The sequence below is a fragment of the Macaca mulatta genome, chromosome 2, assembly GCF_049350105.2.
Source record: "Macaca mulatta isolate MMU2019108-1 chromosome 2, T2T-MMU8v2.0, whole genome shotgun sequence".
Taxonomy (NCBI): domain Eukaryota; kingdom Metazoa; phylum Chordata; class Mammalia; order Primates; family Cercopithecidae; genus Macaca; species Macaca mulatta.
In genome coordinates, this window is record NC_133407.1 from 158,155,569 (window position 1) to 158,397,789 (window position 242,221).

Consider the following 242,221-nt stretch of genomic DNA (forward strand, 5'->3'; position numbering starts at 1 on the left):
CCATGTTGGGTCAAATTCCCCTCCCCCTACAGCTTGAAGGGGACATAACTGATAGCCTGGGGGTTTTTGTGGTCCCTTGGAGATTTCTTTGCTTGTTTCCTTCTGGGCAGGGGAGATTAGAGGAGGCTTATCATTAATAGGAAGGGGAGCTATAGGGAGGCTAGGATATGGAGGTAAGCTGAGAGGTCCTTCTGTGGAATGTAAATTGCAAGCTTTACATAGTTGTGGATTATCCTTCAATGAAAATAAAGCTTGGACATAAGGCATTTCACTCCATTTGCCTTCCCTCTTACAGAAAAGGTCAAGCTGCAGGATAGTATCGTAATTTATACTTCCCTCAGGTGGCCATTTTTTCCCATCAGAGAGAGAATATTGGGGCCAGGCCATAGTGCAGAAAAAAATAAGCTGCTTCTTTTTCAGGGTTTGCGGGTCAAATTAGTCCCAGTGGCTTAAGATGCATTTCAAGGGTGAAACTGTTGATGCCTGAGTGTTTCCCATCCAAAAGAAAAAACCACCTGTGGTTTTGGTTTGTTTCCACCCCCACCCCCACCCCCTGCCCAAGAACCCACAACGGTCCCTGGACCCTGCTGATCAGAATAGTTGCACTCACCAAAGCAGCAGCAGAAACACTAGTCTTCCTCCTAGACCACAAAGAGGACAAAAGAGGGTCGGATTTAGTGGCCCTTACCAACGCATTCTCAAAAACCTGCACCCTTGCCCTTCCTCTTAGACCACAAAGAGGACCAAGAAAAAATAGAATTTAGTGGCCCTTGCCGAACCATTCTCGAAAACCTGTTAAGATTCCTAAGCATTTTCTCCTGTTAGTATTGGGACCTTACCCTTGTCCTATAAAGATAATATGCCTCAAAATGGAGTGGAGGGCCATACCTGAGGGAGGGAAGGGATCTCCAGTGTTGGAAGAGTGATGCCTTTTGTCCTCACTTCTCATCATATGAATAGGAAGCATATAATTTCCGAGGCTCCCCGTGTCCTAGCTTCAGGAATAGCTTTTGTTAGGCCTCCTAGTCTGAGGAGGGATCCTAAAATTCCAGATAGTGCCCTCCCCACCGATGGGGCTTTAGGCAAAAAATTATGTCTTTCTGATTGGTGAGCCTGGGTGCCTAAAGAAGGGAACAGAGTCCTGAAATTTTTACTAGAAATCATTCTTATAGGATAAACTAGAAAAGCAACACAGACAGGGACTAGCCTCGGAGAAGAGAGGCGGGAGGAAGTTTGTCTGACAGATGTTACGACCCAGGAGGCAAGGGTCAAGATAGATAGGATAGATGGGCGAGTCTCGCTTGGGTGATGTGACTTTGAGAGTTCTGCTCATGTCTGCAGGGTCAACCAACTTTTTGTCAGAACCCCTGAGCTGAATGGCTTTCCTCTCTGTTGACCCTGAGCTCAGCCCAGTAGTACGGGAAAAGCAGAAGCTGGTTCCAGGCAAACCAACACTCCCAACTCCAAAGAGTGGGGGGTTGTTAGAGAACACTTTCCCAGAAAGCCTGATACACATGTCTTTAGTCTGGTGGCTGCGCTAGTTGCTTTTAACTGGCCGGCAGGAGCCTGGCATTTAGCCCCCGAATTCTAAGGAAAAATAGGACAGAATAGCAAGCGAAAGGGGTTCAATGGTACTCACTGTGTGGCGAAATCCCCAATGAACCCCAAAGATATGTTCAGAGTTTGTTCCTTCCGGTGGGTTCGTGGTCTCACTGACTTCAAGAATGAAGCTGTGGACCTTCTCAGTGAACGTTACAACTCTTAAAGGTGGCACAGATCCAAAGAGTGAGCAGCAGCAAGATTTATTGTGAAGAGCGAAAGAACAAATCTTCCACAGCATGAAAGGGACCTGAGCAGGTTGCTGCAGCTGGCTGGGGTGGCCAGCTTTTATTCCCTTATTTGTCCCTGCCCATGTCCTGCTCATTGGTCCATTTTACAGAGTGCCGATTGGTCCATTTTACAGACTGCTGATTTGTCCACTTTACAAGCCTCTAGCTAGCTACAGAGTGCTGATTGGTGCATTTTTACAGAGCACTGACTGGTGCATTTTACAAACCTCTACCTAGCTACAGAGCACTGATTGGTGCGTTTTACAATCCTCTTGTAAGACAGAAAAGTTCTCCAAGTCCCCACTCCACCCAGGAAGTTCAGCTGGCTTCACCTCTCAGTATGGTTGTCAAATTCCATTTTAAAGCTGTAGTGACCAAACATGGAGGCCCATGCCTGTAGTCACAGCACTTTGGGAGGTTGAGGCAGGAGTATCATTTGAGCTCAGAAGTTCAAGACCAGCCTGGGCAACATATCAAGACCCTATCTTGGCTGGGCATGGTGGCTCATGCCTGTAATCCCAGCACTTCGGAAGGCTGAGGCAGGTGGATCACCTGAGGTCAAGAGTTCAAGACCGGTTTGACCAATATGGTGAAATCCAGATTCTACTAAAAATATAAAAATTAGCCAGCCATGGTGGTGCACACCTGTAGTCCCAGCTACTTGGAAGGCTGGGACAGGAGAATTGCTTGAATCCAGGAGGCAGAGGTTGCAGCGAGCCAAGATCATGCCACTGCACTCCAGCCTGGGCAACAGAGCAAGACTCCCTCTCAAAAAAACAAAACAAAACAAAACAAACAAACAAAAACATTTCTACAAAGTAAAAAAATTAGCTGCATAGAGTCTTCCAAGGTGCAGTTCCTTCCCTGCCAGGGCCTTTCTGGGCACATCCTTCTAGACAGATGCACATTAGCACAGTAAATTCCCCAAGAAATTCTGCAATAAAGGAACCAGTCTAACTTAAAAAAAAAATTAGTGTTTTTCAAATGTATGAAATCACAGCAAGAAAAATTTTAAATCACATAACACCTATTAATACCCCACAATATTGTGTGGAGTACATATTGAAAAGTGCTCCCCTGGTGTTTGCCTTTTTTTTCTTTTGGTAAAGGGATGAAGTTTTTTCAAAAGAAATAATGGCACATGCCCTCTCACATAAATTAATGTTCTCCATCAAATGAGTCATGTCATGGAAACAATACATTCACATACTATTTCAAAAGCTGATCCACATGAGCGCTCCCCAGAATTCATAACCCTGACATTTCGTGCTAATAAGCATTAGTTGCCTTTTCTCTCCTTTCCCATGGCAACCCCTGGCATTCACCACTTGATGGAAAGGTCATGTGACTGCAGTTAAATCTGTTCATTTTACTGAACTTGTGAGCAAAATACTACCTGCACTAGCCAAATGAGTCTAAAAACGGACAAGAAGGACACATAGCTTTAAAATAAATGTGTTCTTATTTTGTAATACAGTTTTAAGAGCTCCAGTGAAATACTTTTTAAATTTTTTTTTATTTTTTGAGATGGAGTCTTGCTCTGTCGCCCAGGCCGCAGTGCAGTGGCGCAATCTCGGCTCACTGCAAGCTCCACCTCCCGGGTTTACGCCATTCTCCTGCCTCAACCTCCCGAGTAGCTGGGACTACAGGCGCCCGCCACTACGCCCCGCTAGTTTTTTGTATTTTTAGTAGAGACAGGGTTTCACCGTGTTAGCCAGGATGGTCTCTATCTCCTGACCTCGTGATCCGCCCGCCTCGGCCTCCCAAAGTGCTGGGATTACAGGCGTGAGCCACCACGCCCGGCGAAATACTTTTAAGTTCAATAGGGATTCAGGGGAAAGTTGTGGAGAGAAGCAAAAAATGGGAGAGAAATTTCATTTTATCAAAATCAGAATAAAACTGTGACTCTTTTTCTCCTTTCCCATCCTTCATTCCTCCTCTCAAATAAAAACATCAACTGTCTATTTCTTTCACTCCCACAACAAGCTTTGAGCTTGGCAGGGGAGTGTTTGCAGAGAAATGCTGCTCTCTTAGAGCACTTTAGCTGAATCACTCCATTAGAGTGGGAAATCACAAAAAGATTTCTGCCTAAACTGCAGGCGGGTGTGGCGCGAGGTAGAGGATCGCTTGATTAATTGAAACTCTGTTTCACCAAAGTAGTAAAACCAATGTGAACATTTTGTCTTCTCAAAATGTCTTTCTTCCTTTTCTTTCTTTTCTCTTTTTTTTTTTTTTTTTTTGAGATGGAGTTTCGCTCTTGTTGCCCAGGCTGGAGTGCAATAGCGCGATCTTGGCTCACCGCAACCTCCACCTCCCAGATTCAAGCCATTCTCCTGCCTCAGCCTCCTGAGTAGCTGGCATTACAGGCGCCTGCCACCATGCCTGGCTATTTTTTGTATTTTTAGTAGAAGCGAGGTTTTGCCATGTTGGCCAGGCTGGTCTCGAACTCTGGACCTCAGGTGATCCATCTGCCTCGGCCACCCAAAGGGCTGGGATTACAGGCGTGAACTACAACGCCTGGTCTCTTTTTCTTTTTTTAGGAAATTGTGGGCTCACAACCTTATTCTCAGTGGGAACTTTTTTTTCCTGGCTGCATTCCTCCCTGTGTTGCCCTCCTCTCATGGGATTAGCACTGTTCCTGCACCCCTGCTCCCTGCTCCGCTGCCCCGAGTTTTTCTGCGGCCTATCCTCCCATTCATTCCAGCTGTGGGTTCTTGTGCTTCAAGGAAACAAATCACACTTCCCTTTCCTGCATGTCAGGGTTAGAGAGAGAAAATAAAAACAGGCAGCATTTGTTCAGCACTTACTAGACATCAGGCACTTTTTTTTTTTTTTTTTTTTGAGACAGAGTCTCGCTCTGTCACCCAGGCTAACTAAAGTGCAATGGCACAATCTTGGCTCACTGCAACCTCTGTCTCAAGCAATCCTCCCTCCTCAGCTTACCTAGTAGCTGGGACTACAGGCACATGCCACCTCACCCAGGTAATTTTTTTTTTTTGAGATGGAGTTTCGCTCTGTCACCCAGGTTGGAGTGCAGGGGTGCGATCTCAGCTCACTGCAACCTCATTCTTCTGGGTTGAAGCAATCCTCATGCCTCAGCCTCCCGAGTAGCTGGGACTACAGGTGCATACCACCATGCCCGGCTAATTTTTGTATTTTTAGTAGAGATGGAGTTTCACCATGTTGGCCAGGCTGGTCTCCAACTCCCGACTTCAAGTGACCCTCCCTTCTCGGCCTCTCAAAGTGCTGGGATTACAGGTGTGAGCCACCATGCCTGGCCCCATAATTTTTGTATTCTTTTGTAGATGTGGGGTTTCACCGTGTTGTCAAGTCTTATCTTGAATTCCTAGGTTCAAACAATTCACCCGCCTTGGCCTCCCAAAGTGCTGGGATTACAGGTGTGAGCTATCGTGCCTGACCTTCTACATGTTTTCTTATTTCATCCTATTTTTCCATTTTACAGATGAAAAAAGTGAGGCTTACCAAGGCAAGTAACCTCCCCAGGATCACATGCACTAAGTGGGAGAGCCAGGATTTGAAGGCTTGTGCCAAAGTTCATGTTCTTAACCACCGTAATAAATTCATTCAAAGCGAGACTCCCTCTCAGAAAAAAAAAAAAAAAAAAAAGTATATAGTGTCAAGTGCTATGAAGAAAACTAAAGCAGGGTAAAGGGATAGTGTGTAATGGGTAGGAACTGCTACTCTGTATAGAGTGGTCAGGGAAGGTCTCTAGGAGGAGATGACACTGAAGCAGAGATGGCCTTAGGTATCTACATTTTCACACTGACACCCACAAACTGGGTGATTTCAGGTAATGTTCTTAGAATTCTACATTTACTGTACATACTCTGATGGGTCTCTTTTGATTAGAATTTCTAGCTTGAAAACTCCATTGCATTTGGAAGACAAAGCTGGCATTCTCCCACAGAAATATGTTGAATATCTTCAGAAATATGTTGTTTGATGTGTCTTCAGAGCTGTCCCTAGCAGAAGTGTGCCCTCACCAAACACCAACATTCATTTTACTTAGCAGGTAGCCCTACCCTTCTAAACAATGGCTAACAGTTGCTGAGCACTTAGCTCACCATGTGTCAGACAGGAGTCTAAGTGCTTTGAATGACATGAGTCATTTCATTTAATGCTGACAACACCTCAAAGAGAGAGACTAGCTTGGCTGCCATAGCAAAATACCATAGATTGGGTGGCTTAAACAACAGCAATTTATTTTTTCACAGTTCGGGAGGCTGATAGTCCAAGGTCAAGATACCAGCAAGGTCAGTTTCTGATGAGGGTTCTTTTCCTAGATTGCAGGTAGCTGTCTTCTCTGAGTGCCCTCACATGGCAGGGATGGTGGGGGCTGGGGCACAGTACATGCTAGCTTTCTGGTGTCTCTTCTTACAAGGGCACTAATCCAATCTTTAGGACCTCATCAAAACATGTCTCCCAAAGGCCCCATCTCCAAATACCATTGCATAGAAGCTAGGCCTTCATTGTAGGAATTTGGGGAGTAACACAGTTATTCCTATTTTATAGGTAATGAAACAGGAACAAAGAGGTGAGTTAACTTGCCTAAGGTCACAGGGAGTGGAATCTGTGTGTCAGTCTGATAGAAGAGACCGTGATCTTGACCACTACGCATACACAGCTTCTCTCCATGGGCAGGACACCCTCAACTCTTACCAAGCTAGACTGGTAGGGAAGGAACAGAGATGAAGTGCACATCCTTCTTTGATGGCTTTCAAAAAAGTACATTTCTTTACCTTCCCTATTCAAATAGTATGTCCTCTTCTCTCTTCAGACGCTGAATGGAACAGTCAAACTCAGATCCTATTGTAAAACATCTTTTTAAAAAGTTTCGATTTTAAAGCAAAACAAAACATCTATCCTACCAACTCCCATGACCATGACTCCAAGAGCATTATACAACCTTCTGATAATAATTTTGTTTATCCTGCTGAGTTTTACACAGAATGTGCTGACACTCAAACCTGAGTACTCTAGACTGTATTTTTTTTTTTTTGAGACAGAGTCTTGTTCTGTCATCCAGGCTGGAGTACACTGGTGTGATCTCAGTTCACTGCAGCCTCAACCTCCCAGGCTCAAGCGATCCTCCCACCTCAGCCTCCCAAGTAGCTGGGACTGTAGGCATGCGCCACCACGCTCAGCTCATTTTTGTATTTTTACTAGAGACGAGTTTTGCCAGTTGCCCAGTCTGCTCTGAAACTTCTGAGCTCAAATGATCTGCCCTCCTCGGCCTCCCAAAGTGCTGGGATTACAGGTGTGAGCCACTGCACCCGGCCAAGACTGTATTTTTCATTATTAATTGATAGCTCCTTTTCCAGTTGCTACATTAGTCTGCTGTCAGTTTGGTTAGCATGAGCCAGTCTCCATGTCTCATTTCTACTTGGAGCAAAATAGCCTTCATACCATTTTTTCTTGGACAGAAGAGTGGATTTATTCTATTAATAATGAAAGGTCTTTGAATGATTCTGAGTTTTAAAGGGGGCCAGATTTGTGATGCATAACATGTGTAGCACAGACTGGAAGTGGAGAGCCCTGTAGGAACATTACTGCACTATTGTAACTGCGCAATGGGTTGGTTCATCTTGCCCGCTGCCTAGACAGAGCCGATTTATCAAGACAGAAGAATTGCAATGGAGAAAGAGGAATTCACGCAGAGCTGGCTGTGCTGGAGACCAGAGTTTTGTTATTACTCAAATCGGTCTCCCTGAGCAAATTTAGGCATCAGAGTTTTTGGCAGGTAGAGGCTTGGGAAGTGAGGGATGCTGATTGGTAAGGTTGGAGATGGAATCACAGGGGGTGGAAGTGAGTTTTTCTGGCTGTTTTCTATTCTCGGGTGGAACGGCAGAACTGGTTGAGCCAGATTACCAGTCTGGGTAGTGTCAGCTGACCCATCAAGTGCAGGGTCTGCAAAATATCTCAAGCACTCATCTTAGGTTTTACAATAGTGATGTACCCCCAGGAGCATTCTGGGGAGGTTCAGACTCTTGAAGCCAGAGTCTGCATGACCCCTAAGCTGTAATTTATTTGTTTTTATCTTTTTTTTTTTTTTTTCGAGACACAGTTTCACTCTTGTTGCCCAGGCTGGAGTGCAATGGCGCAATCTTAGCTCACCGCAACCTCTGCCTCCTGGGTCCAAGCGATTCTCCTGCCTCAGCCTCCTGACTAGCTGGGATTACAGACATGAGCCACCACGCCTGGCTAATTTTGTATTTTTAGTAGAGATGGGGTTTCACCATGTTGGTCAGGCTGGTCTCGAACTCCCGACCTCAGGTGATCCACTCGCCTCGGCCTCCCAAAGTGCTGGGGTTACAGGCATGAGCCACCACACCTGGCCAGTAATTTCTAATTTTGTAGCTAATTTATTAGTCCTGCAAAGGCAGACTGGTTCCCAGGCAAAAAGGGGGTGTTTTCGGGAAAGGGCTATTACCAATTTTGTTTCAGAGTCAAACCATGAACTGAATTCCTTCCTAAAGTTAGTTTGGTGTATGTCCAGGAATGAACAAGGACAGCTGAAAGGCTAGAAGCAAGATGGAGTCAGTTAGGTCTGATTTCTTTCACCGTCATTATTTCCTTAGTTATAATTTTGCAAAGGTGGTTTCACTATTGCAAATCCAGTCCATTTGCAGTACTGTAGCCTCATCCCAGACACAGATTGGATCCATTTACTTCTCTCTATTACCACTGCCACCACTCTAGTCCAAGCTGCTATCATTTCTGCCCTCATTCCCTATAACAGCCTCCTAACTAGTCTCCCTGCTTCCTCTTTTTCTCCCACTAAAATTAATTCTCCATGTGGCAGCTAGAGAATTTGTTTTTTAAAAAATAGCGTTATTACAATATAATCCATCCACTATAAATTCACCCATTTAAAGTATACAATCAAGTGAGTTTTCGTATACTTACAAGATTGTACAATCATCACTATTATCTAATTTTAGAACATTTTTATTACCCCCACCCCTAGAAAACCCCATACTCATTAGCAGTCATTTCCCATTTCTCCTTTCTCCTACCCCTAGCAACCAGTCATCTACTTTCTATACAGGTGGATTTGCCTGTTCTGGACATTTCACATAAATGGATACATACAGTATGTGACTTTTTTGCATCTTGCATCTTTCACTTAGAATCATACTTTTTTTTTTTTTTTTTTTACATATTTTTGTCCCATAAGCTTTTTTCCACTTTTATATTTATTTATGTATTTATTTAAAGAGACAGGTCTTCTATGTTGCCCAGGCTACCCTCGAATTCCTGGGCCTAAGTGATTTCCCCCATCTCAGCTTCCCAAGTAGCTGGGACTACAGGTGTGCATGAGCACACCTGGCTTTCCTTTTTTTTTTTTTTGAGATGGAGTCTCGCTCTGTTGCCCAGGCTGGAGTGGCACAATCTAAGCTTACTGCAACCTCTGCCTCCCAGGTTCAAGCAATTCTCCTGCCTCAGCCTCCAGAGTAGCTGGGATTACAGGTGTGTGCCACCACGCCCAGCTAATTTTTGTATTTTTAGTAGAGACGGGGTCTCGCCCTGTTGGCCAGGCTGGTCTCGAACTCCTGACCTCAGATGATCCACCTGCCTCGGCCTCCCAAAGTGCTGGGATTACAGGCGTGAAACACCGTGCCCCACCTACATACCATATATTCTTTACTCATTCATCTGTTGATGGACACAGGCTGGTTCCATATTTATGATATTGTGATAGTACTCCAGTAAACATGTGAGCACAGGTATCCTTTTGATATGCTGATTTCTTTCCCTTTGGATACTCAGTAGTGGGATCACTGGATTGTATGGTAGTTTTTATTTATTTATTTATTTATTTTTCTTTCTTTCTTTGAGACTGAGTCTCGCTGTAGTTGTCCAGCCTGGAGGGCAGTGGTGCGATCTCGGCTCACTGCAACCTCTGCCTCCCAGGCTCAAGTGATTCTCCTGTCTCAGCCTGTCAAGTAGCTGGGATTACAGGTATGCACTACCATGGCCGGTTAATTTTTGTATTTTTAGTTGAGAAGGGGTTTCATCATGTTGGCCAGGTTGGTCTAAAACTCCTGACCTCAAGTGATCCGCCCGCCTCGGCCTCCCAAAGTGCTGGGATTACAGGTGTGAGCCACAGTGCCCAGCCTCAAGTCATGTTATTATAAACTAAAATTAACAATTAGGAGAGACTTTAGAAATCTACCCAAGAACTGTTGTTTTACAAATTCAAAATCAAGGCCTCAACAAGGTGAAAGATTTGTCTGCGGTCCGGAAGAGTACCTAGCTCTGTTCTGAGATCTCTAATTTCCAAGACAGCTTCTTTTTTTTTTTTTTTTTTTTTTTTTTTGAGATGGAGTCTCGCTCTGTCGCCCAGGCTGGAGTGCAGTGGTGCGATCTCTGCTCACTGCAAGCTCCGCCTCCTGGGTTCACACCATTCTCCCGAGTAGCTGGGACCACAGGCGCCCGCCACCACGCCGGGCTAATTTTATTTATTTTTATGTTTTACTAGAGACGGGGTTTCACCGTGTTAGCCAGGATGGTCTCCATCTCCTAACCTCGTGATCCGCCCGCCTCGACCTCCCAAAGTGCTGGGATTACAGGCGTGAGCCACCGCGCCCAGCCAACAGCTTCTTTTTCATTTATAATACTGATTGGCTTTACTCCATTGTCATGCTTGCGCCCACACTCCCCCACCCCCAAGTGACTAAAACGTACAGATGTTTGCTTCGTTCTTGTACTTTCTTATTTTTGTTAAGCTTTCTTTCTAAAATGCCTGGAACGGCCTCTCAAATGCAAGGCTAGGACGTGGTTAGGAAGACAGGCAGTCACACACGAGAAGGGAACTCTCTAGGTCCGCTGGCTCCTTTGTTTCTTCCTCCTTCACTGTCCGGGTTCCTCCTTCCCCTACGCCCCTCTCCCTCTCGCTTCCTTACTCGTCGCCCCGTTACCAGCCCCCAGAAGCTCCGCCCCCTTCAGGGACCAGCCGCCCTGACCCAAGATGGCGCCAGAGGCTTCGGCTATGAGGGAAGTGAGCTCACGCTACTCCGGAAGGGAAGGCGGGAAGGGAGCAGGCGGGTGGTTGACCCGCTGTGGGGCTGTGGGTGGGGCGGCGGCCGCGGCCCTGGCATTCACGCTTGGGTCTGGAGAGAGCGCGAGAGACTCACCGGCTCCCGGGAACCCAGTCGAGGGCCCGGGCCAGGGGCAAAGGAGGAAGTCGCCCCGAGTGGCTCGCCTCTGGCCCTGGGAGAGGCGGCCCCGGGAGCCGGCGTCCCGCCCCCGGCGGCCTCCTTCCCTGACCCTCCTCCCGGGCTGCGCGCGCCCGACCAGGCTGTCTTTCGGCGGCTGCGGCGGGAACTGCCGAGCGGGCTTGACTGGACCCACTGCCTGAGGACCGGCGGAGAAGAGGGAGCGCGGCGGGTCAGCCCCGAGGTTAGGCCGCGGGGGACTGCCTGTGGCACTTCGTCCTTTTCCCAGCCGTCTTGGCTACAGAATCTGCGATCTCCCTAGGCTCCTTCTCTTTCGAGTATGTCACTTAAGTCCTCTCGCCGGATGCTTTTTCCTCCTTGCTTTTGCCGGAAAGGAGAGAGATACATGTGAAGGATATCTGTCCTCGTTGCTTCCCCTGCCCTCCTAAAAGTTTAACTTCTGTGGTAATGTGTATCTTCCTTTTTTGGACCATTTGACAGTCCCGCCCCAGCCGCCGTGTGATTTAGCAACCGGGATCATATTCAGATAAAATCTTAAAAAAAAAATAAGTCACCTGCAGAACTACAGAATTGTTCTCTCCCGCTCAAGAAGGGCAAGTGGACTTTGGCGTTAAGATGCAGGGGGGTGAACCAGTGTCCACAATGAAAGTCTCGGAGAGCGAAGGAAAGCTGGAGGGCCTGGCCACAGCGGTGACCCCGAACAACAAGAACAGCAGCTGTGGAGGTGGAATCAGTAGCAGCAGCAGCAGCAGCAGCAGCCGCGGTGGCAGTGCAAAAGGCTGGCAGTACAGGTATGGTCCTTTCTCCAAAATTGTTTCCTGAGGTGGAGGTAGGGGTGAATATGCCGGCGGCTACATCCCGCAATTGTTGAAAGATAAAGTTTTTTGACTGGCTTCCAGAAGCAACTGATACATCTCGTTTGGATCTGGGACCTCGCCTAAAAGATTTAATCCATTCATTTGTTGGTTCAACAGGTATTTATGGAAGGCATTTTGAGGAATACAGAAATGTATCCCTGAACTTCCTGTACAATCAGAGAGTTAATGCTTCCTCTGATTTAATTCTGTCCTCACTTCTGCTTTTGCCTGTGTTGCAATTTATTTACAAGCCAGCTTTCTCTCTGATAGACTGCGAGGGCAGGAACTGTTTAACTCAGCTTTCTCGAGAGGCTAGCAAATACTGGTGCTCAGAACTTGCTTGTCCAGAGATTGGAGTAACTGAATCAGAAAGATTCTTGCCCTGAAGGTATTTGTGACTTGGAAAGGGGAATGTACAAAAATAATTTGAATACAAGGACAAAGGTAGACATCCTAATGCCTCTGATAAACTAAACCTGAGCCTGGAGATGTTCAGTTTGTGTTGCTCAGACCACTTCAGTGCTCTCTGTGTTGATGAGAAAGTCTGCCTTTGTTAATTTTCACTAATATGAATGAACAACTTAAGGAACAGGAGGAGAGTCCTGGAGAGGCAACAAGTTTTGTTTTTGTTTTTTAATACATGAAGTGTAGGGAGAAAGAACTATCCAGAACCTTAAGAATGAATGAAACAAACCAGTACATCCCATCGTATTGGAACTAAAGGGATGAATTCTTAAGTTCTGATTGACTCCTGTGTGCCTCACTGTAGTAGTCCTTTTTAGCCTTTGTGCTTATTTGTGCTTGTGAAATTTTTGTGAGACTTGGAAGGGGTTAAAGCCAAGATTTTGTGAGGGATACACATTTATCATGAATAATATTCATATGTATGAGATATGCATGACTATATTAATATACAGAAGTGTAGAAGATTATAACTTTTTTTTTTTTTTTTTGAGACAAAGTCTGGCTCTGTCACTCAGGCAGTGTGGTGGCGCAATCTCGGCTCACTACCACATCCACCTCCTGGGTTCAAGTGATTCTCGTGTCTCAGCCTCCCGAGTAGCTGGGATTACAGGCGTGCGCCATCACACCTGGGTAATTTTTGTATTTTTAGTAGAGATAGGGTTTCACCTTGTTGGCCAGGCTGGTCTCTAACTCCTGACCTCAAGTGATCAGCCCTCCTCTGCTTCCCAAAGTGCCAGGATTACAGGCTTGAGCCACCGCACCTGGCCAGAAGATAACTTTTTATTGGTAAGTGACTGTAGGATAAGAAGATATATTCATTTACTTTGAGATGTCTAGGCTCACTTTTGGAATCAGCATGATCTTTTGTGTGTGTGTGACCCATGACAGGGGCCACAGGTCCCCTGTCTGTGGCGCTTCGTCCTGACCCGCCATGGGGCTGTGGGTGGGATGGCGGCTGCGGCCCTGGCATTCATGCTTGGGTCTGAAGAGAGCTCGAGAGACCCCAAAATACAAAAATTAACCGGGCATGGTGGTGCATGCCTGTAAATCCCAGCTACTTGAGATGCTGAGACAGGAGAATCACTTGAGCCCGGGAGGCAGAGGTTGCAGACTGATCATATAAGATTATCGATTACTTGGCAGATATATTTTGATAGCACTTAAGGAAGCAAGATAAAGTAAAATTCCTAGTAGTCAGCGGTCAGTCTTCTGATATTCAAACTCTGAAACCCAGCCTCAATTAAATTGAAAAGTGAAACAGACTTCTTAGCAGTGGGGAGAGTTGTCGTAAAGCCATGCACTTTAGTAATGTACTTTCATCTAGACCCCCATTATTCCTTAATCCCTTACTTAGGGCATTATTATTATTATTATTGTTATTATTTTGAGACAGAGTCTCTGTCGCCCAGGCTGGAGTGCCACTGCACTATTCTTGGCTTATTGCAACCTCCACCTCCCAGGTTTAAGCGATTCTCATGCCTCAGCCTCCCAAGTAGCTGGGATTATAGGTGCTTGCCACCATGCCCATCTAATTTTTGTATTTTTAGTAGAGATGAGATTTCGCCATGATGGTCAGGCTGATTTTGAATTCCTGGCCTCAAGGGGTCTCTGCCCCTCTTGGCTTCCCAAAGTGTTGGGATTAGGGTGTGAGCCACCACACCTGGCCTTTAGGGCATTATTTAATGGTTATATAATTTTTTATTTTTTTAAATAAATATGGTGAGATGAGGTCTCACCATATTGCCCAGGCTGGTTTTGAACTCCTGGACTGAAGTGATTCTCCCGTCTCAGCCTCCCAAAGTGCTGGGATTACAGGTTTGAGCAACTGTGCCTGGCCATATAATTTTCATACTAGAATCTGTTGGAAACACCAATGAGAAAGGTTATTAGGGGAAATGTAGCAGAGGAATGGCAACTGACAATGTAGGGCATTCAAGGAAGATTTGAAAAATTAACGTGTAGACTCAGGTATATTACTTCCTAGAACAATAATCATAGTCATAATGACCTTAAGTTGTCCAGGAAAGCACACTCTGTTTAAGAGGCAGAGAACTGTATGATATAGTGGTGAACAGTTTAAATAAAATAGCTTAAATTTTTAAAAAACTGCTCAAGTGTCTGGAAAATTCAGTTATGTAGAACTCTTCCCAAATAGTGAAGATAAATAAGGCATGACTGCATTTACATCCCAATATATGTTTTTATTTTAATGTGGGTTGTCCAAGGCTGACCTTCAATGTGGCTCTCAATCTGATTTATCCGTTTGTCCTCTAGGACATTGATAAAGCAGTTTTCCCTATTGTCCTGTGTTACTTCCTCTTCCTGGTTTTTTCACTTGAGACTCAGTCCCTAGACTTTATTTATTTATTTATTTGAGACATAGTCTTGCTGTTTCGCCCAGGCTGGAGTAAAGTTGCATGATCTCGGCTCACTGCAACCTCCGCCTCCTGGGTTCAAGCAATTCTCCTGCCTCAGCCTCCTGAGTAGCTGAGATTACAGGCACCTGCCACCACGACCAGCTAATTTTTGTATTTTTAGTAGAGATGGGGTTTTACCATGTTGGCCAGGCTGGTCTCGAACCCCTGATCTCAGGTGATCCACCCACCCTAGCCTCCTAAAGTGCTAGAATTAAAGGCGTGAGCCACTGCGCCTGGCCTTCAGTCCCTAGACTTTAAAAACAAAACAACAATAACAAGAACTAAACTAATCTTTTCTTCTTGAAAGCAGTTTATACTTACTGCCTCCATTTCCTTCTCATTTATTGCCCAACCCATCGCAGTTGGCCCTATTCTCACCGAAGAATATGAGTGAATAGCGTTTTTAGTATCTTTTTTTTTTTTTGAGACAGAGTCTTGCTCTGTCGCCTAGGCTGGAGTGCAGTGGCCCCATCTTGGCTCACTGCAAGCTCCGCTTCCAAGGTTCACACCATTCTCCTGCCTCAGCCTCCCGATTAGCTGGGACTACAGGCACCAACCACCACGCCTGGCTAATTTTTTGTATTTTTAGTAGAGACAGGGTTTCACTGTGTTAGCCAGGATGGTCTCGATCTCCTGACCTCAAGATCCACCCACCTCGGCCTCCCAAAGTGCTGGGATTACAGGCGTGAGCCACTGCGCCCGGCCTGTTTTTAGTATCTTAATCCAACTTATTACTCTATAAATATATGCTGTTAGAATTATTTTAATTTTGGTCCGGTGCGGTGGCTCACATCTATAATCCCAGCACTTTGGGAGGCCAAAGCAGTGGGTCACCTAAGGTCAGGAGTTGGAGACCATCCTGGCCAACATGGTGAAACCCGTCTCTACTAAAATTACAAAAAAGTTAGCCAGGCATAATGGTGGGCGCCTGTAATCCCAGCTACTTGGGAGGCTGAAGCAGGAGAATCACTTGAACCCGCGAGGCGGTACAGTGAGCTGAGATCATGCCACTGCACTCCAGCCTGGGTGACAGAGCGAGACTCCATCTCAAAAAAAAAGAAGGAATTATTTAACTTTTTTTTTTGAGGTGGAGTCTTTGTCACCTGGGCTGGAGTGCGGTGGCATGATCTCGGCTCACTGCAACCTCTGCCTCCCGGCTCGAACTCCTGACCTCAGGTTATCCGCCTGCCTCGGCCTCCCAGAGTGCTGGGATTATAGATGTGAGCCACCATGCCTGGCCAATATTTTTATTTTTAAATTGAAACAGGATCTTGCTATGTTGACCAGGCTGGTCTTGAACTCCTGGCTCAGGCAATCTTCTTGCCTTGGCCTCCCAAAGTGCTGGGATTACAGGCCTCAACCAGTGTGCCCGGCTCTTTTTACTTTGTAAACCAAAAGTATCTGAGACATGTCTGAACAATTTAGAAAGTTTATTTTTGCCAAGGTTAAAGACAGGCCTGTGATACAGCCTCAGGAGGTCCTCATGACATGTGCCCAAGGTAGTCCAAAACAACTTGCTTTTATACAGTGTAGGGAGACATAATGGATCAATCAAATATGTGTAAGATTTACATTGGTTAGATCCGGAAGGGAGGGACAACTTGAGGGCTGGGGGGGAGGCTTCCAGGTGATAGGTAGATTTTGATTGGCAATTGGTTGGAAGAGTTATCAATAGAAAGGAATGTCTGGGTTATGATAAGGGATTGTGGAGACCTAGGTTTTATCACGCAGAGGAAGCCTCCAAGTAGCAGGTTTTAGAGAGAATAGACTGTAAATGTTTCTTATCAGACTTAAGGTCTGTGTTGAGTGTTGATGTTAATGTTGGAGAGGTATAATGAGGTATATTCAACCCCCGCTTCCTATTATGGCCTGAACCAGTCTTTCAGGTTAAAATTTAGGGTGCCCTGGCCAAACGGGGAGTCTATTCAGATGGTTGCAGGGTGCCTTCGAATTTTATTTTTGGTTTACAACTTTCTTGATGATATTGTTTGCAGCACAACAGTTTTTAATTTTCATGAAGTCTAATGAGTTTTTTCTTCTCGTTACAGTTTTGTGTCACATCTAAAACACGATTGTCAGGTTCAAGATGACAAAGATTTACACCTATATGTTTGTCTAGGAGTTTTGTTTTAGTGCTTATGTTTAGGTTTCTGATGCATTTTTAGTTCATTTTTCCTTATGATCATTTTTGTTTTCTTTTGTGAAATATCTGCATATGTGTTTTTTATACATTTCCTATTAGGTCTTAATATTTTTCTTTTTAATATGCTTGAGATCTCTTATTAAAATGTCAATTAACATTAAATATCAATATTCCTTTAAAAATATTTTGATTTTTCTTCTTTTGAATAGGTAAAGGGATGTGTATATACAATGAAACATTTCCCTTACATACTTTTCCCAGCCACTCTGTTTCCTTCTCTGGAAACTCTTTTACTGATTTCTTGACTGTAATTCCAGAGAAATTGATATTAGTTCTTTATTTAATTAACATGTGATGACATGCAATATATTTTAATTTTGTATAAATTCTTTGCTATACTTACTACAAAGATTTCCCTAGTCCTCAGATTTTAATTTCATATTTTGACATACAGAAAACTTTTAAGTCAGACCTCTTATTCCTCTTTTCCATCTATTTCTAATTATAAAAAGTAACTTTTATAAATACTTGGTTTTGGCTGGCACTGTCACTCACCCAAAGTGTTGATCCTTAGTACTTTGGGACACTGAGGTGGGATCACTTGAGCCCAGCAGTTTGAGACTAGCCTGGGCAACAAGAGAGACCCCATCTCTACAGAAAATTTAAAAATTAGCCAGGACATGGTGGCATGCCTACTCAGGAGGCTGAAGTGGTGGCAGGATTGCTTGAGTTCTAGGCTTCAGTGAGTTGTGATTGTGCCACTGTGCTCCAGCCTGGGTGACAAGACCTGGTAGCAAGACCCTATCTCAAAAATAATTAAGTAAATAAATAGTCGTTTTCATTAAGTTTTAAAAGTTGACAGTTTTACAATTTAACTTTTTTTTTTTTTTTGAGACAGGGTCTCACTCTGTCTCCCAGGGTTGAGTGTAGTGGCTCCATCATAGCTCACTGCAGCCTCGAACTGCTAGGCATAAATGATCCTCCTATTCAGCCTCTGGAAATAGCTGGGACTACAGGTGCACACCACCATGCCCAGCTAATTTTTAAATTGTTTTCTAGAGACAGGATCTTGCGATATTGCCCAGGCTCATATTTAACTTTTTAATCTATCTGGAATTTATTTTGAAATACAGTGTGAGATAATGTATCTACTACTGCATTACAAATTACCCCCAAATTTAATATATTAAAACAGCAACATTTATTATTTCCTAGTGTCTTTGGGTCAGGAATCTCAGTGCAGCTTAGCTGGGTCTTCTGGCTCTGAGTCTTTCTTAAGGCTGAACTGGGAAGGATCCATTTCCTAGCTTATTCATGAGACTCTTGGTGCAGTTCAGTTCCTTATGGCCCATTGGACAAATAACTCAGTTCCTCATGAACTGATGGCCAGAGGCCTCCTTTGGTCACTGGCCACATAGGCTTCTTTGCAGAGCATCTTACAACTTGGGAGCTTGTTTCTTGAGAGTGAGGAAGTAAGAGTACTAGAGAGTGCTAGCTGGAGAGAAGTTACAGTCTTTTGTAACCTAAGCGCTGAGGTGAATTCACATCACTTTTCACTGTTCTTCAGAAGCAAGTCCCACACAAGGGTGTGAGAATACCAGCAGGTGGGGATTATTGGGATTCATGCCAGAAAATGCCTAGACAGTTAATATAATAGACTCAAGATTGTAAAGACTAGAGAGGGAAACAGATTTTGGGAGTCAAATTATGCATCTGGTTTTAGGTGTGTCCAGCTAAAGTTGCCAGAATGTTTAAGTGTCTTATCTAGCCAATCCTCAGAGATATGGGGTATTGGAAATGTAGATAATTGTCTTTATAGTATCCAGAATGTTTTCACATCTGTTACCATATTTAATTCTCACAACTCTGGAAGAAGATAGAGCATTATTATCCCTATTTTACAGTTGAAGAAAACCTAAGTCTAAATGATAATATAGACTTAGATTACATGAAGTTATATATTGCATGTAGCTAAGGTTACACAGCTAGTAAGTGGAAGAACTTTTATTTCTAGATATGTTTTACATAGAGGTATTAAAAGTCGATAAACTCTCTAAAAGGAATGAATAATTATTGATAATAACTAGTTTGGTACATGGTTGGTTTTATGGTTTACTCATGTCCTAACTTACATAGTAAATATTTTTGAGCCTCTACTATGTCTGAAGCACTCTTGTTAGTTAATGCTGAATTAATGTGCACACCCAAAACAATGAAAGAAGGAATTCTAAGGCTAATTTTGGGAGGATCATCAAAATAAACAGGAAAAGGAAGGGCGTCGGTGGCATTTGCAAAATAATCTCATGATGACCTTTTGGAAAAAAAAAACTTTTTTGAGACAGTCTTGCCCTCTTGCGCAGGCTGGAGTGTGGTGGCAGATCTTAGCTCACTGCAACCTCTGCCTCCCAGGTTCAAGTCCAAGCAATTCTCCCGCCTCAGCTTCCCAAGTAGCTGGGATCACAGGTGCTTGCCACCATACCCGGCTAATTTTTGTGTTTTTAGTAGAGATGAAGTTTCACCATGTTGGCCAGGCTGGTCTCAAACTCCAGACCTCAAATGATCCGCCCACCTCGGCCTCCCAAAGTGCTAGGATTACAGGCGTGAGCCACCATGCCCAGCCCTTTTGAAAAATTAAACGTTAGAACTTAATTTATTAGATTAGCCTTAAATTTTCTTGTTTCCAGAGTAATTTACATTCATACAATGTGTGCTTTCTCTCCCATTTATAGAGAAGATAGATTTCCCCATTCTGGGTATTTCCTTCCTTTTTCATAGTGAATAATCACACTTTTTTTTTTTTTTTTTTTTGAGACGGAGTCTCGCTTTGTCGCCCAGGCTGGAGTGCAGTGGCCAGATCTCAGCTCACTGCAAGCTCCGCCTCCCGGGTTCACGCCATTCTCCTGCCTCAGCCTCCCGAGTAGCTGGGACTACAGGCGCCCGCCACCTCGCCCGGCTAGTTTTTTTTTTTGTATTTTGTAGTAGAGACGGGGTTTCACCATGTTAGCCAGGATGGTCTCGATCTCCTGACCTCGTGATCCGCCCGTCTCGGCCTCCCAAAGTGCTGGGATTACAGGCTTGAGCCACCGCGCCCGGCCTATTCACACTTTATAAAATGTGCATGTTTTCATTATTTTTGTGTTCTTTATGTCAGCTTGTAGAGAAATTCAGAAGTCTGCAACTATGCCACATGCTTTTTAGAGAGCAGAAGAGAACTATTCAAAAGAGGAACTGAAAGACAAACCAGGGTGTTTGATGGGGCTGCTTTTTTTGAATTTTGAGCTCCTCACTGGCTAACCATATTAACAGATAAATCTATTTTCCTTATTAGCAAACAGTTATACTTTTCAGTAAATTTGTAAAAGTCTGCAAATGTGTAGTATAGAAATAATTTTTATGGTCAGACCACAATAATTTTGTGGTTTCTTCCACTGTCAATACTATTATAAGGAAAAGTGCCTGTTTGCGGATGGGAAAAGGAGATTGGCCTAAATATAAATGAATGTTCACTGTCTTAGAGGTTTTACCTCTTTTGAGTTGATTTGAAGAAAAGGTCATAAATGTCTGCTTTTTTTTTTCTCTCTGCAGGGGTTAAAGGAAAATTGATACATATTTCTTTTTTTTTTTTTTTTTGAGACGGAGTCTCGCTGTGTCTCCCAGGCTGGAGTGCAGTGGCGTGATCTCGGCTCACTGCAAGCTCCGCCTCCCGGGTTCACGCCATTCTCCCGCCTCAGCCTCCCAAGTAGCTGAGACTACAGGCGCCCGCCACTACGCCCGGCTAGTTTTTTGTATTTTTAGTAGAGACGGGGTTTCACCATGTTAGCCAGGATAGTCTCGATCTCCTGACCTCGTGATCCACCCGCCTCGGCCTCCCAAAGTGCTGGGATTACAGGCTTGAGCCACCGCGCCCGGCCGATACATATTTCTATACTCTAGTTTTTGTTTTCTGTATCTGAAATCTGCTATAGATGCTGGTAAAAACAAGATAAAGATGATTGTAGTCATGTAACTGGAAACTATAAAATATTGTTCCAAAATCTAGTTAGAAGTATACCAAGTCTTGAGGAGCAAGATTTGGTTTATTAATAATGTGCTGTGATTTCTTAGTTTCCTTACATTTTTGCAGTACGTATCTTTTGTGTGTGTGTGTGTGTGTGTGTGTGTGAGATGGAGTTTCGCTCTTGTTGCCCAGGCTAGAGTGCAATGGCACGATCTTGGCTAGGCGTGATCTTGGCTCATCACAACCTCCGCCTCCCGGGTTCAAGCAATTCTTGTTCCTCAATTTTCCGAGTAGCTGGGACTACAGGCATGCCACCTGGCTAATTCCTATATTTTTGGTAGAGACGGGATTCCACCATGTTGGCCAGTCTGGTTTCAAACTCCTGACCTCAGGTGATCTGCCTGCCTAGGCCTCTCAAAGTGCTGGGATTACAGGCATGAGCCACCGCGCCCAGCTTTGTCTACATTTCTAATTGTTTGTTGTAGATGGGATACCTAGAAGTGAAATTCTAGGGCCAAAGAGTGCTAACATTGTTAAGACTCTTGGCAGGAGCGAGGACCCCTCAGTTGACTTTATACTTTTTGTTATAGAATAAGATACAGTTAGACTTTATTTTGTTTGTGATTTGAGTATACAGTCTGCGAGTTGAATTTTTTTTGAGATGGAGTCTCGCTGTGTCACTCAGGCTGGAGTGCAGTGGCCGGATCTCAGCTCACTGCAAGCTCCACCTCCCAGGTTCTCCTGCCTCAGCCTCCCAAGTAACTGGGACTACAGGCGCCCGCCACCTTGCCCGGCTAGTTTTTTGTATTTTTTAGTAGAGACGGGATTTCACCGGATTAGCCAGGATGGTCTCGATCTCCTGGCCTCGTGATCCTCCCGTCTTGGCCTCCCAAAGTGCTGGGATTACAGGCTTGAGCCACCGCGCCTGGCCGCAAGTTGAATTTTTTGGGGGGGAGGTGGGCAGGCTACTGAGAATTGACTCATGGCTTCATAGAAAAATTGTTTCTCTCTTCCCATTGCTTAATTCGTTCAGCAAATAAACACTTATATCCCAGGCTATACACTAGCTGTTGCAAGGAATATCTCTTAATGTCATTAGCCTTTTCCTCAGCTAAGCAAGCCATTCCCCACTTCATGCTATTTGTTATCCAGAGAATGGACCAAAGTGCTAAGCCTTTTGGGAGGTTACTTTTTGCCTAGTTGAAAGTATGGATTTTGATATGTGACTTGCCTGGTACCTCATATTTACTGACTACAAGTTGTGTAAATTCCTGCCTGTAGTTAAATACCTTAAGGTATTGCTATTTGGGTTTTCCAGAAAAATAGAACCAATAGGTAGATATATATAGAGAGATATTATGAGGAATTGGCTCATATGACTGTGGAGCCTGAGAAATCCCATAGCTCTGTTGTCTACAAGCTGGAGAACCTCTTGACATTATTGTCAACCTCTGCTGTCACTTCCAGCTGGCTCTGCCCTCATCATTCCATTAAATTGTTATCTCTTGCTTGTAAGTCTAATGAGTCTTCTCAGTCTTTGTCATATCTTACTTTATCAGTAGCACTGAACTTTTATTAATTTTTTGTTTTCTTTTTTTTTTTTTTTTTTTGAGACAGGGTCTCACTTTGATGCCCAGCCTGGAGTGCAGTGGCAGGATCTCGGCTCAGTGCAACCTCCGCCTCCAAGGTTCAAGCGATTCTCCTTCCTCAGCCTCCCGAGTAGCTGGGACTACAGGCATGCACCACCATGCCCAGCTAGTTTTTGTATTTTTAGTGGAGATGGGGTTTTACCATGTTGGCCATGCTAGTCTTGAACTCCTGACCTCAAGTGATCCACCCATCTCAGCCTCCCAAAGTGCTGGGATTACAGGCATGAGCCACCGTGCCCGGCCTGAGACAGGGTCTTGCTGTGTTTCCCAGGCTGGAGTGCAATGGCATGATTGCAGTTCACTGCAGCCTCAACTTCCTGGGCTCAAGCAATCCTCCCATCTCAGTGTCCTGAGTAGCTGGGATTACAGGTGTGTGCCACCCTGCCTAGCTAATTTTTAATTTTTTTTGTAGAAACAGGATCTCACTGTGATGCCCAGGCTAGTCTCAAACTCCTGGTTCAAGTGATCCAAAGTGCTGGGATTACAGGTGTGAGCCAAGGCACCTGTCCACTGAATATTCTTGACCACAGACTTATCTTGAAACACTTTCTCTCGTTTCTGTCTTTCCATACTGCTAGTTTTCTTCTCACTACTCAGTTGCTCCTTATCTCGTCTCTGTATTCCCCTTGCCCTTAAAACTTTTCCTTAGAGATCTCTCTTAGGCCCTGTCCCATCTCTTGCCCTTTTGTAATATTTCCTGGGTGACCTTATTTACTGCTGTAACTTCAGATACCAGTTATATGCTTATATGCTGATGACTACCAAGCCCTAATCATGCCTTACTGGATATCTCCTTGTATAGTCCTGCAGGTTCATTAAATTTAACATCTTAAATTGGAACAAATCCAAAACTTCTCTGTGATCCTTATCGACCCAGTTGTTCCAGCTGGAAATCTGAGTGTTGCCCTTGTCCTTTTCTCTCACCTTCATTCTTTCTGTCTCAGTTCACATCTAATTAGTCATCAGATCTAGTCATTGCAGCCTTCTCACTCACTACTGAAACCTGTGTATTTGTTTAATGCCTTTTTTATATGTATGGCAGCTGAAAATGTAGTCCCATTGTGTGTCTTTTCCAGTAGCAGAAACCCATGTTACTGTCTTTTTCTTCAAGGAGACATATTTCTCTTAGATTAGATTATAGATTTGAGATGGAGAGCTATTAGTTATTGCCATTTTGATTTTCTTATGCTTTTCAATGTTTTTTCAGAGTGCTGTGTTTTAGTAGGTATTGAGTAATTGTTTTGAGTTGAAAGGATTTGAAACTGTTAAAAGGTAGCTTAATTTAAAAACCTTTTATATATCTTAAGTCTCATAAAGAAAGGTTAAGAAATAAGTATGTTGCTGGGCACGGTGGCTCACGCCTGTAATCCTAGCACTTTGGGAGGCTGAAGCGGGCTGATCACGAAGTCAGGAGTTTGAGACCATCCTGACCAATATGGTGAAACCCCATCTCTACTAAAAATAGAAAAATTAGCCAAGCGTGGTGGCATGCACCTGTAATCCCAGCTACTTGGGAGGCTGAGGCAGGAGGATTGCTTGAACCCGGCAGGCGGAGGTTGTAGTGAGCCGAGATTGCACCACTGCACTCCAGCCTGGGCAACAGAGCGAGACTCCATCTCAAAAAAAAAAAAAGAGAAGTAAGTATGTTTTAGTAATGGAGATTAAAGAATTGAAGCAGTTATTATTAAGATGTTTAAGAGAAAATGAGTATCAAACTAAATATAGTAAAGATACTTGACAAAGTTTAATCAGTTATTTTTATAGACTATCAGCTTTCACTACTAATCCCAATTTCTTGAGCAGTGAAGTTTTTGGAGGATTGAAGAAGAAATTAACTTTCTTATAGCTTATTTTTCAGGGTATTAGTGTGTTTTGGACCATCACTTCTATTTTATAGAACACAAAATAGTATAAAATAATCAGATATGTGGTATGTTCCCACTTCAATAGCTAGATTTTATTCATATTGACACATTAAAATACTCTATAAAAATTTGCACATTTTATTTTATTTATTTTATTTATTGTTTTAGAGACGGGGTGGGTCTCCCTATGTTGCCCAGTCTGGTCTCAAACTCCTGGACTCAAGGAATTGTCCCACCTTGGCCTCCCAAAGTGTTGAGATTACAGGCATGAGGCACTACACCAGGCCCTAAAAATTCACACATTTTAGATAGGAGTAAAGCATGAGAGTTAGAGATACTGTATAGTAACTCAATTATAAGACGGTAGAAGAAAAGTGAACAAAAGATGTTCAGTCACAGAGCGCTTTTTATGCTGACCACCAGATGGCACAGTCATTCCACACCTGCTGGTTGCCTTGAATAGTGGCTATTTCTTGGGATACATGGAAAAGGGGAAGAATGAGGGAGGGACGTTGCAACTAGCTGTTCCAAAAAATAGGGTGTTTTCAAGTTGGTTCTTTGTAACCTGGAGACAGCTGTTTTATATAATAAAAACAGGCCAGCAGTTTACTTATTTGAATTTCTGGTTCTTTTGAAACTGACTTTGTGCTACTACCAAATAAACCATGTCAGTATCCTTATAGTTTTGGTTTTTTTGTTTTTTTTTTTCCAGAAAGCTAACTCTTTAGATATATGAGTCAACAAAATATTAATAGCATTAGAAAATTAAACACAGAACATTACTATGATGTGAAATATGAAGATACGCTTAGGGCCAGGTGCAGTGGCTCATACCTGTAATCCCAGCACTTTGGGAGGCGGAGGCAGGCTGATCACTCGAGGCTAGGAGTTTGAGACCAGCCTGACCAAGATGGCGAAACCCCATCTCTACTAAAAATACAAAAATTAGCTGGGCTTGGTAGCGGGTGCCTGTAGTCCCAGCTACTTGGCAGGCAGAGGCAGAAGAATCGCTTGAGCCCCAGAGGCAGAGGTTGCAGTGAGCTGAGATCACACCATTGCACTCCAGCCTAGACAAAAGAGCGAGACGCTGTCTCAATTTAAAAAAAAAGATACATGTGGGATCTTTTTAGCGATTGATGTTACTGAAATTGTACACTTTTAAAAATTTTTGGCTGATGCCTGTAATCCCAACACTTTGGGAAGCCAAAGCGGAAAGATCATTTGAGCCCAGGAGTTTGAGAGCAGCCTGGGCAACATAGTGAGACCCTTGTCCCCACAAAAAAATTTTAAAATTAGCTGGGCACAGTTGTACGTTCTTATAGTTTCTGCTACTCAGATGCTGAGGTAGGAGGGTCACTTGAGCTGACAAATGACTGATATAGATAACTTAGATATGACCAAAATGGGGCGTACCTTCAGTAGTATGAGAGTAGTGACTAAATAAAGATGATTTTTTTTCTTTTTTTTTTTGAGACGGAGTCTCGCTTTGTCGCTCAGGCTGGAGTGCAGTGGTGCGATCTTGGCTCACTGCAAGCTCCGCCTCCCGGGTTCATGCCATTCTCCTGCATCAGCCTCTGAGTAGCTGAGACTACAGGCACCCGCCACCACGCCCGGCTAATTTTTTGTATTTTTAGTAGAGATGGGGTTTCACCATGTTAGCCAGGATGGTCTCGATCTCCTGACCTCGTGATCCACCCGTCTCGGCCTCCCAAAGTCCTGGGATTACAGGCGTGAGCCACCGCGCGCGGCGGTGATGTATTTTATTTATTGCTTTGAAATAAAAATTTTGTTTTTCTCAGGTATAGATAAGTATATGTAAGGTTTTAAGAAAGTTTTGCCCCATAGTTCACACACATTTGAAGAATATATACAGTCTTAAAACCAGAGGAATTGAACTATAATTTAGTTGTGATGTTTTTTATTATATGCTAATGGCTATCACTTGACACTTATGTAGAAATGAAAGCTTGGTGTAGAGAACCTAGATTAAGGAGTAATTCCCCAAATGGTGAATTATGAAATATCTTGGCACTTTGAGAAAATATTTAGGTTGTATACTACCTTAAACCTGTTATGGATTGATGCAGAATGTAAGCATATATTCAGATTATGTAGCAACAGGACAGACTAGACAAAGAGTAAGTTTTTCTGGTGTTTGTTTTTGTTTTTGTTTTTGGTTATGATGGAGTCTCACTCTGCTGTCCAGGCTGGAATGCAGTGGTACAGTCTCGGCTCACTGCAACCTCTGTCTCCCGGGTTCAAGTGATTCTTCTGCCTCAGCCTCACAAGTAGCTGGGATTACAGGCACATGCCACCACGCCTGGCTAATTTTTTGTATTTTTAGTTGAGATGGGGGTTTCACCGTGTTAGCCAGACTGGTCTCGATCTCCTGACCTCAGGTGATCCACCTGCTCCAGCCTCCAAAAGTTCTGGGATTACAGGTGTGAGCCACCACGCTTGGCCAAGAATAAGTTTTTCGGGAAGCTGAGCTGTGTACTAAGTACCTAAAACAGAGGAGGAACTCTTTAGGGAATTTCTTTGAGGCAGAGTCTAGGGGCATTGGGTTTTCTATGGCGCCAAAGGGCTGCTTAAGCCTGAAGCCTGGGGAAGATAGGGGAGCCAAACGAAAAATATAGCTCTCTGCTTTTCTAAGTGATGTATCTCAAAAGAACTGAAATAAATAACTTGATTGTGACCTGGGCCGAAGTACAAGAACTAGCAGAAACCCAAGTGGCTGTATTTCTAGAGAAGAATTCTTTCCTCTAGTTGTGGGCTTTATTTATTATTATTTATTTATTTATTTATTGTATTTAATAAAGAGAGACAGGGTCTCATTATGTTGCCCAGGCTGGTTTCGAACTCCTGGGCTCAAGTGATCCTCCTGTCTTGATCTCCCAAAGTCTTGGGATTACTTGCGTGAGCCACTGCACTCAGCCCAATTTTTTTTTTTTTTTTTTTTTGGAGATGGAGTCTCACTCTGTCACCCTGGCTGGAGTGCAATGGTGAAATCTCAGCTCAGTGCAACCTCTACCTCCTGGGTTCAAGTGATTCTCCTGCCTTAGCCTCCCAAGTAGCTGGGACTACAGGCAAACACCACCACGCCTGGCTAATTTTTGTATTTTTAGTAGAGATGGGGTTTTGCCATGTTGACCAGGCTGGTCTCGAACTCCTGACCTCAAGTGATCCTCCTGCCTTGGCCTCCCAAAGTGCTGGGATTACAGGCTCGAGCCACAGTGCCCGGCCACCCCATTTATAATATAGTACTTATAGTATATTTGTTTTATGTTTATGTAATTTTATATTTGTATAATGATTTTACATTTGGAATATTTATGATAATATATAATTTGTGAGGTATTGTACTTGTTTTGAGGAAATTGATGAAGTCCTATAGATATGAAATTTGGGAGATTAAATGCCTCTGTTGACCTATACATTTTACTTCTGAATAAAATTTGAGGCATTTATAAAGCATATATGTATCTGCAGCTATTTTGAAAATTGTACCATTATATTCCTGGGATTTCTTCTACTTTTTACTAACTTTGGCATTTTCTTTTTGAAACAGTGATCACATGGAAAATGTGTATGGCTATTTAATGAAGTATACCAACCTTGTCACTGGGTGGCAATACAGGTAAGTGTGATTATTTGTGTCACATCAGTCTCTCCTAAGAGACCAGAAATAGGGCCCGATAATTTTATATTTTGATATTACTTTAGGCAAGACATGGCTGGGAAACCTTTTAGAGAAGGATTTCCCACATTTTCTAAAAGTTTGGTGACTTCTTCTTAGACGGTGGGAAAAGTTCACATCTGTCCAAGTAGCAGCCTCTAAATGCCTCAGATGTCAGTATTAAATGAAGATTAGAATCACTTGTTCACCTGGCTTGGGCATTTTATACTTGGAGAAGTTAGGTTCCTAGGGGAAGAGAAATAGGGGTTTGGAGGCAGCAAACACATTTGTATTAGGTTCCCATCTTGTGCCAGATTCACAGCTTCTCTGGGATCTTGGCAAGGTTGAGGAACCAGTCACACAAGCTGTCAGGAAGCAGGAAAACCAGCTATCTCAAATACTTTGTAGAATTGGTAGTTGTGGGGCAGGCATATTAAGCTGGATCAAATTGTCTACCAAGTTCTATTATAGAACAGGCTAACATTTAGAATGCCATACTTCTCTAAACCCAAACATGAATTATTTTTTGTTTTTTGAGACAGAGTCTCACTCTGTCACCCAGCTGGAGTGCAATGGTACGATCTCGGCTCACTGCAACCTCTGCCTCTGGGGTTCAAGTGATTGTCCTGCCTCAGCCTCCTGAGTAGCTGGAATTACAGGCATGCACCACCACGCCCGGCTCATTTTTGTATTTTTAGTAGAGACGGGGTTTCACCATGTTGGTCGGGCTGGTCTCAAATTCCTGACCTCAGGTGATCCACCCACCTCGGCCTCCCAAAGTGCTAGGATCACAGGCGTGAACCACCATGCCTGGCCACCCAACTTGAATTTTAAAAGGTTAAAACTTTTTAGTTAATTTTTATTTTATGTTAATTAATTTATTAGTTTATTTGAGACAGGGTCTTGCTCTGTTGCCCAGGCTGGAGTACAGTGGCATGATCTCAGCTCACTGTAACCTCCACCTTGGGCTCAAATCATCCTCCTGCCCCAACCTCCTAAGTAGCTGGAACTACAGGCATGCACCACCACACACAGCTAATTTTTGTATTTTTTTTTTTTTTTGTAGAGATAGGGTTTTGCCATGTTGCCCAGACTGGTCTCGAACTCCTGGATTCAAGTGATCTCAACTCATCCAGCCCTTTTTTGAGTTACTTTTTTTTTTTTTTTTGAGATGGAGTCTTACTCTGTCACCTAGGCTACAGTGCAGTGGCGCGATCTCACCTCACCGCAACCTCCACCTCCAGGGTTCAAGTGATTCTCCTGTCTCAGCCTCCCAAGTAGCTGGGATTACAGGTGCACACCACCTCACCCAGCTAGTTTTTTGTATTTTAGGAGAGACAGGGTTTCACTGTGTTGCCCAGGCTGGTCTCAAACTCCTGAGCTCAGGCAGTCTACCCACCTTGGCCTCCCAAAGTGCTGGGATTACAGGTGTGTGCCACCGTGTCCGGCCTAGCATTCCTTTTTTAAAAAGGGGCCAGATGAGGTGGCTCATGCCTGTAATCCAAGCACTTTGGGAGGCCAAGGCAGGCAGATTGCCTGAAGTCAGGAGTTCGAGATCAGTCTGGCAAACATGGCAAAACTATCTCTACTAAAAATACAAAAATTAGCCGGGCATGGTGGTGGGTGCCTGTAATCCCAGGTACTTGGGAGGCTGAGGCATGAGAATCGCTTGAACCTGGGAGGTAGAGGTTGCAGTGAGCTGAAGTGGTGTCACTACACTCCAGCCTGGGCAACAGAGCATGACTCCATCTCAAAAAAAAAAAAAAAAAATTATTGTACTACTTAAATCGGAATTTCTGAAATGTATTTTTGAAACTAGTTAATCTAAAACCAAATCAGAATATTCTTAAGTGTATCAGTATTTCATCAAATTCTTTTCCAGAGTGTATCAGCATTTCATCATTTAGTTTCAAGGTCCTTATATTTCACCATCTCCAATTGCAGCTTTTTCATTTTTAAACAGGAGAAGTAATCTTTAGTTTTGACTTATTTAATGATACATTCACGAAGTCTTTTTTACCCTGTTATTCTCATTGTATATTTCACTGATTAAATCTTAAATCACAGCGCATATCTTGCCTAGTGTATCTTGCCTTAACCTCAGAGCTCATATTTTGATTTATTTCCAGTGAATTTTAAATAAAAATTTTCACTACCATTTGTCCTCTGGCAGTTTACCCTCTGTTAATGAATTCTGGGGAAAAATCTTTCTCTGAAAGGATGTGGTATCTCTGCTTCCTTTTGTGCATTAACTGATAGGCCTCTTACTTAATAAATGCCTCTCCCTCAGCTGAAGGGTTTATATCTTTTATTAAACTCATTCAGTTTTTTTTTTGAGACGGAGTTTCGGTCTTTTTGCCCAGGCTGGAGTGCAGGGCCTCTATCTCAGTGCACTGCAACCTCTGCCTCCTGGGTTCAAGGGGTTCTCCTGCCTCAGCCTCCCAAGTAGCTGGGATTACAGACATGCACCACCACGCCTGGGTAATTTTGTATTTTTAGTGGAGATGGGGTTTCACCATGTTGGCCGGGCTGATCTTGAACTCCCGACCTCAGGTGATCTGCTCACTTCTGCCTCCCAAAGTGCTGGGATTACAGGTGTGAGCCACCGCGCCCGGCCTAACTCATTCAATTTTTAGTAGTCTTCACTGCTAGAAAATTCAGTCTAGTGTTTCCAAGTACCTCTTGAAATGCTTTTAGATTTTATTGTTAAGAACAAAACCCTGAAATGTATAAGTGATTGAAGTTTGCTTTGCTTTAGTTTGCTGAGGGAAAATGTTTACAAATTATGGATTTTAAAAATCGTTACAGGTTTTTTGTTTTAAACAATGAAGCTGGGCTATTGGAGTACTTTGTGAATGAACAGTCTAGAAATCAGAAACCTAGAGGAACTTTGCAGCTTGCAGGAGCTGTAATATCACCCAGTGATGAGGATTCTCATACCTTCACTGTAAACGCCGCCAGTGGAGAACAATATAAACTCAGAGGTATGACCGAGATATGAGAATTAATATTGTGATTTTCTTCTTTTTTTGAGAAGTTGGTGTATTACATGCTTTCATATGGGCTTTGGAAATAGAAACTACTGTCATCAGTGATGTAAATACAATATTCTGAACCTTGGAACTGCTTTGAGAATTTATGAAATCTGTTGTAATAAATAACTGTTTTCAAGTGCAATAATGTATGTTTGTTTAGGACTGGCCCCTCTAAAAAACTATGTAGGTGAAACTCTGATTACTGAAAATCTAGAAACATAGACTTTAAATGATTTTTTTAAATGTATTTCACCCCTTTACATGGTTTAGTTTACATGCCCTTTTTGCAGTTTTCAGTAACTAATGTACATTATTGGGATTTATTATAATGTCATTCATTAAAATAACATATAACTTCTGTTAAGATAAATTTAATGTGTGTAGAAGTTTTTTATTTAATAAATACACAAAGTATAATGGTAATCCTAAGTGAGCATGCTCCTGCAGATCTGAAAGTATTGATTATACATCAAATACTTAATAAAGGGGTTATTTCTTTAAATAAGAACCTATTTTTATGAATTACAACATGTCAGTCTCTCATCCTCACCTCACTGCATGTAATTTATCCTTTTTAATGAAGTAGCTATATCCATCTACTGTGTTCCCTAACAAAGTTGGTGCTTTGGCCTCTTTCCTGCCTCCCTCTAGTAAGGGAAGTTTGCTCTGGTAAGAGTAAGACCAGTATCTGCTTTTCAGTAATCTGATCTTCATACTGTAGGCGATTGTGTTCCAAAATAAATAAATATAAAATAACTTTCACATTATTTTAACAGCTACAGATGCAAAAGAGCGACAGCACTGGGTTAGCAGACTTCAGATATGTACACAACATCATACTGAAGCTATTGGAAAGGTATGTAGATTTTTATACAGTATTAATATACAAAAATGAGGAAGGAATATTTTTTATTTTTTGCCTTTTAAAATTGAGATACTATTCACATACTGTAAAATTCACCCTTTTAAAGTATATATGCATAATTCTGTGGTTTTTAGTATATTCACAAGGTGGTTCAACCATTGAAACTTTCTTTTTTTTTTTTTTTTTGAGACAGAGTCTTTCTCTGTGGCCCAGGCTAGAGTGCAGTGGTGTGATCTTGTCTCACTGCAACCTCCACCTCCCGGGGTCAAGTGATTCTCCTATCTCAGCCTCCCAAGTAGCTGGGACTACAGGCATGCATCAGCACACCCAGCTTATTTTTGTACTTTTAGTAAAGACAGGTTTCACCATGTTGGCCAGGCTGGCCTCGAACTCCTGACCTCAAGTGATCCGCCCACGTGGGCCTTCCAAAGTGCTGGGATTACAGGTGTGAGCCACTGCACCTGGCCGCATTGCAACTTTGTAATTTCAGAACATTTTCATCCCTCCTACAAAAACATAAAAAATCTGGAGCCACTAGCAGTCACTCCCTGTTCTCTCCTTCCCAATCCCCTAGCAAACTCTATTTTCTGTTCCACGGATTTGTCTATTCTGGGCATTTTATGTAAATTTGAACCATGTAATATGGGGTTTGTTGCATCTGGCTTCTTTGATTTAGCATGTTTTCAAGGTTTATCCATGTTGTTGCATGTATCAGTACTTTATTCCTTTATTCCTTTTTTAAGATTGAATAATATTTTATTGTATAGATATACTATTTTTAATCCATCAGTTGGTGGACATTGGGTTATTTTCATTTTATAGACATTATGAATAGTGCTGCCATGAACACTTGTGTTCAAGTTTTTATGTGAACATATGATTTCATTTCTCTAGGGTATCTATCTGGGAGTAGAATTGCTGGATCATGTGATAGTTCTATGTTTAACTTTTTGAGGAACTGCCAAACTGTTTTCCAAAGCAGCCACAGTCTTTTACATTCCCATCAACAATATATGAGGGTTCTAATTTCTGTATATCCTTGCCAATACTTGTTACTGTCCTTTAAAAAAATTATTATGGTTATCTTAGTGGATACGAAGTGGAATCTTATTGTGGTTTTGATTTCATTTTCCTAATGACTAATCATGTTGAGCACCTTTTCATGTGCTTATTGGTTAGTCATTTGTATATCTTTTTTGGAGTGTTTTTAAAAATATTTTTCAAGGTGAAAGGAGAGTCTCATTACTTGAAATCTGAGGTTAGAGATGTCTAAAAGTAATATATGGGCATCATATTTAAAGGATTTCATACCTAGGTGATAACTTGTCTTTTACCATTTTTTTAAAAATCATTCTTCCTGTTGGTTTCCCCCAGAAGTGAATTTTTAAAAACTGTTTGTAATTTCGGCCTAAAACCTAGTCTTCAGGAAATCCAGCACAACAGCTTTTCTTATACCGTAAGGTTCTAGTCATTGTCAGTGAGAAAGTACTAGTTTGTATCAAAAGGTAGTTGGCATGTTACATTACGAAATGTAGTATATTGCTGAGTGCATTTTTTGTGTTAATCATGGTGTTTAAGGCCAGGTGCAGTGGCTCACGCCTATAATCCCAGCACTCCAGGAAGCTGAGGTGGGCAGATCACCTGAGATCAGGAGTTCAAGACCAGCCTGGCCAGCATGGCAAAACCCTGTCTCTACTGAAAATACAAAAATTAACTGGGCATGGTGGTACATGCCTGTAATCCCAGCTACTCAGGAGGCTGAGGCAGAGGAATCGCATGAATCCATGAAGTGGAGGTTGCAGTGAGCCAAGATCACGCCACTGCACTCAAGCCTGGGCGACAGAGTGAGACTTAGTCTCAAGAAGAAAAAAAAAGGCCAGGCGCAGTGGCTCACGCCTGTAATCCCAGCACTCTGGGAGGCCGAGGCAGGCGGATCAAGAGGTCAGGAGTTCGAGACCAGCCTGACATAGTGGCTGGTCTTAACATAGTGACCAGCCCTCCATAGTGAAACCCTGTCTCTACTAAAAAAAATACAAAAATTAGCCGGGCATGGTGGAGGGCACCTATAGTGTCCCAGCTACTCGGGAGGCTGAGGCAGGAGGATGGTGTGAACCCGGGAAGTGGAGGTTGCAGCAAGCCAAGTCGTGCCACTGCAGTCCAGCCTGGGCGACAGAGTGAGACTCGGTCTCCAAAAGAAAAAGAAGTAAAAAAATAACGGTGTTTAAAAATCTGAAATTAGAAACTTTTTGTTATTCTAGTATTTGTTAAATGTGAAAGAATATTTTTTTGACAGGACAAAACTGGAAAATAATTTACTAAATAAATTATCAGTTTACTTTGGGATATGTAAAATGCTTAAACTTTGAGTATCTCAGATTTTATCATCTTCGGAAATGTTCTCATAGTCAATTCTGAAGTTAATTTAATTTTAAACGCTGCTTACTTGTAAGTCTTAAGTGTATGGTAATTTGATGGTTAGAGATCCTAAATTAAAGAAGAAAACAAAAGGAATGATTTTCTTTGTCTAACAGAATAATCCTCCTCTGAAGTCACGGAGCTTCTCACTTGCATCTAGTGGTAATTCTCCTATATCGCAGAGGAGACCAAGTCAAAATGCTATTTCTTTTTTTAATGTTGGACATTCCAAACTGCAATCAGTGAGCAAAAGAACTAATTTACCTCCAGACCATCTTGTGGAAGTCAGAGAAGTAAGTATGAATTAAAGTCAAGTTAAAATGCACAAAATGATCTTACCTGCTTGGTTTTGTCACAAAAAAACTTAAATACTGTTTGTGTCTTCAAGGGCCTTCATTGTTTCCCATCTAGTATGCTGAGATAATTTTTAAGTCATAAACATTCCCTGACTATATAGAGTGTCCTAAGTTTCCTCATGTCTGTCACGTACGAGGCACGTGGTCATTTTTCAAAAATCTGTATCTTTCAATTCTCAAGTAAAAGTACAGACTCCTTTTATGTAAATTTTATGGTCAAAAGGGTAATTAAGCCTAGTGGGAAGGCTATATAGCCAAACAAGTGATTCTTTAACAAAACAGGCTGATAAAGGCCAGGCATGATGGCTCAAGCCTGTAATCTCAGCACTTTGGGAAGCCAAGGCAGGAGGATTGCTGGAGCCCAGGAGTTTGAGACCAGCCTGGGCAACAAAGCCAGACCCTGTCTCTAAAAAAAAAATTTTTTTTTTTTAATTTTAGCTGGTAGTGGTGGTGGTGTGCACCTATAGTACCAGCTACTCTAGTGGCTGAGATGGGAGAACTCCTTAAGCCCGGGAGTTTAAGGTTGCAGTGAGCTATGATTGTGCCACAGCACTCCAGCCTGGGTAGCAGAGTGCATCCCTGTCTCAAAAAATAAAAAAACAAACAGTGGCGGGGCACGGTGTCTTATGCCTGTAATTCTAGCACTTGGGGAGGCTGAAACAGGAGGATCACCTGAGCCCAGGAGTTCGAGACCGGCCTGGGCAACATAGTGAGACCTCTCTCTGAAACAAAACAAACAAAAAACTTACATATATATAACTGATATATATATATAGAAACTGATATATATATATAGAACATTTCAAACATATAGAATCATTAAATCCTTGATGTTGCCTTATATCACCATTTCTTTCTTTTAAACTGTATACCAAATAATTCTAGTTAATAGAACATGCACTATGTTAAGTTCTAAATATTAAGTTTTAAATATATACATAGAACATTTCAAACATATAGAATCATTAAATCCTTGATGTTGCCTTATATCACCATTTCTCTTTCTTTTAAACTGTGTACCAAATAATTGTAGTTAGTAAAGCATGCAGTTTGTTAAGTTCTAAATATTTCAGACATTACTTGCTGAATTAAATTTGGTAGAGCTTATAGGTATCTATGTAGTGAATTGGTGAAAACAGTATCATAAATCACACCCAAATGATTCAAGGTAGGAGGCTAGGAGAATGTAACTCTGTCAAGGTATTTAGGGTTGTGTTTATAGGTGAAGAAATTGATGTAGAGAGATGAAGTAACATGCTTGAGATACACAGACAGTAGCTTTTGATTCGCTTTCTAATTCTGTTATATAAACAAACAGTTACAAAAGACTCTTTTTAATAAAACTCTGTAATTTTAGTATTCATGACAATGGTATTCCATTTGTAGGTAAATGTCAGTGTTTGTCTTTTTTTTTTTTTTTTTTTTTTTGAGACAGTCTCGCTCTGTCACCCAGACTGGAGTGCAGTGGCGTGATCTTGGCTCATTGCAACCTTCGCCTCCCAGGTTCAAGTGATCCTCCCACCTCAGCCTCCCAAGCAGCTGGGACCACAGGCTCCTGCCACCACACCCAGCTAATTTTTGTGTTTTTAGTAGAAACGGGGTTTTGCCATGTTGGCCAAGCTGGTCTCACCTGACCTCAGGTGATCCGCCCACCTCAGCCTCCCAAAGTGCTGGGATTACAGGTGTGAACTACCATGCCCAGCTGGTGTTTGTCTTTTAAGGAAACCAAGATACTTCTACCTTTATTTAGTGTGGAGGAGAAGGAAACATTAAACATGATTAAGATTCAAGATACAGAATAAAGAAAAGCATTCAGGGGCAGTCTTATGTCATAGTGTATTCCTTAACCCTTAAAAACTAGGCAGCCATGAAATTCTTGGAGCTTTTCAGTCATGGCTAGCAATGGGAGTTTGAGGCGGGCTTCTGGGATGCTGGTAATGTTCTGTGTCTTGGTCTGGGTGTTGGTTATCTTGTATGTTTAGTTCATCAAAATTCATTAAGCCTATATACTTGTGATATGTATCTGTTTGTAGACTGTCAGTATACTTCAGTAAAAAGTTAGAAACAAGCAAAAAGCATATAATTGAAGTTGTCATGTATTATAGCACATTTTCAAGGAAAAGGGATGGTTTTGTATTTAAGATTTTATCTCTATAGAGGCCTTCTGCTTGACTGTACTTGGGTCTTTGTGACCTGATGTCCAAGACCATTGTCATATCTCTGTTAGCTTTTCTTCAGTTGTGAAGACTTTAATCAACCTGCCCTTCTCTTTTCAACTCTAATGATTGTTTTGTTGTTCTCACTGGCTCAGTGGTAATACTGCCACACTCCAATGTTATGTGTCTTTAAATATACATTTCGTATCATTATAATAGCATGTTAATATTTAACATGTAACTCTGGCACTTGAGTGTAGAACGAATGAGTCCCTAAAGTTTCACAACCACCTCTTTGGGAAGGTCCAGCATTAACTTACAGAATTGACATAGTTTAATGGCAGTCTCTCCTTGAATTATGGCTCTAGAAATTATTCTAGGGTTTGGGTGGTAACCACAGTTTGGCACTCCCTGTGTCACTGCCACTCCCTCACCCCCACACATGCCAAAAAAAAAAAAAGTATTAGCTGAGCATCTGTGTCTTCACTAGGTTGGTATTTTTGCATTTAAGAACCCAACAAACTGTAATATTAAGTCAAACTGTAAGATTATAACTACGTTAGGAATGTTTCTATATTCCAATGGAATAATTCTGTTTCTGAGAAAACAGTCCTTTTGGAATGTTTATATCATTTTTTGTCCTTCAGACAAATATTAAATACCTCCAGAACCAATTTTTCCTTTAAAATTTGGTTTATTGCTAATATAAAGTCATTATAATCTAGTCTCTGGAGGCATATTGTTTCCTAGTCTTTTTATTTATTTATTTATTTATTTGAGATGGAGTTTTGCTCTTGTTGCTCAGGCTGGAATGCAGTAGCGTGATCTTGGCTCACTATAACCTCTGCCTCCCAGGTTCAAGCAATTCTCCTGCCTCAGCCTCCAAAGTAGGTGGGATTACAGGCGCCCACCACCACGCCTGGATAATTTTTTCATTTTTAGTAGAGATGGGGTTTCACCACGTTGGCCAGACTGGTCTTGAACTCCTGATCTCAAGTGATCTGCCTGCCTTGGCCTCCCAAAGTGCTGGGATTACAGACATGAACCACTGCACCTGGCCAGCTTTTATTTTAAATGGGTTAAATTTATTAATATTTACCTTATTAGAAATTAAAACAGGAGTTAAAGTAACTTGTTAATTAAGAAAAAAATAAAAATAAACCTACTACATGTTAGCATAAATAACATTGTTATGTCAAAGTTATCTTTACCAAAACAAAATCATTATTGAAAAGAGTGGATTGTTTTACATTTTTGCAGTCCCTTCAATGTCTGGCCTTACAGAACACAACAGAATTCTCATATCTGTTTCTATATGCAGTCTACTGTAGTATGTTGTTTTACTTGAACTACAGGATGAAAATTTCGCCATTCACAGATAATGTGTTTGGAAAAAAGAGAAACATTGTAATAGCCTTTTTAGATAATTGTGGCTATTCTTTGATACTATACCAAAACTTGACAACTGATAGTTTCTTAAATGTTAGATGCAGTGTGGAATCTAATACATTATCAGTGAACTTTTTGTATTTTGTTACATGAAAATCCATTGGTCTGTCCTGCACTTTGAATGGATCTTTAACCTAGCCATGATTTTGTAACACTGTGCATTCATTAGTCATTTTGGAGATATTAGTTTACAGAGTTATGCAGATCTTGCAAATATTGATCCATTTTATTATTATACAGTGAGTAAAATTCACATTTATTAACATCCCCAGTGTCATCAGAAAAGTATTGGGAGGCTGTCAGATATACCAAATAAGGTTGTCCGAAATTCTGATTTTCATTTTACAGCTCAAGTTTTGTAATTGGTAACAAATATTGTTGTTTTTTCGATAGCCTCATTTTATTCAATCTTGAGAAAATGTCTAACTCATTCCCCAAACCTGAATCTCCATAGTTTCTTTCTTTCTTTCACATCAGAATAGTAGTCCATGGAAACAAACAAACAAACAAACAAAAAACAGCTAATTCAGCTTACAAGTCAGTCACACAAGTGCTTTTTCTCTAGGCAACCTCTGTATATTGGTATGCAACAGAAGGCTTTATATGTACTTCCCACTTTTTATATAGAGAATTTTTTTAATGTGTACTTGAGTCAAGATGGAGTAAATTTAATGATTTTTACTGCTTTACAAAGACATTCTTAAGTAAATTGCCTTTTTTTTTTTTTTTTCTGTGAGCACATGGCAGGTAAAGAATATAGTGACCACTAGTGGGTTTGGTGTCACTGCCTTTTCACTATTGTTCCAGAAGTTTTACCCACCATTGCTTTTACGTCATTAATGCAGATGTCACCACAGTGAAAAAAAGCAAATAACTTCTTTGAATTATTATAAAAAATAGTTTGACTTCACAGACTGTCTGAAAGGAGTCTCACAGGGGTCTCTGCAGAGCACACTTTGAGAATTACTGTTCTAGAATTATCCAATTCCAGGAGGGTGTGATGCAAAGATATAAATTGATGTGAGTTTGAAAGGAACATTTTAATCAAATCTATGGGTAAGTTTAGTGTTAGATTAGGCAGCAGTTTGTAAAAGCAGTTAACTCCTTTTTTTTTTTTTTTTTGAGACGGAGTTTTGCTCTTGTTGCCCAGGCTGGAGTACAATGGCATGATTTCGGCTTACTGCAACCTCCGCCTCCCAGGTTCAAGCAATTCTCCTGCCTCACCCTCCCAAATGGCTGGGATTACAGGCATGCTACAGTCATCCACCATGCCCTACTAATTTTGTATTTTTTTAGTAGAGACGGGGTTTCTTGATGTTGGCCAGGATGGTTTCGAATCCCTGACCTAAGGTGATCCACCCGCCTCGGCCTCCCAAAGTGCTGGGATTACAGGCGTGAGCCACCACACCCAGCCTAAAAGCAGTTAACTCTTGTGAGTAGTATCATATTGTCCTTTAAAATGAATTTATTACAAAAGCTTTACTTTATTAAAATCATCTGTTTCCTATTTACTCTTTCATAGTACTACTTATCAGTTCCCTTCTTTTTCAGTCCATGCTTCATGCCGGTACTATGCTATGCCCTGGGAGTAACTCAAATGACCAGTCTAGTAAGTGAGACAGAAACTTAAAACACAAGTAATTAAAATCACGATTCTAATTTGGTTTTCAGGCAAATTATATGCCACCTGAATGATATACTCTTATCACTACGATTGCCATTTCTAGCTACAAAACACAGGTTCACTGAGGTTTCAGCTTTCTTGAAGCTTTCTTTTTTTTTTTAAAGGACCTGGTTTTATAGTGTCAAGGAACAATCACTAAAACAGTTTCACAAATCACTTTTCCATTTATTTGAATAGATTTGATTAGCTAATTTGTTTTGGAGAGAGCCATTACCAACTTTTAACATTTATGCTATAATTATATACTTTGTTTTAAAGCAGACTCGGCAAGTTATATATACACACACACACACACACATATATATATGCACACACATATATATATACACACACACTATATATATCTTACTATCGATATATATCTTACTATATTTATATCTTGTAGTCTGCTTTAAAGTATGTGTGTGTATGTGTGTATATATACACACACACACACTTTGTATATGTAATATGTACATATTATATATATATAGTATTAGTCCATATTCACGCTGCTGATAAAGACATACCTGAGACTGGGTAATTTATACAGAAAAAGAGGTTTAATGGACATACAGTTCCAAATGGCTGGAGAGACCTCACAATCATGGTAGAAGGCAAGGAGGAGCAAGTCACGTCTTACATGGATCACAGCAGGCAAAGAGAGAGAGAGAAAACTTGTGTAGGGGAACTCCTCTTTATAAAACCATCAGATCTCCTGAGATTTATTCACTATCACGAGAACAGCATGGGAAAGACCTACCCTGATGATTCAGTTACCTCCCACTGGGTCCCTCCTACAACATGTGGGAATTCAAGACGAGATTTGGGTGGGGACACAGCCAAACCATATCATTCTGCCCTGGCCCCTCCCAAATCTCATCTCCTCGCATTTCAAAACCAATCATGCCTTCCCAACAGTCCCCCAAAGACTTAACTCATTTTAGCATTAACTCAGAAGTCCACAGTCCAAAGTCTCATCTGAGACAAGGCAAGTCCCTTCTGCCTATGAGCCTGTAAAATCAAAAGCAAGTTAGCTACTTCCTAGATATAATGGGAGTACAGGCCTTGGATAAATACAACCATTCCAAATGGGATAAAAAGGCCAAAACAAAGGGGCTACAGGCCCCATGCAAATCCAAAATCCAATAGGGCAGTCACATCTTAAAGCTCCAAAATGATCCCCTTTGACTCCACGTCACGCTGATACCAGAGGTGGGTTCCCATGGTCTTGGGCAGCTCTGCCCCTGTGGCTTTGCAGGGCATAGCCTCCCTCCCGGCTGCTTTCATGGGCTGGCATTGAGTGTCTGCGGCTTTTCCAGGCACATGGTACAGGCTGTTAGTGGATCTACCATTCTGAGTTTTGGAAGACAGCGGCCCTCTTCTCACAGCTCCACTCAGTGGTGCCCCAGTAGGGACTCGGTGTGGCGGCTCTGACCCCACATTTCCCTTCCGCACTACCCTAGCAGAGGTTCTCCATGACAGCTCCGCTCCTGCAGCAGGCCTCTGCCTGGGCATCCAGGTGTTTCCATACATCCTCTGAAATCTAGGCAGAGGTTCCCAAACCCCAATTCTTGACTTCTGTGCACTAGCAGGCTCAACACCACATGGAAGCTGCCAAGGCCTGAGACACCTGAAGCCTGTGAGACCACAGATGAGCTCTACGTTGACCTCCTTCAGCCATGGCTGGAGCACCTGGGACACAGGGCACCAAACGTCTAAGCTGCACACAGCATAGGGACCCTGGGCCCGGCCCATGAAACCACTTTTTCCTCCTAGGCCTCCGGGCCTGTGATGAGAGGGGTTGCCATGAAGACTTCTGACATGCCCTGGAGACATTTTCCCCGTTGTCTTGGGGGTTCACATTTGGCTCCTAGTTGCTTATGCAAATTTCTGCAGCCAGCTTGAATTTCTCCTCAGAAAATGGGATTTTCTTTTCTATTGTGTCATGAGGCTGCAAATTTTCTGAACTTTTATGCTCTGCTTCCCTTATAAAAATGAATACCTTTAACAACACCCAAGTTACCTCTTGAATGCTTTCCTGCTTAGAAATTTCTTCCACCAGATACCTAAATCATCTCTGTCAAGTTCAAAGTTTCACAAATCTCTAGGGTAGGGGCAAAATGCCACCAGTCTTTTTGCTAAAACCTAACAAGTCACCTTTGCTCCAGTTTCAACAAGTTCCTCAATTCCATCTGAGATCACCTCAGCCTGGACATTATTGTCCATATTGCTATCAGCATTTTGGGCAAAGCCATTCAACAAGTCTCTAGGGAGTTCCAAACTTTCCCACATTTTCCTGTCTTCTTCCGAGCCCTCCAAACTGTTCCAACCTCTGCCTATTACCCAGTTCCGAAGTCGCTTCCACATTTTCGGGTACCTTTTCAACAGCTTGCCACTTCTGGTACCAATTTACTGTATTAGTCCATATTCGTGCTCCTGATAAAGGCATACCAAAGACTGGGTAATTTATACAGAAAAAGAGATTGGATGGACTTACAGTTCCACATGGCTGGGGAGGCCTCACAGTCATGGCGGAAGTCAAGGAGGAGCAAGTCACGTCTTACATGGATGGCAGCAGGCAAAGAGAGAACTTGTGCAGGGGAACTCTTCTTTATACAACCATCAGATTTCGTGAGACTTACTCACTGTCATGAGAACAGCACGGGAAAGACCTGGCCCCATGATTCAGTTACCTCCCACTGGGTCTCTCCCACAACACACGGAAATTCAAGATGAGATTTGGGTGGGGTTGCAGCCAAACCATATCATATATGTATCTTTTTTGAGAGACAGTGTCTCATTGTTGCCAGGCTGGAGTGCATAGCTCACTGCAGCCTCCAACTCTTGAGCTCAAGCAGCCCTCCCCTCCCACCTCAGCCTCCCAAGTAGCTGGGATTACAGGCACACGCCACCACACACAGCTTATTTTTACCTTTTTTTTTTTTCCTAGAGATGGCATCTTGCTATGCTCCCCAGGATGGGCTTGAACTCCTGGCCTCAAGTGACCCTCCCACCCTGGCCTCCCAAAGATACAATTATATTTTAAATTTTATTTTTTCTAGCCAAGAACATTACTTTCTTAGACCACTTCTACCACCAATACTAGCAGGTGGCTCTTTTGGTCCTTCTACACAAAGAAGCATACTATTTTCTCTTTCAAGTATTTTTATATTGTGACTTCTGATTATGCTGTGAATGTCTTGAGATTTTTTTTTTCCTTTGTTAAACTTTTATTGGCTTATAACATACTATAGAAAACTACACAAATTACAAGTGTGCCTCTTGTAATTTCTGCATAATCACTTCCTGGATCAAGAAGTTAAATGTTATGAGCACCCTAGGGCCACTTCTATGTCCCTCATCACAACACCCTTCCTCACTATCCTGACTTTTAACACCATAAATTTATTTTGCCTATTTTTGATACTTCTAAAACTGGAGTCATATAGTATGTACTCCTTCGGGTATGGCTGCTTTTCAGTTCACAGTATGTGTTTGAGATTTATTTAGGATGTTGAGTGTAAATGTTCCTTTTCATTGCTATATAATATTTACTGTATGCTTATGCTATAATATTTTTTATCCCTTCTGGTGTTGATGGACCTGAGTTGCTGAACATATGCATGTATATATCTCTTGATTAGGTAGCTAAGAGTGTAATTGTTGGATCATAAATTATATTTACTTATGTCTAGCAGATATTGCCACACTGTATTTCACAGTGGTTCTACCTGTTCATAAGTTTGGATTAGTGGGAGTTGGTTCCTAAATTTGTATACAAAAACATTTATACACACACAAAGCACACTATATATGCATGTATAGATGTGTATATGTTAATAGATAGCATCATACCTACATACAGTTTGTCCTCTTATGAAACCTTTTTTTTTGGGACGGGTGAATGTTTGATCCTTAACTATGGTACATGTTTTCAGGGACTATTCCATATATGACACAGTGATTTGCTTAGTAGGATCATTTTGCACACCTTTTTCACTTGCCCCCTGGTGAGCCATATCAAAAATCACCTGGGCTGGGCACAGTGGCTCACGCCTGTAATCCCAGCACTTTGGGAGGCCACAGTGGGTGGATCGCTTGAGCCCAGGAGTTTGAGACCAGCGTGGGCATCATGGCAAAACGCTGTCTCTACTAAAAAATAATACAAAAAATTAGCCAGGCATGGTGGCACACACCTGTAGTTCCAGCTATCTGGGAGGCTGAGGTGAGAGCCTCAGAGGTCGGAAGGTCAAGGCTGCAGTGAGCCATGATTGCACCACTGCATTCCAGCCTAGGCGACAGAGTGAGACCCTATCTCAAAAAAAGGAAAAAAATATCACCTGGAACAGAGCCTCTGAAAGCTAAAAGAGTCTGTCCACTATGTAGAGTTTCTATGTGAATTAAGCTAGTGTCCAAAGGATGGTCCATTAGAGAACTTTCTGCTCACAACTGAAAGTCATTAAGCATAATAAATTCAGTTTTCCTCTAAAAAATTGGCTTGCTCATCATTATTACTCCATTGGTTCTGTTAGGAAAGCTGTACAATGCTCCTAATAAAAGCAGAGTGTATTAAAATCTTTTAAACTGAAAAGCTTGCATCCAGTACTCGGTCCAAAATCAGCATAACAGGACCAGAAAGTTTGGTTAGGAAAGAGGAAGCAGGAAAGCCATTATGCACTCATAGTAGATTCAAATTGAGTCTGACCAAAGGTATAAAAAGTAACTGGTTGAGAGCCCAGACTGGAACTTAGTTTAACTTTGGAAGGAAGTATTTGATTCTCCTGTTAAGGATCTTCTAGAATCTTTCTGATAACTTGATGGCTTAATACTCTTTTTTTTTTTTTTTTTTTGAGACGGAGTCTTGCTCTGTCGCCCGGGCTGGAGTGCAGTGGCCGGATCTCAGCTCACTGCAAGCTCCGCCTCCCGGGTTTACGCCATTCTCCTGCCTCAGCCTCCCGAATAGCTGGGACTACAGGCGCCCGCCACCTCGCCCGGCTAGTTTTTTGTATTTTTTTTAGTAGAGACGGGGTTTCACCGTGTTAGCCAGGATGGTCTCGATCTCCTGACCTCGTGATCCGCCCGCCTCGGCCTCCCAGAGTGCTGGGATTACAGGCTTGAGCCACCGCGCCCGGCCTCTTTTTTTTTTTTGAGACAGAGTCTCACTTTATCACCCAGGCTGGAATGCAATGGCTCTATCTTGGCTCACTGCAGCTCTGCCTCCCGGGTTCACGCCATTCTCCTGCCTCAGCCTCCGAGTAGCCGAGACTACAAGCGCCTGCCACTATGCTTGACTAATTTTTTGTATTTTTAGTAGAGACAGGGTTTCACCGTGTTAGCCAGGATGGTCTCGATCTCCTGACCTTGTGATCTGCCCACCTTGGCCTCCCAAAATGCTGGAATACTCTTAATAAAAAGTGCCAGGTCTTTTACATTTTGTTGCTTCCAAAGAAAAATTGCAGCTGCCTTAGATAACAATCTTTTGCCCAATTGATAAGCACCATTAAATGTTCATTAAATGAAAATAGCCAAACAAACTTTTAAAAAGCCTAATATGGCCCATTATGTCTTTTATTTTTTATTTATTTTTAATTTTGAAACAGGGTTTTACTCTTTCACCCAGGCTGCAGTTCAGTGGCGTGATCATGGCTCACTGCAGCCTCAACCTCCTGGGCTCAGGTGATCCTCCCATTTGAGCCTCCTGAGTAGATGGGACTACAGGCATGTGCCACCATGCCTGACTAATTTTTAAAATGTTGTGTAGAGATGGGGTCTTTCTATGTTGCCTAGGCTGGTCTTGAACTCCTGGGCTCAAGTTATCTTCCCACCTCAGCCTCCCAAAATGCTGGAATAACAGGTGTGAGCCACCGTGCCTGGCCTAGTGGGTCTTTAAAAATGGCTCAGAAGCTGAATCTGGTAATTAAAATGGCAACTGTATGTATACACGTTTTACAGAAATCATGAGTAGGACCCACAGAACTGTTTTTTCCTTAGATGATGTCTCATGCTGAAGGACAACAAAGAGATTTAATTAGACGAATTGAATGCCTTCCTACTTCTGGCCATCTTAGTTCCTTGGACCAGGATCTCTTAATGCTCAAAGCTACTTCCATGGCAACTATGAACTGCTTAAATGACTGCTTTCATATTCTCCAGTTACAGCACGCATCACATCAGAAGGGCTCATTGCCTTCAGGTAAGTTGTCGATTAAAGGTAGGGCTTCACAATGAAGGCCAACACACGGAAAGGACTGCATTTGTTGTAATTCTAATTTCAGAAAATCTTAAAAAAAGGAAAAGAAAACCAGAGCCTGTTGGTTTTTAATTATCCTGCTGCTGTTATACAAATCCTTAATGACTGTGTCCTTTTCAGAATCTAAAATGATTTTAGGACTAATGTCTAATATCACTGAACATTCCTGAAGAGACCTCAAGCTCAACATGTCAAAAACTGAACTCAAAATGTGCATCTCCTATATTTCCATTAAAATTGGTGGCATCACTATCCATCTGTTCATCCAGTTGACCAAAGTAGAAACCTTTGCATTATTTTTTGAGTTTTGACTTAGTCCACTATCATTATTTTCATGTATATAAAAGTCTATCAGTCACTGTTCAGTTTGAAAAATAATGTGTAGCTAGGTAAGGTGGCTCATGCCTATAATCTCAGCTACTTCGGAGGCTGAGGCAGGAGGATCCCTGGAGCCCAGGAGTCCAAGGCTGCAGTAAGCTATGATCCCACAACTGCACTCCAGCCTGGGTGACAGAATGAGACCCCATTAAAAAAAAAAAAAAAAAAAAAAAAAGTATATATATGTTCACTATTTGAGAATACCTATTTGTTGAAATTAATTGTGCTAGGGAAATGTTATTGCATGGTACTACAAAAATGAGTCTTTCTGTAAATAAGATGCTCATCACATTGTGTGAGCAATAACTTAATAATGCTAGTGATGGCTGTGACTTAATACCTTACATCTCATTGTTCTCTTATTTAACTAATTCACCTTACTCATAAAAGAAAGATATTTTAGAAAGGTAGAGTCTCTGCTCAGGAGACAGTTTCCCTTAGTCAGATGGATATAGGATGGACCTCATCCTCATGTGTGCCTAAATTCAACGATTCCAGCCAACAAACTGTTTTTAATGGCAATTATAGAGGTAGGTCAGGGCACTATTGAGAGAGGCCAGTTATGTATGTTCCTCTTAAAAAATTCATAGTCCACTTAGGGAAGAAACATGTAAATGGTAAGTATAAAATAATGTGTAGGGGCCAGGCGCAGTGGCTCATGCCTGTAATCTCAGCACTTTGGGCAGCTGAGGCGGGCGGATCACCTAAGGTCAGGAGTTTGAGACCAGCCTGGCTAACTTGGTGAAACCCTGTCTCTACTAAAAGTACAAAAATTAGCTGAGCGTGGTGGCAGGCACCTGTAATCCCAGCTACTCGGGAGGCTGAGGCAGAAGAATCGCTTGAACCCAGGAGGCGGAGGTTGCAGTGAAGCAAGATCACGCCACTGTACTCCAGCCTGGGTGACAAGAATGAGAATCCATCTTAAAAATGATAATGATAATGTGTAGGGTGCTTCTACTAAAAGGAATAAACTGTGGGAGAATAGCTGACTGGCTGAAGGAAAAAAAAGATAATGCATAGGGTGCTACTACCAAAGGAACAAACTGTGGGAGAATAGCTGAATGGCTGGTAGAAAGAGTTCTGAGAAAGGCACAGAGAAGCTGCAAAGACCGATTAGTTTAGGAGTGAGAGGTAGAGGAAAGGGCATTCCATAGTTTAGGAGTGAGAGGTAGAGGAAAGGGCATTCCAAAGAGATAGAGGAGTCTAAATTGTGAGTTGTGAACGTGAATTCGTGGCTTGTAGAAATTGTAAGTAGTTCAATATAAATTTTCTCTTCTTATAAAGCAACATACTCATTATAGAAAATACTGTAGAGTCAAAAGAAGAAACAAAATATATGCATTGTCCTACCAACCAGAAACCACCACTGTTGATATATTAGTATGCTCCCCCTCCCAGATTTTCTCTTTTTTCTTTTCAGTTTTTGTTTCTTTTGCCCTGTTGTTATTGGAAAATATATGTTTGTATCTTTTTTCACTTTATATCAAAAATGTGTTCCAATCATATGCTATTGATAAATTTGCTTAGTATTTATATTCCTTTGAGGAGACAAATGTACTTTGATTGACTTAACTATATCCCTGTGTTGAACGTTGGATTAGTTAGGCTTAGCTATGAAATTTGGGTTAATTCTAGTGTTGGTGATCATAATTCTCAGTCAAATGAAACAGTTTATTTCCAGTTTATACTACTTAATTTTTGCTTATTTTTAAGACAATTTTTTTTTAAAATTTTATTTTTTCTCACTCTGTTGTCCAGGCCAGAGTGCAGTGGCGCCATCATGGCTCACTGCAGCTCAACTTCCCAGGCTCATGCTATTCTCCTGCTTTAGCCCCCGAGTAGCTAGGACTACAGGTACACGCCACCATGGCTGGCTAATTCCTTTTAGTTTTTATAGAGATGGAGTCTCTCTGTATTGCCCAGACTTGCTTAATTTTTTTAAAGTATGTCAAGTAACACAGTGCTAGATATTAGATGCTCAGTAAGTACTTAATTAAATACTATATTTCATTTGTGGCCGGGCGTGGTGTCTCACGCCTATAATCCGAACACTTTGGGAGGCCAAGGCAGGCAGATCACCTGAGGTCAGGAGTTCAAGACCAGCCTGGCCAACATGGTAAAACTTCATCTCTACTAAAAATACAACAATTAGCCAGGCGTGGTGGCGAGCACCTGTAGTCCCAGCTACCTGGGAGGCTGAGGCAGGAGAATCATTTGAACCTGGGAGATGGAGGTTGCAGTGAGCTGAGATCGTACCAGTGCACTCCAGCCTGGTCAATAGAGCGAGACTGTGTCTCAAAAAAAAAAAAAAAAAAAAAAAAAAAAAGTACATTTCCTACTCCTACATTTCTGCTGCAGTAGTCTGAGCATCCCTTATTATAGCACTCTATAACCAAGTTTCTGTGAAACCTAGATCAGCCTCTGAAATCAAATGGAACATTTTCCATTATTGATTAGGCATAGAATCCACTTTGTTTAACTAGTTGAGGGTAACAAGAGACATTTGAATCATTAACCGAGAAGATGACAGGTCTCCAAATGTGACCACTGTCTTCACTAGGTCAGTTATTATTTATTCAGTAGAAGAGTCTTTCAGTTTAAGTTGTATGGGGCTTTTAAAAAATGATTTCAAAAAACAACATGTATTTGCAATTCTTAAATTAGATCCAGGGGATTATTTTGATTGGTTAGACAATTGTTGCTGAGAATAAGGCTCAATCCCAAATTGAAACAAATTTTACTCTTTCACAGTCCCAGACTCCTCCTGTCGCTGTGACTCTCTAAAGCCCAATTGCATACTTTTTAAGCAGTAGAGGGACAAAGACAGCAAATCAACTGTTAGGTTGTAAATATACTTCGTGATTCACAGACTTGTCCAAGAATGAATTCAGTCCTATTCAGGGTTGATTTCTTTTAAATAGTATCTGATATCAAGTTGCAAGTTGCTCTGTTGTAAAATACCCAATCATCGGGCTCATGCTAATGAGATATAAGTGGCTGTCTTGCAGGGTCTCTTAACAGGTTTAATTGCTTTTAGTCTTGTAGGCTCGAAACAAAATTGTTAAATAAAATCCACATCTGCCGAACTTTCTAGATTATGAGCAAGTTTCAGCAAAAGGTTTCTCTTACTTCATCAGGAACAACAATCGAGTGGTTAGAACCAAAGATATCTTTATCAAACCACTATAAAAATGGAGCTGACCAGCCCTTTGCAACTGAGCAGAGTAAGCCGGTGGCAGTCCCAGAAGAGCGGCCTGTTGCAGAATCTGGACTATTAGCAAGGGTAAGGTAATATAAAAATATGGTTTTGATGTGAAAAATTAGGTATCACTGAAAAAGAGTCAGTTTTCTTTTCATTGTCAGGGCATGCACATCAACTTAACACCTGAGCAACACTCTTGAAGATTCTAAAATATTTTAAACTGCACTGTTTTTGAAGAGGTCTCTGATATTAAACTTGTTGAATTTTCCAGGTTAAATTATGTGCCCTTCTTACTTTTAGTTTACTTTTGCTTGATAAAAATATATTTAAAAAATTGAAATTTATGTTTTTCTTTTCCTAGGAAACAGCTTACGAGATTTGCACAATGTTTATCTCTTACATTTCTTAACCCATTATCTTAACATTATTCATTAAGTTTATAATCTTAAAACTTAAGTCTTTTTCATAATAAGCACTTTACCAAGCCAGTTGTTTCAAGTATTACGCTACTTAAAATAGCACAGAATCTTAGGGTTTATATTTTTATAAACTATTATTCATTTCACATTTCTTAGAAGCTGAAGACGGTTTTATTCTATTCATAATCTACCACTATAACAAATCATATTGATTTTTTTGCCTTTTGTGTTCACATCTGTTATTTTAAGCTATTTTTACTTGATAAGCATTTTCCTATGTTGTACTAGTCTGTATAATTAAAGATTGAAGTAGTCTATTGAGTTAATGCCCCTATTGTTGAATATCTAGATTGTTTGGGGGTTTTTTTTTTTTTTTAGTTTATAAATAACACTTTATTATCTTGTTTCCAACGTTTTCTTTCTTTCTTTCTTTCTTTTTTTGACAGAGTTTCGCTCTTGTTGCCTGGCTGGAGTACAATGGCGTGATCTCAGCTCACCACAGCCTCCACCTCCGGGGTTCAAGTGATTCTCCTGCCTCAACCTCCCTAGTAGCTGGAATTACAGGCATGCACCACCACGCCCGGCTAATTTTGTATTTTTAGTAGAGATGGGGTTTCTCCATGTTGGTCAGGCTGGTCTCGAACTCTGGACCTCAGGTGATCCACCCGCCTCAGCCTCCCAAAGTGCTGGGATTACAGGTGTGAGCCAGCACACCTGGCCTTCTCCTATTTTTTTTTTTTTTTAGCTTATCTTATAATAATAATATAATTTAGGTTATATTACCAAGTAGCGGCCGGGCATGGTGGCTCACGCCTGTAATCTCAGCACTTTGGGAGGCCGAGGTGGGGCAGATCACGAGGTCAGGAGATCGAGACCATCCTGGCTAACACAGTGAAACCCCATCTCTACTAAAAAAATATCTATATCTATATCTATATAGATATAGATATAGATATAGATATAAAATTAGCCAGGCATGGTGTTGGGCACCTGTAGTCCCAGCTACTTGGGAGACTGAGGCAAGAGAATGGCGTGAACCCAGGAGGTAGAGGTTGCAGTGAGCCGAGATTGCGCCACTGCACTCCAGCCTGAGCGACAGAGCAAGACTCCGTCTCAAAAAAAAAAAAAAAAAGTTATACTACCAAGTAGCATTACTGAGTCAAGAGTAATGCATAGTTAATGGTACTTTATATATTCGTAAATTACTTCTTAGAAGAAATGTACGGCACAGGGACTTCCAAAGTTGACAAAAGTGTTGGCTTGATAAGGCAGGCATTGCAGGCAAGGGTTGGCAGGGGAGAAGAAAAAACAATAATATATAAAATGCTTTTTCTCTATAGCTGTTTGACTAGCTCATTTGTAGAATCAGCAGTTAAGAAGTATTTATTAAGCTTAGTATATGACAAGTCCAATGCTAAGAATTAGAGAAGAAGCAAAAATTGGAAGATACAGGTTTTTCACTGAAGAGACTTATAATGTGCTTGGAGTCACAACATATACACTGAAACAATGAGATGATAATATAAAGCAATATACTTTTTTTCTTAATTGATACCATGTAGGCTATTGGGATGGGGTATTCAGAGAAAGGAAGAAGACATATTGAGTGGGGTACATGAGAAATGCTTTGGAGAGAAAGTGGGATTGGAATTGAGCTTTGAAAGGAGACAGGATTTGAAGGGAGGAGGAAGAGAATGGGACTCTCAAGATGAAGGACTAACACTAGCAAGGATCCTAAGGCATGTGTGTTTATTGAGGAGAAAGCTTGCCTGGTAGTTTTAAACCCAGGATATGCCATTCAGTAGCATGTGAACCAATTAATTAACCACCCTTAGCTTCAACTTCCTCATCGGTAAGGTAGGGATAATACTAACTTTCAAGATCCTTATGAGGATCAATTGAATTTAGTAGAACACCTGGCTTATGGGAAATTATCACAGTATTTTTGGATTTTACAACTCTAAATGGCATTATTCATGTTCTCTGTGGAATGAAACTTCCAGGAGCACTGCTCCATAGAATGCAGTGTAAATTGTGCCCCCAAATAACATAAAAATAATGCAGAAGGGTTTAGTCTTAATGACAATAGCGTCATGATCATGGGGAAGAATGTGCTATGTTTAAGAAGATTGGTACATGATATGACTTGGAATAAAATGTGAATAGGATATGGAAGTAGACATGAAGACAAATGAATAGATTATGTGCATTTCAATTGAAAAATCAGTTGGATTTGTGACTGACTGGATATAGGGTTGGATCAAGTCAAGTCCCAAGTTTTTGAGTGTAAATGATTAGATAAAATTGTATTGTCATTCACGAAGCAAAATTAGGAAGAAAGAGACTTTTGAGAAAAAAGGTTTAGTATAATTATAAACATGTAAATTTTACATGAGAGGAGGATATATGATTATAAATATATATAAAAAACAAGGGGCTGGGTGTGGTGGCTCATGCCTGTAATCCCAGCACTTTGGGAAGCCAAGGCAGGTGGATCACTTGAGGTCAGGAGTTTGAGACCAGCCTGACCAACATGGCGAAACCTAATCTCTACTAAAAATACAAAAATTAGCCAGGTGTCGTGGCGTGTCCCTGTAATCTCAGCTACTTGGGAGGGTGAGGCAGTAGATTCACTTGAACCCAGGAGGTGGAGGTTGCAGTGAGCTAACACCACTGTACTGCAGCCTGGGCAACAGAGCAAGACCCTGTTTCAAAAAGAAAAAAGCAATTAAGGAACTGGGCGTGGTAGTGGGCACCTGTAATCCCAGCACTTTTGAGAGGCCAAGGCGGGTGGATCACTCGAGGTCAGGAGCTTGAGACCAACCTGGCCAACATGGTGAAACCCCATCTCTACTAAAAACACAAAAATGAGCTGGATGCGGTGGTGCACGCCGGTAATCCCAGCGACTCTGGAGGCTGGAGGAGACATTCTTCATTCTTTTTGAAAAATTCTATTTTCCCTGCAAAAAAGAAAAATAGTTCATATGTGATATATATGGCAAAACTGCAATATGTTCAATATCAACAATAATGGGGCTCTCTGAAGGAAATTTATTCCATGGCCAAATAGTTACAGTTCTGAAAGATTTTTGCCCATACTCAGATTCACTTAGGTCAAATGTAAATGTCTTCAAATCTGATATTTATATTTTTGTCCTCAATGGATATGAATAGGTAGCTAAAATACTAGACTTTTGCTTTGTTTTGCATCAAGGAGCCTGAAGAAATAAATGCAGATGATGAGATAGAGGATACATGTGACAACAAAGAAGATGACCTGGGAGCTGTAGAAGAACAACGTAGTGTCATCCTACATCTCTTGTCACAGCTTAAGCTGGGCATGGATTTAACGAGAGTAAGTAATGGCATAAGCTGGCTATGGAGATTGTTAAGGGCTGTACCAGTAATTCTTCATGTTTATGTCAGGACTTTTTATTTATTTATTTACTTTGTTAATATTTTAATTTTTTTTTTTCAAGACAGAGTTTCACTCTTATTGCCCAGACTGGAGTGCAGTGGTGCAATCTCGGCTCACTGCAACCTCCACTTCCTGGGTTCAAGCGATTCTCTTGCCTCATCCTCCTGGGTAGCTGGGATTATAGGCACCCACCACCACGCCCAGCTAATTTTTTGTAGTTTTGGTAGAGATGGGGTTTCACCATGTTGGCCAGGCAAGTCTCAAGCTCCTGACCTTGTGATTCTCCCACCTCAGCCTCCCAAAGTGCTGAGATTACAGGCATGAGCCACCACACCTGGCTGATCTTTCTATTTTTTGTGATTTTTATTTTTTATGATTTTTTTTTTTTTTAGTCTCCTGATCAGCATTTTTTATTTTCATAAAAAATGGCTTTCTTGGCCAGGCACTGTGGCTCAGGCCTGTAATCAGGCTGGCCTTGAACTCCTGATCTCAAATGATCCACTGTCCTCGGGAGGCCGAGGTGAAACCCGTCTCAGGAGGCTGAGACAGGTGGATCACTTGAGGTCAGAAGTTCAAGACCAACCTGGCCAACGTGGTGAAACCCCAACTCAGGAGGCTGAGGCGGGCAGATCACTTTAAATCAGGAGTTCAAGACCAGCCTGGCCAACATGACAAAACCCTGTCTTAGGAGGTGGCTGAGGTGGGCGGATCACTTGAGGTCAGGAGTTTGGGACCAGCCCGGCCAATGTGGTGAAACCCCGTCTCTACTAAAAATACAAAAATTAGCCGGGCATGGTGGCCTGTAGTCCCCAGCTACTCGGGAGGCTGAGGTGGGAGGATCTCTTGATCCTGGGTGGTGGAGGTTGCAGTGAGCTGAGATTGTGCCACTGCACTCTAGTCTGAGCAACAGAGCAAGACTCCATCACTAAAAAAAAGGCTTTCTGGTTTTCTTGTGCAGCAGGAAGTTGTCTGGCAAATAATACCAATCGTCTTTGAGTTTCAGAACAAAATTAAAGGGGTCCATTGGTATACTATACTGGAAAATGTAGAGAAAATTATGTAATCCTACAAAACTATGAAAGGCACTTTCACTTACTTCCCACATGCGGATCATGCATTTGGGTATTATCTATAACAGGAGTCTGCAGACTTTTTCTGTAAAGGGCCAGATAGTAAATATTTGCAGCTATGTGGACATAGGTCTCTGTTGTAGCTGTTCAACTCTGCCTTTGTAGTATAAAAGTAGCCATAGACAATATACTGGATTGGGCATGGCTGTATTCCAACAAAACTTCATTTACTAAAACAGGAGGCCAGATTTAACCCAAAGACTACAGTTTGCAGATTCCTGGCCAAAAGCTTTGCTACTTTAAGTGTGATCTGAAGACCAGTAGCATCGCCATCACCTGGAAACTTGTTAGGAATGCAGAATCTCAGGCCCCAGTCGCAGACGTGGTGGACCAGAATCTGCATTTTAATAAGATCCTTTATGATTCATATATACATTATAGTTTGAGAAGCACTAATCTATAGTTTTTAATTTTAGGCCAGTTTTCTCTGTTCCCAGTTTATTTAACTAGTGTGTCTTAATTTGTCTTAACAATTAAATCCATGACATTATTTAAAAAGCCAATCAAGTTCAAAACCTATATATGTCAAATATATATTACTTTAGGGTTATTTACTTTGAATTACTGATGAAACAATTTTGCATTGTTTTAGGAGATAGATATCAATTGGAGATTTTTTTGATGCCATTGAAGGTAGATTTAAAACATTGTTTCCAACGAATTGTTCATCTGAAAATATAACTTAAATAGAAAGCATAAGAAGCAGACATTTTAGGAATTAATAAAGAAACCCATAAAGCTTTCATTATTTATATAGCTTCAGTATTTCAGCTGGGAATCATTTCTGTTCTAGAAATATTTTCATATTAATGGTTCAGAAAAGACCTCATAGTTGTGAAACTGGTTAAAAATGAATAGTCTTCTGAATGGGGTTGTTTGGTATTAACATGGTGTTTGCAGTCCCTGAGATTTGCATTTATAAGGCGCAAGAACAGCATTGAAGTTTATGAGGCATAAGAGCATTTGAAAAAAGTGTGCTGTAATAGTAATCCACATGGTAGAAGTTCTCTCATGGCATGAATAACTGCATATACTATACTTTCTCCACATTTGTACCTTGTTGATTAAAAAGTTGTATGTGGCTGGGTGTGGTGGCTCATGCCTGTAATCTCAGCACTTTAGGAGGCCAAGGCAGGTGGATCACATGAGCCCAAGAGTTCAAGACCAGCCTAGACAACATGGCAAAACCCTGTCTGTACTAAAAAATACAAAAATTAGCTGGGCATGATGGTGCACGACTGCGATCCCAGCTACTAGGTGGCTGAGATACAAGAAATGCTTGAACCTGGGAGGTGGAGGTTGCAGTGAACCGAGACTGCCACTGCACTCCAGCCTGGGCAACGAAGCGAGACCCTGTCTCAAAAAAAAGGAAAGAAAGAAAGTTGTATGTGTTACACATATATTACATTAATATTAACCAACCACAAATTAAGAACATCTATACAACATTTAATGGAATGATACTTTTCAGGCAATATTAAAGAGCCTGGTGGCCGGGTGCCGTGGCTCACACCTGTAATTCCAGCACTTTGGGAAGCTGAGGCAGGTGGATCATTTGAAGTCAGGAGTTGGAGACCAGCCTGGCCAACATGGTGAAACCCTGTCTCTACTAAAAACAAAGAAATTAGCCTAGCGTGGTGGCACACGCCTGTAATCTCAGCTGCTTGGGGAGTTGAGGCAGGAGAATCTCTTGAACCCAGGCGTCAGAGGTTACAGTAAGCCGAGGTTGCACCACCACACTCTAGCCTGTGCGACAGAGCTAGATTCCGTCTCAAAAAATAAACAAATAAATAAAGATAGTCTGGTGACTAAACTTCTGTCACAGCTATGTCTTATCTAATAATAACACTTACTTAACAAATATTTACTGGGCCCTTGTTATATTCCAGACACTGTGCTAGCTCTTGGGACAGCAACAAAGAAGATAACCATGGTCCTAACCTTCATATTGTGAATAAGTAATATGCACTTTCCCTACTGTTCATTTTGTTCCTTTTTAAATAATAATATGAAATTAGTGTAAACACAGAAAATTTTAGAAAACCAAAGAAAATCTATCATTTCACTACCCTAACATAACACAGCTCTCACTTTTGGTATTCCTGTCTAATCTTTCTTCACTTTGTCATAGTTTATATGCAGTTTTGTTTTACTTCCTTTTTTCAGTTAATTTTTGTGTGTGTGAAATGTGTTAAACACACAGAAGACTGAATGGAATACATATAAACATTCAAAGAAAAAAGATAAAATGAATACCCTTGTATCTACCTCTGATATTAAGCTATAGAACATTGCCTGAACTTGGAATCTCTGAGTTCCCCTCTCAGTTATAGTCCTCTACTTTTTCTTCCACATAACAATTTACTTTACTTTTGTGTCAATTATCCCTCTACTTTTTGCTATGGTTTTACTGCTTTTTTGTACTCCATAATGATGTTTAGAAAAAAATGAATAGCTAACATAAGCTTAGCATAAGGAAAGGACTGCATTGCCATTTGTAGAAAACAGCTCCCAGAAAAAGATAAGTTAAACATTTGAGTCTCTGGCTTTAGCTTTTTATGTTATTGAGAAAGTTTAGAAGAGCCCTTTGTAGTGAAATTAGAAGGCAAAGTTGTGAGTCCTGTAAAATATACATCCCAGAGCATTTGGTGTGAGCCAGCTGCAGGAGGAATGTGGGCTGGGGAAGTGAACTGCTCAGTATTCTCAGTTTCAGAGCAAACTGTGACCTACCTCCAACTCTCAGGAATAGATTGAAGTTAGAAGGCATCTGTTGGGGAAATGAGCATCTTCAGCCAATCCAGACAGCAGAACATGGAGAGGAGAGTAAGAATTTCACCAGCGGATAGTCAACACAAGCCAAATACAGATACACTTGGAATCAGTTTCACTAGGCTTTTTTATCCTCAGGTTTGAAAAGATGATACAATGGCAGCATGAAGCGTGTGGATGACAGTCTTCAGTATGTCTGTCTCTTGAGTCACATCACTCTAATCTGGACCAGGATTTCCTTTAGCTTTCTCTTTGGCTAAATCTGTTTACTGTATCCATTTCTTCTTTCTTGGTTGCCTCTGATTTTGTTGGAATACATCCTCCATTAATTTCTCAGGAAGATTTGTAAGAAGAAAATGTGAACATGTGTGTCTGAAATGTCTATGTTGCCTTCATGTTTCATTGCTGGTTTAGATAGAATTTGTTGCTTGTGGCCAGGTGCAGTGGCTCACGCCTGTAATCTCAGCACTTTGGGAGGCCGAAGCAGGCAGATTACTTGAGGCCAGGAGTTCGAGACCAGCCTGGCCAACATGACAAAATCCCATCTCTACTAAAAGTACAAAAATTAGCCAGGCATGGTGGCACATGCCTGTAATCCCAGCCACTCAGGAGGCTAAGGCACAGGAATCACTTGAACCTGGGAGGTGGAGGTTGCAGTGAGCTGAGATCACGCCACTGCACTCCAGCCTGGGTGACAGAGTGAGACTCCATCTCAAAAAAAAAAAAAAAGAATTTGTTATTTTTAAATAATTATCTTTTATAATGTCTCCTTGCTACAGGGTTCTAATGAAAAGACTGAAGTCATTCTGATTCCTAATCTTTTGTTTGTGACTTGTTTTGTAGTTTTTCTCTCCAAAATTGTTTAGAATCTTTTCTTTGTCATGTCTTGATATTATGACATTGATGTAGATTTCTTTTATCCGTTGTATCTGGGTACTTGGTGGGCCTTTTCAGTGTGACAACTCATGGTTTTGAGTTCTCTGCAATTTTCTTGAATTATTTCTTTGATGATTGTATTAGGGTTCTCTCGAAGGATGGAAATAATAGGATAGATAGATACATAAAGGGGAGTGTATTAAGGAGTATTGAGTCACATAATCACAAGGTGAAGTCCCATAATAGGCCATCTGCAAGCTGAGGAGCAAGGAATCCAGTCTGAGTTCCCAAACTTCAAAAGTAGGGAAGCCAGCAGTGCAGCTTTCAGTCTGTGGTTGAAGGTCTAAGAGTCCAAAAGTGAAGAACTTGGAGTCCGACGTTTGAGGGCAGGATGCATCCAGCACAGGAGAAAGATGTGGGCCAGAAGACTCAGCAAGTCTAGTCCTTCCATGTTCCCTTGCCAGCTTTTATCCTAGCAGCTGATTAGATGGTGCCGACGCAGATTGAGGGTGGGTCTACCTCTCCCAGTCCACTGACTCAAATGTTATTCCCCTTTGGCAACACCCTCACAGATGCACCCAGGAACATTACTTTGCATCCTTCAATCCAATCAAGTTGACACTCAATATTAACCATCACAATGATTTTTCTTCCAATTTTTTGTTTGTTTGTTTGTTTGTTTTCTCTGAAATCCTTATTATATGGCCATTGGACTTCCTGGTCTGGTCTTTTATTTTTCTCTCCTACTTTTCTTTTTCTCTCTTTGTCTGGCTTTGGTGTTTTGGGAGATTTCTTCACCTTTTATCTTTTAACCCTTCTTTTGACTTTTAATTATTGTTATGTTTTTAAATGTACTGATTTTTTTAAAAAGCATTCTTGTTGTATGTATATAATATCTTCTTAATTCTCTGAAGATATTATTTTTTGTTTTTATTTTTCCCCTCCTTTGAGGTTTCTGTTTCTCCAAATCCGTTTCTTTATTTTGTTCTTTATATTCCTAGTTAGAGGTTTTCTCGGAAATCAGTATTTCTTTTCTGCTCACAATTAAGTTTAGGGAAACTAAAACCTGACTTTAAGCTTCAACACATAGGTGGCGCCTATGTTTTTCATTGTCCCATAATCTGGATGGGCCATTTGTTGGGAAACTTGGTGTCAGTATCATTAGGTTTTTCCTCTAGGTTTAGTCAAATTTCCCAGAAGAAAAATTTTTTCGGCCGGGCGCAGTGGCTCAAGCCTGTAATCCCAGCACTTTGGGAGGCTGAGACGGGCGGATCACGAGGTCAGGAGATCGAGACCATCCTGGCTAACACGGTGAAACCCTGTCTCTACTAAAAAAAAAAAATACAAAAACCTAGCCGGGTGAGGTGGCGGGCGCCTGTAGTCCCAGCTACTCGGGAGGCTGAGGCAGGAGAATGGCGTAAACCCGGGAGGCGGAGCTTGCAGTGAGCCAAGATCCGGCCACTGCACTCCAGCCTGGGCGACAGAGCGAGACTCCGTCTCAAAAAAAAAAAAAAATATTTTTTTCATCTCGCACTTGGTGAGTCCAAAAGTAGTTAAAAAGGAGAAGAAGGCTGCATGAGAGAGGGTGTTAATAGCTAGCATTTAGTTTACATGAAGTTATTAAATGCCCTTGTTATGTATCACTTGGTATCCTCTCTCTTAGAATTCCTTGCTATTCTCCAGTCTAGAGAATAGACCACCTTGTTTATCCGGAGGCTAAACCTCTAGACTTTGAGGTCTAAGAGGGTAGTTACTAACAGTGTGGAGTTGGGGGTATGAGTTAGGCATCTAATTGCTTTCCATACAGATTTTACTCAGTTATTTTTATTTTAGCATTTCTGTGAACCCCCAGATCCAGAGGCACCTAGTGCTGTCAGCTCCTGAGCCTTTTCAGGAATCTGTGCATGTTGTAATCTACTGCCTGAGTTTCAGCTTTCTCGTTAGGAACTCTCAAAATTTTGTTGTGTTTTGTCTACTTTCCTGGTATCTCTGGGTTTGTCTTTATATGAAGTTTATTTAATTTCAGTGGAATTTTGGTAGAAAATGAAATTAAGATGCATGTATTCAATTCACCAACTGAACCTGCAACATCCACTGTCTTTTGTATTATTTATATCATCTTCAAAACCATCTTTTTAAATGACTATAATAGTCATTAAATGAAAGTTCCCTACTTCAGTTAGCTAGAACCATAGTTCAAAATGGAGGTTGTTCTAATTATTTTTTCACATTGCTTTTCCTTCATTCAATTATTTATTTCCTAAGGCTAGATTCTTAGAATAATAAGTACTAGGCTAAATAGTTAAGAGCATCTTAGGGCTCTCGAAAAATATTGCCAGATTTTGCTTTCTCACAGGTTTGAACCATTTTGCAGTGCCTTTCCGAACTCTGCTTTAAGTAAAATACTTAATCTTTCTTACACTTACCTGGTTTTAAGTATAAAAAGTTCTCTTATTGGAAATAGTTCTCTTGTACTTAAGATTAAATATATGTTGCAGTTTTTGCTTCGGTCTGTGATCTCTTTAGTCTGTTCTCAGGGAATGACATTTATTGACTCTTCTCATGTCTTGGTCATTCATCTACAATTTAATTTTAACATAGGAAAGGAGCAAAGGCAGGCTAACATTTACTTTGAGTTTTAATGCTGTTTCCCTGGTGATACTTTTATCCAGTCTAGAAGTTTGAGGATTTTTTTGAAGTTTCTTCTAACCCTCTTGAATTTATGTTTAATCTTGGGCAGGTTTGCATTTCCTTGTAAGAATGCTTTTTTTTTTTTTTTTTTTTCCAGATAGGGTCTCACTCTGTTGCTCAGGTACAAGTGCAGTGGCACAGTCATGGCTTATCGTAGCCTCGACCTCCCAGGCTCAAGTGATCCTCCCACCTCAGCCTCCTGAGCAGCTGGGACTACAGGCACAAGGCACCATGCCCAGCTAATTTTCGTATCTTTTATAGAGACAGGGTTCCACTATGTTGCCTCGGCTGGTCTCGAACTACTGTGCTGAAACAGTCCTCCCAACTTGGCCTCCCAAAGTGCTGTGATTATAGGCATGAGACCCTGTGCCTGGCCAAGAATGCTTATTTTTTAATGTGACTAAACACTTTTTCTTTATGACTTTGTTTTTAATACCCATCTAGAATGAAATGTTTTCAGAGAGAGAACAGTTGTCTACAGATATGCTACACATGGATTAAATTTCCCCTCTTTCATTGATTGTCGTTGTTGTTTTAGGTGGTGCTTCCTACATTTATCCTAGAGAAGCGTTCCTTGCTGGAAATGTATGCAGACTTTATGTCTCATCCAGACCTATTTATAGCCATCACTAATGGAGCCACAGCTGAGGACAGAATGATTCGCTTTGTTGAGTACTACCTTACCTCATTTCATGAAGGCCGTAAGGGAGCCATTGCTAAAAAACCATACAATCCTATCATTGGAGAAACATTTCACTGTTCCTGGAGGATGCCAAAAAGCGAGGTAGCATCCAGTGTTTTTAGCAGTTCTTCCACCCAGGGAGTCACAAATCATGCTCCTTTATCGGAGGAGTCTTTGAACCAGGTGGGAGCAGACTGTTATACAGTCAGATTTGTTGCTGAGCAGGTTTCTCATCATCCTCCAGTCTCAGGATTTTATGCAGAATGTACAGAGAGGAAGATGTGTGTAAACGCGCATGTCTGGACTAAGAGCAAGTTCTTAGGCATGTCAATAGGCGTGACAATGGTTGGAGAAGGTAAGTAGAAAAATTATTTTACATATATATATATATATTTTTTTTTTCAAGCAGGAATGAAAGTTTATTTAAAAAGGCTTTAGAACAGGAAAGAAAGGATAGTTCGTTTGGAAGAAACCCAAGCAGGCACGTGAAGGTCAAGTGCCTGTTTTACAATTTTTAATATCAAACTACAATCTTAAATTTAGGAACCCTAGATAAATATTAACTATAAGTTTAAAATGTTAAGTTAATTTTTAGCTCCAATTCCTAGAGTGTTCCAGAATGCTTCTTGGGGGGGATGGGAGGAGTATATCTATGAACTAATGTAAATTCTCTTTTTAAATTATTTTTTTCTGATTTTAAATATTTCCTTTCTTTTCTTTTTTTTGAGATGGAGTCTCACTCTGTCGCCCAGGCTGGAGTGCAGTGGCGCGATCTCAGCTCACTGCAACCTCTGCCTCCCAGGTTCAAGCAATTCTTCTGCCTCAGACTCATGAGTAGCTGGGATTACAGGCGCCTGCCACCATGCCACCACACCCAGCTAATTTTTGTATTGTTAGTAGAGACGGGGTTTCACCATGTTGGTTAGGCTGGTCTCAAATTCCTGACCTCTGATGATCCACCCGCCTCGGCCTCCCAAAGTGATGGGATTACAGGCATGAGCCACCGTGCCTGGCGATTTTAAGTATTTCTTATCAAATATTTAGAAAACTAGAAAAGTACAAAGCAGAAAATAAAAGCTTCTGTAATGCCTGCATCCATATATATATATATAATTTAATATTTTATACTTTTTCTGTGTGTGTATATTCAGGACTTTTAGCCTTATAAAATTAGAATTAATAATATATAGTTTTGTGTCCTGCTTTTTAATTAAATATATTTGTTTTCTCATGTCATTAATAAAACATTTTAATGACTGCATAATATTCTATGAAATATATTTTCCATCTTTTATTTAAACATTTCCCTTTATTTGGACATTGAGGTTGGTCCCAAATTTTTATTATTATAAAAATCACAAAAAAATAGGTAAATCTTTTTTTTTTAATGTATTTTTTTTTTTTTTTTTTTTTAAGAAACAGGGTCTTGGCCGGGCGCGGTGGCTCAAGCCTGTAATCCCAGCACTTTGGGAGGCCTAGACAGGCGGATCACGAGGTCAGGAGGTCGAGACCATCCTGGCTATCATGGTGAAACCCCGTCTCTACTAAAAAAAAAATACAAAAAAACTAGCCGGGCGAGGGGCGGGCGCCTGTAGTCCCAGCTACTCGGGAGGCTGAGGCAGGAGAATGGTGTGAACCCGGGAGGCGGAGCTTGCAGTGAGCTGAGATCTGGCCACTGCACTCCAGCCTGGGTGACAGAGCCAGACTCCGTCTCAAAAAAAAAAAAAAAAAAAAAAAAAAAAAGAAACAGGGTCTTGCTCTGTTGCCCAGGCTGAAGTGCAGTAGCATAGTCATAACTAACTGCAGCCTTGACCTACTCGGCTCAAGCCATCCTCCTGCCTCAGCCTCCCAAGTAGCTAGGACTACAGGCATGCACCACCATGCTAGCCTAATTTTTTTTATTTTTCTTTTTAGAGACAGGGTCTCAATATGTTGCCCAGGCTGGTCATGAACTCCTCCTGGGCTCAAGTGATCTTTTGGCCTCTACCTCCAGGCATTAGCCTGTAATATCAGCACTTTAGGAGATGGAGGCCAGAGGTACTATTCATAGAATATTTAGGTGCTATTCATAGAATATTTAAAAATACATACTGATAAAATTTAATTCTACTTCATCAGAAGATTGTAAAAAATTATTTTTGGAAATACAGTGTTTTTTGACCAAGAATATGAAACAAAAACAAAAATCTCCACAGAAATTATTGAAGAGTTAATGAAAATATAATGACAGGAAAAAAACTACCACTTTTATGTTAAAGGAAAATGCTTATGCAAAGAACACTTTGCTCTGAATGTCATTTTACAATGTAAGCATGGCAGCATTTAAGCCTGTCACTCTAATATTTTGAGATTGTGTTTTAGTCATTATGAAGAAAATATCCTCTTTTTCAGTTTTCCCCATTTTTAAGTTCTGTTGTAGTATGTCTTACCAATTTCCAAATAATATTTCAAGTTAATTACAACTTTTATAACATTAGAAAGTACTCTCTCGTGTGTGTGTGTGTGTGTGTGTGTGTGTGTGTGACGTTGTGTAGCTGTGTCACCCAGGTTGAAGTGCAGTGGGGCCATCTCGGCTCACTGCAATCTCTGCCTCCCAGGCTTAGGCCATCCTCCCACCCCAGCTTCCACAGTAGCTGGGATTACAGGCATGCACCACCATGCCCAACTAATTTTTGTATTTTTTTGTAGAGAAGAGATTTTGCCATGTTGCCCAGGCTGGTCTCAAACTTGTGAGCTCAAGTGAGCCACTACACCCAGCTGAAATCATTCATATTTTATTAGTTAAAAAAAAAAAGTTTGGCCGGGCGCGGTGGCTCAAGCCTGTAATCCCAGCACTTTGGGAGGCCGAGACGGGCGGATCACGAGGTCAGGAGATCGAGACCATCCTGGCTAACCCGGTGAAACCCCGTCTCTACTAAAAAATACAAAAAAAACTAGCCGGGCGAGGTGGCGGGCGCCTGTAGTCCCAGCTACTTGGGAGGCTGAGGCAGGAGAATGGCATGAACCCGGGAGGCGGAGCTTGCAGTGAGCTGAGATCCGGCCACTGCACTCCAGCCTGGGCGGCAGAGCGAGACTCCGTCTCAAAAAAAAAAAAAAAAAAAAAAAAAGTTTGCTACCCTTCGTTATAAACTCCATAACATTAGCCTTAAGCACTTCATAGATCAATTTGCTTATTTTATAAGTGAAAGAAAAAAGTCTAGAGGTGATGAGACATGTCTAAGGTCATAAAGGTTAAGGAATCGACACATTTAGAATCATATTCTTTGACACTCTTCCAAAGGACAGTTAGTCTTACCAGTTCATGTAACAGTAAGAATCTGGGAATGGTAGCCTCTCACACTACAAGAAAGGAAATACTTCAAGAAGTGAAGAAAAGCTGAGCACAGTGGCTCACATCTGTAATCTCAGTACTTCGCTGAGCTAAAGTGGAAGGATAGCTTGAGCCCAGGAGTTGGAGACCAGACTGGGCAACATAATGAGAGCCTATCTCTGCAAAAGTAAATTTAAAAAAATTAACTGGGCATGGTGGCTTGCTTCTATAATCCCAGGTACTTGGGAGACTGAGGTGGCAGGATCACTTGAGCTCGGGAAATTGAGGCAGCAGTGAGCCGTGATGGTGCCACTGCACACCAGCTGCGTGACAGAGGAGGACCTTGTCTCAAATGTAAAATTTTTTAAAAAAGAAATGGAGAAAAGCATTCATATCTTAACCATGCTTTAATTATAAAGGAGGTATGTAAATAATTTTTTATTGTGCTGCTATATATTAGTGGAATATATTGGAAATTAAATGGTTATCGATATCCGCAACAGAAAGTAAGTAAAAATCAGGAATGGTGCTGGGTGCGGTGGCTCATGCCTGTAATCCCAGCACTTTGGGAGGCCGAGGTGGGTGGATCACCTGAGTTCAGGAATTCAAGACCAGCCTGGCCAACATGGTGAAACTCTGTCTCTACTAAAAATACAAAAAAAGTAGTCAGGTGTGGTGGCGGGTGCCTGTAATCCCAGCTACTTGGGAGGCTGAGGCAGGATAATCGCTTGAACCTGGGAGGCAGAGGTTACAGTGAGCCGAGGTTGTGCCATTGCACTCCAGCCTGGGCATCAAGAGTGAAACTCCGTCTCAAAAAAAAAAAGACTTAAAATATATACAAGTATGTTGTCTGTCATCTGACAGCTCTCATTATGTATAAATATATTATAGCCAGAACCATGTATTTTATGAAATGGTTCAATAAACCTTAATTTATTGTTGCCCTTTGTGAAGACTAAGAGCAATACAAAAAAAAATAGTTGATGTTGCTTTATGTAGGCTACTTTAGAATCTCATTTTGTCTCTTCGCATATCCTAAAAATTGACTATATTAAAATATTTAAACACGTCCCCTTATTTGTGAACATTAAGAAGTGAGTGCTTAACGAGCATTTATTAAAAGGGAGATGCCATAAACGTTTGGACTAGTAGTACATATCCACTTCAATATGTGGTCTGTTGATGACACAGGTAATGAGTTTAGAAGGTTAGTAATGTAGCTTGAGTATCCTTAGTATCCCTTAATTATCTAGTATAGAGTGATTATTCGTTAATGTAGTCCCCTTTTTATAAAACCTTTTAAACCATCTTTAATTAGCATCACTTAATATGGAACAGGCTCCTTTCTCCATTAGAATAACATTTGTTTGAAAACCACCACTGTTATCTCTTCTAGCTTCACCATAAATATTTTATAATTTGGCAAACAAAATTATTATGACCATAGTTTTTTATAATCAAACAACATCTTTTCTTTCTTAATATATATACAATAGAATGAAGAACAATTTTTTCCCATTATACTGTCTTAGATCAATGTCTGTGACTTAATAACATTGAACATCTAGTTATTCCCAAACTGCTAAAAAGTTATTAATACTAATGATAAAATTTTAGCATACCATTGTCTTAAACTCTGACTGAAGGCCTTTTTAAAAAAATTATTTTTAAGGGCCAGGCACAGTGGCTCACGCCTGTAATCACAGCATTTTGGGAGGCCAAAGCAGGTGGATCACCTCAGGTCAGGAGTTCGAGACCAGCCTGGCCAACATGGTGAAACCCCATCTCCACTAAAAATGCAAAAAAAATTAGCCAGGCATGGTGGTGGGCACCTGTAATACCAGCTACTCGGGAGGCTGAGGCAGGAGAATCGTTTGACTTGGGAGTCAGAAGTTGCAGTGAGCCAAGATCACGCCACTGCACTCCAGCCTGGGCAACAAGCACAAAACTCCATCTTCAAAAAAAAAAAAATATATATTAGGAGCATTGGAGGAAACCCTTGAAATGTTTCCACTGTAACATTTACTGGACCCACGAACCTCAAATTGACAGAAAGGCCATAGTGAAAATAAACCTGATTCACTATTGCCTGGTACTATTGTCAGATATAGTTATAAATGAAGTCAGTTTTATGAGAGTTAAATGAAGATTAGGAAAAATAATGATGCTTATTTACTAGACAGGAAAAAAATTAATATGGATTTTTTCGGTAGCTGTTTCTTTAAAAAGATGTTAACCACCCTCATGTTTTCACATTCAGGTATCCTTAGTCTGTTGGAGCATGGAGAAGAGTACACATTTTCTCTACCTTGTGCATATGCTCGGTCAATTTTGACTGTTCCTTGGGTAGAACTGGGTGGCAAAGTCAGTGTCAACTGTGCAAAAACTGGATATTCAGCCAGCATCACTTTTCATACCAAGCCATTTTATGGTGGCAAACTGCATCGGTAAGCACATTTTAATGATATCTCGTTCTTATTCTTCCATTTTGATTTTGTATTACAACTCCTTATTCTTTTTCTGCTCTGTTTTATGTGAAGTTGGATTTGTATTCATGTGTATTTCTTGTTTAAAATATTTCATCTTTTAAGGCATTCTGAATATCATGCTCTATTTTTAAAAGTAGCAACATTAAGATATCTACTCTTAAAAATTTTCCAGATGAAGTAACTAGTGAGCTTTACAATAGAATTTCTAACAAATGAACTTGTAGTCTCTGGCCCAATTCTGCCTTTAAGGGATACAGATTTGGATCTGGACCTCAGTGAAGGCAGCTATAGCTACAAGTTAGGGTGGAAATATATCTAATCTTGAAGAATGGTTCAGGAGGCACAATGATTAAAGCCAGTGTATGTGTTTCAGTAGATGCTTAGGTGGAAGCAACTTGCAGTGATACATTTCCAGATCCAGCACTTCTTATTTTCAATGATACTGATGTATTTCTTTTTTTGTCATTTGTTTTTTTGAGACAGAGTCTCACTCTGTTGCCTAGGCTGGAGTGCAGTGGCACGATCTTGGCTCCTTGCAACCACCTCCTGGGTTCAAGCAATTTTTGTGCCTCAGCCTCCCAAGTAGCTGTGATTATAGGCATGTGCCACCATGCCTGGCTACTTTTTGTATTTTTAGTTGAGATGGGCTTTCACCATGTTGGCCAGGCTGGTCTCGAACTCCTGGCCTCCCGTGATCTGCCTGCCTCAACCTTCCAAAGTGCTGGGAGCCACCACACCCGGGTAATATTTGTATTTCTTAGTCACTTGTGATTTTTTAGTCGTGGGTGGATCACCTGAGGTCAGGAGTTCGAGACCAGCCTAGCCAAAATGGCGAGACGCCGTCTCTACTAAAAATACAAAATTAGCTGGGTATGGTGGTGCATGCCTGTAATCCCAGCTAGTCAGGTGGCTAGTCTGGAGGATTGCTTGAATCCAGTAGGCAGAGGTTGCAGTGAGCTGAGGTTGCGCCACTGTACTTCAGCCAGGGTGACGAGTGAAACTCCATCTCAAAAAAAAAAAAAAAAAATTGACCGGGTGTGGTGGAAGGTGCCTGTGATGCCACAGGAGGCTGAGGCAGGAGAATTGCTTGAACCTGGGAGGCAGAGGTTGCAATGAGCCGTGATCGTGCCACTGTGCTCCAGCGTGGGTGACAGAACAGGACTCTGTCTTTAAAAAAAAAAGGGAATTCTTCTTTTTTTTTTTTTTTTTTTGAGATGGAGTCTCGGTCTGTCGCCCAGGCTGGAGTGCAGTGGCCGGATCTCAGCTCACTGCAAGCTCCGCCTCCCGGGTTCACGCCATTCTCCTGCCTCAGCCTCCCGAGTAGCTGGGACTACAGGCGCCCGCTGCCTCGCCCGGCTAGTTTTTTGTATTTTTTAGTAGAGATGGGGTTTCACTGGGTTAGCCAGGATGGTCTCGATCTCCTGACCTCGTGATCCGCCCGTCTCGGCCTCCCAAAGTGCTGGGATTACAGGCTTGAGCCACCGCGCCCGGCCTCTTTTTTTTTTTTTTTTTTTTTTTAAGAGACAGGATCTCCCTATGTTGCTCAGGCTGGTTTTGAACTTCTGGGCTCAAGCAATCCTTGGCTTCCCAAAGAGTCAAGATTACAGGCGTGAGCCACCATGCTCAGCCAAATTTCTTATTCTTGACACCTTTTCTTCTTTGTGCTTACAGATTATTATAACTAAGGTCTTCTCCATGTCTTTATTTAATGCTCATGCCTCCTTCCTCAAACATAGCCTAGTTTTTTTTAACTGCTCTCTGCAGTTGGGACAGACACATTATCTGCTGTCTGCATTTGGTATAAATATATTATATTCTACCTGTCTTCCCTTACTCCCTCATTTTCCACATCTATCTCTGATGCAGCCAAGTGAGCCTACTTAACTATTCCCCATTATCATGTCCACCTTCTGTTCCCATTTTCCACACTCACTTTAGGGTGCCTATATATATAGTGCGTGGTGTAATATCATAAAGATTTTAGGATATGTAGATGTGTGTGTGTGTGTGTGTGTATATATATATATATATGTATATACACATTATAACTTTTCTGCATACTAGAGATACAGAGAAATAAAAATAAAAACTAACTTTGCCTGCAAGAAGCTTTCAGTCTGAGATTATAATCCAGGATACTATTTTTGGAAAGCATTTGTAAGGCTTTTAGGAAAAACTTGTATATAATAGTTAAAAATAAAGTCTGTCATAATACCATAAAGATGGGTAAGGACAATGGTACTGTGAAGCTAGGATTAGATGATTACTATAGCTAAAAAATCAATTTTTAGTTTTGATTCGTCTGTTAAAGCAAATAAAGAAACATGATGCTTAACATACTTCCCAGTGTCTGATAAAGGAAGCATATCACTTTTTCAAGATAAACTATTTTCCTGGCACTAAATTCTAAAGGGATTTGTTGCATGTGTCCTTACATAGTGACATCGAGTAACATAATAGACAGTATCTTCTTCAGTAGCTCTCCATAAAATGTAATTACGCTTCATGTGAATTTTTTATATACCATCAGTGAAACCCAAAGCTAACTTTCAGTCAATAAAATATTTTCTATTTGAAGCTAAGTTAACATAACCAGTGGTTTTCTGGTATCTCAGGGAGCTCTTAGAGACAGGATCTAGGAAATCTAAAAGGCTGACTTGTCAAGTTTTTAAAAAAGCGAGAAAGCATATGTTTTACTATTTATCAATTCTCACCTTAGAGATGAATGGGACAACAATGTAAGATTTAGCTCTTTGCTAACTATCTTAAGGGCAGCATATTCTGTATTCTATGTCATTTATTGATACAAGATGTACATACTTGAGATATTGTAGATTTGGTCAAGAAACCTTTTTTTTCTTTGAAAGTAAAATTTTAATTGCGTTCTCACCTGCATATAGGGCCATCTCATCTCCATAAGCCTGAGTTGTGGAGAGAGGCAAAGTTTTTATCAAGGAGAACATTCTGATCCGCTCAAATCCTAGGCAAGTGCTTTGTTGAAATCTTAGATTTCTGTGTTAGAAATATTTTTTATCTTTAAGACAGCCTTTCAATTGCCTCAGTCATAAAGGATCCAGAATTTGACTTAGATTTGGAGAACTTGCCTGATGGTTAAGATATCAGCACCTAGATAGTAACCACAAGAAGCCAGTACCTTAACCTGTTAAAGGGAATTGTTTAATATCTTATTTTTGAATATTTAAGTTTGGTTTTGGCAACATTTATATAACTGTTTTTTATAGGATATAATTAACCATTTGGTAAAATTGCTTCTAAAAACCATTCTTGACCAGGCACGGTAGCTCACGCCTGTAATCCCAACACTTTGGGAGGCTGTGGCTCATGCCTGTAATCTTAGTACTTTGGGAGGCCGAGTCGGGTGGATCACCTGAGGTCAGGAGTTCAAGACCAGCCTGGGCAACATGGAGAAACCCTGTCTCTACTAAAAATACAGACATTAGCTGGGCGTGGTGGCATGCACCTGTAATCCCAGCTACTTAGGAGGCTGAGGCATGAGAATTGCTTGAACCCGGGAGGTGGAGGTTGCAGTGAGCTGAGATTATGCCACTGCACTCCAGCCTGGGTGACAGAGGGAGACTGTCTCAAAAAAAAAAAAAAAAAAAAATCTTACTAGCCCCATGAGGGAAAGGTATTAGTTTTATAGATGAGAAAATTGAGACTCTTTAAGACCTTCAACAGAACTGATCTATCTGATTCAATAACCATTTCCTTTCTACTCTTACCAGACAGCTTTTAAAGAATTATCAAGTATTTCAGAATTTCCCTAAGATTAAGAATCACTTTTGGCTAGGCATGGTGGCTCACGCCTGTAATCCCAGCACTTTGAGAGGCTGAGATGGGTGGATCACCTGAGGTTGGGAGTTCAAGACCAGCCTGACCAACATGGAGAAACCCCGTCTCTACTAAAAATACAAAATTAGCGGAGCGTGGTGGCACAGGCCTATAATCCCAGCTACTTGGGAGGCTGGGGCAGAAGAATAGCTGGAATAGTGGAGGTTGCCGTGAGCTGAGATTGTGCCAAGCCGAGATCACACCATTGCACTCTACAAGAAGGGAACTGCGTCTCAAAAAAAAAAAAAAAAATGAATCGCTTTCCATAACCTAACTTATTTTGCCTTGTGTTAATCATTGGCATAACTTTTTAAATATACCTTTCTTATGGTAGTTTGGTACAAGCTTTTACTTCCTAAATTCCAAATTCCTAAGCTCCGCCTTTGTATCTTCTGTTTATGCAGGAAGTCTGTTTCTTCATGCTGCTGCATGTAAGCAGAATGACAAATTTGAATTGGAGCAGAATTTTATTTCTTTGGGTTATTTTCTCAATTTCCCTTTGTACTATAAAATGTTTCTCTGAAGTACCTAATTTTTTATTTGTATATCATAGCTACAAAATAATGGTAATGTCAGACCTCAGGTCAAGTTGTTTTAAGGAAATTTGTACCTAGAAGTGTTGGGAAGAACCGGACTTTGGAGTCCTTTAGACATGTATTCAAATCCTGACTCTATTATTTTACTAACTACAAGATTTGGGGGCCGGGTACAGTGGCTCATGCCTCTAATCCCAGCACTTTGGGAAGCTGAGGTGGGAGGATCGCTTGAACCCAGGAGTTTAATACCAGCCTGGGCAACGTAGTGAGACCCATTTTCTACAAGAATAAAAATTAAAAAGTTAGCTGAGCATGATGGCACATGCCTGTAGTTCCAGCTGCTCAGGAGGTTGAGGCAGATGGATGGCTTGATCCTAAGTGGTCAAGGCTGCAGTAAGCCATGATTTCACCACTGAAGTCCAGCCTGGGTGACATAGCAGGACTGTCCAAAACAAATAATGAGAGAGAGAGAGAGAGATTTGGGGCACCTTACCTAAATTTTTGAGCCTTAGTTTCTTCATCTACAGAAATGGGATAGTCACAAGGCTTGGCAAATAATTTATGTAAAATGCCCAGCATATTTTAAATGTTCAAAAAATGTTAACTCCCCCTCCACGCACACACTGGCATCCTCTTGTGTATGTATGCTTTTGCTCACTCTTATTCTATGTAGTGATAATATAATTGAGGTTTTGTTTTCTCATTCATTAATTCAGGCAATAAACTCACTGTTTATCAGGCACTCTGCTAAGTGCTAAATGGGGCTATAGAGATGAGACCCATTCCATGCCTGTTAAAGAGATTACAGTCTTGGCAAGGGGCAAGGATGGCAAACCAATAATAATATTACTGTGTGATCAGTTCCCTAAGGACTGTATGCATGGAAGTAAAGAGCTCAAGCCTTTAGTGACACCTGGTTTTGTAAATTAAATTTTATTGGAACACAGTCATGCACATTCATGTACTTGTTTCTGTCTGCTTTCATGCTAGAGTGACAAAGTTTAGTAGTTTCAATAGAGACGGTCTGGCCTGAGAATCCTGAGACAGTTACTTTCTGGTCCTTTACGGAAGAAGTGTGCTGGTTACCCTAGACTGTTGTGAAGAATTGTTATAAGCAAAGTGATGAGGCCTTCTTCCTCCTTGTGCTCCTTTGCAAGTTCCTCATGGCCTGCCTGTAGTATATGTGATTCGTGTCCCCTGCCCCACTTGTCTTCGCGCTGCTTTTGCTGTGTAGCTGCTCTAAACAATACGGACCCTGTAATAGCCAGCAGTCATGAACAGGTCCCTAAGATTGTCCATTGGAAAGCCTTATGAGAGATAAAAGTAACTTGAGAGATGTGCGATGGTAGTAAAAGAAAGATCAAGTGAGGAGCTGATTATCTTAGAATGGTGTATGTGGATGGGAAATAGACTAGATAAATGTTCAGTGTTACTTCCTCATATCCTGTTTGATAGAGATACATTTTCAAGGAAGGGAAGGATGTTGGCAAGTGGGATCAGAGAGGAAGCATGCAATGACATCACAAAAAACATTCACGCTGGCAAGAAACCAGGGCAGTTATTTAAGTGTGTATGCTTTGAGACATAACCCAGGGTTCCCATTCCTGCTGTAATCAAGTTGACTGATAGTCATGGTGTTCTTTGTGTCCAGTGAGCTACAACTATACAACTACTCTTTTTTTTTTTTTTTTTTTTGAGACAGAGCCATCCTCTGTCACCCAGACTGGAGTGCAGTGGTGTAATCTTGGCTCACTGCAACCTCTGCCTCCCGGGTTCAAGCAATTCTCATGCCTCAGCCTCCTGAGTAGCTGAGATTACAGGCCTGTGCCACTACGTGCAGCTTTTTTTTTTGTATTTTTAGTAGATAAAATTACTCTTAATCTTGATTGTGAATGTTTGATTTGCTCTTAGATTCCAGAGATCTGGCTTATAAATAATTTGCTTATTGGGCTCCTTACACCTCTGCCTTGAGCTGAGTTCACAGACCGCTTGCTTAAAACTGAAACTGGATTCCCTGAATTCCACTTTGTCCTTCTTGTTCCCTTAGCTTATGCCGGACGAATGCTACTTGGGATTCCTGAACTGTCACTCGAACCTCTAGACTTTGGTCTTTGGATTTCCTTTTGAATCTAGATAAGCCACATTCTCTGGTACACTGATTAGACCCTAACTTTTGCCTATCATTCCCTAAGTTCTGAACCTCTATCTGATCTGACCCTGTTGTTATCTGTGTCCTAGAGTGAACATAAAATACTTCACTAAAAATAACTACATTCCAAGCACGGTGGCTCACACCTGTAATCCCAGCACTTTGGGAGGCCGAGGCACACGGATCCCCTGAGGTCAGAGTTCAAGACCAGCCTGGCCAACATGGCGAAACCCCGTCTCTACTAAAAATACAAAAATTTGCCGGGCATGGTGACGCATACCTGTAATCCCAGCTACTCCAGCTAGGTGGGAGGCTGAAGCAGGAGAATCACTTTAACCCAGGAGGCGGAGGTTACAGTGAGCCAAGATCACACCACTGCACTCCAGCCTAGGCAACAGAGCGAGACTCTGTCTCAAAAAAAAAAATAATAATAATAATTACACCTGTTCCTATTCCTAGCCTGTTCCTATTGATGTATTTGTGCTGCATCAATACAGCTATCTGTTGATAAACAGCCATATATATAGCTATTTTATATATATGGCTGTGGTGACTCTTCATTAAACTTCAATAGCAGTAATGTTTAAGGTCTCTCTGAGTTCTGTGGTGATAATGATAGTTTTTGTAGACCAGTGCTCTTTTAATTTTTCTCTTTTGGCAAGAGCATTTTAAACATTTTAATGTATTCTTTTATATTTTTCTACCTCTTATTGGTTTGTGTGGTTTCTAAATTTAAAATTAGGCTTATGTAGTTTAATATAGGATGGATGTATCCAGAACTTCCAATGTAGGGATGCCAAATATTTTAATAAGTAGAATTAACTAGTAAAAAATAGTTAAATAGATTGTCATGTTGTAACATTTTTAGACTGTAATAAATAAAATATTGATATTTTTCATATTTCTATTTAGTTTTAGTATTATAGTTTTGTTTGTAGCAAACATTTTAAAGATAACATTTGGACATTAATGATAATGAAGTCTCTGATTTGACTCCTGGCATTTTTTCTAAAGACTAAAATTGATATTGAACAAATTATGAAGGAAGCTGTCATAGGACATACAAAGAATCTAACTTTGGCTCTGACATATTGAAGTGAGGTATATAACTAATTTCAACAGGATTCACAGGCTGTGTTCTTGGGTTTCAGATCTAAGAAACAAACATGGTATCACTTATTAGAGTGTATCTTTCTTTTCTATCTGCTTCTAGGGTTACAGCTGAAGTAAAGCACAACATCACCAACACTGTGGTATGCAAAGTGCAAGGGGAATGGAATAGTGTTCTTGAGTTCACATATAGCAATGGAGAAACAAAGTATGTGGACTTGACTAAATTGACAGTGACGAAGAAAAGAGTGAGACCTCTGGAGAAGCAGGATCCGTTTGAATCCCGGTATGTCATCCTTGCATCTATCCAGGAAAGAGTCAGATGCTCTGAATCTTAATCTAAGCCTTTTCACTAACTGGTGACCTTGGCCAAGTCACTTCACCACTTTGCATCAGCTTTGTAAATTGAAAGCATTAGTCTGATATGATGTTAAACCCTTTGCCAGCTGTGAGATTCTTTGATATACAGTCACATTTTAGTAAAAACCAAACATTGTAAGTGGAGCAAAAATATTAAAAACATTTACCGTGAAAGAATTACTGTGTGTATCTTAAAAACTTTATCATAAAAATTTTTGTTAAATTATTAACAAAAAGGTACCCCAATACAAAAACTGGGCAAAGGATGTAAAGAGGTGGTGCATAAATATAGGAACGTCTTAAATGGTCAACCAAGGAAATGAAAAATTGTTTAGGGTAGTTAGAATTCAGAGGTACAAATTAAACAATAAGACAAATTAGTTTTTACAATAATAACTCTTTGGGGAAAAGGTGTGAGCAAATGGGCATTTTCATGCTGTTGATTGGACGTTAAACCAGTACAATCTTCGTAGAGGATATTTTGGCAGTAGGCGTCATAGACCTTGAAAAATAAAGTGGATCTATATGTGTTAATAAGGTATAGCTTCCACAATGTGTTGACAGTGGTTGCTTCTGGAAAAGAGTACTGGGATCTGGAATAGGAAAGAGACTTAATTTTTATAAGATTCCTATTTGTACTGTTTAAATTTTATGTCATGAGGGATTACTACTCTATCAATTAAAAATAGAAAAAAATATATATACAGGGAACCACTAAACATCTTACATTAAGATCACATAAATGGAACCAAACAATTTCTAACTAGGTGTGAAAGGGATTAAATGTCCACAATCAAACATTCAGAGTGGGTCAAAAAATACAGCAATAATGATTTTTTAAAGAATTCTTATAGGGATTTATCCTAAGGAGAGGGTATCAAAGTTTGCTTTGCAGACCCCTGCTGGGTCCTTGAGACCTTCTCAGGGCATCTGCAAGTTCACAATTTTTTTTATAATAGTACTAAGATGTTATTTACCATTTTTCACTCTGTGGGTTCTTATGATGGTGCAAAAGGAATGCTGTGGGTAGCACTGGTGGGCCTTAGGACTAATTTAGGCAGTGGCACCAAATGTCACAAGCAGTCATTATATTCTTCACTGCCATGTACTTGCATGCTACCTTCTCTTAAGATGTCCTTGAAAAACCAATACAAATTGTTAGTTTTTTAAAATTGGGACTACAGAGTACATGTCTTTTTTTTTTTTTTTTTTTTTTTTTTTCTTTTTTTGAGACAGGGTCTCACTCTGTCACCCAGGCTGGAGTGTGGTCGGGTAATCTCGGCTCACTGCAGCCTCAACCTCCTGGGTTCAAGCGATCCTCCTGCCTCAGCCTCCTGAGTAGCTGGGACTGCAGGCATCAATCACCACTCCTGGCTAATTTTTTGTATTTTTAGTAGAGACAGGATTTCACCGTGTTGGCCAGGCTGGTCGTGAACATCTGACCTCAAGTGATCTTCCCATCTCATCCTCCCAAAGTGCTGGGATTACAGGCGTGAGCCACCATGCCTGGCTGAGTACATGTCTTATTAGTATTCTGTATGACAAATCAGGAATATGAATAAGCATTTGTGCTGGCTACTGAAGAAATATAGTCGTTATCTGAAGGAAGAGCACTTGTATAATTATTTGAGTCACAAGCAGAACTACTTTGTTCATGAAATACGATGTTTACTTAAAAGAATGTGTGGTGACTCACGCCTATAAACCCAGCATGTTGGGAGGCCAAGGCGGGTGTGTCACTTGAGGTCAGGAGTTTAAGACCAACCTGGCCAGCATGGTGAAACCCCATCTCTACTAAAAATACAAAAATCAGCCTGGCGTCTCTACTAAAAATACAAAAATCAGCCAGGCGTCTCTACTTAAAATACAAAAATCAGCTGGGTGTCTCTACTAAAAATACAAAATTCACTCGGGTGTGGTGGCATGTACCTGTAGTTCCGGCTACTTGGGAGGCTGAGGCATGAGAATTGCTTGAACCCAGGAGGTGGAGGTTGCAGTGAACCAAGATTGCGCCACTGCACTCCAGCCTGGGTGACAGAGCCAGACTCTGTCTCAGAAAAAAAAAAAAAAAAAAAGAGATGCTTCTGAATATTATTTGCTAAAATTTTGTAATGAATTTTATAGTTTCTATATACATGAGGGATATTGCTCTGTTTTCTTTAGGGGAAGGTTTTGAATTACAAATTACATATGTTTAACATATAGCACTGTTAAGGTTTTCTGTTTCTTCAGTGAGCTTTGGTAGTTTTTCAAGGAGTTGGTTCATTTCAGCTAATGTGTCAAATTTATTGTCATGTAGTTCTTAATATTACCTGATTTTTTTATCTGTGTAGGATCTGTAGTGATGTCCCCATACTTATTCCTTATATTTGTAATACCTTTTTTCTCATCAGTGTGACTAAGTTTATTAATTTTATGCAAAGAACCAGGTATGGGCTTCACTGATTTAGTCTGTTTGTGTTTTCTTTCTCACTGAATGTTGCTCTTTTATAAAATTTCGTTTTTTCTCCTTATATTGTAAATCATTTGCTTTTTTTTTTTTTTTTCCCTAATTTCTTACAATAGAAGCTTAGGTCAGGGGTCAGCAAACTTTTTTGTAAAAGGCCAGTCAATTAATATTTTAGCCTTAGTGGATCAAATAGCCCCTGCCACAGCTACTCAACTCTGCCCTTGTAGCATGAAACATCCATAGACAATAAGTCAATGGTGAGACACTGTTATGTTGCAATAAAAATTTACTTACAAAAATGGGCTGTGGGCCATAGTTTGATCCCTGGTTTAGCTCATCAATTTTTTTTTTCTAAATGTTTAATGCTATAGATTTTCCTCTGAGGACTGCTTTATTTCTCTCCAATGACTTTTTATGTGTTTTCATTTCAAAGTATTTTCTGATTTCTTTTGCGGGTTTTATTTTTTAACTCATGAACTTATTTCCAAAGTGTTGATAATTTCTAAATGTTTAGAGATTTTCCAGCCATCTTTCCATTATTTATTTCTAACTTAGTTTCATTTTGGTCAAAAATATACTTTGTATGATTTTAATTCTTTAAATTTATTTAGATTTAATGACTCTGAATATGTTCTGTCTTGGTAAATGTTTCTTTTTTTCATATTTTTTTTTTTGGAGGCAAAGTAGTGTCTCACTCTGTTGCCCAGGCTGGAGTGCGGTGGTGCAGTCTCGGCTCACTGCAACCTCCATTTCCCTGGTTCAAGCAATTCTCATGCCTCAGTCTCCCGAGTAGCTGGGACTATAAGCATGCACCACCACACGCAGCTAATTTTTTAATATTTTTAGTAGGGATGGGGTTTCACCATGTTGGCCAAGCTGGTCTCGAACTCAACCTCAAGTAATCCACTCACGTCGGCCTCCCAAAGTGCTAGAATTATTCATGAGCCACCGAGCCTGGCCTTGGTAAATGTTTCATGTGCAACTTGACACGAATGTGTATTCTTGAGCCTCAGAGTTTGAGGCTAGCCTGGGTAACATGGCAAAACTCTCTCTCTCCACAAAAAATATAAAAATTAGCTGGATGTGGTGGCATGTGCCTGTAATCCCAGCTACTCAGGAGGCTGAGGTGAGTGTGTTCTATAAGTGTCAGGTCAAATGAGTTGACAGTATTTTTCTAGTCTTCTGTAGTCTTACAGATTTTCTGTGCATTTATTCTATCAGTTGAGTTTAGTTATTGAAATTGGTTATTAAAATTACCAATTACAATTGAATATTTCACTTTGTAGTTCTGCAAGTTGTTACTTCATTTTATTAGAAGTTTTGTTATTAGGGCAGGCATTTATCTTTAGGATTGTTATGTCTTGATTTTTTTTGTTTTAATGTCTTTATTATTTGTGGAGAATTCCTTATAAATTCATTTTTATGTTTGAGCCATCTGATATGTGTATCAGAAATGTGTTAGGAAACCTTTTGGAGCCATTAAGATACATATGTAGCCTTAAGGCTTTGAACTATAAGACCTGTGGCATACCATCCAGCAGTTTGGGAGGCTGAGGTGGGCGGGTCATTTGAGGTCAGGCGTTCGAGACCAGCCTGGCCAACATGGTGAAACCCTGTCTGTACTCAAAATACAAAAATTAGCTGGGCATGGTGGTGCATGCCTATAGTCCCAGCTACTCAAGAAAGGCAGGAGAATTGCTTGAGTCCAGGAGGCAGAGGTTGCAGTGAGCTGAGATGGTGACACTGTGCACTCCAACCTGGGTGATGGTGAGACCCTGTCTCAAAAAAAGAAAAAAGAAAAGAGAACAGAAGAGAAAGAGGGAGGTGGGGAGGAAGGGCAGAAAGGGAGGAAGAAAGAAAGGAAAAAAGAAAAAACAAAGATGTTTAGTAACTTTCTTGAGTAGTACAGTTATTACCATAAATCAGTTTTAGAGTATTTTCATCCTAACGTAAGATCCCTCATGTTCATTTACAGTTAATCCCCATTACCCCCAGCCCAGAGAACCGCTAACTTTCTGTCTCTATAAATTTGCCTTTTCTGGATATTTCATATAAATCATACAATGTGTGATCTCTTATGCCTGGCTTATTTCCTTAGTATAACGTTTTTGAGGTTCATCCATGAAGTATTAATTGCATGTATCAGTGGTTCATTGCTTTTTATTGCTGAATAGTATTTCAGTGTATGGATATATCACATTTTGCCTATCCATTTACCAGCTGATGGGCATTTCCAGTTGGGGGCAATGATGAATAATACTGCTGTGGAAATTCTCCTACAAATCTTCGTGTGGATATTTATTTTCATTTTTCTTGGGTAAATACCCAAGAGTGGAATTGCTGGGTTGTATGGTAGTTTTATGTTTAACTTCTTACATCTTTTTTCACATATATATCTAGTTGTCCCAGCACCATTTGTTCAACAAACAGTTCTTTCCCTAAAGAATTGTGGCAGTTTTTTTTTTTTTTTGCTTGAGATTTGTTAAGCTTCCCTCTCCCTGTGTGTGGCCTAGAAACACTCTGGACAGCGAGTTAGAGGACTCATAGGACTCCCCTCGTTTGTTTCCTTTCTCAAGGATCACTGCCCTGCACTGCCTTTTGCTCAGTATCTGAAAACCACTATTTTACTATATAGTAACCACTATTTTACTATACTCAGTATCTGAAAACCACTATTTTACTATATATTGCCTGTTTCCTGGTTGATGAAGGCAGGAAAATAAATGTGTTCCCCATTATTTCATCATGTCCAGAAGCACAGTTGGTCTTGCTTACATTTCAACTTTGAAAATTTACTTCTCTTTTTACTTGTTAATTTCTAAGTTTTCTAAAAACAAAAATCCTCCTTTTATAACCTGGAAAAATAAAAATTATTTTTAATTTAAAAAGAAGCAGAAGGAGCAGCATCCCAGACATAACCATCAGCAGCATAGTATCATTATTCTTGGAATTCATGAGCATGACATTGTAGATGTGATTTAGGAAATGTTATTTTATAAAATTACTGTAATTTTGAGGGTATTGATACTATTTAATTATCTCTTTTAAAGAATGCTTGTAAAATGTGTGGTTTTTGGATTTCAGGCGATTGTGGAAAAATGTGACAGACTCTCTGAGAGAATCTGAAATTGATAAGGCCACAGAGCATAAGCATACCCTGGAAGAACGTCAGAGGACTGAAGAAAGGCATCGTACGGAAACAGGCACACCTTGGAAAACAAAATATTTTACTAAAGAGGTATGTTATACATGTGTTCAAGATAAAAACATATCTACTTGGTGGGAACATTAGCTTACTAGGCTTTGTTGAATTGCTATCACTTAGACATCTTTATTTTTAAAAGTAGGATGGCTGTATATAAATACCAACTGTTTTTGAGACCAGCCTGGGTGACCTATAGCAAGACTGCCTCCAAAAAAAAAAAGCAGATATACCAGAAACAGATTCTAAGAAAGAAGAGTTTCTAAGTGAGAACATCTATATATCATTAAAAATGAGCTCTGGGGGCGGGGCGCGGTGGCTCACGCCTGTAATCCCAGCACTCTGGGAGGCCGAGGCGGGCAGATCATGAGGTCAGGAGTTCGAGACCAGCCTGGCCAACATGGTGAAACCCCATCTCTACTAAAAATATAAAAATTAGCCGGGTATGGTGGCGGACACCTGTAATCCCAGCTACTTGGGAGGCTGAGGCAGGAGAATTACTTGAACCGGGGAGGCAGAGATTGCAGCAAGATTATGCCACTACACTCCAGCCTGCTTGACAGAGCAAGACTGTCTTGGGGAAAAAAAAAAAAAGAAAAAAAAATGAGTTCTGGGGTGCCAGTGGAGATGGGGAGAACAGTTAGTACCTTCCTGATCATTTCTCTGTGCTCCGCCTGCTGCCCATAACTCTGTGAGTGAGGCTCAGTCTGTAGCATCTTGGCGAAATTGGCAAAATTGCTACAAATGGTTCTTGCAAAATTAAATGTTCATGGGTCACAAACTAGACCCTCCAATACCATACCTTCTCACCTGAATCCTAGCTAAACCACAGGCATTGTTTGATGTCTTAAGCACAAAGACTTTGTTCTTTCACAAAAACTTTTTTTTGAATGTGAAAGTAGAATTCCATTTCAGTAAAGGTGTTGCTTCTAGTTTTGGTTAGTGATTTTGATAACATTAGAGGGATGATTCTTTATCATTTTATTTCTTTCAGGGAGATGGCTGGGTTTATCATAAACCACTTTGGAAAATAATTCCAACAACACAACCAGCAGAGTGACACGTACTGTCTAAAACTCGACCAAATGAGGTTCTTCTCTGTTTACCCTAAATCCTCCCAGAATGGAGTCATTGCACTGAGTGACCTGCTTCCTGATTGGGCAGACTGAAACTAGCTAAACCTGAATGTACCTACTAGGGCACCGAAATACCAAAAGCAAGACCAAAGTGGTAAAGAAACGCAGTGGACCTCTTACCAACCTGTTCATGTGATGTGAGCAATACCATCTTAAAACTTGTTACCTGAATCAGTAGATCAATCTTTTATCCAGTTCTTGCTCCTACAATTAAGTTTGAATCCCCTATTTTTGCATAGGGGCAGCAGATACACACAACAATGAGAACTCAGTGACTTTGATTTCTTTGTAGTGAAAAGTGAAGTCTCTGTTTCAGAGTTTGTGTCTTTCTTTCTGTCCGTAACTGAAGTATTCACTACTCTTGTAAACCAACCAAGAGGAGAAGAAAGATGACCCAGAAGTGGATTCAGCCATTGTGCCTGAAATCAGTGTTAAAAAAAAAAATCAACCAGGTTGTGGTAACAAGGCATTCTATTTCTTCAAAAAGACTGTATGCCTGTGTCTGAGGAACTTATCCATTATCCACCTCTGTTGGAACTCTCTTTTAAAAAGTACATTTATAGATTGATCAGAATTATAACCATGGAGAATTTTTTCTTCTGAACATTTTAATATACTTGAAAACAACATTGACTTGAAAAATTTCAGAACATTTTTCAGTACCTAGTTTTATTAAATATTACAGTTGAGAGACAATTTTTAAAAATGTGTTCATGTCAATATGATGAGATTTTAGCCTTTCTCCAGAACTAAGGCATTAAAGAAAATAGCAAATATTAAAAAATAAAACTGTTACTTTTTTCCTTCTTTTTTTTCACCTCTAGGTTAATATCCAGTATTACGTGTTATCCCTTTGGATAAGTATGCTTTATTTTACCTCTGTTAAAAATTAAAATAAATGATTCTATTCATACTTGTCAGTAATTCAGAACTTATATGTGTAACTGAATGCACATGTAAGGTATGGTTTTGTTTTTTATTTTTTGAGGAAACTTAAATGCTAAAGAAACAGTATGAAATTAAAAGGTATCAGGAAAAAAAGATCAGGAAGTTGTATTCAGGTACAAATCTGTTTTTAAATAAGTCTTTTGTGGAGGTTGAAGAATTGCTGGCAATTAAAAGAATAGAGCTAATTATGGCTTTCATCATTCATTCATGTATTTATTGAGCACCTACTTATTACGGTGCTCAACACTTGTTACTGCAAGCTACCTTAATTTCCCAAGAGTGGTGCCTTACTCTGTTTTTTCGGATATGGTCTTCCAATCAGTGTGTGTAACATACCTGTTGTTTATCAGCCATTGTAGGAGGCTGTGTCTGTTGCATCATCATAAAAAGTTTAAGCTTTGTGCTCTGATAAATTGTGTTCTGTTAAAGAGGTTAGTAGGATGAAAACAGCAAAACAATAATTTTTTCAACAAATTGTAAATTATAAGAAAAAGTTGGTTTGTGTACAACAATTTTAATGATTCCCTTGTTCATTTTTGCTGTGAAATGCACTGAAAAAATCTCAGAATGAGTTATAGTTCCTGTGTTGGGAAAATTGACAAATAATAAAACTAGAGAACAATGATGCTTCCGTCTCTTTTATGAATGGAGAGAAATAGAAAGTTAATATTCAGTAGAGTTATTGCCCTGTTCATTTGAGAGGGATATTGATTTTCTGTTTAAGTCCTTCAGGAATCTTCAGCTAGGTGGTAAATTTAATGAGAGTTTCTAAAAATCGAAGTGTTTTAACTTTTAAATATTCTGGAGATAGAAGAAGAATATAAAATGAAACTAGGCTGATCTGCATGCAGTGGCATTTACAACTAATTGATCACAACCAATTACAGATTTCTTATTTTGTTTATTGTGAGGCAGAGTCTGACTCTGTCGCCCAGGATGGAGTACAGTGCATTGCTCACTGCAGTCCTGACCTCCCAGACTAAACCAGTCATCCCACTTCACCCTCCCAAGTATCTGAGACTACACGCACACACCAACGTACCCAGCTGATTTTTGTACTGTTTGTGTAGACTGGATCTCGCTATGTTGCCCAGACTAGTCTTGAATTCCTGAACTCAAGCAATCCGCCCACCTCAGCCTCCCAAAGTACTGGGATTACAGGTGTGAGGTACTGCGCCCAGCCACAGTTACAGATTTCTTTGTTCCTTCTCTGCTCCCACTGCTTAACTTAATTAGCCTTTTAAAAAGAAATAAATAAAAATTTTAAAAAATAAAATGAAACCAGAGATTTTTGTTTCATTTGAACTGTTTGAGTGCTGTATTTATCCGCTTTCACACTGTTGATAAAGACATGCCCAAAGCTGGGAAGAAAAAGAGGTTTAATTGGACTTAAGAGTTCCACACAGCTGGGGAGGCCTCAGAATCATGGTGGGAGGCGAAAGGCACTTCTTACATGGTGGCAGCAAGAGAAAATGAAGATGCAAAAGTGGAAACCACTGATAAAACCATGAGATCTCATGAGACTTACTCACCACCACGAGAACAGTATGGGGAAAACCGGCCCCATGATTCAAATTATCCCCCACTGGGTCCCTCCCACAACACGTGGGAATTGTGGAGTGGAAGTACAATTCAAGATGATATTTGGGTGGGGATATAGAGCCAAACCATGTCAAGTGCCCATTTATTTCTTTGGATTGTTAAGCCATTTTAAGAATTACTGAAATAGTAGTTTTAAAGTTCTTAATGGAAAATAATACATTTATGAGTAATGAAATCTCCCCCACATTATTAGGTTGAACTCTTTGACAAGAATGAATTGTTACACTTCCGGCTGACTGTTTTACCTTCTCCCTATCTTCTTGCCTTCCCACTGCTCTCCTAGAAACAGGGCCCAGAGAGTGAGGAAGGAGCAACATCTGCTTCCAGAAGCTGCAGCTTACCCACCTCACGAGAGCTAGAGGCTTTTTCTATTTTGATTTTTTTAATCTACGCCTTGGTACTATTTGGCTAGGGAAACAAGTCTTTGTGGCAGTTGTGCCATATTTGTATCTCTTTCATTTGGGCCAGAATTTTAAATGTACACTTCCTTCTGGTGGTTAGAAATTGTGTGTTAAGAAGTCCAAGACTGCCGGGCATGGTGGCTGACATCTGTAATCCCAGCACTTTGGGAGGCTGAGGCGTGCGTATCAGGAGGTCAGGAGTTCGAGACCAGCCTGGCCAACATGGTGAAACCCCATCTCTACTAAAGATACAAAAAATTAGCTGGGCGTGGTGACTCATGCCTATAATCCCACCTACTTGAGAGGCTGAGGCAGGAGAATCACTTGAACCCAGGAGGTGAAGGTTGCAGTGAGCTGAGATTACACCATTGCACTACAGCCTGGGCAACAGGGCAAGACTCCATCTCAAAAAAAAGAAAAGTAGTCCAAGATGGCTGGGCACAGTGGCTCATGCCTGCAATTCCAAAACTTTGGGAGGCCGAGGCGGGTGGATCACCTGAGGTCAGGAGTTCAAGACCAGCCTGAGCAACATGGCAAAACCCCATCTCTACTAAAACAAAAATTAGCCGGGCGTGGTGGCGTACACCTGTTAGTCCCAGCTACTTGAAAGGCTGAGGCAGGAGAATCACTTGAACCCAGGAGGCAGAGGTTACAGTGAGCCAAGATCTGCTACTGCTGTCCAGCCTGGGCAACAGAGTAAGACTCCATCTCAAAAAAAAAAAAAAAAAAGGTCAAGACTGGAAGTAACAAAATGAGAGTGTTCTAGCCATATATTTGGGCTTTTAATTTTTTTCCCATGGTGATGACACTATACCTTCTGCAAAATATTTGTATTTAAGCCCCCTGGTCATGTTCCAGTTAGACAGTTTTTAAGCCTCTAAAGATAATTTTATATTGTATATTCGGTAAGTTATGGTGTATCCATATTGATTCACTGAACTCAGTATGTTATGGCCATCATTATCTCTAATACCTGGTTGTCACCAAAAACAGGAAGTAGTACTGAATTTCTCACCCCACACACAATTCTTGTCCTTATGCTTAACTCCCACTATGAATGTCTACTACTTGATAACTAACTTCTACGGATTCTTAGAAGGGCTTATTAAGGGAAAAGACTATATGTTTTTATTTTTGCTTGTTAATATTTCCTTAATTTAAAAAATGATTGCTGGGTGTGGTAGCCCATGCCTGTAATCTCAGCACTTTTGAAGGCTGGGGCAGGTGGATCACTTTTTGAGGTCAGGAGTTCGATATCAGCCTGACCAACGTGTTGTTTTTTGTTTTTTGTTTTTGAGACAGTGTCTCACTCTGTCACCCAGGCTGGAGTGCAGTCGCGTGATCTTGGCTCACTGCAACCTCCGCCTCCCAGGTTCAAGCGATTCTCATGCCTCAGCCTGCCGAGTAGTTGGGGTTATAGGCACATGCCACCATGCCTAGCTAATTTTTTAATTTTTAGTAGAGATAGGGTTTCATGGTGGCCAGGCTGGTCTTGAACTCCTGGCCTCAAGTGATTCGCCCACCTCGGCCTCCCAAAGTGCTGGGATTACAGGCGTGAGCCATCATGCCCAGCCAAGTTATCATTATTCTGAATATAGTCATCATATTTCTCACTTCTACAGAAGCATCCTCAGTGAGTTTTACTGGGTGAGAAAATGACACCCTCGTCCACAGGACTCTCCATTCCATAGAGGGACACAACCCTATGTAGCCAAACCCAGAAGAACGCAGGTGCTTACACAACTTTTCTCAGAGAGTCAAGAAAACCCAAAAGTGGTCTCTGGGCTTACCTTAAATCTGAATGGAATCTACCACTATGAGATGGTCATAACAGGGACACTGTCGTTTGCACAAGTGTTACAGGAAAGGGGTCGCGATCCAGAACCCAAAAGAGGGTTCTTGGATCTCGCGCAAGAAAGAATTCAAGGCGAGTCCACAGTGCAAAGAAAAAGCAAGTTTCTTAAGAGAGTAAAGTAGTAAAAGAACAGCTACTCCATAGAGTAGGACGTTCCTGAAAGTAAGAGGAGAAACACGTTCACCCTAGGTACAATGCTTGGGTATATGAGGGGGTGTGCTCTGCTACAAGAGTTTATGATAAAGGATTAATTTTCTTAATTACTGTATTTTGCAAGAATCGATATTATTATTTTTAAAGCAAAATCAAGAATGCCTTTGTTCTCCAGATATCGGGATACCTGGACACTCCCAAGTCTGGGTCTGTTTAGTAAACATTATTAATTTGCTGGCTAGGAATGCCTGGCTTTCTGGGAATGCAGCCCAGCAAGTCCTGGCGTCATTTTCCTAGCCCTCACTCAAAATGGAGTCGCTCTGGTTCAAACACCTCTGACACAGGGAGTGTGCAATCAGTATACCTGAGGATGGAGGAGGAAGAGGAGTTGGGACTGAAGGGAGGTGGTACATCATAAGCACCGAGCTACACAAAGCTCAGACTCCATGGGCCTTGCCGTGGCTTACAGGGGATGCTCTGCAGTCAGCAGGCAGGTGACCCAAGGGTAGGCCTGGGCCTGTCCCTTTGTGCATGCCGTGTGATTTCAAATTCAAATTAAGTTCCACACCACTAGGAGTCTTCACAGCATGCAATTCCAGAGTGCAAATGGCTTGCACATGTGCAGTTGTTTGTTTTGTTTTGTTTTGTTTTTTTGAGACGGAGTCTCACTCTTGTTGCCCAGGCTGGAGTGCAGTGGCATGATCTTGGCTCACTGCAACCTCTCCCTCCCAGGTTCAAGTGATTCTCCTGCCTCAGCCTCCCAAGTAGCTGGGATTACAGGTGCCCGCCACCAGGCCTGGCTAATTTTTTTGTATTTTTAAGTAGAGATGGGTTTCCACCATGTTGGCCAGGCTGGTGTCAAACTCCTGACCTCAGGTGATCCGCCTGCCTCGGACATGTGCAGTTTTAACAGATTAAGGCAAGACCACATCCCTTTCTCACGCTGGGTATGGTGGGCAGTTGTATGCAAGAGGTGGTTATGGGCTCCCTTGGGATCTCCACAATGTGGCGATGGTTCCCTGAGACTTGTGCTTCATGTGTCTGGGGCCCAGAGTTGAGTGGGAGGTTGCTGGTGGGAGGTGAGAAACAAGTGGCCAGGCTCTTCTGAGTTTCTGAAACAGCCTTACAGGTAAGCTGTTATTATTCATATGCACAATATTAGTTGAGAGGTGCCACAAGACTCACTTGTCCAGAAGTACTTTGGCCAACCTGTGCTTCCTCCCAACCTGTCTGGTTTAAATTTCTTAGCTGTAAGTGACTATTTGCCTCAGAAGGTCTCTATCAAAGTGTATTTAAGTTATCTATCCAACAAGAAAAATTTCTACCTTGTAGTGGCTTCCATGGTTTCTAGCTGTTGAAGATTCTAGTAGCTGGCTTGCTGTAGTGCTTTGGGGAGTTTCTCAAGCAATAGGGGTTAAGGATATGGTTTTTCTGATGCTGGGTATATATTCCAGTCTTCTCCAAGAGCATAGAACCATGAATCAGTCTGGATAATCACCTAGGCTGACACCGAGACTGCCAGGGACAGAGTAGATGTTTCATAAATATTTACTGCATGTTTAGTTGAGTAGATAAGTGCTTCACTGCAGCAGTTACAGCTGCATGTTGCATAGAACAGAGACCAGGGCCAGGCGTGGTGGCTCATGCCTGTAATCCCAGGACTTTGGGAAGTCGAGGTGGGAGGATCCCTTCAGCCCAGGAGTTCAAGACTAGTCTGGGAAACATAGTAGAACCTCATTTCTCCAAAAAAAAAAAAAAAAAAAAAAAAAAAAAATTAGCTGCACATGGTGGCATGGGCCTATAATCCCAGCTACATGGGAGGCTGAGGTGGAAGGACAGCTTGAACCCAGGAGGTCGAGGCTGCAGTGAGCTGTGTTCATGGCACTGCACTTGAGCCTGGGTGGCAGAGTGAGAGCCTGTCTCTTCAGAAAAAAGAACAAAGAACAAAGATGAACTCTAGTCATATGAAGCAAATAGAGAAATAGGACAGGAATTCACAGAATTAAGGCTGGTGATTCTCTGGAAAGTTGCAGAATCACGGTAGCTCCAGACACTTGGCACAGAACACACAAGAAATTCGACTTGGCAAAAACCTGACCCTAGCATTGCCACAGGCTCAACCTCCAGCCATCCCTCTGATCCAAGATTCAAAATCTTGGGAGTTTAAGGGTCTGAGTTGGTGAGTTGAAATAATCTTCCCAGAGGTGGTACAAGAAGGATCTGAGCTCCTCAACTCCTGTGACGGGAGGCTACAATAGAGGAACATATTAAAAATTGCTCCCCACCCAAGTCCTCACACAATGAGGAATTTGCTCCAAAAGAATATGGTGGTACTGATAGGAGGGTGGGAAGAAAGATCTAGTGCTGTGACCAAGGGCAAATGTCATCCACACTGACACTGAAAGGAGAAATGGGGTGGGGTTTGGGTTTGGTTCCCGCTGAGAAGAAGGGGATAGTTTCAGAGGAAGGAGACAAAAGTGACTGTCACAGTCCCTGGGAGGCTGACCAGACACCAGGAGGAAAATCCTGGGAAGAGGGAGAACAGAACCTGGATGATGGGGACCAGAGAATAAATATTTCTTGGTGTTCCCAGGCTAACACGGGAGCTCAATAAATGTTAAATTAACGACAAATTGAAATCTAAAACATGCTGTTGATATGCAAGGGCTGAAGTGCCTTCTGCCTGGCTAGTCACTCCTGCTCCTGAGGCTTCCCCATTCACTCCAGAGCAGGTCACTGCAGGCTCTCCCCCATTGCGGTCTGTGAGGGGAAATCCCTTCCCTTCCAGAGTCAGAAGAAGGGGGAACATCTATTTCCATAATCTTCATGGAGTTAGCCTTGGGCTTTCCCAGACCTCAGCACACAGGTGTGACTTTGCCTTCATATGCCAAGGAAACCTGCTTCTCTTTGTGTGTGTTCACGTAAGGAGTCAATTCTCAATTTCTGCCAATTATTTGCATCTTTCCTAGAAGAATCTCTCTTCTTCCTCTCCCCCACGAAGAGAAGCAGCATGGCCCAAGAACTTGGGTTCTGGATGTCCTACAAATCTAGGTCTGAGTCTCTTTCCTTTATTTAATGGCTGTGTGACTTTGTCAAATATTACTGAGGCTACTTCATCTGTGAAATGGGGAAAATAATGACTTTTTTTTTTTTTTTTTTTGAGACAGAGTCTCTCTCTGTCACCCAGGCTGGGGTGCAGTGGCACAGTCTCTGCTCACTGTAGCCTTGACCTCCTGGGCTCAAGGGATCCTCCCACTTTAGCCTCCCAAGTAGCTGGGACTACAGGTGCATGCCACCACACCTGGCTAATTTTTGTATCTCTTGTAGAGACAGGGTTCGACTATGTTGCCCAGCCTGGTCTCAAACTCCTGGGCTCAAGCTATCACTTCGGCTTTCCAAAGTGCTGGGAATAAGCGTCAGTCTCATTCTGTTCTCTAGGCTGAAGTGCAGTGTCCTATCATGGATCACTGCAGCCTCAAACTCCTGGACTCAAGTGATCTTCCCACCTCGGCCTACTGAGTAGTTGGGACTACAGGCACATGTCACCACGCCCAGCTTGTGTAATGCCTGTCTTGCAGGGAGGGGCACTGCATGAAAAAGTATTAATGTGTAAAGTGCCAATCACATAAAAAACTGCAGCTATCATGATTCTGGCCATTGGGCAGGGTGTCCAAAACGTGGACCCATTAAAAAAATTCAAAATGCCAGCTCCCCTCCCACCCCAGGCTTTTTACATAACCACTAGTTGCTCTTTATCAAAATGAATTTGTTAGCCTATAGGCAGCCCCAAGAGTACGGCATATTATCTAGTGCAGGGGTTCCCAACCCTGTGGGCTGGTACCAGTCTGTGGCCTGTTAGGAACTCTTGACCTCAAGCAATCTGCCTGTCTTGGCCTTCAAAAGGGCTGGGATTACAGGTATGAGCTACCGCACCCGGCCAAAAAAACCATTTATTATTTTTATTTATTTATTTTTTGAGATGGAGTCTTGCTCTGTCACCCAGGCTAGAGTGCAGTGGCATGATCTCAGCTCACTGCAACCTTGGCCTTCCGGGTTCAAGTGATTCTCCTGCCTCAGCCTCCAGAGTAGCTGGGATTACAGGTGCATGCCACCACGTGCAGCTAATTTTTGTATTTTTAGTAGAGACGGAGTTTCACCATGTTGGCCAGGCTGGTCTCAAACTCCTGACCTCAGGTGATCTGCTCACCTTGGCCTCCCAAAGTGTTGGGATTACAGGCGTGGGCAACCGCGCCGGGCCTTTTTTTTTTTGAGACAGAGTCTCACTCTGTTGCTCAGGCTGGAGAGCAGGACCTCAGCTCACTGCAACCTCCCGCCTCCCAGTTCAAGCGATTCTCCGTCTCAGCCTCCTAAGCAGCTGGGACCACAGGCACACACCACCATGCTCGGCTAATTTTTTTGTATTTTAGTAGAGGCGGGGTTCACCATATTGTCCAGGCTGGTCTCGAACTCTTGGTCTCCAGTGATCTGCCGGCCTGGGCCTCCCAAAGTGCTGGGATTACAGGCCTGAGCCGCCACTCCCGGCCAAGAACCATTTTTTATTTTATTATTTTTCTTTTTTTCTCATGATATGCTTAATTTGTGGCTCTTATTTTTTAATGCCCAACTTTTCTAATTTCCCCACAATGAACATGTATTATGTGCACATAAAATAGGGGATCGGATCCATTTTGCCGATTTTAAAATCTTTTTTTTTTTTTTTTTGAGAGGGAGTTTTGCTCTGTTGCCCAGGCTGCAGTGCGGAGGCACGATCTGGGTTCACTGAGATCAACCTTCGCTTCCCGGGTTCAAGTGATTCTCCTGTCTCTGCCTCCTGAGTAGCTGGGGTTACAGGCGCCCGCCACCACGCCTGACTAATTTTTGTATTTTTAGTAAAGATAGCGTTTCACCATGTTGGCCAGGCTGGTCTCAAACTCCTGACCTCAGGCGATCCGCCGGCCTTGGCCTCCCAAAGTGTTGGGATTACAGGCGTGAGCCACCGCGCCCAGCCCGTAACAGATTTATGAACAACTTAGCACTTGAAGATGATAACTGAGCTGAGGTTTTAGGAATGAATGGAAATTTGCTCCCAGGACAGAGAAGGAATTCCAGGAAGAGAAAATTGTGTGTTTTGTCACAATTTTCTCTCGTGGTGACAAATTGTCACCATGTTACCCAGCTTGAAATAACTAAGTGGGCAGAAAATGTTTCTGTACTTGAAAAATTGAGAGCAGACTTTGTACAGAAAGTACTTTAAGGTACCACAGTCTGTTACCACCAGTGAGCATTTCCCATCAGGTTGCCATGGTGAAAGCTTATCAAGGAAGTAGGTTTGAAAAATTTTAAAAAGGGATGTTTGTAGAAAATTATCAGAGGTCTCCAGGGCTTCATGAAACACAATAGAACTCAAGCCTTGCTTCAACAGGTCGCTTCACTTTCCTCAAAACCTTGAAAGGCCAGGCACGGTGGCTCACGCCTGTAATCCCAGCACTTTGGGAGTTCGAGGCGAGCGGATCACGAGCTCAGGAGTTGGAGACCAGACTGGCCAATATGGTGAAACCCCGTCTCTACTAAAAATACAATAAATAAATAAATAAATAAATAAATAAATAAATAAATAAATAAATAAAGCCGGGCGTGGTGGCAGCCGCCCGTAATCCCAGCTACTCCGGAGGCTGAGGCAGGAGAATCGTTTGAACCCGGGAGGCGGAGGTTAGTGAGCTGAGATCGCGCCACTGCACTCCAGCCTGGGCAACAAGAGGGAAACTCCGTCTCAGGAAAAAACAAAACAAACAAACAAAAAACCAAGAACTTGCAAGTATTACCTTTTGCTGAATGTGTTACTCAGCCTGCTGAAAGTTAATGATTTATGGAGCTCTGATCTTTCCGGGAGAACAGACTCAATAATAACAGGCAAGGCAGAGGCCCAGAGGGAGTAGGTCAGACTACGCCTCCAATTTCTTTTGAGTTTCGTTGGCTTTAGGATCGCCGTACCTACTTCAGGTGTTCACTTTCCCCTTGCCTTTCTCTTTGTCTCTCTCTTCACTAGCTCTCTCAGCTCTCTGGGTCTCCTGGCTTAGCAGCTGACCAGGTCCTCCGCAGGCTTGCGTGTCCTCCCACCCCCGGCTCCGCCTCCAGCTGCGGCTCCCCGAGCCCTCCAGGTCTACCAGCAGGGACGAGGCGTTGGCTAGCGGAGGGGCGGGCATCGCAAGCGGAGAGACTGGTTGGCCGCGGGCGCGGAGGCGGCGCAGGCGCACTGGGTTCGCCGCGCCGAACTGCAGCCATGGAGCAAGCACCTCGGGACCCCGAGCGGCAGCTCCAGCCGGCGCCTCTGGAGCCGCTGGGCTGCCCAGACGCTGGGCTGGGGGCTGCGGTCGGCAAGGAAGCGGCGGGGGCCGGAGAAGAGGACTCCGGGGTCGACACGGTGAGGAGAAGGGGCGGCAGAGCCCTCGTGGCCTGTGTCGTGGCCTAGCGGGCCGGGCTGGGTCGGGCTGGGCCGGGCTGGGCCGGGCTGGGCCGGGCTCGGCCGGGCTGGCGCGGGCCAGTGGGTTCGGCCGGGGAGGCCCAGCGGTGAGGGGGAGCGAGGTGGAGAGGCGGGGTCCGTAGGTGCAGTGAGAGGAGGCTCAGTGGAAAAACGGGGTGCTAGGTGCGGGGCGAGCGCCAGGCGCTGCGGGTGACTGAGGGAAGTGTCGAGACTGCGGAGGGGAGGGAAAGGGACGCGGGGTGCGAGCCCCGGATGGGCGAGGCTGCAGGAGGGGGTTTTCGGTTGTCGCGTGGCTGGGAGATCTGGACCGCGAGAGGAACGCTGATGTTTCAGGCAGTTGCTAAGGGGTTTTGCCGGGGAGGAGCTTAAAGGGACACAGTGGAGAGTCGGCAGCAGTGCTTGAGAAGGAAGGGAATGGGAGACTAGAGTGAGGCGCAGGTCAGGGGCAATAAGGGTGTTGGTCTGGTGCTGCCATCAGAAAACTGAAGAAAGTGTCAGCTTCAAGAAAAGGTACAAATGAGAAAACATTTTTTAAACTCCTTATTTAGCTGTAATTTCTTTGTTTTGGGGGAAGTGCTATATTTCCCATTGGAGACTTACTGATATCCCATGTGCTTTTTGGAGACCCTTTAGTAATTAGTGATTTTCATTTGCTTGAGGAAAAGGGGAAAAATGTATCATTATATTTGTAAGTGCTTTCATTCCAAAGTGTTTGCATATGTAATGCAAGATTTGTAGACCTGCTTATCTTGAAGCCTTTAAGAAACTAACTGCAGTGCTCCACATCAGACCGCCCTGCCCAAAGTCTCCTTTTTCTGTGTATTGCTCACACAGCTCACTTCAACCTCGACCCCCCTCGGCTCAAACGATCCTCCTGCCTCAGCCTCTTGAGTAGCTAGGACTACAGGCACATACCACCACGCCCGGCTAATTTATTTATATATTTTAAAAATTTTATTTATTTATTTATTTTTCTGAGGCGGAGCCTCACTCTGTCACCCAGGCTGGAGTGCAGTGGTGAGATCTTGGCTCACTGCAACCTCCGCCTCTTGGGTTCAGGCGATTCTTGTCCCTCAGCCACCTGAGTAGCTGGGATTACAGGTGGGCGCCACCACTCCCAGCTAAATTTTTTTTTTGTATTTTTAGTAAAGATGGGGTTTTGCCATGTTGGTCAGGCTGGTCTTGAACTCTTGACTTCTTACCATCCGCCCTCCTTGGCATCCCAAGGTGCTGGGATTACAGGTGTGAGCCATCATGCCCGGCCAAAATTTTGTATTTTTTGTAGAGATGAGTTTCACCATGTTACCCAGGCTGGTCTGCAACTCCTGGGCTCAAGTGATCTGCCCACCTGGGCCTCACAATAGTACTGGGATTTTAGGTGTGAGCCATGGTGCCCGGCCTGAAAGCCTTTTAAGTTTAGAGACCAGCTGAGCAGGGACTTAGGGATTTGAAAGTTTTGCCTGCTGAGGAACATATCTAGGTATATAAGGTAGCATGAAGACTTTTTTGAGTGTACTTCTTTTTCCTTTGAGATAGGGTCTCACTCTGTCTGCCAGGCTGGAGTGCAGTGGCACAGTCATGGCTCACTGCAATCTCGACCTCCTGGTCTTAAGCGATCCTCCTGCCTCAGCCTCCTGAGTAGCTGGGACTACAGGTGCCACCACACCTGGCTAAGTTTTATTTTTTGTTTTTGTTTTTGTTTTTTTTGGTAAAGATGAGGTATCTCTGTGTTGTCCAGACTTGCCTTGAACTTTTGGGTTCAAGCAGTCCTCCTGCCTGAGCCTCCTGAGTAGCGGGGACTACAGGTACACACCACCACACCCTGCCATTAGGTATTTAATTAATATGAAATTGCAATTACAATATAAAATCTGTTTATGTTAATTTAAAAGACATTATATATGTCTCTTATTAATTAAAAGGACACTGTGTATATATAGTTCTAAATATTTGAAACCCAGGGATGCTATTATACAGTGTAAGTTGTAGTTACATACTATTTCCTGACATTTTTATTCCTTTTTTTTGAGCAGTCTCTTGACTTGTCACTCAAGCTGGAGTGCAGTGGCATGATCTCGGGTCACTGCAAACCTCTGCCTCCCAGGCTTAAGCGGTTCTCATGCCTCAGCCTCCTGAGTAACTGGGATTACAGGTGCGTGCCACCATGCCCGGCTAATTTTTGTGTTTTTAGTAGAGACAGGGTTTCACCATGATGGCCAGGCTGGTCTCGAACTCCTGACCTTAGGTGATCCGCCTGCCTCAGCCTCCTGAAGTGCTGGGATTACAGGCATGAGCCACTGTGCTCGGCCTATGTGGTTTCTTAAAACAACTCCCTAATTTAGTAATTCATAAAGAGACACAAGCTATTTGGGCAAATATTTCAGAATTACTAGGTGTTTAAACAAACATACATTCAGTGCATTCCTTCCCTTCCCCTCTTCTCCCCTCAAAGAGAAAATCAAACTAAAAACCCATCCTTTGAAGGTCTTCACATCCCTTCACCTCTCTCTATACTCTCTCTCACTCAGTCTGTCTTCAGTTGAGAATTACTGTTATACTTTTATGGCCTCATTGTAGCTGTTACTGATAGGAATGTGGTCTGGGCAGAAAAGTAAATTAGTTTTGTGTGTGCTGTGCGCAGTGGGGCTCTACTTTTCATTTAATTCTCAAAATTACTTCCAATAGATGGGTAAATGGAACCAGCCAGAGGCTCAGAGAGAAGTAATTTGACCGTGGTCACAAGCTAGTCAGTAGCATGGCTGGGATGTGAATCTAGGTTCACCTGGCATTGAAATCAGTGCTTTTTCCATTAAGCCATTTTGCTTCATTAAAAAAAGTTTAACGTAGTCTTGTACATTGTTCCAATATTGTGTTTTAAATTTTTAGTGTAGTTAACACTAAGTTGTAATTTTTTAGACTAGTCAAGTGCAGTAGTGAGAAGGGGGAAAAGAGTAGAACAAAGAGTTTGATCTGTAACTGATTGTGAAAGTAAATTGAGAGAACTTACTATCTTCAGACCAGCCTAAGTTGTAATTTTGAAGAGGAAAAAAGGTTTGAAAGATGTGTTGATTTATCCATTTTTTAACTACAAATATGTCTAGGCAAATAGTGTTCGGAGATGTAAAAAAAAGCTTGCTTAACCACCATTTTTTTCTTTTTTGAGACAGAACCTTGCTCTGTGGCCCCAGCTGGAATGCAGTAGCAGGATCTTGGCCCACTGCAAACTCGGCCTCCTGGGTTCAAGTGATTCTTGTGCCTCAGCCTCCCAAGTAGCTGGGGTTAAAGGCCTGTGCCTCTACACCTGACTAATTTTTGTATTTTTAGTAAAGAGGGGTTTCACCATGTTGGCCAGGCTGGTCTCGGACTCCTGACCTCAAGTGATCTACCCACCTTGACCTCCCAAAGTGCTGGGATTACAAGCGTGAGCCACTGCGCCCGGCCCAGCCTTATTTTTGACTGTAGATTTTAAGAGGGAGAGTAATTTATACTAATTATCCTACCCCAAGAGGTTGTGGAAACTGCGCTGCCAAAAAGTCGCAAGACCCTTCTGGTTTTAACACCACTAATCGGGATTCTTTAAACTCTATGTAAGTTCTATGTAAGCTCTTTTTCTGTACAATTTTTTAAAGCTATAGTCAGTTCTATTTAAAATAATTTGGAAAATGGAAAATATGAGAAGGGAATTCATTCTCTAAGAAAGTAGTAATTACCCCGAGCAGAAGGAGAGGAAATAGCAAGGGAGTGGAGGACAGAGTACTTTTTTAGATTCCATTGAGTTGGCAGTTAACAGATAGGTATTTGCCAGAGAAAAAAACATTTACAGTATTTGCCAGAGAAAACCCATTACCTGAGGAATTCATAAGTAGTTTTTAGGGAGAGTGCTGTAGACCTGGGAATGCTGACGGAGCAGAGTGATTGAACAGCTGGTGGTTAAAAATTCCAGTGCACATTGAATACCTTCACTGATTGGCACCAGAGAACTAAGTGGAGTAGACCAGATTGTGAGTAAGTTTTCAGGCATTCTGTGGGTAAGGATAATATTAAAAAGGAAGAGAAAGCTTATAGGCATAATTATAGAATTCATCACTTTAGCAGCAGATGGTAAAATCATACTCAGTAATTTTTTATTGATTGATTGAGAAGAGATCTCACTTTGTTGTCCAGGTTGTTCTCAAACTCCTGGGCTCAAGTGATCCTCCCATTTCACCTCCCAAAGCACCAGAATTACAAGAGTGAGCCACAGCACGCATCCCCTATTTTTAAAAGAATTTTTAAAAATCATTTTCTACTTCAGTGGCTCTCATTTTTTGAAGGTGACTCACAGTACAAAACACATATTCTTTTTTTTTTTTTTTTTTTTTTTTTTTTTTGAGACCAAGTCTTGCTCTGTTGCCCAGGCTGGAGTGCAATGGCATGATCACGGCTCACTGCAGCCTTGACCTACTAGGCTCAAGCAGTCCTCCCACCTCAGCCTCTGGAATAGCTGGAACTACAGGCACATACCACCATACCTGGCTAATTTCTTCTATTTTTTTGTAGAGACAAGATCTCCCTGTGTTGCCTAAGCTGGTCTCAGACATCTGGGCTCCAGTGATCCTCCCACCTCAGCCACCAAAATTGCTGGGATTACAGGCGTGAGTCACCATGCCCAACCCAAAATACTTTTTTTTTTTTTTTTTTTTTTGAGACAGAGTCTCCCTCTGTCGCCCACATTGGAGTACTGTGGCATAATCTCGGCTCACTTCAGTCTTCACCTCCCGGGTTCAAGCGATTCTCCTGCCCAAGCCTCCCGTGTAGCTGGGACTATAGGCACGTGTCACCACGTCTGGCTAATTTTTGTATTTTTTTTTTTTTTTAGTAGAGATGGGGTTTTGCCATTTTGGCCAGCCTGGTCTCGAACTCTTGGCCTCAAGCAATCCTCCTGCCTTGGCCTCCCAAAACAAAATACACTTTTACGTCATAATCAGCATACACATACTTTAGTATGTGATTATTATTTCAGGAGAGCTTTCATTAGAAACTGACTAAAAGCACAGAGAAGACTTTCATTAGATCCCAAAACTACCCCATTTATCTAATCGCTCAACAACTATTTAATAGCCCCTAATTGATTTTCCTTGTAATATTTAATCCTCACAATGAAAATATGATAATTAACCACGTTTACAAATACTTAGCCATTACTTCATGCAATACTTTCTGATATTTTTCTTTTCTATATTTTTAAATTAAAAAGAAACATTGGGCTGGATGCAGTGGCTCACACCTATAATCTCGGGACTTTAGGAGGCTGAGGCACATCTCTTGAGACCCAGTCTACAAAAAATAAAAAAGTTAGCCTAGTGTGGTGACCTCCGCCTTTGGTCCCAGCTACTCAGGAGGCTGAGGTGGAAGGATCACTTGAACCATGGAGGTTGAGGCTGCAGTGAGCCGTGATCATGTCACTGTGCTCCAGTCTGGGTGACAGAGCAAGACCTTGTGTCAAAAAAGGTTTTGGAGGCCAGGTGCAGTGGCTCACACCTGTAATCCCAGCACTTTGGGAGGCTGAAGCGGGCGGATCACCTGAGGTGGGGAGTTTTGAGACCAGCCTGGACAACATTGTGAAAGCCCAGCTGTACTAGAAATACGAAAATTAGCCAGGCATGGTGGCACATGCCTGTAATCCCAGCTACTCGGGAGGCTAAGGCAGGAGAATTGCTTGAACCTAGGAGGCGGAGGTTGCAGTGAGCCATGATCATGCCACTGCATTCCACCCTATGTGACAGAGCGAGACTTGGTCTCAAAAAAAAAAAAAAAGTGTTGGTCCCAACCCACCAGATTAATTTCATGAACCATGAATGTGTTACTCAGTTTGGAATGCTGTTCAAACTTAACATATTGTTGTAATTTAAATAAAAATTAATGTTTTCTGAATAGCTGTGCTGTTATTTTAAAAGTATTTTTATAGAAAAAAGCACAAGAGAACAGGCCATATATTATAACCGTGTTTTTCTTAGTTATTGCTTTGGACTGGATGTTTCTGTCTCCCCAAAATTCATATGTTGAAACCTAATCCCATTGTGATGGTGTTTGGTGGAAGGGCCTTTGGAAGGTGATTAGGTCATGAGGATGGAGACTTCGTGAGTGGGATTAGTGCCCTTATTAAAAAAAAAATCCAGAAATCTCCTCTCTTCCAGCCATATGAAGACAGTGAAACACAGCTGTCTGTGAACCAGGAAGCAGACCCTCGCTGAATCTGCCCGTTCCTTGATCTCGGTCTTCCCAGCCTCCAGGACTGTGAGCAATAAATTTCTGTTGTTTACGAACCACCCAGTCTATGGTCATTTGTTATAGCAGCCAGAACTAAGTTATTTACGGCTAGAGTAAGCATCACTATCAGTTAACACGTCATTTTTAACCTAGTACCAGCTACCTCTGATCAGGGTAGACAGAGCCCCAGAGGGAAGTCATTTCCATAGGTGCTTCTTATCCTTAGCTCTCTGACCTGTTTCAGTAACACAGACGCATCACACCTAGAAAAAAGGTGATAAGGAAGTATACTGTTATAGTAACAGTGGTTAGCGCTGGGTTGTGGGATACAGATGATTTACATTTACTTCATTTTTTTCAGTGTTTGTACATTTAGCATGTATAATTTTCATCATCAGAAAATTTAAATCTAAAAATAATGGCGGAAAAGTAGTACTTGAGCTCTTGCTGTGAGCCAGACAACTTTAAAAACTCTTGATATGCATTAACCCATTAAATATTCCCAATGACTTTGTGAATTAGGTACTGTCTTTAGTCTGTTCGGGCTGCTATAACAAGGTACCACCGACGGAGTGGCTTATAAACAATAGCAGTGAATTGCTTACAGTCTTGGAGGCTGGGAAGTCCACGATTAAGGAACTGGCAGATTCAGTGACTGGTGAGGGCTGCTTCCTGGCTCATTGTAGGCTGTCTTTTCACTGTGTCCTCACATGGTGGAAGGAGGAGAGGAACTCTCTGGGGTCTCTTTTATCAGGGCACTAACCCCACTTAGGAGGGCTCTACCCTCATGACCTAATCTTTCCAAAGGCCCCACATCCTAATACCATTACCTTGAGTGTTAGGATTTTAACATATACATTTTAGGAGGACACAAACATTCCATTTATTGCAGGTACTATTATCTCTGTTTTCCAGATGAGGAAACTGAAGCACAGACAGGCTAAATTACTTGCCCAGCCTGGCCATCATGGCGAAACCCCTTATCTACGGTTAATAAAAATAACAAAAATTAGTTGAGTGTGGTGGCACACACCTGTAGTCCCAGCTACTTGGGTGGCTGAAACGTGAGAATCACTTGAACCCAGGAGGTAGAGGTTGTAGTGAGCCAGGATTGAGTCATTGGCACTCCAGCCTGGGTGACACTCTGTCTCAAAAAAAAAAAAAAAAAGTTGTTGTGACTGTTGACCCTGCACTGAGGTGAGAGGATTGCTTGAGCCCAGGAGTTTGAGACCAGCCTAGGCAACACAGTGAGACCTCGTCTCTACACATAATATTTAAAAATAAAATAAAAATTAGGTCTCTCTTTAAAAGGTCCCTGGTCTCATCTGCCATTCAACAGGGCAGTCCATCTTTAAATCTGTTGAATGTGTCCTTTTAACAATTATGGTGTTCAGTTCTGTTATTCTTGGCACTGTTCTGTGCTTTAATACTGACGATTTAAGTAATTTTATATCATCTACCAACCCTACTGGTATTGTTGTTGTGTGCTTGTTTGTATTCTTTAGCTTTTATGTTAGCCGATTTTATGCTTTTATTTTTTTTTCTTCTTTGTAACTGGGTTACTGACAGGGTCGGTTTATGTTTCATATGTGTTATCTTTTTGACTGGGGAGATATTAATAACTTGCTTTATCAGGATGTGCTTTCAGAATTCAGGGAATTTGTCACTGGAGCAGATGGTAAATCAAAATGCTTGGCTGTGGCCAGAACGTATTATTAATACATATATATGTATGTGTCAACCAGTGAGGGCTTCATAACCAACCCTGATGTTGAGTGGCTTGTGCTTAGGTGATTTCTTGAGCTTTCTTTTGGTTGATGATTTCCTGCTCTCTTATTTTCTGTCTTAGTACATAAATATATAAAAACTTACATTTTATAAAAATGCCTTGAGGACTGAATGATTTGTTTTTATTGGCTGATGATTTCAACCCATTGGGTTGACTCTTTTTATCTCCTTTTAGGATTTTTACCTTCGTCCGCATTTTTCCTGTACCTTTTGGGAGAGCTCCGTAGTGTATCATCTGTTTTCATTGCTGATTCATATCTTTGCACTGTCACAGACCTCTTTCAGACCTTATAGTGGATGGGTTTAATTTGATATGTGTAGCTTTTTCTTTCACCTTTTGCTGCACTTAGTTTCTACTTTTATCTCTCCTTCATAAAACACCCCAATTATAATGCAGTACAATATTTTAAATTAAGTTAAAACCCACAATTTTGACAGTGAGCAAAGAAGAAAAAAAAAGCCATAGCATAGCAGTTATCCTGTGGTCTCACTTTCTCTTCCTTGTTTAGACTTGGAGTTAGTTTGGGTGTATTTGAAACCTTTCTGCAGTGATGCACTTCTCAGACCTACGGCCTAGGTAGGGGCTGCCTGTGGTGTGTTTAGTGTTCTTTTTCACCTTTTGGTGTAGACCTGAGATGTTCTAGTGGGAAAAGAAAGGAGTCTGCTCTTCTTAAAACTCTGCTGCCTCAAGGGTGGAGCCTATTAACCACTGTCAAAAGTTTAGGTGAATTTAAAGTTTAATATGACTCCTGATTGTTTAAAAAAAAATTATGCTGACTGCTGATAATCTTGCCTTTTGGCATATGTATAGTATTTGACTTTTGAGAGAGAGAGATTTGATTTTGGTTAAACCCCAAATTAGATATCAATATTTAGGATCATTCATATTTGTTAGAATGTGTTTATTCTTCAGTTTAAAAAATTGTGTTAAACTGGGCACGGTGGCTCACGCCTATAATCCCAGCACTTTGGGAGGACGAGGTGGGTGGATTACCTGAGATCGGGAGTTCGAGACCAGCCTGACCAACATGGAGAAACTCCATCTCTACTAAAAATACAAAATTATCTGGGTGCATGCCTGTGATCCCAGCTACTCAGGAGACTGAGGGAGGAGAATCGCTTGAGCCTGGGAGGCTGAAGTTGTGGTGAGCCGAGATCGCCCCATTGTACTCCAGCCTAGGCAATAAGAGCGAAACTCTGTCTCAAAAAACAAACAAAAAAATGTGTTAAAATATATATGATATAAAATTTACCATCTTGATGGTTTAAAAATGTTCAATCATAAGTACATTCACATACATTGTAAAACCAGCTTCCAGAACTCTTTTCATCTTGTGGAACTGAAGTCATACCCATTAAACCACAGCTACCTGTTTCCCCCTGCCCCAGCTGCTGGCAGCCATCACTCTACTGTCTACGATTTTGATTACCAAGTACTTCATATACGTGGAATCATACAGTATTTCTCTTTGTGTGACTGTTTTATTTCACTTATCGTAATGTCTTCAAGATATATATCCATGTTGTAGCATATGACAGAATTTCCTTTGCTTTTAAGGATGAATGGTATTCCGTTGTTTGTATATATCATGTTTAAAAAATCCATTCATCTGTTGATGGACATTTGCATTGCTTCCACATTTTACCTATTGTGAATGATGATGCCATGACATGGATATGCACATATCTCTTTGAGACCCTGCTTTTAATTCTTTTGGCAGGAGCGGAATTGCTGGATTATATGGTAATTGTATTTTTAATCTTCTGGGGCACCACTGTGCTGTTTTCCATAACAGCTGCACCGTTTTACATTCCCGCCAATAGGGCACAAGGGTTCCAATTTCTCCACATCCTCACCAACACTTATTTCCTAATGTTTGTTTTTCATAGTAGCCATTCTAATGAGACAGTATTTCATTGTAGTTTTGATTTGCATTTACCTAATGATGAGTGATGTTGAGCATCTTTTGATGTGCTTCTTCAGAAAAATATCTATTCAAGTCCTTTGCCCATTTTTCCATTTTTGAATTGAGTTGTATATATAATATATATATATATATATTTTTTTTTTTTCTTTTTTTTTGAGACATATTCTCGCTCTGTCACCCAGGCTGGAGTGCAGTGGCGCGATCTCAGCTCACTGTAACCTCTGCCTCCCAGGCTCAAGCGATTCTCCTGCCTCAGCCTCCCAAGTAGCTGGAATTACAGGCAACCACCACCACACCCAGCTAATTTTTTGTATTTTTATTAGAGACAGGGTTTTGCCATGTTGGCTAGGCTGGCCTCGAACTCCTGACCTCAGGTGATCCACCCGCCTTGGCCTCCCAAAGTGCTGAGATTACAGGCATGAGCCACCGTGCCTGGCGGAATTGGGTTGTATTTTGTTGTTGAGTTTTGGGAGTTCCCTAAATAGTCTGGATCCATGAGAGAAAATGCTTTCTTCCATTCTTTGGGTTGCTTTTTACTCTAATACTGTCCTTTTGTTTGTTTGTTTGTTTGTTTTTGTTTTGAGACGGAGTTTCAGTGGTGCAATCTTGGCTCATCACAACCTCTGCCTCCTGAGTTCAAGCAATTCTCCTGCCTCAGCCTCCTGAGTAGCTGGGATTACAGGCATGTGCCACCACACCCGGCTAATTTTGTATTTTTCATGGAGATGGGATTTCTCCATGTTGGTCAGGCTGGTCTCGTTTTTGTTTTGTTTTGTTTTGTTTTTCCTCTTGAGACATAGTCTCGCTTTGTCATCCAGGCTGAAATGCAGTGGTGTGATCTTGGCTCACTGCAGCCTCTGGATCCTGGTTTCAAGCGATTTTCCTGCCTCAGCCTCCCAAGCAGCTGGGATTACAGACATGCCACCACACCTGGCTAATTTTTGTGTTTTTGTAGAGATGGGGTTTTGCCATGTTGACCAGGCTGGTCTTGAACGCCTGACCTCAAGTGATCCTCCTGCCTCCGCCTCCCAAAGTGCTGGGATTACAGGCGTGAGCCACCTCACCTGGCCTGTTAACACTGTCTTTTGATGAACGACATTTTTCATTTTCATGAAGTCCAATTTGCCAGTGTTTTCTTTTACTGCCTGTGCCTTTGGTGTCATATCCAAGAAACCATGGTCACATCCAATGTCTTGAAACTTTTGCCCTGTGTTTTCTTCTAAGAGTTTTATGCTTGGGTCTTTGAACCATTTAAAGTTAGTTTTTGTGTAGGGTGTTAGGTAAGGGTCCAATATAATTTTTTTGTATGTGGATATTCAGTTTTCCCAGCATTGTTTGTTGGAAACATTGTCCTTTTCTCATCGAACTGTCCTGTCACAAAATTGACCATATATTCGAGGGTTTATTTCTGGACTATCCGATTTCATTATATACCTGCCTTTATGTCAGTACCATATTGTTTTTATTACTGTAGCTTTGTAGTAAGTTTTGAAACTAGGAAGTATGAGTCCTCCAGATTTATGCTTCATTTTCTTTTCTTCTTTTTTTTTTTTTTTTTTTTTTTGGAGACGGAGTCTGGCTGTGTCGCCCAGGCTGGAGTGCAGTGGCCCGATCTCAGCTCACTGCAAGCTCCGCCTCCCGGGTTCACGCCATTCTCCTGCCTCAGCCTCCTGAGTACCTGGGACTACAGGCGCCCGCCACCGCGCCCGGCTAATTTTTTGTATTTTTAGTAGAGGCGGGGTTTCACCGTGGTCTCGATCTCCTGACCTTGTGATGCGCCCGCCTCGGCCTCCCAAAGTGTTGGGATTACAGGCGTGAGCCACCGCGCCTGGCCCCCTTTTTTTTTTTTTTGAGACAGAGTCTCGCTCAGTCGCCCAGGCTGGTGTGCAGTGGCGTGATCTCGGCTCACTGCAAGCTCCGCCTCCCGGGTTCACACCATTCTCCTGCCTCAGCCTCCTGAGTAGCTGGGACTACAGGTGCCCGCCACCACGCCTGGCTAATTTTGTGTATTTTTAGTAGAGACGGTGTTTCACCATGTTAGTCAGGATTGTCTCCATCTCCTGACCTCGTGATCTGCCCACCCTGGTCTCCCAAAGTGCTGGGATTACAGGCATAAGCCACTGCGCCCGGCCTTATGCTTCATTTTCAAGATTGCTTTGGCTATTTGGGGTCCCTTGAGATTCCATATGACTCTTAGGATGAGTTTTCCTATTTCTGTAAAGAATGTCAAAGAATGCCATTGGGATTTTCATAGGGTTGCATTGAATATATAGAGTGCTTTAGATAGTTTTGATATCTTAATAATATTAAATCTTCCAAATCATGAACATGGGATGTGTTTTCATTTATTTATCTTCTTTTAATTTTTAGCAATGTTTTAGTTTCCATTGTACAAGTCTTTTTTTTTTTTTTTTTTTTTTGAGACGGAGTCTAGCTCTGTTGCCCAGGCTGGAGTGCAGTGGCCGGATCTCAGCTCACTGCAAGCCCCGCCTCCCGGGTTCACGCCATTCTCCTGCCTCAGCCTCCCGAGTAGCTGGGAGTACAGGCGCCCGCCACCTCGCCCGGCTAATTTTTTTTGTATTTTAGTAGAGACGGGGTTTCACCGTGTTAGCCAGGATGGTCTCGATCTCCTGAACTCGTGATCCACCCGTCTCGGCCTCCCAAAGTGCTGGGATTACAGGCTTGAGCCACCGCGCCCGGCCTCATTGTACAAGTCTTTTACCACCTTAATTCCCAAGTATTTTTTTCTTTTTGATGCTATTGTAAATTGACTTATTTTTATAATTTCGTTTTCATTATTTTTTTGGTTTTGTTTTTTTTTGAGACAGAGCCTGACTGTTGCCCAGACTGGAGTTCAGTGGCGCAATCTTGGGTCACTGCAACCTCTGCCTCCTGGGTTCAAGCGATTCTCCTGCCTCTGGGAATGTCTTAATTTTTCCTACACTTTTGAAGGACAGTTTGCTAGATATAGGATTCTGGATTGACAGTTATTTTTATTTTTTAGCACTTTGAAGATACCAGCTCCCTGTCTTCTGGCCTCCAAAATTTCTGATGAGAAATTTGCTGATAACCTTATTGAAGATTCCTTATATATGATCAGTTGCTTCTGTCTTGCTGCTGTCAAGATTCTGTCTCTGAAAAGTTATAAGGTGTCTCAGTAAACATCTTATTTTGGATTTTGTCAAGCTTCTTGGATGTTTATATACATTTCTTCTATCATATTTGTGAAATTTTCTAACATTATTTCTTCAGATACTGCCCCTTCCCCTTTTTCTCTCTCCCTCTCCTTACTACCAGAGTGCACATGTTGGTTTGATGGTGTCCTGCTTCTCCCTTAAGCTCTGTTTACTTTGCTTCCCTCTTTTTTCTGTTCCTCAGACTTGGTAATTTCCATTCTCCTGTCTTCTAGTTTGCCAGTTCTCTCTTGTGCCTGCTGAAATTTGCCTTTGAACCCCTCTAGTGAACTTCTAATTTCACTTACTGTACTTTTCAGCTCCAGAATTTCTTTTGGTTTCTTTTTTCTTTTTCTTGCCCTATCACCGAGGCTGGAGTACAGTGGCATGATCTTTGCTCACTGCAACCTCTGCCTCCCAGGTTCAAGTAATTCTCCATGCCTCAGTCTCCTGAGTAGCTGGGATTACAAGTGCCCGCTACCACACCTGGCTAGTTTTTATATTTTCAGTAAAGACGGGGTTTCAACATGTTGACTAGACTGGTCTTGAACTCCTGACCTCAGCCTCCCAAAGTGCTGGGATTACAGGCGTGAACTACCATGCCTGGCCACTTTTTGGTTTCTTTTTAAGTTTTCTGTCTCTGTACTGATACTTCTGTTTTGTTCATACATCTTTTTTTTTAAATCATTTTTTTTACTTTCTCCACATCTTCCTTTAAGTTGTCTGAGCATCTATAAGATGATTACTTTAAAGTCTTTGTCAGCCAGGCATGGTAGCTCCTGCCTGTAATGCCAGCAGCTTGGAAGACTGAGGCTTGTGGATCATTTGAGCCAAGGACTTCAAGACCAGCCTGGACAACATGGCCTGTAGTTTCAGCTACTCTGGAGGCTAAGGCAGGAGAATCCCTTGAAGCCAGAGGTGGAGGTTGCAGCGAGCTGAGATCGCACCACTGGACTCCGGCCTGGCGATACAGCAAGACTCTGTCTCAAAAAAAAAAAAAAATTAGCCCGGTGTGGTGGCACACGCCTGTAATCCCAGCTACTCAGGAGGCTGAAGCACAGGAATTGCTTGAACCCAGGAGCCGGAGGTTGCACTGAGTTGAGATTGCACCACAGCATTCCAGCCTGGGTGACAAAGCTAGACTCTGTCTAAAAAAAAAAAAAAGAAAAAAGAAATGAAAAAGGGGGTAAAGGGATAGTCTTTTTCTAGTAGATCTGTCATCATGTCTTTTTCAGGAGCAGTTTCTGTTGATGTATTTTTTCCCTCTGAAGGGTTCATACCACGCTGTTTCTTTATATGCCTTGTGATTTTTTTGTTGTTGAAAACTAGGCATTTGCATGTAATAATGTGGTAACTCTGGACATCAAATTCTTCTCCTACCCTGGGGGTTGTTGTTTTTGTTATTTATTATTTATTTTTTAATTGCTGTAGACTGTCTCCATGCCAAAGATCAGCCTGAGAGAGGTGTAAACTTAAAGTCTTTAGAGATCTTTCCTGAGCTTGAGCCTTTTCCTGGGCATGTATGATTATTTTCTAATTGTCCTCATCTATCCAGTTGTTCTTAAACGTCCAATTTTTTCTTTTTGAGAGACAAGGTCTTCCTATGTTTCCCAGGCTAGTTTTGACCTCCTTTGCTGAACTGATCCACCTGCCTCAGCCTCCTTGGTAGCCAGAACTAAAGGCACGCACTACCACACCTGGCTAAATGTCTGGCTTACAAAAGAGGGTCAAAATAAAAATGAAGGGAGGAAAAACAGGATGCTGGCTTTTGAATCCCCTGGAAGTCACTTCAGCCAGGACAGGAGGCTTGCAACAGTGTGGGGAGGAGCAACAGCAGTGGCCACTACTTCTTTGTGCCTCTTAGAAGAAGCAGTTGGTGATCAGAGGACAGATCATGGATGTTTGGAGAAAAAGGCCCTTTTTGCCTACCCTGGCTTCATCAGGCTGTTCCAGGAATGCTGCACAGCTGCCTGTTAGGCACTAAGGGATAGGTAGCTGAAATTGATTGAAAGTAACCACATTTTGTCATCCAAGCCTTCCCCTGGGGATTGCAAGCCTTTATTGGACTCCAGAGTTCCCAAATACTTACATCAGATAGGGTCTGCCAGTGCAGTTGTCATCTAGGTGGGGAGATGGATTCCTGGTGCTTCCTATTCACTATCCTCCCAGAATCCTTTGTGTCTAATGTGTTTTTAAGATATTTTCTTATCTATTTTTATAGATTATTCTTGGTCACTTATGAAATGTCTAAATTTTAATCATTCAACATATAGTACCTTTTAAACTACCTCTGGAAGGCCGGGCGCAGTGGCTCATGCCTATAATCCCAGCACTTTGGGAGGCCAAGGCAGGTGGATCACCTGAGGTCAGGAGTTCAAGACCATCCTGGTCAACATGGTGAAACCCCGTTTCTACTGAAAATACCAAAGTCAGCTGAGCGTGGTGGTGCATGCCTATAATCCCAGCTACTTGGGAGACAGGCAGGAGAATCCCTTGAACCCAGGAGGTGAAGGTTGCAGTGAGCCGAGATTGCACCAGTGCACTTCAGCCTGGGTGACAGAGTGAGACTTGGTCTCAAAAAATAAAAATAAATACATATATAAATAAAATACCTCTGGAAAAGTTAATGTACTTTTGTATGTTGATAAAGGCTATCATTTGCTGCTGTTATTTTGCAACCCCTGGCAACTCAAGAACTATAAGTAACTATTTTGAAATATGTAAACCCAATAATGGGTTTAATTTATGTGGCTGAGGCTTTTTTCAGTACCATCTTAAAGAGTTTTTTGTTGTTGTTGTTGTTGTTTTGTCCAGATGACACACAATAATTTTTGGTTGAAGAAGATAGAAATCAGTGTTTCAGAAGCAGAAAAACGAACTGGAAGAAATGCCATGAACATGCAAGAAACATATACCGCTTACCTCATTGAAACAAGGTGGGTGATGAAAGTTACACCTGGGCAGGTAGACGGCAAGCTTTTTCTGGTAGCTATTGATGCAGACTCTGTTGTATAACAGAATTTTTTAAAGTTTTTTTTTTTTTTTTTTTTTTTTTTCGGGATTGATTTTGTTTCTTTACTTTTTTTTGAGACAGAGTCTCATTCTGTTGCCTGGACTGGAGTACAGTGGTGCAGTCATGGCTCACTGCAGCCTCAAACTCCTAGGGTCAAGTGATTCTCTCACCTCAGTTTCCTGAGTAGCTGGCATACAGGTGTAAGCCACCATGGCTGGCTAATTTTTAATTTCTTTTTTTTTTTTTTTGAGATGGAGTCTCACTCTGTTGCCAAGGCTAGAATACAGTGGCACGATCTTGGCTCACTTTAATCTCTGTCTCCTGGGTTCAAGTGATTCTCCTGCCTTAGCCTCCCAAGTAGCTGGGATTACAGGCATGTGCTACCATGCCCAGCTGATTTTTTTTTGTATTTTTAGTAGAGACAGGATTTCACCATGTTGGCCAGGCTGGTCTCAAACTCCTGACCTCAAATGATCCACCCACCTTGGCCTCCCAAAGTGTTAGGATTACAGGCATGAGCCACTGTGTCTGGCAGTTTTTAAATTTTTCATAGGCATGTGGCTCAGTCTGGTCTCAAACTCCTGAGCTCAAGCGATACTCCTGCGTCAGCCTCCCAAAATGCTGGGATTACTGGTGTGAACCACTGCATCCAGCCCTGTGTCCTTAACCTTTTAATGGGTAAACAGCTGTATCTTTTGCTCTGATACTCTTGGTAGATAGCTATATTTTAATGAATCTGTTTTGTGGGGAGAGAGAAGGTTAGTGGAATACTTTTGGAATCTGGAATGTTACTTGATACATGCTTTGGAGGATTCCTTGGTCTCAGAATCCCTGTGCTTTTTTGTAAAAGGATACCAGGTTCTCAGGCATGTATGAAGTGAACTTGGGCAAGTGGAAATGGTTAACAAAGAATTCTAGGAGTAGAAAATAAGGTCTGAGTCCTCTTAAGACAGTTGAGAGTTACAAAAATTAACAAACAGAAACACTTAGATTGGCACTTTAGAACTTGGAGTAAATTTAAGAATAATGGGAAGTAGACACCTTTAAAAAACAAGGAAAAAGAACTTGGTGAGTAAAAATAGAAAAGACAAAGTAAATTATGGAGTAGGAAATAAAAACTCACCAGAAAAATTGTCTCTTACCTGCTAAGGGAAAAGCTAAAGGAATTAGAGTTGTTTCGTCTAAAAAAAGGCAAGGGAAGACTCAATTTGTTGTTGCCAGTTATAAACAGTTTATATAAAGAATAATGCACTGTTTCTTTTCTGTCTTCAGAGATTGAGCAGAAGTGCTTTCAATTAAAACAAATAGATATGAGAGAATTGTTGATAGCCAGTAAAATAATAGACTACTAAACCTAGCTGGGCATGGTGGCTCATGCCAGTAATCTCCGCACTTTGGGAGGCCAAGGCAAGCAGATCACCTGAGGTCAGGAGTTTGAGACCACCCTGGCCAACATGGCGAAACCCCGTCTCTACTAAAAATATGAAAATTAGCCAGGTGTGGTGGTCCCAGCTACTCGGGAGTCTGAGGCAGGAGAATCACTTGAACCTGGAAGGTAGAGATTACAGTAAGCTGAGATTGTGCCACTGCACTCGAGCCTGGGTGACAAAGTGAGAGACTGTCTCAAAAAAAAAAAAAAAAGACTACCAAATGAAGTTAAGTGTTATAATGATGCTTTAATGTTAATACTTTTTTTTGAGATGGAGTCTTGCTCTGTTGCCCAGGCTGGAGTGCAGTGGCGTGATCTCGGCTCACTGCAAGCTCTGCCTCCCGGGTTCATGCTGTTCTCCTGCCTCAGCCTCCTGAGTAGCTGGGACTACAGGCGACCGCTACCACGCCTGGCTCATCTTTGTGTATTTTTAGTAGAGACGGGGTTTCACCATGTTAGCCAGGATGGTCTCGATCTCCTGACCTCGTGATCCACCCATCTCAACCTCCCAAAGTGCTGGGATTACAGGCTTGAGCCACCGTGCCCTGCCTACTTTCTTTTTTTTTTTTTGAGATGGAGTCTCACTCTGTCACCCAGGCTAGAGTGCAGTGGTGCGATCTTGGCTCACTGCAAACTCCGCCTCCTGGGTTCAAGCGATTCACCTGCCTTAGCCTCCCAAGTAGCTGGTATTACAGGCACCCGCCACCGTGTATTTTTAGTAGAGATGGGGTTTCACCATGTTGGCCAGACTGGTCTCGAATTTCTGACCTCGTGATCCACCCACCTTGGCCTCCCAAAGTGCTGGGATTACAGGCATGAGCCATCGCACCCGGCCAATGTTAATACTTTTTTAAGAATAAAATGTTTAACTTACCATTTTCATAGGATTTACCTGTGAGCTTGCCTTAATGCTGAACCCTGTGACTTTTCAAGGCTTCTTCCAGGTCTGTGTTTCTACCCAAAATAAAAGTTTAAATCTTGGTGAACGTTGTCTACAGACAATTCTGAAAATTTAGTTTTCCTTCTTCCACTAGAAAGAAAGAAAAAGAAAAGAATCTTCTCGGAAAAAAAAAATTCTTTTCTTTTTTTAGACGGAGTCTCGCTCTGTTGCCCAGGCTGGAGTGCAGTGGCACATCTCAGCTCATTGCAAGCTTGGCCTCCTGGGTTCACACCATTCTCCTGCCTCAGCCTCCCGAGTAGCTGGGACTACAGGCGCCTGTCACCATGCCCGGCTAATTTTTTTTGTATTTTTAGTAGAGATGGGGTTTCACTGTGTTAGCCAGGATGGTCTTGATCTCCTGACCTTGTGATCTGCCCGCCTTGGCCTCCCAAAGTGCTGGGATTACAGGCGTGAGCCACCGCGCCCAGCCAAGAAAATTTTTATGCAGTAGTAAGTTTAGGAAAAGAGAGAGGTAATGTGGTTCTTTTCAAAATTAGGTCATTTCATGACATATATATGTTTATGTATTGCAGAGATTTGTAAGGTTATATTTTAAAGATCATGGCCCCGTGAGAGGACTTTTGTTTCTGTTTTTTTGTTTTTTAAGTTAAATTAGCCACTTTAATAATAATACTTTAGAAAATAGTGTTAGCTGTAGCCTTCTAAGTAAATTTTAAGTTTACAATGAAAAAGGATATATTTGGTATATGCCTATTTTTTCACCCACTTGGGCAATGAAATAGGTATTCATTACTTTTACTGCTGGGAGAGAACCTTGATTTGGGTAATCTGGAATAACTGAATAATGTTTATGCTTGGCTTTGAAATAAATAAAGGATCATTGTTTTCTTCTGTAGCCCAGTTCTAATTTGAACCTGGGAGTTAGAAGTGACCATACATCAGTAATAGCTAGACTGTGAATACATATTTAAGTAGACCATCAATAAATGTGTGGTGCACAAAAGGATTATTGAGTCAACTTTCACAACTGTATTTCAATACAAATTTATTTTAAAACATGGCTTTTATACTTAAAAACATGTTGGAATTACTTGAAAAATTTGTTAAACAACTTCATGGTTTGGGGTGGGGTGCAGGATTTTACATTTCTTATTTAAAGGTCCAGGAGCTTTCAGTACAGATGAGCCATGGACCTTTTTTTTTTTTTTTTTTTTTTCCTGAGGTGGAGTCTCGCTCTGTCGCCCAGGCTGGAATGCAGTGATGTGATCTTGACTCACCACAACCTCCTCCTCCCGGGCTCAAGCGATTCTCCCACCTCAGCTTCCCGAGTAGCTGAGATTACAGACTTGTACCACCACACCCAGCTAATTTTTGTATTTTTAGTAGAGATGGGGTTTTGCCATGCTGGCCAGGCTGGTCTTGAACTCCTGACCTCAAGTGATCCACCTGCCTCGGCCTCCTCCCAAAGTGCTGGAATTACAGGTGTGAGCCAGTGTGCCCAGCTGGACCATGATTTTTTATTGGTGTCTTTTAAACTACAGAGCCTTTCCATTTTAAGATAGGTTTATCTGTCTTTTCTCTTTATGATTTGTGTTTTTTCTGTTTTAAGACGTTCTTCCCTATTCCACATCATATAGACATGGGATTCGAGAAATACTGATTTTGAATAGATTGTTTTATAATATCCCTAAGGTTAACTGACCTTCATCATCAACCACAGTCATCAAATTTCTTAATTTAATTATGTAGCACTGTTTTTGTAATTCAGTGTTTTGCAGACAGTTGTGGACAATATGGATATTATTGACCCTTCATATTAACTAGAAATTCAACTTCTGTCATGTAGCTTACCTACCTACCTTTTGAATACAAGTAGAAAGCCCTTTTAGCAATTGTCTATAGTCCAGTTATCGAGAGGTTTTGTTTCTGTGTTTTTTTTTTTTTAAGTTAGCCACCTAAAAAATACTTCAGAAATTAGTGTTAACTCTAGCTTCCAAAGTAAATTCTTAAGTTTAAAATTAAAAAGGATGTTTTTGATATGTGCCTATTCTATAGTGTTATAGTTTAGTGGGCTAAGATTGAATAAGACTAAAGTCACTGGTTTTTAATTCCCCAAGACTTTTTTGTATGTGTTCCTTTTCATTGAATATGAACTATTCTAAAATAAGTATAAGTCTCTTTTAGAATAGATAGTAATTCCTGGATGGCTTGGAAGGCAGTATGTTATTCTTCTAATTTGTAAAATGTGCTTAATGATCATATTTTCATTGTGAGGGTTAAATATTACAAGGAAAACCAATTAGGTGCTATTAAATAGTTGTTGAGCGATTAGATAAATGGGGTGGTTTTGGGGTCTAATGAAAGTCTTCTCTGTGCTTTTAGTCAGTTTCTAATGAAACTACTGGACCCTGCCTTTTTGTTTTGGTTTTTTTTTTTTTTGGTGTTTGTTTTTTGAGATGGAGTTTCGCTCTTGTTGCCCAGGCTGGAGTGCGTTGGCGCATTCTCAGCTCAGTGCAACCTCTGCCTCCCACGTTCAAGCGATTCTCCTGTCTCAGCCTCCTGAGTGGCTGGGATTACGGGCGCCTGCCACCACGCCCAGCTAATTTTTTGTATTTTTAGTAGAGATGGGGTTTCACCATGTTGGCCAGGCTGGTCTCGAATTCCTGACCTCAGGTGATCCACCTACCTCGACCTCCCGAAGTGCTGGGATTACAGCCGTGAGCCACCGCATCCAGCCACGTTTTTTTGTGTTTTTTTTTGTTTTTTTTTTTAAACTCTTACACAGACCTTCTATCAGCCCTGTAGGTGTACTACTTATAGGCTTTATTTATCCACTTATTTACAAGTTATGGGTTTTGTTGGTAGTGATTCTGAATAATTTGAAACTTGAGATTAACCCAAGTATTTTTTCAGCTGAAGTTGGGAATTGTAATTGGGATAGTATCAGTTATAGCTAATGTCTAGGTATACTCTTTAAAATGAATTATGATTTAATACTGTATTTTTGCCATGGGAGCCATTTGTGCATTTTGCATTTCATATTTTGGTTCATTTTTATTAACATGCAATAAACAAATTTAGTAGCAAACTTAAAAAATAATAAAAATGAGCATCTATTGTGTTGAACATGGCATGATGTAAATACTTTCTCTAGACTTTATTCAGAGACTGATTTAACTTCTATGACTTTGTGTCCTAATGTACAAAATACACATTGTGCATTTCGTGGAAGGCAAACAGGTTATTGTCAAGCTAATTAGAAAAATTAGAAAAATAGCAAGGTCCTGATAATGTTTAGAAGACTGATGCTTTCTAATTGGACTTACTTATGCTGGCAAGAAATCCTAAGTAGTCAAAATATTTAAAATATCCTTTATATGATTTTACCTTAACTTTCCCCCAAAAGTAAGTTGAACTTTTATGTGTATAAGACATGGCATTGCCTACCAGCCCTTTATAATTAAAAGGCTAGAGATGAATTTTTATGACCCCTCTTTGCCACTCTTTCAGAGCTAATTAATATTTTGTTCCTGTGGCTGTTTCTTGGTACTTGGATTAATCTGATTCATTAATAACCTAAATTGAAGTTTTTGTGGTGTCTTGGTCTTTGTTGTGAATGTTATTCTCTCATTGTGGCAGAAATGAAGTTAAAAATGCTTTTTATTTAATGAAGCACTAGCTAAACTAGATTTTATCATGTTAAAAAATAAATTATTGGCCGGGCGCGGTGGCTCAAGCCTGTAATCCCAGCACTTTGGGAGGCCGAGACGGGCGGATCACAAGGTCAGGAGATCGAGACCATCCTGGCTAACACGGTGAAACACCGTCTCTACTAAAAAATACAAAAAACTAGCCGGGCGAGGTGGCGGGCGCCTGTAGTCCCAGCTACTTGGGAGGCTGAGGCAGGAGAATGGCGTGAACCCGGGAGGCGGAGCTTGCAGTGAGCTGAGATCCGGCCACTGCACTCCAGCCTGGGTGACAGAGCAAGACTCCGTCTCAAAAAAAAAAAAAAAAATCAATTATTTATACATTAAGGCTTTTAGAGTATTCCTAATAAAACTGTTTCTCTTATGTTTAAACAGGCTTTCTGTAACAGAAAGAAAGTGGTTAGGAGTAAGAGCTTTGAAATCAGATAGATCTGAGTTCTTTATCCACAGACCTTTGTGATCATAGGCAGAGCATATACTGTGCAGTTGTGTCCTCATCTGTAAAATGAGGATAATAAATCTCTGCCTCACAGGGTTGTCATAAGGATTAAATATGAAAATACATGAGGCCAATGCAGGAAGATGGCGTAAGCCCAGGAGTTTGACACCAGCCTGAGCAACATAGCTGGATCCCATTTTTACAAAAAATTTAAGTATTAGCCAATGTGGTGACATGTGCCTGTGGTCCCAGCTACTCAGCAGGCTGAGGTGGAAGGAGTGCCTGAGCCCAGGAGGTCAAGGTTGCAGTGAGCCGTGATTGTACCCCTGTGCTCCAGCCTGGGCCACAGTGAGACCCTGTCTTGAAAAGAAAAAAAAAAAGAAAAGAAAAAGAAAATGTATGAAAAGTTCTTTACTTACTGCTTGATTCATAATCATTCTGTAGTTATAATTTTAAAGGTGATTGTGTTTATATGTATGTATTTTTGTTTTTAAAAAATAACTTCAGTGTCGTTCTGTTCCTTTTCAGGTCAGTTGAACACACCGATGGTCAGAGTGTGCTAACAGACTCACTGTGGCGGCGATATAGTGAATTTGAGTTGTTGAGAAACTACCTTTTAGTTTACTATCCACATATTGTTGTGCCACCTCTGCCAGAAAAACGGGTAAGAAGTGAAATGGCAGTAGTTTAGAAGTCTTCCACATTGAGACTATTCTTTTTTGTTTTGTTTTGTTTTGTTTTTTGAGACGGAGTCTCGCTCTGTCGCCCAGGCTGGAGTGCAGTGGCGCGATCTCGGCTCACTGCAAGCTCCGCCTCCTGGGTTTACGCCATTCTCCTGCCTCAGCCTCCTGAGTACCTGGGACTACAGGCGCCCGCCACCGCGCCCGGCTAATTTTTTGTATTTTTAGTAGAGACGGGGTTTCACCGTGGTCTCAATCTCCTGACCTTGTGATCCGCCCGCCTCGGCCTCCCAAAGTGCTGGGATTACAGGCGTGAGCCACCGCGCCCGGCCGAGACTATTCTTAATGATTGTTTTGTTTACCTAGGCAGAATTTGTTTGGCATAAACTCTCTGCTGACAACATGGATCCAGATTTTGTGGAGAGGCGACGGATTGGTTTAGAAAACTTTCTCTTGAGGATTGCTTCACATCCCATCCTTTGTAGAGACAAAATCTTCTATCTGTTTTTAACACAGGTATTTTTCTTTTATTTAGTCTTAGTAAAATATTCATTTAATTTGGGTTTCTTAAAAAAAATTGTAGAATACTTATTTTAAGGATCTTTTTGTTAATTTATATGCAATTTATTTTTTTGTTATGAATTTCCAATTAATGGATTATGTTATTCTTTTGGCTAACATTTTTCTATTTAAAGATACTGATGATGGTATTTTTGGTATCATTTAAATAATAGTAAAATTTGTCTTCAGTATTTTGAAGCTCAGATCTATAAAATCTTGGGTGCACCATTTGGTAATCTTTTAGAAGTTGGATTGAATTGTTTTGTTTTGTTTTGTTTTGAGATGGAGTCTCGCTGTGTCGCCCCGGCTGGAGTGCAGTGGCGCAAACTTGGCTCACTGCAAGCTCCGCCTCCCAGGTTCACGCCATTCTCCTGCCTCAGCCTCCGGAGTCGCTGGGACTACAGGCGCCCGCCACCTCGCCCGGCTACTTTTTTTGTATTTTTAGTAGAGACGGGGTTTCACCGTGTTAGCCAGGATGGTCTCAGTCTCCTGACCTCGTGATCCGCCCGTCTCAGCCTCCCTAAGTGCTGGGATTACAGGCTTGAGCCACCGCCCCCAGCCGGATTGAATGTTTAATTTTGAAGTGAAAAGAAATTTTTTTAAACCTCTCTCTCCAATCCCTGCTGAAGTAAGAACAGAATGATAGGAATTTAATTTATTTAATTTGGAATATTTGCTTTGCAGTAATGATTTCTAAAATTAACTTCAATTTTTAGGAAGGTAACTGGAAGGAGACTGTGAATGAAACTGGGTTTCAGCTGAAGGTAAGAATGTTTCTGTGAAATTTGCCATGTTCCTTTACAGTTCCCAGCATGGTGCCATGCACTAATTGTGAACTTGGTATTTACTGTGTAAACGAATGTTGGAAATCGTCTTTACAATAAGTGTCATTGGTAAGGTTTTCAAAGAGACACTACAGTTCACTTTCAATTTGTGTAATTTTAGTTACTAATGAGACTATAATGGGCAAATTTATTCTACAGGGAAAGAACATTGTGAAACAGTGATTTATTTTGTTTTTTTTTAGTTAGTGTTTGTAGTAATGAAGCAGTAATTTAAATACAAGTTGTAGATTTCCCCCAGTGTACTAGCATTATACCTTGCCTCTTTTTTTTTCTTCTGTCCTGTTTCCACTCATATCCCTGCCCCCGACAATTGCTCGCTCTATCAGATATGAAAGAGTCCAACCTTAGCAGTCTAAAAGATAAGCCCTTGGTCATGCTTCTTCTGTCTGTTGAGACATGGTGGCCAGTTTTAAATGGGGACAAAGGAGTCATTTTGAAATAGTTATAAGTTAGTTTTATCTGTTAGTGGTACAGGATTATTTAGTTTTTGTAACAGCTTTTTAAATTTAGTCATTAGAATTAGTGTTTGGGAATGAGATGGTGATCTGAAAATCCAGGAGCATGGTGGTGGTGAGCTGGACACCCGAATTCTCTGCTGCTCTTTATTTCTTTCCTAAAATAAATACAACAAAGGTTATTACAAACTTTTAAAAGTTTTCATCTCTGGTGTAAACTGAATTGGTAAGTAGACTAACAGAATATAAATTGATATATAACATAATATAAATCGTTAAATGACTCACATGAAAATACAGTACCAAAAGTTTAATATAATATGTCTAGATAAGAAGAAAATTTTTTTACAAAAAATGTCCCATACAAAAAGTGTCCCATACAGTAACACTTCCCATGCATTGGCAGATAGGTATTTGAAATTTGGCACAAAACAAACTAGAAAGAGGAAATTTTTTTTCTGCAAAGAAATTATGATAAACCAGTTCTGTCATAAACTGATTCTAATTTATAAATATTTTGAGATTTTTATGATTTTGAGACAGAGTCTTGCTCTGTCACCCAGGCTGGAGTGCAGTGGTGTGATCATGGCTCACTGCATCCTTGAACTCCTGGACTCAAGCCATCTGCCTGCCTCAGCCTCCCAAGTAGCTGAGACTACAGGTGTGTGCCACCATACCTGGCTAATTTTAACTTTTTTCTTTGTAGAGATGAGGTCTCACTATGTTGCCTAGGCTAGTTTCGAACTCCTGAGCTCAATTGATTCTCTCACCTCAGCCTCCCAAAGTGCTAGTTTTACTGTGCCCAGCTATAAATATTTAGTTGACAGATGTACTGAAACAATTAGAATTTTCTTGGCTGTAATTCATCACTTAATAACACTCAGAGGGGATGGTAGAATTTTAGTTTAGGGTTGGATTTGAAATAACTTGGAAGTTAAAAAACTGATTTATGTTTAGATAGAGTTTTCTGAAAAATAGTTCAAGATATGTTAAAAGCTAACAAGGAAAAGATTAAAATACAATCATTTTAGTGAATTCTCTTTATATAACAAAAATTTTAAAAAGTCTAGTCATTAAGTCTTTACTGTAGTTAATAGTTACAAGTTTTTGTCCTTGAATCCAGTTTTTGGCCATAACTTTAGTGATTCTGAGAAAACTCTTGAGTTCCCCATCATTATAAAATTGCTATTTACCAAGTGCCTTGAATCTTATGTGTAGGTGCTACTTAAGTATTTAGATAGAATGTTTCATTGTGGGGGAGCCTTATGTATTGTACTTTTAAAAAGTATTTGAAAGGTAATATTACTATACAGAATTAATAATTCAAAACATCAGACTTCTAATGAAGTGAGCCAGAAACAAAATTGATGGAGAGAATTCAGAAACCCATGTGTCTCTCTGTATTCCTTATTTTGTTGTGAATGTATGTCTTGTTTTAAGTCCTTCCTTCCGTCTGGGAAATGGGACCTTTTTGCATAGCCTCATATACATGTGTAAATCATACAAATGTCCACAATCATATGTACGTAACATACATATGTATGTGTGTGTGTCTGTATGTGTATATATATATATAGAGAGAGAGAGATTGAGTGTGTCACATTCCACTTATCTGGAGGTCATATATTTGGCAGTTACAGCTAACCTGATCACAGTTGAAAGCTGGGATTTAAGCAAAACTGACATCTGAGATGTTCAAGGGGATGTAACATGGCTTCCTGCTATACTTTACTACTATACTTTGGTCTTCCCGGAGCAGACCCGTTAATTTTATTATAGGTATTCAGACAAACTTGGCTATTTTTTAGGTTACAACATATTTTAGCAGAAGATTAAAAAGTGAGTGAAGACAGGCACATTGTGACAATATGACAATTGACAGCTGAGCCTGATAGCAGAAAAGAGGTAGCAGTGGTGTGTGAGTCACACGTCACAGAATGGGTACATTTGGCATGAGGCAAAATCCCTACCCACCTGTAATCCCTAAGGATATCATAGATGGATTCAGTATTTGTTGTTTGTAATGGTTAACTGGAGGCCTCAAGAAACAGTAGAATTTTGCTTGTGTACTCTTAATTCAGTGTGTGGTCAGTGGACTGCATGTAACTCAATTGATGGGATTGTTTGTTCAAAATACTGAATTCATCCCAGACGTCCTTAATCCCGTTAGCCTAAAATTTGACAACTATTGCTATAAGGTGATGAAGAAAACTATTTTTAGGAAGATAATTTTAGAAAGATTTTCAAGAATGGTAAAAAAGAAGAAAACTTTTTTTAGAATCTAAAGCAGTTTCTTATCTAAGTATTACCATCATATATTCTTACTATTTGCTAGGCACTATGCTATAATTATACTATGTTTATTTTGCTGAATATTGCCTCAGTACCTTTGAGGTGAGTCAATATTCTCATTTTTTAGATGAGAAACTCTAGAACGTGACTTAGCCCAGGTCACATAATTATAAGTGATAGAGGCTGAATCCAAGTCTAGACTAACTCAAAGCCCTCCTTAATTACCATCCCATATTACCTCTCTTGCTTATTAATTATGTAATTAATATTTGCAGAGATTGTTGGTAAAGGAAGTGTTGAAAGCTTTATTTCTGTGAAAATGAGGTCATTCTGAATGAGACCAAGTATTCATATCTTATAAGAATATTTGTCCTTGGCTCTTGGATTGTTATCCTCAAATTGAAATGTTATCTTACTTTAATTTTCCTTTTCTCAGACTTATTTTATCTGTAGTTTTGGCCTACTAGATTAATATTTTCTTCAAATGTTTGAGAGTGATTATTACACCCAGCAAGATAATCTAAAATTGAGTTTCTTTTTTTTTTGAGATGGAGTTTCGCTCTCTCTCCCAGGCTGGAATGCAGTGGCGCGATCTCGGCTCACTGCAAGCTCCACCTCCCTGGTTCAAGCCATTCTTCTGCCTCAGCCTCCAGAGTAGCTGGGACTACAGGCACCCACCACCACGCCTGGCTAATTTTTTTGTATTTTTAGTAGAGACAGGGTTTCGTCGTGTTAGCCAGGATAATCTCAATCTCCTGACCTCATGATCTGCCTGCCTCGGCCTCCCAAAGTGCTGGGATTATAGGCGTGAGCCACCGCACCCGGCCAAAATTTAGTTTCTTTTTATCTGTGTTCTATTTATCGTAAGCAGGAGCAACCAATTTTTTCATCATTACTGGTTTTTGGCATTTCTTCTTTTTTGGGGGGTGGAATAGTTGTATAAATACTCAATCTGGGCTTGGTGGCATGTTCCTATAGTCCTAGCTACTTGAGAAACTGAGGCAGGAGAATCACTTGAGCCCAGGAGTTTGAAACCAGACTGGGCAACATAGTGAGACTCTGTTTCTATTTAAGAATAAATACCTACACAAAATATAAATACTCATTTTACTTAATTCAATGAAAGAAGAGCAAAGGGTTTATCCCTAGAGTAATGAACATATAAACTAGTTGATTTAATATAAAAGTAACATTTTAACTCAGTTAACATGAAAGTATTCTTCTAAATACCCAATCCTTAAATGAATTTAGGTTGATTCATAAGAACCCAGGACCCTGCCTCTTCCTTGGAGCAAGAACTACCAGAGCCAAGGTCTGGGCCCTTAGTTAGGATCTCTGTTAATCTCGTTATTGCACGGGAACTCTGAGAGATCCAATGTGGAGATTCCAAATGCTGGTCCCTACAGCGCGAGGTACTCTTCTAAGTGTTATGGATACAGTAGTGAATGAGCTGGAAATGTTCATAAACTCTGTGTTATTGTGGAGCTTATATTTTAGTCGTCAGAGACATTAAGTTAGCATTTAAATAAAAGATAAGATACTTTAAAATAGTGGTAAGTAGTATAAAGGAAATAAAGCATCATCCTTGTTGGGAAATATGACAGCAGGGATTATTTTTAAGGGTTACCCTAAGACGGGTGACCATAAAGTTTATTATCCAAGTGGGAACCCTTTGGAGAGGAAATGGGGACGTTTAAGATGAGGACAACACGTTGCACTCCAACCTGGGTGACAGAGCAAGATTCTGTCTCAAAAAAAAAAAAAAAAAAAAAAAGGCTAGGACGACATTCATAAATCAGGACTGTCCTGGGCAAACCAGGCCACATGGTCAGCCTCCTTTAAAAAGCTTACATTTGAGCTGAGACATTAGTGATGATAAGAAACCTGCAGTGGAGTCACCAGAGGCCAAGGAAGAGGTATGCTCCTTGAGAGGGAGGCCCAGGCAGGGTGTGCCTTACTAGGTAATGTGTTGGGGAAGATAAAGCAGGTAAAAGTGTTGCCACAGCAGCCTTTGTACAGTCCAGGGGCCACCTTCACACTGGGTCTTTTTATGGCTCTTTTATTCTTTTTTTTCTTTTTGAGATGAAGTCTTGCTCTGTCGCCCAGGCTGGAGTGCCATGGTGCGATCTCGGCTCACTGCAAACTCTGCCTCGAGGGTTCAAGGGATTCTCCTGCCTCAACCTCCTGAGTCGCTGGGATTACAGGCATGCGCCACCATGCCGGGCTAATTTTTTGTATTTTTAGTAGAGACAGGGTTTCGCCATATTGGCCACGCTGGTTTCAAACTCCTGACCTCGTGATCCGCCTGCCTCAGCCTCCCAAAGTGCTGGGATTACAGGCATGAGCCACTGCGCCTGGCCTATGGCTCTTATATTCTTAATGGACAGCCAAGAATCAAGTGAACAATATGATTTCAGATAATGCTGTTCTAGAGGGAGTAAAATAGGATCATAGGAAACAATAAGGAATTAAGGGGCATCTTTAGGTGTTGAATGGGGAATCTGATTAGGTGGGCGATAACCTATCAGATTTGGAACAGTCCGGGTAGTTTTTCAGAGATCCAGCTTTTGGGAGAAGTTTCTGGTTTGGTGACATTTTAGGCAGCTTTCCCCTTTTCGTGTAATCTTGTGAAATGAGCAGATTGAGTTGGATGTGGAGATGGACCTGATCTGACAAAACATTTGGTAATCAAAAGTTAGAATGGTGATCTTTTACATTTATAAATGGCTTTTAAATTGGTAAATTGGTGACTTTAAAAGTAAAAAATAAATTGCTGATGTTAAAAAGCAAGAGATTCAAGAAAAGATACAAATGAATATCTTTTTCCTTAGTGTTTTATGTAGTTTCATCTTCATTTAAAGAATCACATTTTGCATGTGATTGAAGTCATAAACACAAGATCCTTTGGTTTTTAGTTATTTTTAATATATGCCTTAAATTCATAGATGTTTTTATTTATAAGGACTTTGACATATATTAGCTCATTTTTCCTTGAGATGTAAGAAAGGTCCAGAATTTGTGAAATACTGATTTTAGAAATAGGAGAATTCCATAAGAGAATTCCCTAAAATCAAAATAAACTACTTTAGGTATTGTTTAGATAGCTCTTTAAATCTCTTTTGGTCTGAAGTTCTAGGAGACTGAACTTGTGAGTAGTGTATTTGTTATATTTGTTTTTATTTTCTTAACCAGGTAATTTGGGAAGCCTTAGTAATATTTTTGTTTTGTTTGTTTATTCATTAACAGTATTTGTAATTATGGGTTGGAAGTTGTAATAGTGTGAAAATTTCAAGGTGGGATTTTAAAAACCAGACCACATTTTGAAATTGATTCCTGATTGAGCTACCTTTTATGAACCCTAATAGTTCTTGTACCTTGGTTAGAAAAGTTGTTTGGTTGTCTTTTTTTTTTTTTTAATGAGAATTTAGGACAGGACAGGATTTGGATGTGTTAAGTAAACATTTTATGCAGTGAAATTATTATTTAGTATTTATCTCTCTGTTTCTTCTTTGAGAGTAATTATCTAGAAATAAGTGAATAAAATAGTTAAAAAGTTGTGTTGTCTGACAACATTTTCTGCTAGCTAGAAAGTAATAGCTGTCATCTAGCTCATTTTATTTAGTAGAGTGTTACTTAGTACATGTATTTCTATATTCTTTCTTCTAAAATATAGATTGTGAAAATGAGAAAAACCAATGTACATTTGCTTTGGATTCCATCTGAGAACTACCCTCAGTAGATGCAGACTCTAAAGCAGTAGTTTCTGTTTTGAAATGGAGTCTCTCTGTCGCCCAGGCTGGAGTGCAGTGGCATGGTCTCAGCTCACTGCAACCTCTGCCTCCCAGGTTGAAGTGACTCTCCTGCCTCAGCCTCCCAAGTAGCTGGGATTACAGGCACGTGCCACCACACCCAGCTAATTTTTTTGTATTTTTAGTAGAGTCGAGGTTTATCCTTATTGGCCAGGCTGGTCTCAACCTCCTAACCTCAAGTGATCCTCCTGTCTCGGCCTCCCAAAGTGCTGGGATTACAGGCATGAGTCACTGTGCCCGGCCATTAAAGCAGTAGTTTCATTTAGTTTATATATACAGATCATTGCTTTTCTTGGCTTAGAGAAAAACTACTGTTTTCACATGACCTCTTCCGAATTCTAATAATGCATTGCTATATGCCTGTTCGTGTATTGGTTGGTGTGTACAGTTGTTTTACTTTGGTACCATTGAATGCCTTGTATTCAGTCTATTTTATAGTATGTTTTTGTAGTGTTTTCAAAAATAATTACTAAGCTTTTTTTTAGGCATGTTTAATGTGTTTACAACAATTGATATGAAGAAAACTGTACTTGAGCATCTTAATTCTAAAGGGAAAGTAAAATTGTTTGAATTTTATACCCTGAAATGTAATTGTATTAAGTGAACAAATTATTTTTTCCAGGCAGACTCCAGGTTAAAAGCGCTTAATGCAACATTCAGAGTGAAAAACCCAGACAAGTAAGGTTTTGTTTTAATAACAGTTACAATGTTGTTTTGAATGGTGCCTATCAGTCTATTTAATTTTTCATTTCTGAATGTATGCACTTTATTTGCTAAATATTTTACATATTCACATTTAGTGAAATCCTTTTCAAGTTTAAAACTGAATTTGAAATTTGATAACTTGATTGGGGGTATGATTGTGACTGAAGTTTTATAAAATTAAACCATTGCTTTTTTCTAGAAGGGTTTATTAAGTGTTGTTGCAGATATCAGAAAAATGAGAAAAGTAATTTTAATTTTATAGTTTTCCTTATATGATTTTGCTTGTTGAATATGCGTGGCTCAAGATAAGAAAATTATATACTTTTTACATATACTTAATAATGAACCATCTAGTTTGTATACCAAGAAAATTTCACAAAGGTGTATGACAAATACTTGATTTTATTAATATCAGCTAGTGTTTGTGAGAGCATTTCCATATTAAAAGAAACCAGTGTATTCAGAAATTACTTAACATGGGGTGAGACCTATGTATTTAAGATTTTGGTTTTGCTTAATCTTTAAATGTGGTGGATAATTCAAACTCTATGGACCTTTACTTGGCAATTTGGTTCAGTTAGAGTTTTTTAGCTGGATATGTGCTTAGGCAGATGAGGCTTTTTTGTTTTGCAGGACCAAATTTATGAAGTCTGTTAGAATTTCTCTAGTGAATCCTTCCGCACTAATTTCTACATTGTGTAAATTCTTACCAGACAAAGGCGAGGTCTGCATGTTTTGATGACCTATTATGCCTGACTTTATAAACCATAACATATTAACAAAATGCCGCTGATTTTTCATGTAAATTTTTAATATAAAATCTAAATGAATATTTTTAAATTTTGGTAATTAGGAGGTTGTGATGGTAACTTGATTTTTTAAATTTTAGTTTTAATTTTTTTTATTTTTTGAGACAGAGTCTTGCTCTGTCGCCCAGGCTGGAGTGTAGTGGTGTGATCCCTGCTCACTGCAACCTCGGCCTCCCAGGTTCAAACAATTATCCTGCCTCAGCCTCCCGAGTGGCTAGGATTATAGGCACCCCCCACAACGCTCAGCTAATATTTGTATTTTAGTAGAGATGGAGTTTTGCCATGTGTTAGGCAGGCTGGTCTCAAACTCCTGACCTCAGGCGATCCACCCGCCTTGGCCTTCCAAAGTTCTGGGATTACAGGTGTGAGCTACCATGCCTGGCCTTTTTCTTTCTTTTTTTTTTTTTTAATAGACTATTTTTTAGAGCAGTTATAGGTTTAGTAGAGTTAGCAACATTGAGCAGAGTATACAGAGAATTCCCATATACCTTCTCTTCCACACCCCTCCCCACTGACCTGTCAGAGCCTCCCTAACTATCAGCATCCCACACCAGAGAGCTGTGTTTGTTGCGGTTGGTGAACCTACATTGAAACAGCGTTATCAGCAAAGACCATCATTTACGTCAGGGTTCACGCTTGGTGTCGGGCAGTTTTTGAGTTTGGACAAATGGGTAATAACATGTACCCACCATTATCATTTTATACAGAATACTATTACTGTCCTAAAAATCCTCTCTGCTGCACCTGTTCATCTCCTTCCTCAACTCCTGGCAACCACTGATCTTTTTATTATCGCCATAGTTTTCTTTTTTTTTTTTTTAGAATGTCACATCATATACAGTATGTAAACATTGAGATTGGCTTCTTTCACTTAATTTGCATCTATGGTTCCATTGAGGTTTTTAATAAGTATTATACTAACATGCATGGTATATAAGAGATGTTCTCTAGATTAAGAACTAAAATTATAAGTCACTCTGAAAAAAAGCTCTGGAAAACTTAGTAAGCTAAATGTATGACTTTGGTGGCTGTACATCCATTAGAGAATCATTTTTGATTGATATTTTGATAATATTTTTGATTAATACTAATATTTTGTCAATTAGTATTTTTTGGTTGAATGGAAAATATTCTGTCAATTGAATGTTTTTCCTCCCTTTTCTGACCCAGCCAGGTTTTCTGAACTGCTGAATTTTATTTACGATCCATATTGTGTGCATAATTTTAAGTTTAATATGACCAATAATGTCACCAAGGCAGTTCTTTTGCCCTTATGTTCTTGTTAAAGTGTATAATTGCTGTATAATTAGTAATAAGATTTGTTTGTCTTAAATTCTGGATAACTGTGTATATTGGTCATTGTTATATCAGATTCTTAATATGTAGAATCTCTTTTATAGATCTAGCTGTTCCAATAGATTATTTTTATATTCTTATTAAAATATATTACTAAAATAGTTTTGTTATTTCCTAAAATTCAGAAAACCAGAAAGATTGTTTTAGAGGGATTACCAAAATGATTCTTCTAGTACTTGCTTCATTCATGTTTATCTTTCCCCAAACTAGACTGTTAAGAGCAGTGAGTGGGAGGGCCTGGAGTCTTCTGCTTTTATGTGGCCTTAGGTACCCTGTAAATGCTTTCTTTTGCATATTGGATTGTGTGTGTGTACATAGATATGTACACACACACGTATATACATATATATACACACACATATATGTATTTTTTGTTTGTTTGTTTGTTTGTTTTTTGAGACAGAGTCTCGCTCTGTCCCCAGGCTGGAGTGCAGTGGCGCGATCTTAGCTCACTACAAGCTCTGCCTCCCAGGTTCACACCATTCTCCTGCCTCAGCCTCCCGAGGAGCTGGGATTACAGGCGCCTGCCACCATGCCCGGCTAATTTTTTGTATTTTTAGTAGAGACAGGGTTTCACTGTGTTAGACAGGATGGTCTCGGTCTCCTGACCTCATGATCCACCTGCCTTGGCCTCCCAAAATGACATGTATATATTTTTTTTGAGATGCGGTCTCACTATGTTGTTCAGGCCGGTCTGGAATTGCTGGGCTCAGCAATGCCCCCCGCCTCAGCCTCTCGAATAGCTGAAACTACAGGTGGATGCCACTGTGCCCAGCTTGTATATGTTTCTTAAAAGAGGTGTGCCCAAGGTCTATCTCCATTTATTGAGCATCTTATATTGTTGCAAATAAACTAAACCTGCTAAGTCAAAATCTAGGTGGTAAACTGACCAGATTATATAAGTAACATATTTTTTTTTTTTTGGAGACGGAGTCTCGCTCTCTTGCCAAGGCTGGAGTGCAGTGGCGCAGTCTTGGCTCACTGCAAGCTCTGACCCCCAGGTTCACACCATTCTCCTGCCTCAGCCTCCTGAGTAGCTGGGACTACAGGCACCCACCACCATGCCTGGCAATCTACTGTCTGTTGTAGAAATAAGCAACACTAACCACTCATGTACTGTGCTACACTGCATAGTAGAAGTTTCATCTAATGTGGCCAGTTTTTCTTGGTTGGAAAAAATCTATGTGACTTTAGTTAACTCATATATAAAGTGATAGTTTTTTCTTTTAAAAGAAAACTAGTTAGATAATTGAGGCTATGATTTGTTCAGGTTATTCCTCGAGCTTCCAAATATCAGGTTATATCATTTTCTTACGCTGAGTTTGGGGCAGGAAGTATGGATAGAGAGAAATCTATATAGTGAGTTTTCTTCAAGGAGCTCAAGGTACATCGTATTAAGAATGCTTACAGAGGCCAGGCACGGTGGCTCACGCCTGTAATCCCAGCACTTTGAGAGGCCAAGGTGGGTGGATCATGAGGTCAGGAATTCGAGATCAGCCTGGCCAACATGGTGAAACCCCGTCTCTACTAAAAATACAAAAATTAGATGGGTGTGGTGGAGCAGGCCTGTAATCCCAGCTACTCAGAAGGCTGAGGCGGGAGAATTGCTTGAACCCGAGAGGCGGAGGTTGCAGTGAGCCGAGATCATGCCACTGCACTCCAGCCTGGGCAACAGAGCAACACTCCGTCTCAAAAAAAAAAAAAAAAAAAAAGAATGCTTACAGATAGGGAGGCAAGAACCAAAGTGTAGAAACTAGAAGAGGAGGGTGGGGAGTGGACTGTCATTTATGATTTCTAACAATCACTCAGACTAGTGTTTCTTTTCTTTCAGGGCTTTATCTTCGGTAATAGTTGCACAAGTTGTAAAGGAGCATAAGACAATCTGTATGGCTTGATTTACTTTCAGTATAATAGCTAGGTAGAGAAAACTACAGCCATATGCAAATATGAAATCCAAATAAGGCTGGGCGCAGTGGCTTACGTCTCTAATCCCAGCACTTGGGAGGCCAAGGCAGGCGGATCACTTGAGGCCAGGAGTTCAAGACCAGCCTGACCAACATAGTGAAACCCTGTCTCTCTAAAACTACAAAAATTAGCCAGTCTTGGTGGCATATGCCTGTAATCCCAGCTATTTGCGGGGCTGAGGCACGAGAATAACTTGAACTGGGGAGGTGGAGGCTGCAGTGAGTCGAGATTATGCCACTGCACTCCAGCCTGGGTGACAGAGTGAGACTCTGTCTAATAAAAAAAAGAAAGCCATGTAAAATAGATAAGTTATACCCCAAGCTATGTTTTTGCCTTTGTTGTTGTTTTTGAGACAAAGTCTTGCTCTGTTATCCAGGCTGGAGTGCAGTGGCATGATCTCAACTTACTGTAGCCTCCACCTCCCAGGCTCAAATGATCCTCCCACCTCAGCCTCCCAAGTAGCTGAGACTACAGTCAAGCACCCCCATGCCTAGCTAGTTTTTTGTTTTGTTTTGTTTTGTTTTTTCTTTTTTGTTTTTTTTGGAGATGGAGTCTCTCTCGCTAAGCTGGAGTGCAGTGGCATGACCTTGGCTCACTGCAACCTCTGCCTCCCAGGTTCAAGCAATTCTCTCTGCCTCAGCCTCTCAAATAGCTGGGATTACAGGCGCCCACCACCACACCTGGCTAATTTTTCTATTTTTAGTAGAGACGGGGTTTCACCATGTTGGCCAGGCTGGTCTCCTACTCCTGACCTCAGGCGATCCACTCGGCCTGGCTGGTTTTTTTTCCTTTTTGTAGAGACAGGGTCTCACCGGCTCAGGCTGGTCTCAAGTGATCCTCCTACCTTGGCCTCCCAAAATGCTGGGATTACATATGTGAGCCACTCCACCTAGCCATGTTTTTGCCTTTGAGATTGGAGAGAAGCATTCTCAAAAAGCCTTGATGGAGGGTCTTTTCAACGTGAGTCTTGAGAAATGGATGAGATCTGATTAGGAGAGGCACCTGTCCAGGCTTACTTACTAAAAGTATGTTAAAGAATATGGAGAATAAGGCCAGACATGGTAGCTCACACCTGTAATCCCAGCACTTCGAGAGGCCAAGGTAGGCAGATCACTTGAGGTCAGAAGATTGAGACCAGCCTGGCCAAGATGGTGAAACCCTGTCTTTACTAAAGGTACAAAAATTAACCCGGCCTGGTGGCACATGCCTGTAGGCCCAGCTACTTGGGAGGCTGAAATGGGAGAATCACTTGAACTCAGGGGTCAGAGGTTGCAGTGAGCCAAGATCGTGCCACTGCACTCCAGGCTGGGTGACGGAGCTAGACCCCGTCTCAAAAAACAGAATATGGAAGATAAAGGGAAACATAAAGCCTATAATGGCAATAGATATACTTTGAGGAGAATAGAAAATATGGCTAATTCAGGCCATAGGACATACTGGATTTGAATATAGACAGCCTCAAACTACAGTCTTATCAGAATCTGCATTTACATGTTCAGTTTTGCATACCTCGAAGACAGGAATTTTATATACTTAGTATTTCGGGGGAAGTTTTATGTCACCATCTTCCTAGTACGGACTGTCCTCTTTTTAAACTCCCTGCCCTCTTTTTTTTTTTTTTTTTTTTTTTTTTTTGAGACGGAGTCTCGCTCTGTCGCCCAGGCTGGAGTGCAGTGGCCGGATCTCAGCTCACTGCAAGCTCCGCCTCCCGGGTTTACGCCATTCTCCTGCCTCAGCCTCCCGAGTAGCTGGGACTACAGGCGCCCGCCACCTCGCCCGGCTAGTTTTTTTGTATTTTTAGTAGAGACGGGGTTTCACCATGTTAGCCAGGATGGTCTCGATCTCCTGACCTTGTGATCCGCCCGTCTCGGCCTCCCAAAGTGCTGGGATTACAGGCTTGAGCCACCGCGCCCGGCCTTCCCTGCCCTCTTTTTAAACTCCCTGCTTTCCAGTGAAACTGCAACATTCTGACGTTATATATGATTTTTAGTCTTTAATATTTCTCTAAGAACACCTAATCATTTATGATAAGATTCCTCATTTTAATATGCAGACATTCTAGAATTTGACTTGGGCTAAGAAGTTATACCCTCATTTTCAGAAAATTAATTCCTTAATTCCTTTATTTCTTTTTTTATTTTTTAATTTTTTTAAATTTTTGAGACAGAGTCTTGCTGTGTCGCCCAGGCTGGAGTGCAGTGGCACGATCTAGGCTCACTGCAAGCTCCACCCCCCGGGTTCACGCCATTCTCCTGCCTCAGCCTCCCAAGTAGCTGGGATTACAGGCGCCCGCCACCACACCCGGCTAATTTTTTGTATTTTTAGTTGAGACGGAGTTTCACTGTGTTAGCCAGGATGGTCTCGATCTCCTGACCTCATGATCCACCCACCTCGGCCTCCCAAAGTGCTGGGATTACAGGCGTGAGCCACTGCGCTCGGCTCCTTTATTTCTTAAGCATACATTATTATCTAAAACTTGATGAATTTTTCACTCTTCACCTTTAGGTCCTCTGATTTCCCAGTAATTGTGATTTTTTTCAAAGGTGCACATCTGTCTCTGTCCCCTAGGTGTTTAGGATCTTTTAGCCCTGACTTTCTGGTGATGTTATCACCTGGGGATGATTTGTGTTGTCACTCCTCTCCCCGAACAAGAGATTGTACCAATGTGTTAATCAAACGGAGAAACTTTAGTATGCCTTATATGTTCTGTGACCAAAGGTATTAAGACCTTTCAACTCCAGAAACCTCTGCTTCACCTAATTTAAGTGTTCTGGGGCTTACTGTTTATATTCTTATACATTTCTCATATCCAGATATGACAGCTAAGAATTTTGAGTCATGCCAGATCCCGAGTATGGAAGCCGACAAAGAAACGTTTTTAGGGCACCTAATCAGTTCTGGAGAAGCTCCAGAAGACCTGATCTTTAAGAATTTCTAGCTCCTGGGACCCAGCACTAGAAGATCTGATCAAAGAGTTTAGCAAAGTATTAGCCTCTTGAAACTTAAATTCAAATCATAAAACTTCTTTTTTTTTTTTTTTTTTTTTGAGATGGAGTCTCGCTCTGTCGCCCGGGTTGGAGTGCAGTGGCCAGATCTCAGCTCACTGCAAGCTCCGCCTCCCGGGTTTACGCCATTCTCCTGCCTCAGCCTCCCGAGTAGCTGGGACTACAGGCGCCCGCCACCTCGCCCGGCTAGTTTTTTGTATTTTTTTAGTAGAGACGGGGTTTCACCGTATTAGCCAGGATGGTCTTGATCTCCTGACCTCGTGATCCGCCCGTCTCGGCCTCCCAGAGTGCTGGGATTACAGGCTTGAGCCACCGCGCCCGGCCCAAATCATAAAACTTCTAAGGGAAAATTATACCAGCTCAGTTGTAACTGGCTCTACATAAAGAACGCCACTGATAGTTATCTGAGATTTTATGTAAATATATATAAAATATATATTTATTTATAAATTTAATTTTATTTAAATAAAAATGTTTTGGAGTACATAATATATTCTTTTTTTTTTTTTTTTTTTTTTTTTTTGAGACGGAGTCTCGCTCTGTCACCCAGGCTGGAGTGCTGTGACCGGATCTCAGCTCACTGCAAGCTCCGCCTTCCGGGTTCACGCCATTCTCCTGCCTCAGCCTCCTGAGTAGCTGGGACTACAGGCGCCCGCCACCTCACCCGGCTAGTTTTTTGTATTTTTTAGTAGAGACAGGGTTTCACCGTGTTAGCCAGGATGGTCTCAATCTCCTGACCTCGTGATCCGCCCGTCTCGGCCTCCCAAAGTGCTGGGATTACAGGCTTGAGCCACCGCGCCCGGCCTACGTAATATATTCTTATGGTTAACCAGATATATATGTAGATTGATAAGTATGGAAAAGTTGTACAGTGAAAAGTCTCATTCCTGTTCCTCTCTATCCATTTCCCCTCCCCAGAGAGTAATACCTTGTTAGTTTTTAGGTTTATATTCCTTCAAAGTTTTATCCTACAAATGCAAGTGTACATTTTCCACCTTCCATCTTGGATATAAAAAGGGAGATTTGTACTCCCCTTAATTGGGAGCCAATCTTGCCAGCTCTTTTATCCCTGAATTATTTTCCTTGCTGAAAAACACTGCCTTGAGGGAGTAAGAGCAGTTAAGTATTTTATCTAATGATTTGATGTCCTCCACCTCACCACTGCCTCTTTATTTAAATGAACCTACTATATAGTAACTGAATACTTGGGGTCTGTGAAAAGTTGTTTAAGCCACATTACAGAGTTTGGACTTTGTCTCAGGATCAGTGGATAACCTCTGCAGTAGAAAGCTGCTTAAAAGCAAGGGGGTGGTATAGATTTGGATTTTGGAAGATCATCCAAGCAGAATGGACAGTAGATTAGAGGAGTGTGGGAGTGGGCTAAGAGGCCAATCAGGAGGACTGGTGAGAGATGATGATGCTAATCTGAATTTAGGGCATTGGCAGAGAGGCCAGAGAAAAGTGAGTGTATTGGGGCAATGTTTAGGAGATAGAATCAACAGACTGGGCAATTAGTGGAATGTATGGGGTGAAGGAGAGAAAGAAATACAGATGGCACTCAGGTTTCATTCTTCAGAGTGCAAGGGGGAGCACAAGGGAAAGAGATTTTGTGGAGTAGTGGAACATAGGCTGAGCTTTGGCTATGTAAGCAAGCACAAATGTGTACTAAATCCGGAGTTAGGAGAGATTTGGGCTGATGATAGAAATTTGGAATCTAGCAATAGATCATAATCGTGAAGCTTTGTGAATGACAAGTCACATAGGAATGTGTAGATTGAAAGATTGATTGGAAGATAGCTGAGGACCTAGGACTGGACCTTGAAGAATGTCAGCACTTTAAGGGTGTTTTCAAAGTATAACCACCTGAGGTCAGCTGGGCATAGTGATGCCCATCTGTAGTCTCAGCTGTTTGGGAGGCTGAGGCAGGTGGATCAAGGGCTGCAGTGAGCTAGGATCAAGCCACTGCACTCCAACCTGGGTGACACAGTGCTGGGCCTTTAAAAACAAAAAAAACAAGAAAAAAAAAATAAAGTGTAACCTGAGGACTACCAGCGTGTGAATCCTGTGGATGTGAATCCTGTGGATGAGCTATAAAATTCAGATTCAGATTCCTGAGTCCCAAGAGGACCTTGGGGTATTCACATCCCTCTGAGAGACCATCAGTAGTGTTTTTAAGAAACATTTTGGCAGGGCGCAGTGGCTCACGCTTGTAATCCCAGCACTTTGGAAGGCCGAGGCAGGTGATCACCTGAAGTTGGGAGTTCAAGACCAGCCTGACCAACATTGAGAAACTAAAAATACAAAATTACTAAAAATACAAAACTACTAAAAATACAAAATTAGCTGGGTGTGGTGGCACATGCCTGTAATCCCAGATACTCAGGAGGCCGAGGCAGGAGAATTGCTTGAACCCGGGAGGTGGAGGTTGCGGTGAGCCAAGATCACGCCATTGCACTCCAGCTGGGACAACAAGAGTGAAACTCCATTTCAAAAAAAAAAAGATTTCAGGAATTTTTTGCACACCACAGTTGGAGATGTAAGAGATGGGTGAAGGAAGTGAGTACTACAAAAGAAGCTTCAGGAGTGACCAGAGAGTGACATAAAAGGAAAGCCATGAGAAAAATAACACTGACAAGGAAACAGATCTTTGAGAAGGAGGATGGTATCAGCTGTTGCATTGCCAAAAGGATCAAGTAAGAGGAGAACTAAAATGGATCATTGAATATTACAACATGAAAATAGTTGGTGACTTTGTCAGGAATATTTCCCTACTATATAGTGCTGGAGGCAGAAGCTAGATTCTCATAGGCTGTGCAGTGAATGGGAATGGAAGAAGTGGTTATTGCTGGGGAAGTGATGCCTTGTGAAAGCTTGGCTATAAAAGGGGTAGATATTGACAGGGTGTTAATAGCTGGGTGTGTTGTCAAGGGAGTGTGTATTTTAATCTGTGAGAGACCTGAGTTAATTGATATGCTAGTGAGAAGAAGCTTATAGAGATAGGAAGTTAGGAAATAGGAATATGGGTTGTAGCTGGAATGGAATCTAGAGCGTTAGATGGGAAGAAATCCTAATGGGAGGGAAAAAATGATGTAGATATGGGGAAGTGTGTAAGTTGATTGGCAGGAGGTGAAGGTGGGAGTTGTTCCCATCTGATGGCTTTTGTTTATCTGTGAAGGGGTTGTTGGGGGAGTGACAGGTGGTGCATCAGAAGTGTTTGCTTCTTATGGAAAATGGCAGTTAATAGATGAGGGAAGCAAATTACTTGAGCAGAATTAAGATTGAGATTAGAGACCATGAGTTTATGATTGCACCGTAATGTGTCTTTTAGCTCCTTAAAGTTTTTCCTGTTTTGTATTTTCAAAGTAATTTTTTCATACCAACAGATTTTTTTCTGTATCTCAGTTCCACGAGGTAAATTATGAAGTGTGATATCTTGACTTTCAAAATATCAAAAGAAAGTATCATTTTATTTTAGATTTTTTTGGATTTATATTGATATGTAAATGTTTAAGGCCAGCATATGTTTAAATAGAATCAGCTTTGTTATTCTCGGGAACTACTGTTTTTACTTTCAGTTTTTGAGTGCTTGTTTTCATTTGAAAAACGATTTTTTATTTGTTTCCTGTTTCAGGAGATTTACTGACCTTAAGCACTATAGTGATGAACTACAGTCTGTCATCTCACATCTTCTTCGTGTCAGAGCTGTAAGTGATCCCCAAAAGCTTTTTGATGCACATTTATAAGGAAGTGCTTCTCATTTAATCATTATGTTTTTAAGTAATGGGTGGTATTTATCATGAATACCTGATTTTTGCATTTGAATTTAATATGTTCATCCTCTAAACTGCACTTTTTAAAAAAATGTGAAATGGTTTCTGTTATAAACAACTCAAAGAATTTTGGCCTGTTTTCTCCATGGTTTGTAATAGAAAGTTGTTTCAGATGTTGTCAAAAGGCCTGCCGTTTCAGTGCTGGAATGTGAATATGTGTAGGATTTTAGATCTACATATCGTGTTCTTTCATGTTTTTTTTAGAGGTCTGTGAAATAGTTTATAGATTTTAGGCCATCCTGTGTCTGTGCTCTTAAATTCTACCAAATAAACTAAATTTTAGATAATAGTCTGCCATGACAAAAGGGGCTAGAAATCAAGGAATAATAATTATACTTAACCATATAGTTCGGCTGTAATAGGCAAGGAGGAAAATACTTTTCAGTAAATTAATGTACCTGGAAAATGTACCATCCACTCTGGTCCCTTGTGGTAACCTAGAGGGAACCTTAGAACATGCCTGTGCCAAAGGCTTTGAAAGAGACTAGGATACCAGGTAAGGTCACATTTTATGCTGATTGGAATCTGTAATCCTCTTTTTCATTATTATTACTTTTTTTTTTTTTTTTTGAGACAGAGTCTTGCTCTGTCACCCAGGCTGGAGTGCAGTGGCACAATCTCAGCTCACTGTAACCTCCGCCTCCGGGGTTCAAGCAATTCTCCTGCTTCAGCCTCCTGAGTAGCTGGGATTACAGGCATGTGGCACCATGCCCAGCTATTTTTGTATTTTTAGTAGAGATGGGGTTTCACCACGTTGACAAGGCTGGTCTCCAACTCCTGGCCTCAAGTGATCTGCCCACCTCAGCCTCCCTAAGTGCTGGGATTATAGGCATGAGCCACTGCGCGCCTGGCCAGAATCCTCTTGAAATGAAATATGTTGCCTGGAATTTATTTTAATGAGTCTACCAATGAGCAGTGGAGAGCGGGGGCAGTTTTAGAAGAAATGAGTTTGGCCATATAATTATCATTGAAGCTGGGTGTTGGGAAATGGAGGTATATCCTTCTGTTCTATATGCTTTTTGTATGTTTCAAGATTTCCATGACAGTACAGAAAAAATAGAATAAAAAAATTCTTCTGAAGATCTTATATTGTTTTGATCTCCAGTTTAACTGTTCAAGAGTATCATTGGACTCTTTGAATAAATTATAAGATACCTTCTCATAAAAGAAAAGTTACCGGTGATAATTATTAGGCTACAGTCAAGAACTGGGTGTTAGAAAATACTGTGGATTAATGAGATAAAATTTCTGGACCTTTGGTTGCCTTGAAATTACCCAGACAAATTAGGCATTAGTTCTCGTGGGAGGTGCGGATGGGGACAAACATTCAGAGAATCTGCATTGTACACATTACTTCTAGTTTTTTTTTCTGAAGTGGTTTTTCAGCAACTTCTCTTCGTCTCTTCCATGCTTCCTAGTAGAGGATGAATGCTCAGCTTCTAGGAAGGAGGTTTGGTATTTGAAAGTACAGGGGTCTAGAAAAGTTAGTGTTAGAATGACATTTTCCATCATATATTCTCTGGAATGCTAACCCTGTAAGATGTTCCTACTGCAAATCGTATCTGCCTTGAGCAGTCATGATTCTTATGTGATGTTAAAGGTCTAAAAAGTCCTACAGAAAAAAACCTGTTGATTTTATTGTCTCGATGTTTTCCAACCTTACTTGATGATGGAAGCACTTAAAAAGAAAGAAGAACATTCAACACTGCACAGAATGCTCAAAAAGTACTTGGGGGCTAGGCACAGTGGCTCATACCTGTAATCCCAGCACTTTGGGAGGCCAAGGTGGGCGGATCACTTGAGGTCAGGAGTTTGAGACCAGCCTGACCAGCATGGTGAAACCCTGTTTCTACTAAAAATACAAAAACTAGCTGGGTGTGGTCGTGCACGCCTGTAATCCCTGCTACTCGGGAGACTGAGGTGGGATAATTGGTTGAACCCAGAAGGCAGAGGTTGCAGTGAGCCGAGATCGTGCCACTATGCTGTAGCCTGGGGGACAGAGTGAGACTGTCTCAAGATAATAAGAAGAAGAAGGAAGTGACATCCTAGAGAAATTAGTTTAGAGGTCTGGGGACAACCTGTAAGAGTTTCAAGTAGAAATAGGACTGACTATGAGCTTTGTCCCGGAAGCTGGTTCCAGCACAGGGGCCAGCGTCTTTTTCTGAAGGCCAGATAGCAGGTGTTTTCAGCTTTGTTAGCTTTATGGTTTCTGTTGCATCTGTTCAGCTCCACTGTGAGTCTGACTGTGCTCCAGTGAGACTCAATTTACAAAACAAGTGGCAGACCTGTAGTGTGTGGACCCCAGTCTAGTGGGTATGTGTCTCCTCAGAGCAGGCCAACGATAGATGGAAAATATTTTATGATCCTCACACACCTACTTGAAGTATTTGCAGTGGCGGTTCTGTCACTGTAAGGGGAGATCTTGAAAGGGTTGATTTGTTCTGTCATTAATGCCTAATTCCTCATACTCGTGTTTGAGTAAGGAATCAGGGAGATAATTTATCCTTAGAATTTATACTTAGAACCTGTATACCAGAAATTTTTTCTAGAGCTTTTTGTAGGATGAACTTTTGGTCTTCCAGTTCATTTTCATAATGCTTTGGGGGAACATAAAGCAAATTAATTACCAAATTGAGGTTTTGTTTTAACTTGTAAAATTTCTGTGAATGACTAGGCAGTACACATTTCATTTCAGTGATGTAAATTGTAATTCTGTTGTTATTAAAATAATGTGTTCATTGGTTAGGAGTTATCTTTTGACAAAGTAGCATAGTTGCATATATTCAGCATTTATATATAAAACTGTATCTCAATAGAATTGAAAATACATCCTTTCCCTTGGTTAATTCCACTTTGGGAATTTTATTATAAGGAAACAGTCTGAAGGAAAAAGCCTTATTCTCAGAGATAACTTTTTATAATACTGAAAAATTAAGAATAACTGAATGCCAATAAGATTATTCAACAAGGAATGCTTGTATATTTTATACACTACTTAGTGAAATTTATGCAGCTATTTATAGTGGTATTTATTAAAGATAATACTAACCTGATGGGTAAGCATATTACCACTGTTGCTGTAGGCAATTTAAAAACAGTAATTAAAAACTTTGCAGAAAAAGAAGTATGAAAGTATAAGATATGATAAATATGGTAAGAGCACTGGTTTTAGTTTTAGGGGGATGGGATTTTCGGAGATTACTAATTTTCTTTTTTCTGTTTCCAAGTTTATTGTACTAAGCATGTTTTTTGTTTTTTGGGTTTTTTTTTTTTTTTTTTTTTTGGATGAGGATATAACTTTGACCTAAAATCAATTTCTATTAAATATTTATTTCAGAGAGTAGCAGATCGACTCTATGGTGTATATAAAGTACATGGGAATTATGGGCGCGTTTTCAGGTAAGCATCATACAAACTTTAAAAATAAACAATTAGCTTTTTGCCTAAAAACAATAATTCTTGAAAATTTATGAGTCTGGAGAGAAGGTTATTTCTTTTTTTTGTTTGTTTTTGTTTTTGTTTTTTTGAGACGGAGTTTCTCTCTTGTCATCCAGGCTGATGCAATGATGTGATCTCGGAAGCCCTGCTTCCTGGGCTCAAGCGATTCTCCTGCCTCAGCCTCCCCAGTAGCTGAGATTACAGGCATGTGCCATAACACCGGGCTAATTTTATATTTTTAGTAGAGGTGGGGTTTCACCATGTTGGTCAGGCTGGTCTCGAACTCCTGACCTCAGGTAATCTGCCCACCTCAGCCTCCCAAAGTGCTGGGATTACAGGCGTGAGCCACTGTGCCCAGCGTGAGAAGATTATTTTTTTCAAATAATGTCCTTTAATAGTGGTTTTCAAGGCTTTCATTTCAAAGCCTTTCTTTAAATAAAAATTAGTGAGAATTTTCAATATATTGATCAGATGAAAAGTAAAACTCTGATTGAAGCAGGGGTTGCAGCCTTTTGCTTTCTTGACAGAATGCCCAAGAATATTCCATTGGAAATTACTGGGTTACAGAATTAGTGATTTTTCTCTTTCTTTCTTTTTGTCATTTTATAATTTACAAAGACTTTTGCAGAGTGAGTTTTGTAGTCTTAGGTTAACTTTAGTGATAATTAGTATATTTGTTTATATGACTTGCATATTTTGGTTATTTTTGAACCACTTTTTTTTTTTTTTTTATACTTTAAGTTCTAGGGTAAGAACCACTTTCTTTTGTGAATTTTCATATGTGTTCATTATTTTGGTTGTGACATTTTAGAAGTTATTATCTAGATCTTTTTATAAGAAAAATATTCTTGCAAATATTCCATTATAAGTCCTTTTGATGGAGTTAATTTAAAATATGGCTTATTTTACATTTTTAATTGGATCATACATTCAAGTAGGGCAAAATTCAAAAGGAATAAAAGCTTATACAGTGAAAAGTCTCAGCCAGGTGTGGTTGCTCATGCTTGTAATCCCAGGACTTTCGGAAGCCACAGCAGGAGGATGGCTTGAGGCCAGGAGTTCAAGACCAGCCTGGGCAATATAGTGAGCCCCCATCTCTACAGAAAATTTTAAAAATTAACTGGCCATGGTGGCGTGCACCTGTGGTCCCAGCTGCTTGGAAGGCTGAGGTGGGAAGACCACTCAAGCCCAGGAGGTTGAGGCTACAGTGAATAGTGATGGTGTTACCACACTCCAGCCTGGGCAGCAGAGCAAGACCCTGTCTCAAAAAGAAAAAAGAAAAGTCTCCTCATCCCTGTCTGCCAACTATTCTGGTCTCCTGCTCTGACATAACTAATATCACTTTCTTAGTTTCTTGTATCCTTCTAGTAAAAAAAAAAGCACTGTTAATGGAATATATTAGCATACAAACAAATGCATTTTTCCTTTCTTTAAAGTGAAAGGGGAGGCTGGGTATAGGGGTTCACGCCTGTAATCCCAACACTTTGAGAGGCTGGGGTGGGCAGATTGATTGAGTCCAGAAGTTTGAGACTAGCCTGGGCAATATGACAAAACCCCATCCCTACAAACAGTACAAAAATTAGCTGGGCATGGTAGCACGTACCTGTGGTCTCAGCTACTTGGGAGGCTGAGGTCGGAGGATCACTTGAGCCTAGGGGGGTTGAAACAGCCCAGGCTGGATGACAGAAACCCTGTCTCAAAAAAAACAAAACAAAACAAAAAAACAGAAAAAAAGAAAGAAAAGGGAGCATATTGTATACATTACATTGTTCATTTGCTTTACCTTGCTTCCCCTCGCCCCGCCTTTCTTTTTTTAAAAATAGAGACAGGGTTTTGCTATGTTGCCCAGGCTGGTCTTGAATTCCTGGGCTCAAGAGATCCTCCTGCCTCAGCCTCCCAAAGTGCTGGGATTGCAAGCATGAGCTACCACATCTGGCCTTTCCTATTTTGTTTTTTGTGTGGAGACAGACTCTCACTCTGTCGCTTAGGCTGGAGTATAGTGGTGCAATCTCAAATCACTGCAACCTCTGCCTCCTGGTTCAGGCGATTCTCCTGCCTCAGCCTCCCAAGTAGCTGGGATTACAGGTGCATGCTACCACAGCCAGCTACGTTTTGTACGTTTTGTGTTTTTAGTAGATAACAGGATTTCACCATGGTGGCCAGGCTGGTCTCGAACTCCTGACCTCAAGTGATCTGCCTGCCTCAGCCTCCCAAAGTGCTGGGATTACAGGCGTGAGCCACTGCATCCAGCCTGGTTTTTGTTTTGGGTTTTTTTTTTTTTAAATGGAGTCTTGTTCTGTCGCCCAGGCTGGAATGCAGTGGCACAATGTCAGCTCACTACAACCTCCGCCTCCTGGTTTCAAGCAATTCTCTGCCTCAGCCTCCTGAGTAGCTGGGATTACAGGCACCCGCCACCACACCTGGGCTTTTTTCTTTTTTTTTGTATTTTGGTGGAGATGGGATTTCACCCTGTTGACCAGGCTGGTCTTGAACTCCTGACCTCATGATCCACCCGCCTTCGCCTCCTAAAATGCTGGCTTTACAGGCGTGAGCCACCGCACCTGTTTTTTGTTGTTGTTGTTAATACAGGGTCTCACTTTGTCACCGAGGCTGGAGTGCAGCCGTGTGGTCTTGGCTCACTGCAACCTCTGCCTCTCAGGCTCTAGTGAACCTCCTGCCTCAGCCCCCCGAGGAGCTGGGACTACAGGCACACACCACCATGCCCTGCTACTTTTTGTATTTTTTGCAGAAATGGGACTTTACTATGTTGCCTGGCGTGGTGGCTCATGCCTATAATCCCAGGACTTTGGGATGCCAAGGCGGGTGGATCACATGAGGTCAGGAGTTCGAGACCAGCCTGGCTAACATGGTGAAACCCTGTCTCTACTAAAAATAAAAAAATTAGTCAGGCATGGTGGTGGGGTCCTACAATCCCAGCTAATCAGGAGACTAAGGCAGGAAAATTGCTTGAACCCAGGAGGTGAAGGTTGCAGTGAGCTGAGATCACGCCAGTGCACTCCAGCCTGGGTGGCAGAGTGAGACTTCATCTCAAAAAATAAAAAAATTTTTTCTCAGGTGGTGGGTTCTAGGTGGGGAAAAAAATTCTCATTTCTTCTGTATTTTGTGGCTTCATAAATTTTTGATTCATCTGTAATTTATTTGAATGTAAGATGTAAGATAGAGATTTAAATTTAATTCATTTATTAGAGTAATAGATCATCCATATGTCTTTGGTTGATCAATATATTAAAATTAAATGCAAGTTGAGACAGATCAGGGTTATATGACATTTTTTAATTAAAAGACGCTTATTGGTATTATAAAAATGTAAACTCTTCATAACTAGGACTGGGAGTGTATGAAAACATGGTCAAGGCCGGGTGTGGTGGCTCAAGCCTGTAATCCCAGCACTTTGGGAGGCCGAGACGGGTGGATCACGAGGTCAGGAGATCGAGACCATCCTGGCTAACACGGTGAAACCCCGTCTCTACTAAAAAATACAAAAAACTAGCCGGGCGAGGTGGCGGGCGCCTGTAGTCCCAGTTACTTGGGAGGCTGAGGCGGGAGAATGGCGTGAACCCGGGAGGCGGAGCTTGCTGTGAGCTGAGATCCGGCCACTGCACTCCAGCCTGGGCGACAGAGCGAGACTCCGTCTCAAAAAAAAAAAAAAAAAAGAAAACATGGTCAAATGTAAAAGAATAGTGTAATGGGAAGAAAGACAAATAGTATTATACTTTTTGAAGTCTACCTCATGCTATCTGACTTAACATTGATTTTAAATTTATGCATGAGTCATCTCTAATTTTTAGTATTACTCAAACTGGAACCCAATTAAACTTGGGAACAATGCTTATTTAAAAACAAAAATTATATCCCATAGGAGACATGGGGGGGAGGATTAACATAAACTAAACGTTCTCAAAGGTAGCACGTTTATTATAGTTAATAAATAAACTTTTTAATTAATTTGAGAGGCAGGTAGACAAAAGATCAATTGGTTGAATCAAACTTTAAAGAAAATTATTTGCATTAATGCCACATGATAAATATTGTACAGGTTTTTTTTTTGCCAGCTTAATAAAAGAAAGCCACTTTACATTTAAAAAATTTCATGAGGCTGGGTGTGGTGGCCTGTAATCCCAGCACTTTGGGAGGCCAAGGAAGGAGGATCGCTTGAGGCCAAGAGTTCAAGACAAGCCTTGGCAACATAGCAAGACCCCATCTCTACAAAAATAACTAAAAAATTAGGCGTGGTGGCACATGCCTGTAGTCCTAGCTACTTGGGAGGCTAAGGCGGGAGGAACACTTGAGCCCAGGAGTTCGAGGTTATAGCAAGCTGTGATCACACCACTGCACTCCAGCCCAGGTGACAGAGCAACACCCTGTCTCTCTAAAAAATAAAAACAAAAATAAATAAATAAAAACATTTTATGAAAATGAGCCAGAAAGACCAGAGGTGGTTGAGGTAATTTAATCAAGACCCAAACTAGAGCGGTTGCCAGTGAAGAATGAAGAGGCCTAAATGATAGACTTACCAATGGATTTTTTCAGTCATTCAGCGCACAGTAACTGAGCTTCTGTTACCATGGTAGGTGCTAAGAATACCAAGATTTAATTTAGGGCAGCTGAGTGCCTAGGAGGATTGTGATAGAGAATGTAGGTGGAATGGTGGGTTTGAGGGATGAGTTTGAGGGTTCTCTTGTGGATAAATTGCATTCTAAAGATTTTTATTAAGCAGTTAGAAATTTGGATCAGGAATTTAAGAAGCTAGTGAGAATATGAGTTATATATACAAAGTGTCCTTACAAAGTGATTTTTTTTTAAACATAGGGTTAGTTGATAATATTAGAGGGTTAGAGCAAGTCTACAGGAGACTCAAGGGCCAAGCCTTAGGGAATATCTGTGTTCAGGGATCAGGCAAGAAATTGATGAGGAACCTGGAGTATGCAAAGTCAAGCAAGTGAAGGGAACACTTCAGTAAGGCTTGGAGTTACACTATAGAGAAATTGAATTTAGTCCAGGCATGGTGGCTCACGCCTATAATCCCAGCACTTTGAGAGGCCGAGGCAGGCAGATCACTTGAGGTCATGAGTTCAAGACCAGCCTGGCCAACATGGTGTTACCTCATCTCTACTAAAAATACAAAAATTTAGCCAGGTGTGTTGGTGTGCCTGTAATCCCAGCTACTTGGGAGGCTGAGGCAGGAGAATCGCCTGAACTGGGATGCAGAGGTTGCAGTGAGCCAAGATTGTGCCGCTGCACTCCAGCCTGGGTGGCAGAGCAAGACTCCATCTCAAAAAAAAAAAAAAAAAAAGAGAGAAATTGAGTTTAGATGAGAAGGGGGAGAATGGGTAAGTACATCTTTGGTGTTAATTTGGAAAGCAGTTTAAGTGGTATGATATTATGTCCTAGTGATCCTAGGAATAAGAGGAAAGGATTAAGGAAGGAAAGACAGCAAGTTATTGATTAATCTTTTAAGAAAGTCCCTACCCATGGATGTGAAGATGGCAACAGTAGACACCGGGAACTGCTAGAGCGGGGAGGGAAGGTGGGAGGGGACAAGGGTTGAGAAACTAACTACTGGGCACTGTGCTCACTATGTGGGTGATGGGCTCATTTGTATCTGAAATCTCCGCACCATCCAGTATACACATGTAACAAACCTGCACATGTACTCCCTGAGTCTAAAATAAAAGTTGAAATTATTTTTTTTAAAAGTCCCTGAGGAGAAAGCTGAACTGTGGTTATTTTTGAAGGGGAGTAGGGCTTTTTTGAGGGGCCTGAGCCTGGGGCTGGGGAGGGATGGTGGACAGGGGAGGGATAGGAGCGTGGACGAGGGAGAAGGTAGGGAAAGCACAGAGCTGTCTTAAGGCAGGGGAGAGGTGAGTTGTAGAAGGCGCCATGAAGTGGGTGTCTTTTTTGAGAACAAATTTGTGTAATTGTGTGGTTGTGGGGATTGAGGGGAATGACATTGGGCAGTCTGTCTCAAACAGTGCAGAGAATTCTCTTTTGCGGGGGTTGGAGAGAGGGGTGCCGATAATACTCAAACTTGTCCTACTGCAAAACCTCCTTTCCCTTCCTTCATCAATTCACAGGGCATTGGCCACAAGCAGCTGTACCAAGTGCAGGAACTCTCTGAAGTCTTGAGTTTTATCAATTCGTGCAACATCTACATTGTATGGATACTTTAATATTTATTTTTAAAAGTTTATTTTCGGCCGGGCGCGGTGGCTCAAGCCTGTAATCCCAGCACTTTGGGAGGCCGAGACGGGCGGATCACGAGGTCAGGAGATCGAGACCATCCTGGCTAACACGGTGAAACCCCGTCTCTACTTAAAAATACAAAAAACTAGCCGGGCGAGGTGGCGGGCGCCTGTAGTCCCAGCTACTCGGGAGGCTGAGGCGGGAGAATGGCGTGAACCCGGGAGGCGGAGCTTGCAGTGAGCTGAGATCCGGCCATTGCACTCCAGCCTGGGCGGCAGAGCGAGACTCCGTCTCAAAAATAAAAATAAAATAAATAAAAAAAAAAATAAAAGTTTATTTTCCCCCAGTAATGTTTAAGTAAAATTTATTCTTCAGAAAGAGTGTGCCATGTCTATTATATGGCTTCTGATATCCCTGGTGAAAACATCCCAGCCTGAGAAGCACTGATGAAGGCATCACTTAGGAATGTGGAAAGGATTGCTGAGCAGCGCCAGTTTGTGGGAGATGGTTTTTTTCTTTTCAGTGTTGCTGACCTATAAGAGTAATGAAAAAATTCAAAAGTTGGGGGCCACGTAATCGGAAAAAACCTTAATTTGTTCTTTGGTTCTTTGGAGAGAGGAAGAAATACAAAGCTGGTTTTATCAGCTTTTTTTTCTTAATTGAAATTTTTTCAAGATATTCCTTAAGTAATTTTTGTAAAATTGTGGCAGTTGGAGGTTGGAGTGAGAGAATGGACTGAGAAAAAAGACTGATCTGTGAGTGGAAAAGAACTGACATGAAGCGACATATGTTATGTAAGTGAGAAATGAGCAGGAATTAGCCTTTCAGAGAAGAAACGCGGAAGATTTTGTAGTATGATCATGGTGCTGCTGCTGTTATGTTTGTTTTGTTTGTTTGTTCATTTAAGTAGAGGAGTTTATTTTGTGCTCTTACATCCCTAGGCCTTTTGCAGCCTCCTTCCCCTATTAATAGCCCCTGACCCAATTTAGGATAAGCCTAAAAAAGGGCTATTCCCTATAGGGGCTTACAGTACTAGTTTCATGTTCAGACAGGAACTTTCAGATCCACCTGTGCAGAAATGGACTAAATACATAGGTGGGGTTCACTCTGCAAAAGACTTAGAGAAGAGGGGGAAAGAATTTTAAGTACCAATAACTATGCATTTAAAAGCTGATGAAAGCAGTCAGGAGCTAATAGCCTAAAAATGTTGTGTTCTGTTAATTGAACATTTTAAAATATTCATCTTAATTCATAGGTTATGAATCCATATGGAAGCAACCAAAAGTAACTGTCTCTCCCAGATTTAGTGTTACAGTTCCTTTCAAGAGATTCCAGGAAAATATACAAATTTCTTTCAAAAAGCCATGTGCAAAGGTACACCAACTTGTTATGTACCTCAAAGCTCAAAGACACAAAGATGTACTTGTGTTTAATGATTCTATACTTTAATTTTTAATTTTTTAGTTATATGCATGGTAAGTGGGTGAAAAGCTCTTTTTTTTTTTTTTTTTTTTTTTTTTTGAGACAGAGCTTTGCTCTTGTTGCCCAGGCTGGAGTGCAATGGTGCGATCTCGGCTCACCACAACCTCTGCCTCCCGGGTTCAAACGATTCTCCCGCCTCAGCCTCTCGAGTAGCTGGGATTACAGGCATGCAACACCATGCCCGGCTAATTTTGTATTTTTAGTAGAGATGGGGTTTCTCCATGTTGGTCAGGCTGGTCTCGAACTCCCGACCTCAGGTGATCCGCCCTCTTTGGCCTCCCAGAGTGCTGGGATTATAGGCGTGAGCCACTGTGCCCGGCTGAAAAGCTCTTTTGACTGAGACAACAAAAAAAGTTAAGTTGGGACTGGTAGATAGAGGACTCTGTTGGAGGTTGATTCTAGGCTCAGCTCTGTCTCTGATCAGCTGCCTGACTTTGAGTAAACTGTGTTAGGTTTCTGGGCCTGAGTGTCTATTCTTAATTGTTGGGGTAGATGAGGACAGTGATTTTCAAACCTTTTTTTAGCGTGGAGCTCTTGTTTAAACAAAGTTTCATACAGAAATATAAACAAATAGAACCTATTTCCACAGACCTGTTTGGGGCTAGAGATTTTATCCTCGATGAACACCAGACTGGGTTACTAAATTTAGCTCTAAACTTTTCTTTTTGTTGTAATTAATAATATTTTTCATTCCTGTCCAAAATCTTGACTCTTAGGCCTTCTTGGAGTCTTTTCCTTTTTTTTATTTAATGGGGCTATAAAATACTAGAGCAACCTTGGTGGTTTTTTAGTTGGAGTTCTAGATCCAAGAGGTGAGGGTGGACTTCAGGTTGTCTGAAGTCTCTGAAATTGTATACAAAATTGTGTGTGTGTGTGTGTGTGTGTGTTTTTAACTTTTTAGGGAAAAGATACATAGTTTTCATATATACTAAGAGTATATGTAATACTATTTTATTTTTTATGATATGTTGGAATTGAAGATGTTTATTATACATTCTTTAAATAGCAGAAAAATTGGAAACAACCTGTATAGCCAGGAAAATGGTTAAAAAGATTGTGAGTTGCCATTTAAAGTGATGTTTAGAACAAATTATTTTAATAGTATGGGAAAATACTATTTAAAAAAAGCATGATACAAACTCACATATACCATTTGATCTCAGCCACTTTACACAAATAAAAAGACTGGAAGGAGGTATATCAAAGTATGTTATCTCGTGGCATTTGGGATTATAGATTTATTTTCCCAGTTTACTATAATAAGCATATATAACTTCCATAAAAAGATTTTTAATGTAAAGCATTTCACAGAAATGACAACAAAATTATCTGTGGCTCTAGTAGCTTTCTTGTGTAATATGATTATTATTATTAAACTTTACTCTGCATCTACTGTTTCTATACAGTTGTCTTTTTCTGTTACCTACTAGAACAGTGGCTTGTAGTCAGGTGTGTTCATCAGAGCTATACATGGAGTATTTAAAAATGTACATGTCTCACTCTATCCCCACAGCTTCTGATTAAGTAGATCAAGAGTAGGGCCAGCATCCATATTTTTTAAAAGCTTTACAAATGATTTAAGTCAGCCCCCTAACTGAGAATGTTACCTATAACCAGCAGCTGTTTTGTATGATACTTACCTTACACTTAGCAGCAAGCATCAGCCTTTGAAGCCTTCACTTACATTTAGTTGTTAAGGGGAAACAGCATATTTGAGTTATAGAAAACAAACCCAAATATGGGTACTATACATTATTTTAAAGCTAGCTAGACAAGAATCTTGAAAAGAGTCCATTTAATACTATTCCATATCTCTAATGCATGTTGCTTTTGTTTTATCTTTTACTCCCTAGTGAATGGAGTGCCATAGAAAAAGAAATGGGTGATGGACTGCAGAGTGCTGGTCATCATATGGATGTGTAAGTACCTCCAGAACTTTTATGAAGCCCGAGGTGAAGTCCTGTAGTGAAGCGTTAGTGATTCTTCTATTCTTCTGTTTTTATGAAGTTTGCTGGCATTTATATTGTGCTCTATGTGTACATATCCGACTTAAATTTATCTCAGGAATGCAAAGTTAGTTTAACATTTGAAAATCAGTCTAATTTATATTTTAACAGAATGAAGATGAAAACATTGAAGGTATGTTCATTTCAATAAATGTAGAAAAAGCATTTGACGAATTTTAACACCCATTTACAGTAAAAAGTCTCATCAACTAGGGATAAAAGGGAATTTTCTCAGTCTAAAATTTATAGCCAATATTGTACTTAATAGTGAAATATTGAGGCTTTCTCCTAAGGTCAAGAAAAAGGCAAGGTTGTTTGCTCTCCCCGCTTTTAGTAAACGTTGTACTGGAGGCCCTGCTCAGTATAGTGAGACAAGAAAATTAAATAAGAGGCCTAAATATTAGGAAGAAGCAAAACTATATTTTCAGTAGACAAGGTCTTTTACTCAGAAAACCATAAACAATCAACCAAAAACATTGTAGAACTAACAACTGATTTTTTTTTTAAGAGACTGGGTCTCATTCTGCTGCCCAGGCTAGAGTGCATTGGTACAGTCACGGCTCACTGCAGCTTCAACCTTCTGGGCTCAAGCACGCCTCCCACCTCAGCCTCCCAAGTAGCTAGGACTGCAGGTGATGCCACCACGCCTGGCGAATTATTTTTATTTTTTTGTAGAGACAGAGTGTTGCTATGTTGCCCAGGTTGATCTTAGACTCTTGGCCTTAAGCAGTCCTCCTGCCTTGGCCTCCCAAAGTGCTGGGATTACAGGCATGAGCTGCTGTTCCCAGATTGAATTTAAAAAAAATTTTTTTTTCTTTTTTTAGAGATGGGGTCTTGCTGTGTTTCCCAGGCTGGTCTCAGACTTCTGGCCTCGGGATTCTCCCATCACAACCTCCCAAAGTGCTGGGATTAGCAGCGGGAACCACCACACCTGGCCAACAACTGAATTAATTTTATTTTTTCCAGCTTCTATTATGGGTTCAGGGGGTACACATGCAGGTTTGTAAATTGCCTGACGTGGGGGTTTGGTGTACAGATCATTTCATTACCCAGTAAGCTTAGTACCCGAGAGGAGGTTTTTCGAATCTCACCCTCCTCCTAACCTCCACCCTTAAGTAGGCGTTGGTATCTGTTGTTCTCTTCTTTGTATCCACGTGTACTGAATGTTTAGCTCCCACTTATAAGTGAGAATGTGTGATACTTGGTTTTTTGTTCCTGTGTTAATTCACTTAGGATAATAGCCTCCAGCTGCGTGCATGTTGCTGCATCCATATTGCTGCGTCTGTTCTTTTATATGGCTATGTAGTATTCCATGGTATACATGTACCACAGTTTCTTTATCCAGTCCAGCGTTCACGGCATTTAGGTTGATTCCATGTCTTTACTATTGTGAATACTGTGGCAGTGAACATAGGCATGCATGTATCCTTATGGTAGAATAATTTATATTTTGGGGGATATAGACCCAGAACTGGGAGATTGCTGGGTTGAATGGTACTTCTACTTTAAGTTCTTTGAGAAATCTCTAGACTGCTTTTCACAGTGGCTGAACTAATTTACTTTCCCAACAACAGTGTTCCTCTTTCTCTGCAACCTTGCCAGCATATTATTTTTTGACCTTTTAGTAATAACCATTCTGGCCAGGTGCAGTGGCTCACGCCTGTAATCCCAGCACTTTAGAAGGCTGAGGTGGGCAGATCTCTTGAGCCTAGGAGTTCAAGACCAGCCTGGGAAACATAGCAAGAACATGTCTCTATTATTCATGTTAAAAAAATAAATAATAATAACCATTCTAGTGTGAGATGGTATCTCATTGTGGTTTTGATTTTCATTTCTTTAATGATTAATGATGTAGAGTATTTTTTTATATGTTGGCACACATGTATGTCTTCTCTTGAGAAGTATCTGTTCATGTCCTTCCCCCACTCCTTTATTTTTATTTTTGTTTTTATTTTTTCTGTGACGGAGTCTCTCTGTCACCCAGGCTGGAGTGCAGTGGCGCAATCTCGGCTCACTGCAATGTCTGCTCCCAGGTTCAAGCAATTTTCCTGACTCAGTCGTGAGTAGCTGGGATTACAGGTGCCCATCACCACGCCCAGCTAATTTTTGTATTTTTAGTAGAGACAAGGTTTTGCCATGTTGGCCAGAGTGGTCTCAAACTCCTGGGTTCGAGTGATCTGCCCAACTCGGCCTCCCAAAGTGCTCAGATTATAGGGGTGAGCCACCGTACCCGCCCCCCCACCCTTTTTTTTTTTGGAGACAGTCTCACTCTGTTGCCCAGGCTGGAGTGCAATGGCACCATCTTGGCTCCCTGCAACCTCCACCTCCCAGGTTCAAGCAGTTTTTCTGCCTCAGCCTCCTGAGTTGCTGGGACTACAGGCATGCACCACCACGCCCAGCTAATTTTTGTAGTTTTAGTAGAGACGAGGATTCACCATATTGGCCAGGCTGGTCTTGAACTCCTGACCTCGTGATCCGCCCGCCTCAGCCTCCCAAAGTGCTGGGATTATAGGCGTGAGCCACCGCGTCCGGCTTTTTTTCTTTTTTTTTTTAACAGTCTTGCTCTTTCGCCCAGGCTGGAGTACAGTGGTGCTATCGGCTTACTGCAGTCTTCTCCTCCCAGGTTCAAGCAATTCTCCTGCCTCAACCTCCACAAGTGTGGGATTACAGGCATGAGCCACCATGCCTGGCCTCTTTGCCCATTTTTAAATTGAGTTGTTTTTTGCCTATTAATTTGTTTAAGTTCTTTATAGATTCTGGATATTAAACCTTTGTCAGATAACATAGTTTGAGAATATCTACTCCCATTCCGTAAGTTATCTGTATACTCTGTTGATAGTTTCTTTTGCTGTGCAGAAGCTCTTTAGTTTAATTAGGTCCCAACTATGAATTTTTGTTTTTGTTACAATTGCTTTTGGAGTCTTCATCATTAAATCTTTGCCATAGCCTATGTCCCAAATGGTATTTACTAGGTTTTCCTTTTCTTTCTTTTTTTTTAATAGTTTCAGATTTTACATTTAAGTCCTTAGTCTATCTTGAGTTGATTTTTGTATATGATAACAGGAAGGGGTCCAGTTTAATCTACATATGGCAAACCAACAACTGAATTTAATCAGGATGCAGGATACAAGTTTAATATTTTAAAATATATTTTTATATAATAGCAACAACAATTTGAAAATAAAAAATTAAAACAATGCTATTTATGATAAATAACATCAAAACACAAAACTTAGGTATTAATTTAATGAAAGATACAAAAGACCTCTACACTGAAAACTATATAAAACATTGCTGAGAGAAATTAAAACCTAAATAAATGGAAAGATAAACTATGTTTATAGATTGGAAGACATTGATAAGATGTCAGTTCTCCCAAATTGCTAATTCTAAAGTTTACATGGGCCGGGCACAATGGCTCATGCTTATAATTTCGGCTCTTTGGAAGGCCGAGACAGGTGGATCACTTGAGGTCAGGAGTTTGAGACCAGGCTGGCCAACACAACGAAACCATGTCTCTACTAAAAACACAAAAATTAGCCAGGCATGGTGGTGCATTCCTATAGTCCCAGCCACTTGGGAGGCTGAGGCAAGAGAATCGCTTGAACCTGGGAGGCAGAGGTTGCAGTGAGCCGAGACCACACCACTGCACTCCAGCCTAGGTGACAGAGTGAGACTTCGTCTCAAAAAAATAAAATAAAAAATAAAAGTTTATATGGACATTTAAAGAACCTAGAATAGCTACAACAATCTTGACAAAGAACAAAGCTGGAATATATTACTTTCAAGATTTACTAGGCCAGGCATGGTGGCTCATGCCACTTTGGGAGGCCGAAGCGGGTGAATCACCTGAGGCCGGGAGTTTGAGACCAGCCTGGCCAACATGGCGAAACCCATCTCTACTAAAAATACAAAATAAATTAGACAGGCGTGGTGGTGGGCGCTTGTAATCCCAGCTACTCCGGAGACTGAGGCAGGAGAACCACTTGAACTCAGGAGGCGGAGGCTATAGTGAGTTGAGATCCCACCATTGCACTCCAGCCTGGGTGACAAGAGTAAAACTCTGTCCCCCCTGCAAAAAAATAAATAAATAAATAAATAAAAGATTTACTATAAAGCTAAGTTGTAAAGATAGTGAGTTATTGGCATAAAGTTGAACAGATTGACCAGGTACAGTGGCTCATGCTGTGATCCCAGCTCTTTGCAGGCAAACGCGAGTAGATCCCTTGAGTCCAGGAGTTTGAGATCAGCCTGGGCAACATGGCAAAACCCTGTCTCTACAAAAAACTACAAAAATTAGGCCGGGTGTGGTGGCTCAAGCCTGTAATTCTAGCACTTTGGGAGGCCAAGGTGGGTGGATTATATGAGGTCAGGAGTTCAAGACCAGCCTGGCCAACATGGCAAATCCCTGACTGACTCTACTAAAAATATAAATATTAGCCAGGCATGGTGGCATGCACCTGTAGTCCCAGCTACTCAGGAAGCTAAGGCAGGAGAATTACTTCAACCCAAGGAGGCAGAGGTTGCAGTGAGCTGAAGATTGCACCACTGCACTCTAGCCTTGGTGACAGAGCAAGACTCCATCTCAAAAAAACCCAAACTACAAAAATTAGCTGAGAGTGGTGGCGTGCACCTGGAGTCCCAGCTACTTGGGAGGCTGAAGAGGGATGATCACTTGAGCCCAGGAAGTCAAGGCTGTAGTTGAGTCATGATCCTGCCACTGCACTTTAACCTGGGTGAAAGAGACTGTGTCTCAAAAAAAAGAAAGAAAGAAAGAATGGCCGGGCGCAGTGGCTCACACCTGTAATCCCAGCACTTTGGGAGGCCGAGGCTGGTGGATCACAAGGTCAGGAGATCGAGACCATCCTGGCTAACATGGTGAAACCCTGTCTCTACTAAAAATACAAAAAATTAGCTGGGTGTGGTGGCAGGCACCTGTAGTGCCAGCTACTTGCGAGACTGATGCAGGAGAATGGCGTGAACCCGGGAGGCAGAGCTTGCAGTGAACCAAGATTGCACCACTGTACTCCAGCCTGGGTAACAGAACGAGACTCCGTCAAGAAAGAAAGAAAGAGAAAGAGAGAGAGAGAGAGAGAGAGAGAGAGAGAGAGAGAGGGTGTCAATGGAACAGGATTCTGTACAGAAATAGATTCACACTTCTATGTTCATTTAGGGAGGGAGGGAGGGTCAATGGAACAGAGTTCTGTACAGAAATAGACTTACACCTCTATAGTTCATTTAGGGCGGGAGGGAGGGACGGTCAATGGAACAGAATTCTGTACAGAAATAGACTCATACTTCTATAGTTCATTTCAACAAATGGTGTTGGAATAACTGGATATCTACATGGAAAAAAAAAAAGAACTTTGAGCCTTATCTTACACTTGACACAAAACTAATTCAATTTGGATCATACACATAATTGTAAAAGGTAAATTACAGCTTTTAGTGGAAAATACTGCTAAAAAGGATATGAAAAGAAAAAATTACTTTAAGTGGCAAATTGGTCTTCATCAAATTTAAAATTTTTGTTTAAATTTTGATGAAGACCTATTTACCACTTGATACCATTGAGGGAGCAAAACATGGGGAGTTAAATGGGGTACAGAGTTTCAGTTGCAGAAGATGAGAAAATTATGGAGGTGGGTGGTGGTAATGATTATGCAACACTAAATACCACTGAGTTGTACACATAAAAATTATTAACAAGGTAAATTTTATGCATGTTTTACTATTTTTTTTTAATTTTAATATAAATTGATACAGGGTCTCACTGTGTTACCTAGGCTGGTCTCAAACTCCTGGGCTCAAGTAATCCACCTGCCTTAGCCTCTCAAAGTGCTGGGATTACAAGCATGAGCCACCCCGCCTGGCCTTTACTATTTTTTAAAAAGTGACACTATTAAGACAGTGAAGAAGCAAGTACAGAAGCAAACATTTCTAACCATAGTATAGAAAGAACTCCTGTGACTCAAAAAGACAAAAAATAGATCGTAAATATTCTCACCAAAAAAATAATGCTAAGTATGTCAGGTGATGGATATGTTAGCTTGATTTAATCATTTCATAATGTATACATATGTCAAAACATCATATTGTACACTGTAAATACATACAAGTTTTAAATTATACCTTAAAGCTGGGAGAGAAAAAGGAAAAAATGTGTTTATGTAAATATTACTTTCCTTTAGCCGTGTTCCAGACCAACTAGCTATTTTTTTCAACTATTTTGTTTAACCTTAAGTCTTCCTGTGGTCTCTTGATTTGGCATTTCAGTGTTTGCCAGAATTTAGGGTTATGCCTTCAGTTGATTTATTAAAGTGTTAAATAAAATTCTCAGTACTGAGATCTAAAAATCTTTATCATTTATACTTCCCCACCCTAGGATATTCTAGTTTCTGCCTACGCTGTGTTTCCTATCTTCAGGCCACCAGCCCTGTGCTCCTCTTTGTTTTCTTCACATTAACTCTTCCAGAATCATAGACTTAGGAACTAAAGGCAGGTTTTCCTACTCTTAACAGTGATTCTCAAGACTTTTTTTCAGTCACATATAAGAAATTCTTCACTCTCATAGCTGTAAGTTTGTAATTACAGAATGTATATGTTCACTGTTTTTATAAATCCTATAAGCACATTGCTTTTCAAATGAACCTTAGCATGGTTTTGTTTATTTTGTCTTACAACTTCAATAAACTTGATGAGGCAGGCCTAGAGATATAAAATATGTCCGTGTGAAGGAACCAGAATTAATTTGAAAGAAGGATACCTGTTGTATCACACAGAAGTAGTGCATGCACATAGCCCCTGTCCTTATGGAATTTACAGTGCTATCAGAGAAATAAAACCAACACACGAGGCGGACTCGAGGTGCACTGCCTGTGAGTTAGTCCTGCTCCTCAAGGAGCAGTGCTCTTCAATAAAAGGTTTCCACCTGACACCACCAGCTCACCCTTGAATTCTTTCCTGGGCAAAGCCAATAACCCTCCTGGGCTAACTTCCAATTTTGGGGCTCACTTGTCCTGCATTATCTAGATCTGGTAATTCCTTATCTAATGTCAATCTAAAAGGAACAGTGGAATGGTGTTTGTAATTAAATGTATCTAATAAACTGCAACTTGCCATGTATTTCATACAATTTTATATTAAATTATAATACCTTGTATCAGCTATGATTTATTCTCTTTTTTTTGTTTGTTTGTTTTGTTTTGAGACAGATTCTCACTCTGTCACCCCAGCTTGAGTACAATGGCACATTCACAGCTCACTGCAGCCTCGGACCTCCTGGGCTCAGGCAGACCTCCCATATTAGCCTCCCAAGTACCTGGGACTATAGGCATGCACTACCACGTTCGGCTAATTTTTGTATTTTTTGTAGAGACAGGGTCTTGCCATGTTGCCCAGGCTGGTCTTAAACTCCTGGGCTTTAGTGTACAATCTCCGACTACAGCTTTTCCATCTACCCTGGCTTTAGTACCGAGTTTTCTTTTGTCACTAGATTTGTCACACTCAACCTATCAATTGGCACATTGTAGATGTTCAACAAATACATAATTCAAATAAAAGAATAACTTTTTAAAAAACCAACACATGAGATATGACTTTGATAAAATTTAAGTTCTACATTGTTGATAAGGGAACGGAAGTAGAATGATGACTAAAGACTAAAGCAATCTGGGAAAATTTCCTAGAGTTGTTGAGACATGTGCTTGTGTGGTTTGGAGAAGCAATGTGGGAGCCATCATATTCTGTACAAATGAAGACTCGTGTGGGAATGAAGCTGGTATGACATTGAGGGAGTCTCCCAATCAAAGCAGAGGTTGCTATTAAGAATTAGTATAAAATGAGCTTCTAAAATTTTCTGTAATCTTTATTTACTCTACTTTTTCTTTGTAGCTTCTTGGCATCATTATAAATAAATAGTTGCAACCAAGAACATATGTATACCAGTATACCAATAATACCAACTCTTATTCTTTCTGCAGATTTTGTAGCCCTTTTATTTATGTCTTTGAACAAAAGATATTACAGTCTTACAAGCTTCTTAAGCTGCCTATGAAAAGGACCATTTTTTGTTTGGTTTTTATTTCTAAGTCATTGCTGACCAAAACATTTTGGTAAAATTCAATAAAATCATTATGGTAATTACACATTGCTACCAGTGATTCTGAATGCTAATTCTCACTGTCTGTACTTACAGCATCACTGATGGGTAGCAAATTGTCTGTGGGCCACACCTAGAATTGCTGTTTTTTGTTTGTTTGTTTGTCTGTTTGTTTGTTTTTGAGATGGAGTCTTGCTGTGTTACCCAGGTTGGAGTGCAGTGGTGTGATCTTGGCTCACTGCAACCTCCTTCTCCCGGGTTCAAGAGATTCTCCTGCCTCAGCCTCCCAAGTAGCTGGGATTACAGGTGCCTGCCCCCATTTCTGGCTAATTTTTGTATTTTTAGTAGAGACAGGGTTTCACCACGTTGGCCAGGCTGGTCTCGAACTCCTGACCTCAAGTGATGTGCCCATCTTGGCCTCCCAAAGTGCTAGGATTACAGTTGTGAGCCACTGTGCCCAGCCTAATTGCACTTCTTTAGAACCCTAATACTTTGCGTTCCAATGAAAATAACTCTTTATTTTTGCCATTTTTTTTTAAACAGGTATGCATCTTCTATTGATGATATTTTGGAAGATGAAGAACATTATGCAGATCAGTTAAAAGAGTATCTTTTTTATGCAGAAGCATTGCGGTAAGTTTAATAAAAGTTCCAGGTGCAGCCATGGGGTTGTTCGCCACTCTCCTCATATGCCACTGTAATGTACAGATAGTAAAGTGTTTTTTAAATGAATGCATTCCCTGACATAATGAGTGAAGTCTCATTGTATTTCTCTGTGTTGCAGAGTGCTAGGCATAAACATGTAAGACGAGGCCTACCCTCGAAGCATCATTTTGATAAAACCTACCAGCCTCAGGCATCAAGTGTGTCTGTATGTTGTTGTTTCCACTTTTTCCAGTTCGAAGCTTGGAAGCAAAATACAGAGTGTGTGTAACAGTATCTGTTACTAGGTTGTATATTGCTGTTTTTATTCCGTGTGTCTTATCAGTAGCTTGTATAACGTCCTTATGTAACAAGGACTTTCTTATCTGTTCTTGTGGTATCTTTTACAGAGCCAAAGGGAATTCTCTTTTAGGTAGTCCTACGTGACTAGTAAAAAGTTAATGTATTTTTTTCTGATCAATTTAGAAAAAGGAATTATTTTCCCAGAATAGGTGGCTTTTGGACAGTTACCCTGTCACTTTTTTTTTTTTTTTTTTTTTTTGAGACAGAGTAGAGTTTGGCTGTGTCGCCCAGGCTGGAGGGCAGTGGCGTGATCTCGGCTCACTGCAGCCTCTGCCTCTCAGGTTCAAGCGATTCTCCTACCTCAGCCTCCCAAGTATCTGGGATTACAGGCGCCCGCCAACACACTCGGCTAATTTTTGTATTTTTAGTAGAGACAGGGTTTCACCATGTTGGCCAGGCTGGTCTGAAACTCCTGACCTCAGGTATTCTGCCCGCCTCGGCCTCTCAAAGTGCTGGGATTACAGGCGTGAGCCACCGCTGTCCTGTCACTTTTAAAAGCAGTATAAGAATTCTGTTAGAAAAACAAAAGATCACTATTCCCTTACCTGTATGGTGACTGGTGTGAAATCATCTGCACATTGTTAGCTTGTTTTCCTTCTAGGGCTTTGAGTAGTAGGAAGTCTCACCAATGTATTTTCAAGTCACCAAGCAAAAGAAAGTTGGCCGGGTGAGGTGGCTCCTGCCTGAATCCCAGCACTTTGGGAGGCCGAGGCAGATAGATTACCTGAGGCCAGGAGTTCGAGACCAGCCTAGCCAACATGGTGAAACACCATCTCTACTAAAATTATAAAAAAGTTAGCCAGGCATAGTGGTGGGTGCCTGTAATCCCAGCTACTGGAGAGGCTAAGGCTTGAACGGGGGAGGTGGAGGTTGCAGTGAGCCGAGATCACATCATTACACTCTAGCCTGGACAACAGAGCGAGACTGCATCTCAAAAAGAAAAAAAAAAGAGAAAATTTCTGAGTACAGTGGAATTCTCTGCAGCTCTTAAAAATTATAAAAAGGATTAAGGTATATTGACATGGAAAGATGGCCAGGATATATAGCCATGTGAGAAAAGAGGTACGAACCATTTGGGGTGTGTGGATATGGTATTTGTCAATGCCTAGCTAAATTCTGGAAGGTTATGTACTATCTGGTAACACAGATTATATCTGGATAGTGGGACTGGAGGAAAGAGTGTTCTTGAACTTTCTTTTTGTATTTTGTATTTTTTATTTTTTTGAGACGGCGTCTCACTCTGTTGCCCAGACTGGAGTGCAGTGGCACAATCTCTGCTAACTGCAACCTCTGCCTCCTGGGTACAAGTGATTCTCCTGCTTCAGCCTCCCAAGTAGCTGGAATTACAGGCATGCGCCACCACCCCCGGCTAATTTTTGTATTTTTAGTAGAGATGGGGTTTTATCACATTGGTCAGGCTGGTCTCGAACTCCTGACCTCAGGTGATCTGCCCACCTCAGCCTCCCAAAGTGCTGGGATTACTGGCGTGAGCCACCACGCCCAGCCTCTTTTTTTTATTTTGTGCATTGCTGTATTAGAATCTTTTTACAGTGAACATGGATTACTTTTATGATCATAAAAACTATAAACATTTCTAGGCCGGGCGACATGGCTCACGCATATAATCCTAGCACTTTGGGAAACTGAGGTGGATGGATTGCTTGAGCCCATGAGTTTGAGACCAGCCTGGGCAACATGGGCGAGACCCCATCTCTACAAAGCACAAATTAGCTGGGCGTGGTGGCACATGCCTTAGTCCTAGCTACTTAGGAGGCTGAGGTGGGAGGATTGCCTAAACCCAGGAGGCAGAGGTTGCTGTGAGCCAAGATTGCACCACTGCACTCCAGCCTGGGTGACAGAGTGAGACCTTGTCTCCAAAAAAAAAAAAAAAAGCTAATAGACATTTTCTAAATCACAAAGAAGAAAACTTTGAGGTATTATTTTTTCTAAGAATACTCAGTGCTATGTGAGATTACAGCATTAGTTCTTACATTATATTAAAAAATGTTTTATGTATGTGATAATGGCATGTTTATTGAAAGAAATGTTCCAAGTATCTATAAAACAACTTTTTTTGTGTTAAGAATATATGACGTTTTTGGCGGGGTGCAGTGGCTCATGCCTGTAATCCCAGCACTTCAGGAGGCCGAAGTGGGCAGGTCACATGAGGTCAGGAGTTTAAGACCAGCCTGACCAACATGGAGAAACCCCGTCTCTACTAAAAATACAAAATTAGCTGGGCATGGTGGTGCATGCCTGTAATCCCAGCTACTCAAGAAGCTGAGGCAGGAAAATCATTTGAACCCGGGAGGTGGAGGTTGCAGTGAGCCAAGATCACGCCATTGCACTCCAGCCTGGGCAACAAGAGCAAAACTCTGTCTCCAAAAAAAAAAGAATATACGAAGTTTTTATGGTTAGATTTTGCTAGATTCCACTTCTAATGTTGGGCTACTGCATTTTAAACTTGAAAATTCTGGGCACACACGTTCTGCCCTAGTGAGACATTGTGAATGGTTCTCCTCTACCCTTGAAAAATATGTTTGACATGTTAAAGAAAAAGTTAAATGGCAGCACATTTTTTCATCTGTAGGGCTGTGTGCAGGAAACATGAACTTATGCAGTATGACTTGGAGATGGCTGCTCAGGACTTAGCGTCCAAGAAGCAGCAGTGTGAGGAACTGGCAACTGGGGTGAGTATTTTTCTTTTGGCCTCTGATGATATTGTAGCAACATGGAATGTTCCTCACAAGCACTCACTCTAAGTGAGTAACTCACTCCTGTGGAATCAGCTTCAGTTGCAATACTCAGGACGGCTGCACCTTTTACAGGGGAATAATTTGTGAGTAACTTTATAATTATTTTGTTATTATCTTGATACAAAAAGATGTAAGCCATTTAAAACCATGTACTGTATAGAATTATAAGAAATTTTGCCAACATTTCTCTGCTGTAATCAGTATCATCTGGTTTCTTTAAAAAAAAAAAAAGTTAGCTGGGCATGGTGGCTCACGCCTGTAATCCCAGCACTTTGGGAGGGCGAGGCGGGTGGATCATGAGGTTAGGAGATCAAGACCATCCTGGCTAACATGGTGAAACCCCATCTCTACTAAAAATACAAAAAATTAGCCGGGAGTGGTGGCGGGCACCTGTAGTCCCAGCTACTCGGGAGGCTGAGGCAGGAGAATGGCGTGCACCTGGGAGGCGGAGCTTTCAGTGAGCTGAGATCGTGCCACTGTACTCCAGCCTGGGCAACAGAGCAAAACTCTGTCTCAAAAAATAAATACATAAATAAAATTAAAAAAAAAAAGTTTATTGGGCTGAGCACTGTGGCTCACACCTGTAATCCCAGCACTTTGGGAAGCCAAGGCTGATGGATCACCTGGGGTCAGGAGTTCGAGACTAGCCTGGCCAACATGGCGAAACCTGATCTCTACTAAAAATACAAAAATTAGCCAGGTGTGGTTGCTTACACCTGTAGTCCCAGCTACTCGGAAAGCTGAGGCAGAAGAATTGCTTGAACCGGAGAGGCGAAGGTTGCAGCTAGCCGAGGTCAGACTATTGCACTCTAGCCTGGGTGACAGAGTGAGACTCCATCTCAAAAAAAAATTGTTTTTATTTATTTTTATTTTTTGAGACAAGGTCTGGCTCTGTCGCCCAGGCTGGAGTGCAGTGGTGTGATCAGGGCTCATGGAAGCCTCAAACTCCTGGGGTCAAGCGATCCTCCTGCCTCAGCCTCTTGAGTAGCTGGGACCACAGGCATGTGCCGCCGCCCCCCCGGCCTGGCTGATTTTGTTTATAGTCTCATCGTGTTGACCAGGGTGGTCTCAAACTCCTGGACTCAAGTGATCCTCCCACCTCAGCCTCCCAAAGTGCTAGGATTACAAAGGTAAGCCACCATGCCTAGTCAGTCATCTGGTTTCTAAGTCCAAGTGAAAAAACATGCAATGACCTTTATCAGGTTTAACTTTGCAAGGTACTTTGTAGAAATTTGAGTTGACTTTGAAAAGCCTTACCCACTTAGAACCAGTGCATCTTGCCTAACAGGGAGCTTTTGATGTATTTTATTCTTTAATGCTTACAGTGAGTACTTGTGAGGAAAATTCTATATCTGGTTGCATTAGTCTTGGATCATTTTTATAATAAGCTTTCTACTCTCCGGTTATTTCCTTGCAATAAATTAGCCATCATGGTGAGCAACACATTCTGAAAGTAGTAAACCGGCAGCAGTGTCTCTCCTTAGTTAATAAGCACTGTAGTTTTGTTTTTTTTTTTTTCCTTAGATGAAGTCTCATTCTGTCACCCAGGCTAGAGTGCAGCTCACTGCAAGCTCCACCTCCTGGGTTCACACCATTCTCCTGCCTCAGCCTCCCGAGTAGCTGGGACTACAGGTGCCCGCCGCCACACCTGACTAATTTTTTTGTGTGTTTTTAGTAGAGACGGGGTTTCACCGTGTTAGCCAGGATAGTCTCAGTCTCCTGACCTCGTGATCCATCCGCCTCGGCCTCCCAAATTGCTGCAGGCGTGAGCCACCGCACCTGGCCAAGCACTGTAGTTTTAAAAGTGCTTTTCACATATATTACCTACTGGTTACATCTATGAAAAGTCATAATATATGTGGGGAAAGACTTGTGACCGGGACACATGTATAAACTAGGCCCTTGGTTTATTTTTAAAATTCAGTGGGAGAAGTTCCCAGGCCATTTTCAGGGAGCTTGGTTCCCTATTCCTGCATGTCAAGGGAAAAGTGTTTTCTTCAGTAAACTCCAGAAAGTGAGGAAATGTTAAAGCAGTGAAGCTTGAGGCTGCCTTCCAATGCTTGGATTTAGGTATCCTGTTTTATTAATAGATGCCCAAGTTTGAGCGTGAGTTGTGCAGATTTTAAATATGCTTCTTTAGTTTGGTTTATTTCCATAGTTGCCTAGTGAATTTATCTACTTTTTTATAACAAAGTAATTTTTAAAAATACGAACATTCATACAGAGTAAGAAATAACTTGTCTAATATTTCACGTGGAAGTTTTCCATTTGATTATGAAATTCAAGCTGGGTACGGTAGCTTACGACGGTAATGCCAACGCTTTTAGCGGCAGAGGCATAAACCCACAATTGCTTGAGCCCAGGAATTTGAAACCAGTGTGGATTAATATAGCTAGACCCTGTCTCTAGCAAAAATGTAAAAATTTGCCAGGTGTGGTGGCATGCACCTGTGGTCCCAGCCACTTGAGAGGCAGAGGTAGGAGCATCACTTGAGCCCAGGAGGTTGAGGCTGCAGTGAGCTATGATTGTGCCACTACATTCCGGCCTGGGCAACAGAGCAAGACCCCATTTCAAAAAAAAAAATTCAGTTAGAAGTTTGCCCTTTTTAACTACTCCATATTATTTCAGTGTTAGAAATTCTATTAGGATTCTTGGCTATGACTCTGTAAAAATAAATAAAAAATCATATAAGAGTCCCCTGGTTGTGAAGCTTATGGTGGTTTTGTCTGACCTAGGGGAAATATGGCAAGTGTTTTCTCTTTCTTTTGTGTGTGTGTAGTGAAATATACGTAACATAAAATGTACCATCTTGTCCATTTTTGATTGTATAGTTCAGTATTGCAGTCATCCCTCAGTATCTTCAGTGAGATTGGTTTAAGGATCCCTTGGATACCAAAATCCTCAGATGCTTAAGTCCCTTATATAAAATGGTGTAGTATTTGCATATAACCTGTGCATATCCTTCTGTATACTTTAAATCAGCAGTCACCAACCTTTTTGGCACTAGGGACCTGTTTTGTGGAAGATAGTTTTTCCATGGACCAGGGTGGGGGATGCTGGGGATGGTTTCAGGATCATCAGGCATTAGATTTTCACAAGGAACACACAACCTGGATCCCTCACATGCGCAGTTCTCAAACCTATTGAGAGTCTAATGCCTCTGCTGCTAATCTGACAGGAGGCAGAGTTCACGTGGTCGCTAGCCTCCTGCTGTGCAGCCTGGTTCCGAACAGGCCATGGACTGGTATCACTCCGTGGCTCTGGGGTTGGGGACCCCCTGCTTTAAATTATCTCTAGATTGTTAATGCCTAATACAGTGTAAACACTGGTGTCTCATGTAAGTGGAATCATACAGTATTTGTCTTTTCGTATGTGTCTTATTTCACTTAGCATAATGTCCTACAGGTTTATCCATGCTGTAGCATATATCAGAATTTGATTCCTTTTAAAGGCTGAATAATGTTCCATCGTATGTGTATGCTGCATATTGTTTATCCATTCATCTGTTTCTATTTCCTTGTAGACTGTGAGAACATTCTCTTTGAAGGGAATGACTACCAAGCTCTTTGGTCAAGAAACTCCAGAGCAGAGAGAAGCCAGAATAAAGGTGCTAGAAGAACAAATAAATGAAGGAGAACAACAGCTGAAGTCTAAAAATCTGGAAGGCAGGTAAAGATACTGCGATGTTTAAGTAAGCTAGGCTTGTAGACTATATGGCAAATTATTTTTATTTGTAACAATTCCCAGCTTCATTGGCATCCCTGAATACAGCCTGTTCCTTTAAAATGCATTTGTAAGAAATTTGAGTTATCAGGCTGGGTGTGGTGGCTCACGCCCATAATCCCGACACTTCAGGAGGCTGCGGTGGGAGGATTGCTTGAGCGTAGGAGTTTGAGATCGGCCTCGGCAACATAGGAAGACCCTGTCTCTACAAAAATAAATAAATAAATAAAAATAAAAGAAAGCTGAATTATAAAAAATCATGTTATAGAAACAGTTGTTTCAATGTGGGGGAAAGAGAAATAAAAGAGTTCCAGCTTCATAATATTAGTTTCCTGCACTTTTCCTGATTTCTACCCTTTGTACTTTCCCTCTGCCGTTTCTTCTCCCCCTGCCCCTCCTTCAGTACCCAGCTGAAGGGTTACTTTATCGTGAAGCCTTCTCAGGCCATCATGGCATTTAATTCATGCCAGTATGGTATGGCGGTTTTGTATTAGATGATTGATTGTTCTGTGTGACTATGCCTGGCTAAATTTAAGCCCCTCAAAGTCAGTGATTGTATCTTTTTCACATTCATGTCCCAGTGCCTTGCATAGGACTTAGCATGTAATTGTTACGTAAGGATTTCTAGAAATTCAGTTCTCAAAGACCCATTATCACTGTTTGACGCATTTTCCTTATTTTTGTTTTCATCTGACAGTCAGAGAATAGACCAAGGCAGACCAAGAGTGTATTATGGGTTTTGAGGTGGTTTTCTTCATTTTTGGAACTACTGGCACCAAATATGGCAAAGTAATAGAATTTAAAAAGACAGGCTGGGCGCAGTGGCTCACGCCGGTAATCCCAGCACTTTGGGAGGCCGAGGTGGGTGGATCACGAGGTCAGGAGATCGAGACCATCCTGGCTAACACGGTGAAACCCCGTCTCTACTAAAAATACAAAAAATTAGCCAGGCACGGTGGCAGATGCCTGTAGTCCCAGCTACTCGGGAGGCTGCGGCAGGAGAATGGCGTGAACCCGGGAGGCAGAGCTTGCAGTGAGCCGAGATTGCGCCACTGCACTCCAGCCTGGGCGACAGAGCAAGACTCTGTCTCAAAAAAAAAAAAAAAAAAAAAAAAGACAAATGCCTCTTGGGATTTTTATTTTTTTTATTTTTTGAGACAGAGTCTCACCCTGCCGCCCAGGCCAAGTACAGTGGTGCCTTTGTTGCTCGCTGCCACCTCAAAGTCCAGGGCTCAAGTGATCCTCCCACCTCAGCCTCCCAAATAGCTGGGACTGCTGGCTACCATGCCTGGCTAAAAAATTTTTTAAACTTTGGTTGTCATTTAAAACAGGTACATGCGGCTGGCCGCAGTGGCTCACACCTGTAAACCTAGCACTTTGGGAGGCCTAGGCGGGCGGATTACCTGAGGTCGGGAGTTCAAGACTAGCCTGGCCAACATGGTGAAACCTTGTCTCTACTAAAAATACAAAAAATTAACCAGGTGCAGTGGCATGCACCTGTAATCCCAGCTACTGTGCAGTGGTGTGTGCCTGTATTCCCAGCTACTCTGCAGACTGAGGCAGGAGAATCACTTGAATCCTGGATGCAGAGGTTGCGGTGAGCCGAGATCACGCCTCTGTACTCCAGCCTGGGCTACAGAGCGAGACGTGGTCTCAAAAAAAAAAAAAAACCATGCTAAATGTGATTCATAATCCATCTTGTCAAAAGAGTGTATATTTTCCAGTGACCCCTGGAAGGCACTTACTTCATTGTGACTGACACCTGTTAGGCTTGTGAGCTGGCTCAAGTGTCATCTATGTGTATTTTATAGGAATAATTTGAAGGTAGAATCCTTGTGGCAAAAACGTAGATTATTAGGCCAGGTGCAGTGGTTCACGCCTGTAATCCCAACACTGTGGGAGGCTGAGGTGGGCAGATCACCTGAAGTCAGGTGTTTGAGACCAGCCTGGCCAACATGGTGAAACCCTGTCTCTACTAAAAATACAAAAACTAGTTGGGCTTAGTGGCGCGTGCCTGTAATCCCAGCTACTCAGGAGGCTGAGGCAAGAGAATTGCTCAAACACGGAATGCAGAGGCTGCAGTGAGCCAAGATCACGCCACTACACTCCAGCCTGGGCAACAGACTGAGACTCTGTCTCAAAAAAAAAGAAAAAGTAGATGAAAAGATACAAGCATATATGGCTATTTGTTTGCTTTTTCCCTAATTATAATTTTTAGGAAAAGAAAAAGCTATCTTAAGCAATAGCTTTTCCTTCTACATAAGCAATTAAAAACCAACTCCAATGAGAACTGGTTAAATTTATAATATTTATAAATGTATAATACACAGTTTATTTAACTTAAATAAGAATAATAATGGCTACACCTTTTATTTCAGAGAATTTGTGAAAAATGCATGGGCTGATATTGAACGCTTCAAAGAACAAAAGAACCGAGACTTAAAGGAGGCCCTTATAAGCTATGCAGTCATGCAGATCAGTATGTGCAAAAAGGTAGGTTTTGGTTTCAATGAAGATGTATGTATATTCAGAAGTACTTATACATTTCTTTAAATTACCTTACTTGGACCAAAAAAGTTTTCATTTTTATTCTCCTGTAGAATGTTTACCAGTTTCTCTATTTTAATTGTGTAGGATTTCTGTTTTATTTCGTTTTGGTTTTTTGATTTTAAAATTTTAAATATTTAAAAAATAGAGATGGGGGGGTCTCACTATGTTGCCCAGTCTGATCTCGAATTCCTGGTCTCATACGGTCCTCCTACCTTGGCCTCCCAAAGTGCTGAGATTACAGGTGTGAGCTGCCACGTCCAGCCTCTACTTAATTTTGAAAGAAGTGTTACAACCAGTATGCCCATTACTGAGTCTCCACTCATCTAAAATCCAAATTTGTATCCCCCGTTTATATTGTATTTGAGAATATATACCAAGATTATTTAGATCATATGGTACTCTTGGACCAGACAGTAAAATACCATTCCAGATACATGCCTTGATTGGAAAATAGCTTGAACATTATTTTGTGAAGATGTGGTTATGATATGCTTCCTCGTAAAGTAAATCGTTCATGTTGCTGATATCCATAGTGAAAGATATAAACATTGTAGCTTATTCTAGTTAAAATAAATGTTTGACAGTGATGGAAGTCTTTCTAAAACGTTGGTTTTAGAAAGAACAAAATAGGAAACATTCCTTAACTTCTTTTTTATAACCTAAGATCTGCCAATGTGACTGCCAGTACCAGTGCTTTGATTTCTATCACCTGTTATAATTTATCAAGCACTTTTACATGCATTATCTCAGCAAATTACATGGGAAGATGAATTCTCACATTTATGAAGACCTTCTTAAAGGGCAAAATCACACTCATATAAATAGATATACAATTCTTAAGCTTTAATTTGTCCCCAAATTTTATTTTTTGGCTAAGGGCCATCACTGAGAGAACAAAGATATTTTGAGGCACAAACACCATACCCACTCACTGGTTAAGTCGGCTCCATTTGGTTTGGACAAATTCATATTTATGCCTCTGAATTATAAGTTACTGTGTACTGTGGATCTTTGGAGTCACTTAAAACAAGTTAAGATCGTGACTGGTGAGTTTGCAGGTGCTAAAGCATTGAGTGTGTTGTACTTTGTAGCGTCTCTATCTTTTTTTGCCTTCGTTCTGTCACCTCTTCTTGCCTGCAGCTAGGTGCTAGATATTTATGGTCCTTTGTCTTTCTCTTTTTTTTCTTTTCTTTTTTTTTGAAGTGGGGTCTAACTGTGTTACCCAGGCTGATCTTGAACTCCTGGGCTCAAGCAGTCCTCCCGCCCTGGCCTCCCAAATTGCTGAGATTGTAGGCATGAACCACCACCCCCAGCCGTACAGTCCTTTTTCCAATCTAACTTTTTAACCTCAAGAAATCTGAAAGACCAGATAACAAAGGTTTTTAGTGTTTCTGTTTTTCTTGTAAAAGACTAATTAATAAGCTCCTTAGGCCGGGCGCGGTGGCTCAAGCCTGTAATCCCAGTACTTTGGGAGGCCGAGGCGGGTGGATCACGAAGTCAGGAGATCGAGACCATCCTGGCTAACATGGTGAAACCCCGTCTCTACTAAAAATACAAAAAAACTAGCCGGGCGTGGTGGCGGGCGTCTGTAGTCCCAGCTACTCGGAGGCTGAGGCAGGAGAATGGCGTAAACCCGGGAGGCGGAGCTTGCAGTGAGCCGAGATCGCGCCACTGCACTCCAGCCTGGGTGACACAGCGAGACTCCGTCTCAAAAAAAAAAAAAAAAAAAAAAAAAAAAAAAAAAATAAGCTCCTTGTGACCTCTCATTCACTTCTTTCCAAAGTAAAATGCAAGACCTTTATATAATGTATCAAAGGACTTTCCCCCTCCACTTTGTTTAGGCTGCAGTGGTTGAGGGTACTAGAAATTTAATCTCTGAATATAAAAGATACTACTATAGCTGTATTTGGACATACTGTTGGATATTTTGTAGGTTTATTCACAAATCCTTAGATAACTAGTAAAACAAAAAGTTTAATAAAAGTGTATGTTCACCTTGTTTCCCAAGAGTGGTACTATGCAATTTCATCATTTTATTTTCTTGCCTAAGTGATAAAGATTTTTATATGTGATCCTAGCTATTTGGGAGGTTGAAGCAGGAGGACCACTTGATCCCAAGAGTTCAAGACTAGGCTGGGCAACATAGTGAGACCTCCTTTCTTTCTTTTTTTTTTTTTTGGAGACAGAGTCTCGCCCTGTCACACAGGCTGGAGTACAATGGCGTGATCTCGGCTCACTACAACCTCCGCCTCCCGGGTTCAAGCGATTCTCCTGCCTCAACCTCCCGAGTAGCTGGGATTACAGGTGCGTCCCACTATGCCAGGCTAATTTTTTTGTATCTTTAGTAGACAAGATTTCACCACATTGGCCAGGCTGGTCTCGAACTCCTGACCTCGTGATCCGCCCGCCTCCGCCTCCCAAAGTGCTGGGATTACAGGGGTGAGCCACTGCACCTGGCCTGAGACCTTCTTTCAAAAAGGAAAGAGAAGAAAAAGAAAATTGTTTAAAACCTTAATAAATAGCCCAGCGCGGTGGCTCACGCCTGTAATCCCAGCACTTTGGGAGGCTGAGGTGGGCAGATCACGAGGTCAGGAGATCAAGACCATCCTGGCTAACATGGTGAAACCCCGTCTCTACTAAAAATACAAAAAATTAGCCGGGCACGGTGGCAGATGCCTGTAGTCCCAGCTACTCGGGAGGCTGAGGCAGGAGAATGGCGTGAACCCGGGAGGTGGAGTTTGCAGTGAGCTGAGATAGTGCCACTGCACTCCAGCCTGGGCGATAGACCAAGACTCTGTCTCAAAAAATAAATAAATAAATAAATACCCTTAATAAATGACACACTTTAATGATTAAGTATTAAAAAGTTCCTTTTTCATAAATTAGCAATTATTGGAGAATGTGTATCTTACTTATTGAAAAAAAAAAAAACCCTTACCGGGCACAGTGGCTCACGCCTGTAATCCCAGCACTTTGATAGGCCGAGGCGGGAGGATCACAAGGTCAGGAGATTGAGACCATCCTGCCTAACACATGGTGAAACCCCGTCTCTACTAAAAATACAAAAAATTAGCCGGGTGTGGTGGTGGGCGCCTGTAGTCCCAGCTACTCGGGAGGCTGAGGCAGGAGAATGGCATGAACCTGGGAGGAGGAACTTGCAGTGAGCCGAGATGACGCCACTGCACTCCAGCCTGGGCGACAGAGCGAGACTCCGTCTCGAAAAAAGAAAGGAAAAAACCCTTAAGTTTTACTGTTACATCTCTATAAACATGTAGTTTTGCTTATGCATATTAGGCCATCTATAACTTTGTGCTAAGTAACTTCAGGTACTAAGAGGGATTCAGTAATTTAGTACATAGGTTTTATCAAAACTTTAGTTATTAGAGTAATAATTTAATAACTCAATTTATATTTGTTAGACTAATAAAGTTTTTTGTTTCAAATATTACATTGAAAAAACCAGGCCAAGCACTGTGGCTTACACCTGCGATGCCAGCACTTTGGGAGGCAGAGGCAGGCAGATTGCTTGAGCCCAGAACTTCCAGACCAGCCTGGGTAACATAGTGAGATTCCATTTCTACAACAACAACAACAAAAAAAATACAAAAAATAAACCAGGTGTGGTGGCGTGCACCTGAGGTCCCAACTACTTGGCAGGCTGAGGTGGGAGGATGCCTTGAGCCCTGGAGGTCGAGGCTGCAATGAGCCATGGTTATACACCAGCCTGGGTAACAGAGTGAGACCCTATCTCCAAAAAAAAAAAAGAAAAAGGAAAAAAAAACAAAAGAAACGACTGAAAACTTGTGTGATTTACAAATAGAAATTACTTGAGTATGTGATACGAAATGAATTAACTCAGTTTTCCAACAAGTTGTAGGAGTTCTTTCTCCATTTTGAAGATAAGCTCATATTAGAGATTCTCTTTCTCTTTTCAGAAGCATTAGACATGTGCTTACATTAGCCACTTCCCAAAATAGTGTCATATTTGCTCGACTTCTTAATTACTCCAACTAAGCCAAGTACTTAGGTTTTCAGATTCCTTCCAAACTCACCTTTTAAAGTTTTTATTTTTATTTTTAGGGAATTCAAGTTTGGACCAATGCTAAGGAATGCTTTAGCAAGATGTAATCCTGTGAATTGAATTTCTCTTCAATCAAAGTGCCCCAAAACAGAAGCACAAGTAAATAAAAGAAATTTAAGTCGCTACCTAGTATACATAAACATATACGATAAGTTGAATGAATTCAGCTTTCTTTAACTTAATTGTAGTCATGTTAATGTAGCACAAAAAAGATGTATTTTAATGAAGATGAAATATTATAATTTGAGGTTTTGGGGACTGGTGCTGATTCCAAAAAGTTAATTTAATAATATATACCAACAGATTGTCAGGCTTCGGAACCAATGACTGAATGTCAAGATGTTTGTTAATTTCTAGATGTTTGTTTCAAGGCCAACTGTTTCAGATCTATTAATGTAGGGGATTTTTCCCTAAGATTGAATTCCTGTATTTATTTGGTAAGGTCCACTAATCTGTTATAGGGAAGTATTTTCTCTTGCCTTATAGTTGAGCTATTTGGTTTGACAAAGCTCAGCAGAAACTTGATGTGAAAAATCTAAGATTTTCTCCTACATTCATTGATGCCCCTCGTAACATTTGCATACACTAGAAAATGCCTTCAATTTGTGTTTTACCAGAATTTTGATACTGATCAGAAATTTTATACTGCCAACAAAGAAGACTCAACTTCTCAGATCTATAGTGGAATACATTGTCACCCTTTAGCTATTGCTATATAGAAAGTTTTAACTGAATATGTTACATATAAGAATTAAATTCTTCTCAAATAATTCTTAACCTCAGTAATGAGCCTAAATTTACTCTGCTTGGCTCTCTACACATGGCATTTCAGGGTACAAGATGTAGCATTTCAATGTGTAAGATATATGTACTAAACATATGTGTTGCTATCTTCATCATTAACATTCTTTTCTATTGCTTGGCTGTAATTTTTGTAAAGATAAATTATATTGTTTTTTTAGATGTATGTTTGTGGTATATGTTCAGAAGACAAGCATCTTCATTTTGCTAGCTTTGCAAAATCTTAAAATGTGTACTCGTTATTTCTAATGACATAAAAAAAAAATCCCCAGTCCTATTTAGCATTTGACTTTTTTATATGTTTTAAATGTTGCTGGATTTTTGTGCTGTTTGCCAAACTTATACAATAAATAAATGAAATATTGTGCTGATTTTCAGATGATTTTTGTTAATTTAACAAGGGGATCCATACATATTAATATCTGATGCTCTGTAAGAAAATGATATCTGTCATATTACGTTTTAAAGTGATTAATGCCACATGTTCTCACTTATCAGTGAGAGCTAAACACTGAGTACACATGAACGCAAAGATGGGAACAGTAGACACCAGGGCTTACTTTAGGGGGTAGGGTGGGAGGAAGGCGAGGGTCGAAAAACTAGCTGTGGGGTACTATGCTCGCTCCCTGAGTGATAAAATCATTTGTACACGAATCCCCAGCAACATAATTTACCCATGTAGCAAACCTACACAGGTATCCCCTGAACCTAAAACAAAAGTTGAGGAAAGAAAAAAAATAAAGTCATTAATGGTATAAATTTGTCATCTACCAAAATACTGGTTTTTAAAAATATAAGATGCTGAAATGAGACATGATTTTTAAAATTCTACTTTTTTTTTTTTTTAATGTCAGATGGGTAATGGTTGAAGTTGTAACAAGGTTTGAGGGAGGCACATCTCACATGTGGGTGTGAACACCTAATCATCATGCTTATGAACACAAAAGGATCATGAGGTTTTTTTTTTTTTTTTTTTTTTTTACTTAAAAAAAGAAATAGAGACAGGGTCTCACTATGTTGTCCAGGCTGGTCTGAACTCCTGAGCTCAAGGAATCCTCCCGCTTCAGCCTCTCAAAAGTGCTGAGATTACAGGCGTGAGCCACCCTTACCTGGCCTGTTTTTGTTTTGAGACAGGGTCTCACTCTGTCTCCCAGGCTGGAGTATGGTGGCACAATTATGGCTCACTCCAGCCTCAACCTCTGGGGGCTCAAGTGATCCTCCCACCTTAGCCTCCCAAGTAGTTGGGACTACATATGTACACCACCATGCCTGGTTAATTTTTTTATTTTAGTCTTGTAAAGATGAAGTCTCACCGTGTTGCTCAGGCTGGTCTCAAACTCCTGGGCTCAAGCGATCCTACCCCCTTGGCTCCCAAAGTGCTGAGATTATAGGCAGGAGCCACTGTACCCGGCCATGGCAGGGTTTTCTAAAAGATAAAATTGGTAGAAGCAAGTCATCTGTGTGGATACACATTTTATTCCACTGAATTGTATCATCTCTTGACAGATAAAATACCTTTCCCCTTGGCATTTAAAGATCAAAAGCCTTTTCCCAAACTAGCTTTGGACCCAATGTAAAATGTTAAACTTTTTTCTACTAGCAGAGCAGAGTTAATTTGAGAAGGCCATTATTAACTATGTTTCAAAAGTGATTTAAGTTCCGTAGCTCATGCCTGTAATCCCAGCACTTTGAAAGGCTGAGGTGGTTCGACTGCTTGAGACCAGTTCAAGACCAGCCTGGGCAACATGGCAAAAACCCATCTCGACAAAAAATACAAAAATTAGCCGAGTGTGATGGTGCACACCTATGTAATAATCCCTATCCAGCTACTCAGAAGGCTTAGGTGGGGGGATCACTTGAACCTGGGAGCTTGAGGGTACAGTGAGTCATAATCACACCACTGCACTCCAGCCCAGGCAACATAGCGAGATCCTATCTCAAACTAGCCCAGGCGACATAGTGAGATCCTGTCTCAAAAAAAAAAAAAAAAAAACTGCAGTGAGAAAGGGCAAAAGCAGCCGGTCTCATGGAGCACAAATGTGCTTCCCGTCCCGACCTGCAACGCGCTGCCTCCTTACAAGTGCTACCAGATCGCCTGGTTCATACCCTGGAGCCCCGACCCGGACCATGTGGCGAAAGCGGCCGAGTTCCTGGCCGAGCACAACAAAGCAAGGCTGAGCATCTTCACTGCCCGCCTCTACCACGACTGTGACCCGGGATTCCAGCATGGGCTTCACAGACTGCAGGACAAAGGGGCACGTGTGCAGATCATGTCTTCTAAGGAATTTGAACACTGTTGAGAATACTGTGTACAAGAGAGATAAGCCACGTTGGCCTCGCAAGGGACTGTGTGAAAACTACCCATCTCCTGTTACCAAGCTGGAGGGTAGCCTCACAGCCGATCCCCTCGCTCCTCTTGGCTCCTACTCGGCCTCCTGATGCCTTCCCTCTGTCCTGGACCAGATTCACTCCTGCCTGGGCCTTCTGAGCTGCTTCTGCCCTGAGTACCGCTCCTCAGTGGCCCCCACCTCACTGCCTCCTCCCCACTTTCCTGACCCTGCCTGTGAGAGGCTGCTTTCTGCCTCCAGAGCAACCTCCATCCACCCCCCAGTCTCCTCCCTCCCATCCTGGGGCCCCTAGCCTGGCTCCTCCCATCTCCCCATCATACCTGAATCTTATCATTGAACTGAATGTAAATGGGTACTAGAAATATACATAAGTGTGAAAGTTAAATTTGAGAAACATCTCTTGTAAAAACTGATGCTAAGAATTGGGTCATTCTTGTCACGCCCAACTCAGAGGCCAGGAGCCAGGAGGGGAAACCACTCAGGCTAGAAAACCTCACTTCCACCAGCCTGATGGCTGGAACTGCTCACCGTACCCTGAAACCAGCTTTACCTATAGCTTCTGAGTTAAGTTGCTGTAACGCTGGGACTCACGGTGCCTACCACAGTGGCTCATCAATGCAACCTGCCAGCTCCCTAGAACCTAGATCCTGGGACCCATTAACTTTCTGAAAGAGGAACACAAATATTTCTCCTTTAAAAAAGATCTTTCATCTTCCCTTTGTTCTTCATGTACACACTGAATTGCAATTCTTCTTCCCAAATAAAACATTAAACCTAAAAAAAAAAATAAAAAATAAAAAAATAAATAAATAAAAATTAAAAAATAAAAAGATTTAAGAAAACGCTAGACTGGGTGCAGTGGCTCATGCCTGTAGCCCCAGCACTTTGGGAGGCTGAGGCAACTTAAGGCCAACTTAAGGAGTTCAAGAACAGCCTGGGCAACATAGCTAGACTCTGTTGCTACAATTAAAATAAGAACAAAAATTATGTTATTTTCTCTAAAATATACAAACATACATTTGGTTATGTGTATATTTAGGAATATCTTGATGGGGTTCCTTTTGAAAATTGTTTCGCTGGGCATGGTGGCTCACACCTGTAATCCCAGCACTTTGGGAGGCTAAGGCGGGTGGATCAACTGAGGTCAGAAGTTCGAGAGCAGCCTGGCCAATATGGTGAAAATACATGAATTACAAATACAAATACTCTCCTAAAAATATAAAAATTAGGCCGGGTGCGGTGGCTCAAGCCTGTAATCCCAGCACTTTGGGAGGCCGAGACGGGTGGATCACGAGGTCAGGAGATCGAGACCATCCTGGCTAACACAGTGAAACCCCGTCTCTACTAAAAATACAAAAACTTAGCCGGGCGAGGTGGCAGGCGCCTGTAGTCCCAGCTACTCGGGAGGCTGAGGCAGGAGAATGGCGTGAACCCGGGAGGCGGAGCTTGCAGTGAGCTGAGATCCGGCCACTGCACTCCAGCCTGGGTGACAGAGCGAGACTCCGTCTCAAAAAAATAAAATAAAATAAAATATAAAAATTAGCTGGGCGTGGTGGCGGGCGCCTGTAATCCCAGTTACTCGGGAGGCTGAGGCAGGGGAATTGCTTGAACCCGGGAGGCAGAGGTTGCAGTGAGCCAAGATTGTGCCACTACATTCCAGCCTGGGCAACAGAGTGAGAAAAAGGAAAAAGAAAATTGCTCCATTTTATAGCACAATCATTCCTTTAAAAAAAAAAAGAATTTTATTATGGAATTTTTTTTGTACTATCCAGACTAAGTATAAAGAAAATAACCTTTGTTATAACCCTTTTCAGTATTTAAAAATCAGAAATTAAAATGAATTATTAAAAAGATGGGAAAACTAGTTAATCAAAGAGAAATATTAAAAGGTAATATAAGCAATACCTAAAGAAAAGTGACTTATCAAGTTAATGTAATTAGTAACAAAGGAAGATTGCATCTTGACAGTGTATTAGTGATGTGGTTGGTATGGTATAAAGCATTAAATTAACTGGAGTAATAGTTAACCTTCACTTATATCCAAAAACTTGAGTATAGATGAATGAGTCACTGGTAATTACAACATAGTATTCAAAAAGGAACTGAGGATTCCTAAAATTCAAGTATCTTTAGAATAAATACAGCTTAGAATAGAATGAAAAAGAACAGGAATATTAGGATTTTTCTATCCTTACAATCATTCTCTAGATTTTTATGTATACTCCCTTCCACCCACCATGGGTAGTATTTTCTGATTCTCCTAGAAAGTTTTCTCTAAATTCTTGCCAATGTAGCCTTAAAAAAATAAATAAATAAATAAGGTTTTCTCTAAAAAGAGAATTAGAAATATATTTCAAGATTGAGTAACCCAGAGAAATAAAATAATAAAAGGCTAAATTAGTAGGTTGTAATTGCTTCCTAAATGATATATTAATAGCTTTAAATATCTATATATTTGAAAGAAAGTAGCTAGAGGAAAAACAAGTAAGGAGAAAGGAAATACCAAAGATAGAAGCAAAATTAGACGTTGAAAACAGGTGAACAAAAACATTTAACAAAGCCACAGTTGATTCTTTGAGGAGATTAATAAACCCCTAGCAAAACTGTAAGAAAAAAAGATAAAACACAAATCATCCCTATCAGTAACAAAATAGGAGATATTATCATAGGTCTTACAGACATTAAAAGGATAATAAGGGCCAGGTGCTGTGGTTCATGCCTGTAATCCCAGCACTTTGGGAGGCTTAGGCAGGCGGATCACCTGAGATTGGGAGTTCAAGACCAGCCTGACCAACATGGAGAAACCCCGTCTCTACTGCAAATACAAAAATTAGCTGTATGTGGTGGCACATGCCTATAATCCTAGCTACTCGGGAGGCTGAGGCAGGAGAATCGCTTGCACCTGGGAGGCGGAGGTTGTGGTGAGCTGAGATCGTGCCATTGCACTGCAGCCTGGGCAACAAGAGCAAAACTCGGTCTCAAAAAAACAAAAACAAAACAAAAAAGGACAATAAGGAAATATTATGAACAACTTTAAACCAATAGATGAAATCAACACATTCCTTGAGAAATAGAACTTACTAAAATGTACACAAGATGAAACAGAAAACCTGAGTAGCCCTATATCAAAGAAATGTGTTATTAAAAGAAAAAAAAAATCTTTCTACAGGCCCAGCTACTTGAGAGGCTAAGACAGGAGGATCACTTGAGCCCAGGAGTTTGAGTTCAGCCTGGGTAACAACGAGTTTGAGTTCAGCCTGGGTAACAACGTGAGACCCCATCTCAAAAAAAGAAAAAAAAAAAATCTCCAAAGAAAACTTTGGGTCCAGATTGCTTTATTTGTGAGTTCTATCAAACATTTAAGAAAGAAGAAGCTCCAATTCTATGCAAACTTTCAGAAAATTAAAGAAAAAGGGAACACTTGCCTCCCACCTCTTTTTATGAGGACAGTATTGCTACAATACCAAAACTGGCCAAAGACATTTCAAGAAAAGAACGTGACTACCTAAATACATCATGAACATAGATGCAAAATCACTGAACTATTAGCTACTTAATCCAGCAATATGCATTATGACCAAATAGAGTTTATCTCAGAATGCAAAGTGGTTTTTACATTTAAAGTCAATTGCTATAATCGCTTTATTACTCAAAGAAAAATTTTCAAGTTAATATATGGAGATGGAAAAACAAAAATTCAAATGGTGCTAAAGGCCTGGAAGTGAAAAGTTGTGTCTTTCGGCTCATTCCCTGCCCCTCAGCCTCCTGTTTTCTCCCCAGAGGAAACCACTGTTATCGGTTTCCTGTGCATCCTTCCAGAAATTACCTATCGTATACATACATGTACACCTTCCCCAATAGCACACACAAATGGGGGAATACAGTACACACTTCACATATCTTGAAGATCAGCCCATGTCAGTACAGATACCCCAGTCTCTTTTTGGCAGACCATAATTCATTTCATTTGCCTTGTAGTAATGGAAATGACAGTGATTTCCAGTTTGGGGCTATCGCAGATGATGACCAGGTATGGTGGCTTGTGCCTATAATTCCAGCACTTTGGGAGGCTAAGGCAGGAGGATTGCTTGAGCCCAGGAGTTTGTAACCAGTCTGGGCAACATAGTAAGACACTATCTCTCTAAAAAATTTTAAACAATTAGCCAGGCTGGGTGGTACACTCCTGTAGTCTCAGCTATTTGGGAGATTACTTACCCTAAAATATGATATGAAACTTTATTTTAAAGAATTCCCATCAACTGTAACCTACAGATATGCTGTCATTCGAGCACTGAGATACTCACTGCATCATCATTTGGGTGTTTCGGGTTGGTTGGTTGGTTGTTTTTTGAGACAGGGTCTCCCTCTGTCACCAGGCTGGAGTACAGCAGTGCAATTTTGGCTCACCGCAGCCTCTGCCTCCCGGGCTCAGGCAATCCTCCCACCTCAGCCTCCCTAGGAGCTGGGACTACAGGCACGTGCCACCAAACCCAGATAATTTTTTTTATTTTTAGTAGATACAGGGTCTTGCCACATTGCCCAGGCTGGTCTTGAACTCCTGGGCTCAAGCTATCCTCCTGCCTCAGCCTCCCAAAGTGCTGGGACTACAGGTGTGAGCCACTGCACACAGCTCCTTTGCGAAGTCGAATTCCTAGTCATGGCTCAGCAGCGGCACAGGGATGCCCACCTCTGTTTCTTTCCACCTTGCAACAGCCCCAGAAAAGCAACAAAAGGGACAATATCCTCCAATTAAGAATTCCCCGAAGCTGGCTGAGGCAGAGGACCCCTCGAGCCCAGGAGTTTGAGACCAACCAGGGCAACATAGGGAGACCCTGTCCCCCACCTCAAAATAAACTAAGTTGACTTTTGAAATAGACCCAATTCTTTAAATAAGATCCCAGAATCTTCAGCTAGAAATAAGCTTAGAGATGATTTCCCGTTATTTTAAAAGGAAGAAACTGAGGAGCAGAGAGGGGAAGTGACTTGCTCCTGGCCACACAGCCAGTCCGTTCAGGTTTCTGATTTCCAGACAGGACTCCTTTACGGCTTCTCTCTCCACAGCTGCTGAGCTAATGGGCCTGTGTGGCTTGCCCAAGTCTCCCTGGCTCTCACATCTCCCTGTCTGCTCAGTAGTCAGGAAGGAGGTTCGAAAAGAGGGTAAAATGAGACCCCACACCAGGTGAGAGGATACACTGAGAGTGGTTCTTGGGGAGGACACAGGAAGGCACTTAGCTAAAATGATGGTTTGGGCTAAACACTGCATTTCACTTACTCAGGGACTTTGGACAGGTAGTGTTGCAAACCCCTCTAGAGTTCTTTCCTAGACCTGAGCTCACGTGTGTGACACCTTGCCATGGTGAGCAGGAAGCCAGTGATAGCTGTGTTAACAGATGGCCTGAGCCCCAGAGAAACTATGTAAGTGTGGGCGGGGCCAGGGCTGGGAATCCCTGTTGCTTGAGCCAGTCCACAGGGAGGCCCTCCAGGCTTTTTAGGAGTAGCGGAGGATGGGGAAGGGGCTTCCTTAGGAGGTGGTGGGGCCTCAGGAGTCCTGCATCCTGCCCACCTGCAGGGAGCTCCCCAAGCCTGCCTGACACTGGAGCTCTGAGCAGCTCCTTTTCGGGCCCAGCTCATGTTCCTTCCTGGGGGACATGCCCCGGCGGGGTGGTCACTGAAGACCTCCATCTCCTGTTAGAGACGGAAACTGACCGATAGCTTTTAGTGGGGCCCCTGCAGATGCATGTCAGGGTCCCCGCCTGGAAGCAAGAGGTGAATTCTGGGAAGGGATCTGCAGTTCCCTAAACTCACTTCTGTTTGCCTAGGGGTCCTCAGGCTGCTGTCCGCCCTGCCTGAGATCGCTCAGCCTCCAGCCCCACCTCCTTTACCCGGATAACTTTTCTTCACAAACTCAGCCCAGTCATAACCGTCTCTGGGAGATCTTCCCTGAGCCTCTGATCAAAGAGCCTCGGACTCCCAGAACTCCCTGTACTTCCCCTTAGAATTTAGCCCCATATACTGAAATAGTTGGTTTGCGTTTATGTGTGTGTGTTTGTGTGTGTGTGTGTGTGTGTGTGTGTGTGTGTAGTTAAGTTTTGTAAATCTCCTATATGTGTTTTTGTTGTTTTAGAGACAGGGTCTTGCTCAGTCGCCCAGTCTGGAGTGCAGTGGTGTGATCTTGGCTCTCTGTAGCCTCGACCTCCCAGGCTCAAGTGATCCTCCCACCTTAGCCCAGCCTCCTTCGTAGCTAGGACTACAGGCTCACACCACCACACCTGGTTCATATTTTAATTTTTTGTAGAGATGGAGGTCTCCCTATGTTGCTCAGGCTGGTATGGAACTCCTGGGCTCAATCTGCCCGCCTCAGCCTCACAAAGTGCTGGGATTACAGGTCTGAGCCACTGTGCCCAGACATCCCAGATGTGTTTGAAAAGAACATGTATTCTCCAGCTGTAGGGTGCAGTGTACTATGCAGGGCCCTCATATTAAACTTCTAAATTCTGTTGTTCAAATATTTTTTAAATTTTATTTTTTGAGACTGAGTCTCACTCTGTTGCCCAGGCTGGAGTACAGTAGCGCAATCTCAGCTAACTGCAACCTCCGCCTCCAGGGTTCAAGCGATTCTCTTGCCTCATCCTCCTGAGTAGCTGGGATTACAGGTGCCCGCTATCACCTCCAGCTAATTTTTGTATTTTTAGTAGAGATGGGGTTTCTCCATGTTGGCCAGGCTGGTCTCGAACTCTTGACCTCAGGTGATCCATCTCAGCCTCCCAAAGTGCTGGGATTACAGGCATGAGCCACCATGCCCACCCTCTTTTTTTCTTACTGATTTTTTGTCATCGTTGTTGTTGGAGGTACTTAGGATTTTATTTTTATTTCTCACATCTCTTCCATCTGGCTGTTTATTGGTATCTTTTAAATTTTCCTTTGTAATAAATCAGGAATAATAAGTAAGTATTCCCTGGGTTTGTGAGTCATTCTAACAAATTATTGCAATTGCCTGATAAGTGCACAGACAAAATCAATTCACTGAGACTGAGGTAGTGCAGTAAACGGAGTTATTACTCAAATCAGTCTCCTGACTTTTTTTGTTGTTGTTATTGTTGACTTGATCTATAAATTACTGGGAGAGGTGTATTAAAGTCTCCTAAAGTTGGACCTGTCCATTTCTCCTTTTAGTGTTGTCAATTTTTGCATTATAAATTTTGAAGCTATCTTATTAGATGCATATAGGCTTTTGTTATATCTTATCTAATTGTGCCTTTTATCAATGTTTCCTCTATTTCTAATGAGAGCCCAATTCTCACCACCCCCCTGAACTTATTTCATGTACATTTTCCTTTGAAAAATTTAAAGGACTGCTTGGATAAACCACAATTTAACTTTTTGTCTATTATTGGACATTTATTTTTTCTAATTTTTTATTTTTATAAACCACACTGAAGTGAGCATCTTTGTATGCAATTGTTTCTGATGATTTCCTCCTCTGGGTAGATTCCTTGTAGTGGAATTACAAGGTTAGGGTGTATGAACATTTTAAAGACTTTTCTTTTTTTTTTGAGACAGAGTCTCGCTGTGTCTCCCAGGCTGGAGTGCAGTGGCCAGATCTCAGCTCACTGCAAGCTCCGCCTCCCGGGTTCACGCCATTCTCCTGCCTCAGCCTCCTGAGTAGCTGGGACTACAGGCACCTGCCACCTCGCCCGGCTAGTTTTTTGTATTTTTTAGTAGAGACGGGATTTCACCGTGTTAGCCAGGATGGTCTCGATCTCCTGACCTCGTGATCCACCCGTCTCGGCCTCCCAAAGTGCTGGGATTACAGGCTTGAGCCACCGCACCCGGCAAGACTTTTCATATATGTTGTTCCTTCATGGCTGTCGATGCAATTAGAATTTTTGGTGCCTGTGTCACCCAATTGGCTCCTGTTGAGCTATCTGTTCCCAAAATCCCTCAGTGTTTTTGACGTGGCCTTTTTTTTTTTTTTTTTTTTTGGTCCCTCACCCAATATGTGTGCACTTGGCAGACATTATGTGTCATTTGGAACTTGCATTATTCCTCTTAAAATTTCATCCGTTAGATTGGGCCCGTCCCTCCAAACTGTCAGTCTCTCCCAGCCTCTGATCAGCAAGAGTGTCAGCCATGATGCAGGGGCCGTGTCTTCTGTAGCTTTGCTCCAGTCAGTTATGGAAATGGTGAGAACAGAACTCCATGGCAAAACACTGGAAACAAGCCTATGGGGATATCAAGTTCTTTTTCAATGAGGTTAATAGTTAATAGTTTATTAAACATTTACCGTGCATTAGGCACTATATATATGTTAACTCATTTGATTGTTACGACAAACCCCAAAAGTAGACATTATGGTCTCTATTTTAAGATATGGGAATTGAAATTCAGGGAGAGAGGAAGTCTGTCCAACTGGTCACCCTGCTCCTGGGTGAGCAGATCAGGATTCCAACCTTTCAGACTTGGGTTCTGGCTCGGAACCCAAATGGCCAACCCTGCTCTACAGAAATCTACCACCAGGTGGCGGTAGAGCCAACGGGCCCAGGAACAACCTGTCTGAGATCTGAAATTAGCCAATAAACTGCCTTTTTTTTTTCCTACAAAAAGTAGCACTGACTTTTATTGACAGTAACTAAAACTAGATTATTCAATAAAATAAATATTAACCTAACAGGCACATTCCTCTGGGTAAAACGATAATAAAGTAAGCAGACCTTTGAACTTGGACCTTTCAAGCCTAGATTTCATCAATGTAATTCCTCAGGGGAAAATCTCTTTTTCTAAGTCACTCACACTTGGGCAATTCTCCCTGATTTTCTGCCCATTTTTTGCTGCCTCTGCCCTCTGCACTAGCACACTCCTAGCAGTAATCAAAGCTATAGGAGGACCTTCAACTGGGAAAGCGTATCAGAATTTGAGGCAAGGAATTTAGAGAGTGGGATGTTGGTGGACAGTGAATGGCCTCCAGGAGATTTGAATACACCCTTCTAGGGGGCATAGGCAGGCATTCCTGGTTCTGGAGAGAATCTCAGACTCACCGTCTACCCAGGCACCCTTCAGCCTCTCCAGCTTGGGAGGAAGGACGGGCCTCTTTCTTTTCTTCAATCTCCCAATCACATTTTGAGATTTTTCTGCCCCACTTTAGAAAAAAAAAAAAAAGGTTTTATTTTTTAAACTCTTCTTTCCTTTTTTTAGCGTTCCTGTACAAACACTGGTGCTTCGCTTGTCCATTCTCCCCTCTTGCTGGGCAGCATCTTTTTTAAACCATTTGAACATATTTCAAATTGTTTCACCATGTTGTAGGTATTGTATTTCAATAGAATTGGAATATGAAAAGGCCTTTTTTTCTCTCTCTTTTTTTGAGACAGGGTCTCACTCTGTCACCCAGGCTAGGGTGTGGTAGCAGGATCATAGCTCACTGCAGCCTCCACCTCCTGGGCTCAAGTCATCCTTCCGCCTCAGCTTCCTGAGTAGCTGGGACTACAGGCATGCACCACCACACCTGGCTAGTTTTGTCTATTTTTTTGTAGAGGTGGGATTTCACTATATTGCCCAGGCTGGTCTTGAATTCAAGCAGTCCTCTTCCTTCGGCCTCCCAAAGCGCTGGGATTACAGATGTGAGCCACCATGCCCAGCAATGTAAAAGGACTTTTAAAACATCCTACCTTGTTTTGGTTCTGCCTGGATGGACCAGTGTTTTACTCCAGCCCTCCCCCAGCAGTGTCCCAGGCACGAGTCGACTGCCTGCCAGTGCCCTGTCCTCACACTGAAGGGAGGGTCCCTCTGCACTATGCACAAAGGTGAGCTCCTGACTGGCACCAGAGTTAGGGACCTCCAGATGGGGCTGGTCCTGGAAGAGTAGACAGGAGTGAGGCTCTAGGCTGCGAATCAGGGGATTCTGAAGTCACATTCAGGCCTGGTTGGACTCCTGGCTCCACCTCTTACAAGTTACATGACTTGTCAGTTACTTACCTTTGCTGAGCCTCAGATTCTTCAGGGCAAAGTGTAGATAGCACCTGCTTTGCAGATATATTATATTAGATACAATTGGCCAGGTGCGGTGACTCACACTTGTAATCCCAGCACTTTGGGAAGCCGAGGCAGGCGGATCACTTGAGGTCAGGAGTTTGAGACCAGCCTGGCCAATACGGTGAAACCCTATCTCTACTAAAAATACAAAAAATTAGCTGAGTGTGGTGGTGCATGCCTGTAGTCCCAGCTACTCTGGAGGCTGAGGCAGGAGAATCACTTGAACCCGGGAAGTGGAGGTTGCAGTGTGCTAGAATTGTGTCACTGCACTCCAGCCTGGGTGACAGAGCAAGACCCTGTCTTAAAAAAAAAAAAGAAAAAGAAAAAAGAAAGAACTGTTATATTAGATACAGTAATGACAATAATGCATGTCAAGTGTGCCTGGTAGGTATGTGCTGGGTAAATAGCGTTGGCTATTGTTCAGTTGAGTAAGGGATCTGGGACATCTCACAGAATCATGGGATGTTGTTGATGGTGGTTCCATAAGATCATAGGCTAGCTCTCTTAAATAACCAAATGTCTTGCTTTACCCACGTGAATGAAAATAACAAATTATTTTTTAAGGTCTAGAGAAGTGGCTCCGTGTTCCCAACACACTAATTATTTAAAATGTCCTTTTTACAAGGAGTGGTCTCTATTAAAAAAACAATCCTCCCTGGAACTCCTCCCATCGCCAGTCTAGGGACCCCGGGTGCTTCCTAGTCATGGTTACTTCACCTCCCTGAGAAGAAACAAAGAGGCCTAAAAGGCCACTCTTTGTCATGGCTGCGGCCAACAAGCGGTTGGCCAATAGTGGACCATGGCCACTTGGGAACTGTCTTGAGGGCAGGGACCTTGTCTCTGCAGGAAGCTTCCAGGCTACTGAGGCCTGCCTCTCATGCCACAGTGGTTTCTTGGGGCTCAAAATGGGTGCAAGGACTCCTCTGCACGGTTATATTTAGCCTAGATTTAGCCTGGGCTCCGTGGCCACAGAGTTTTGGAGACTGAGCTCCTTGAACTCATGCACACACTGTGGGTCACAAGCCAGGCTCCGGCCAGCTTGGGCCAGTTCTCGCCATGATTCAGGAGAAGGAGCTCCAAGAACTCTCCCCATGATTCAGGAGAAGGAGCTCCAAGAACTCTCCCCATGATTCAGGAGAAGGAGCTCCAAGAACTCTCCCCATGATTCAGGAGAAGGAGCTCCAAGAACTGTTGGCATCGCCTTGAAGTGAGAGGCTGTCCCTCACCACAGTTGCCAGCAAAAACTAAAATGGCGACTCAGTGATGCCACAAGTCTCCCTTCTAACTAACCAGGACCAGCTCACCCCAGTCCAGAGCTGCTTCCTGCCCTCCCAGCACTTCCAAGTCCAATTCCCAAAGCCCCAGAGCAGGTCCTTCCTCTCCTGTCCCAAGGGCTGTCTCATTTCCTGTCCTGATTCCTCTTCCCAGAGGGCCTCCCATTTGCTGAGGAGAAACCACCCTCCTGTTACCCTCATAGGTATTTGGATGAGAAAACTGAAGCCTGAGAGAGGAAAGGTAACTTTGCCAAATGCATGCAGCTGGTTAGCAGGTGAAACCACATGTCCTGACACCCACTTTAGAGCACTTTCCCCCACCGTAGTGGGCCCAGATTTAAATAGGAACATTGGGAGAAGGGGCAGGGGTCAGGGGTCAGGGGTCAGACAGGTGGGTAAATCAGGGTGCTGAGGAGAGTGGTTCTGGCAGCTGAGTGAGTCTGCAATTGGTAACGGGCGGAAATGAGTGAGGGCCGATGCCCGCGGGATGCTGGGTTTTCATTTTAGAAGGAACTTCCCTTATGAGCTGTGCAATTAGGCGCTCAATGAATCAGAAATACTTCTTTGAGGATTACAAGGAAATACCCAGTGCTGGCCCATGGGCTGTAGGGCTGTTTAAAAACGAAAACCAAAACCATGAAGTGTGGGGGCTGTGAATTTCACTCATTTGCATGTGAGCTGCCATTAGTTTGTAGATTATCTTTTAGAGCACTAACTAGGTGCACATAAAATTAAATTAACTAATTAACGCAAATGTCTGCAACTGCTCTCAGGATGATCACTCACGGAGGGAGCACCCCTAGCAACTTTTAGACCAGGTTCTCCTTTCCCCAGACAGCTGTGTAAATGTGGGGCTACAAAAAGCACAAAGACCAACATGAACTCAACAACGCCATCCCAGAAGCCCCCATGCAGATGGTGCGGCCAACAGAGGGATCAGAAGCCAGAGACCCTATCAGTGATGACCTTGCTAAGGCCTGACCCCTCCCTGCTGGAAAATCTTAGACCCTTTCCTAGGATACTCCTTCCTTATTGGAACGGGGAGCAGCGTAGAATACCTGCATCAAGATGCCTGGGTGCAGGTGAGCAATGAGGGAATTTACTACGACTTGGAGTGTCTCAGGGTTGCAGGGTCAGGCAATCCAGCTGCCCAGAGCATTTCATCCTAGACTCTAACGGAAGAAAGCTAGAGAAGGGAGCTGTTGCTTGAGGTGCCAGCTCCTTCCACCTTCAGGCGGTGAATCTCCAAGTGTGGCACTTCAAGTGTGGTACCGGGCCTGCAGAATCTGCTCCACCTGGGATCTTGTTAGAAAGGTAAATGCTCATCCCCAACCAGACCTGCTGACTCAGAAACGGGGTGGGGCCCACCGCCCTGCGTTTTAACAAGCACTCCAGGTGATTTAGATGCAGGCTGCAGTTTGAGAATCTCTGCCCTAAGGCATCCTGGGGCTGTAGTATTAATAATAATAGTTTTGTGGCTAAGGGTGTGGACTTTCTGCAGACAGATCTGTAATCCCAATACTGGCTTCGCTTTGGGCGGGTCTTGGGTGAGACCAAGGGTGCAGACTGGAAGGAGGCCCGTGCTCTCTGGGTCACACAGACAGACGGGCACCCGACAGCGAGGGCCTCACCTGTCTCATCCCAGTCCCAGCCCTGTCTTCCCACTGGAGAGGTGTGTGACCTTGGAGCCTACAGAACTAAGGTCTGGTTCTGTTGGTCTGCGGGTGGGGCCTAGGAATGTGCTTTTTTTTTTTTTTTTTTTTTTCCCCCGAGACCGAGTCTCACTCAGTCACCCAGGCTGGAGTGCAGTGGCAAGATCTCAGCTCACTGCAAGCTCCGCCTCCCGGGTTCACGCCAATTCTCCTGCCTCAGCCTCCCAAGTAGCTGGGACTACAGGCACCTGCCACCACACCCAGCTAATTTTTTGTATTTTTAGTAGAGATGGGGTTTCACCGTGTTAGCCAGGATGGTCTCGATCTCCTGACCTCGTGATCCTCCCGCCTAGGCCTCCCAAAGTGCTGGGATTACAGGCGTGAGCCACCGCGCCCGGCCGGAATGTGCATTTGAAGAGCTCCCCAGTTATTCTGATGGTCAGCCAACCTTGGAAATTGCTGAGTTAACCTCTCTGAACCTCAGTTTTCTAACTTGTAAAAAGGGGTAGCTTGTAAAAAAGGGTATCTGTAGAGCCCTAATTAGGGAAAAGGAGTCAGGCTGGTGGGATCAGGGGAAAGCAAAAAGAAAAAGCAGGTAAGCTATGAGTCTGCCTTTCTTCATGGTCCAGGACACATAGTCCTCCTGTGCAGATAACTCACAATCTTGCTGCACCCAACTGTCACCAGACACCTGCAGGTTAGCTCACTGCAACATTGGTGTTATCAGCACTGCACAGCCCTGTTCAGCACACAGCACAAGCACCATCCTATAAAGTCTCCAGCAAGCCTTTATCTCCTTGTAGTCAGCTCCTCTCTTGCTAACTTGCTCATTGCTTTCTTGCAACGTATTTTCATACTTTCTCTAATAAATCTGCCTTTCTTTACCTACAACTGACTTGGTAAATTCTTCTTACTGCCCATACCACCAGCCCCGATAGTCACTGATCTGTGACAGTATCAACCCTCTGGGAGTTGTTTTGAGGTTAAATAAAATAGTGAATGTACAGCATTTAGCATCATTCCACAGTGATTGCAAGGGAGCAATAACCAGAGGGCTGGGAGAGGTTCCCAAACGCTGGTGGGATCTCACCCCCAGCTAGTATCTGGGCTGTTGATACCATCACGAGAAGAAATTCAAGGATGAGTCAGAAAATAGTGAAAATACAGAGATATATTGCAAAGTGAAGGCACACACTCAAGAAAGGGGAATGTGGGCAGACTCAAAAGGGTCACACTAGGAGGTTTGGGGTTTCTACCTTTATGGGTTTCTTTAATAAAGGGTGGAATATTCATGAAAATTCCTGGAAAAAGGTGGAGATTTCTTGGAACTATGGTGCTACCCATTTTTATACTAAATATGGATGTTCCGGGAACAGTCATGGCACTAGTGGGTGTCTGATTTGTATGTTAATGAGCAGATGAGGTTCTGGGAGAAATCTAGGTCAAATCCAGTGCCATGTTGGGTCCAGTCAGTCTTAGCCAGCTGGTTTTCAGTGTTTTATCAGTTTCTAGCTTCTGCAGCTATTTCAACAGTTTCCTTTTGGTTATTCATGTGAAATTGCTGCCTGACATTTTCTCTTCTCCTAGGACCACCCCGTATTCTAACTTTCTCAGGAGGAACTCCCTGGGTTGTAGTGTGAGACTGCCAAAAGGGCCTGGGTTCATCCCAGCATTTTTGTGATCTTGATCCACCTTAGCCTTTCAGCCTGTGGGCAAGGAGGTGTGAGGGGTTGGCAACCCTTTTTTTACTGGGAATCTCGTTTCAGATTCCTATGGTAGGCCGTGGGATGGTCTGAGGCCTCTCCAGAAGAGGAGCTTGAAGTTGTCTGACCTAATGCCATTCTGTAGAGGCCTGGGGATACAGTGCAGGCTGTCCACTGAGCCCAGGCAGGAAAGTCAGTGTTGCTGTTGACTCGAAACATGAGTCAAAATGAAAGGAGAGAGAGCACACATTTGTGGAATACAGCTCAGCACAGATTCACTCATGCTCTTCATTTCATTGAACTCTCCTAACTATCTGTGAAGTAGGTATAATTATTTATTATCATCCTCCACATTTTACAGATGAAGACACTGAGGTCAGAGTGGTCCACCTGCTCCAAAGCCAGGTTCTTTGCCTTACACTGGTGGTGTTCAAATCGCGTTCTGCAGAACCAAAGGCAATTTACGTCATTTTAGGGCTCACTATGGAGGGCAGGAAAGAGGCCCCAGGTCTCTTCAACTGGGGCATAGCCTCTAGCTAGTTTAAGCCTTCAAATAAAATTCTGCCAGGATTTTTCAGTATTGAAAAAAATTTGAAAAATTATTGCTCCGTGCAATACGTCTTCTGCCTGATGTCTAGCCAATCCTGGACTCAGTGTCATGGGATCTGAACATGAGGTTCTTGGGGCTTCAGATTTAACTGAGGACTAATGTGAAAGATATGACATTTAAGTGATTGTGAAACAGAGTTCCCATACATCCTACTTTTTTTAAAAAAATAAATAGAGATGAGGTCTCGCTATGTTGCCCAGTCTGGTCTAAAACTCCTGGGCTCAAGTGATCCTCCCGCCTTGACATCCCAAAGTGCTGGGATTACAGGCATGAGCCACCATGCCCAGCCAATACACCTTAAATTTTAAAAAGAAAATTTAAAGAACCAGTTCTACATCTTTTGTAGTTTTCAGGCAGATCAGGGATATAAAAAGGCAGTAGTTTGTGAAGAGGGAGAATGCCTTGCAAAGAGATTTCCTTGGAGAGATCTGTGGCCATACTGAATCCCCCATTCCCCCTAGTGGGAAGGAAGGGAGGTGCTATCTACTGTGCCTAAAACCTAGTGGGAAAGGCTTCCATGTGTCAACTGAAGAATGGAGGTTCATAAATTTGGAAAGGAGAATTTCATTTCTCATAAAGTGTTGCAGCCTGCAGGGTGGACATGTTGAAAGGCTGGGAAATGTAGCCTCCAACCAGAAGCTGGAAACACACTTTGAGGGTGGGAACAATAAGACAGGGATTTATGCTGACCAAGGTGGCTAAATCTACATATTCAATAAGCTATAGGAGGAATCATGAATATTTATGAAAGGAGAAATGTATGCATATTCAATTGAGCTTCATGCCCCCTCATGCATCCCTTGTACAAAAAATGGCAGACTTAGCATGACCTGAGGTGGAGTTTATGGTGCTCTGATATGAAAAGGTGAAGCAGAGGACACAAAAACCCTCTGTGCATGTCCTCTGTACACTGGCCAGGTTGGGGGTCCCTTATTAAGCAGAAAAGGAGAGGTAGTGTCGGGCGGTTGAACCTTTTTTTTTCTTTCCTCTAGAAAAACCAGAAAAGAATTGATGGAATCTTTTGAAAGGGCTGGCTTCCGTTTAGCCCTTAGGGAAGAAAGCCAATAGGCGGTTAGTGGGGAAGGGGGTATAACAAGGCGTGTTCAACCTCCCATCCTGCCAGGGCAGGGAACTCAAATTCCAAAGTTTCTCTGGGGTTCCCTTGGCCAAGAGATGGTTCATTCAGTTGGTGGGGCTTGGATTTTTATTTCTCATATGGGGCGACTTGCGGAGCTTACCAAGTGTTTCAGTGACCTGTTGCTGCAAAAACAAACACACATACACACACACACACACACACACAACTACAAAAATTAGTGCCTTAAAACAATAATTATTGGCCAGGTGCAGTGGCTCACACCTGTAATCCCAGCACTTTGGGAGGCCGAGGCAGCAGGAGGATCACCTGAGGTCAAGAGTTTGAGACCAGCCTGACCAACATGGTAAAACCCCATCTCTACTAAAGATACAAAAATTATCCAGGCGTGGTGGCAGGCACCTGTAGTCCCAGCTACTTGGGAGGCTGAGACACAAGAATCGCTTGAACCCAGGAGGCAAAGGTTGCAGTGAGCCGAGATTACACCATTGCACTGCAGCCTGGGCAACAGAGGGAGACTCCATCTCAAAAAAAGAAAAAAAGAAAAAGAAAAAAAAACAACAATTATTGATTTGCTCACAATTTTACAATTGGGTTCAGTGGGGACAATTTGTCTCTGCTCCACATGGTGTGGGCTCCACAACGGCTCCCTCACATTTGGTGCTGGCTGATGGCTGGAAGGTTGGCTGGGATTGTTGGCTAAGGGGCTTGGCCCTTCCGCATGTGGCTGCCTGGGCTTCCTCACAACATGGAGGCTGGCTTCCAATTGGGAGAAGCAGGAAACTGCCAACCCTCCTGAGAATGAAAATAAACTTTTAATCTGGGGAATGTGAGCCTCCTCTAAATTGTCAGGCCCAGAGAGGCATAGGAATGAGGCAGCCATTGTATCCCACATCCCCCTTGAGCTAAGCTGCTTGTAGTGTGGGCTCTAGACTGCCTATCACCAGAAGTAGTTATAAATTTCTTTTTCTTTTCTTTTCTTTTCTTTCTTTCTTTCTTTTTTTTTTTTTTTTGAGAGGGAGTCTCACTCTATTGCCCAGCCTGGTGTGCAGTGGTATGACCTTGGCTCACTGCAACCTCCGTCTCCCAGGTTCAAGTGATTCTCCTGTCTCAGCCTCCTGAGTATCTGGGATCACAGGCATGTGCCACCACGCCTGGCTAATTTTTGTATTTTTAGTAGAGATGGGGTTTTGCCATGTTGGCCAGGCAGGTCTCGAACTCCTGACTTCAGGTGATCCACCCACTTTGGCTTCCCAAAGTGTTGGGAGTACAGGCGTGAGCCACCATGCCTGGCCTAAAAGTAGCTATAAATTAATCTAACAATGTGGCACAATGGACACCATTACTCATACTCTATAGTTTAACCATGTATGTCCAAACACCAATCAATCTTATTTCTATAAACCAATGAGAATTCCTGACAAGCAGCTTTGTATCAGCCCACTCCTTGTCACCCTTTTTTGCCTTTAAAAGCCTGCTTGTAACAAAGGTCGAACAGAGCTCAGCTCCACGGTGTCTTGGGTCTGAGTCTTCCAGGCAGCTGTTCTCATCTTGGCTCAAATACACTCTTTAAAACATTATATTTTGTGCGTCAGCCTCTTCCTTGAGGTCAACGCTCTTAAAGGTTAGAAGTGGCGCGGAGTCACTTCCACCAATGCTGTTGGTTAAGCAGCCACAGGCTAGCTCAGATTCAAGGGGGGATGTTATAGACTCCACTTCTGGATAGCTGGGTGTTATGCATGTAACAGAGGGAGGAACTGATGGTGGCTGTCTTTGGAGACAATGATCACACGATCACACCAGGAGGCCTCTGGTGTCGAGGGGGTACACAGGAGCCTGGGGCCTGATTCCCTTCTCCAGAGTATGACAGACAGATGAGCTGACTTAAGCTTTGTAGGACAGCCAAAAGCTTGCTGGTATCTTAGGATCATCTCAGATTTCACTTCATTTCATTGGAACAGTGTTAAAAGAAAATCCTTATCCAAATTAAATTTAACAGAATGTAATTGAGCAAAGAATGATTTACGAATCAGGCAGTCCCTGAGCCAGAGTAGGCTCAGAGAGACTCCACTGCAACCACGTGGTGGAAGAAGATTTCTGGACAGAAAAAGGAAAGTTACATACAGAAAACAGATGGGACGTACAGAAATAGCTGGATTGGTTACAGCTTGGCATTTGCCTTATTTGAACATGGTTTGAACAGTTGGCCCCCTTTGATTGGCCAAAACTTGGTGATCGGCACAAGAGTAGACTACAGTCTGCTTACGCCTTCATTTAGATTATAGTTCACTATGTCCAGAGAAACCTTTAAGCTGAACTTAAAAAAATGTAAGGAGGCAATTTTAGGCTAAACTTGATTTAACAATTCTTCCTTTTTGGTCATCCTGTCAATTGGGAGAGGGTGATCAAAACTTAAGTCATTGATGTCACTATCACTATCGTAACTGTACTTACTTGGTTTTGAAACCTACTGGGAATTAGTAGAACAGTGGGTTTTATAAGGTGGGAACAAGGACTTCAGGCTATTTTTTGTAAGAGTCAGAGTAGAGGGTACCTCCTTGTGCTGGAATGTCCTGTTTACCGGAGAAAAACAAAATCTGGTCTGTTCTAGGAGCTATCATGTTTCCTTAAAGTCTTAGTCTGATTATGTCACATTTAGCATGAGTGACTCCATTTTGGTTTGATCTGGTCTGATGGGGCCCAGTGCATGAGCTTAGTCCAAAACAATGGCCTCCCATAATTTTGTTTAAAATTTCCCTGCTTTTGGTCATGTTCTCACTTAGGTGAGAATGTGAGCAAAACTTAGGGCCTTAGCACCACTCTGTGACCAGTCATTCTGGGTTTCTGGTCTCAGCATATCATTTGTAGGTTACAGTGCCCTCATAGTCACACAGTTCTTTCAGCTCTTGTCATTCCAGTTGAAAAGAGAGCACTTGACATTCTAGAAATGGCTGCATGCAAACATTTAAAACTTTTGAGAGAATATAGTCAGGAGGATAATACCAAGAGTTTAGAGTATGCTCCCTAGCCAAGGTTCCCATGAACCAAACCAATTAAAATAAAATAGATCAAAGAATGAGCTAAAGAGTCTACTCACTTTAACCAAGCAGCCTGTTCATTAATCCCCTGCAACTGAATCTCTGTAATACCTGATTTATTTCTCCATGGGCAACAAGAAGTGCCAGTAATGGCACAGATACTACTCTGCTTGGCCAGTAAGTAATCTAGAACAATTCTATTACTTAGGATAACTTTCACAAGAGAATTTTTTTAATGTTTATTTTAAGTTCAGGGGTACACACAAGAAAATTTAAAGTCTGGCCATGTGGTGGCTCACACCTGTAATCCCAGCACTTTGGGAGGCCAAGACAGGTGGATCACTTGAAGCCAAGGAGTTTGAGATCAGCCTGGCCAACATGGTGAAACCCTGTCTGCACTAAAAATACAAAAATTAGCCCGACATGGTGGCACATGCCTGTAGTCCCAGCTACTCGGGAGGCTGAGGCACAAGGATTGTTTGAACCTGGCAAGTAGAGGTTGCAGTGAGCTGAGATCACACCATTGCACTCCAGCCTGGGTGACAGAGTGAGACTCTGTCTCAAAAAAACAAGAAACAAAGTCTGATGTGTAACCATAGCTGATATGGTTTGGATTTGTGTCCCTGTCCAGATCTCATGTTTGAATTCTAATCCCCAGTGATGGAGGAAGGACCTGGCAGGAGGTGGTTAGATCATGGGGGCAGACTTCACCCTTGCTGTTCTCATGATAATGAATGAGTTCTCATGAGATCTGGTTGTTTAAAAGTGTATGGCACCTCCCCCTTCTCTCTCTTCCTCCAGCTCTGGCCATGTAAGATGTGCCTCCTTCCTCTTCCCCTTCCGCCATGATCATAAGTTTCCTAAGGTCTCCCAGCCATGTTTCCTGTACAGCCTGTGGAACCGTGAGCCAACTAAACCTCTTTTCTTTATAAATTACCCCTTCTCAGGTAGTTCTTTGTAGCAATTCTATTGTACTAATACAATAGCCTTTCCATTAGAACCTGCTATAGAGCCTATCATGAAGGGTAAATTTCTAATCATTGCTTCATATACTCCAAATTATGGAAAAAAAGAGACGTAACAAATGATGCCCATCTAGAAAAACAAAGACCTCCTGGCAATGTCCTCTTTAACCCATGGTGTAGGTTAGGAAGAGTGGATCAATGTTCTGTTTCTGACTGATGATGAGGCAACAAATGTACCATTAAAATTTCTGTATACTTTGGGCCTTCATCTTCCATCTATCAAGGCATAAGGTTGTGCATGTATAAGGCTGGCTGCAAAATCCTTCACAAATAAAAGTATACCCCATGAGTGTACACAACAGACTACCTTTTCACTTCTACTGTTCATAGAGGCAAAGCAAAGGAAAAAATGGACAGATAAGAGTCTGATGATAGTAGAGAAGTCTTGATTCATGATCTTGGGAAAAAGCTGTCCGAGTCAAGGATGCTGTCTTCTTCTGGGGAGAAACTTTCCTGAGTGTAGAAGGGCCTTTCTGAGTTGTGAGATAATGAATCCAAGGTTCAAGGTCCTGAAGTTTTGCTGCAGTGTGGATGGCAAGGGCAGTTTTTTTCTGATGTTCTCAGAACCTGAACCCATCTTCAGGTCCTATATTGTGAAGAAGTTGATTGTCCTCAGTCAGAGGACCATGAAAAGCCCTCTCTACATGGTAAAAATACACTTTGGCATAATGAGCTGCTGTTATAACATCTTGATTGTCTCCCCAGGAATGTGGGTTTGACAAACCAAATATTGGTCATAAACTACTTTTGGAATGTATTTATTGTTTATTTTTTATAGAGACAGGGTCTCACTACGTTGCCCAGGCTGGCCTCGAACTCCTGGGCCTATGATACTCCCTCTTTGGCCTTCCAAATTGTTGGGATTACAGGTGTGAGCCACTGTGCCTGGCCTTTTTTAGCAATTTGGAACAGTCACCACACCAATATCTGTATTTTTAATTTGGATCGTTTTTTCTCTTCCATGATGAGTCACAAAATGCAGAGCTTTTAATAATGAAAGCTTTAAGGACTCAGGAAGGACAAGGAAGCCATCCAGAGTCTCCATGAGTCCATACTTAACATTGTATTTATGTCCTCTTAATTACCAGTTATTTTTCCAATTTAGGTACATAGCACTGATAACTGGTGGGTTATCATAGGTAATTTCACCTGGACCATGGAGTTCATTCAAATTGTATATCTAAATAATTTGTGAACTGGCTTTGTGTGAAAATCTGGCAAAGTATTTTCTTGGTATTCAATTAATTTTTGTCCTGCTTGGTTTGGCAGCTTCATGAACCAGTTACTCTCTTTATTAAGAGTTCTGGGAATTCTTACCCAGTACAAATGATATGATCTAAAGTTATCAGAAACCTGTATTCAAGAGTTCTTTTTACAATCCTTTCCATCCTTTCATGAACCTCCTTAAAGACTCAATACTTGGCCAGGCACCATGGCTCATGCCTGTAATCCCCGCATTTTTTGAGGCCAAGGCGGGCAGATCACTTGAGGCCAGAAGTTTGAGACCAGCCTAGCCAACATGGTGAAATCCAGTCTCTACTAAAAAATACAAACTTTTCCCAGGTGTGGCGGCTCACACCTATAGTCCCAGCTACTTGGGAGGCTGAGGTTGCAGTGAGCCAAGATCATGCTGCTGCACTCTAGCCTAGGCAACAGAGCAAGACCCTGTCTCAAAAACAAAACAAAACAAAACAGAAAACTCAATACCCTAGGATTTTTGCATGCTTCTGAAGTTTAATTAAGCAGTTAATTGTGGAAATGACTTTAAATGGTCATAGTTAAAGACACAATTGACAAGAAAATTTGGTTATATCTGTGGCCTACAAAAACTTAACATAATGACCATAATTATGGCTGATAGCATATACCCAGACATATTAGAATTTTAGAAATCCCATATAATTTTGGAACAGATATTAATAACATATTCATTTAAATATAACTTGAAGAAGATTAAACATCTTTTTTTAAACATCATTTCTTATTTGACAATGCTTCCCATGTAATTTAATATGTAAAATAATCCTTTGTATCTTTATTTTGGATGCTTTGGGCAACTTCTGTAGCATCCCAAAGTTAGAGGTCAAAAAAGACTTAATTTTGAAGCTGACACTTGATTTTGAGAAGCCTATTAAATATGTCAAAAGTTTAAAACATTTGACCAAAACAGCATCATGGGTCACTGTGAAATAATAGTCATTTATTTAGCCAAAGTGATAATTAAAAGATTTTTTTAAAAACCCAAAACCTGTAGTCTTAGATACAGTAGACTCAGTTTTCCAAACAACCAAAAGACCTGAGAAAGACAGTATGAGACAGAATCTTCTTCTCTCTTCTCTCTCTTTATTCTTTTTGCAGTTTACTCAAAGGATGAACAAAAATATTTTACTGTGTCTTATTAATACTACATGAAATTTTTGTTCAAAAGAGAAAACAAAATTTTACTTTTATATTAGTGAATTATCAATACTAAAGCTAATTTTAATACAACCATACAAATAAATTTATCAAATCTATAGTCTTTTAACCATACAAGATTTTTATTTTTTATTTTTTATTTTTTGAGATGGCGTCTCACTCTGTCGCCCAGGCTGGAGTGCAGTGGCGTGATCTTGGCTCACTGCAAGTTCCGCCTCCTAGGTTCATGCCATTCTCCTGCCTCAGCCTCCTAAGTAGCTGGGACTACAGGCACCTGCCACCACGCCCGACTAATTTTTTATATTTTTAGTAGAGACAGGGTTTCACCACGTTAGCCAGGATGGTCTCGATCTCCTGACCTTGTGATCCGCCCATCTCAGCCTCCCAAAGTGCTGGGATTATAGGCGTGAGCCACTGTGCCCAGCCTACCATACAAGATTTTTATAAATATTTTATGTTTTATATTTTCCCCCAACTTCCTATATTTATTTAGTTTTATCTATTTTTCACTGCTTTAATTTGAAACCTTTAAGTAACTCCAAACTAGACAAAATTTTTTTAACAAACACATATTTTTATGCCTTCATAACTTTTCTCATCAAAGCATATCTTGCTTTTGCTTATAAACTCTGTATACAGAATTGTTTCTCTCATATCTAGTAGTATTAGTTACATATATTAACTACAGTTTTAACACTTAGTAACCTGGGCTGGGCATGATGGCTCACACCTGTAATCCCAGCACTTTTGGAGACCGAGGTGGGTGGATTACCTGAGGTCAGAAGTTTCAGACCAGCCTGGCCAACACATTGAAATCCTGTCTCTACTAAAAATACAAAAATTAGCCAGGCGTGGTAGAGCGCGTCTGTAATCCCAGCTACTCAGGAGGCTGAGGCAAGACAATCGCTTGAACACAGGAGGTGGAGGTTGCAGTGAGCCAAGATTGCACCACTGCACTCCAGCCTGGGCAACAGAGGGATGCTCTGTCTCAAAAACAACAGCAACAACAACAACAACTACAAAAACAAAACAAAACAAAAAACTTAGTAACCTTAATTTCTAGTGAAAACCCTATAAAGTAATTTTTTTTGAATTTTTAAAATGTTTTAATTTTTTCGACAGCATCTCCCTCTGTCGCCCAGGCTGGAGTGCAGTGGCATAATCTCGGCTCACTGCAGCCTCTGCCTCCAGGTTCAAGCCATTCTCCTGCCTCAGCCTCCTGAGTAGCTATGATTACAGGTGCCCGCCACCATGCCTGGCTAATTTTTTGTATTTTTAGTAGAGATGGGGTTTCACCATATTGGCCAGGATGGTTTTGAATTCCTGACCTCAAGTGATCCACATCCCTTGGCTCCCAAAGTGTTGGGATTGCAGGCATGAGCCACTGTGCTTGGACCCTAGAAAGTAATTTTGAACTCTTTTATATCAGTATTTGTAGAGAAAAACCATTTTATAATTTTTTAGAAAGATACTTCTTTAAATTGTTGTTTATTAACAGATCTAAATTTATATTTAACTTTTCTGAAACCATATTAATAATTCATATAATAATTCATATTTTAGTATTTTAACCTCACTGCAACCTCCGCCACCCAGGTTCAAGCAATTCTCGTGCCTCTGCCTCCCGAGTAGCTGGGATTACAGGCAGGAGCCACTGTGCCTGGCCTTTTTTTTTTTTTTAGACAGTGTCTTGTTCTGTCACCCAGGCTGGAGTGCAGTGGTGCTCTCTGCTCACTGCAACCTCTGCCTCCTGGGTTCAAGTGATTCTCCTGCCACAGCCTCCCAAGTAAGTGGGATTACAGGTGCCAGCCTACTACCCCTGGCTAATTTTTGTATTTTTTAGTAGAGACAGGGTTTCACCATGTTGGCCAGGCTGGTCTTGAACTCCTGACCTTGAGTGATCTGCTTGTCTCAGTCTCCCAAAATGCTGGGATTACAGGCATTAGGCATCACGTCCAGCTACTATACCTAAGGGATCCAACCTCTCCCAAAATAGCCAATAGGCGTGCAGGGGAAGCAGGGAAGAAGGGGCATATTGGACTTGCTTCTGCCTTGTAGCTGCTGGTCCAGGCACTGAGAGCACCCCTCCAGACCTCAGCATGGCCCCCTATCCAGACTCGTGAAGGTAGAGGCTTGCTCTAAACCAGAAACATAAGCTCACAGTCAAATCAAGCATCTAATTATATTTAATGATCATTTTGAAGCCATTTTTATTTTACCAACAATTTAAAAACTATCATTATTTACCAGATATTATCACATATACATAACACATCTAGACACACAAACACACAGAAACAGTCTTAGAGCTGTCATAAAGCTAGCTTTTTTTATTTGCTGGCTTTTAAATAGCTTTTCTTTTCCCCATTCAGACTATCAGTCTTCCAATTATCTGTTTCATTGCCCTAAGCAATTATTAACCAGGCAAAAAGTTTGCATTTCTAAAGAGACAACTCAGGTAAAACAAAAAAAAATTATATTTCATAAGCACAGAGCTAAGATTTTAGGACTAAATATTATATCATTATTTGCTTAAACCAAGGAAAAACACAGTGCTCATGTAAAAGTTCAATCCAGACAAGATGGCCAGAAAAGCACCTTATACAAACGTATGACTTCCAATGTAAACTTAAAACAGTGGTAAGAGTTTCTAATGTACATAGGCAGACATCTTCAAAAATTGAGATTTCCTTAATAGATGTAATTTTCTTTTACAAAACGGTTTCAAAATAGCCAGTTAAATTCCAGAAAGATGTATTTTATTTTATTTTATTTTAGTATAGTTTAGTTTAGTTTAGTTTAGTTTAGTTTAGTTTTTTGAGACAGTCACGCTTTGTCAGTCACCCAGGCTGGATCACAGTGGCGCCATCTCCGCTCACTGCAGCCTCCACCTCCTGGGTTCAAGCAATTCTCGTGCCTCAGCCACTTGAGTTGCTGGGATTACAGGTGTGTGCCGCCACACCAGCTAATTTACGTAATAGTAGTAGAGAATAATAGAGATAGGGTTTCACTATGTTGGCCAGGCTGGTCTTGAACTCCTGACCTCATGTGATCTGCCTGCCTCGGCCTCTGAAAGTGCTGGGATTACAGGTGTGAGCCACCGCCCCCAGCCCAGAATGGTGGATTTTAGTTCAATAAGTGTTCTTTTTAATTTAGTCACTGTTTTTTAGCTAAAATTTACTGAGTTCAGGGTGAAACCCTTTAAGGAATGAGGCAAAAAAAAAAAAAAAAAAGCATTCTCTATATGTGGACTCAGTGTGAATAAATCTGAAAAAGAAGCCTTGCCTCTTATAAACACTTTATCTAGATTAGATTTTTTTCACCTTTGAGGTGGGATGGTAACTAAGTTAACAGATTAGCGGATTTAATTTTTCTTATCAGTTAGTTGTTTAAGCTTTTATTTGCCTTTTATAAAGAGTCTTTAAATACAAATATTAAAATCTCTTTAGAAGTTTTTTGGCTGGGCGTGGTGGCTTATGCCTATAATCCCAGCACTTTGGGAGGCCAAGGCAGGCAGATCACTTGAGGTCAGAAGTTCGAGACCAGCCTGGCCAACATAACAAAACCCCATCTCTACTAAAAGTAAAAAAATTAGCCAGGCGTGGTGGGGCATGCCTTGTAATCCCAGCTACTCTGGAGGCTGAGGCAGGAGAATCTCTTGAACCCTGGAGGGAGAGGTTTCAGTGAGCCAAGGTCATGCCACTGCACTCCAGCCTAGGCAACGGAGTGAGATACTCTGTCTCAAAAAAAAAGAAAAGAAAAAAACTCTATAGTAGCTTCTGCATATCAGTAAGTACCCCTAGATGAGACAACTTTGGAAGACCTCATTTTCAAACGCACTTCTTCCAGTGCAGTATTGTTCATTTGTTTCTTTGTTTTTGTTTTCTAGAGAGATGGGGTCTCACTATGTTGCCAGGTTGGTCTCGAACTCCTCGACTCAAGCTATCCTTCCAAAAGTGCTGGGATTACAGCCTGAGCCACCACTCCTGGCCCAGTATTGTTTATTTGGAATGTTCTACTGTAACTTATCTTTAGTAAGATTTCATCATTTCCTAAGCCTTTGTTGCTTTCCTGGCCTAATACTTATGCATGTATAAACTGGAAGGTACTCAATTCTTCAAAAATTAAGGATTCAGTTTTTACCTAAAATATTGACTTTGGCTCTCAGATCCTCTCGACCAACTTTTCCAGTGATTTTTCCTAACCTAAGCATGCAAGAAGGAAGAAACAGAGGGGGTAGAACACAAAAATCCCCAAGAATTTCCAAAAGCTGAAGTTTATACCACCTGCAGTATTGGCACTTACTACCAGTTTCTGACCCAGTCAGAAGTCTATAAAAGGCCTCTAACGGGATCCAAGCCAGTTATTGATCAGATCCGATTCAATCCTAGACCCAGTCCAATTTCTGTCATGACTTCCAAACCCAGTTTGGATCAGAAATTTTCTCAAACAAACTCAGAGAGCTCAAAGCACAAGTTCGTGGAGCTTCTGAATCTGAGGGAGAACTTACCACGATCCCCAGTTGCCGTGAGAGAAAGCAATGGACATAGTGGGCCCAGGGGGTACCTCGCTTGGTCACTCAGTGCTCTTAGGGGTTGCTGGAAGCTCTACATCAGATCCCACTTCTGACACCATCTGTTAAAGGAAAATCCTTGGCTAAATTAAATTTAACAGATTTAATTGAGCAAAGAGCAATTTGCGAATCGGGCAGCCTCTCAAGCTAGACTCAGAGAGACTCCACCACAGCGATGTGGTGGAAGAAGATTTTGGGACAGAAAAAAGGAAAGTTACATTCTGTACTGAGGTATGGAAACAGCCCAATTGGTTACAACTTGACATTTGCCTTATTTGAACACAGTTTGAACAGTTGGCCCCCTTTGATGGCCAAAACTGGGTGATTGGCACAAGAGTAGAATACATTCTGTTTACACCTTCATTTAGGTTATAGTTCATTATGTACAGAGAAACCTTTAGGCTGAATTTAAAATATGTAAGGCGGCAGCTTTAGGGTAAACTTGATTTAACAAAAGGGTAGTGTGAATATTTCTCATGGGTCAAAAAGTGGGCAAAGGCCGGGTCTGGTGGCTCACACCTATAATCCCAGCACTTTGGGAGGCTGAGGTGGGAGGATTGCTTGAGGCCAGGCATTTGAGACCAGCCTCAGCAGCATTGCAAGACTCTGTCTCTAGAAAATCAAAAAATTAGCCGGATGTGGTGGCACACACCTATAGTTGCAGCTATTCAGGAAGCTGAGGCATGAGAATCACTTGAGCCAAAAAATTTTAGGCTGCAGTGAGATATTAATCATGCCACTGCACTCCGGCCTGGGCAATAAAGTGAGATCCTGTCTTTTAAAAAAACAAAGTGAGCCAAGCTGAAGAGCGAACCTTTGAGGCCCAAGTAGCAAGACGCTGGGAGTAAAGATGTCACAAGAAACCATTCAGAAACAGACGCACCACCCTGGCCAAGGAATTGTGGAAGAAAGATCCCAGGGACGGGAGTCTCTGAGCAATCTACAAAGCATCCAAACAGAAAGTCAGTTTGAATTCTCTGCCAACCCAGAGAGTGCAAAGCCAGCTGGCCAAGTGGCATGTGCCCAGCCCCTTACCTCCTCTCCTGCCCTTTCCCTCACCTGGTGATGATGGAAACAGCGCTATGGAAGGAGAGAGGAGGAGACTGGATTGGAGGAAGAAGCCTATTGTCACCCCTTTCTCAGAGACAGCAGCATCAACTACAAGTGTCTGCAGCAAGACAGGGAGAAACCTTTCCTTCACATGAAGACTCAAGAGTTACTTATATTGAATTGAGACTGTCTTTCTGACTTAAAGTGACTGAAAGCCTCTCGATGACCTGAAACGGAGCCTGCTGCGCTTTCATTCTGTAGCAGAAGAAACGCTTCCCACCCTGCCTCAGGTTCAAAAGGGTAGTGGGAGACCAGGGATGGTGACTCACGCCTGTAATCCCAGCACTTTAGGAGGCCAAGGTGGGCAGATCACTTGAGGGCAGGAGTTCAAGACCAGCCTGGCCAACATGGTGAAACACTGTCTCTACTAGAAATACGAAAATTAGCTGGGCACAGTGGCATGTGCCTGTACTTCCAGCTACTCGGGAGACTGAGGCAGGAAAATCGCTTGAACCCAGGAGGTGGAGGCTGCAGTGGCTGCAGTGAGCTGAGATTGCACCACTGCACTCCAGCCTGGGGAACAGAGTGACACTCTGTCTCAAAAAAAAAAAAAAGGAGGGGGGTAATGGGAGGCAAGAGATAGTTTTTTATTTCATCACAAGGCATGCTTGTTCAGCATACAGATACAATCAAGGAACAGAACTACTGCAAACTGTGGGCCCAGGACTGCGCATTGCACCCCCACAGCTGGGACACTGCCACCACCCCAGAGGCCCAAAGGCCACGATGTGAAACCAATGAAACCCTAGGATGATGCAGGTCATTTGTTCCTACGACCCTTCTTTGCTGAGGGCAGAGAGGCTCACCTGAAATTTCACCAAGATCCTGGGACAGGATTCAAGGTGGAGAGGATTTTAATTTCCCTGAGGGCCTTGTGTCCATCAGATAGAAGCTATCTCCAGTCCTCTGGAGTCTCGCCCTGGCCTGGAGGTCTCTTACATTTCTGCCTGCCTGGGTCTCAGGTCTGGAAATGACAGCACACCTCCATCTGGGGCAGCTGCACCCACAGGCCAAGATCTGGATTCCTGGCTGCTGTATTGACAGCTGTGGTTATGAGGTCAATCAGATTGAGGGTAGTGGGTAGTAAGGAAATGCCGGATACATTAATCAAATACCCATGAGAGCAGAATCTATTCCTTGGCATAAGAGCAGAATCTCTTGCCGGGAGGAGGCAGCTGGAACATGTGGCTCTAACATGGAGCTGGAACCTTATCCTCTTCCTAGGAGTCTCTCTTCACCGACCCCTGACTCCCACACCTGCTTCCCGCTTTGATCCTCTGTCCCAAGGGTGAATATGTAAACTTTTCTTATCATCCAGACAGTGGAGACAAGGCTACCTTACTTAAACAAGGTTTTAACAAAAGCTTAAGACATACAACTGAGAACACAGTGATATGAAAGTGGCAGTCTGAGCTGGGCACCGTGACTCACGCCTGTAATCCCAGCAGTTTGGGAGGCCAAGGTGGGAAGATTGCTTGAGCCCAGGAGTTTAAAAGATGAGCTTGGGCAACATATGAGACCCCACCTACAAAAAATAAAAAAAATCAGCCAGGTGTGGCAACACACACCTGGCGTCCCAGCTACTTGGGAGGCTGAGGTAGGAGGATCACTTGAGCCCAGGAGATCGAGGCTGCAGTGAGCCATGATCACGCCGCTGCACTCCAGCCTGGGCAACAGAGCAAGAACCTGTCTCAAAAAAACAAAAAAAAACAACAAAAAAAGGAAAATCTTGCTCACAAGGCAGGACTTGCTTTGTGACTCTCTCCAGAGGTCCCTCTCTCTCATCCGTACCTCCAAAATCCACAGACTGACAACCACCTTGACCCCCTCTACTAAGGCAGTCGAAAGTTGGGACAATGAGGCCAGTAGAGGGAAGTGGATTCCCCACTTCAACCTGCTGAGGGCCTCATTTAATGATCCAGGTCCTTAGATGAAGGACCTCCTCTTCTTCCCAGGGTATTAGCCCAGGAATTGCATCATTTCAGGGAAGTCCCATGGATTGGGCTGCCCCTGTTCCCACCCCCAAGGATCTCTGGATGGGTGTTCTGTGGTATAATATAGAGCATCCTTGGTCTTTGCTTAGATTCCTTTCTTTTTTTTTTTTTTTTTGTTGAGACAGAGTCTCGCTTTGTCACCCAGGCTGGAGTGCAGTGGCCGGATCTCAGCTCACTGCAAGCTCCGCCTCCCGGGTTTGCGCCATTCTCCTGCCTCAGCCTCCCGAGTAGCTGGGACTACAGGTGCCCGCCACCTCGCCCGGCTAGTTTTTTGTATTTTTTTTTTAGTAGAGACGGGGTTTCACCGTGTTAGCCAGGATGGTCTCGATCTCCTAACCTCGTGATCCGCCCGTCTCGGCCTCCCAAAGTGCTGGGATTACAGGCTTGAGCCACCGCGCCCGGCTTAGATTCCTATCACAGAGCACCTAAAACGCTTGGATGTTCCTGACAGGAGCGTCTTTTGTTATTCTTTATTTCTTTTATTTTTCCTTTGTTCTTCTTCTTCTTCTTCTTTTCTGGAGACAGAGTCTCGCTCTGTTGCCCAGGCTGGAGTGCAGTGGCACAAACAAACATGGCTCACTGCAGCCTCGACCTCCTGGGCTACAGCAATCCCCCTGGCTCAGTCTCTCGAATAGCTGGGACTATAGGCACACACCACCACGCCTGGTTAATTTTTGTATTTTTGAAGAGATGGGGTTTCTCTATGTTGTCTAGGCTGGTCCCGAACTCCTGAGCTCAAGGGACCCTCCCACCTTGGCCTCCCAAAGCATTGGGATTTCAGGCATGAGCCACTGTATCTGGCCCCTTTGTTATTCTTAATGAGCGCCTTTTCATCACCCACAGACAGCACTCTAAGAGTCTTGCTCATGAAGGATGTGACCTCCAATTTCAGGAGAATACATCTTTCCCCAAATGATCTTGTGCCTTGCATCCAACCTTAAACGCCTATGGACAGCCTGGCCCAGCCCTAAATCTAACCAGAGGAGTTGCACAACACCAGCCCTCTGCCATTTAGAGCTGCCTTAACCCACCCTGGACTTTTGAAAGCCAAAAGTCCTAGCCAGAGAAAGGGCCAACTGAATAAGGACTGAGCTTCCAGGATAAATGACTCAATGTGCAGAAGTTCCTAGAGATGCTTGCTCTCTCAGGGAACTTGTTGCAAATGGGGGGTTTCAAGCCTTTCATATAGAGCCTTGTGACTGTAGAGAGGTCAGCCCTGCCAAGTGCCTGCCACCCAGACATGCTCTCCCTGGGACGTTAAGTAGGTCATGACCAATCATGAGCCCTAGAGCTTAAAAGATCCTTTAGCTCTTGCCTAATGTGGTCACCCCTGATGTTTGTACCTGTGTAGAACAGTAGCTTTCTCTGCTGTCTGTACAGGAAGTCCTACTCACAAATGTTCGCAAGGCAATGTTAAAAACACCTGTCAACCAAAGCTGACGTAGACCCTCTTCTCTATATGTTAGAAGAATATATGATGTTCTATTCCAGTACGTATAACATTGGAAAGAAGCAATTTACTCATCTAGACTTGGAGACTCTGGCTCAACATCAAATTAAAATCTTGATATGTCTGTGGAGGGTGGGGATTAGGAGGGGAGGTCCAGGGTAGCTTGCCGAGAGATACTCAAATAGGGTAAATACAGCCCATCCACCCGAGCACCAATTTTTTTAGAAGTTTTAAGGGGGAAAACACATTTTTATCTATAAACACATTACGAAACAGACTGTAAAATTCACATGAACTTTAAATATAAATTGCAAATTTTCAAAGAAATTTTTAGCTTACAGCTGGCCTTTTTGGGCTACAACCTCTTCTCACCCGCCCCCAGCTGGTGTTCACGTGAGGGTGCTTTTGTGCAAAGCTGGAGAAGCACGGGATGTGAAGGGCCTTCTCAGAGGCAGAGCTCTGCAGATGAACCAGAAGACCGCACCCGAACCCCCGTTCAGCTGCGTGGCATAAACACCTTCCCCTGGTTAGGAGCTGATGCCTCACGGTGAGCTTGGATGACAAGTTCATAGAGAGCCATCCACGTGAATGGGTTTAATAGGATTTCTTTAGCAATTGTTTAAAGATAGTCTTTAGCGTCCCTCAATACGCTTTCCAGGAGGATACACAGAATAAATTCCTGCTTGCCTTTTAGATCCCAGATAAAACTGCTCCCGCAGAAGAATTCGAATTTCTTTGTCTTATTGGACAATAAAAATTATGTAACTTACTGTGTTTCTTTGTGCTTCATTGCCAGACATCTTAGAAGCAAATCTCTTAGTCTTTTAATACGTTTGGTCCCGGTGCCGGAAAATGCCTGCTTCTTCTGTCACCTTCGGATGGACTCTGCTTTCCCTCTCCTGTATGTCATGTCCTGTTCTGGGCTGTAAATAGCCAGCCCACGAAGCAAGCAGGGCACACATTTTAATGTATATATTTTTTCAATCAACTTTTAAATGAACATGACCAATTTATAAACCAAATTCACAACCAAGGCAAAAAACACAGACGCTAAGACAAGTCAAGCATTAAACAGAAACAGCTGATTTATTTATTTATTTATTTATTTATTTATTTATTTATTTATTCAAGACGGAGTTTCACTCTTGTTTTCCAGGCTGATATCCAATGGCATGATCTCGGCTCACTGCAACCTCTGCCTCCTGGGTTCGAGCGATTCTCCTGCCTCAGCCTCTGGGGTAGCTGGGATCTCAGGTACCCACCACCATGCCCAGCTAATTTGTGTGTGTGTGTGTGTGTTTTTAGTAAAGACAGGTTTTCACCATGTTGGCCAGGCTGGTCTCGAACTCCCAACCTCAGGTGACCCACCTGCCTTGGCCTCCCAAAGTGCTGGGATTACAGGTGTGAGCCACCGCGCCTGGCCGATATTTTTTAAGAAAGGAAAATCTATGCAAATTTACATTGTTTTGCTATTTTTTAAAACTGCTGGCTGGGGGAGGAGGTTCATACTGTAATCCAAGCACTTTGGGAGGCTGAGTTGGGAGGATCACTTGAGCCCAGGAGTTCGAGACCAGCCTGGGCAACATAATGAGACCTCCATCGTTACAAAAAAAAAAAATGAGCTGATTGTGGTGGCTCGAGCCACCTGCAGTCCCAGCTGCTTGGGAGGCTGAGGCAGGAGGATTGCTTGAGCTGAGGATGTTGAGGCTGCAATGAGCTATGATTGTGTCACCGTACTCCAACCTGGGTGACAGAGTGGAAAAAAAAAATTTAATGCTGCAATGAGTACCTACGTGCATAATTTTCTGATTGGTTCTTTAAGATATATTTCTAAAGTGAAATTATTGCCCATGTGGTGTGACTATTTTCAAGGACAAATTAATTTTCCATGTCTGTTAGGATGCTGTGAGTTGCAAGAGAGGCAGCATAGCACAGTGGCTGAATCTGTGGACTCTGGACTGCCTGGATGCAAATTCTGGTTCCACTACTGAGTAGAATTAACGGCAGACTGTCTACCCTTGAATTCACCTCAGGAGCTAATGGTAAATATAGGAGTCTACTCAGCAAAACATAGAATAGAAAAGAAAGAGCAAGGGAACATAAAAACTAGAAAGCATAAAAGAAAATGAGAGGCCGGGCGCGATGGCTCACGCCTGTAATCCCAGCACTTTGGAAGGCCGAGGCGGGCGGATCACGAGGTCAGGAGGTCGAGACCATCCTGGCTAACACGGTGAAACCCCATCTCTACTAAAAAATACAAAAAGCTAGCCAGGCGTGGTGGCGGGCGCCTGTAGTCCCAGCTACTCAGGAGGCTGAGGCAGGAGAATGGCGTGAACCAGGGAGGTGGAGCTTGCAGTGAGCCGAGATCACGCCACTGCACTCCAGCCTGGTAGACAGTGCGAGACTCCGCCTCAAAAAAAAAAAAAGAAAATGAGAGAAGCAAAAAACCATCATGAATAAAAATGTAGATTAGTTAAACTTGCCTAGTAAAAGACAATGATTCTCAAACTGGCTCAAAAGTCAAATGAGACTGAATGCTTTCTCACCTTCAGTTAACTCACTCTTTATGGCTGGGTGCAGTTGGGCACACTTGTAATCCCAGCACTTTGGGAGGCTGGGGCAGATCACTTGAGCCCATGAGTTCAAGACCAGCCCTCCCTGGCACCATAGCAAGACCCTGTCTCTACAAAAATCAAAAGAAAAGAATAAAACAAATAGTCAGGTGTGGTGGTACATGGCTGTAGTCCCAGCTCTCAGGAGACTAAGGCAGGAGGATCCCTTGAGCTCAGGCGTTTGAGGCTGTGATGAGCTATGATCATGTCACTGCTCCATCCTGGGCAATAGAACAAGACCTTATGTCTAAAAATTACAAACAAAACCCCCTAATTCTTTACCATAATATCTGGTCACCACACCCAATTTACCATGGCCACTCACTGCTTTCATCATGGTGACCAAGGTCATTTAGGTGGTCACTAAATCTAGTGGAATCTTTTCAGCCCTTGTCTGTCTTAACCTCTTAGAAAATATTTCATGCTATTAGCCACACCTTTCCTCTTAACACAAGCTCTTCTCCTGGCTTCTTTTTTTTTTTTTTTTTTTTTTTTGAGATGAAGTGTTGTTTTGTCACCCAGGCTAGAATGCAGTGGCGTAATCTTGACTCACTGCAACCTCCGCCTCCTGGGTTCAAGTGATTCTCCTGCCTCAGCCTCCCAAGTAGCTGGGACTATAGGTACATGCCACCACACCTAACTAATTTTTGTATTTTTAGTAGAGATAGGGCTTCTTCATGTTGGCCAGGCTGGTCTCGAACTCCTGGCCTCAAGTAATTGGCCTGCCTCGGTCTCCCAAAGTGCTGGGATTACAGGTGTGAACCACTGTGCTCAGCCTTACTGGCTTCTTAAAGATGCATGTTCTCTGAATTTCTTTTCTCTGGAAAAGAAGCAATTGGAAAGAAGCCATTTACTCATCTAGACTTGGAGAGTCTTAAAAATCTTTTTCCTTTGCCCATCCCTTAAATGTTAGTGCTGCTCCTCAGGGTTCTCTCCTAGGTGCTTTTCTCTCTCCCTGTATATATGCTTTCTGGGAGCTCTCAACCATTCTCAAAGTTTCCATTATAACCCATATACTGATGAATCCCAAGTCTAGAATTCCAGCCCAGACCTCTCTCCTGGGCTCCAGATCTATATAGTCAAATGCATAATGGATATTTCCATTTAGGAGTTTTGTAGGAACCTCAAGCTCAGCATTACCCAGCTGAACTCATAATTTTTTCTATATGTTTCTGCTGTTACTAGTAAATGGCACCACCTGGTTTTCTAAAGTCAGAAACCAGAGAGCCAGCTTTGACTCCCCTCTCCCCTGCCACCCACGTCAAATGAATCAGCCTCTCCTAAATATATTTTTCCAGTCTATTTGCTTCTTTACATTCTCATTGCCAATACCCTCTTCTTGCCCACCACCCTTCCACGCCTGGGCTATTGACTCACTTCCTAATGATCTCCCTACCTTTAATTATGCTAGGCTATAATCCAATGTCCATTGTGCTCCAGATATCTTCTATAGCAAAAAAACTTGGCCATGACCCTCCCATACTGAAAATTCTTCAGTGGCAAGGCCCTTTCTGAGCTGCCACTGAATTTCTTTCATCTTGAGTTTGCCTTGCTCTCTCTCACATTCAGATCTTTGAACATGCTGTTCTCCCTCCTTAAAATATTGTTCTGCTTTTCTTTTCTTAGCTTAACTCCTCTCATTTTCAGGTCTCAGATTAAATGTCACTTTCTCAGGTTAGGTTTCCTGGCCATGTGCTTCCTTATCACCTGTATTTCTTTTCTCTACCACCCATCACAAAAGTATTGAAATTTCATACTTAATTGTCTTTCCCTGTCAGACCACAAGGGCCATGTAGATGGGAACTGTGTCCATCTTTTTCATCACCATGTACCTTGGCACCTAGTGCTGTGCCTAGTAATCATTAAGTGCTCAATAAACAGTTACTGAATGCGGGCTGGGCGTGGTGGCTCATGGGTGTAGTCCCAGCACTTTGGGAGGCCAAGTTGGGCAGATGGCTTGAGCCCAGCCAGGAGTTCAAGACTGGCCTGGGAAACATGGCAAAAGCCCCTCTTTACAAAAAAAAAAAAAAAAAAAAAAAAACTAGCCATACAGGTGCACGTGCCTGTAGTCTCAGCTACTAGGGAGGCTCAAGAGGGAGGATTGCTTGAGCCCTGGAGGGGAAGGCTGCAGTGAGCCATGATTGTACCACTGCACTCCAGCCTGGGTGACAGTGAGACCCTGTATCAAAAAAAAAAAAAAAAAAAGTCATTAAATTCATGGGCACATGCACACGCACACGAATGCACCCTTTTCACATTCCTCATAATGGCAAAAAAGAAAAAAGTCTGGAAAATGCTTAACTTTCCAACATGAGGGTATATATGGTAAGTGAAGTGTGATCCTTCATATGTTGAATTATCCATGCAGTCCAGTCATAGAAATATCATGAAAACAGATAGTTAATGACACATAGAAAGATGTTTCTCATCTATTGCTAGGAGAAAACAACAGTATTGTATATATAAATATATAAGTATAATTTCGTTCTATTTTTGCCCTGTGTTTTTAATTTCCCTTAGAATTCTTCATCTTATCCATCTACCATTCGATTTATTTTGTTCTTTTTCTTCTCTGCTTGTTTTCTTCGTATGGCTGACTGCTCATGTTTTATGAAAGGCATCTCTTCTTCCATTCCGTTGAAGATGTCAAACAATTTTCCAACATTTTCTTGTATTCTGCAGTAGTCTGCATTTTCAGGAATTATCCCCTTCCTCTTGCTCTTCAGGGAGGAAGAGATTTGTCCTTTCTCCTATTCAGTAGCATTTTGTCATGGGCTCAATTTTTTTTCTCTTTTTACTTACTTGGCATGAATGAAACAAAATTGTCCAGCTTGGCCCCTCACTCTCTGCTTGGGAGATAATAGCATCCTTTTCTTAGATCAACAGCTTGAGAGGAGGTTGGTGTGAATGGTTCCCAGTCAAACTCTGAGTTCTAGAGGACTCTAACACAGCTTTGCTTGCAGAGGTGGCATCTCCTTCGACACCTACTGCCTGGTTCTTTGATTCTGTGACCCCATATCGTGCATAACAACTTCAACTCCTTTTCCATTAAGAGGAGTCAGGGCTTCTAGGGGAAATGGCTGATTCCAGGTCTGGGTAGGAAATACACAAGATAAACCTGAATGTCTTTGAGTACCAGATAGTGAGGATTATTCATCAAAAGGACTCAGGAACCAACTTGAAGGGATTCCACTGGCCAATGATGGATAATTTGAGTGTCAGTGAGATAATTGCAATGGATTGAAACATGAAAGAATTAAGTCCATACATTCATCAGTATTCCCCTCCCAAAACAAAAACCCTAGTTAGGTTCTGTGGGAACATGTTAGAGGCCAACTCATTATTTTGAAAATTGATAGCTAAAGGTAAGAAATCAAGTGTTTACATCACCTTTCCTATGTGAACTTTATCACTGAGAAGCCATATACAGATTGTGGGGAAGTTTCTCCTTATAGAAGTATTACAGGTGATAAATGAAGAAGGAAGGATAGTGTTAGAACTGTTTTGCAACCCCTAACATATAATGAATCTAGGCTTTGATCATCAAGAGCTACCATCATCACGAAAAAGAGACATAACTAGACATTAAGGGACTTCTGGTGGAAGAAAACAGCAGCATCTATGAAGTAGTCTTGCCAAAAATATCTGACAAACCTAATCAAGCCCCTAGATTCAACTCCCATTTTACAGGAAATTCAGAGGTAGAGGAACATGTTAAACATTTCACCACTAGCAATATGAGTATGCAGTCATCAAAATCCAGACTATGGGAAACTCTATAGGACAAACAACTTTCTCTCTTTAACAAATAATTTGCCAGGAGAAAAAATGATTTTATATATATATATATATTTATTTATATATATATATATATATTTGAGAGAAATGGTAGAAGGGGAACGTATAGAGACTTAAAAGATCCTCGGGCATGGTGGCTCACACCTGTAATCCCAGCACTTTGGAAGGCCAAGGCAGCCAGATCTCTTGAGCCCAGGAGTTCAAGACCAGCCTGGGCAACATGGTGAAACTCCATCTCTACAAAAAATATTAAAAAGTAGCCAGGTGTGGTGATGCACACCTGTGGTCCCAGCTACCCAGGAGGCTGACGTCAGAGGATCTCCTGAGCCTGGGATGTTGAGGCTGCAGTGAGCAGAGATTGTGCAACACACTCCAGCCTGGGCAACAGAGCGAGACCCTTTAAAAAAAAAAAGATTCTCAATGTATGTGAACCTTATTTGGATTCTGGTTCAAGCAATTAAAAAGTATAGTTATTAAATGAGTGAAAAATTTGAGCACTGACTGGATTTTTTTTTTCCAAAATTAACCTTGTGCTAGCTCGTGTATTTTTTTTTTAATATTAAGAAATTTGACTGGGTGCTGTGGCTCACACCTATAACCCCAGCACTTCGGGAGGCTGAGGCCGGTGGATCGCCTGAGCTCAGGAGTTGGAGACCAGTCTGGGAAACATGGTAAGACCCTGTCTCTATAAAAAATAAATAAAATAGAAAAAAGAGAAATTATGTTAACTGTTGGGGTGATAAAGGTATTGTGTAATGTAAAAAAATATTTTTAAAGATAACTGCAAAACTATTTACAGATGAAATGGTACAATGTTTGGAGCCTGTTTCAAATTGAATGGGGAGTACTAAATGGATTATAAAAGAAACCAGATTGACGATGAGTTGATAATTATTGAACTGGGTGATGGGAGCACAGAGGTTCATTATACTATTTTGCTAATTTTGTATACCTGATGTTCTCTATAATAAAAAGTTTTAAAAATTGAATTTGTTTTAAAAATGCAATAAACCCCTAATACCTGACTCCCGATGAAACACTGCTTCTGTCCCTCTAGTACTACGGAATCCTGCTTACACTTCACGTCCTACAGTGGGTTCCCATTTGACCACAGTTTCGTTCTTCATTCAGCACTTCAATTGCCTTGAAAATCCTTTATATTTCCTGTGAAAGAAGTAATTAAGATATTGTGTATTTACCTTGTAGAGTGATTCTTAATGTACATTAGCATTTGAATAACACTTAGATAAACTAAAGGAAGATACAATACCTTGGAATAATTTTCCACTTGTTTTCCTGGCACCATTTTTTCTGTTTTCATTAGTAGTATTTTTTTGTAGAGACCGAGTCTCACTATGCTGTTCAGGCTGGTCCCAAACTCCTGGGCTCAAGGGATCCTCCTGTCTTGGCCTCCCAAAGTGCTGGGATTACAGGCATGAGCCACCATGCCAGGCCAACTTTTTCTTGATTCTCCTCTTACCTATTGGCCACTTCTTCACTGCTGGAGTGTCCCAGGGTTTAATCCTGGGAGTCCCAGATTTAAACTGATGGGTCCCAGATTTGTATCTTTAGCCCAGAATCAATCCATGGCCTGTGGTCTCATTGATCTAACTGCTTACTTGATATGTCCAGTTGGGATTCTAACAGGCTCTCAAATTAACACATTTGAAGGAATTCCTAATTTCTGCACATTCCCCAATTTGCTCCTCCCTGAGTGTTTCTTTTTCCTATAAATGCTGTGTCGCCCAGGCTGGAGTGCAATGGTGGGAACACAGCTCGCTGCAGCCTCAGCCTCCTGGGCTCAATCAATCCTGCCTCAGCCTCTTGAGTAGCTGGGACCACAGGTGTATGCTCCCATGGCTGCCTAATTTTTAATTTTTTTGTAGAGACAGGGTCTTGCCATGTTGCCCAGGTTGGTCGTGAACTCCTGGGCTAAAGCAATATGCCTGCCTTGGCCTCCCGAAGTGCTGAGATTACCGGCTTGAACTACCGTGGTTGGCCTTGGCCTTGAATTTTTTCAATAGTTTTCAACTAAGTTTGGGCAACTTGGTGAGACCCCATCTCTGAAAAAAAAAAAAAAAAAATCAGCTAGGCATGGTGGCATGCACTTGTGGTCCTAGCTACTAAGGAAGCTAAGGTGGGAGGATCACTCGAGCCCAGGAGGTTGAGACTGCAGTGAGCTGTGATTGTGCCGCTGCCCTCCAGCCTGGGTGACAGAGTAAGACCCTGTCTAAAAATCTCAAAAAACAAACAAACAAACAAACAAAACCCACACACAAAACAACAGTTTTCAAGTGGTCTCGTGGGCTTTCCTTGTTGCCTCCACTGACAGTCACTCAAACCTAGCAACCCAGGTGTGGTGGCTCACACCTATAATCCCAGCAATTTGGGAGGCTGAAGTGGGAGAATCACCTGAGACCAGGAGTTTGAGACCAGCCTGGAATACAGTGAGACCCTGTCCGTAAAAAATAAGCTGGGCACAGTGGTGTGAGCCTGTAGGACCAGCTACTCAGGAGGCTGAGGCTACTTAGGGGCCGAAAATCCCTTTAGGTCAGGAGTTCAAGGCTGCAGTGAACTATGACTGTGCCGTGGCACTGCAGCCTCTGTGACAGAGGGAGATCCCATCTCTAAAACAAACAAACAAAAAAAACCAAACCCAAAACCACACTCCCCCCACCAAAAAAAAAAAAAAAACACAAAAAACTAGCAACGAATGTGATCTTACATCAGATTACGTTGCTCCTCTTCTCCAAATCTGCCCATGTAGACTTTTACTCTATCTTAGAGTAAAATTCAAAGTCTTAAAATGATTTACAAAGCCCTTCAACTTATTGTGCAGTGAACCTCATTGCCCTCAACAACTAACCCTGTCACCACGTGCCTTGCTAGTCTCTGCTTCACTGACTTTCCTCAGCTCCACTGACTTTACTGCTGTTCCTTGAACATGCCAAGAACACTCCCACCCCAAGACCTCTATTTTCTTCACTCCTCTGCTCAAACGTCACCTTATAACCTCCCACCACCCACAACTACACTTACACCTACACACACACACACACACACACTTCTCAGCGCTTCCCCTCCCATTTACCTTGCCTTATTTTGTTCTGTAACACTTATCCTCCACTATACTCTACATTTCTTATTTATTTATTATCTTTTTTCTCTACTGGAATGTAAAGTCCTTAAGAATGGGAAATTTGTTTTGTTCACTGCTGTATTCCCACTACCCAAAGTAGTGCCTGACATGTAGAGAGAGCCTCAAAATATTTATTGAATGGATAAATTGATGAAGAAAGTGATATGGTTTGGCTGTGTCCCCACCTAAATCTCATCTTGAATTGTAGCTCCCATAATCCCCATGTGTTGAGGGAGGGACCCAGTGGATAGTCAGTGAATCATGGGGGCAGGTTTTTCCCATGCTGTTCTTGTGATCGTGATAGTGAATAAGTCTCACAAGATCTGATGGTTTTATAAAGATAGTTCACCTGCACACCCTGTCTTGCCTGCTGCCATGTAAGACATGCCTTTGCTCCTCCTGTACCTTCCACAATGATTGTGAGGCCTCCCTAGCCATGTGGAACTGTGAGTCTATTAAACCTCTGCTTCTTTATAAATTACCCAGTTTCAGGTATGTCTTTATTAGCAGCGTGTGAATAGACGAATACAGGAAGGAACAAGAAGAAAGCCTAAATGCAGATGGGTAGCTCCTAAATATCTAAGATACCCATTGAATCGCAGCAGTGGTGCGTGATGGGTGGGAAGTCTGGAAGTCTTCTTGCTCATCTGCAGGTTGAAGCTGCCATGTTGTGGTACTTCCTATGGGGAAGTCCACACTGCAAGGAACAAGGGATACTCACCCCAACTCTTGCACAACTGAATCTTACCAACAACCACCTGAGTGAGGGAGTAAGACGTGTCCTTCCTAGTTGAGCTTTGAGATGACTACAGCTTTTTAAGAAATTCATTTGGGAGACTCACCTACTCTGTGCCTGGATTCCTGTTCCCTGGAAACTGGAGATAATAAATGTATGTTTTTGTTGTTGTTTGTTTTTTTTTTAGATGGAGTTTCGCTCTTGTTGCCCAGGCTGGAGTGCAATGGCACAATCTCGGCTCACTGCAACCTCTGCCTCCTGGGTTCAAGCGATTCTCCTGCCTCAGCCTCCCGAGTAGCTGGGACCACAGGCATGCACCACTAAGCCTGGCTAATTTTGTATTTTTTTTTTTTTTTTTTTAAGTAGAGACGGGGTTTCTCCATGTTGGTCAGGCTGATCTCAAACTCCTGACCTCAGGTGATACACCAGCCTTGGCCTCCCAAAGTGCTGGGATTACAGGCGTGAGCCACCCCACCTGGCCTGTATGTTGTTTTAATCCACTAAGTTTTGGAGTAATTTGTTAGGTAGCAATACTTAATTAATACAGAGTTTGGTCTACTAACTGGACCTTAAGTTCCTTGCAAGCAGTAACTGTTTACTCAGCACTTGTCAGATGAATATGTTTTAAGTGTTTGAATGACTTAGAGTTTTCAATACTCTGCGTCTGCATGTATTTTAGGGGGAAGTTGAGAAAAGCTGCCTCAGGCGGCTGCTAACCAGATGCTACTTTAAATGTACTGTCTGTCTCTCAGCCTTGCCTCTCCGTCCCTAATCTATCATCTCACTGGATTGAACTTCCCAGGGGTTGTGATAATGTGGAACACTTTGAAGTTTCCTCAGTAAGTGATCACTTTCCACCCCATGTAGGATGTGGATTTCAGAGCTAGGGATATGCAGGGAGGGAATATCATCCCAATAACAATGGCCCCTTGATTAGAAATGTGAATGCTGCTCCTCTTAAAACATTGACTTGTAGTTAACAATCACAGGTTATTGTTGGAAATCAAGCTGGTTGAATATTTTCCTCTTCAGTTAAGATGCATATCCCTAGAGGTATGATCCATAGGGAAACAATCTTCCTAGGCAAATTAATGCATGGATAGGACTTTTCTAGAGCCACCCACGAGGCTAGCATTCAGGTCTCCATCATTTAATTCCTCATTTTGAATCTCGGCCAGAGATGGTGAGAAATATAAGAGACCAAACACATTAACTACTGGGTCCCAGCATCTGATCTTTCCATGTGCACACTGACACAGGCAACACCTACCCTGAGCCGAAGTGAATTCCTTTCATCAGAAAGCTGACTGAGCCTCAAAGTAAAAATTCCTTATTGTACCAGTCAGAGACTCGGGGAGAACTGCTCAGCTCTGCCCAGTCACGCAGTTAGTGCCAGCCTATAGGGGGAGCTAAAATTCACTGGGTGTAGCTTTCCTTTTTGTAACAAGGCCCCTCTAGGCTGGTGATGTGAGAGCCAAGGAGAAAGAGGACCAAGGCAGAATCTTGTCATCAAATCCCACATTCTAGATTCTAGAAAGGATTTCTACTCTTCGTGGGTGTGTTCTAGGGCCCCGGCGATGGGGAGAATGCAGCTGCTCGGCTTTTTTTAAACTCAAACTTGTATGCTTCTCCAGCAGATGATTGCTAATACTGCTATGGCTGGACAAGCCTCGTTTTAATTTTTTGAGTTACCAATAAAATGTTTTTGCCAAGCTGCCTTCTTTGAGGAGGAGAGGGGCTTGATGATGCCTCACCCAGGTGGGCAGAGCGGGGGGCTATATGACTGGTAAAACTGGAATTGTGCAAGGAAAGGGGGCTTGGCCTTGAAACCTGGGCAAAATAAATGTATTAGAGAGGGGCTCTCCCTGGAGGGAAGTTGGTTAGTTAGGAGGGACATTAATATGGTTAGCAGCAGGGAATCCCTGGGTTCTGGGAGGCAGCTCTGCAGAAGGGGACTTTGATGATGCTCAGGCTGAAGGGAGTGGAAGTTGGAGGACTCTGCCAATGAGAGAGGCTGGACACTTAGAAGGAGATCCAAGGCTTCTTATAGATTGACTTGTCTTTGTTCTGGCCACCCTGTTCCTCCCGGGGTCAATGTGTGAAGATGTCTGCAAGGCCTTCCGCTGGTGTCTGAGCTCTTCTTTGAAGCTCTGGGGAAACCAGAATATGGACATAAATCTTTTAGTTAGTTGTTAAGTGACCTTGGTAGTCACTGGAGTTCTAGCAGAGCTCTGAGTATCATTTCATTCATTTACTCATTTATTCATCCAATGAATACATTTATCGAGCATCCACTTTGTGTCAGGCATTTTTCTGAGCTTTGAAGTTACAAAGATGGACAAGACCCATGAGGCCTGTGTCTTCGTGGGGTTTTCTTTTGTGGGGGGTGACAAGGGTCTAGCACCATGCGAAATGGTGGATCTGCTGGCTTATGGGTTCCTTCGGGCAGTTATATTTCAGTAGTCATGTGGGTGTGATTTTCCCAGTTGACAGCTCTTCTGGAATATAAGCAGCTGCAATCAGCATATCAAAAAGCCTCCCTAATGAAGTGCTGTCTCTTGGCTGAGACTTTGAAAGCTTCAGAGAAAGATGTTTTTATCTAGGCAGAGGGAAACTGTGTCTTGGCAAGGGGCATCCAAGGGAACCTCAAAACACCTGCAGGTGATTTTAGCTTGAGCAGAAAATCCTACTTTTGTCATTAGAGATGTAAAAATATCCCTCGAACTCCACCCCACTCTCAGCCCACCATGAGAGTTGGGTGCAGCGGACCTGAGACACAAGGTTCACTGAGGATCAAAGCAACAGGTTATCAAGAATTCATCCGTTTGTTCTGGAACAGTGTTTTGGAATATGATAATACTATGAATCCTCTAGAAACCAAGTAAACTGGCTTGGTCTGAAATAGCTTCTGTGGGGAATATGGGTCATATTTGACTATTGTGACTCTTAATTCCTCAAAAACAGTCTCTCACCCCTGGCTCCACACTGGAATGGCCCATGGCATTTAAAAACTTATTGATGGCCAGGTGCGGTGGCTCACTCCTGTAATCCCAGCACTTTGGGAGACTGAGGTGGGTGGACTGCTTGAGTCCAGGAGTTCGAGACCAGCCTGGGCAACATAGTAGAACCCTGTCTCTACTAAAAATACAAAAATTAGCCTGGCACAGTGGCTTGAGCCTGTAGTCCCCACTACTTGGGAGGCTGAGGTAGGAGGATCACCTGAGCCTGGGAGGTCAAGGCCACGGTGAGCCATGATTGTGCCACTGCACTCAGCCTGGGTGACAGAGTGAGACCCTGTCTCAAAAAAAAAAAAATATGCAGGAGTCCAATCCTGGCCCAATTAAATCAGTAGCTATGAGTGTGAGACCTAGGCAATTACCTTATTTTTTTTTGGAGGCTGTTTGATGCTGATGTGCAGCAAGAGTGGGGAACCACTGCTCTAGACAGCTCTAGATTGGAGGCAGATCTTTTTCTTTCAGAGAGCAAAGGTAAGTTAAACAGGCGCTTGTACATGTTGGGAGGACTCTCAATCTAACCAGTAAATTGGTCAATAGGTCTACATTTGAAAAACAAATTTCCAAAGTGCAAGTCATTTTTCATATGGCTAGAAATCTTTAAAATTGTAAAAGCAAACCTTTATGTCCAAAGCAGCTTTGAAGTTTGAAATTGAAAGCTGGCAGCTATGTCACCCTACAGAAGGGAATATTTAAAATTCCTGGAGAGCATGTCAGAATTTCAAAGGATAATAATAATAGTTGAAAGCTGACTGATGTCTAGAGCCAAGCAAGCAGCTAGGCTTAACAGGATCATAGTCACCAAAAAATTCCAGACCCTCTCTGTGTCTTCTTCATAGAAATAGGCAATTAAGCAGTTGGAAGGCAAGCCTCCTACCCAACAAAAGAATTCCTTCTGGAACATCTCTGCTGGAGGGCCAGATAATCTCTGCTAGAACAATTTAGGTAAAGAGGCACTTACCATTTTCCTAGAACAGTCTGCACTACTTTAGTGTAGTGGGGTTAATATAGGAAAGGTATCCCTTCTGTTGAGTTGAAAACAGCACGTGTATCTCACCAGTCCTTGTTCTGCCCTAATCCAGAGTTGGAGTTTCTACAACAACCATGTCTATCCACGTCCACTCACTAGTTCTTTCTTCTCTAGCCTGTGTCCTCAGTTTCTCTGACCATTCTTGGTATAAGATGGTTTCCAGATTCCTCACCAGCTGGGTGTTCTCCTAAATCTGTCACCGTCCTTCTTAAATATGACACCCAGAACCAAACACTGGGTTTGAAATATCAGATGCATCACGAAGGGCTGGGGCAAGATTCAGACGCAGAAGAACCCAGGCTAGCTGCCCTGTAATTAGAAAGGGATCCGGGCCCTGGCCAGGTCAGCGTGGGGACCCTGGCATGGGTTGAGATAGACCTCACAGAGGAACAAATCACCCGTGACCATAACCATGTGGTCAGAAAAGGACAGACAAGATTTAGCACCAATTTGATTGTGTCTAACCGAGGATTGGACACAAATGCTACCTTGTAATTTTAGTGCTCTGGCAGAGCCCCGCTGGCCACTTGAGGATGCTGGCTGAGAAGTTAGAGGCTCTCATGTCAAACATAAGTGATATGGGGGCCCTGGGTGGTTTCCAGCCAGATGTTAGTGAAATAATCTGGAAGGCAGGGTGGGATTGAGACCGAGAGTGGTGCCCTGCTTCCTTGCCCAGCACATTGGGAAACTCGGTGTTCTTAGAATAGAAAAGAGACAGAGGTAGTGACCCAAATATATTCATCAAAAGCCGCCCCACTTGAGAAGGAAGGGGATAGTTGTCTCAGCTCCCTTGCACACCTGCTCTTTTCTTGTGTTATAGAGTCAGGGCTTTAGAGAACACTCTGCAGAATACCATATCTGGAAAGAGAAAAGTTCAGGGAGATTTCCAAGGGTAGTAGACCAGAGGAGCTGACATCTAAAGGTGAGGATAAAAGCAAGCACATCGCTTCCTCATGTTGAGACCAGAAAAAAGAATCATAATTAGAAGTGATGTAATCATTTTGCTCGAAAATCATTTCTGCAGTTGTAAGAGTGGAATCTGGAGATTCTCCTCTGGAGTGGTGATGTCGTGTGTCTGACCAGCAGAATAGGCTTCTGCCAGCAAGAAGCTCAGGGGAGGGTCAAGGTTGCAAGTTGTCACAGGGAGGGGACTCTCTCACAAGAGGGGGCCTTTTTGCCTATGTGGCAGCAGCCACTAACTCTTTGTCATTTGGTTTGTCTAGTCCTCAGCACATCACCACAAACAATGACTATGATAAAAGCCTTCCTGGCTGGGCATGATAGCTCATGCCTATAATCTCAACTCTTTGGAAGGCCAAGGCGGGAGGATGGCTTAAGGCCAGGAGTTCAAGATCAGCCTGGGCAACAAAGTGAGATAATGCTGTCTCTAAAAAAATAAATCCTGATTTTGTGGGTGGTTGATGGCTGATCTGATCTTCTCCTTCCAATGTCACCATCTTCTCTGGAAATGCTCTGAGATGCACAGCAGGCATGAGAAGCAACTACAAAAACTGAGGGCGGGAAGTGGAGGCGACGGGAGGTTGTTTTGTTTCCTTGGTCTGAAATATCTGGATTCTTGAGTCCTCTCATGGCTTGCTTGGCATCTGAAATGATGTGACATTATGGCATTTGGAAACAAAACACAAAAGATTTCCATGAATGAATATTTTCCTTTTAAAGAGAAAAAAAGAAAACCAACCTATTGGTGATGTTATTTTTTTTTAAACTGGAGGAAGTCAACATTTAGCTTGAGTGGATCCCTACAAGCTCTTCTGACAACTCAAAACAGAAGGTCCAGACATTGCCTAGTAAAATCCACATCTCAGAAATTCCAGGGAACACATAATTCTCATGTTTTAGAGAAGAAGGAAGCGGGTTTGGAAACGGAATCAGTTGAAATGAATGTCAGCCTGCAGGGAATTGTACTGCTTAAGAGAAATCTTAATGTTCTAAACATGTGCAACTATCCAAAATCATGGAGTAGGAAATGTGTTGGTTCATTCATTCATGCAATCATTCACATAACAAATATTTATTGAGGGCCAAGTCTGTGCCCACAGTGTCTCTTTGGTTTCCCAGGTTAGAGGCAGCTCTGTCAGGTGTTCTAAGTCTGTAGGAGGGAGATATTGCATATTCATTAACCTCCTCCTGGGAGGCAGGGTGCCCCTAGGCGATCAGATGCTAGTGAGGCAGATGGAGCCTCATTCTTAGATTTCATAAGTTCTCAGCAGCCTTCACATTTGGAAACACAGTTTACGGAGGGAGATGATCTCACCTGCATGGCAGGGATTGAGGACACCTGAATCCAGGTTTCTTCAACTTTCCTACTTTTTTTTTTTTTTTTTTTTTTTGAGACAGGTCTTACTTTGTCACCCACGCTGGAGTGCAGTGGTGCAATCAAAGCTCACTGTGGCCTCAACCTCTGCACCTGCCAGCTTTCCTACTCTTCACATAAAAATGTCTTTGTATCTTTACTCATTGCCTTCTCTCTTGTTTCAAGAAAGCGATGCCTAAGGCTGACCAAGCAAGGTCATGCCTATAATCTCAGCACTTTGGGAGGCTGAGGCAGGAGCATCACTTGAGGCTGGGAGTTCAAGACCAGCCTATGCAACATAGTGAGACCCCCGTCTTTACAAAAAAATGAAAAAATTAGCTGGGCATTGTAGCACATGCCTGTAGTCCTGGCTACTTGGGAGGTTGAGGCAGGAGGATCCCTTGAGCCTAGGGGTTTGAGTCTGCAGTGAGCCATGAACGTGCCACTGCACCCCAGCATTAGTGACAGAGCAAGACCCTATCCCAAAGAAAAAAAGAAGTGCCCAAGGCTAACTTCTCCAACTGAACCTCAATCCCTTCTCACCCCAATATCATTGGAGCCTTGCCCCATCAACTGTCCTCACCTCTCCAGCATCACCTCTTGGTTTCTCCTGCTCTCCACAAACAAACCTGCTTCCCTGCTTCTCTTGTACAAACTAACTCTCTATTCTGTTACTTCTCAAGCTATCCTGAGTTTCTCTATTTCCAGCAACACCAGCCTTCTCAGATGGTACTTCTTCCCCTCTATTCACTCCATCATCTCCCTGCTAATTTTATAGGTTCACACAAAACTGTAACTCCAAAGGTGACCAATGACCTTTATGACAGAGAGTTATGTCCCAACATCTGTCATCTTCTTTTAGAAATAGAACCCATTATTTTTAGCTGCATACCGGACTGCCCAGTTAAAGATTGCATTTTCAAGTTTTCCTTGCAGCTAAGTGTTGCCATGTATGTAACTTCTGGGATGTCCTCTGAAAAGAAACGCGACATGCTATTCACTTTTGCTTTTCACCTGCACCCTGGCTAGAATGTAGAGGGACATCAGGGACAGTCACTTTTGACCTGAAATAGAAACCTCGTGTGCTGAAGATAGTAGAGCAACGAGATATAAGGAGTATGTGTCCCCATCAACGTGGCACTTCCATATTAGCCCTGAACTATTTATGCTGGGCTGTTGTGTGAGGAAGATACACTGCACACTGTTAATTTGGTCTTTATTACAGCAGCCAAATCTGTATCGTTATAGAGTAACCCGTATCTTCAACATAAGCTTCTGATTGCCCATTGCAATGACCATTTCTCAGGCTCTCCTGTCCCTGCAGCACTGGATACTGTGGATCCCCTTCCTCCTTCTGCTGCTCCCCTGATATTGCATAATCCGATTCCCTTCAGTGGCTACCCCAGTGCCACCCCTCCTTTATCCATGGCCCTCTTTGGTAAGCTGATCCCAACTCATTATTTGTTCTTCTTCTTCCTTTTTTTTTTTTTTTTGAGACAGAGTCTCACTTTGTCGCCCAAGCTGGAGTACAGTGGTGTGATCTTGGCTCACTGAATCTCTGCCTCCTGGGTTCTAGTAATTCTCCTGCCTCAGCCTCCCAAGAAGCTGGGATTACAGGTGTGCATGCCACCACGCCCAGCTAATCTTTTGTATTTTTAGTAGAGACGGGGTTTTGCCATGTTGGCCAGGCTGGTCTCAAACTCCTGACCTCAGGTGATCCACCCGCCTCAGCCTCCCAAAGTGCTGGGATTACAGGCATGAACCAGCACATCCGGCCCCAACTCATCATTTTAATCCTTCCTTCAGACCTCATTAGCACTGCTCCTGGACCAGTGCAAAGAGCACAGAGCAGCATGGCCTGATGGCTAAGAGCACAGACCGCCCCACTTGAATCCCAGCTCTGCCACCTACCCACTGTGGGATCTTGGGCAAGTTACTTAATCTCTCCTTGCCCCAGTTTTCTCATTTATAAAAGGGGGATAATAAGAGTACTAATCTCAAATGGCTGTTGTAAAGAGTAGATGAGTTCATGGATATACAGTTTTCAGACAGAGCCTGGCACCTGGAAAGTTCTATGTAAAATGTTAGCTCTTGCTGTTGTTGGTGTTCACATCTGAGGACGCAGGTCCCAGTCCCTGAACATGGCTGGCCCAGACGTTACCTTGGAGCCACAGTCAGGTCATGGTGCTTTGGCGGCTAGAAATGAGATTGGATTTCTAAGCCTGCCTGATTCCTGATCTATTTGCTGCTCTGGCCTCTGGCAATTACAAGATGATTTTACTCCCCTCTGTGTCAATGACTTTTGGATGCCTCCATTTTTGTAGTTGCTTCTCATGTCTGCTCTGCATTTCAGATCATTTCCAGAGAAGATGATGACATTGGAAGGAGACAATTACCCGCCTCTAGTCCTGACCCTTCACTCAAGCCCCAGGGCTGCCTCAAACAATCCATGGCCATGGCACCTTCAGCCTCTCCTTTGCATCACTGTCAGAGCTGTCCAGGTGGGTTCTGCTTGGTTGTGGGAATCACAGGCCTTGAACTATGGGGATGACTTGATGAGATAGTTCCCACATGGCCCTGAGAATTTTTACTGGGAAGCATCTCTTTCCTTCACCTGGATGATGGTGCTATAGGACTTGTGCAGATTAGGAAGGAAACCCCTGGTTTCAGAATCAGACTGACCTTAATTCAAGTCCAAGCTACCCACTAGCATTGGGCAAATTATTGTACTCAGAGTCTAATAACACACAACTCAGAAACACGTTAGCAAAAATTAGATACATGTAGATAATGCACACAGGAAACATTGCACATAGGAGGCATTCAATAAATTTCTTCTCTTCTGTTAAAAAGTATTGTTTGTTCTGTTTACATTTACTTATGTTTTGCATTTTTTTCCCTGTAAAACTTACATGTGGGGCCAGAACGTTCCAATTTGCTTGTTGCCCTTACCTGTAGGGGAAGCGGACCTTAGCAGGTTTGGTATCCAGTGCAGCAACCCAAAACTATTGCAATTAAATGAATGAATTTATATCAAACTGACTCCAGAAATGAGTTTTTAAATTTAAATTTAATTTAATTTTCGTAGAGATGACCGTGGGTGGGGGCAGGGGTGTGGTCTTGCTATGTTGCCCAGGCTGGTTTCAAACTCCTGGCCTCAAGTGATCCTCCCACCTTAGCCTTCCAAAGCGCTGGGCAGAAATGAGCTGAAGTGGCCCTTTTATTTATTTGTATTTTATTTACTTATTTTTGAGACGGAGTCTCGCTCTGTCGTTAGTCTGGAGTGCAGTGGCACAATCTCAGCTCACTGCAACCTCCACCTCCTGGGTTCATGCAATTCTCCTGCCTCAGTCTCCTGAGTAGCTGGGATTACAGGCATGCTCCACCACACCCAGCTAATTTTGTATTTTTAGTAGAGACAGGGTTTCACCATGTTGGTCAGGCTGGTCTCGAACTCCTGACCTCAGGTGATCCACCCACCTCGGCCTACCAAAGTGCTGGAATTACAGGCGTGAGCCACTGCGCCCGAATGGTAGTCAGTTTTTCATCTGATTATACAGAGCCAGCCCAGAAAGAGCTTTGCTTTTTTTTTTTTTTTTTTTTTTTTTTAATAGGGATTGTTCCTGAAAGGTAGGTCACTGTCATCTAGCTCTGTTTCTTCATGCTTCTGAAGTCTCATGACCGATGCTGCAGTGGGGAAAGTAAGCAATTGCCTCTGAAAACAACCACACATAGATCCAAAAGAAGTCAAACAGGTTCTTGTCTCTTTCACCAATAAGTGCATGACTTCCTTAATAAGAATAAACTAGCTCCCTCCACATTGGCAGAGGAGGTAGCCTCCAAATATTGTACAAGGTGTACTTATACCAAAAAAAAATTATTGTTGATCTGAAATTCAATTTTAACTGGACATCCTGCATTTTATCTGGCAATCATAACTAGGAAGCAAGGAAAAGTGGTGGTGGTAGGTTCTGTGTGAGAAGAAGGGAGAGGAAAACGTGGATGACGTGGGCAGGGCCAGTGCCCACTTGTGAAATAAACAGGATTTTTGTGGACAGACGATTTTAGTAAGTGAAGCAGTACACTCTTGCTGGGTTTGAGTCCAAGACTCTGAGCCATCGAGGGCTGGTGGGTTTTGAGTTCTTTTCTTTTCTGCTTTTGAGATCGTGCCTGACAGAGGTCCTTTTCACCCCACTGTCCTCAGAGAATGAGACTCTTCAAGCCAGCCCAGATCTGTTTGTTCTCTGAAGAACAAACATTCTGAGAAATGGAACATTGAGAGGAAAAAGAAGAGATATGCAGTGAAATGCCTAAAGTATAACCTAATCTGGGCCAAATGTAGCCCACAGGATCCTAAAATGAGACACGTGGGCACCTCCAGCCTCTAATTACACAGTGAGGATGACGCAGATTGGCTACAGTTTGGGTTGCTAGAGAGTACACAAAACCAGACATTTCTTTTCTTATGGGAAGTGGGGAAGCAGTCACTTTGGAGATGATGGGGTGGAGAGAAGGCATGCATTTAATTCCTATCAGCATGAACATGTTTATTTCAACCTAATATAGTTTTTGAGATTTAAAGCATCCAAAACGTCCTGTATTTTACAAAATGAAATAAAGATGAAAGAGCTTAACATTGCTAGTTATTAGGGATAATGGAAATTTAAAACACAACAAGATACCACTATCTGCCTTCTAGAGTGGCTAAAATTAAAGTACAAAACAAACAAACAAACAAACAAAAAAACCAGACAGCACCAAGTGCTGACGAGGATTTGGATCAATATGCAAAATGATAGTTACTTTGGGAAAGGCGCTTGGCAATTTCTTACAAAGTTAAACATACAGTTAGCATAGGACCCAGAAATCCTACCCCTGTCAGATGAATAACCCAGAAGTACATCAACTCAACTAGTAACTTGATAAACAAATTGCGGTACCTCTAAACAATGGAATACTACTCAAATGAAAAGGAACAAAGCTACTGATACATGCAACAACTTGGATGAGTCTCAAAAGTATCATGTGAATGAAAGAAGCCAGACATAAAAGGCTATATTTCATTTACACAATATTTTGAAAAAGGCAAAAAACTATAGGGGCAGAAAGCAGATTAGTGGTTGTCTGTGGCTGGGTGTGGATGATAATTTTCTACAAAGGCGTATGAGGGAATTTTGTGGGGTGACGAAACTTTGATATCTTGATTGTGGTGGTGGTTATAGAATGGTATCTGCCAAAACTCATTGAATATATGCTGTAAAAGGATAAATTATATTTTGTGTAAATTATACTTCAATAAACCTGACTTTTTTTATTTTTTATTTTATTTTTTTTGAGATAGAGTCTTGCCCTCTCGCCCAGGCTGGAGTGCAGTGGCATGATCTCGGCTCACTGCAACCACTGCCTCCCAGGTTCAAGCGATTCTCATACCTCAGCCTCCCGAGTAGCTGGGACTACAGGCATGCACCACTATGCCCTGATAATTTTTGTATTTTTAGTACAGACGGGATTTGCCACTTTGGCCAGCCTGGTATCGAACTCCTGACCTCAAGGGATCTGCCCGCCTTTGCCTCCCAAAGTGTTGGGATTACAAGCATGAGCCACCGTGCCCAGCCAATAATCCCGACTTAAAAAAAAAAAAAACGAAGGGATTATTTATTTGAGACAGGGTCTTGCTCTGTTGCCCAGGCTGAAGTGCAGTCGTGCAATCATAGCTCACTAAAGCCTCGATCTCCCTGGCCCCAGCAGTCCTCCCACCTTCCAAGTAGCTGGGACTGAAGGCTTGTGCCACCATACCCGGCAAATATATATATATGTATATATATATATATATATTTTTTTTTTTTTTTGAGACAGAGTCTGGATGTGTCACCCAGGCTGGAGTGCAGTAGCGCGATCTCTGCTCACTGCAAGCTCCGCCTCCCGGGTTCACGCCATTCTGCCTCAGCCTCCTGAGTAGCTGGGACTACAGGTGCCCGCCACCACGTCCGGCTAATTTTTCTGTATTTTTAGGAGAGATAGGGTTTCACCATGTTAGCCAGGATGGTCTCGATCTCCTGACCTCATGATCCGCCTGCCTCGGCCTCCCAAAGAGCTGGGATTACAGGCATTAGCCACCATGCCTGGCCAATACTTTTTATTTTTAGTGGAGACAGGGTCTCACTATTTTGCCCAAATTGGTCTTGAACTCCTGAGCTCAAGCAGTTCTCCTGCCTTGACCTCCCAAAGTGCTGGGATTTCAGGTGTGAGCCACCATGCCTGGCCCTAAGAGTTTTTCTTAAATATAATATTGCTATCACCTATATTAATGTCAGCTAATATTTATTGAGTATTTAATATGTACTAGTCATTGGGCAGCATATAATACACACACACATGTGTGTGTGTGTGTATGTGTTTACACATAAGATGATTTAAAATATGTTAGACGATTATTATGTATATTAGATTATTTTATACACACATGGATAGATATTAGAGTGATTAGTAGATGAAACTAAGGCTCAGAAAGGTGGAGGAACTTGCTCCGGGTCACAGGGGCAGTAAGTGACAGCACTGGGATTTGAGCCCAGTCTCTCTGATTCCAGGGCCATCACAGCTTGCTGTCTTAGTTCAAAGTGTAAGCATAGACAACTCACACATAGCTAGTCAGGGTTTCTCACCCTTGGCACTATTGACATTTTGGGCTGGATAATTTTTTGTATGGGGAGTATTCTGTGCATTGTAGGATGTTTAGCAGCATCCCTGGTCTCCACCCACTAGATGCCAATAATGCCCCTTCAGATGTAACAACCAAAAATACCTCCAGACATTGCCAAATATACAATGGGGCAAAGCAGTCTCCACACCCAATTAAAAACACTGATATTTTAGTGTTTCTCTTGTGCAAGACTTCCCAAGAGAAGACTCGCATGGAACCACTGAGAATACGGAAGATCCAGAGAATAAATGTGGTATATTTGGATAACTGGGTTGATGACTTAATTGTAGCACTTGGGTCCTGGGTAAATCCCTAGAAGTAAATTAATTCTGCGTAAAACTTATGTGAATAAATATTTATGCACATGGACATAGAAACATAAAGATGAAACTATAATGTTTCATGAAAAACACCCATGCCAAAATGCACGTTTTTCCCTCTTATGCAGTCACCCTGGGAGGCTTTATGCTTCTGCCAGAGGTACATCATTCGCCAGGATGGTGCCAGGCCTGCCTTTGCAACCAACCTCTGCTTTGAATTCTCTACCTGTGGCAAGTCTTCCTCCTTTTGGAAACAACTAGAAGTTACCAAGGATGATGAGCAAGTTGGACAATCAAATTAGGTGATCATATTATGTTTTCTTCCCCCAAAGAAGACATGACCGTGAAGAAGTAAGATTGATCTTTCTCTGCAGTTTATTCAATGATTATCATACATTGGCGATTTCTTTAAACAAATCATACAATAATGATACTAGATGCCAGTCCCTGAGTGCTTACAATGTGCCTTGTAGTCTGCAATAATCATCTCATGGAATCATAAGAATTATCTGACCTATCACCATATACAAAAATTAACTCAAAATCATCAACTTCCTAAATGTAAGAGCCAAAATCGGCCGGGCACGGTGGCTCACGCCTGTAATCCCAGCACTTTGGGAGGCTGAGGCGGGTGGATCAAGAGGTCAGGAGATCGAGACCATCCTGGCTAACACGGTGAAACCCCGTCTCTACTGAAAATACAAAAAATTAGCCGGGCATGGTGGCAGGCGCCTGTAGTCCCAGCTACTAGGGAGGCTGAGGCAGGAGAATGGTGTGAACCCGGGAGGTAGAGCTTGCAGTGAGCAGGGATCACGCCACTGCACCCCAGCCTGGGCGACAGAGCGAAACTTCGTCTCAAAAAAAAAAAAAAAAAAAAAAAGAGCTAAAATCATAAAACTCTTGGAAGAAAACATCAGTGTAGATCTTTTTGACCTCGGATTAGGTAATAATTTCTTAGATATGACACTCAAAGCATAAGCAATTAAAAACATGTAAGTTGGGGCCAGGAGCAGTGGCTCACGCCTGTAATCCCAACACTTTGGAAGGCCAAGGCGGGCAGATCACCTGAGGTCAGGAGTTCAAGACAAGCCAACATGGCGAAACCTTGTCTCTACTAAAAATACAAAAAAATAGCCAGGTGTGGTGGTGGGCGCCTCTAATCCCAGCTACTTGGGAGGGTGAGGCAGGTAGAATTGCTTAAACCTGGGAGTTGGAGGCTGCAGTGGGCCAGATAGTGCCGCTGCACTCCAGCCTAGGTGACAGAGTGAGACTCTGTCTCAAAAAATAAAATAAAATAAGTAAAAAAGAAACTACATAAGTTGCCGAAGGTCATATAGTAAGTAAGAGGCCTCGGTAACATTTGAAATCAACCTCTAGGCCACTGGGTCTCAACCAGCAACCAGCAGCATCAGCAATGCCTGGAAATTTGACAGAAATGCACATTATCAGATCCTATCCAAGACCTACTGAATCAGATATTCTGGGGTTCTCAGATTGGGGTGGGGCCTAGTAATTTGTGTTTCAATATGCCTTACAGATAACTGAAGCAGCCAGTTTGAGAAGCACTGTGCTGTGCTAGGTGATACTGCCACTCAGAGCCTAAACTAAGGCAGGTGTGTTAAAGATGAAACCACAAGACAGATTGGAGAATTATTTAGAAAGGTAAGAGCCCTGTGGCCAGGTGTGGTGGCTCACACCTGTAATCTCAGAACTTTGGGAGGCCAAGGCAGATGGATCACCTGAGGTCAGGAGTTTGAGACAAGCCTGGCCAATATGGTGAAACCCTATCTCTACTAAAAGTACAAAAATTAGCCGGGTGTGGTGGCAGGTGCCTGTAATCCTAGCTACTCTGTAGGTTGAGGCAAGAGAATTGCTTGAACCCAGGAGACAGAGGTTGCAGTGAGCAGAGGTCACGCTGTTGCACTCCAGCCTGGGCAACAAGAGCGAAGCTCTGTCTCAAAAAGAAAAAAAAAAAAAGAAGAAGAAGAAGAAAAAGAGTTCTGGCTGGGTGTGCCATAATCTCAGCACTTTGGCAAGCCAAGGCAGGTGGATCACTTGAGGTCAGGAGTTTAAGATAAGCCTGGCCAACATGGTGAAACCCCCATCTCTACTGAAACTAAAAAAATTAGCTGGGCTTGGTGGTGGGTGCCTATAATCCCAGCTACTCAGGAGGCTGAGACAGGAGAATTGCTTGAACCCAGGAGATGGAGGTTGCAGTGAGCCAAGATTGTGTTACTGTACTCCAGCCTGGGCAACAGAGTGAAACTTCATCTCAAAAAAAGAAAGTTAAGGGTTCTGTTTAAAAGGCAGCTGGGATTACAGGCATGTGCCACCATGCCCAGCTAATTTTTGTATTTTTAGTAGAGACGGGATTTCACCATGTTGGCCAGGCTAACTCCTGACCTCAAGTAATCCGCCTACCTTGGCCTCCCAAAGTGCTGGAATTACAGACGTGAGCCACTGTGCCCAGCCAAGTATGTAGTTTCTCTTGGCCTCTTTCCTCTTCTGTAAAATGCTGATACAAGCCTTACCTTTGAGAGTTGTATTACATGAGATTATACAGGTAAAGCTTTTAGCATGTTAAGCCTGGACAAGTAGGGGCTTAATAAAGGGTAGTTTTTAGGCCCACATCATCTCTCTCCTGGACTCACTACTGGTCTTCTCCATCCCTGATCACCCCACCCAAGCGATTCGTCTCTATCTCTGACCCCAATTATCTAACTTTCAGCTCTCTTACTCCGTTTTGCTCACTGTGCCTGGTTTTCAGTTGTATTGAGGGTTTGGCCCTTTTATTGTCTCCCGTTAGCCCCCATCCGCTCCCACACTCTGAATGGGATTTCTCTCCTCTCTGGCTAGACCACAGGTCTGTCCCTTTTGCCAGCGCCATTGATTTCCTTGACCCATATTCTTTGCAGTGCTGACCTTAGGAAACTTTGAGCTCATTGCGGTTATTTGTTGGCCTTCCCACATTCCACCTGAGCTGCTGGATGCTGCTAGAGAAAGTGACATAACAAGCTGCTCCTTATGGGTCTAATCTCAGAGTCCTCAAGCTGCTCTTAATCTCTTTATTTTCCCCTTTGAATGCAGCCATCTCAAACCTTCTCCAAACTCTTCTGACCTCCTACCACAGCACCTTCCTGCTTCCTCTCAGCAGGTGATCTCGTGGTTTACAGAGGAAATAAAAGCGTCTATTGATTTCCTGTCATTGCTTCCACAGATTGACCTCCATCTACCCTTGTCCTCTCTTCTGCCCCTTTGCCTAATACTTCTATTGTGCTTGGATCCCCTTTCTTCAGGCCTACGACCGCCCCATACACCTTTTTTTTTTGAGACAAGGTTTCACCCTGTCACCTAAGCTGGTGTGATCATAGCTTACTACAGTATGACCTCTTGGGCTCAAGCCATCCTCCCACCTCAGCCTCTCAAGCAGCTGGAACTATAGGCTCACATCACCATGCCCCACTAGTTTTTTCTTGTTTTGTGGAAATGGGGTCCCACTATGTTGCCAGGCTGGTCTCGAACTCCTGAGCTCAAGTGATCCTGAGCCTTCCAAGGTGCTGGGATTACAAGTATGAGCCACCACACCCAGATGGGCCCAGTAGGGGCTATGCTAATCTTTTCTGTACCGTTCCCATTTTAGTATATGTGCTGCTGAAGCGCACACTCTACTGCCTTTTAAAAATCTTTTTAAAAATTATTCTACCTTAAATTCTAGGGTACAAGTGCACAACGTGCAGGTTTGTTACATAGGTATACATGTCCCATGTTGGTTTGCTGCACCCATCAACTCGTCATCTACATTAGGTATTTCTTCTAATGCTATCTCTCCCCCAGCCCCCCACCCCCCAATACGCCCTGGTGTGTAATGTTCCCCACCCTGTGTCCATGTGTTCTCATTGTTCAACACCCACCTATGAGTGAGAACATGTGGTGTTTGGTTTTCTGTCCTTGTGATAGTTTGCTTAGAATGATGGTTTCCAGCTTCATCCATGTCCCTGCAAAGACATGAACTCATCCTTTTTTATGACTGCATAGTATTCCATGGTGTATATGTACCACATTTTCTTAATCCAGTCTATCATTGATGGACATTTGGGTTGGTTCCAAGTCTTTGTTATTATGAATAGTGCCACAGTAAACATACGTGGGCATGTGTCTTTATCATAGAATGATTTATAATCCTTTGGGCATATGCCCAGTAATGGGATTGCTGGGTCAAATGGTATTTCTAGTTCTAGATCCTTGAGGAATCACCACACTGTCTTCCACAATGGTTGAACTAATTTACACTCCCACCAACAGTGTAAAAGCATTCCTAATTCTCCACATCTTCTCCAGCATCTGTTGTTTCCTGTCTTTTTAATGATTGCCATTCTAACTGGTGTGAGATGGTATCTCATTGTGATTTTGATTTGCATTTCTCTGATGGCCAGTGATGCTGAGCATTTTTTCATGTGTCTGTTGGCTGCATAAATGTCTTCTTTTGAGAAGTGTCTGTTCATATCCTTTGCCCACTTTTCGATGGGGTTGTTTGTTTTTTTCTTGTAAATTTGTTTAAGTTCTTTGTAGATTCTGGATATTAGCCCTTTGTCAGATGGATAGATTGCAAAAATGTTCTCCCATTCTGTAGGTTGCCTGTTCACTCTGATGGTAGTTTCTTTTGCTGTGTGGAAGCTCTTTAGTTTAATTAGATCCCATTTGTCTATTTTGGCTTTTGTTGCCATTGCTTTTGGCGTTTTAGTCATGAAGTCCTTGCCCATGCCTGTGTCCTGAGTGGTATTGCCTAGGTTTTCTTCTGGGGTTTTTATGGTGTTAGGTCTTACATTTAAGTCTTTAATCCATCTTGAGTTACTTTTTGTATACAGTGTAAGGAAGAGATCCAGTCTTTCTTTAATCTCTTTTTTCTATACATACTTATTCAATAACTTATTTATTTTTATTTTTACTATTTTCTTTAGAGATAGGGTCTCACTCTGTCTCCTGGGCTGCAGTGCAGTGGCACAATCTTGGCTCACTGCATCCTCCACCTCCCGGGCTCAAGTGATCCTCCCACCTCAACCTCCCGAGTAGCTGGGACTACCGGCATGCACCACTATACCTGGCTAATTTTTAAAATTTTTGTAGAGACAGCATTCTTGCTAAGTTGCCCAGGCAGGTCTCAAACTCATGGCCACAAGTGAGCCTCCTTCCTTGGCCTCCCAAACTGCTGGGAGGCATGAACAACCACACCCGGCCCCCAATAACTTTTAAATGCATTTAAATCTCTTTCAAATAATAATCATAATAATAAAACACCATCGACTTTGACTCCATTCCTTCCTGCAGCCACCCTATCACTATCCTTCCCTTTATAGCTAAGCCTCTTCAAAGAATTGTCTGTGCTTGCCACCTCTACTTCTTCCATTCTGATTCACTCTTCAGACCTTCATCATCTGGCTTTGCCTCCACACTCTGCTAAGCCAGCTCTCTCTAAAATAACAAACGCTCTTCCTTGCTGCCAAGTGTCCTGGACGCTTGACCACTCTATGACTTTTAACACTACCGACGCATCCTCTGTAGGAGGCTGTTTCGAAAGCGACTCCTGGTATTCACTCCCTTTTTTAATCCCTTCCTTTTGTGTGGGCTGAGCCTAGTATCTTGCTTCTAATGACTAGAATAAGACAAAAGTGAGATGGAATGACATAGCACTTCCAAGATGAGGTTATAGAAGACTCGCTTACACTCTTTCTTGGATTCTTCTTTCAGCTTTGCTCTGGTGAATGAAGCAAGCTCCCATGTTGTGCGGTGCCCTGTACAGAGATCCCCATGAGAAAGATCTGAGGCCCTCAGTCCAATAGTCCTTAGAAAACTGAATCCTGTCAACAATTGAAACAGTTTGCCAACAGTTTGGAAGAGGATCACTATCTAGAGAAGCCTGCAGATAAGACCACAGCCTTGAGTGACACTTTGATTACATCCTTGTAAGAGACCCTAAAACAGAGGACCCAGTTAGGTAGTGCAGGACCCTGTACCCACAGAAATAGTGTGTGGTGTAACAAGAAATGTATTTGGTCTTGGTCTCTGGTTCTTGGGACAGAGCTCCTAAAGCCCTTGGAATTTCATGAGTTTCTTTTGTTAATCATAATGAAACCTTTTTGGTCACATCTGAGTTTACATTAATGAGGTAACTTGCCCCTAGATAGCCTCAGGATGGGGCTGGTCACCAGAAAGACCAAGTGATTATAAGGTTAGAACTTTCAGGCCTACCAACAGACCTCCTGGAAAGGAGTAGAGATTAAGCTCTTTGAAAACTCTTGCACAACAATAATAGTAGGATGACAGGAGGGTGGTGAACCCCAACTCCACAAGGACAGAGCTCCTATTCTTGGGATCCTTCCAGACTACACCCCATGTATCCCTTCATCTGGCTGTTCATCTGTTCTGATTAAAACAACAACAACAACAACAACAACAACAACAACAACAAACTTCATGTAGTGAGCCAAGATTGTGCCACTGCACTCCAGCCTGGGCTGCAGAATGAGACGCTGTCTCAAAAACAAAACAAAACAAAAACTTCAGCCAAATTAAATTTAAAGGAGTTTAACTGAGCAATGAACGATTCATGCATCGGGCAGCCCCCAGAATCACAGCAGATTCACAGAGACTCCAGTGCAGCCACATGGTGGAGGAAGACTTATAGACAAAACAAACAAAAACAAAGAATATGACATACAGAAATCGGCAGTGAGGTACAGAAACAGCTGGATTGATTACAGGTTGGCGTCTGCCTTATTGGAACACAGTTTGAACACTTAGCTATCTATGAATGAAGTATGGCTGCTGGGATTGGCCAAGACTCAGATATTGTAACAGGCACATACTCCTAAATTAGGTTTTCTTTTTTTCTTTTCTTTTTTTTTTTTTTTTTTGAGACAGAGTCTCACTACGACACCCACACTAGAGTAAAATGGAGCAATCTGGGCTCACTGCAACCTCCGCCTCCCAGGTTCAAGCAATTCTCCTGCCTCAGCCTCCTGAGAAGCTGGGACTACAGGTGTGTGCCACCACGCCCGGCTAATTTTTGTATTTTTAGTAGAGATGGGGTTTCACCATATTGGCCAGGCTGGTCTCAAACTCCTGACCTCAAGTGATCTGCCCACCTCAGCCTCCTAAAGTTCTGAGATTACAGGTGTGAGCCACCACGGCCGGCCACTCCTAAGTTAGGTTTTCAATTTTGTCTGACTATTAAGCTAGGTTACGGTTCATCCACAAGGACTCAAATATAGAAGTATGGAATCTTTCTCAGGCCATTTTAGTTTGCTTTAGCAGTACCCTTTATGATAAACCATAAATGTAAATAGAGTGTTTTTCTGAGTTCTGTGCCCCATTTTAGAAAATTATTGCACATGAGGAGATGATTGCACCCCAACTTACAGTGGGTGGATCAGAAGCACAAGAGGCCTGGACTTGAGACTGGCATCTTTGGTGGGAGCAGTCTTGTGGGAATGAGCCCTTAACTTGTGGGATCTGACCCAAACTCCAGGTAGATAGTGTCAGAATTGGACTGTAGGACACCCAACTGGTGTCAGAGAATTTTCAGTGTGGAAAAAACCCTGTACACCTGGTGTTAGCAGTGTTCTGTGTGACAGTGTAGAGAGACAGAATGTGTTTTATCAGACAGTGAGATAATAAATGTGTTTTGCTTTCAGCCACTAAATTTTGGGTTAATTATTTTAAATTTATTTTTTGAGACAGAGTCTTGCTCTGTCACCTAGGCTGGAGTGCAATGGCACGACCTTGGCTCACTGCAACCTCCACCTCCCAGGTTAAAGCGATTCTCTTGCCTCAGTCTCCTGAGTAGCTGGGATTACAGGTGCCCACCACCATGCCTGGCTAATTTTTGTATTTTTAGTAAAGATGGGATTTCACCATGTTGGTCAGGCTGGTCTCGAACTCCTGACCTCAAGTGATCCTCCTGCCTCAGCCTCCCAAAGTGCTGGGATTACAGGCGTGAGCCACCACGCTTGGCCTTAAAATGTATTTTTAATTGATACATAATAATTATATATAGTTATGAGGCTGGAATAAGTTTTACACAGGAATAGATATTAAATACACCTCCCTTCTTAAAACTACTCTCCCATGAATTTCCACAACTGCTTTTCATCCCAACTCCATCTCTTGCTCTCTTTCCTTTGTGGGCTCTTCTACTATTGCTGTTTTTCAGCTCCTGCTGTTTCTCCAAGGTCTTCTCTTCATCTCTGTATACATTTTCTTGCTGTCTCATCCATTCAAATGCCATCTATAAGCCAGTGATCCCTCAAGTTTATATCTGTGGCTCTCTGGAGGACCAGACCCATATATTCAACTGCCTAAAGGGAATTCCCACCTCGACATTGGTCTCACAAGACACGGACTCAGCACGTCCAAAAAGGAACTTGTCACTTCCCATCAGACCCTGTATCCTTCTGTGTTTCCTGCCTCAATGAGCCACAGTCACCCGGTTGCTCAAACCAGAAACCTGAGAGTTGTCTTTATTTGTTTTTTCAACAAATATTGATGGAGCACCTATAATGTGCCAAACTGCTTTAGGCTCATGGATAGTGACATTCCTGTGGGAGACAGACAATGAGGATAATCGACTATAATAGTATGTTAGAGTGCTGCACACACACACACACACACACACACACACACACACATACACACACCCCATACACACATCTCACAATAAGTGCTATGGGGAAAAATTGAGCAGGCAGAAGAATGCATATCAAGGTACATGAGTTGTAATATTAGGTGGTGAGAACAGACCTCTCCAAGAAGGAGACACTTGAAGAAAGAGAGGTCTATGCTATGTGAATATTTGAGAGAAGAGCATTTCAAGAGGGGGCAGTGAGTGCAAATGCCTTGACCAGAGTCTTAACTGGGGGTTTGGGGAACAGCAAGGTGGCCAGTGTGGCTGGAACAGAGAGAGAAAGAGGAAGATTTTTAGTGATGAGGTTAGTGAGGTACCCAAGTCCAGGTCATGGGCAGCATTCTTGGCCATTGTAAGGAGCCTGGGCTTTACTCTGAGTACAACAGGAAGCTGTGGGAGGGTTTGCAGTGGAGAAATCACATGATCACTCTGGTTACTATCTTTAGAGTAGGTTCTAGAGAAACGATTCATCTCATTTTTATCTCTTAACCCCCAACTCCTACTTTTCTCACTAAACCCCATTTATTTTACCTCTTAAATATATCTTGAACCCATCTACTTCTCTTAATTTCTATCGTAACTACCCAAGTCAACAGCATCCTTCATTGAATGATTCATTCATTCATTCATTCATTCAATGAATACTTACTGAGCAGCTATTATGTTCCAAGCACTATTCCTATTCTCCATGCTTGGAACAAGGCAATGAAAAAAAAAAAAAAAAAAAAAGAAAAGAAAAGAAAAGAAAAAAAAGAAGAGACTAGCCTGTATGGAGCCTACATTTCTCCCTCGGATTTATTGCTTTTTAAAGAACTTGACTTCTCTTAAGTTGTCTTAGGAACTTATTTGGTTACTTGCTCATTGTATCCTCTCCTCACCAAAGTGTAAATGTTGTGAGATCAGGCACATTATCAATTTTGTTCACCAGCCATATTCTCAGTGCCTAGAATAGCACCTGTTACATAATATGTACTCAATAAACACTAATTGAATGAACAAAATACTGCAACAGACTCCTAATTGGTCTGTTTCCAGTGAATTTTAAACTTTCTTTGACTTTGACCCACAGTAAGAAAAATATTTTGTGCTGTAACCTAGTAACACTTACACACATGCATGCATGCTTATAGGTGCATATGTAAAATTAAAAGTATTGTTATGTGTGGTGCCATCTGATTGTATGTGAAGCTGTCTGACACTATTTATTGTATCCTATTATGTTTTACTGAAAAAAACCCTGCCAGTTACAACTTTAAGAAAATTAAAAAAAATTTTTTTTGAGACGGGGTCTCACTGTGTTGCCCAGGCTGTGATCATGTGATTTCTCCACTGCAAACCCTCCCACTCTTGAACTCCTGGGCTCAAGTAATCTTCCCATCTCAGCTTTCCCAGTAGCTGGGATTGCAGGTGTGCACAACTGCACCCAGCACAACTTTAAATTTGATTTCAGAATCCACTCATGCGACTTAACTAGAAGTTTGGCAAATACTGTCCTTATCTATTCTCCACAACCAGTGTTCTTTCTAACCTATAAGTATTCTTATGCGACTTCCCTACATAAAAGCTTTCCATGGCAATCTGTCAGCCTCAGGCATTTTTGCCCAAACATCAGTCATTCATGGTTATTCATGTACCAACTATAATCTAGGTAGTATTCTGTCTGTCAGTTGAATTACTTTTGTCACTCAATCTCATCCTAAGCAATAATATAAGCCATGTGTTGGGTGTATGAAATATATATATATATTTCTATGCATGTTCACTCCATTAACTACAAAAATAAAAAACTGTATTCTGTGTACCATCTAAGATCTTCTTATCATCCAGCCACATTTTGGGAAAGCCTGTTCTTGGGATAAAGGAAGGTCAGATGCCTCAACTAAGTCCACAAGGCACTCTGGAGCTTGCCGGTGCTTTCCACTGCAGTATCAATTATATTTTTCTTTTTTACCACTTCCTGCATGCATTCATTCGGAACGACTCACAGGTCCCTGAACACATTGAGCTCTCTTTGGCACTAGGACTCTGCACATGCCATCTTCTTCCTCTGCTCAGGACTCCACCAGTACCACCCCCTTTCATGTCTCAGCTAAAATGTCACATTGGGGAAGCTGTCCCAGCCCCAGGCTGCATAGGTCCTCCTCCAGCGTCTGGTGCTCATCTCTACATTAGAATGTATCACCCTGCAGTGAAGCAGCTTATTCACCTGTTTTACTCCACTAACTGATGGTTGTAAGCTTCTGGGCTAGAAGAGTATTTCATTTCCCATAGTATTTCTGGTATTTGGTATAGTACCAGATATTCGATAACAATTTGTTTGATGAATAAAAAAACAGATGTACGGATTTCTCAATGGACTGAATATCCCTGACACTCAGCTCATTGCCTGACACATACTAGGTATTCAAAAACTACGATTGAGCAATTGAAAGGAGGGCTCATTCTCACCCTAGTAACATTATCTATTTACTTATTTATTTTTTGAGATAGAGTCTTACTCTGTCACCTAGGCTGGAGTGCAACGGTGATCATAGCTCACTGCAGCCTGACTGCCCAGGCTCAGGCAACCCTCCCACCTCAGCCCACC

General features: G+C 41.9%; 2 protein-coding genes, 10 long non-coding RNA genes and 1 other non-coding gene across 14 annotated transcripts; 4 read left to right on the plus strand and 9 right to left on the minus strand.

Moving 5' to 3' along the window:
* Positions 1-10,797: 10,797 nt before the first annotated feature.
* On the plus strand, positions 10,798-84,018 carry OSBPL11 (oxysterol binding protein like 11). The gene is made up of 13 exons (XM_001114179.5): positions 10,798-11,820; positions 27,991-28,059; positions 30,907-31,082; positions 31,910-31,989; positions 34,530-34,706; positions 46,032-46,233; positions 49,806-49,951; positions 53,504-53,644; positions 61,712-62,210; positions 67,426-67,612; positions 75,405-75,587; positions 81,195-81,348; positions 82,307-84,018. Exons 1-13 carry the CDS (start codon positions 11,645-11,647, stop codon positions 82,370-82,372), a joined length of 2,256 nt encoding a protein of 751 aa, XP_001114179.3. The 5' UTR covers positions 10,798-11,644; the 3' UTR covers positions 82,373-84,018.
* LOC144339376 (uncharacterized) lies at positions 36,371-56,632 on the minus strand. Its single transcript, XR_013414353.1, has 2 exons — positions 56,437-56,632; positions 36,371-37,844 (listed from the first exon to the last, which is right to left on the minus strand). It is a non-coding gene; the product is annotated as an uncharacterized LOC144339376 (long non-coding RNA).
* Positions 39,288-48,999, minus strand: LOC144339375 (uncharacterized). The gene is made up of 2 exons (XR_013414352.1): positions 47,558-48,999; positions 39,288-39,512 (listed from the first exon to the last, which is right to left on the minus strand). It is a non-coding gene; the product is annotated as an uncharacterized LOC144339375 (long non-coding RNA).
* Positions 82,646-93,529, minus strand: LOC114676411 (uncharacterized). The gene is made up of 2 exons (XR_013414346.1): positions 93,399-93,529; positions 82,646-82,867 (listed from the first exon to the last, which is right to left on the minus strand). It is a non-coding gene; the product is annotated as an uncharacterized LOC114676411 (long non-coding RNA).
* A 128-nt stretch (positions 93,530-93,657) lies between these two features.
* On the plus strand, positions 93,658-173,351 carry SNX4 (sorting nexin 4). Of its 2 annotated transcripts, XM_015130052.3 has the most exons (14): positions 93,658-93,828; positions 109,841-109,962; positions 117,044-117,179; positions 117,562-117,711; positions 118,473-118,520; positions 125,780-125,835; positions 136,629-136,701; positions 140,165-140,226; positions 149,805-149,870; positions 158,602-158,691; positions 161,654-161,753; positions 165,343-165,488; positions 167,921-168,035; positions 172,173-173,351. In XM_015130052.3, exons 1-14 carry the CDS (start codon positions 93,688-93,690, stop codon positions 172,218-172,220), a joined length of 1,353 nt encoding a protein of 450 aa, XP_014985538.2. In that variant the 5' UTR covers positions 93,658-93,687; the 3' UTR covers positions 172,221-173,351. The 2 variants fall into 2 exon arrangements, with proteins under 2 accessions (XP_014985538.2, XP_077849894.1); XM_077993768.1 differs by lacking the exon at positions 109,841-109,962.
* LOC144339371 (uncharacterized) lies at positions 99,358-101,306 on the minus strand. Its single transcript, XR_013414347.1, has 2 exons — positions 100,930-101,306; positions 99,358-99,936 (listed from the first exon to the last, which is right to left on the minus strand). It is a non-coding gene; the product is annotated as an uncharacterized LOC144339371 (long non-coding RNA).
* Positions 110,057-112,520, plus strand: LOC144339370 (uncharacterized). The gene is made up of 2 exons (XR_013414345.1): positions 110,057-111,401; positions 112,282-112,520. It is a non-coding gene; the product is annotated as an uncharacterized LOC144339370 (long non-coding RNA).
* LOC144339379 (uncharacterized) lies at positions 110,262-112,674 on the minus strand. The gene is made up of 2 exons (XR_013414356.1): positions 112,008-112,674; positions 110,262-111,387 (listed from the first exon to the last, which is right to left on the minus strand). It is a non-coding gene; the product is annotated as an uncharacterized LOC144339379 (long non-coding RNA).
* LOC144339373 (uncharacterized) lies at positions 131,597-135,030 on the minus strand. Its single transcript, XR_013414349.1, has 3 exons — positions 133,779-135,030; positions 132,410-133,300; positions 131,597-131,959 (listed from the first exon to the last, which is right to left on the minus strand). It is a non-coding gene; the product is annotated as an uncharacterized LOC144339373 (long non-coding RNA).
* Positions 143,035-143,944, plus strand: LOC144339372 (uncharacterized). Its single transcript, XR_013414348.1, has 2 exons — positions 143,035-143,340; positions 143,641-143,944. It is a non-coding gene; the product is annotated as an uncharacterized LOC144339372 (long non-coding RNA).
* LOC144339377 (uncharacterized) lies at positions 146,473-151,526 on the minus strand. The gene is made up of 2 exons (XR_013414354.1): positions 150,552-151,526; positions 146,473-146,949 (listed from the first exon to the last, which is right to left on the minus strand). It is a non-coding gene; the product is annotated as an uncharacterized LOC144339377 (long non-coding RNA).
* A 471-nt stretch (positions 173,352-173,822) lies between the features above and the next one.
* On the minus strand, positions 173,823-173,924 carry LOC114676622 (small nucleolar RNA U13). Its single transcript, XR_003727671.1, has one exon. It is a non-coding gene; the product is annotated as a small nucleolar RNA U13 (small nucleolar RNA).
* Positions 173,925-212,406: 38,482 nt separating this feature from the next.
* On the minus strand, positions 212,407-216,480 carry LOC106996787 (uncharacterized). The gene is made up of 3 exons (XR_013414350.1): positions 216,427-216,480; positions 214,723-214,865; positions 212,407-212,995 (listed from the first exon to the last, which is right to left on the minus strand). It is a non-coding gene; the product is annotated as an uncharacterized LOC106996787 (long non-coding RNA).
* Positions 216,481-242,221: the final 25,741 nt, after the last annotated feature.

Bases quoted from the DNA above. Each gene is read 5' to 3' on its own strand.
- SNX4 (XM_015130052.3), top strand. From the start codon at position 93,688: ATGGAGCAAGCACCTCGGGACCCCGAGCGGCAGCTCCAGCCGGCGCCT. The intron at 140,227-149,804 runs GTAAGCATCATA...TTTACTCCCTAG, and splicing joins AATTATGGGCGCGTTTTCAG to TGAATGGAGTGCCATAGAAA. The intron at 168,036-172,172 runs GTAGGTTTTGGT...TTTTATTTTTAG, and splicing joins AGATCAGTATGTGCAAAAAG to GGAATTCAAGTTTGGACCAA.
- OSBPL11 (XM_001114179.5), top strand. From the start codon at position 11,645: ATGCAGGGGGGTGAACCAGTGTCCACAATGAAAGTCTCGGAGAGCGAA. The intron at 31,083-31,909 runs GTATGACCGAGA...TTATTTTAACAG, and splicing joins AGAACAATATAAACTCAGAG to CTACAGATGCAAAAGAGCGA. The intron at 49,952-53,503 runs GTAAGGTAATAT...TTTTGCATCAAG, and splicing joins AATCTGGACTATTAGCAAGG to GAGCCTGAAGAAATAAATGC.